The 274063-nt window shown below is 40.9% G+C and overlaps 4 protein-coding genes across 9 annotated transcripts; 2 read left to right on the top strand and 2 right to left on the bottom strand.

Moving 5' to 3' along the window:
• Positions 1-68983: 68983 nt before the first annotated feature.
• AKAP12 (A-kinase anchoring protein 12) lies at positions 68984-161102 on the top strand. 2 transcript variants are annotated; one of them, XM_031456549.2, is made up of 4 exons: positions 68984-69316; positions 118367-118481; positions 152698-157654; positions 158377-161102. In XM_031456549.2, the coding sequence occupies exons 1-3, from the start codon at positions 69155-69157 to the stop codon at positions 157644-157646; spliced, it is 5226 nt and encodes a 1741-aa protein (XP_031312409.2). In that variant the 5' UTR covers positions 68984-69154; the 3' UTR covers positions 157647-157654; positions 158377-161102. The 2 variants fall into 2 exon arrangements, with proteins under 2 accessions (XP_031312409.2, XP_031312410.1); XM_031456550.2 differs by lacking the exons at positions 68984-69316; positions 118367-118481 and adding an exon at positions 135971-136191 and having other exon boundaries at positions 158377-159440.
• Positions 161103-168185: 7083 nt separating this feature from the next.
• ZBTB2 (zinc finger and BTB domain containing 2) lies at positions 168186-191762 on the bottom strand. Of its 3 annotated transcripts, none has more exons than XM_031456552.2 (3): positions 191630-191762; positions 176433-176617; positions 168186-170955 (listed from the first exon to the last, which is right to left on the bottom strand). In XM_031456552.2, exons 2-3 carry the CDS (start codon positions 176603-176605, stop codon positions 169584-169586), a joined length of 1545 nt encoding a protein of 514 aa, XP_031312412.1. In that variant the 5' UTR covers positions 176606-176617; positions 191630-191762; the 3' UTR covers positions 168186-169583. The 3 variants fall into 3 exon arrangements, with proteins under 3 accessions (XP_031312412.1, XP_031312413.1, XP_031312414.1); XM_031456553.2 differs by lacking the exon at positions 191630-191762 and adding an exon at positions 191096-191223; XM_031456554.2 differs by lacking the exon at positions 191630-191762 and adding an exon at positions 171449-171514 and having other exon boundaries at positions 176433-176572.
• A 9953-nt stretch (positions 191763-201715) lies between these two features.
• RMND1 (required for meiotic nuclear division 1 homolog) lies at positions 201716-240141 on the bottom strand. Of its 3 annotated transcripts, none has more exons than XM_010994010.3 (12): positions 239986-240141; positions 234647-235155; positions 228177-228285; positions 226344-226419; positions 223416-223455; positions 221634-221734; positions 219344-219450; positions 218339-218403; positions 217587-217663; positions 215195-215315; positions 202299-202415; positions 201716-201938 (listed from the first exon to the last, which is right to left on the bottom strand). In XM_010994010.3, exons 2-12 carry the CDS (start codon positions 235139-235141, stop codon positions 201897-201899), a joined length of 1350 nt encoding a protein of 449 aa, XP_010992312.2. In that variant the 5' UTR covers positions 235142-235155; positions 239986-240141; the 3' UTR covers positions 201716-201896. The 3 variants fall into 3 exon arrangements, 2 of the variants coding, with proteins under 2 accessions (XP_010992312.2, XP_064342642.1); XR_004138377.2 differs by lacking the exon at positions 201716-201938 and adding an exon at positions 202877-203057; XM_064486572.1 differs by lacking the exons at positions 228177-228285; positions 234647-235155; positions 239986-240141 and adding an exon at positions 228151-228163.
• A 291-nt stretch (positions 240142-240432) lies between these two features.
• On the top strand, positions 240433-253389 carry ARMT1 (acidic residue methyltransferase 1). The gene is made up of 5 exons (XM_010994011.3): positions 240433-240558; positions 242783-242888; positions 243389-243633; positions 248035-248200; positions 251655-253389. The coding sequence occupies exons 1-5, from the start codon at positions 240518-240520 to the stop codon at positions 252420-252422; spliced, it is 1326 nt and encodes a 441-aa protein (XP_010992313.1). The 5' UTR covers positions 240433-240517; the 3' UTR covers positions 252423-253389.
• The last annotated feature ends 20674 nt before the right edge of the window (positions 253390-274063 follow it).

Below are 274063 nucleotides of genomic sequence, written 5' to 3'. Positions count from 1 at the left end.
TAATGTTATTTTAATGGCTTCATAGGATCCTTTTGAATGGCTGCACCGTCATTTGTTTAATTGATCCCCTATGGTGGAACATTCAGATTGCTTCCAAATTCCCTTTATTCCAAACAGCACTGTGATGAACACGCTTGGAGATAAATCCTTGCATGTTTTCTCTGTTATTTCCTCTGGACAGACTCCCAGAAGTAGAATCATGATGTTCATTTTAACTCGGGGCTGAGATCATTGGTGCACACGAAGAAAGGGCAGGTCCAGGGGTTAGTGATGGGCAGAAATCCCTACTCTCCTCTCTCAGGTGCACTCAGATGCCTCATCATGGTTCTAATTAGTGTCCTGTGGTTGCTGCAACAGATCACCACAAACTTGGTGACTTGAAACAACAGAAATGTATTCTCTCGGGTCTGGAGGCCAGAAGTCTGACATGCAGGAGTCAGCAGGGCCGGGTTCCCTCTAAGGGCCTAGGGGAGCATCTGTTCCTTGTCTCTTCCAGTTTCTGGGGGTCCGGCATTCCTTGGCCTGTGCTGGCATCACTCCTATCTATGCCTCTGTCTTCATGTGGCTTTCCCCACTTCTCTCTCTGCGTCTGTGTCTCCTCTTCTGTCTCTTACAAGGACAGTGGTCATCGGATTTGGGGCCTACTCAGAAAATCCAGGATGGTCTAAGCTCCAGATTCTTTTTATTTTTTTTCAGCATTAGAAAAATTTTCAGCAATACTGAATATGTATTCTCCAAATTTTTGACAAAATATATGATCTTTGTAACCTTGAAATTTCCACCGTCAAGTCCTTAATTTAAAAATCTGTTTTAAGAAACAACATTCAATAGAAGATGTGAAGAGAACATGTAAATGCTCAGAATAGTCTGGGCACATGGTGAGGGCCCAATCAAGGTGAATTGTTTGCTATTCCTCTGGGGTGTCTAAATGCTCTCCCTGGATGAAGCCAGACCCTCAGTGTCAGCTCCTGATTCTTAATTACATCTGCTAAGATGCTTTTTCCAAGTAAGTTCACATCGCAGTTCCCAGGGGTAAGGCAAGGGCATATCCTTTGGGGGGACCTCCGTTCAACCCACTGCAATGTTCTTCAAGACCATAATGAATGGTTTTCAAAACGGCACACACACAAAATACAAATACACACATGCGTGCGCATGTTAGCTGTGGACTCTCTATTAAAATGCAATCTCATGTGAAACCCCAACATGTAAAGTGATGAAGTTGAGCTGTGTGGCTGAGGTGAGGTGCAGGGAGGCCAGCGGGCAGGGGCCCACACCAGAGCAAGGGCCAAGTGGATTTCAGGGCCTCAAGAACTCAAGCTCTTGCTGTCCCTTTAAGGAGGCCAGAGGGAGGACCAAATTGTACTTGGTTTTTCTTGGGAAGAACTGCCTCCTACCCTTCGTCTCTGGATCTGGGTCTCAGCCTACGCAGGTCCTGTCTGCTCCCCGATGGGGAGGACCGGGCACCCAGAGAAGCCCTGCACGTGACCGGCTGCTCTTGTGCGGGAATCACATGGAGGTCCTGACTTACAGTTTTTTGAGAAGCAAATCATTCACTATCTCAGCAAAAGTCCTCAAAGGACATTCCTGAGTTTCAGTGGGAGGAAAAATGAGTTGTTTATGAGCTCCTTCAGCATGTTTCTGAACGGTTGAATGTTACAATATGCTGCAAAGTTATAACCTTATCTATAAACTGGGCCTGAGCATCAAAAGCAGGCTGTCCCTGAACTCACAAATGATCATGTTCCAGAAGTTCACTGGCAGGTGACTTATTTGCAAATCAGAGTGCCTTTTTTCATATACTCTGGGCATAGAGATCCCAGAGTTTACTGACTCCTACTGTAAGCAAGACAGAGCCCTGGGAGCTCCCTGACCTTGACCCTGACCCTGACCCTGGGCTTCACAGACCTCCCAAACTCTGAGCCCTGGCCTCTGCTGGGCCTGAAAGCAGGGCTGGAAGGTGAGGGAGAAATGTGGCATAGGGTCTCCTATAGATTCAGCAGCCATGGGCAATGCTGGGGGTGGCTGCAGAGCGTCATGGACATCAGAATATCCAGACACGAGCCTGGAAAGCAGGCCTACCTGTATCCTGTAGTCAGGATTCAGAGCCTATAAACGGACATGGATTTTGGACGGTATATTAAATACCCAAAGCTGCTGTCACAAGTACCTCAAACTGGGCAGCTTAAAACAGCAGAATTTTATTCTCTTACAATTCTCAAGGCCAGAAGATTGAGATCAGGGCATTGGCAGAGCCATGCTCTCTCCTTGCTTCTGGCTGTTGTCTGTAACCCTTGGCCTTCATTGGTTTGCCGTTGTACCAGTCCAATCTCTGCCCCTGTCGTCACGTGGCCTTCTTCCCTGTGAGCGTCTGTGTCTTCACCTGGCATTCTTCCTGTCTGCCTCTGTAGCTCTTCTTACGCTTTTCTAAGTCATAAAGTCATTGGAACCATTGGATTACAATTGACCCTCATGACCTCATCTTCACTTGATGACAACTGCAAAGAGCCTGTTTCCAAGTAAGGTCACATTCACAAGCACCAGGAGTTAAGACTACAGCACATCTTGAGGGGGGACATAATTCAGCCCATCCCAGACGTATATCATCTACCATCCCATCCCAAATAAAAATGCCATCAGCAATGTCCATGATGCATAACCATAAAGGCTCTGCTTAAATATTGCCAATGACAAACAGGCAATCCATTCTACTTTCAGGTTGCCCCAGTCATGAGCCATCTCAGTGCTTAATATGATCCAAAATCTCTCTCTCTAGACTTTCACCTATTGATTCCAGTTTTCCCTTATGAAACCACATAGAATAAATCTAACCACTCTTGCAAATCCTTTTATATAGAAAGCCCTGCCAGTCAGCCTTCAAATATTTTCTTAAGGCTAAATTCTCTGATCTTCATACAACAGCTTTAGGCCCCTCGTAGGACCATAGCCATAGACCTCTGCCTGGTGGCTGGTCTGGCCCATCTTAAGAACAGGCTTCCATGACCGAAGGTGCACGGTTCAGGTCTGGTCTGACAAGTGCAAGAAGTCAATGGGTTCATTTACTTCCCGGGATCTGAGTATTACACCTCTATTGAAAACCAAAATTGTGTTGAGATTTCCGTTTTGTTCTGGTCGGTTTGGTTTTTTTTTGCTTACTTGTTTAACAGTGGGCCATGGAGCCGAGGGGCCAAGCTAGACTGTTGACTCAGATCAAGTTTGTAGTCAGCTGAAATCTCTGAGCTTTTTCATAACAATTCCTCTTAAAGCACATCTCCCACTCATTACTGCACTCTTTCCTTTTGAACATCCTGCACATTGATTCCTATTAAATTTCCTCTTAGTGCCCTCATTTCTTCCATGTAGCACCTTTAGACTCTTGCGAATCTGGATCTGTCATTCCTGAATTAGCCATCCAACCCAACTCCGGGTCGTCTGCCTTCCAGCAGAAATGAGAAAGAGAAAAGACAACCAATATTTACAATATTTATTAAGACCCTACTGAGCTGGACTAAGCAGTTGTTTCTAACATTTTCATTGACGTCAGCACACCCATAGAAAAGGGCACAAACATAAATATACAGTTTAATGAATTATCACAAAGCAAATGCCTGTGTAACCACCCATGTCAAGAAAGAGAACATTACGCTGGGAATGTTTTAATAAGCATTTTTCTCTTTAAATCCTCAGAACTATTTGGTAATTATTATTAAACATGGTTGACAGATGATAAAACAGACTCAGAAAGGTGAAGCAGCCTGCCCAGCATCCTGCAGCTGCAAAGTAGTGAAGCACAGACGGAGTCCCCACACTTGTTCTTCCCACTGCTGATACTGGACTTGAAGGCCGAGAGGTGTGGCCGCCACCTATCCAAGCGAAGTGAGGAGAAGGGAGTGAGCAAAGCAATAAGGGCAGAAGAACAGGACCGGGAGGGAACCGTCTTTGAGAAGTGAGATCATAGCTTTTTAAAAGAAAAGCCAACCATCCATAGTGACCAGAGAACAGGCAGGAAGATGAGGAGAGGTGACAGTGATAGAGGGATGGGCTGCGTCACCAAGGACCTTGACCACAAGACCACGGAGTTAGGATTTGATGCCCAGGACACTGGGGAGCCATTAAGATCTCTCAAACAGGCCTTGCAGAAGTTCTGAAGTGTGATCCCCAAAGATAAGTCTGAAAATAAATCTAAAACACCAATCTAGTCGTGTTATTCCCGGGCTTAAAACTGTCTGGAATGCCCTCTCCCTTCTTCCCTCTCTGTCTGATAAACTTGTCCTTACCCTAAATTCAGCATTACTTCCTCTGTGAAGCTTTCTGAGACTTTCTCAGGCTGAGGTAACCAGTCCCGCTTTGGGGCTTCAGGGCATTTCCTAATCTACTCGCAGCACCTCGCTCATGAGCAGAATTTCGTTTCCTAGATTGTCTCCCTCACTAAAGACTTGTCCTGAGAGGAGGAATTTGTTTTACTCATCTTTATACTTCCACTGATTGGCACAGTGTTTGGAGAAGGCAGAATCTCCAGTAATAGGACCTCAAATCCAAAATCACCTAAATCCCTCAGGTAATTCTGACTGTCAGCCCAGTTTGGAACCATTGACATCAGCAGTTCCTTGGACAATATTCTGGTGACTCAGAAGGCAAGGATGAAGGGAAAGAGCTGTCTGGGCCCTGGACTTGACCATCAGGGAAGATGGTAACGCCACGTGAGGGAGGGAGTCCTGGCGAAGCGAGGGTTAAGATGATTTTACATAAGTGGGGTGTGAGGTGCCCACTTGCATCCAGATGAAAATGTCCCTTCAGCAGCTGGGATTCAGGCGTGATGCTCACTAGAGCCATTTGTCACTTATGACCTTGAGAATTTGACGTCTGGGAGGAAAAAGATCATGCTCCCATAATTGCTGGTCTCTGCAGTTTAGCAGTGGCGGGGGGTAAAACTTGCTTTTATTTTCTTTGATTGATTTAGCCAAACCATCAGTACTGATAATCTAGAAGTAGATAAGTACGTTTAATGTGCTCTCCATAGTCCTGGAGTGAATTAGTATTTGCATAGTTGCTTATTTCTCACAGTTAAAAAAAATACTTTTCAAGAAATAAAAGGAAAGATAGCTTTTCTAAAATATGAACTTTAAAAACAACCACCTTTAAACTCCAGTGTTCCAGGGGGAGGGTACAGCTCAGTGGTGGAGCGTGTGCTTAGCATGCACGAGGTCCTGGGTTCAATCCCCAGTACCTCCATTAAAAACAAATGAACTCTAGTAAATGTTACTAATTATTTTGAAAATCTGTTTCTACAAATAAATCTTGGGTCCATAAATGGATATTAGGACCTCACCCACTACCCCAAAAAGACAAAAACCATGTATGCAAAACCATCTGACCTAGTCAATTTTCAAATTAATCAGAAATTACTATTTGAATTCAGATTTAGTCAATGTCATGGGTCTTTGCCCCAGAGCACAGATATAAACCTGATTTACTAAATGACACAACATAGAGAACAGAGTAATTTCTCTGGTGAATATGAACCAGCATTGGAACCCATCTGGATAATTTACATAAAAATTGGATTTTCTGCTTTTGAATTGTCTTTTTAGAGCGAACATCTGTAATATTGTCTGTTCAGTTCCCTGCTCCACTTGTCCACATCAACATGGCTACTACAGGAACTGCATTGTTTTTTTTCTGGACTCCATCCCACCAGCCAAAGTTCACTGGTCCATGGCTAGGCACCCCTGACCCCATGGGCTGCCTGCTCTCTCCTGCAGGGTGTCTGACCCTGAGGTCCAGCCTTGAAGGCAGTCCTTTCTAGTGCTAGAAAGCTTAAGGGTAAAACTTGGGACTAGACAGAAGCCATGTTACCTACAAGTAGGAAACATTCTTTCATCAGAGATGAAGCCTGAAGAAGAGAATGAAAGAAACCCCGATCCACTCTAACCCCGGATTCCAGTAGCTTCTGAGGCCAAGCTGGAACCCTGACCTCTCACAGTCAGATTGGTTTGTTCTTTTGTCTCTATAATCCCAGAATTCCTTTCAGTCCCTCTTTCCTAGGGGAAAATGGATTTCTGGTCTCTTGAAACCAAGAGTACCAAGATGAATAATGCATCATTTCATACAAGTTTACTCTCCAACTCAACCTCTGAGATTCTAACTTCCTTTAGAAAGAAACAGCCATAAAAGGAATTGGTGAGAGAACAAGGTCTTGCATGGGTTGAACTGAAACCCCCAAAAGATATGCTGAAGTCCTGACCCCCAGTACCTCGGGATTTGACCTTTTTTGGAAATAAGGTCATTGCGGATGTAACTGTTAAGATGCAGTTATGTTGGAATAAGAGTAGGCCCTTAATCCAATTCAGCTGGTATTTTTATAAGAAGACACACCGAGACAGAGATACAAAGGGAGGAGCTGGCCATGTGATGACAGAGGTGGAGCAGGGCAAGGTGTCTACAAGCCAAGGAACACTTTCTACAATCAATCTACAAGATTGCTGGTCCTCCCAAAAGATGGAGAAGCACGCAAGGATTCTTCCCTGCAGGTTTCAGAGAGAGCAGAGCCCAAATTCTGATTTCAGATTTCTGACCCTTGGAACTGTGAAACAATGAATTTTTGTTCTTTAAGCCATCCAGCTTGTGGTACTTTGTTTGGCAGCCCTAGAAATCTAATAGTCTTTCAAATTCTTTCTATCTAGAAATTGCACTGCTTTGGTGGTATTGTGAGGTTGAGAAGGGGCAAAAAATATCAAGATCCTTTCTTTTCTATGTTTAGGAAATGAATGCCTAAATCAGTGGGGCTTTTGGGGTCAGTACAGGGGAAGCAAGATTGCGGGATCATAGACTTTTTCTATAATGCTTTATACCCCATAGGTGTCCAATAGAGGCTATAGACTGACAGCTGGCTAGGGGAGAACTTCAGATAGTACCTGACATGGAGCAGACCCTCAAAAAGGTTATTCAGCTAGACATATTATACCAGGAGCAGAAAAAATACATTCAAAAGAAGTGTGCTATGAGCTTTTACCACTAGCCAACCCTCACTCCAGCCACATGGTGCTTGATTCTATTTCTTTTTCTGGATTTTTGGCCAAAGTTTCAGGATGCTAAGTCTGCTTCTTTAAGAAACATTTATTCAGAATCTCTTGCTTCACCGGAAAACACAAACCCTCTTGGTTTGTGCTTACTGTCTTAATCAGAGGAAAACCTAGTTGGCAATAAAGAAATAAATACATAAATAAAATAGATGATAGATAGATAGATAGATAGATAGATAGATAGATAGATAAAGTCACCTTTGGCCTCTATAGCTGCCACCCGTCCTCCCAAATGAGCAATTCCTCACACATTTTTCAGTGTTTAGAGACGGTGTGAGTGTGAGCGCAAGTAGATTTTCACACAAATACAAGGTGAGAGTGCAGTGGTTTACGGTCCTGTGAGCAAGTCTTCGAATTCATGGCTTTTTATTCACTCTAATAAGGGAAGTTAATTGTATTTACACAAGATAAATCTGGATAGTTCAGTAAACTTTACATTGTTCGTGCTAATTGAAAGTGGGCATCTCAGAAATACAGGAGATCTCCCCAAAACTGGAGGAACAGACTGGTGAAGGTGTTGGAATCTTTAGTATTTTTAATTTTTTTTTTGCATTCAGATATGGAGTTTTACTTACAGCAGAAAACTAACAAGTGCTTCCATTGTATTTTCATAGCATCAAACCAACAAGCAAATAAATATGTTTCTTATTCTGTGCTTACAATCTATTCCTTTATTCACTTAATAAATATTTAAAGAACATATACAACATATAAAACACTATGTCATTGTAACAGATGTGAATTTATGGTTCTTGCTCTCAAAGTCCTTATAATCTAATTTTAAAAATAAAGACAAGGTTTGGATAGTTAGAAACAACACAGAACTTACTTAACTTACGATGGGGTTATAGCCGCATAAGCCCATCCTAAGTTTAAAATATCGAAAGTCGAAAATGCATTAATACACGTAATCTATCAAACGTCACAGCTTAGCCTCGCTTACCTTAAACATGCTCAGAAGACTTACATTAGCCTGCAGTTGGGAAAAATCATCTAACACAAGGCCTATTTTATACTGAAGTGTTGACTATCTCATGTAATTTATTGAATCCGGCCCTGAAAGTGAAAAACTGAAAGGCTGTGTGGGCACAGAGCGGTTTGAGGCGTGTTGGTTGCTTCCCCTCATGATCGCCTGGCTGATTGGGAGCTGCGGCTGTTGCTACCGGCATCATAAGAGAGGATGTACTGTGTATATTTAGCCCAGGAAAAGATTCAAATTCAAAATTCAAAGTACAGTTTCTACTGAAAACATCATTTCACACCATTGTAAAGTTGAAAAATGGGAAGTGGAGCCATCGTAAGTTGGGGACTGTCTACACATGACTTAGTGTCAAAGGAGCAGAGGGCCTTTCCAGCCCTAGAGAGTCTGGATGAGGAGGAGGGAGACTGGTGGAGTGTGAGGAATGGCTCGGTTCGGATCCAGATCCGGAGAGGAGTCTTCAGGCAGGAAGAGCAGTTCTAGCAAAGGCAGAGTCAAGAAAGCACCAGGCATTTACGAGATAACAGAATTGAGACTTTCAGGATCTTAACAGATTGACTAGTCCAGTAATTTTCAAATAACTGAACAATGACTTAGAGACAATGTATAAAAGCCAAAAGTGGAGCTGAGCTGGCTAGACCGGGGTGGATCTGGTGGGTGTCAGTCTTGAAAGATATGAGAAACCCAGGTATAACCTTCGTAAGAGAAAGGTGAAATGAGATAGATAAAAGATTTTGTTAACATATAAGAGCAGAACTGGATAAATGGAGACATTCCATTTCCCTGGGTGGAGAAATGTTCTTTCCTATCAAATTAATTCATAGCTTTCACACTATTTCAACTCAAATCTCAATGGAAGTTTTGTAGAATGTAATCGTTTTTTAGAAAGAAGGGTATAAAGTTAGGGGAATAACTATAATGCTTAAAAATACATTGTAAAGCTGTAATAATTTGCATTCTATACACTTCATAATATAATACTATAATGCTTTATAATAAAATGCCATTAGATTTTATAATGTAGAAAAGCATGATAATGGTGTTCAACTAAACAGACAGATCAGAAGAATAGTAAATAAAGTCCCAAGATAAACTTTATTATACAAGAAAATTAAAATAGATGATAAAAAGTCATCACAAAAGTCAATGGGAAAGATAAAGAAAGATGGAGTTTTCTTTGGGAATAATTGATGGATCATTTGGGGAAAAGTCTTATTAACTATTCACTACAAGTCTATGCCAAAATAAATTCCAGATGATTTAAGATTTTAATATATTTTAAAATAGAAAATATAATAAAAAAGAATTAATTAGATAGTAAACATCTGGATAGAAAAGTGATGTTCTATACTGAGAAGCAGTTTTAAAAAAATCAAGAGAGGAACAGAATTTACTAGACATGATGTTAAATTGCTCTAGGTCAAAAATAAAACCAATAACCAAAAATAAAACACCAACAGGCTGAAAAATGCAAATAACAAATATGACACAAAATTAAGAGATCTTTTATATGAGTTCATAAATGGATTAGAAAAATCACTAAGACTTTACCCCTAAAAATAAATAGATAATCTAGCAAATAAAGTTGGTAAACACATATATGAAAAGGTGAGCAAACATTAGTAAAGACACTCAAATTTTTGTTATTTTAGTCAATTAGCCTTTTTATAAAAATTAATATGAAATTCCCTGTATCCTAAAATTAAAAGATTTTATTTATTTATTTATTTATTTATTTATTTATTTATTTATTTATTTATTTATAATTTAAATGGAGGTACTGGGGATTGAACCCAGGACCTCATGCATACATGCTAGGCACATGCTCTACCATTGAGCTTTCCCCACCCACCTAAAATAATATTTTTAGATATCACCTAGAAGTAAATAAGCTGGAGCTTGAGAAAAGCTTGATGTGCAAAGACATTCAAGGCAGTATTATTTATAATAGCATAAAGTGAATATGTAAATGAATGAATAAATTAACCCACAATAGAAGACTGGTTAAGTAAAATGGAATATGCCAACTTGATGGCAGATTATGCAGCCATTTAAATTGTTTTATATAAAAACCATGTAATAAAAAAAATGATTTTACATTAAGTGGTGGCCAAGTCGATGGTGTGTTACCCCTGGGATATCCGCAGTGCTTAGCACAGTGCCTGATCCAGAGCAGAAATTTAATACAAATTTGGTAAATGAATGAAAACAGTACATGCAGTATGATTTTTGGCCATGTGAAACAAAAGCTACTTAGAGAAAAAAAGAATGAAAAGAAGTATAAATAATGGTAGGATTATTACCTCTTTTCTTCTACCTTTTTATAGAAGAGAAGAGCTGATGTCCCAAATATTGCATGAGATATACTTACCATTGTTTATCAAACTTCAGATTTAAATGAGTATACTGTATTTTAGTTTGCTAAATCTGGCAACCCTACAAGACATCAGATTTTACATCCTTAGTCAATTTTTTCCTTACAGTTAATTTTTGAAGTCTGTTGAACAGAGCATTTCCTTTGATGAGCACTTAATTGAAAGTATGTGGTTATTTTTTTCTTTTTCTCATTGTATGTGTGTGTGTGCATGCATCTTTCTGCACAGAAATGTATAGAGAAAAAAATCACCCCAAATTTCACTATGCAGTGATAACCTCCACTTACATTTAAGACATTCTGTACATATATGTACAAACAGACTTGCATATATAATTTTACAAGTATATGGAATCATACCATATATGCTTTCTTGTTTTCTTGCTTTTTGCTGTTTCTGTTTTTCTTGACTGCCAATTTCACTGCCAATCCAGAGGGCTGACTTCCATAAAATCCCATTTACTTACCATTCCCGGGGGACCACCAGTACATGGGCTACATATGCACATGATTAACTAGTAGTTTGTTATTTTTATGGCAAACCACATAGTGCGGCTTACAGAGAGGCCTCACTCACGAGGGTAAGTCCAGAACCCATTATCTAAGCCCTCGAGGAGTCTTCAAAAAGACACACAGTTTTGTGAGAAACATGTTCATGATTATTGCTATTTACTAAGCTTTGTTTATTTCATCTCACTTTACTAATGTTGTTCCTGAAACTGACTAAACAGTTATGAAAACATGAGACAATGAAGGTGGCTATTTGGGAGAGATGCTGATCACCCAGTGTGATCCTGACAGCTGAGTTCAGCGTTTATTGAGTAACTACTATCAGCGAGACACACGGGTTAGGCACACAAAGATTATGAAGGGCGGAGAATGTACTCCTGTCCTAGAAGAAGCCCATACTGACCCAATATGAAGAGAAATAGACATCCATCCATGATTCTGCCACCCAGAAACACTACTGCCAACATTTCAGTGTCTATCTTTCCAGCTGCAATAGTTATTATAATGGCTAACCCTCACAGGGCACTTATTGTGTGCTGACTGTTCCAAGAGTTCGCTATTCACTCATTTAATCTTCAGAACAGTATCACAAGGTGCTGTTCTTACGTCTGTTGTGCAGATAAAGAAACTAGGGCAAAGACTGTTTAACTTGCCTAAAATCACAGAGCTACAAAGTGGCAGGGCCAGGATTCAAACCCAGTGTCCCTCAATGGATGAGGATAGATAAGTCAGATCACACTGTTTTAAAAACCAGATACTGAAACAATAGTATGTAACACTTATTACGTGCCAATTGCCCTTCTATATGTTATTGACTTTATATATATTGATTTATTTTATATACAGTGTTTTACATATGTTGATTTATTTTACCCATAAAGCCAACACATACAACTTAGTTCATCTAGACATTTTCAGGGACCACAAGTGACTTTAAGAACATTAAACAGTGACAGAATGCCCAGGAGACCTGAGGCTGCCCTCATCAGAGTTTTCTGTCACTGAGATCAGGGAGTTCTGCCTCACCTGAAAAGCAAGTTTGCTGAAATGGAGCTTTTCAAGTCTGCTTTCTCAGGCTAGAGTTTCACGATCATGTCTGAATGAGTTTATCTCTGAACGCATCTCCAGGAAGGCTCTGGTATGATTAATAAATACCCACACACAAGTGAGCGAGAGCCCCAGATCTCTGGATGTATAATTTCATCCACAGCCCCGAAAAATGTGAACAATTTTGCTCCAAGCCATCAGGTAGTTTCATGTTGGCAGATTCTCAGTTGATGATGAGCAGGAACCTTTGAAAAAAAGACGGTCAGCCTCCAGGGAAATGAGCACGGTCTCGCAGAAAGGCTGTCCTGAGAGGGGATGCTGTCCTGACCCCTGAAATCCAAGTATATCAGCAGCATTGACTGAGGCTCCACCTCAGTGAATGTGCCAGGGCACAACTTTAATTTCCTCTCATCCTTTTCTTCCTCTTGGGCAAAATGAATCATAAAGTTTATATTCACTTTTGTATATACAGTTTAAATAGACCCTATAAAGCCATAGGCGTAATGAATTCAAGATGCCCACATCATAGGAATTCTGCATACAAGCTGTGTTTTATGATTTGGATCCAGCTTTCTTAGGATTTTCAACAGGAACAGACTTCAGACTTCCAGGGCCATGGAAGACAGTGAAATGAAGTTTCAAATGATGGCTAAATTTCAAACACTGTTGTCCGGTAGCCTGAGAGTGCCAGAAGGTAAGTAACAAAGCAGCGTGTTTCATTGTGTGGTGAGAGGATGGGTCCAGGTTGAGATGCTCAGGTAGGAGAGACACCTGAGTTTACTACCCTACCCCTCCCTTCACCCCCTGCCTGGCCTCCGTGGGCCCTGTGACTTGTGACTGGTCCCTGAGCACGCAGCCACGTGCGCATTTCTGTGTTTCTGGGAAAGCCCCGCCTTGCAGGTGCCAGAGAAACACATTCTTCAGAGAGGGCAGACTGGCCAGAAGTCTGTGCTCATTATTGAAGAAAGAGAAGCAAGCAGCCTTCAGGAAGAATTCCAGTGTGTAAAGGCTCTTTCAAAACGCGGTGAGCTCAGGTTTCTCCAGAGCTGTTACTGCCACTTTTTGTCTCCACCCCTGCCCCCACCCTCACCCCAACAATTTCACCTCTAGAAGAGTCCCTGCCAGGCAGGCAGGGTCCTTTCACTGTGAACCCAGATTGCCAGCCCTCAGAACCTCTTCGCTCACAAAATGGGGTTCACTTATTCTGTTGCAAGCTACTGGACAGTCTCCAGTCTAGGGGATCCTTTAAGTAGGGGCAGGGAGGGGTCACATTTTCATCCAAGCTCCCGCTCAGCAGCTTTCCCATGAATGCAGACCAATTGTGCACAAATGTGGCCAGGACACACGCAGAATATTCACATGAAATGTAAGGATCTCTTGTTCTCTGTAACATTAGACGAGGTTTCAAAACACAGAATCCAGGCTGGAACCGCCGGGCCAGCAGCGGGAGGCGGGCTGTCTTAGAAGCAGATGGAACGAAAGATTGGGTTCTCGAGTTCCTAGGGTGAGGCAAAAGGGCACAATGTCAACCCAGGACCACCCAGGGAAAATTAAATACAGATCAACTTTTGGTGGCTTATGTTAACAGAGGAGAGATGGAGTTTTGATCTTGGGAAAAACAACATGGTAAGCTTTCCCCATGATCGCTGTTTATCACACGCCTGCTCTGGGGTAGCAAGAACCGCTAAGTAGCCACAAACACACAAGTGGAGTGGGGGCTTCTGCTCCATCAGCCAGCCTGTCCTCCGTGGGCTGGAGAGCAGGGTGTGACTCCAAAAGACGGAGCCTCAGGGTTTCCCAAGAGGCCACCTCGGCTCTGCCTTGGAAGGAGGGGCAGCCCACCCGCTTCCATCAGCTACCCTCTCGCCCAGCCTACCTGCCACAGCGGTGTCACCGTGAGCTCTTACTCACCTGGGACTGCAGGTGGAATCAACCTTTTTAACTTTACTTTCAATCCTATCTTTGTCAGCTGTTGTTTTTTAAAACTTATGTATTATGAAAATTTTCAAACATACTCAGTGAAGAGCATGGTGTAGCAAACCCCAGATTCAACAATGAGCAAGGGGGAGGGTAGAGCTCAGTGGCAGAGCATGTGCTTAGCATGCACGAGGTCCTGGGTTCAATCCCCAGGACCTCCAATAAATAGATAAATAAATAAGCCTAATTTACCCCCCCAAAATTAAACAAAATAAATAAAAAGAAACTGCCACTTTCAAAAGCAAAAGAAAATGTGATGTTTTTAAAAAAACAATGATCAAGACCTGTACATCTCTTCATCTGTCCTATTTTTCCTGTTTCTTTACAGCGAATCCTGGACTTCATGTCATTTCAGCCCCTCCTACTTCAGGAAGTGTCTCTAAAAACACTGACGTTTTCTACATAACTATATCTTTGTCACTCCTAAAAAAATTAACATCAATTCCTCAGTATTATCAAAATCACAGTTCATACAGATTTCCCTTATTTCACAAAGCTATCTTTTGAGTTGGTTTCTTTGAGTCAGTAGCCAAAAACAAGCTTTCAAACATTTCATCCTGTTATGCCTCATAAGACCCTTTTCATCTATAGCAGCTCCTCTTGCTTGTTTCTTCATGACATTGACCTACTGCAGAAATCAGGAGAGTCGTCCCTCAGCCTGAATCTTTCAGTCTACCTCTATGATCTCCATCCATATCTTTCACCCTCTGACAGGAGGTTGGACTTGAACCAGAAGACATGATGTGCACTGTGTGCAGACACCACTACTCCAGACCAGAAACTTGGTAAATCTGGCCCCAACTTATCTTTTCCAATATATGTCCCAAAGTAACCCAATAGCCAAGAAGGATTATTTAACATTTCTCATCCACCCTATATATTCTCCCACCTCTTTATCTCTGCTTTTCCCATTTACCTTGCTTAAGCGCTACTTAGAACTTGCTTACGCGAATGTACGGTGGTTTACTACTGCATGATTTACACATCTCACTTTCAAAGCCCACACTTTGACCAGAACCGGAATTTCACTCTGCCCTCCCACCACCCACACTCTTCAACCAAATCCAGAGCTCCAGCTCCTAGGGGCCTCCCCTCCCCACTTACCTAGCTCCTCCTGGTCCTGCTGCCTTCCTTCCCGGCTGCCACTTCTTCGCTACTCGCTGATTCTCAACTCCAGAACACTTAGTCCATCACTCCACTCACTGTAGAAATCCAGGATCTTTTCACCCTGTCTGTCTTCTCTGCTCCTACTACAGACTACTTCACGACAGGAAAGATGTGCATGGATTGCTGTCACTGGAAGTGTATAGCTGCCCATCTCAGCTGGCCTCGTGGTCACCCATTGAGCCTGTGACTTGTCTATGGTCAGTTCTTTTTGTCCTTTCACTTATTAGCTCCTCCTTAGAAATATACAGAGAGGTACTAGTCAGGAATTCCATAGAAAGTCCCTCTATTGGAATTTGTCTGATGTTTTCCTTATGATTAGACTGGGATTATGTGTTTGGGGGGAGGAAGACCACAGAAATAAAGTGGTCTTTATTTTCATCACATCATTGTAAGGGTACATACCATCAGCATAACTTATCACCGTTGATATTAACCTTGATCATCTAAATGCAATGGTACGAGTCAGGTTTCTCTAGAGTCCCTCCCCAGCCCTTTGCATTTTGCACTCTTGGAAGGAAGCCATTCTATGCAGCCAACACTTAAGATGTTGAGTGCTGTGTTCCACCTCCTTGAGGGCAGAGTTTCTACATAAACCATTTGGAATTCTGCTGCGTGGGAAATTTGTCTCTTCTTCCCATTAAGTTACTTAATCATTTACTTATATCAGTTAGGACTCATGGATATTGATTTGATATCCTAGGCTATAATTCCAAGATTATTTTATTTATTTTGTAGCTCAGATTGTTCAAGCTTTGGGAACTCTTTCCATTGGCTCTTCTGTCCCTTTGATTTTAAATTTCGATGAATGTCATCTAATTGTTTTCCATAAATGTTATATGTATGTATTTTCCCACCAGTAATACATGTGATAGAGTCATATTCCCAATCTCTTGCCAGCACAGTTGTTGCCAGGATTTTTACCTCTCATTTTAGTTTTACTTTATCTACTTTTTATCTCACAGTATGATTAGGTAAAGTGTTTCATGGTTAAGAATTCTGTGCATTTCCTTTCCTGGGGTTTGTCTCTTAATAGCCGTTGCCACCTTTTCACTGGGAAGTTAGTCTTTTACATTCATTTATAGAAACTATAAATTAGGGAAATTGTGGACTGACATATCTGTTTCCCCTACTCAAGTATTAAACCCTGGAGTCAAGAACTGTTCCACACATGTTTGTGGCTTCAGTCAAAGCAGAGAGCCTGGCAGATGATATGTATGCAAGAAATATTCCTCTACCAAAAAGCTTTCACGTATCTTAGGTTCTTATCCTAAGGAAAACAAAGCTCTATGCACTTCTCCATTTGGACACCAAAGGAAAAAGAAATATTTTGTCTCAGGCTTCTGAGGCACACAGAGGGCAGAACTCAGTGCCCTTATAAAATAGTCTAGGACAGTTTTTGGTTCTTGGGGGAGGGTATAATTTTAAAAAGCATCTGCAGTTTACAAATTTCTTTTCTTTTTCCTTACACACACTAAAGAAGGAAAACTCAAAAAAGTCATTTTCTTGGTGAATGGATAAATATTAGTCTAAACAAACAAAGAAACAAAAAAATATAGAAACTGCTCTAGGCCAAATTATAGTCTTTTGTTCTTTTCTCTGTCACTTTTCTTAGTAGTTCTTAATCTTCTGAGGTTACAACCCCTTCGAAAATTTGGTGAGAATTATAGACCCTCTCTCCAGAAATGTTTGCATAAGATGAAAAATTTCACATACAGTTTCATGGAGTTTGCAGGAACTCTCCTGGGTAAGGATTCCCAACTTGAGTCTGTGGACAAGATTTCATGAAAAGGCTGCTGCTTACCTCCTATGCAGCCTTGGGTGACTGATTTATCATTAACAATATTCACCACAGTGACGTTATTGTCTCATAAGACTTTTGTGAGGATCCTATGAGACCCTAAGCACAGACACTTAGCCCAGTGCCCGCACCTGGTTACTAACTTCACAGCTACCTGCTGTGAATTTCTAGGGCTACAGGAAAAAAGATGTCTACAATCCACTGGCACATCTTCAGAGCATCCCAGTCTAGGAAAATCTTCTTTGCCCAAGTGGGGCCACACTGCCAGTCTCACCAACTACAGAAAATTACCCATCATATTTATCCTGATAGGATTTATCTCCTCTGTACTATTTGGCAGGACCCAGGCAGGCATAACCAATCTTTTCCAGGGCCTTCTTCAGATCCCCGTATTCACTGTTCATCTTTTCTGTCTCTCTCTCCCAAATTCATCAAACAAATACTATTGTATTAAAGTTCCCTTGAGGGGGAGGGAAATAGCTCAGTGGTAGAGTGCATGCTTAGCATGCATGAGGTCCTGTACCCCCAGTACCTCCATTAAATAAATAAAAATTTTTTAATAAATAAATAAAATCCTGCTGAAAAAGAAACATTTCCAAACCAGTTCTGAGATGGTTTACCTCACCAGCTTCCTTAACAGGTTGATGAGATGCAACCAGGCAAGATGATTTCAATTTTAAGATACTAGCCAGCAGGTAGAGCATCTGAAGATGGGGCCTTTGAGCCAGGAGTCTACAAAAGAGTCTTGATTGTGGGTTTCATTAGAGAAAGCATTCTAGACACAGAGGTTCAGCAGGCCGTCTTTCCTGCCCTACCTCACCAAGGCAAAGTGCACATGAACTTAAAGGCCATTGCATAAATATTAATATATATTCCACCGTTTGTACTTCTGCCCCTCAAAAACCCTGAGACACTCTGCGTGCATAGACAGCTGAATCCAACAGAGATCTAGGGGTCAGCACAGTGTTGGATTACTAATGTCTGGGACAATGAGCAATGCATTTCTTAAAGTAGAGAATCACTCATTCATTTATTTATTTATAGATTTTTATTAAGCCCTTCAGATTCCAGGCATCTTCTTTTTTTTTTTTTTTTTTTTTCCAGGCATCTTCTAGTCACCAGGGTTAGAGCAGTAAGCAATACAGATGACATTCTCTGTCTCATGGAATTTACATTCTAATTGGAGAAAATAGAAAACCTCAAAAAAGCAAAACAAGTAATACTCAAGATAATTGCAAATAACGATGAATTCCATGGAAATGAAAGAGGGTGCGACAACAAGAAAGGGTGGGGAAAGCATTCCTTTAGATTGGCGGGTAAAGCAAGTCTCCTCTGAGGAGCTATAATCCGAGCAGAGACTTAAATGATGAGAAAGAATCAGCTGAACACACGCCTGGGGAAAGGGCCTTCCAGGCAGGGAAACAGCTAGCACGTGCTCAGGGCTGACCTCAGTGTGTCCTGGGACCAGAAAGAAGACCTACCATGGCGTGCACTAGGAGAAGATGAGAAGGGGCCACAGGACGTAACAGGTGGGCAGGGGCCACATCATAGACTTTGTGTGTCATTCATTCTGACTGCAGTAGGAAGCCATTGGAGGGTTTAGAGCAGGTTTCAGATCTGTAGGGTTTGGGCGTGGGCACCTGAGTGGGATGGTGGTTACATTTGTTAAGACGGGGAAGATGAAGGAAGAGCATGTTTGTGAGCAGGGAAGTTAAGAGGGATAAGAAATTCTTTTTTAGAACTCTTAAATTTGAGATGCCTACCAAATGTTCTGGGAGAAGTCTAGTAGGCTATTGAATTTATGAGTCTGGTGTTCAAGAGAAAGGGCAGAGCTAGAGTTATAAATTTGGAAGTCATCAGCATATGACTGACATTTACAGCCATGACGCAGGATGAGATCACTGAAGGCAAAAAGATGGAGAAGAAAATGGACTTCAGACTTTACAATACAGGAGGAGGAGTCAGCAAAGGAGACCGAGAAGGAATGTCAATGAAGTAGGAGTGAAGCCAGGAGAGAGTGGTGCCAACGGAGCCAAGAAAAGATGATGTGTCAAGAGGAAGTGAGGCCAAGGAAGGTGAGGACTGACGAAGGGGGAGTTATTGGTCACCTTGACACATGTCATTTCAGTTGTGTGGTAGCGAGGGAGGCCAGATGGTAGTGACTGAGGATGGAGTTGAGTGGAAACAGTAGACAATTCTGAAACACTTTTGCTGTGAAGAAGAGCAAAAGCAAAGAACTGGGGAAGTTGCTGGAGGGGAATATGGGTTCAAGGTTTTTGTTTGTTTGGTTGGTTGGTTTTTTGTTTTTTTTTTAATGATGAAGTTCTCATGGGTTTTGGGTTGGGAAAGTGGAGGGGGAGAAATTGATGACACCAGGGACAGAAAGGAAGCTACTGGAATGAAATCCTACAACTACTTTGCAACCTCATTCAAGGATGTTTAAGAACAGCTTTCTCTGAAGTAAGATTAAATTAAGTACATGGAGTGTCCCGCAGTATGAAGTATGACACTGAGAGCTAAGTGTGGGGAATGTGGGTGGGTTGGGAAGGTGGGGTCAGAGTAGGAGGAGAAAATAGCATTTATTGGGCAAATCACTATGCCAGGCAGACATGGGAACTTTGTGGTACTTTTTTTTTTTTAAGTTTTTAGTATTTATTGCCTTTATTTTGTTTTTGATTGCAGTAAAATATATATGACATAAAATTTGCCATTTTAACTATTTTTAGGTGTGCAATTCCAAAGCATTAAGTACTTCACGATGTGTGCAACCATCACAACTACCCATCTCCAGGACTTTTTTTTCATCACTCCAAACAAAAGCTCTGTACTCATTAAACAGTAATTCCCCATGACCCCCTTCTCCCAGTCCCTAGTAATCTCTACTTTCTACCACTATGAATTTGCCTATTCTAGCTACCTCACATAAGTAGCATCTAACAATAGAATCATTTAGCATGTTTTCAAGTTTTATCCACAGTGTAGCTCACATCAGAATTTCATCCCTTTTTATGACTGAATAATATTCCTTTGCATGTATCTTAAACAAAGATCTGACCCCATTGGTATCTCCACCCAAGAACACTTTATTATTGGCAGAATCTAGCAAAATAAATGCAAGCATCCCATTCAACATACAAATTATTTGCTCAATTCTTCCTTTGTCATAAAGATGAAGGATTATCTCACCACCCACTTTGGCCTGGTATTGAAATTCAAAATGGTGTTGCAGCTTCTTGTGGTTGTAGATTTCACCACTGTAACAGAGCCACAAATAAGAATATTTCTTCACTCAGACTGGCTGCATTCCAAACAGCTGGTCAACCATTGCCAACTGGTGAAGTCCAAAGCAGTAGTTGGTGTATCCACTGATATTCTCAAAACAAAATGCATCTGGATCCCCGTGTGAATTTGTTTATTCATTTATCTGTTGATGGACTTTTGGGCTGTTTCCACTTTTTGGCTCTCGGGTAGAGCACTGCTATGAACCTGGGTGTACATGTATCTGCTTGAGTCCCTGCTTTCAGTTCTTTGGGGCCATCGATCTAGAAGTGGTTCCATTTATTTTTTGTTTAATACTCACGGCAATCCATAGAGAACTTCTTCACGCTGGGGCTGATTTCCTTACTTATTCCCTCAGTGGGGATTTGTATGCCCCCAGCTCCCGTGACAATCCCCCAAACTAGATACTGGTCATTGCTTTTGCTCTCAGCTGGACTCAACTTCCAGATGAGCCTCCAGCCCTCAGCCTCCAGCTCTTAAACTCCAGTTTTTGCAGAAGGGAATTCGTTCAGCATGTTCTGGTGGAGAATGAAGAGGAGGCAGGCCATTCCTCTCCCTCTTCCTATGGTGACTGCAGTGAGAGCTGGTGTGCTGACTTACCGCTCTGGGTGGCTGGCTGTAAATACTCAATGCATATGCTTATAAACGAACTTCCACCTAATTCTTCAGATCCTTTTGAGCTGGAAAGAACATTCTCTCCTAAAATTGTGCTGCTTCTTTGAAGAGCTAAAACCTGAATTTTCCAGGGAAAAACAAATCCTCTGATAGCAAGCAAGTCACAGGTATATTTTGTGGTCAATGGTATATTTTGGATGTACTTAAACTTATATATAGATATAGATATAGATAGAGAAAGATAAGACATGCTAAAACTTAACACTTCAGACACTAAAAAAAGAAGTTATCATGATATCATGATAATAGATTGGGCTGGCGGAATTATTTGTGGAAAATAAGTAAAACAATAGAATAGTAGCAATTTTTTAATAGCTAAAATTTCCTGGAAACTTCTATACAGGAAACAGGATAGTCACTCCTTTAAAGTGTGAAAGTATTTTGTGATCTAAAAATACCTGGTCTCAGCATTGTTTCAGCAAATTTCCCTTTAAATAGAATTTTGCTTTCTTTTGAAATGTTACAATCTGCATAATTCTATAGAAGTTATTTCTGTCTAAACAAATAGTCCTGGAGTGAAAGGCAATTTAGTAGCCCAAGGGGAAGGGGGATGTAAAAATTTTTGTTACTATTTCTGGCTCCCTTATGGATTGCAATAAGCGTGTGAGGACCCCCAGGAAAAATTCCATTGCTGGGTGAGGTGGGCAGGATTTGGGACTTGAATCTCAGAAACTAGACACCCCATACCATAGCTTTCTCACTGCCACATGTCAACAGGCATGGTGCACACACATGGTTCCTTTGTTTGTTTGTCTGTCTGCTTGTTTTTAATGGGGCATGGAAGAGTGACTTTCTCCTCCTTAAATTCTCTGTATTTATTTCAATCTGTTCTTATAAACTTCAAATTGATCGTAAGTTTATCTTCCTTTCCTAACATAGTTTTGATATACTCTGTTTCTTAGTCATTAACAGTTGAGATATTTTTTCTGGGAGTTTTGTGGGACTTTATATATTTTGGTTATTGTTGTTTTATTTGTTTGGTAACCCTTGTTGGACTCTATTCACAATTTTTTCTGTTTCTCATTTCTTTTAGGTTTCCCAATTATCTTTCTAGAGTACTTTATTGCAGCTATATTTTCACTTTTTCTCCCCTTCCTTTTAAATATTTTCATTTTAGCTTTCAGATTATATTTTCTTGAATTTGCTTTATAAGACTGCTACTTCAAAGTATGCATAGAGAGAAAAATCAGTGTTTGGATGATTATTGACTTTATATTTCCAATTCCAATTGTCTATCCTCTAAAAAAATATGTGTTGAAGATTGTAATTGTGAAACAGTTTATGTTATACCCTTGTTTGGATCCTTTTACTTAGAAAGACCTTTTTATCCATCCCATTTCAATTCCCTATATGGTATAAATCAAAATTATGAAAGCTTTTAAAAATAATGTTCATTGACTGGGACTTTGTGCTGTACACCAGATATTGACACATTGTAATTGACTGTGCTTCAGTTTAAAAAAAATAGTACTCTCTGAGGATGAATACCTACAGCTGAAATGTTAGAATGATTTTGACAGGTTTTTTTGTAGTTGAAAATTGCATTAAAGACACACAATTATTAAAAAATGAATTTTAAAAGTGTTCACTTAACTTTTAGTTCTATAAATATGTTCTTTCCTACTAGAGTCATGAATAAGGCAATAATGGTCTGTGTCACATTATTACTTAACACTTGTAATCCTGGCAAATGAAATCAGACCAGGGAAACAAAGATACATAAATATTAGCAAGGAAGAGTGATAAAGGCCAGATCACAGGGACACAAAGCCTGACCCACAATTCTAAAACCCCAAAAGCTCCAAAACACAAAAATATTTTAAAATTTGACAGCAGCAGAGTGCATGATTAGCATGCATGAGATCCTGGGTTCAATCCCCAGTACCTCCATAAACAAACAAACAAACAAACTTAATTACTATTCCCCCCCAAAACAAAATAAAAAAAAAAAATACTTGTTTGGTACCAAATCTTGACCTAAAATGACGTGAAGCTATTCAGTTTTCATTTACTCCCATCAGTGTTAGTATGCAAATATATCACTGCCTTTAATTACAGGGAACTTCCTGAGCCCCATCTTGGGGGATTTGGGGGGATTCTAAAATCTAAAATAATTCTGAATTCTGAAACACAAATGACCCCCAGGGCTTTGGGTAAAGGATTTTGTACCTGCAATATAGTGGGTAGTGTCCAGGGATACCAAAAAGATAGAAATATGCACACAATCAAAATTGAGATGGCAAGATATTTGCACAGGAAAAATTGAAAGCTTTCAAATAAGCCTTTAAACCAATGTATAGTCCTGGTCTGTACTGAAATGAAGAGATATATGACACTGCCTGGGAATATTTGTTTAGTATGTCAGTGGCCAGAATTGCACAGGATTATGTTTGATGGATAGAGCCTAAAATATAGAAGAGATGTGCTTGACAAGAAAGAGGAGCAATGAGTATTTGTAAGTCCTATATATTAGAGTTTTCCCATTGTAAGCATCAGAAACTTCACTTCAAGTCCGTGCTTGGCTGAGACTTTTTATGTTGGTCACTGGACTCTCTCTCCCGCCTCTCCCAGCTGGCTTTCTTCTCCATTGTTTCATGCTCTTTCCACATGGTGGGAAGGATGGCCATTGGAGGTGTTCCGTTTCTGATCCCTCCAGACTGCAATCCCAGAAGGGAAGAGAGAGAAGGTCTCTCCATCTGCATCCATCTCAGTCCCTCAAAATGATCTAACCTAGCCATGCTTGCATCTCAACCCATACCTGTCTTAAGGAGTGAGGAACACGGACCAGCTGGAGTCACATCTTGAGCTCTGTAACTGACAACCACACTGTAGTCACATGAGATGGAACGAAAGCAATTACAAAAGCAAAGTGTGCTGGGGCCGATTCATTTTTTTTTTAAAGGAATAAATGTGCATAGCCCACATGAGAATCTCCCTCCTAAGAAGAATAGCTTTGCTTTGCTGAGGAGGATATGCAGCCAGGAAGAGGGAGCTAAATTGTAGCAGTGGTCACAGCAAGAGAACAGACGATGAAGGGCATTAAGGAGCCCGGTCACTCTTTGGTCACAAGTGTTGATGTTTGTGCATCCAACACAGGGACAGTACTGACAGGTGGAGGTAGGACATGGCGTGGGAAGGAGCTTTGACAGTATCTCACGCTAAATTAGGTGAGTCTGAAGATGTTTAAAGGAACAGCTGGAAGGAATGGAACAGAGTATGATAGACAGAAGGTGTAACATTGATCTGTGTGGATGATTCTGCCCCTGGCTGAGCCTGGGTTGAAATATTCTTCCGGTGAGTATTTTCTTTCTCCTTCTAAACATGAGAAATTTCTGGCTCCCTTCTGAACTGAGACAAGCTTGTGAGGACAGGCTTATGTTTGATGGATAAAGCCCTGCCCTAAAATACAGAAGAGAGGTGCTTGACGGGGGGCAAAGGGGGTGGGTCATCTATAATCCCTATGTATTAGACTCTTACAGTTACAAACATCAAAACCTCACTTAATATGAATTAAGCAAAAATGTAATCTATTGGCTCATTTAGAGAATTATTTAGAAGAAGTAGACTATAGCCATTTTCTGGTCAGGGATTGATCCTATCATAAATATGGCATTTCGGGACCAAGTATCATATATCCAAGCTGCAATAACCTTCTAAATAACTTGCTGAAAGTCACCCAGGGAATGATTTGTTGATGCTCCAGGAGAGGGAGGTGCAAAGGCAAAGAAACTGTGCCTGGAACTTCTCAGAATAATTAAGTTACAGTTGCTATTTGCAAGTCATTGCTGAGAAAATCTTCCAATAGATGCTACTTATTCAGCCATGTGTGCAAACCGAGATACTTCTTATATTAACATTGTAATTACATTTTGGATCATCCTTTGTTTTGCCCTTCAAGGACAAAGATTAAGTCTTAAATGTAGAAGTCAGAGAAAGAAAAGACACATTTCTCATGGCCTGGAGTAACCCTGATCTGCTGACTTAGACACACACAAAGCTGGATAGAGTCCAGCTATAACCAACCCCCAATCCATTATCACTTACTGAAGATTAAAGACAGGAGTGAATGAAACCCATAATGTGCTGGGCATTTTACATAAATCATCTTCGAAATTCTCACAACACTGAAACGAAGGTCTCATCATCTCTATTTTGATAAGCAAAATAAGGCTTGGGAAGATTTACCTGCTTTCCCATGATCTTCCAGCCCAAAGGAAGTAACGCCAGGATTCTAAAGCTGAACTGTCTGGTTTCAATGACTGGGCAAGACCACAGTCTTGGCTTCATGCTGGGTGGTGTCTTTCAGGAATCATTAAGATGAGTAACACCTAGCTTTTGATTTCCTGTCACAAATCCTCCTCTCCTTACCCTATATAGATCAATGATCATCAAGCTATAATGTAAAAAGCACAACCCAAGGAGCTGGGGATGCAAAAAAGAGTTGACTACAACTTTTGCCCATTGGGAGCTCACAGACAGGGGTAAGGGAACCCAAATATGAAGCAATAGGTGGGACTGGGCTGAGCATCCAGTGAGCAGAAAATGCTCTGGGGACATGACAGAGGCTATTAACTATAGCCCTCAAAGTCCATTTCCCCTTCCTTGGTGAGACAGCTCCTGCCCCTAGTATAGCCATCCAGAATATAGACTCAATTTCCCAGCCTCTCTTGCAGCTTAGTGTGACTAAATTCCGTCCAGCGGAATGAAAGCAGAAATAACAAGTATAACCATTGATGGGAATTCTTAAAGGAAAAGACAATGTCCTGCTTCATCCTTTCAGCTCTCCTGCCTATTGGTGCTTTGGCAGCCATCTTGAATCACGAGGCAGCTTTGGGAGTAAATCACTGGTGGCAGAGCTGCAAGTTCGGGGAAGCCCAGAGATCCAACTCCATGTGGCACAGCCTCTACTCTCGACTGCCAACCTTCACTCTTTCCCGTGGGAGAGAAGTAAACTTCTATCTAGTCTCAGCCATTGCTATTTGGGGCTTCTGTCACTGCAGGCAAATTTAGTTCTAACTAACTGCTAACAGAGCACAATTCTACCGCCACCATCAACACCCCCTCCCCAAATCCTACTGTGTGACCTTCAGCAAGTCACTTAGACTTTAGTAGGGTGACTGGGAGAATCCAAAGAGATCAACCAATGAGAGAACAGGAGAAAGCACTTAGGGATTTTAGTTGGCCTGTTATGACACAGTGTGGTGTTGGCTGGGGGAGGTGGGAGGGGTGGCGGGGAGGTGGGGGAGAAAAGAAAAAAGCTAAACACACAGAACTAATCAACTCACAATTTTCCTGAAGTGCTTAAGAATAGCATGTGTAGAGCAGCGTTTAAAATTGTGTAGCACACACAAAAAAAATTACTTCATTAAATTAAATTAAAATAAATAAAATTGTGTAGCACAAACTTTAAGTTCTTTTAGAATTCAAAGAAGGAAAAAAACCTGTGTGCTGGAGTAAATGATTAAAGGTTTGATGAGGCAGATGAGGTATAAGCTGGGCATTAAGGAGTGAGTCCAATTTTGTCTCTAAATTGTGACTCTTTTGAGCTACAAGCTATAGAAACCCAATTCAACCCTGCTTTTTAAAAAAGTGGGCAGGGTTGGGGTTGGTGGTTGGTATATGTAATTAAAGAGGCAAGAAGTAAGCTCAGGGAAGGCTGGATCAAGACCAAATGATGTCATTAGGATGTGGTCTCAGCTCTGCTTTGGAACTCACTGCATTGTCATAAGGCAAGAGGTGGCATCTGGCAGCTGTGGATTTACAGCCTATTAGCTTAACAGCCCCGCCCCAGTGGAAACTATCTCCTTCCGTAGGGCTGCAGAGAAGCCCTCAAGCTACCTGACTCCCTGTGACTGTGCTTATGTTGACCTGCTCATGTCCCCACCTCTGGTGGCGCATCCCACTCAAGCGGCATGGATTGAGGATTTGAGAAGAGTGATTGTCTAAAGCAAAAGTGAGTACAAGTGGCAGGAGGAGGGAAATGGATGCTGGGGGTGAGAATATTGTTCAAATTTTAGGGCAGGGAAAAGTGCCAGTTACATGAGTAGGTTCCCTTTGCGAAACTCATCACGTTGACAATTATAAATTGTGTCATTTTCTGTATGTCCATATACGTCAATGAAAAATTGGGTTCCCATGAAAATCTTAGTGAAAACCAGGAAGAAAAATGCCAAATAAAATAAAAATAGAAATGATTAAAAAAGAATGTTTAGAGCAGAGAAGAAGAAGAGCAAAGATGCAAAGTCTGACATGAGAGAAACAGAATGGATTGAATGGAAGAGAAAATTCACCTAGACAAGAAATGAGCTTCAGGGGCCCCCTTCTTTCTCCCTGTATTAGTTTGGTAGGGCTGCCATAACAAAAGGGAGGGCTTACATAACAGGAATTGATTTTCTCACAGTTCTGGAAGCTGGAAGCCCAAGGTGCTGGCTGGTTGGCTTCCTCCGAAGGCCTCTGTCCTTGGCTTACAGGTGGTCTTGGCCTCCTGCTGCCCCTTCATGTGGCTGTCCCTCTGTTCACACATGTCCCTGGTGTCTCTTCCTTTTCTTGTCATGGCACTAGTCATATTGGATGAGGACCCACTCATAAGACCTCATTTTAACTTAATCATCACTTTAAAGGCCTTATCTACAAATACAGTCACATTCTGAGGCACTGGGGTTAGAACTTCAACATATGAATTTGAAGGTGAGGGTGGGGACCCAGTTGAGTCCGAAATACTCACCATTGTCAACAAGGACACTAAGGAAATTTATAGATCTTGGATTTCAACATATATTTATAGAAAAAGCAACGATTACAGCTGAAAGGTACAGGCAGCCAGTTCCATGCAAACCTAAATCAGTAAAACCTGCCGTCTGGAAAGATTCATCTGTCCCCTAGAGAAAGAAGGCTTCTAGAATCCTCAGCCTTCTGGAATGGCTCTGAAATATACTGAATGTTTGTGTCTCTTCAAAATTCCTATGTTGAAACCTGATCACTGCTGTGATGTTATTTGGAGATGGGACCTTTGAGAGGTGATTTATTCTGCCCTTATGAGTGGGATTATTTCCCCTGAGAGCCTCTGCCACTGGGGGGACACAGCAAGAAGATGGGCATCTATGGACCAGGAAGCAGGCTGTCTCCGGACACCAAATGTGCTGACTCCTTGATCTTGGACTTTCCAGCCTCCAGAACTGTGAGATATAAATTTCTGTTGTTTATAAACCCTGCAGTCTATATGATTCTGTTATAGCAGCCAGAACAGTCTAAGGCTCTAAACCAGTGCGTAGCCAAAACCAAGCAAGCAAACAAACAAAAGAATCCAACCAAGAGACTCACAAATCCAGGTGCACTTGCACAAATGCTTTGCAGTGAGTTATCTGTGGGGAAGGACAGTGAGAGTCCAGGCCCTACTGGGCAACACCAAGAGGTACAGAGCAGGATAGGATGGAAGACCCAGCACCCAATAGAGTGTTCTGACCAGAGTAGATGCAGAGGAAGCAATGGCTAGACTGAATTTACAATAAAGAACAGAAAGAGGAAGAGAGAACCTCTAAATTGTTGGTGAGTTGCCTTTATTTTAACAACAACCAAAGAGCAAAAATATCCTCAATGTCTAGGACAGTGAGGTGAAAGGGGAGGGGCAAAAGCCACCTGCACTTTTATTCAGAAGCTCTTGAAGCCCTAAGCATGAAATAAGACACCTCCAGAATGCATCCAGAGAGGAGGGGAGGTGGGAGAAGGAGCAGGCAATGGATGATCTTCCTTGATCATCCAATCAGAGAGTAGGCTCTCCTTCAGTCTTCATCCATCATCTGTTAACTCCCTATCCTATTTATTTTTTTCTTAGTACTTATCACCATATGAAATTGTCTTCTATAATTGTTCAATTCCTTTTTTATAGTCTACCACCACCACCTCCAGACTATAAGCTCTAAAACAGAAGGATACTTTTGTGGTCCTTGCTGTGTTTTCAGTACCCTGGACAGTACCTAGCACATAGTAGGCGTTAAACAAACAAACAAAAAATTGTTGAATGAATAAAGGAGAAAGAGCAAAGGATATCAGAGATTTTAATAAAATAAAAGTGACTACACACAACTAGTTAATAACTCAGTGAATAGCTTGACAGTCCAGAATGCTTCATTCCATAAATATGCATGATCAACATTTTTTGGTCAGAAAAATCTGTGATGGCATTATGAAGAATCAGCTTTAGTTGTTTCCTTGTTCTTTTGCAGTATTAATAGTAAAAACATAATCTCTTCGGTGACTTTAGTAAAAAGCTTTTTGTGTACATCATATGTTTACTGTGGTCTTTTATTTTCTGTTTTCTGATGCTTTGACATCCAGCGCTTTGCTGATCTTGGAGGGATTGTCCCTCCAGGGTTAGGCAGGCAGGTCCTGGAGATGGTAAACAGCTTACCCATGAGTGTGCTTTTTAAATACGAACCAACCAATCCAAAGCCCATGCCCCAACACCTTCTTTATCAGGATCTCACACTCTAGGTCCCCATCCACCTGCCCTGATCACCCCAGGCCCAGATACCTGACATCTAGGGACAGCCCCTGTACCTCAGATCCCACTGAAATTATTCAAACCAATCTTGCTAACCGAAGTAATTTCAGGTGCTTCAGGAGAGGCTTGCCATGCCTCACCTGTTCCTTCCCACAGAAACCACAATAAAGGCTCCTGCCCACAGTTCCTCCCTCCCTCTCTGGTCCTGACCATCCCTGGTGCTTCCCTGTGTGGACCACTCTGGTGTAGCATGCCCCTTTCTCTTGGGACTTGTGAGTAAAAAATTATATATTCGATGGCAATCATCTCCTGGCCTGTCAATCTTACTGTACCTCAAATTTTCTATGAATACACTATAGTTTAAAAACAAAACACCAGTTAAGATATGTTCAGTTGGAAGTAACAGAAAACCCATTTCAAACTGCCTTACGCCACAAAGGAGATGTGTTGTGAGTTGAGAGTCAGGACAGCCTCCAGGGTTAGGTTATTTCATTCTCTGATGTCCTCGAGGCCTAAGGGTCTTCCAGTCTCTCACCTGCACTCTGCCGTATTGGCTCCATCCAGCAGCCTCAGGCCCATAGGCTTCCTAATTCAAGCAGAGGGAATGGGACCAGGTCTCTTCTGGAAGCTCTCAGGAGAATGGGGCGTCTTCATCCCCAAGAGCCCCAGCAAACTTCTTTGCAAAATGGACATGTGTCCACCCCCGGCCAAGAATGAGATTATGTAGATGAGTTTGAACCTGAGCCATTTATCCTTCCTAGACTCAGCAGGGCAGACGGCTTCCAGGAAGCACATGAGCTGCGTGGGGGAGGTGTGGGCTCCTGAATGGGCAGACCCCGAGTGGCAGAGTTACAGGAAAAGGGGAGCGGGTGTTGAGTGGTACCACGATGTCCAAGGCAGTAATATGACAACAACAGAAGTATGAAAAATAAAGAAGTGGCTCAAGGTGACAGTCTGTGTTGGGGTAAGAGGCAGTTTAAGAAGAGGGGATTAAACCTCTCACAGTTGCTGTAGGTAACACATTTGCAAGTAAAACCTATCTCTGATGACTTTCACTGCTATTAGAAGTGGACAGCTTCACTTTTGTAAGATCTGATTCTGATTTTAACATGGCTGAATAAAGAAAAAAAAAGTTAAATTTATATTTTTCACTTCTATCTTACATTTGCCTGTCTTATCTTTTAAGGCTGTAAATTTGATGGGAAGAGAGGTCATATATTTTGTAGCATACTGGTATTTAAAACGTCAAGAAGCAAAAAAAAATCAGGGTACCATTTAGCCTGAGAATTTTAATGCCTGTTCATTGCTTTTCTTCAACAGTTTCTCTCATTTCACATGTATACACAGATACTAGTGTCCCTGCCTGCCCTGCCCCCAGACACACACATCTAGTCCTGGGAAAGGCGTGACATCAAAACAGAAGCACAAATCTTTATTAAAGCATCAGAGTAAAGAAGGCTAATTTAATTAGCGTCTACTCTGGAAGGAATGGGAAAAAAAAACAACTGTAATGGAGAAAGGTTATTTGTGATCCGCATCTTGAAAAGATGTCTGCCTGATTTGTGTCTTTCTGCAGCTCTCAACAATGGAGGCTGTAACAGACACATTTCCAATCACCCAGCTTCTGTGGATTTATGCTCTCTTCCTGATTTAAACAGCAGCTCCCAGAAGGCAGTGCCTTTCAGCATGGCGAGCTATGGGGTTTGCTAGACATTCTGCAAGCATTTATCATATTTATCACCAAATTAGAGATAATTGTGAGCAAAGAAGAAAAATTCACAAATTATACTACTGATTAGCCCAACTACAATTATTTTTAATATATGCATTTTGCTTTGACTTTTGCATTTGGTGAAGGTGATATATGGTAAGAAAACAGGACTAGCAAGCAACATTTCATTTGTTCCTTCTAACAAAAGCAGAGTGAGAAAATGGATCTGAGAGCACGTTGTTAAGTCCTAAAGCACAATGCAGACGTGAGTTATTGTTACTGATTCCATTCTTGGTTAAGCTTTACTTCAAAAAAAAAAAAAAAAAAAAGAAGATAAGAAAAGAACTGCACAAGTTACTAGAAGGAATTCTAAATGCATGTGTACAATGACATTTGTAGCAGTGTGAGCCCAAAAGTGCAAATGTCCTACGTGGCCATTAACAGGATAGACATGGAATATTCTTCAGTACCTAACTTCAGGTCAGAAAAAGCCTAAACAATAAAATTAATATATATCAAAAAAGGATGTATTTCTTTTAAATGATTTTTAGTTTCCCAGGGCTGCCATAACAAAGTACCATGGACTGGGTGGCTTCAAATGGCATTAATTTCTCATCTGACAGTTCTACAGGCTACAGTCCAAAATCAGAGTGTTGTCCGAGCCAAGGCTCTAAGGACAAATCCTTTTCTGTCTCTGTCAGAGAGGTGGTCCCTAGCAATCCCAGGCATCACTAGGCCTGCAGACACATCACGACAATCTCTGCCTCTCTCTTCCCGTGGCTGTCTTCTTATAAGGACACCAGTTCTACTGGGTTCGGGGCCCACTCTACTCCAGTAAAACCTCTTCTTAATTAATCATATTTGCAATGACATAGCCAGAAGATGGCCAGCTGCAAGTCAGGAAATGCGCTCTCACCAGACACCAGATCTGCCAGCACATTAATCTTGGACTTCCCAGCCTCCAGAACCATGAGGAATAAATATTTGTTGCTCAAGCCATCCACTCTATGATAATTTGTTATAGCAGCCTGAACTACGAATCCATGACAAATGAAGTAGTCCATTTCGTACCATTTGAACATTTTACCATGTTCATGAACCTATTTAAAAATAGCAGTGTAAGAGTGGTACGTGGTTAGGTACAAAACAGAGGGAATAAATAAGTATTATATATAAGTGGTGTCAGCATTCAGCAAATTTTTGAGAAGTGTCTATTAGGTGCCAGGCTTTGTTCTAGGTAATGGAGATGCAACTCAAAAAAACAGGCAAAATTCTCTGCTCTCTTGGGTCTCGGTGGGGAGACAGACAATAAACAATAAAATGCATCTTATGTTCAGACAGAAATAAGCACCAAGAAGGAAAAATAAAGGATGGAAGGAAAATGTACGGTGTAAGGAGCTGAGTTAGAATCTTAGAGCGGCCTGGGAAGGCCCCAAGCAGGAGCCTTTGGCATAAATACCTGAAGGAAGCGAGCCTGGGGGAGGCTGCAGGAAGAGGAAGTACAAAGACCCAAGGCAGAAGGAGCTTGTCTGGTTGTTAGAGGAAGAGCATGAGGCCAAAGAGGCCGCAAGGGAGGCAAGATGGGGCCAGGGGCAGCAGCCAGGTCCTAGGGATGACAGAAGCTCGTCACACTGAAGACATAGAAGGGGGAATTGATTTCACCCTGAGTGATGTGGGAGCCCTTGGATGGTTCCAGCAGAGGGATGTAAGCAGACTTCAACATGACTGCTTTGCTGAGAACAGGCTGAGGAAAGTCAAGGGCAGAAGAAGAGAGACCTGCTGGGAATCTACTGGAAGAATCCAAGCGACAGATGATGTGGCCTGGACTGGGTTTGTGGCCGTGGGGTGGGGAGGGGTGGTCATGTTCCAACTGTATACGGAAAGTAAAACCAACAGTTTTTCTGTTGCCAGAGCAGATTCAGGATGAGAGAGGAAAAGACGCGAGGGTGACCCTAAGGCTTTTGATCTGAGCAACTGAAAAAGATAGAGCTGTCATTAACTGAGATGGAGACACAACAGGAAGAGCAAGGAGTACAATTTTTATATTAAGTCTGAAGCGAGAGATGAGGGTTGGGTAATAGCTCAGTGGTAGAGCATGTGCTTAACATGCATGAGATCCTGGGTTTAATCCCTAGTACCTCCACTAAAAAAAAAGCAAAATAAAATGAAATTTAAAATAGGATACTTAAAAAAAAATCTGAGGTAGCTATTAAACATCCAAGTGGAGGCACCAAAAAAGCAAGCATGAGTCTGGAGTTCAGGGTAGCCGTCCAAGCTAGAGATACACACTTTGGGGTCATTAGCACGTGAAAGGCATTTAAAACCACAGACTGTTGAAATCATGTAGGACATGAGCATAGATTTAAAAAAACAAATGAATCTGGTCCCTGAGTCTGAGAAACTCATGGCACATCCAGGTGGAGACTGAAAATACTAGAACAGCAATCTGTCTGAAAATACAGATTTGGAAGACATCCGCAAATAGGCAGGAGCTAAAACATGGAAGTCAACACTTGGAAGTGCCAATGTTTACATTGGTGTAGAGCCAGGAAGTGCAGATTTGGGAGTGGACCCAGGGGGAGGGGAGAGGAGGGCCAGAAGAAAGGGGCGTCACGGTGGAGCCAGGGGAGGAGAAAGCTTCAAATAGGAGAAAAGTACAATTCCTCAGAAAGATAGGAGGGATGCAAACTGAACGGGGATCACTGAATTTGGTAATTAGGAGGTTTTTGTTGACTTTAGAAGTCAGATTGCAGTGGATGGAGGAATGGATGGGAAGTTAGCAGGGTAATATTATCTGAAAGGAAAATAAACTCCATCTTCTGGCTTAATAATATGTTTCAGGTTGATAAATCATGGTGCTGACCTCTTTTCTCTCCTCCTGTGCGATGTCTGGGCTCTCATTTAGTGCTTCCTTTTGGAGGACACCGGCCTTCCGGGTCTGTCTGAGAAGCGCAGCACTGGTGCTGATCTCTGCTCCTGAAATGCCCTTGTCCTTCCCGGGTTCAAACACTATCCATGGCTCAGATCCCAGCCAATCTCCTCCTGAAAGTCTTCCCCCGTCCTCCCAGCTGCAACTTATCTGTTCCTCCTCTGAATTTCTACAATATTTATCTTTTAGCGTACACTTTGCTTTAAACTTTTATTCTTTTTATTATAATTATGGATGGGGTTTTTTTTTTTTTTGTCTTTCCTTCTCTACTAGACTAAAAGCTTCAGACTGCATCCAAGATTGATTAACCTTGATATTCCCAAGAATATCATATTTCTTCATATTTACATCAGATAGTAATACTTAACAACAGGCTGGCTACTCAATAAATATTTGTTTAGTATATTAATAAAGGAAGACTAACTGGACCCAACAGAAGAATATAAAATAGAGTCCAACAATCTGATACCATGGTTACATCTTTAGAGTAAATGTTCTTTGCAGATGAAAAGAGGAGTTCTGAAGTCAACAGAAGCAAAATATTAAAAGCCAAACATCTAACCCAATTCAAAGTATCCGAAATGCAGGAAGGAAGAAAAATGTCAGCCAAGGGTGGAATTGCTATAGTCAATCATGTTATCGGTTGAACTGTGTCTCCTCAAAATTCATATGTTGACACCATAACCCTGGGTACCTTGGAAAATGACTATATTTGGAGATAGAGCTTTTAAAGGCTGATTTAGGTGACGGAGTTAAAATGAGGCTATTAAGGTAAGCCTAGTCCAATCTGAGTGGTGCCCTTGTAAGAGGAGATTAGACACACAGACATCAAGGGTGTGTGCACACACACACACAAAAGACCATATAAGCAAGAGGCCTCTGAAGGAATCCAGCCTCCTGACACCTTGATCTTGGACAACTGGTCTCCAGAACTGTGAGAAAATAAACATCTGTTTAAGCAACCCAGTCGATGACATTTTGTTATGGCAGCCTGAGCAGACTCATACACCATCGTAGTAAAGAGTCATGTTGTATGGAAAAAAGGCATGGTTTTGCAGTGGGACGGACCGAGGCTTAGTCTATTACTTTCTATGAGATTTTGAGCAAGTAACATTGCCTCTCCAAGCCAGTTCTCAAACCTCTACACTGAAGGCAATCATCTACACTATAGTCATGAGGGATATGTAGAAGATGTACATGCAGTACCTGGAACAGAAGGAGCACTCGCTGAAGGATAACTTTTTTTTTTTTAATTTCAGTATAGTCAGTTTACAATGTTGTGTCAATTTTTAGTGTACAGCATAATGTTTCAGTCATACAGACACATACATATATTCCTTTTCATATTCTTTTTCATTATAGGTTACTACAAGATATTGAATAGATTTCCCTGTGCTATATGGTAGAAACTTATTATTTATCTATTTTAAATATAGTAGTTGGTACCTGCAAATCTTGAACTCCCAATTTACCCCTTCCCAGGAAGGATAACTTTTGTTTCTTTTTTTGATTAATTTATTTTATTTTGGGGGGGTAATTAGATTTATTTATTTATTTTGATAGCAGTATTGGGGATCAATCCAGGACCTCCTGCATGCTAAGCATGCACTCTACCATTTGAGCTATATCCTCCCCCTGAATAACTCTTAATTGTCACAACAATGAATGGAATATTTCATAAGCATTAAAATGATTATTCTGAATACTGTATAGCTGTAAGCCTTCTTATATTAAATGTGATATTTTTACTGATTAATTATTGCAAATGTATAGCTTAGGATACTTAATATCATATAATTAATAAGTATTTATTTTTAATATAATAAATTTTATACATAAATATAATATGTAATATAATTAATATGATTTTACTTATAATTTATGTAAATTTTTATTTATTTGAAAATTGTACTTTAAAAAACAAATATAATAAAATTGTAAATATATTATAAATTAATAATACACTATTACATAAGAGACAACAAGATAAATATTATAAAACTCTGCTAGTTACAACTGTATAAAAATTATGAAAACTTGGTGACAGGATTGAAAGGCAACATGTAAGTGAGAATGTAGTTTTTAATGTTGAATCAGTTAGGACTCTTTGTTACAGGGTAAAAAACAGCTGAACTTGAGGTAATTTAGGCCAAAACTGAAATTTATTTGCTCCCAGATCCCAAGGAAGGATTGCACAATGGAGCTGTAGAAGAGCAAGAATCCAGCTGGCGCACTGGAAGGACCCAGGAATTTCAACATCTTCAGGACTCTCTTTTCATCCCTAGTTCCTCCTGTTGGCCTCACTCCTACTCACTACAATCGGCTTTGTCTACATGCAGAAACCATGGCTTCCCCAAGTCACACTTAACTTCTGCCTCCAAAGAGGGACTCCCTATCTTCCCTATTGTTGTTCAGCCAGCATGTACTGGTTATGGATCCCGACGACCATCTCTGGAATTAGGTTCCAATATCCCAGGAAGGAAATCATTGATATTACCTTCTGTTCAGTCAACCATAGGCAGAGAGCCAGGTCACATACAAGCACAGCTGCCTCCACAAGAATCACAGGTTTGAAGTGATGGAAGGAGCAATTCCCAAGAACAGGATTGATACTAGGCAGATTTTTTTCAAAAAGTCTTCTGTATGTGTAGTCATGGTTTTTATTTTCCAAAAGTTAAAATACAACAACTTTCAAAAGGAAAAGAAAAAACTGCAAGTACTGAAAATCATTTTTCTATCTCAATTTTAATTCCGCTCTGCCTTAGAATGATTTTCAGGATCTCGTTCAATTTATGCTTAAACAGGGTCACTGTGTTTTGGAAGTCCTTGCAGAAACGAGGGAAAACTGACATCCAGCTTAGTGTCACCTTTAGCTCTCCCCTGATTGAGCATCAAAATAATTCATTCATTTGATGATAGAACAGGTTCATATATGATGTATCCAATTTCCTCCAAGATTTTTAACATTTAGGTTGAATTTCATTTAATGTTATACCCATGCTTTAATTTCCCCAAGGCACCAACCAGAAAAAAAACAGGCCCCCATTTCACCACACAGACATAGCTAGATAAATTTCATCTTTTCCCTCAGCATATGCAGATAAAATTTTTAAAAGGTAAATTTGCATACAAATGCAAAAAATCTATTTCAAGATCTTATGTAAAGTCTTTTAGAAAGAGCTTCCAAATTCTTACTCTTGCATATCCCCTAGTAGCAGGAGATAATTTGACTGCTGAGATGTTCACAGAAGAGATGAGAAAAAAAATGATTAATTTCCGGACATGATTAATTTCATAGAATCTCAAACTCATAATTGAGTGGTTGATTTCCAGTTCTTCCAGGTGCAACCACACCATGGAGAAATGATTTTAAAAGATGAAGAGTTAGTGTGAGCCTAATAAATTTTTCAGGCCGGCTCTCCAGATTCTCTCAATTTCCTATGTACTATTAAAGAGCAACACGTGTCCAGTGGTTAGAATGCTCTGGTAGTGCACCTGGGGACAGAAGTGACTGGATAACACAATAGGATCTGCCTAAGTGTCCAAACAGCAAGCAAACAAAAACGGAAATGGAAACCAGCTGAAAAGAACAATCCCAGGGGAGCAGCCCTGACCCACAGCAAACCACTGCCACAGGGACAAAGATCACAGAAACTTCCAAAGGGTGCTCAGGGCACAATTCCTGCAGAAACCCTTGGGTTCTCTGTGGTTTGCTTCTTTCCTTTGCTTGTGGTGTTTGCAATGGGGCCTCATTCCCAGGCTTAAGAGTCTCTTGCCGATCCATAGAGCAAAGCATGGCAGGGGAAACACCCCACTGCTAGTTTTAAATGAAGGCTATCCTGATAAACACACTAAAAAGTAGAATTTAGAAATCGGGCCCAGTCCAACCTACCAGAGAAGTGGGACACTAAATGCAATAAAGAATTACACATTGGGGTCATTTTATAAATATTGGTTTAAAATTTCATTCATAGAGATTTAATTCAAAAGTTCACATGATTCCTTCAACACTTGTTTTTCACACTATAGTGGCACCCATCTAATTCTCTTTGGGGGAAGGTGTCTTGATCTTTCATAAGATGAAAGCACAGCCAGCGTAGATTTCCAATCAATACTCCAGAACATCGCATGCCTCCACATTTTAATCCCCTATGTGTTTGGGAATTAAAGCCATTAATCTTTTTCTTTCTCTTTCTTTTTTTTTTTTTTTAATCACAAGGGCCCTACTGGCATAGTGATTAGCAATCGTAATCTAAAAAAAAAGAAAAAAAATTCTAGCACAGCTGCAAGAAAACAGACAAACAGAACAGCTGGAGAGACCTGCTCTATTTTCCGTTTAGTTGGCAAAACAAAATTTCCTTTTGGAAAGAACTCCCCCTCCCCCACAAATCCACTTTCCTCTGCTACTTATTTCCTCTCTTTTCCTGTATCTTTTATTTAATTTTCTATTTCCTTGGTGTTGCTGTCTTTTTATTCCCTGGATATTTCCTTAATTTTTGTTCATTTAACAAATATCCATTGCAAGACTAATACTGGTCAAGGACCATGCTAGGCACTGTTTGGCCATATTAAGATAAATTAAACAAGAGCACTGACATCAAGAAGTTTATTATCCTAGTAGAGCATATGACTGGTACATAAATAAGTGTGAAAGGTGGTAAGGGACAAAGTAAATATAAAGTGACATAGAAACTCAGAAAGAGAGAGATTTCTTTCCAGCTTGAGGGTTCAGTGAAAGTTCACAGAGGAGGTGTGTCGATAAAGGACATTCTAGGCAGAAAAAAACAGCATGAAAAAAGGCGTGAAAACATGACAATAATTTCTAAAAACTATGGAGGGATTGAGCTTGACTGGAAAGGCAGTTCTTGAGGTGTGATTCCCCAGACCATCAGCATCAGCATTACCTAAGAACCTGTTAGACCTGTCAGTCCTCAAGCCCCATCCCAGACTTACTCCATCAAAAACCCTATGGTGGGACTCGGGTGTGGGAAGGGACAGACTGGGATTTCAAAATTGTAGAATAGATAAGCAAGATTATACTGTATAGCACAGGGAAATAGATACAAGATCTTATGGTAGCTCACAGAGAAAAAAAGTGACAATGAATATGTTCATGTATAACTGAAAAATTGTGCTCTATACTGGAATTTGACACAACATTGTAAAATGATTATAAGTCAATAAAAAATGTTTTAAAAAAAGCATTAAATAATAAAAAAAAAAAAAACCCTATGGTGGGACTCAACAATCCATAGTGTAAACAGGCCCCCCAGGAGATTTTGATGCGTATTCGAGTTTGAGAGTCACTGAATAAAGATGGATGCACAAGAGGGTGCATGAGGTGGGAAATCAGCTTTAAAAGTGAGATTGGAAAAAACGGGACTACATCAAACTTAAAATGTTTTGTGCATCAAAGGATTCAATCAATGCAGGGAAAAGGCAACCTACAGAATGGGAGAAAACACTTTCAAAGCATGTATCTGGTAAAACGTTAATATCCATAATATACAAAGGTTTCCACAACTCAACAACAACAACAAAATCAAATAATCTGGTTAGAAAATGGGCAAAAGACTTGAATAGACGTTTTTCCAAAGTATATGACCCACAGGTAAAAGAAAATTAGTAAGTATCAGAGAAGTCAAGTCAAAATCACAATAAAATATCACCTCCCACCCATTAGGATGGCTACTATCAATGAGAGAGAGAAAATAACAATTGTTGGTGAAGACGCGGAGAAATTGGAAAGCCTGTGCGCTATTTGTGGGATTTTAAAATGGCACAACCCCTATGGATACCAGTATGGAGGGCCCTCAAAAAATTAAAAATAGAAGTACCACAGCATCCAGCAATCCCAATTCTGTATATATCTCCAAAGGAATTGAAAACAGGATCTCTAAGAGAATTGTGCAAACTTATGTTCATAGCAGCACTATTCACAATAGCCAAGAGGTAGAAGCAACCCAAGTACCTATTGTTGGATGAATGGACAAATAAAAATGTGATATATACATACAATGGAATATTACTCAGCCTTAAAAATCTAGGAAATCCTATCACCTGCTACACCATGGATGAACCTTGAGGATGTTATGCTAAGTAAAAATATGCCAACAAAAAGACAAATACCGTATGATTACACTTACGTTAGGGATCTAAATAGTCAGATTCACAGAAACAGAAAGTTGAATGGTGGTTACCAGGGGCTGAGGGGAGGGGGGAAAGGGAGTCGTTGTTTAATGTGTATGGAATTGCAGATTTGCAAAATGAAAATTTTCTGGAGATTTGTTTCACAACATAAATATATTTAACACTACTGAACTGTATGCTTAAAATTGGTTAAGATGGTAAATTTCATGTTATGTGTTTTTCATCATAATTTAAAAAAAAATAAAGTAAGCTTGGGATAATTGAGGGGCTTGGACTTTTCCCTCCTTTTCCTTCCTTTGGTCTATTAAAAGTCCATTAGTCCTTTCTTTTCCTGTCTTTGGTCCTGAGGTTTTCTTTGTGGGAAATTTTGTTTTGTTTCATTTTGTTTGTGTTACTATTAATTCAACCTTCTATTTTGATTTTTCATTTCTTCCCGAATCAGTTTAGGTAGCTTGTATCATTCTCAAAATTTGCCCATTTCATATAGATTATCTGACTTGCTGGTACACAGTTGTTCAAAATGCATATTTCCTTATCATTCTTTTTCTTTCTGAAAGGTCTAGTGTTTCTTCAGTCATTCCTGATTTTAGTAATTTAAGTCTTCCCTCTTTTTCTCTGTCAGTCAAGCTAAAATTTTGTAAATTTTGTTGATCTTTTCAAAGATAAACTTTAGGTTTTGTTGATTTTCTCTGTAATTTTTCTATCCTATATTTCACTTATTTACCTTATTATCTTTATCATATCCTTCTTTCTACTTGCTTTAGATTTTAGTTGGCTCTTCTTTTTCTGGTATCTTAAGGTGGAAGGTTAAATTATTGATTTGAAACCATCTTTATTTATTAATATAGGCTTTTGCTGCTATAAATTTCTCTCTAGTCAGTGCTTTTGCTGAATCCCATGAATTTAGTACGCTATGTTTTTATTTTCATTCATCTCCAAGTATTTTCTTATTTCATTTGTGATTTTGCTTTTATTCATTGGTTATTTAGGAGTGTGTTAATTTCCTCTTACTTGAAGATGTCCCAAATTCCTTTTCATTATTGGTTTCTAATTTCATTCCATTGTAGTCAAGAGAATATATTTTGTATGACTTCAGTCCTTTTACATTTTTAAGACTTGTTTCATGGCCTAACAAATGACCTACCCTGGAGAATGTTCCATGTACACCTGAGAAGAACGTATATTCTGCAGCTGTTGGGTGGAGTGGTTATGTAGATTAATCTAATATCTGTCTGTTAGCTCTAAATGGTTTGTAGTCTTGTTTATTCTTCTATTTTCTTTTTGATCTCCTGTCTAGTTGCTCTATCTATTATTGAAAGCAGGGCACTGAAGCCTCCAACTATTATTGTTAAATTGTCTATTTCTCCATTCATTTCTCTCAGTTTTTGCTTCATGTACTTTTAGGCTCTATTGTTAAGTGCATATATGCTTATATATTAATTTGCTAGAGTTGCCATAACAAAATAGCCCAGACTGAGTGGCTTAAACAAATTGAAATTAATTTTTTCAGTTCTGGATCCTGGAAGTCCCAAGATTAAAGTGCCAGCAGGGCTGATTTCTTCTGAAACCTTTCTCCTTGTCTTGCAGATAGCCACCCTCTTGCTGCCTCTTCATATGGCAGTCCCTCTGCGCACCCCTGGTGTCTCTCCATGTGTCCTAATCTCCTCTTCTTAAAAAGACACCAGTCAAATACGATTAGGACGTACTCAAAAGGCCTCACTTTAACTTCATTACCCCTTTAAAGGCCCTATATCAAAATATATTCAATTCTGAGGTTCTGAGGGTTAGGGCTTTAAAATATAAATCGGTGGGGTGGAGACACAATTTAGTCATAACAGTTTATAATTGTTATATCTCCTTGAGGGATGTCTTTCTTTGTGTCTGATAATACTTTTTATCTTAAAGTCTATTTTTGTCTGATATTAGTATGCCATTCCAGCTCCTTTTTGGTTACTGCTTGTGTGGTTTATCTTTTTTCAGACTTTTACTTTCAACCTACTTGTGTCTTTGAATCTGAACCGTGTCTCCTGTGGACTGCGGTTGGATCACTGTTTTTTTTTTTTTATCCATTCTAATATTTACCTTTTAACTTGAGTGCTTAATCCATTTATTTATATTTGATATAATTACCAACGAAGGATTTATGTCTGTAATTTTGTCCTTTATTTCTATGTCTAATGTCCTTTTGTTCCTCTATTCTCCATACCGCTGTCTTGCATGTTAAATAATAATAATTAATAAATAAAGATCTCTAGTATACCATTTCAATTTCCTAGTTATTTCTCTTACTAACTTTTAAAAAGCAATTTTCTTAGGAATTGCCCTGGGGATCAACATTGACATTAATTTATAAGGGCCTTGTTTATATGAACACCAACTTAATTGTAACCATGTACAAAATCATTGCTACTATATAGACCTGTTCTCTCCCCTTCTTTTTGTGCTGTTATTATTATACAAGTTACATTTTTATGCATTGTGTGCCCCTCAACACAGATCTGTAATTATTGCTGCATGCAGTTCTCCTTTAAATCAGACAGGAAAAGTGTTACAAACAAAAAATAAAGTTATGCTGTGCTTTGTACCTTCACCAATGCCCTTTATTTCTCCATGTGAATTCAAATTACTTTCTAGTGTCCTTTCTTTTCAACTGGGCTCTAGGATTACCCTAGGGAGCTGAAATGGCACACTAGAACATAGGCCAGTTTTCTCATTGTTTTTATGGAGAAGAGCATTTTCAGAGGCCCTTTCTCTGCCTTTTTGGCTGATATTCTTTTTTTTTACATTTGGAACCTGGGTGGAAGATTTGTTCCCTCTGCTCAATGCTGTCCACGTGGCCTGGGACAATCCAGAAAACAGTGCTCAGGACAGTGTGTATAAAGCATACAAGGCAGTGCTCCTATCAGCGATTTATTTATTTGTTTGTTTATTTGTTTATTTTGGTGGGGGAGGCAATTAGGTTTATTTTTATTTATTTAATGGTAGTAGGGAGTTGAACCCAGGACCATAGTATGCACTCTACCACTGAGTTGTACCCTCCCCTCCCCATCCAAAAGGATTTACCCTAAAGGTTTTCCTTGGCTTTGTGCTGGGGGCAATTATCATGAAACTCATCCCACACAAGGTCAGTCAGCTTTTCTTTCCTTCTTTCCCTTTTCCTCCACCCAGTTGCTAAGATAAGGCAGGGTTGGCGCCCACCTGACTTGATTTGGTCATCACCTAGTCTGAATCAATTCAAGACCATGGTTCCTGCTGATATGGTGGCAAGAGCATCAGTTTTAGGGTCAAAAAGAACTTGGTCTAAACCCAGCCATTCCATTCACTACCTGTGTCCCTGGAAAACCCCTTCACACAACTGAGCCTCAGTTTATTTTTCTGTAAAATGTGGGTAATAATATTTACCTTGGGAGTTCCTAAAAAGATTAAAAGAAGTAATGAATATATTTGAAGTGTCCAGCATTCTGCCATGCATATTGTTGGTGCTTGAGAATAATAATTACCCCTCAATATTATCCAGGAAGGGTGAGTTTTATAGCCTTGTTTATAATCTTTTCTTTTATTAAAACCCATCTTACTCCCTGAAAGTTCTTTACATCTAACCTAAATTCCAGACTATATTTAGCTCCTTTGTTTTGGCCTTTGTTGAGAAAAAAAAAAAAAAAAAGTAGCTGTGAACTCTCCTTACCATGACCCTTCACAGCTTGTTGTAAAGCAATCTCTTGGCCATGTTATTAATCCAGATATCTTTGGTCAGCTTGCTCGGCTCTTAGTCCCTTTATTCCTCCTTTGATGATCCTTTGCCCTCTTCTGTGCTTCTCTTTCTTCCATCTCTTCTTATGTGAATTACTTGATGTGTGTTATTAAGGTCAAGGCCTGAGTCTCTGGGACTTGGATTCAGCTGTCAGCCCTCAGCCGCTTAGACAATTCGAGGCCAAGATGAAGCCGAACCCAGAGGCTGAGATGCTGCAAGAGAAACAAAGGCTGGATTTGATGGACAACTGGGACAGCTGGAGACAACAGAAACAGTTTCTTTAGAACTATTTTCCTGAGGTCAAAAAACCCGGGAAGTGGGGTAGGGTTAAGAAGTGTTCAGGAATAACTATAAACACCAGCCTTGCACACACATAAAACACGGGTCAGGAAATGCTGGGCCTATTTCATTATTTTTCACAAAAGATTCCCTCAGACTTTTCAGTCTCCTTTGCTAATAGATGCTTGCCCTGAATTCTATTCATTCTTTCTTCCTTCGTTTGTGTGGTTTTCATTATCTCCTCTACCCGATTGATTACGCACTTACTTGTCATATTCCTTCTCCTTCCTGGTTCCCTTGGCATTTTTCTGACTGGTCACTCTTGTCCTCATTATAAATCTTTCAAGGTCGTTTATTTGATATAATGGAAAGAATGAGATTTGGAATCTGACGGCTCAGCCACTGGGAGATGCACAAACTTGAACAAGTAACAATAGGCCTATTTCACAATTACCTCGCTGAGTTGTCAGAAAATGAGAAATGTTTATGTATATGCAAAATTGGGACATAGTAAGAACTCAAGAAATTAGAGCTACTATTGCTCTTTTATAAAACCCATGCATTGAACTTGTCCACGTGTTTTTATTGGGTACAGTGGGGTTGTTTGACTATAAATAAGGACAACTAACCCCTAGTCAGAGAAGCCTGTTCTTGGAGTTGGATTTTCAAGAATAAGGATGGGAGGGACTGAATCATTCACACGCTCCATTTCCCTCATGACTGATGGGCCAGCATTTTTGAGGATGAAGATTTAGACTATGTCTGTGGCAAAAATCGGGGTAGGTAACTTTCAGTATCCCCAGGATCCGGCCAAACTATCCAGCCAGTTTAGTCTTACCACCCAACTTTTCATTAGAATCATCTACAAAGTCGTTTTCTGTGGTTTTTTAATTTTAATTTTAAAATTTAAAAGGTTAACCATTACCATTTTCTCTTTTTTCCTTTTGTTTGTTTATTGGAGGATAAGATAATTAGATTTATTTATTCATTCATTCATTCATTCATGTATTAATGGTAGTACGGGGGATTGAACCCAGGACCTCATGCATGCTAAGCACACACTCGACCACTGAACTACACCCTCCTTCACCTTTTTTTGTTTTTACATAGCTCATGTTTAGAGAGTCTATGATTTTGGTCTGTGGCACAGCTCGGTTACCTGCATTTTTTAAAGGCTCCTGCGTGATTCTAGTTGCTTAGTTAGCGTTCCCAAACTGGATAACTCAGCGATCCCTTGTCCCACATGGTGGGTTTTTACCCCATCCTCCAGGCAAACTTTCCCAGCATCCTTAGCTTTGCACAAACTGGTTGTGTACTGCATACTAGCAGGCTCCTGACGCCAGAGCTCAACTGTTGTCCCTTGCAGTTAACAGTTGCAAAGTAAGTGGTTCCATCTGGAAGACAGAGTTTTTCTCAAAGGAAAGATTTTGCATCAAACCTTAAGCCACTTCCTCCTCCAGGAAGCCATCTCTGACAGCCTGGGCTGAGCTCAGGGCTCTTCCTTCATACTTTGGAAATGCCCAGTACATCTCTCCAGTTTTGCACCTCCTGCAGTTGTATTAAAATGATCCCCTTACAGATCTGTCTCTTTAGGGTCAGTGACTGTGCTATTTTCATCTTTGTGCCTACAGCACTAGACCAGTACCTGGGACACATTAAGTTCCCAATTATCTGCCCTTTACTAAGCCTCTGCTATGTGCCAATGCACAAAATTTCATCCTTCCATGAAGGGCTTTCTTAGTGAGGTCAAATCTGGGCCACTGACATGATTTGCATCATGCTCCTCTTTCTGAATTCTCTAGTTTGTCATCTCATTTGTCATCCAAACCAGAAACCTGAGCTTCATCCTAGACTTTTTTTTTCTCCCTCCAGCTCATATCCAACTAGTCATTCATGCCCTGTCCATGCTCCCTTCTGGAAATCTATCTGTCCCCTTCTATTGTGGCCTCATGGTCACTGTCTTAGTTTCCTGAAATTGTTCCCTCTCCACAGTCAAGCCCTCTTCCCATCTCTTCTTCTGAGAGCTAAAAACTCTTCAATGAAATGTCCTTCTATGAGGGATGAATAAACAAACTGTTCTATGTGCATACAACAGAACACTACCCAGTGATAAACAGGAAAAAGTACTGATATATACTACAGCTTGGAGGAATCTCAAAGGCACTGGGCTAAATAACAGAAACAGGTCTCCAAAGTTTCTATACTATATGATTCCATTTATATGGCCTTCTCAAAAAGACAAAGTTATAGTGATGGAGAACAGATCAGTAGTTGCTGGTGGTTGGGGTGGGGGAAGGGTATGCCTACGAAGGGGCAACAGAAGGGAATTCAAGGGTGTGTAATAGGACCGTTCTGTATCTCGATAGTGGTGCTAGTTACATGAAACTCCACATGTGTTGAAATCCATAGCACTATATATCCCTCAAAAGGTCAATTTTTGATATGGTAATTTTTTAAAATAAAATTAAATAAATATAATAAAAATCCTGTATGATTCCAAATTTAATTAATGGAATATATATGTTAATAAATTTTAGAGATGCAAGAAACCAGAAACTCTTCAATGACTCCCCAAAGGCCATCTGAAAATGTCCTAACTCTTACAAGATCCATTATGATCTGACCCTGACTTGCTTCTGGGGACCACGCCTATAACACGATATTCAGCCCTCACCCCCACCACCACCCCCGGAACATACACTATGTGCTCCAGTCCTGCCAATCTGCCCAAAGCCCCCAGACACACCAAGCGCTGTACACGCTTGTCCCTTTGTGGTCACCTTTCACATTCTCTTCCCCCTCATGTCCATGTGGCTGTCCATGACTCACCTTTCATCCTTTCACCATTTTGGATCCAGCCTGTAACCTGCTCAGGCTCACATTCCCAGACCTCCCCCTTCCCAGCCCTTCCTCAGAAACCGGTGGGATCCCAGCCCCATTTCCATCTATTTGTATCGTAATCCTCTGCTCATACTGCAGTCTCCCCACAGGATGTAAACTCCCAGAAGGCAGAAGTTGTTGCTTATAATGATATTTCCAGTGTTTAACCAAGACCTGGGAATAGACTGTTAGAGTTTGAGGGAGGAATGAATGAGTAAGTGTAAATGATGTTCTAACCTCATAGACAGGACCAAAACACATTATTAGGGAATTTGAACATGATGTTTTCAATTATTCCATTGCCAGTCCTTCTATGGGGCTCCAAATACAGTGGCAACCTATTCAAGATGAATCTAAACAATTAGTGGTCAGATTTCCAACCATTTCTGTGTCCACGAAGGGGTCAGGGGTGGGAAGGAGGCATCAAGACTGACTGACTACATTCTATGTGTCAGGCACTCCGCACATACTCTCTTCTGTCCAGCCATTCTCACAGTCACCCTAGAAGCAGAGATTAACAGCCCCATTTACAAACGAGGAGCCAGGTTTTCGCAGCCTTGCCCAACCTTCCAGAGTCAGTAGATGCTAGAGCTGACACTAGAGCAGTGACATTTTACTTATTGGGCCTTGCATCTTTCATCTCATGGAATCCTTTTAACAGTCTTGTGTGAACTGAGTGAATTATATCCCACTTCACAGATGAGAAAATAGAAAATGAAGACTTAGAGACAGGAAGTAGTTCCTCCAAGGTCTGTCTGACAGTGAAGGGTGTGTTTTTTGGGGGGGGAGGTGGAGTGGGGAGGTAATTAGGTTTATTTATTTACTTACTTAATGGAGTTACTGGGGATTGAACCCAGGACTTCATGCATGCTAAGCAGACACTCTACGACTGAGATATACCCCCTCCTCCCTGCAAAGGCTGTTCTTGGCCACAGTTTAACACCTCCTTGCCTTTCCACAGAATCTACACTCTTTGTACATAGACACTAACCCCCAAGAGTCAAGTGCCCCGTCTCACACATGCAATTCCTTTTTTTGTCCTGCAACTGACTAGTGAGACCTACCCAATCCAACAAGGAGGATCCCGGAAAATCTCGTGAATTCACATCACTGCTTTTATAACAATACAACCCTGCCAGCGTTGCTGATGAATAATGAATCCCTTCCACAAATGAAAGCACAAAGTCGTCGGAGCCATAGTTAATTTACCTAAGGGTAAACAGTCCTATTGGTTTCAGAACATTTTGATTTAGAAATCACACTCATTCAAAGGGAGCATTGAAAATCATTGAAACCACACAGCGAGGACTTGCACATTATTAGATGTGAGTCTCAGTTATTCCATACATTTGAAAAAAATAAAACTTTATCCAGATTGAATTCAAGAGACCAAAAAAAAAAAAAACACCCCAAACCCCAAAAACCTTACAGTTACCTAGAATACTCCATAAGAAAAAGAGTTCGACACAACATTGTAAATTGACTATACTTCAATTTAAAAAAAGGCACCCAGACTTTCTTTTTTTTTTTAACATTTTTTTATTGATTTATAATCATTTTACAATGTTGTGTCAAATTCCAGTGTTCAGCACAATTTTTCAGTTATTCATGGACATATACACACTCATTGTCACATTTTTTTCTCTGTGAGTTATCATAACATTTTGTGTATATTTCCCTGTGCTATACAGTGTAGTCTATTCTACAATTTTGAAATCCCAGTCTATCCCTTCCCACCCTCCACCCCCCTGGTAACCACAAGTCTGTATTCTCTGTCTGTGAGTCTATTTGTGTCCTTTATTTACACTTTGTTTTTGTTTGTTTGTTTGTTTTTGTTTTTGTTTTTTAGATTCCACATATGAGCGATCTCATATGGTATTTTTCTTTCTCTTTCTGGCTTACTTCACTTAGAATGACATTCTCCAGGAGCATCCATGTTGCTGCAAATGGCATTATGTTGTCGGTTTTTATGGCTGAGTAGTATTCCATTGTATAAATATACCACATCTTCTTTATCCAGTCACCTGTTGATGGGCATTTAGGCTGTTTCCATGTTTTGGCTATTGTAAATAGTGCTGCTATGAACATTGGGGTGCAGGTGTCATCCTGAAGTAGATTTCCTTCTGGATACAAGCCCAGGAGTGGGATTCCTGGGTCATATGGTAAGTCTATTCCTAGTCTTTTGAGGAATCTCCACACTGTTTTCCATAGTGGCTGCACCAAACTGCATTCCCACCAGCAGTGTAGGAGGGTTCCCCTTTCTCCACAGCCTCTCCAGCATTTGTCATTTGTGGATTTTTGAATGACGGCCCACCCAGACTTTCTAAAACAAAGCCAGTTGTAACCTCCATTTACCTTCTGCTAGTCATCTTGTTAATTGCAATGCTTCCTCTCAAGATTCTGTTTGCATGAATTAGCTGTACTTTATCATGTCCAGAACATGCACTAACACAGACTGCACAGTGAAAGGTAAAAATCAAGAAATAAAAGGGGAAGGGACAGTAGAGGAGTCTTTTGAACTTCCAGTTCAGATTGGTCTGGGGAAGATCGTGACTAAGAATAGCTACACAGTGGGCTTGGTCAGAAGAGCCTGCAGGCGTTGGCAGATGAGGTGGATGCCTTCTGTTTTAAGGTTGCTTTCCGGTGGCTGCCACTTAACTGTAATTGAGACTGAGTTCAGGTTTATTTTTTGCTCTTTCCCTGCATCCTGCCCTTGTTCTCAATGAGCTTTTCCCCTGCCTGGTGCCCGCTCCACCCTCCTTTACCGAGGAGCCTGGCTCTCCCTGCAATCTGATGACGCTCCAGCTGGGCACCTGCTGGGCGCCTCTCTGTATCACTGGCAAGTCAGCTTGCAGCCCACAGGTAGTGCTTCTGGAGGATCAGGTGAGGATGCCTTGACTTAGCACAGGGGGGGATGTTCGTCAGATAAGGCACCTCTGGTTCCCGTGTGCAGCTTTACAGCAAAAAGTCCCTCAGTTTTTCATTGGAAATCAGCTACAAACACAAGCCCTGCAAGAATATTGGTATTGACTTCATCAAGATTCCATTCAGGATCTTCCTGCTGTTATTAAATTAAAAACCGCAACTGTAGCTTACTCACATTTCCACTTTTATCTAAGCTCCTAAGAAGAGCCTCAGGTTGGAGCATAAGTGAATGAACACTCTAGAAGGAAATGCTTTTTCCAGAACTTAACCTAAAAAGAGGCCGTATGACCATTAGCTTTTCTGTATTTTTCCAGCTTAGTGCGTCCCTGGCAAACCATCCTTTAGTTTCTGCTGTTCTCTTAGATGCCCTTCCTTCTTTTCTTTCCTTTTGAGGTTACATAAGCTCCCCTTGAAGATATTAACAATTTATTTCAGCTTTTAAAATCCTTTCTTAGGGGGAGGGTATAGCTCAGTGGTAGAGTGCATGCTTAGCATACATGAGGTCCTGGGTTCAATCCTCAGTACCTCCAGTAAAAGAATAAATAAAACTAATTACCTCCCCAAAATAAAAATTAAAAAAAATTTAAGAATTTAAAAAAATCCTTTATTGATGATTAACTGAATGGAACTGAAAGTCAAATTACCTAATTTGACTGGAAGATGCCAGACTGCTAAACCAGCTCATCCCTGAGTGGAGAGCTCAGGCTGCCTGTGGCAGGCAGCCCTGGGAGGGCTCGGAGACAATGGGGAATTCTAGTTTAGTGGGGACAGAGTTTCAGTTTGGGATGTTGAAAAGTGGAAGGAAGACTTTTGAGAGAGAAATGACATGACAGTCAAGAGGCAGCCAAGAATTACCAGTCTCCTCCTACAAGCTCACTTCAGATTGCGTGTTAACCACAAAAGCAGCCACCCCAGAGCTTGAAAATAGGCTCAAAGGTTTAGGAGCCAGTAGGCAGGCAACCAGTCACACGATGTGTTGTGTCAGCACCATGAAATCCCAGTTCTCTGCACTCTGGGGACTGACACCTGACAGTTAATCCATGGCACGTGGGACCGTGTTCTGAGGGCAGGATGACAGCGGGCCTCCCTCACAAAACCTTCTGTCACTGTGAGAGAAGAGTGGACATTGCTAGGATTTCTAGACGTAAGGAGCCATTCTGAGGGTGTAAAGATTCACCTGGTTCTTACACCCACTCTCACAAGAGGAAGATGCCTGTGTAACTCTTTTCAACAGCCACATGTCCCCATCACCTTAGTTACCAGTTGAAAATGACCTTTAACATCTCTTATTCTAATCAGTAAAGCCTCTAGTGCAAATCGAGATATTTGAAGTGCCTTCTGGGGTGGACTTCTGATTAGCCTTTTTTTTTTTTTTTTTTTTTTTTTCAGTTTTAAAATTGTGGTAAGATACACAACTACAACTGACCATTTTAACCATCTTTAAACCATTCGGAGGCATTAAGTACTTCACAATGTTGTGCAACCATCACCATGATGCATTTTCAGAATTTTTTCAACCCCCCAAACTGAAACTCTGTCCCCACTAAACAAGAATTCCCCATTCTCTCCACCCCTCCAACCTCTGGTAACCACCATTCTGCTTTTAAACATCCACTAACCATTTCTAGAATGTGGGTTAAAGTTAACTTGCACAAACATACACACGTCAAACCATGCACGGCTGTGCTGAAGATGTCCATTCGGACATTGTAACAAGGGAGGATTGTAAGAGCCTACCTGACAAGGGTCTGTAGCAGTGAACTGGACGGAGGGGAGTGAGTATCAAACCTTTCAGGGTGTCGTCAAGTTTGGCTACTGGGTGAGTGGACGCAGCAGATGGTGTAATTTTGCTGGCTCGCAGCTTTCTGGCTTGATGAACTAGAAAAATAGGAAACACAAGAGAAGGAGTAAGTTTTTAGAAAAGGGAGGTGAGCTCACTTTGAAGACAGGCAGGAAGCCCCATAAAAAGACCACCAGGACCCCCAAGCAGGGCCGCTACTGTCTTGTTGGCACCATCCGGTTCCCTAGCCCAGAGGCTCTATCTCACTTTTTGCCTCTGAAACGGCTTACTTACCCCTAAAGTTCTATTGGTTCCCTGAGCTCACTTCTGATTGGTTATTTCCTTCACTCCCGATTGGTTATTACTCTCACTTCTGATTGGTCCATTTTTAGTACTTCATTTACATGGAGCTCACTCCTGATTGGTTATTTCTCTCACTCCTGATTGGTCTATTTCTACAACGCTTGTTCCTGGTTGGTCAACTTCTGTTATACTTTATTTGCATATGATATTGCAAAGTGTAAAACTGGCAGCCTATAAAAGCCTATGTAAACCTGCAGACAGGATCCAGAGCTTGGAATGTTAACTCCTCTGGGCCTGCTGGAGTAATAAACATAAGTTCTCCAACTCTCTGAGTGCTGCTTGGTCTCTCGATGGGATCTAGGTTGCTGTCACAACTGAGCTGCAACACCAAGCTGTAACACTGAGCTATAACACGGAGCTGTAACACACTGTTCCACAACAGAAGCACTGACATACCTTGTTTCACTGTGACTCACAGAGATTTCATTTTGTACAAAATGAAGTTTTGTGGCAACCCTGCAGCAAGCAAGCCTGTCAGCGCCATTTTTCCAACAGCATTTGCTCACTGTATGTCTCTGTGTCACATTTTGGTGATTCTCACAGTGTTTCCAACTTTTTCCTTATTATTATATTTGTTATGGTGATCTGTAACAATGATCTTAGATGTTATTATTGCAAAAAGATTATGGCTCGCTGAAGGCTCAGGGAAGAGCATTTTTTAGCAATAAGGTACTTTATTAATTAAATAAAAGATTCTTTAAGTTCTGTTGTGCTTTGCAATTTTCAAAAGTCTCATACACATGATTTCATATAATCTCATAACACTTTTTCCCCCTATTGCCTTTCCCCTCTTCCCTCTCCCCACTGGTAACCACTGGTTTGTTCTCTATATCTGTGAGCCTGCTTCTTTTTTGTTTAATTCACTAGTTTGCTGTACTTTTTAGATTCCATATGGAAGTGATATCATACAGTATTTGTCCTTGACTGTAATAAGACATTTTTAACTGAGGTACATACATTTTTTTAGGCATAATGCTATTGCACACTTAATAGATGACAGTATAGTGTAAACATACCTTTGATCTACCCTGGGAAACCAAAAGATTTGTGAGACTTGCTTTGTTGTGATATGTCTGTCTCTTTTTCGGTTAACAGAGATATCGGAGATTGAACCCAGGATCTTGCACATGCTAAGCTCATGCTGTACCACTGAGCTACACCCTCCACCCCCGTGATACTGGCTTTATTGCTGCGATCTGGAACCAAACCCACAATATTTCTGAGGTCTGCCTATACTTGTCGATGTTCAAAGCGGCAGCTGGATCATCCATCCTGGATCACAGAAAGAGACGGGGCAGAGGGACACATTCAGACATTAAGAGGCTACTTCAGCTGTGGGTGGACTGAGTCACTCTGGACGGAGATGGAGTGTGAGAGGAGGCCAGAAAAGAAGAAAGGGCCTGGGCCTGGGCCGGGAGGGGCAGCCACACTGAAGGCGAGTCCAAAGGAACTCTGCAGGAGACCAAAATGCAGTGGCCTGAGAAAAAGTTCCAGCTGGGGAGCCTCAGGAGAAGAGATTTCCCAAGGGGAGTGGTTCGCAGTGTTGGATCACAGGATGGGAACAAAGATAGAAGCTGAGGCCTGTTCTCAGCTGCTGGCAACAGGGACAAGCAGAGAGCAGCCCGCTGCAGTGGTGGGACAGATGCCAGATGGCAGACAGCTGAGCAGTGAAGGAGGGTAAGGTGAAGATCAATGTGCTGCATAGACTGTTCTTCCAAGAACTGGATTGTGAAAGAAAGGCAGTCTCTGAGGGCGTTGAGCAAAGCTTAGTGGTTGTTTATTTTTAAGTCTCAAATAGATTTAAGCATTTGTATAAAAGAAAAAGTCAACAGAGGAAGGGAATTCAGATATGCTGGGAACAGGGGGAGAAGAACTCCCTGTGGAGCCCAGGGAGTGGCATTAACCCAGGGTTCAGATAGTAGCCCCTGTCATCTCCATGAACTAGGATCCTAGAAGGAGTTTCACGAAGAGCTAAGTTGGATAATTAATGGGATCTCAGTGACAAGGAAGGACGGGAGATGCTGTTTTGGGGGGAAAAAATTGGAAAACCCAAATTCTTTTGCAATATATTAATAGTCTCCACCTGGGGAGATGCTACTTGGACACACACAGAGGCACAAGCCTCCTGTGGTGGATGTGTGACCAGGCCAGTCCCCATGCAGTGCACTGAGTGAAGTAGAGGCCTCCTCATCACAGCGATCTACCGTGGAGGACACGTTGATGAAACGTGACACTAGAGCACAAGGCCCCATGTTTACAAATTAAAATAACATTTAGCATAAGAAATCTAAAGTATAATTTTGCTATGAGAATAAAAAAGTGGGCCACCTATTAATAAAGGTGACAGTGCCCTAAAAGTTCATATCCTAGAATCATTGTCTCTGTTAAATTAAGGCTAAATATGTTTAAAATCTCACATTTAAAAACCAGAGATGTTTAGTAGGGGAGGGTATAGCTCAGTGGTAGAACACATGCTTAGGATGCGCGAGGTCCTGGGTTCAAACCCCAGTACCGCTGTTAAAAAGTAAATAAATATGCTGTACACTAGAAATTGACATGACATTGTAAATGACTGTACCTCAATTAAAAACCAGAGATACTAAAATTAAAAAAAAAAAAGCAGAGATGTTTAAAATCACTCCTCTCAATGAGAAGATGGGACCCTGCAAATTTCCACCTAGATCTGAGAGACCTACTGCAATCATCTTCACGCCCACCCATGGTGCCCTTCACAAATACTGATTTTAGTTACTGCACTTTGCAGTGCTTTGCAGCTTCCCTCTGTGGGGAATAAACTGTCAACCTCTGCTTGGCCTCTTTTGCAATAGCACGCCTTCCACAGTGGGCTCTACTTTTCCTGTTTGCTCTTCCAGACACTTCCTGCACCTCCAGGGAAGCTCTTCCAGATCCTAAGACTATTCCACATTAAAATTCAGTATTTATTTATTTTAATTTTTTTAAAGTGTAGTTGATTTACAACATTATATTAGTTTCAGATATACAATACAGTGATTTGATATTTTTTATAGATTACACTCCATTTAAAGTTGTTGTAAAATATTGTCTATATTCCCTGTGTTGTACATTATATCTTTGTAGCTTATTTATTTTGTACGTAGTGGTTTTTACCCCCTCACTCTCTACCCCTATCTTGCCCCTTTGGTATTTAAATTTACATATATCACCAACTCCATGATTAGATCTGAAAATAGGTATTATTTTAGTGTCATCTTATAAAATTCTGGAGCCTCTCAAACAGCCATAAGAAAAAGGCAATTATACCTACAGTCTTATTTAAATTGGTCTGAATCAAGCACCCCCTGGGTCTTTATTTGCACGTGGGATTATCACAGCTGATCCTGCCTCTGTGGTCACTGCACAGGTCTGCTCTGCCTTTGTTGCAATGTCTTTGTTGTGAAATTGTTCTGCAGCTCTGCCTGCCATTTAATGAGCTCATTTCCTGGTCGTACACCTGCCTCTGAGCTCAATCTAGATCTCGTTCTGAAACTAAATGATGCAGCCACCTTGCAGAGCATGGCTGTCGCCAAACTGTGACATGAGAAACACCAAGGCCTCCACTCAGATAGGTCGAGTGAATACTGGGAATATGCATTTGCTAAAAATCGTAAGAATCTACCATCTTTTTCTTTTATAAGCATCTAAAAATTCTTGGACTTGCCATTTCAAATGTAGTTTATTTGTCCTTTAGACACAAATGCTTAGCACTTTTTAACACCTTAAAGCAACAGACACTTGTTATTTCACACAGTTGCTGAGTCTCAGGAACCTGAAAACGGCTTCCCCAAGTGGTTCCGGCTCAGGGTGTCTCATGAGGTTGCGTTGGGGTTGTTGGTCACTGCTGTCATTATCCCCAAGCTCACTAGGAGGAAGAACCCAATGCCAGCTCACTCTCACAGTTGTTGGTAAGCATCATCGGTTCTTAGCTGGCTATTGGCACGAGGCTTCAGCCCCTCCCTACATGGGCATTTCCACTGGGCTGCTCACAAGATGGCAGCCTGCTTTCCTCCAACTGAGAGATGAGAGAGAGAACGAACAAGAGAGTGGGAGCCAGTGTGCATCTAAGATGGAAGCTGAGGTCCTTCACATCCTAATCTCAAAAGTGATACCATTATTTCTGCCATATTCGATCAGGCATGCAGTCCAATCCTGGCAAAATAGCACACAGCATTGCCTTGCAGTACTAATGCTCCAGAGTGTTCACTAATAGAAAGAATATATCATAAACAAAAATATTTAAATAAATAATATATACATACATTGAAGATAAATGCTTTTTTTTTTTTTCATTGATGCAGTATATAGTCAAAAAGGTTGAAGACCACTGCCCCAGAAAAGAAGAAATCTTGCTTAGGAAATATTTTCTTGCTGCCAGGCACTGTTCTTAGTCCATTATATGTATCCTCACAATTACTCTTCATGACTTTATAAGGCAGGCATTAATATTATTGAGCAAACCAAAGCACAGAAAGGTTAAATAACTTGCCTGAAGTCACACAGCTACCAAGTGGCTGACCAAGATACAAATCCCGGTAAACTAATCTAAGAACAGCTCCTCTCCATTCCTCTCTATCTCCTCTCACAATCCAGTGTACCCTCCATGAACAATTCTCTTACACCTGCAAGGATGATGCTAGGTCACGGGGCAACAAAAATTATAAAATGTGGTCCCATCCTTTGGGAGCTGTGTGACGTGTGAATGAATTAATAGTCAACCACTAATGCCTGATTTTTTTTGCCTTTAGCAAAGTGATCTCCAGCCTTTTTGATTGTATACTCCATCAATTTTTTTTTAAACTTGAGCATCAGATCCAATAGACATATTTATACTTATTTATAAATATTATATTACTATAACACTAATATGTTAGGTACATCATACCAAATACACAAATTAGTAACTTAGACAGGATGAGATTAAATACATGTAAATAGAGGCCTTCCTGTTTTCTTCCTGCATCTCAGGAGTCCTCCCTCGGAGGACCAACCAGTTAGGGGCAGCCCTCTGAAACGCATCCTTGTGCTACTCAGACGGTTGCTCACAGAAAATTCCTAGAGAATCTCAGTCTCAGAATTCTTGTTTTAGTGGGAAATCATGACAGACCTAGAGTGGCACCTGAGAGAGATTCTGAAATGAAAGTTTTAATTGTCATATCCACGTGATTATTTTCAAAATAAGTAGTTCTCATTTTTTTTGATCCTAGGAACAGTTTAAACGTAATTCCTACTGTTTCCACCAGCACTTCCTCTTGAAAAAAGTTCTCCAAATGGCAAAGCCTATAATACAACTGATCTCACCTCTTCTTGTTCATCAGTTAGTGATCCATAGACAAAATCCTCACCTACCATTAATTGGTCAAGACAGCATTTTTTGATCCCACAATGTTTGGTGAAATAAACACGTTTTAAAGTTTCCTTACTTCATCGTCAAAAAGAAAAAACAAAACAGAAAGAAGCCAGATGTGCCAATTTACAAAGTGTCGGCCTTACCAAGAGTAATTTCACTGTCTTTGGGCCCTCTTCTGATCAGCCCCTCCTCCTTTTAAGCACCCCCCCCCAAAGAGTATTGTGCTTGTTTCTCCAAGAGTCTAGGGGTTCCAGGACACTTGACGGGCTGCCAGAGGCGCTAGGAAAAGCAAGGAAGCCCTGGGTGAGTCTCCTCCACAGCAAACTCCCTCTCCTACCCCTAGATTCCCAGGGCTGGCAGGGGAACTGAGGAGGAGAACACGGGAGGGGAGCTGAAAGTAGTGGGGTCCAGTCAGGGCCGAAAAGGGACTTCAGATCGGAGCAGCAGATTCCACAATCAATGTATGAACTAGAACAAAATAAATTGATAAAGAGGTAGTGATAAGAGGCAAACTGGAACTTCGCAGTTTTAAGAAAGAAGAACTCAAACGAGGGCCAAGGCTGAACCTTTTTACCAGCTCCACACACTTTCCTGAATCCCGACTGTGGCTTGGGGTGGGGGAGAGGAGACTCCCATACAGTTACCTGCTTGGCTTTGAGTTTTGGATGATAATGCATTTCAAAGGAATTGTTTTTGCAACTTGTGCTGAGAAAAATTGCATCAGTTATAGGAAGATTATCTAGTAATAAAAGCAATCATTCTTCAACTCAGTTGCTAATTTGTTCAGACCAAACCCTTCTCAGGAATGTCAAAGAAAACCCAGGAGCCAGGGACAAACAGGAAATTAGTGCCTTGAGCCACTTCTTTTCAGGAATGGAGAAAGTTCAGTGTCTTCCTCCCCAGAATGGTAAACGAGCTATTTAAACTGTTCAGATCTTTCAAAATCCTCTTACCTCTTCTCTCAGCCACCAGAGTTAGGCAGACCATTATTTTGAAAAGAGGTTAAGATAGGATTTTTCTCTGCATATCTCCAAAGTGTCCTGAAACCATTTTACTTAAATACAATTAAATGTGGGAAATAAAAACTCTCCTGGGGACATTTCTGGGGTAAGACCACTGCCAGGGTCTGAGTCTTACTCTGCTGAAAAATCAGCTTAATATTGGTGGCTGCTATGTGCTGGCTGACAGCTTTACCATTATTGGAGCTTTAAATGCTATAGAGTTATTGATTTCTTAATCTTGGGGAATTCTTTGCTGCATTGCCTTGAATGTTGCAAATGTTTACAGAAAAGCTAATATATAATAATTGTTATTAAATGTAGACCAGGAAGGGTGTGGATTTCTTTTCACTCTAGAAAATGTAAACCATGCTCAGTTTTATTCAAGTTAAATTTACCCTAGGAAACTAGTATTTTAAAACCCAAAGTACCCCCTCTTATTCTTTCTTTATCTGATATCTGATATGATATTGCTGGATTCCTACATGTATTTTGCTAACTAAAGCCATGCTAAGCGCTCGTGAACAGAGAAGCAGAAAAGGTAGGGAAACTTGCAGGAACTCGTCTAGAGTCTAAGATGGTCCTCTGAGTTCATCTCCCTTGCTTTTATTTCTTGCTTGATCTGGTTCCTTGGAGGCAGGAGAATTTGGAGATGATACTGGCCAGGATAATTACAGGCGGGACCCTGACTTCATAGGCAGATGAAGCCAAGGACTTAAAAGAGTGTATTTACGCAGCAGGGCAGAGTCAGGAAATCTATTGTTTCTATGTTTTATCAAGTCTGATTGTTTCAGAGTTAACAAGCTTAGAAGCAAAACAAAGTATCAACCTATTAACACTGTGTTGACATCTAATTTGGCTTAGATTCATTTTAAAGGGCATTTCAAGGATGATGGGAGAAAATGAATATACGTATATTCATATATGACTGAAGAATTGTGCAGTACACCAGAAATTGACACAACATTGTAAACTGATTATACCTAAATAAAAAAAAAAAGAAAGAAAAATTTTTAAAAAGGATGATGGGAAATTGCAGAGACTAAAATTGAATAAAAACAAGTATCTTGGATTTTTATTTTAGCCCTTCTGAGAATATATATTTTATTGTCCTTTTGTTTTAATTAAACTTCCAAAAAGTTCATTGTAGACATATGGCAGTTGTAAGAAATAATACAGAGATCTCATATACCTTTCACCCGGTTTCCACCATGGTAACATCTTGCAAAACTGTAATACATATCACTCAGAATATTGACATTGATACAGTCAAGGTACAGAACATTCCCAACCCACCAGGATCCCTCTTGTTGCAGTTTTATAGCCATACCCCCTCTCTCCTCCCCTACCCTTCCTTAACCTTGGCTACCACTAATTTCTTGTCCATTTCTACAGTGCTGTCACTTCAAGACTGTTCTATAAATGAAGTCATACACTACATAACCTTTTGGGATTGGTGGTTTTCTTTCAGCACAGTTCTCTGGAGATTTGTCTAACCTGTTGCAAATGGGGGGTTTCTTTTTACTGTTGAGCAGTATTTTATGGTATAGACGTACCACATTTTATTTAACCATTCAGTGTGTTAGGGGATATCTGGGTTGTTTTTTCTTTGGGGCGCTTCCAAATAAAGCTGCTGTAAATGCTCATGTACAGGTTCTGGTGTTGACATAAGTCTGTAACGGTTCAAGGTGCAGTTGCTGGGTCATGTGCTCTGTTGCCTGTTTCATTTTTTAAGAAGCTGCCAGGGAGGCTGTGCCATTTTACATTCTCACCAGCAATGGATGAGATGCTTTGCTGCATCCTCGCCAGCATTTGATGCCGTCCCTATGTTTTAATTTTAGCTACCCTAGTAGCTGTGTAGTGATAGCTCATCGTGTTTTTAATTTGCTTTTCCCAGGTTGCACACATTTCAATGTATGTATTTGCCATCTATGTATCCTTTTTGGTGAAATGTCTCTTCAAGTCTTTTGCCCATTTTCTAGTTGGATCCCTTGGTTTTTCAGGGTTGAGTTTTGAGAATTCCTTATACAGAGCTTCCTCCACTCATGATGGGGTTACATCCTAATAAACCCATGATAAGTTGAAACTATTGTTAAAAGTTAAAAGTGCATTTAATACACTTAACCTACAGAACATCATAGCTTAACCTTGCCTACCTTAAATGTGCTCAGAAATCACCTAACAAAATCACCTAACACAAAGCCTATTTTATAATAAAGTGTTGACTCTCTCATGTAATTTATTGACTACTGTCCTGAAAGTGAAAACCAGAAAGGTTGTGTGGGTACAGGGTGGTTGTAAGGATATCAGTTGTTACCCTCTTGATGGTGGGTCTGACTGGGAGCTATGGCTTCCTGCCACTGGCAGCATCCCGAGAGGTGCGTGCTGCATATCACTAGCCTGGGAAAAGATCAAAAATCAAAATCCGAAGAACAGTTCCTTCTGAATGCATTTCGCTTTTGCATCACGGTGACGTCCAAAAGTTGTAAGTCGAACTGTCATAACTTGATGACCCTCTTGACATCAAGATACTAGTCCTTTGTCCTTTATTGGATATGTAGTTTGCAAATATTTTCTCCCAATCCATAGCTTCTTTTCATTTTCTTAACTGGGTTTTATGCAGAGCAGAAGTTTTTCATTTTGAAGAAGCGTAACTTACCAGTTTTTCCTCTTCATGCTTTTTGTGTCAAGTTAAAAACTCTTTGCCTAAGCCTAGATGCCTCAGATTTTCTATTTTTTTTCCCCTAAAAGTATTATAGTGTTACATTTTACATTTAAGTCCCTGATCCATTTTGAGTTAGTTTTTTTTATAAGGTATGAGATTTAGGTTAAGGTTAACTTTTTTTGCCTATGGATGTACAATTGTTCCAGCACCATTTGTTGAAAAGGCTATTTCCCCCACCATGAATTGCTTTTGCACCTTTGTAAAAAATCAGTTGTGCATATTTATATGGGTTTATTGAAAATGTTGTAAAACTATTTAACATTTATTCTAAAAGTGTTTAGCAAGTCAGTTTACAAGAATGCAAAAGAAATGTTAGATGAACTTATCTGCCTTTCTTCAATGTATTCCTAGTTAAGATGTTTATCAGTTCACACTGATTATTTTCATGACTGAAAGCATGTGGGTTTTGGCTGACCAAATATTTTTCTATAGTGATTAAATTCTATACTTAAGAGCAAATGTTCAACATTTCATAATCTAATGGTTTTCTGCCTAGGAATATGATAAGGAGTATATAGTTGAATATAGATAATTTTATATTTATCTGTAACTACATACTGGAATAACCATCTAATTTGGCATGATTTTTAAAAATACAGTCTCACTATAAGATATTCCCACTGTAAAGCAAAATTCATTATGCCATGAAACCCTATGTTGGACCCCTTCCTGGTGGATTGATTTTCTTGGAAGGATTAGATTGAATATATGTAATTATTATGATTCCACAGTATAGACTCCCCCTTCCTGTAATACCATTTAAAAACTGTACTAAAAGGAAATTGCTTTTCTCCTATATCCTAGCTTATTACAGTTGACTGTTAATTCCCAGTAGGAAGCCAGGTGACATCAAGAAAGTCAGTTCAATCTCAAGGCTCTGGAGCAGTGGTTCTCAACCTCTGGCTACACATTGGCATCAGCTGGGGAGTTTTTTACAATCCAGTACCCATTGCACCATGGACCAATTAAATCAGAATCTCTCGGGTTGGGACGCAGGCATTAGTATCTGTTAAAACTCTCAGGTTATTTTTGTATGCAACCAAGTCTGAGAACTACTGCTCAATGGTTAAGGTCTCTTCTTTTGTTTATTTCTTTATGAAACTTTATAGTATTATAATTTATCACTCAATACTGCGAATACAGTGTACTGGGTTGTCATAATATACTATACGAATGTGTATCTTTCAGGTTTTACTCTTCCTTAGATAGTTTAAAAATTTCTAACATTTTTTTTATTCTGTTGGCAGGAGTAACACATGTTCAATGTAGAAATTTGGGGAGAAAACAGGCAAGCATAATGAAGAAAAAAATCATTAAAAAATATTTTTTATTGAAGTACAATTACAATGTGTCAATTTCTGGTGTACAGCACAGAGTCCCAGTCATGCATATGCATACATATATTAGTTTTCATTTTTTTCATTAAAAATTATTATAAGATATTGAACATAGTTCCCTGTGCTATAAAGAAGAAACTTTTAAAAATCTATTTTTATATATAGTGGCTAACATTTGCAAATCTGAAACTCCCAAATTTATCCCTTCCCACCCCCTTTCCCTGGTAACCATAAGATTGTTTACTATGTCTGCCAATCTGTTTCTGTTTTGTAGATGAGTTCACAGCATTCTAAAAAAAAATCGTTTTAAATTCTATCATCCAGAAAGAATTATCATAACATTCTAGTTTTTTTTATTAGGCATATACACACACACACTAACATATATATTCAGCTTTTATCCTTTCAAAATTGAGATGATATTATATAGTTTTATCAGTTATTTTAGATATCTGATAAATGCAAAAATTAGTATCAGTAGCAGAAAGTGTGAAATTAATATTGGTTTGAAATTGTCACAATTTTTACAATTTCACACACCTCGATCCAGGTCATGGATATAAGCAGGTAAGACATACTTTTTAATAAGTCATTTTACATTGCTATGACATTTAAGGCACATAACTATACTTTCCATAATATTTTCCCCCTAAATTGAGAAATTACTGCTGTCATATGTAAGTTTGGAATTATGGCCTAAAATGCATCATTCCCAGCCAAACTAACAACTGTTGTGTAAAGATAATAAAATTATTTTTAAAAAATTCTTCAACTATTCGGACTAGAATAGGGATATGAACCAGGAAAAACACATAAAATGAATACAGGCTTATTGAATACAGAATGGAACTTCCTTCCTCTCTAATTCAGACTCAAATGCCAGTTGAATTTTTATTCTCTAGATTTCAATGGGAGGAGATATGTATGTATATCATGAACATATGCCTAAATCTTTTCATTACAAAGAGAAAAACTGATACATAGCACTACTGAATATTTAAGAAAGCCATATAAGCAAAAAAAAAGTTTTAATAAAAATCACCTGCAACTATTGTTGAATGCAGCCACTCAATATAATTATGGATGCATCTCAATATGGCTATGCTGAGTAAAAGAAGCCAGAAGAAGAACGTATACGGTAGGTGATTCCATTTCTGTGAATTTCTATAAAGTAGTAAAAATGCAAGTTATTTCATAGTGACAGAATGCAGACCAGTGGCTGCCTGAGAGGACAAGGTGGGCACTTGGGAGGGGCTGAATAGAACGATTACAAAGACCCACGGAGAGATTTTTGGGTAAATGGTTTTGCCCATCATCTTGATTGTGGTGATAATTTCAAAGATAGATATATTTGTCCTAAAACCCATCAAACTGGGGAGGAGATAGCTCAGTGGTAGAGTGCCTACCTAGCACGCACAAGGTCCTGAGTTCAGTCCCCAGTAAAAAAAAAAAAAACAACCATCAAACTGTACCTTTTAAGTGTGTGTAGTTCCTTCTCTGGCAGTTATACCTCAATAAAACTGTCAAAACAATATTCTTAGAGACTGTTGGCAACTTCCAATCATGGAATTTTTTTCCTGTAAAGTTTTGCTTGAAATACTGGATATTACAGTCACTTATTGGATATTATTTTCACTGACTCATCGTCTTTACTCAGGAAAACACTTCATAATTTCACACTCTGAAATAACCAGTTTCAAAATCTCCAAGAGAAAGTAAAATTCAAATATTTTGCCCATGATTTCTTCCATAGAATTCTCAAGAGCATAATAACATTCAAAACAATATCTGAGTGATTGTTTCACTTTTCAAAGCTTTCATTGCATAAGCATAAGCAAATTAGATTTTGGAATCCTTTTTTATGTAACTAATTATGCTCTCAATGAACTTGTAATGAAGTAACATGTTGAGGGGAGAGAAGGAGGGAGAAGAATATGTAGTTTCACTTTTGATTTTCTATCTTTTATTCTGATTTATCACAGCTACCCCCTCCTATAGATATTATATTTGTAGGAGTGACAAGAAGTCATGAAAGAAAGAAAGAAAGAAAGAAAGAAAGAAAGAAAGAAAGAAAGAAAGAAAGAAAGAAAGAAAGAAAGAAAGAAAGAAAGAAAGAAACCACACACAGCTGATAGAATTGAGATCAATTCCCAGGAATACAGAATCTCAAGACACCAACTGAGACTTGGATGGGAGATCTATAAAATGGGATAAAGTAGTCAATCTCTCTTCTATACAATTTTAGTAATTGTTTGGGTCTTTTCATTGGGTTCTTAATCACAAGAAAAAATAACTGGAGTATTTTCTAATGTCAAAAACAACATACAGCAGATCTAAGATTAAAAATTCACAAAGGGGTTCAATTATTAGAACATAAAAATATCTCAATAATTTACAGTGTATGTCTCTATAATGTTTTTTTTTGAGTAAGCAATGTTGACTTAATGAAACCAGTTTCCAGTTTTGAAAAAGCCCAAGCATTTTGCTTGACACTTAATGAAAGTTTGTAGAATTAATAGGTTAAAATATATTTTTAAAGGTTGGATATTCACAAGACCCTTTGTAGAATTTGTGAAGAAATTTGAAGTTGTTGGATTATAGTAACTTGATCTGCCCTGGAGTGCAGAAACCTTTCAGATACCTTCAGGTATCCTTCAAAAATGTACCCTTAGAAACTTTCTCTCCATATTGGGCAAATCATTTTCTGTGTCTGGGTTCTAGTCACTCCGCAGTGGGTAGAGAGCAGCCCAACTCTAGGGAAATGAGAAGCCAAATTGGCTATCTTGGCTTATTGGTGACTGCATTTCAATTATATTCATTTATTTGTTTATATTTAGACACATCTTGAACAAAGTGGTGGGAGCTATGTTAAATTTGTTCTGTGTAAATAACTGCTTCTGTAAAGGCTTCCACAGTGGCTGGGGAGGGGGAGGAACATGTAGACATAAATGATATGAATGAAAGAGCTAAACACACCCCCTCAACTCCTTACCCCCTCCAACCCTCAACTCATGGCTTCTCCACTTTGTTACTTTAGAGTAATCTCAGATTTGACTCAGGAGCCAATTTAAAATCTTGGTAAATGAAACTGATATATGAATAGCTAGCTTTCTACTAAATCCCAAAGCAATACATTCCTTAAAAGTCAGAAGAATCACATTTGTCTCCATACTGGATGTATATCCACAGGAGGTTGACCTTTGAACTTAATCTGTATGTTGAACTTTCCCTGTAGTTTCTGTATGAATGTTGGATTATCAGTTACTCATAAATTGAATAAAATAATTAATTCTCCTAGTTTTCTGGTAAATAATCAGCAAATGCAGGACAGGAGAGTAGGAGCTGGGTTCTTAAATGACTTGGATATCTTGATGTAGAGTAATTGCTCCAGAACAAAAGCAGACTTTTTATTTAGGGAAAGCAAGGGATAAGTGATAGTTTCAAGGGTAAAGAGTTGCCAGTTCCAAGTGAAATTGCTGTAAGGCTTTGTAGCTAGAGAATGAATCTGCGGGGTAGAGTTAAGTGTTGATTTTAAATTCTATTTTCATCATTGTAGTTAGTATTGTGCTTTCAAAGGGTTGTGTTTACATTTGTGAGCTCATTTGAAACATATCTGAAAATGTTTTGATGTATGCACAAGATGGGCAGCTCTGGCTCTAAATTTCATTGGCAAATCTTGTGTGACCTGTCTTTCTGGAGAAATAAGCATAAGTCATACAAGTTCCGCCTGCGATGTGGGCGATGTGTATTTGTTTTTGAGAAATCTCAAACTGTTTTTATGAGAGTATTAACTCTCTCAGGGAAACAAGTCAACCACCAACTGCCCCATGGGAGAGGATGTGCGAGGACACCTGCGTCTTGCAGTTTGGAGGAGAAAGGGCTGCTGGTGAGAAATCAGGGTAACTGACAGCCTTGGACTGTGGAGAAGTGGAAAATACAGCACAGCTGCCTTCCTCTCCATCACTAACGCAAGCAATTCTGAAGGTGTCTCCAAAACGCTGGAAAAGAATATCTTGGTGACTTGATTTAGAGCCTTGAATGGGAAGCACAGTAACTCTGTGCTAGGCATTCGATGGGCACTCAATAAATATGTGTTGAAAGAAAGAATGAATGAATGAATAAGCTTTGTAATTTTCTAAAGCACTAAGTAGCATGTCCAAAAGTTTGGGACATCTCATTACTAGGGACCATAAATAACCTAACCACTCTTCCTTACAAAAATAACAAAGTAATTCCCCAGTCTACAAGTAAGAATGGAAGGATTCTTGGGTCAGTCTAGAAACCAAAAGCAGTTAATGTGTGTGCTTGTGTGAATCTACAAAGGAGCCCATTATTCTTAATATCTCCTTATCATGATGCTGTTTCAGGCAGAATAGGGAGTACTAGAACGTGCACATTTTTTAAAGTAAGATTTTGCAGTTAAAAAATAAGAATATGAGCATTTTCACAGCCTGAAAAATAAACACAAAGCAAGCAATGGCTTATCTAATCAGACCCTGGCAATGTCTTCTTCAGCATGTGGGTTGTACACTGCTGGCTTGAAATCTTTGACCTTGCCATCTCTTCTGAAAATTCAACGGCTAGTAGATATGAAAAGCTTTAAATATTTCCCAAGAACTGAATAAATATAATCTCAGAGAATGGGAAATTTTGATAGTATTTGCACTACTTAGTGATGCATTTTCATAGGTTCTGATGCATTCTCAAACAGGTTTTAACAGCATTTTTAGCCAACATCCTAGGTGAGGCCTAAACACTACTTTTTACTAACATCTCTGAGAAAAGAGAACACATTTGAAGCTTCCCTACAGAAGGTGGAGAGAGGTGAAGTGTTGGGCAGTGGTTGGCAAGAGAGCTCTTCCATCTCCCAGCTGAGGAACCTTGAGCACCTGATTTCATTTCTCTGGGCCTGCTTTCCTCCACTCCCTTGGTAAAATGAGAACAATAGGATCTACATCATAACGTTGTTGTAAGGATTAAATGTGAGTATACACACAAAGTGCATTCACAATGTCTGCCACAGAATAAGTACTCAAATGGTTCCTAAATAGTCAAAATTTATGAAATGCTTAAAAGTCTTGAAAAACAACCATTTTTCAAATATACTCTTCTTAAGAGATAGATTCCAGAGAAAGTGGCCTTTATATACTCCATCAAAGAAAAATGGTAACTTCAGAAAGGTTTTATGCTGGGTAAATAACCTATGGTTTCCAAGGAGCCATTTTACTCCATGCAATTAATTAGGCTTTTACTACATGCCAACCAAGTGCTGAACTACTGTTTACATCAATTCTCTACTAGTTTGTCCTAAATTTGGGTCTGGAATATTCATGTGATGTCTAGTGGCAATATTCCAAAGTCTCTTCATTTTTAATGAGATTCTGTCTGTGAAAACTGGGCTAATTTTTCTTTCAGCCCCACCACCTTCGTGCTTATGTCCCAGGTAATCCAGCTACAATTTTAATTTAGTTCAAATGTTTATTGACTGACTGAGATATTCATGTAGCAAGTATTCAAGACTAGGAAGGGACAACACAAGCCACTTAAGCTGATATTATTTAGAGCCTTCATCTATGGAGGAAAACTGACGGAGAATGAGCAGATATATGTCATCCTGCTTCAGTGGGGCGCGAGGGAGAAGTGGCCTGGACCTCCAGCATCAGGCCCTCAAAGGACAGGCCCGTTTCCAGTAACAGTCTCACTTCCCCCAAATTCCCCCCAGGGGAGGAAGGCAGTCAGTGTTGCTGATGGCATCGCCTGATATCACTTGTTCCGGGTGATAGGAGCGCGTGGGGCCGCCTGGCCCACCTCATCCGTGGTCTGACTGAATTAACCTCTCCGTTCCCAGCTCCTGCCACGTGAGGTGTCCTAATATGGTCAGACTCCGGAGAAGCCAAGGAGCGCTTGCCTTTCTTCTGCTAATGGGGAGGAGGCAGGAACGATGGTCTAGAGGCAAACAATCTGAAGGAAAGCAAACGGGGATCTGGTACGCTTCTGGGCGAGTTGAAAGTCGGTTGCAGCAGATGCCCTGCCTTGGGTCATTAATCATTTAATAACCCCCAGCGAATCCGACCTCCCCGGGGGGCTTTCTGCCCTCCCTTCTTTCTCGCTCTCCCTTCACCTTCGGGTAGGCAGGCCTGGGTGGTCCCCTAGATCCTGTCCCCATTTACGAACGGGAGGTGCCCTAGGTCAGGGTGGGCTGCTTGCCTGGCCCTTGGCTCTTAGGCTCTGGCTGCTTCTTGGGTCCTAGCAGCCTGGGGGGAGATGCTGGTGCAAGGCGTGTCTGGGGCTGTGCTCATGTGATGAAGCGAGGGAAAAACAAGGGGGAGGAGGAGGAGGAGGAGGAGGCAAAGAGGTGGCTTTTTTTTTTTTTTTTTTTTTTTTTTCTTTTAAGGAGTTTGCCGCGAGCGCGTCTCCTTCATTCGCAGTCTGGGCGGGTTCGGAGGAGGACGGCGGGAGAGGAAGGCGCTCCTGGGACCTCGCGGGCGCACGGCTTCTGGCTCTCCTCCGCGTCCCTGCGATTTTGAGAAGGCGTAACCGGGTAGCTGGGCGTGGGAGAACCGCAGACAAGCCATGGGCGCCGGGAGCTCCACCGAGCAGCGGAGCCCGGAGCAGCCGGAGGCGGGGAGCGTGACACCGGCCGAGCCCGAACCCAGCGGCGGCAGCTCTGCGGCAGAGGCGGCGCCCGGTGAGCCTGGGGACACCGCCATCGCCGCTGCGGACCCCGCCACCAAGGTATGGACGCGCCGGGCCACCTCCCCAGGGGAGGCGGGGGCGCGGGAGGCGGGGGTCCCCCGATCTCCGCCTGCGAGAACTTAATGGCCCGTCCAGCCTATCTGGAAACTCTGGAGTATGAATCCTTTTTTTTTTTTTTAGGCTTTTTAGGGTCTGTAGTGCCGGGGCGGGACCACAGCAGCGGCGAGCGCGGCAGGGGCGCTTGCATCTTTGTCGCGGATTACCAGGCGAGGCGACTGCGCCATCCGCAGTAATAAAATCCGTCCCTTGCCCGCCGCTAACAGAGCCTTTCTCCACGCTCTTCCGGTGGGAGCGACCCAGCCCGAGACCAGCGAGCTGCGTGGGGCAGTCCGCGAACTGACCCACCGGCCAGGCGTCTTGAGCTCCCGGTACCCCCACCCCCGTTTCCCCCATGCAGAAAGTCAGCTGTTGAGCCGTGATGGGTGTTGCTTCCTGGCGAACTCGCCACCCGTGGGTTCCCCGCAGCGTACTGGAGCGACCCGGGTTTGGTACCCAGTCCTCCTGCGGCAGCGGCTGGAGCAGACACCGCCTTTCTGATGCAGAAAGCCTGGGGTGTAGCTCGCTCAGCGCCAGAAGAAAACCTGAGCAGACGCTGCATTTCCAAAGGGGATGACAGATTTCCAAACACGGCAGCGTCCTCCTTTTCGCTCCGTTCATTGCCTGTGGACTCAGTTGGATAAACAAATACTGGAGTAGTGAGAAGTTCTCAAGGATGCAGTCAGAGGCGTAAGCGAGCATTCCCTGTACTCTGGTCTATGAAGGCAGTGCTGAACCTCCTAGATATTTGGCATTTTATAGTCTTAAGTCTTAAAGGCTGAAATATTTATTCTTCGCGACTACGGCCGAAAAGATTGTGACTAGTTCCGATCATTGTCCTTTAGATATTTTCCCAGCGTGTGTGTTCATTAGCAAGGCTTTGCCCAACCCATTTTGTGATATTTTTATAGGAAGATGTGGGTAACCATACTTAATACTTAAATAGGGGAAAAAACCCTCTTGTGTCAAATTTGAGGATATACCGAATACATGAGGACCTTTAAGAGTTATCTCAGGAAGTACAGATGGTTACAGTGTGGAATAGAAAAACTTTGCAATCTAGGTAAATTTCAGAGAATTATGACCTCATTGCCTTGACCTCTTCAGCTGTCCTAGTCTAATTTCGGCTGAGAGACTGCTCCTGACCAGATTATCTCTAGTAGTTAACGGAACTACTTGTAGAATCCTGGCCCCTAGACCTATAGATGCTCACAAGTACTAGCTGTGCCAGGAATATCTAGATTTTCTAAGAGGTGCCTTTGATATACACCATCCTTTTGAGATCTTGGTCACATTTTAATATTTACTGTGCGTCACTTGGTCATGCCAACTCTGTCAAAATGGCTGCAACCCTGTATTTAGAGTCCAGCAATGAAAGTAAGGTGGAATGGCTAAAAGCTTGCAATCGGGGAATATTTTTTCCTTGGCTTTTACCAGTCCTTCAGGTCTTATTAACAATTTACACTGAGAACATGATACTTATTCCCTTCCCAATAAAGTTGAATGTGCTCATTTAAAATATTCCTTCCATTCTGTTCTCTTTATCCTTCTCCCTCTTTCCTAGTCACCACCATCTTGAAACAGCTAAATGACCTCCTTTTAAAAATTACTTTAATGACATCCAGAATATCATTGAACTTTTTGGCATACTGCCCAGTTATCAATTTGGGAACAAATCAATACACTTACATGTATCCTTGGAAAATGTGTGGTTTTTCATTTCAACAAGCAGAATTACTCAGGTTTTGAGGACCTAGGTCTTTTCAAAAGGGCTCTCTGATTAAGAATGATTCAGCACCTAGCTCGTGTCTCTCCTCTTTGCCCTGTTCAGCTCCAGTTCCTGACCTCTGAGTAGTCCCATTGGCCATTCTAGGTTTCCATAGCATCATGGACTCTTCTTTCTAGCAGTTTCCACTTTTGTGGGTTTAGCGACTTGATTAATATATGTTCTCCTGGTTGTTGGTTCTGATGCTTCCCAGAAGCAGGAACCATATCTGGTTTTGCTCATAACAGGTGTTGCCCCATGTGTGGCACGTAGGATGGTACTGGCTCCCTGCTTTTGACTGGAGACTGTCAAGTTGGAGAATCCTGTTTTCTTTGACTTTCTTGTTATCATGATCTGTCTCATTTATCACATAGTGACTAAGTCAGTCTGGTTATTTACACACCAGGTGGATATTTAGCAAAAAAATTAAGATTTGAGGACTTTGATTTCTGTTTCTTTAGAATGGCTTGTTCTGGTTGCAGTTTCAAATTGCATTTAATCTCAAATAGACAAATGTATTATAAATGCATGTTGCTTAAATGAGACAACTTCATATGAATTACACCTTGAGCTTTCTTGAATGGATGTGTGGACATCTGGGGGAGTTTTAGACTTATACATTCCTTCCCCCCAAGTAGAATGCTGATCATTAATTAAAGGCTGTTAGCAGATTTTTTTTTCCATCTAAATAATATTTGTATCATGCATGCTGCCCATTTAGCAGTATAGTTTACTTTCTTTTTTTTTTTTCTGCTAATTTTATCACTTCTAAGTGCTCACACCTCAAAAGACATTACTCTAATTGAGTTGGAGGTCATATGGAAGATAAAACTTGATTACTCAAGCCTAACATTCAGAATCACTGAGACAAGTCTTGTTTTTATCTGTGATAAAGTTCAGTGGAAATAGAAGGAGTCTTATCTTCCAGCCAACCTTTGATACTCTTTACACATTAATTCTGAGGGGAAATGGCTTGATTGGTTATTTTCCAGGTTTATTTTTGAGAGCTGGCCATTTTGGCTACTGCAGGGTGCAGGAGGATGAGACTGCCTGAACGCACGTGGTAAACAAAGCCTCATGTTACTCCTCAGTCATCTGTTTTTACAAATTTTGTCTTCGAAAGAGTATTTTCATCCCAGTAGCAATGCAGGGTAGGTTGGCCAACAACAAACTTCCTTATCTCCAGCAGATCTTGATTTCTGGAGTCAGGCTCCAGGCTAAGTCTGAACAGACAATCTTGTAAATTCGCCTTTCTGTCTTTTCTGCTCAGTGACTCAGAGCTGAAACTGGAACAGCTCTCAGTTGCAACTGTGTAGGCCAAGGTCCCTGGCAGTTGGGGAGATGGGGACCCTTGTCATTCCTTCAAGCTGTGGTTCCATTTGGTTCCAAGAGCAGTGACTCACCCTCACGTAAAGATGTGTTCAAGTAGAAGAATCCATTGTCCGGATTAGCAGATTTAAGGATGTCCGTGCTGTTTGTGCATTAACACAGACAACTGAGTTGGCCAGTTGGATTTCATATTTCCTCTCCCAGTCTAACGTAGTGTGCTGTTTCCCACTTGCCCTGTGTTTACAAAATGGGAATGGAGATCGCCAGAGTGTGATTATGTCACCAGTTTTACCATACAAGGCCCAGAATTTAAGATGATTAGGAGAGAATTATGTGTTAACAGAGCGGTGTTTTGGTGTGTGGCTACCTGTGTTCTTGATTTTCCTCAGATTGCAAGAGGTGCTACTTTCTGATTAGAACACAGTCCAGAAATTGGAGATGTGAGTGTGAGGATGATCATTTAGGATAGTGAGAGCCTTCGGGGATTGCAATGTCTTCCGTTAATCCATTACCGCCTTTTAGGCTCTTAGATGTGTGAGATCAGTGGAGATTTCCACTTGAAACGCCTTCTTCCGTGAGGAACAGAACGCAAATGTCCTCCCTCTTTGAATTCACTGTGGGTCCACTAGTCTCTGGGCTGTGATAACTTTAAACTATGTTATAAAGATGATTCTAGTTTGGTGTCTTATAGGATAATTAATAAGATGGAACTAAAATGTTTTGTTTTAAAAGCGACTGTGATACTGTTTCTTTTTCTTCACCAGTTTTAGCACATACTCAGTGATACAGAATACCAACGAAAGGAAAACCCAGCTAAACTGGTCGTACTTGATCTATATAACTCTTTATGTTGTAGTCATTCGTGAAGCAAGAAATTAGAATTTCTAGCATTTGGCATTGTGAGAAAAGTATATCAGGACTTTTATCTCATGAAAAAAAAAAACCTAGATGTCCTTGAAGCCAATTCTTAATTCTCTTATAGCCTAAAAAAATTATACGTTAGAATGTTTCATTTTAAAATAATACAATAGAAAAATATGAAAAAAAAAGCTGGGTTTGGGAGGAAGAGACACTATATCGTATAAATGTGTAAGTTTATTTTCAATAAATTCTTTAAAAATTTGTAATTGTAGTTCTTTGTCTCATCTGTTTAGATTTTGGGCCATTTTCCTGCAAATTAGCACCTTATTAGAGACTGTAAGGGTAGGGTTTTCTACTTATGTTCTTACTTGTTTTAGTATATCTAATAAAAGGATTAAAGTGGAGATACTAATCTGTAATAATTTCACTTATACATACCTTTGTATTTCTTATCATGAATAATTGAGTTTACTTATTTAAAACAAACTGTAGACCTGACATCATCATTCTTGAATCATGAAGGTTTATAAAAAGATAATCAAAAGCACTTGCTTAAAAAAAGAAAGAAATAGCACTTGGTTACTCTTACGAAATGATTTTTCTTTAAAGTCATTGTGAGCAGTATTCATTTAATGTTAATTTTTCTAAAAATGTTCATGATTGAGAACCTTAATTTGAAGACTGGTTAAAAGGGAAGTCTATTCGTTTTCACCCCTCAAGTACTGTTGACAATAGTTTGAAATCAGTATTGGTCTTTTTTTGCATGCTCTTTTAAAAAACTGTATGTATGTGCAAGTATATTAATAAGAACAGCCCCATCTTTCCCTTTTAACAAATAAGATCATATCACTTATATTCTACAGCTTTAGGGTTTGGATATCTTTTCATAACAGGACATAAAGACCTACCCCCATTGTTATGATTGGTTACATAAATTTCTTATTTATGGGTTGAACTTCCATCATGATTTAACCAATCGCCTGGGTCTATATTTAAATTTTCCTAGTCTTTTGTTATATAAATTGACACAGGGAATAGTCCTAGTTCAGACATCTTTGTATGTGTGCAGATGTATCTCTAAGATAGATTTCTGGAAGTGGAATTGCTGGATCAAAGGACTTTACATGCATTTGAAATTTTGATAGTGCTTGCTAAATTTATTTTCCAAAGAGATTTGACCATTTTGTATCCCTCCTCTGTGGAGATTGACACTCACTTTCCGATGCTTTCGCCTCAGTGGATAGCCGATTGTCAGTCTGCACCTCAGTTCTCTCGATGCGTTTTTAATGATAAAGTTGGGTGCCCTGTCACATATGTTGGCTCTGTGCTTTTCTTCTGGGTACCACTCCATTAGGAACTGGACTGGCTTTTAGAGCATTAAAGGCTACGGTTTATTTTACTGTTAGTTAATTGTAAAGACTCCCCCCGCTCCCAAATTAAATCAAGAAAAAGAATTTTAAAAGAAAAAGTAAATTTAGAGTAAAAAGGGAGCTGAGGCATTGCTCTTATTTACTCCCTTTCCTTCCCAAATTAATAAACTGTCTTTAATTTTGTTTGCTTGGATCTACTTTGCAATGACCTATTTCTTTAGCTATCAATTTCAATTTTAAAATTTGTCCTCTGGGAAGAATCTAAAAGCATCTAGTTGCCAGAATTTCTTCATACTTCTTATCCATGAAATGTTGGAGTCAGGGGTTGGGGGCAGCAGAAATCGACCTCCTGGGAAACAGTAGATCGTGGGCCCCTCCTCTGGGCTCTGTTCTCATTCTCATAACAGATGACAGCCTGGCTCTGTTAATTGGAATAAATATTTTCCCAGAAAAAAACGTAGGTGTTCAAAGCACTGGAAACTACAGGGCCTTTCCTGGACACTGTTAGGTGTCTCTTAATACAAGTAAGTATTCATTCAAGTTCAAAGGTTTTTGTCTTCCTTACATTTTCTTAATGATGTTTAACAAACAAACACACACACATCTCAATGATGTTTAACAAACAAACAAACACACGCACGCACGCACACACAAATGGAAGAAACCCTGTAATTTCATTCTGTCTAACTTAACCAGCTTTTAGTAAAATGTCAATTTTATGTTTGTTTCTAAATTAGATAAGCCAAAATTTAAGAAGGGGCGATTACTCTAAATCATTGGCTGATCTTCTGTTTGTTGGATGCAGACATTGCAAACGATGAGAGGACTTAAAGATTAAATTTTCTGTGGTTCCCAAACCTGGCTGTGCAATGGAATCACCTGGGGAGCTTTTTAAAGACACCACTGGGCCCCATTCTAGATGTATTCAATCAGAACCCCAGGCCATCCCTGGGTCTGAGATTCTGTAGCCTTAATGCTCATCAGGGATTTCGATTTGCCTTGTGGGGCCATCATTGCCTTGAGGAAGCCAGTGTAGGAGCTGAGAGAGGCCCCCAAGAGGCATTTGGAGGTAACAGCACAGAGCGATTAAGGCTGGAGCTTGTGTGGTGTGGTTAGGCGGGAGGGTTTCAGCCGATGTAAAAAGAGTTAGGTATTCCCCTCCATATCAGAATTGAAAATAAAGGGGAACATTTCTCCTACGTAATTTCTTTCCTTTATTCTACTGGATTGAAAACAAGTGTGCTGCTACTAGAGAAATATTCTAAATTAAAATTCTGAATTCTAAATAGAATGTACTATTCAGGGTAAACAGGTGTTGAATCAGATGCTCTTATCCTTTCTAAGCCAAGAGCTACTTGTCATTGTTCACTTTCCGTTCCCACCTGATTGCCTCTTCAACCTCCTCCCTCATTTATCAATTTAAATCGTCCCTTGTGTTGGGTAAGTAGATAGTGGCTGATGACTGAGCTGATGGTATTTGGCTGGTCCAGAAATCTGTGAAATCTTAAAACCTAACAAAGTGGTTGAAGAATAGGGTTCTGGCTTTCCCCCCACTTATTTACTGTTCATTCTTGGTTTCATTAACATCTTTATTGGCTCCTGTTCTCTGGGTGCTGTGCTGAGAACTGCGGGCACAAAGAGGAGGAGAGAAATCCAAGAGCTCGGTGCTGAAAAAAGGTTAAAGTGCTTCCTTTCAGATATCCATCTCTCCAGTCCACTAAAATGGATTATTTTATGTCTAGAGGGAGACATCTAAGTTCATTTTCCATACGGGTTACCAGTTGTTCCAATACCATTGATTAAATAGTCCGTCCTGTTGAAACTTGAGTTTCCAAATGCATATATATATATGTATATGGTTTCTTTTTACTTTAAAAAATCTCCTTCTCTTTATTTGTACATTTAGTTAAAAGCATTAGAGAGTGGCTAAAAATCTTCCATTCTAATGGGAGGCCCATGGTTTAAAATACTTTTAAATTCTACGTCCCAGGTGTCACTCTGGTTCATGGCTATAATAAGTTTATACATACATAAATATTAAAAAGTGGGGAGCCTGTGTTGTCTTCCGAAGTGAATTTGTTTTCTTGGTATATAATAACATTATGCATTAAAAATAGTCAATCAAGGGGGGAGGGTATAGCTCAGTGGTAGAGTGTATGCTTAGCATGCACAAAGTCCTGGGTCTAATCCTCAGTACTGCCATTAAAAAGAATAATAAAGTAAACAAACAAACAAACGTAATTACCTCCCCCCTCCAAAAAACAAACAAAAAATAATAACATTTAAAAAACAGTCAACCAAGTATTTCCTAACTGTTTACCATATGAAAGGCCTTGGTCTAAATGCTTTGGGAGGTTAAATAACTCACAGCATTATTCTTGAACACCTCATAATCTAAGTGAGGTATACGGTCCCTCTAGAGGAAATAATTCAGTAACAAAAGATTCAAATAAGTTGGACAGACAATAGAAGAATTGCCGTTAGTTGGTACATGTCTATTCAGTGAATTGTCCAGATAACTGATGTACAAAGAAAAGAACATTTTTGGCAAGTGTTGCAGGCAGATAAAAGGCCATTAGTCGGGAGGCCAGAAGGTACAGAGCATATTAAAGAGCTGAATGTTTGTAAGAGAATAATGGAAAGCTGATGAGAGAGTTGCAGCCAATCAGAGCAAGAGCTGCACAAGCAGCAGAGACCAAGTGAAGTGAAGGCTTCTGATAAAGAACAAAGCAAAGAGGCAGACCCTCTCAGACACAGCACAGACGACATCCTAGGAGCACGGGGGGAAGTGAGACCGGAAGGGGAGCTAGTTCCACGATGTGGTAAAGTGCCAGATATTAGCTGGGGCACAGGATGGGTGCAGGGTATCGTCTTGGCATGGGGGTGGTCAAAAAACAACTGAGATTCCAAGACTTGGAAGGTGGAGTGCCTCAGTTTCTGTAATAGACAAGAATGTCCCCCTCATGATGTCAGTTTCAGTTGTGGATTGCTGTGTTAGCCACCAGAGCAAACAAGGGTTTACACCAAGAGTATCTTTAAAAGGGAGACCATCACTTGATAGTAACAGCCTCAGGCTTTTTTTTTTTTTTTTTTTTAACATAAAGAAGAGGTTTGCAGCAGAGTCTAGGTAACCACAGAGGGCAGCTGTTCCTCTAAATAGTGGTCTGCATCAGAGCCCAGACCACCAGCACTGAGGGCAGTCCAGTCCAGGCTTGCGGAGTTGGGGGCACAGGGGAAGGTCAAATATCAAAGGGTAAGAGATGATGGCACAGAAGAGCTGATGGTGTTTCTGGGGAAAGTGGATCCAACAGTGACCGTTAGTAGAGGAGACTAGGTAAAACAGATGGCACCGGGTTAAACAGACGTTGGATCTCTGCTTCATCATGCAACAGTGACCACTTTACCCCAGCCCGTCTGGGTCCACCTAAAAATGCAAGGCTGATGGTTGACTAGCATTCCTTCCATTTGTAGGCAAAGAATCTAGGTGGCTTGGCAAATGTTTATCTTCCCTTTCAAAGACGATATTTCTTCCCTGCAATTTTTTCCATCTCCGGCGTCTGCCCTTTGGTTTGTTGTTCAGAGGATGATTTATGGTTTGCTATTTTTCTTCATGTCTGAGCATATGATTTCTTATTGCATTGAGCCATTAGAGGCTCTGGGTTTTGTCTGCTTCATGATCAATTTTCTGTCCTCACTCCTGATATTGACCAGCCTTATTGAAGACATGCTTCATTGTGTCCTTCCTAGTTTTCCCTACTCTTTGAAATACATATTGTTGTGATGCATAAAACAAGATTGTTGATGTATGTTATGGTTCTTGGCTTTTTTTTTTTTTTTTTTTACATTTTCAGTTCTGGGTGATAATTTTTCACTAAGGTAACAAACTGCTTGTATAATGCTTCCTAAGAAACTTATGTTTGAAATTATCCTTCACTTGGGTATGTACATAAAACAGTCTTATTCCATACCAGTAGCATATTGAATGCTATGCTATGAGTTCAACCTTAGATGTGGAATCTGCAATTGATATACACTGCAGTACCAAATGGTGAGGGGGGTGGGTGGAGAAAGGATTGTAATCTATAGGAAATTGCTAAGAATTAGACAGTCTATAATGGCTTTTTCTTAATTACTTCAGAAATGACATGCTTAACCAATGTTTAGACATGAGTTCCTGACTCCTATAGTGTTAATCTAAATATTTGAGTGGAAATTTTTGTTCTTGTTCTGTTCTGTTTTATATGAAGTAAGTTACTAAAAAGCAGTAGAAAATGTCACCACTAAAGTTTACCAAATCGGTCAGTCTTGATTATTAAGATCTTTTCTCCAATCTTGACAAAAGTTAGTGTATAAAATTCAAACAAAAAATACTTACAAGGGGGCAAAACTCAAACTGATTTGGTTTTGTGTCTGATTTTTTGTTGTCATCAAACCTTTAGAAGTGTAGGTTTCCTTTAAATTCAGTTTGATGGCAGCGTTAATCTGTCTGTTTCGTTTGCAGTATAGAAAATTTGTTTTGCTTTCATTACTATGAAGATTGGTTGTTCTTTTGTTATTTAATTAAAGACACCCTAAGGCCTTTTGAATGGTCAAAAGGTTTTTGTCCTAAGTGGAGGCTTGTCTTAAATGGGAGCTAAGAGAACCTACAGTATTATCTAGAATTGCAGAGTGACAGAGATTTCAAGTCATTTCTGGAGCTGTGCCTGATAAACAGTCCTCCACGACAGGGAGGAATTCTGAGAATGCTGAAGTATTCAGGGAAGTAGGTCATGGTTTACAGCATTCATTACATTTGTCAGAGAAAGTTTCCCAAGCAGTTCCTGTGATCGCTGGATCCCTGCTTGTTCCTTACCCAGAGTGCTTGAGTCTTGGGCAGAGTAGGTGGCTAACTTAACTTCTCAAGGGCTGGACTAAAAGTTACAGGTGCATTGTATGCACTTGCACTCCCAACTCCAAAACCAATGAGTTAGGGCTATAGATTAATGACTAGAAAATCAGAGCTGTGGTGGGTTTTTTCTTTATTGCATAATCTTGGAATAAAAATTGTTTAAAAATTAACAGGCAGGGGGTGGGAAGGGATAAATTGGGAGTTCGAGATTTGCAGATACTAACTACTATATATAAAATAAACAACAAGTTCTATTGTATAGTACAGGGAACTCTATTTAGTATCTTGTAATAGCCTATAATGAAAAAGAATATGAAAAGGAATATATGTATGTATACGGATGACTGAAGCATTGTGCTGTGCACCAGAAATTGTACAACATTGTAAACTGACTATACTTGAATTAAAAAAATTAATTTAAAAAATAATTTAAAAACAGAAAAAAAGACAGCCAAAAAAAAGTAAATAGGCAGTTGATGTGTAACTATATTTAGGAAAATTAGAGCATCTTTTAAGTGAACTGGAGGTCTTTCTTTGCTGCCAAGATTAAGCTCTGTTGGGGACCTGAGCTTGTGGAAACCATGTTTTGCCCTGAATTGTAGCTGAGTGATGGACAAAGAGACACTAACATGACCGGGCTCGAAGGCAAGAGAGAGCACATATGGGGTACCAGGAAAGGTGGCATGCAGGATGTTATGGACCGAGTGTGTCCCTCAAAACTCATATGTTGAAACTCTCCAGTGGGATGGTATTAGGAGATGGAGTCTTTGGCAGGTAATTAGGTCATGAGAGTGGAGCCTGCTTAGGGAATTAGTGCCCCTCTAAGAGGAGACACCAGAGAGCTTGCTCCCCTCCCCACTCCCCAAGTAATGCTCTTTGCAAACCAGGAGAACTCTCACCAAGAACTACATTGGCCTGCACCTTAATCTTGGACTTTCAGCCTCCCGAACTGTGAGAAATAAATGTTTGTTGCCTTAGCCACCCGGTCTATGGTAATTTGCCACACATAGCAGCCCAAATTCAGACAGAGGAAATGGAATTTATGGTGCATTGTCGAGGAACAGAGATGCTTGAGAGAAGGAGGCAAGAAAATCATTAAATAATTTTTTAAATAGTAAAAATACTAAATTATAAAATATGGAGGCAAGGGGGAACCTTACTGTGTTGGGAGAAATACTGAGTGAAAAATAGTCTTGGAAAACTTGGAATAATGATTCAATTTTTTTAACTGCAGGACTTTGCAGGGCCTTTATTGTTATTAATTATATCTTTCCCCAAGGGGACGTAGATAATACATCTTTACCCAAATGCAACTGGGAAATGTCAGCTAGTGAAGGAGCACAATTAGAACAGTGATTGAGAAGCCAGAAGAGGTATTTTGTGGCTCTGCCGTGGAGAATTTGAACCAGTGTATGACTTCTGCATTTACTGTGATCGGCAATGTGAATCCAATAATTGGGATCTACTTCTGCATCTGTGAGGATGGAGGCGGGACCTAAATTGAACTTTCTGTTTATCATCTGAGACTGAGAGAATCGTTCTGAGCTAGTAGAAAATTTATTCTCTTTGAGGTGGGAGCAAGGAGGACAGATTTTCATTCACAAATTAACCACATGTAGAGAGATTCTTACTATCTGGTTAAAATCGAAAGAAATGTGAAATATATCCCAGCTCTTAAATGTACCTTATTTTGGAAATGCCTCAGATTATCCTGAGATGAAATGTTCCGTATTTTTCATTTATTATGTCTGGAGTTCCTAATATATTCTGGAGGGTTGCAGTGAGAGAGAAAGAAGTAGAAAGAGCAACAATAAGGATCATTAAAAACTTTTGGATTGAATATGCTTTGGATTAGTTTCATTGTTCAGATAATCCAGTTAATTGCAGCAGCTATGGTTTTTATTTTCTGTGTGCAGGAGTCCAGTCACGTTTTAGACTCAGTTTCTGTGGCACTTAGTTAATTGCACGTAGAGCTGAGCATCCTAGTACAAGTCACATAATGCCTTGAAACTTTCCCTTAACCGTATTTTCTGGGGCCAAAGACAATTGGACTACTGTGGAGTTAAATGCTGTAAATTACTGTGTTCCTCAAACCCTTTCCAGCTCCTGCAGTGAATACTGGAGGTATTGTAACTGTATGTGAACTTGAACGAAGACCAGTGGAAGGTCAAAATAGAGCCTTCTTGAATGGAGTTGCAAATTCTTCCTCTGGCAAATAAGAGTAAAGGGAAATGTCACCCGTTTGTTGCTTTTTATGGTCATGAAGAAGGAAAAATCCCCAAAGCTTATGATTCCTTTGCTATGAGCTGACCAGCTGGCTTATTTCGGCCTCGGATAAGAAGTTGAGAAGCACACTGATTTATTTTTTCCTTGAGTCTGATCAAAGCAAATAACTGTATCCTGGGATTGTAACTAAGCTAAAGTTTTAAGCAAGTCGCTTCTTTGAAAACTTAAAAATTGAAGTAGGGCTGTTCTTGTGAGATTACTTTAGGCCATTTAAGCAGGAGCATCTCAATCTAGGCATAAAGGAGTGAGTCCTGCCTCTTAATAAATATTTACTGATACTGTGTTTATTTTAAAAATGAGCTTATGTATAAAAATAAATTTAATAAATCCACGCGCTGACTCTTTCTTTCAGTGCAACTTTCTGTGCTTACAGAAAGCATAACCTTTGTGGGAAAGAGGGGAGACTGGTCCCAGTTTCGTGCTCTGTCCATGTCTGAGGGCTCCTCACACAGTTATTTTAGCGCGTGTTTCTGGGTTGATGACAAGGATGAAACCTGTAGGTGATGAACTAACGCATGAGCCTTCAGGGTCAGGTACCTACAGAAATATAAAAGAGCAAAAATAGAGTCCCGTCTCTCACTGACTGTCAGCTCACTGACTTTGTCGGGTTTGAGGATCCAGACAGTTTGGGGGCTCTTGTACCTGCTTTTTCCTGTCTTACCGGTTGCTCATAACTTCTGTGAGGTGGGTGGTATCAGCTCCCTTTAAAAAAGGAGCCACCGAAGTGAACATTTACGGAGCTTTGGATGCACTATTGCAATACAAGGGGGCAAGCTGCCCTGGTTTGGTCAGCTCCCAGGCTCGGGGCTGGTGGGAAGGAGACCACTGCCGTGGGAAACAGGCCATGGCTGTGATGCTGAGAAGACGGCTTGTGTTCACCTCTCACACCCTCGGCAGCACCTCTGATCCCAGTGCACCCCGCTCTCTAGGTGTTTTAGGATGCATCCCTCTACCTACTGTCAAGTGAATGGCAACTGATTCATCTTTGTGGACCAACCGGTCATTTCAGAGCCACCCCCACTTTTCCCATCCCACCAGGGTGGGGAAACAGCCGATGCCAGGCTGTGAGAGCTCCTTGGGTTTAGAGGCAAATCACAGAGCTCATGTTTTCCCTTTCATTTGCGTGTGACTGAATGCCAGGCATCTACAATCTCCATCTTCTCCCTTCCCGTTTTGCTCTGACCTCCCAGTGCATCATCCGTCCTACAGTACTGGCATAAACCCCATTCCATTCTAAAGACATTTCCTCCCTAAGGGTCATTCCAGCTGATTTGCCAGCCCAGGTCAAGGCTTTGTCCTTAGGAGATACTGTCCTCAACCAGGTTTTTTAATACTCAGTTATATCCATCAAGTTTCAGTCCCACATATGCCTCTGTGTATTGGACAAGTTTGCTCCCAGAACAGTGTTTCTTCTGTCCCCTTTGCCTGCATCCTCTTCCCATAGAGAACTCCCTTCTGGTACCTTGAGCATCTTGTTCCTCCCTTCACTTACCAACATCCACGCCCTCATGAAGTTCTGTGGGTTCTAGATCTGCTTGATCTGTCTAGTCTTCAAATTAGTCTTCCTGCTTCTGGCCATCTTCCTCTGTGTATGACTCCTTTAGAGATGTAGGGAGTTGCATAGTGGGAGCACCTGGAATCCTGTGATCTGAGAGGCCCTCTGCGTGCAGGTGTGCCTGTCCCTCTGGAAGTTTCCTCTTTGCCGCTAGTCTCACACCTGGGTCTGTTTTAGCCTTCATTCCCCAAGGTGCACCTTGAGGGTTGAGAGAGAAGATAAAAATCAGTGGCTTTTTACATGCTTTCTTTTGCTCTTCCATTTTTTTTTCCATTCCGTCAGTGAATGTAGCAATAAAGCGAAGCTCTTTTATTGCCTTTGTTTGATTTTAAATACTTTTCCATGTCGTGCAGTAACATGGCCTCAGAGAAATGTCTACGTAACTGAGGTCAGTTTTCTAACACCGTGGGCACCCTGAGATCTACACACAGCCTGTGGCATCTTGATCATATTTGTATAAAAACATAGTTTGGGCTATAAATTCATTCATTCTTGGGTTAGTTTTTATTTGGGGGATTCTGTCTAAAGCAGAAACATGGCCAATTGACTTACAAAGCTCAAGCATTTGATTTATTGGCATTTTCATTTTCAACAAGCAGATATCTGGTATGAATTAAAGTTTAGAAATTCTTTGTTTTCCTTTTCCTCTCCCCACCTCAAAAAAAAAAAAAAAAAAAAAGAAAAGAAAAGAAAAAAGAAAATCTCTAAAGCCTTTTATAATTTCTGTCCTAAAACAGCCTAAACCGTTCTCTGTCAGGACTATTTCCCAGGTGAACACTATGCCAAGGGTAGCCCAGCCCCTCCTGCACTGCAGTTTTTTGTTTGTTTGTTACGGCAGGAAAATTATTACATCCTTCTTGGGCTTTCTCTCACTCAGACCTTTTTGAGTTGCATCCATGCAAAGCTGGTCCTTGGGGCATCCATTCAACAAATATTAACTCCTGTCTGTTGGTATTTCTTCAGCCATTTTTGCTCCGCAAACTCTTGGGAGATATCTTGTGCCTCTGCTTGTCTCCCCTTACACCTACGAGCTGTTAAATCCTGAAACTGTCCATCTCTTCACCAGGGACACCCTTTTGCTTTTCTGCCGCTTCAAGCTGAGCCCACCCACCTCAATTCTGTACCTTCCCGGTTGGTGCAGCCTCCAGCTTGGGGCAAGTGGAGAGGAGGCTGTTGTATGAGAAAAGCTGATGATATGCAGAAGGGATTGAATGAAAGAGAGGAAGGGAATGGAGAACAGCAGCTCGGAGGATGGTCCCACAGTCCTCCCAAGATGAGAGCTTGAGCAGGGTGTGGTCCTGGAAGGAGGCTGACATGCCTTGGGGACAATAAACAAAAGCCTATTAGGCTCTAAAATATTTGCTTAAAGCAGTTTATAACTTTTGCTTGCTTGCATCATAAAAGACTAAGATCTATATGTAATGCAAAATTCTAGGTGGCTCTTTGCCAATAAATTCTACATCAACATAGCAGGATATGCAAATACACGTTAAAGATAGATTTTTATATAATATAAATATGTATGAAATATTTCTGGTTAAAAGTAAATTCAGCTTCAAAGATCTCATTTCTATGGATGATACAGACCGAATTTAAGTCAGTAAGAAAATAGAATTTGTAGTAAGCGCTTATGTTTTAGGGACAAAGTTAAATTTGTATATGCAAATTAAAGCATCCTTTTCTTTTTGCAAGAGTTTTATTGATATCTAATTCACATAACATACAGTTCACTCATTTAAAGTGTACAGTTCAATGGTTTTTAGTAATCAAAACATTCTTTATTGAAAAATGGTATCATTGAACAACTGGAAACAGGTGAAACTTGTTAACTGACCTGACTTAGGTTCTTACAGTTGCTTATGACTTTCCCTTCATGAAGGAATCCAGTTGGCCCCTTCTAAAAAATTTTTGAAAGTAACGGAAGGGAACTTCTTTTACTTTCTTGAACTTTAGTCACTGTCGGAATTTCATGACCTATTAAATCAGTTAGCTAAACTAACTTCAATCCAGCAGATTAAAAATATAGCAGAAGAAAATGAACTGAAAAAATATAGCAGAAGACAATAAATGTGAATATATTAACTTTAACTGGAGAAGGGACCACTTCGTTTAAATTCAGGTTTTTAAAATTCAAGAATAATAATGCTTGTTAAAAATGTAACAGTACATACAGAAGTCTCCTTACCCATCCGTCCCCAAGACAGTCTCCCTTATCAGAAGGAACCACAGATAATGGTGATTATAACATCCTTCCTGGCCTAGAATGGATTCATCAACAAATGTGTGAGGAAAAAAAAATGGTGATCATTGGGGTCAGCTTAGGTTCACTTAGGAATAATCAAATTTATTTAATTTTCTTTTTTCTTTTCTTGGTTTTTTATTGTGATAGAGGTTGTCCAGTTCCTGGACTGTAAGATTTTGGGGAAATGGATGATGGAGAGTGTGGATTTCACGAGAGGTCTGACAAAATTGACTAGTTCAGTAACTCTCCTTAAATGTGATCTGGTGAAACATACAGTTGAATAAACATAATTGACCAGTTAGCCTAAAGAGTGAGTTAATATTTTATCAGCTTGCATCAGAAGTGAAGACAGAGGTCTCAAATTGACAAAAAATAAAAAAGGTAGACTGGAAAGCAAATGCTGGATTATGTCTTTTTTTCAAACATAGGTATGGTTGATATGCTTTGGGATAAAGAGGAAAGCCAGTTTAGCTCCGCCCACTAGAGCAGGCCGACCCAAGGCAAGCAGTGTAGACAGAGAGAGGTATTGGATCTGTGGAAGGCGGGGTGGGGGGAGGGGAGGAGGGTGGATAGAAGAAAAACACCCTGATGAAATTGCATCAATTCCCATGCTTAAAAAAAAAAACAAAAACAAACTGTGGAGCAATTTGGCAACCGTATAACCGTATGAGTGTTCACATCCTTTGTTCTAGTGCACTTAATTCTGAAAATTCAGCAAATAGATAATATCAGGGAAGGTAAATTAAGTTTCATAAAATGTGTGTTACAAATGTTTATCACTGTCTTATTTAAGATATTTAAAGATCGGTGTAAGTGAATTACGTGTGGTACATATACTTGATCCTTTGTCATTAAGGGACACATGAGGAGAATTTGTAGCAACTTGAGAAAATGGTTATGGTTTAAAAATGGGGGAAATAAGCAGAACTGTCCTCCACAACAGCAGTTATATGGAAAGTATATGCATGTGGTTAAAAGTTGAGAGGAGCACGTGAAAATGAAGAAGTGTTAGAATGGCAGTGTGTTAGATTGTGTCAACTTTTAAAGCTCTCTTTAATATGTTGCTTTTTAAGCTTATTGAGAAACCAGCAGAGAGATCAACGTGGAAGAGAATTCAGCATGAAAAAAGATCTAGTTTAAAAGCTAAAAGGAAGTAAAACGCTAGGGGGCTGATTGATTTTCTGTTGACTATAATACAAAATGAGAGAAAGGGGCTAATAAATACAGAGCATTTTGAAATACACTCTTACGCTGTATTAATAGAAATACTGTACTGTGGTTTGCCCAGGTCAGTGGCCATCTGGAGTATTGTACTTAGTCCTCAGGGTCAGATTTTAGTGCCAGATATTGCTACGTTAAAGTCAGAAGTGTAGATTTTGGTCTTTAAAAGACTCATGAACATTTTCAGGTCCTTGAGAGACAGTCGTCACAGCAGAATTCACAAAACCCTGGTGAACAGAGAGAACGTGGGGCTTGGAGTAGGGTTATTTTGCAAAGGGTGATCTTCAGAATGCCAGCCACGTATACTGGGACAAGTTTTGCAAAGTAAGTTACAGGTTTGTAGGACAAAGGACCTGATTTTGTGTCGATAGCCATTGTACACCATTTTGGATCTGTTATCAGGGCCTGTTAAATGTCTAGAATGCAACCATGGAAGGACACCATAGCTGTTCTCACGAGTTGGCAAGTTAGTGTCAGTGTTAATTAACGAGGCTTTTTCATAGGGATAATGGCAAGAACTTACAGTGTGAGGTTGCGAGGAAGGTGTAGGTTGTGGTTTCTTTTCAGTGGCAGCTAAGACAGTTCAAAGGCAAAGTCTCCAGATTTCCAATTTTTTCTGTTGCCATTGGGCTCCCTGACTTTCTTCAGCTACTGCAGATGGAGAGAGCTCAGTGATCATCCTTGAGCCCTCCTCAGCTTCTCTGACTCCTGCACACACTCACTGGGCATCACCTTCCTGCCTGACAGATGCTACCTGTGCCCCCCCAAGACCCACTTTATGTTTTTCTTTCCTACTAAGAGAGATCTGGGGACCTTCATATGAGACCAAGCAAGTCACCATTATTAAAACAATGGGACATGTTCTCAAGTATGTGTATTTAAAACAAAAATAAAACTTTGGCAGCTATATACCTAACTAAATTTAGTCTAAATCTGTCAATATTGATCTTTTTGCTTACAAGAGACAGTATGACATCTAATCAAATACCTACATTATATGAAAACTTTTGTGCAGTGTTTCAATTTTGGAACAGACCTGTGTTAATAATTTGCCAGGTATTTGACCCACTTTCAAACCCTTGTTTTAATATTATGGAAATAAAATTAGAACAGGGGGCATATGAGAGTTTAGGGTAATATAAATTCCATGTTAAGAAAGCTGGGAGGAAGCTGCCCCCAACACCAGGTGTGGGAAACATTTAATGTCTAATGACTAAATCTCATCACCAAGATGAAAGATGTTCAAGCTTAGGTGAATCTTTTTCATAAAAGATTTCTGTGGACATATGAATAGAGACACTACAAATGGCTCTTCTTAGATTTTAGCTGTCTTTTTAAAGATGACTGTAACCTGTCAGTCAGCCCATTCAAAGATGGATGCCAAAAGGTCGCCTGAGTTTAAGATTTTTTTTTTTAAGGTTTCTAAATCCTTCCTAAATTTTTAAAATTTAGTGCAGAGTATCTTTTGATAGCACTTTAGACTTGTTTGTCATCCTGTTCAGTCCTCCCTCCAAATTTAGTGTTTATTTCTATCCTAAGAACTTGCCAAAACATCTGGGGAGACTTTCATAGTTAGAACGTATTTTATTTCCTTTGGGAATCAACACTACTTAAATCTGATTTGTCGTGACATTTTCCTGTTGCTCAAGAAGCACTGTAGATCTTATTTGTGATTAGTGGGAAATGAACAGATATATTTACTCCAGGAAGATATCTGTGAGTGACTTTCCCTCTGAGGTATTTCCTAGTCTCAGTTTCTGGAAGACTGTTAATTGTTCCAGGTTTTTAAAATAACAGCTTTATTAAGAAGTAATTCACATACCTACAGTTTACAATAAAGTGTATAATTTACAATTAGAGTGTACAATTCAGTGGGGTTTTTTTTTAGTACATTCATAGTGCTAGTACATTTAGCATCACAACAGTCAATTTTAGAACATTTTGATCCCCCAGAGCGACACTGTACCATGAGCAGCCGTTCCCCATTTCTCCTTCCCCCTAGTCCCTGGTAACCACTAATCTCCTTTCTATCTATAAAGATTTGTCTATTCTGGACATTTCGTATAAATGGACTCTCGTAGTATGTGACCTTGTATGTCTGGCCTTTTTCACATAGTGTAGTGTTTGCAAGGTCCATCCATGTTGTAACATGTATCAGTACTTCATTTCCTTTTATTTCCAAATAATATTGGATTGTGTGGATATACTCTGCATTTTATTTATCCATGAATCAGTTGATGGACATTTGGGTTGTTTCCACTTTTTGGCTATTATAAATAATACTGCCTTGAACATTAGTGTACAAGTTTTTGCCTAGACATATGTTTTCAGAATATTTGCCTAGGAGCAGAATTGCTGGATTGTATGTTAACTCTACATTTAACCTTTTGAGGAATTAGCAGACTGATTTCCAAAGCAGCTGCACCATTTTACTTCCCCACCAGCAGTCTAAAGGGTTTCTAATTTCTCCACATCTTCCCCGACATTCATTATCTGTCCCCATGACTACAGTCATCCAAGTGGATGTGAAGTGGTATCCTGTTGTGGTTTTGATTTGCATTTTCCTGATGGCTGGTGGTGTTGATCCAGTTTGTTTTTGGCGAACTAAATATCTGATATTCTTTTTTTTTCCAAATTGAAGTATAGTTGGTTTACAATGTTGTGTTAATTTCTGTGTGCAGCATAGTGATTCATTTATACATATATAGATTATATTTCTTTTCATAATCTTTTTCATTATAGGCTATTACAAGATATTGAATATAGTTCCCTGTGCTAAAAAGTATAAACTTGCTGTTTACCTATTTTATATATAGTAGTTTATATCTGCAAATCCCAAATTCCCAATTTATCCATCCACACCTCCCTTCCCCTCTGGTAACCATAAGTCTGTGAGTCTCTTTCTGTTTTGTAAATAAGTTCATTTGTGCCCTTTTTTAGATTCCACATAAAAGTGATGTCATATAGTATTTTTCTTTCTCTTTCTAGCTTAGTATGACAATCTCCAGGTCTATCCATGTTGCTGCAAATGGCATTATTTTATTCTTTTTTATGGCTGAGTAGTGTTCCAGTGTATACATATACTACAACTTATTTATCCAGTCATCTGTTGAAGAACATTTAGGTTGTTTCCATGTCTTTGCTATTGTGTACAGTGTAGCTATGAATATTGAGGTACATGTATCTTTTCAAATTTAGAGTTTCCTCCAGATATACGTCCAGGAGTGGGATTGTTGGATCATATCATAAGTCTATTTTTAGTTTTTTAAGGAATCTCCATACTGTTTTCCATAGTAGCTGCACCAAATTACATTCCCACCAACAGTGTAGGAGAGTTCTCTTTTCTTCACATCCTCTCCAGCATTTATCATTTGTAGACTTTTTAAATGATGCCATTCCAACTGGTGTGAGGTGATACCTCATTGTAATTTTGATTTGCATTTCTGTGATAAATACGCTATTGAGAATTTTTTCATGTGCCTATTGGCCATTTGTATGTCTTCATTGGAGGTATATTTGTTTAGGTCTTCTGCCCATTTTTGATTTGGGTTGTTTTTTGTTGTTCTTATTGAGTTGTATGAGCTGTTTGTATATTCTGAAAATTAAGCCTTTGTCAGTCACATCATTTGTAGATATTTTCTCCCTTTCTGTTGGCTGTCTTGTTTTGTTTATGGTTTCCTTTGCTGTGCAAAAGCTTATAAGTTTAATTAGGTCCCATTTGTTTATTTTCGCTTGTACTTCTATTGCCTCGGTAGACTGCCCTAGGAAAATGTATCTGGTATTCTTACACATCCACTCCAAGTAAAGCTAAAAATTAAAGATGCCTTCTGAAATGAGTGTGTATACAACAAACAGCTCAAAGGATCCAAGAATACATGCATTGTGCACCTTTGGCAATTAAAGCGTATGCATTTCTGGCTTCTGAAAAATGGCTCTTAAAATCCTGACTTAATAGGTAAGAAATACTCTTTCTAGATGGGGGAGTTGCTAGAATAATAAAATGTTTCCATGATGAGGAGGCAGTGAGAATTCTGTTGGTTAAATATATTTCTCACCAAATACACAGAAACAGTTTTTTCTATAAAATTCACCAGGCATCCACATTTACCAGATTTGCTTTCCTTCTCTTGTTTGTATCCTTTTCTACAGTTGTTGAACTCTTCCAGACAACAAAATACTTCACTCCTAAAGAGCTTTGTACTGTCTCCTAAAAATAAATTCCTGCCGTCTTCTGTTTAACCGCAGTATCATTATCACATTTGAGAAATTTAACATAAATTTAATGACATCATCTAATAGAGTCCACATTCGAACTCTTGCTATTCCTTAAATGTGTTTTATACCTGCATTTAAAAAAATTGGATCCAGGATCTAATCAAAGTTTCCAAATTGCATTCAGTTATGTTTCTTTTAATCTCTCAAGCTAGACACCTTTCTGGCCTTTTTGCTTTTTTGTGGGATTTATTATCATGAAGAGCCCTGGCTAGTTCCTTGGACAGTAGAATAGTCAGATTTGTTTTTGTATGATTAGATTCTGGCTGAACGTTCTTAGCAAGAATGTATGTATGTGATACTGAGTACTTACTATTACATCACAGTGGGAGTCATAGCTGCCCCATTATATGTGATGCTGAGTTTGAGTTTGATTAAGGTTCCCCACCATATCTCTTCATTAGAAGGTATGCTTTTCCCTATGAGATAATATGAGAGTTTAACGCTGATTATTCTGTTGCCAAACAATGTTTTAGCTTCCATTGATGATCCTCGCTGAATCACCTTGGGGGATGCAAAATGGTAATGTTCTCATCCATCATTCTTTCTACATTTCTACATCTGGCATTCTTCTGTAGAGAAGAGCTTTTCCTTTTTTTTTTTTTTTTTTTCCCTTTTTGCCTTCTTCTCTCCCTTTGTTTTCCCCTTAAAGTTAAAAAAAAATTCCCCAATAGTAATGTTATGAGCATATTTCCTTTTCTTTCCCTGTGGGGCAGGCAATTAGGTTTATTTATTTATTTTTTAGAGGAGATACTGGGGATTGAACCCAGGACCTTGTGCATGGTAAGCATGTGCTCTACCACTTGAACTATACCCTCCCCCAGCTATTTCCAATTTTTATTTCAAACTTACCATACGGAAGGGAGACCTCTAGCAGGCCAATTCAAAGACTCTTCTTGTTAGGGACATTTAATACAACAAGAGAATGGTTAGGTAATTATTGTTAGACTGGTTAAAAGAATGGGATCAAGGTGGTTGTCACCCCCTGAGGGTCACTTGCGTGTGAGTGGTGATGTTGGGGGAGCAGGGATGGGAAAGGTGGCAGGGAAGCAGTTGAATAGAATAATCAGTCTTAATTTCATTAGAGTGGATCAGAAATCTTTTGTCAGAAATGTTCATTTATTTTTTCCCTGAAGGAAGTTGTAAATTATAAAACAAAACAATAAAAGTTCTGTGCATGACCAGTAAGGATCTCTACACATTATAAATATGGAAATTAGAAATTATAGAAAGATTAAAAAATAGCAGAGGGAAAAAATGGAAATTCCAGGTTCACAGCCATTATCTCTTTTGCATATTCTTCGAAAAAAGGAATGCTTGGTGCTGTGTCATAATTTTATAGCTTTCTAACTTCACAGAAAGAAAAAAAAAAACAACCTCACAAACTCAGGTCCATAGAAACAGTGGAAAATGGTGGTAAGAATTCTAAGCCAGTTCTCATAAACCTGTTTGGTCCATATGTAGTCAAGCGATGATGCTGGCAGGTCGCCCTAACCGCCCTTTTGAGCGTCGCAGTGAGGGTACCTAAACCATCCTTACCTTGCTGGGCCTGGAAGACGCTGGTGAGGGCAGCGGTTTCACATATGAGAGAACTTAGAACTGCATAGTGTCCCTCGTGTCAAATCTGAGGTTTCCTGAGTTCAGGATGTTGAGTAACCCTTGAAGAATGATGTCCATTTTATCAGAATACTTTATATGTTTTATATTGATTTAGTAATCTGAATGTTAAAATCAAGAAATCTTTTACGATGACTATCACTGGAGGGAGAAAGGTTTTCATTATTTTCCTGCCATCGGTCTCAAAAAGATCACCTGCATTTTGTTGTCTGCCTGCAAGTTGTGCGTTTGTATTTTCCACTCCAGTGTGGGATCACAGAAGGGCTGCTTCTTTCTTATTTTTGTTGAGTGACTTTATCCAGATTAAACCAATAGAATGGCTCATTGACTTGGAAAGCTCTTCTAATTATCTGGACATCTAGACTGGGCTTATAAGTGTTTAACATTCATCTTTGCAGAAAGAAAATAGCTAGTGAAGGCTAAAAATTAGATTGAACATAATTATTAATCAATGACACCCCTGACCATTTGTCTTGGTCTAACAAATTGATCAGACTGAAATTTTGTGTATAAATGCCATGATGGCTGTGTTGAGCCTAAAGAGGCCTTGAAATCCAATTTTCTGTGTAGAACAACGAATCTTGTTTGTTTGTTTTTTTTCCCAAACCTTCCCTGTTCCCCGAACACTTTTTAAAATCTTGCACAAAATTTAAATGTAGTGAAGCTACAGCTGTAACAATTCATTTTCATAGCCTGGTGTTCTGGTGGTTAGTCATTGTTGCAGAAGCTTGCTAGTAGAGCCAAGAAGGAATTGAAAATGTAAATTTCTTCCTCCAAGTGTTTGTTTCATGTTTGAAAGTATTAAGACATTTTCATAGGTGCCAATGCCTTGGATTGCATGTTTCTCTTCTTGTTTGGGGCTTTAGTGGAACTGAGAAAGGATGGCTTATGAAACCGAGTTAGCTTTGTCAGCAGTCCGGGCTGGAGAAGGTATACAGTTCCCTCCCAGCTCCGGTTCCCTCCGGCTCCAAGCGTGCCTGACAGTCACTGCAGTGCCTCTCCCTGTGGACAGAGCCTCCGGGTGCCTCACACAAAGGGAAGCCAGCAGGGCTGGGCGTGGCTCCAGGAGCACAATGCACCGGGAGATCCAAGATTTGGAGGAACTCATTTTACTTACTTTATTTTACCTTTTTCCCCCTAGGAAATTGCCAGTTGTGTTTTATCACAATCCTATCTTTTTTTTGAAAGCTATAGATAGCCAATCGCTGTGTCTGTCTGTTTTTGTCAATTTACCTCTTTAGTAAGAATACAAGGGATCTGTCCTTTAAAAGATTATCTTTCATGGATTGATGCCAAAAGATTGCCTTTTATTTGGCAGTTTGGAGGTGGAATTCTTTGCGTGTGCATTTCCTCAGGCACATACTCAAGCCATTTTCAACAAATCTTGCTCTTGATCATCTAGTGAACAAGAAAACAAACAAACCCAAAAACAAATACAGCGACTTATAAAATCACGAAGATACAGAAGAAAATGAATCCGTCTTTTCCTAGGGGTAATTACTTCTGCAGCTGTTTCAAGGTGGGTTCTGTACACGGGGGCTCCAGATTTCCACTGGAGCAGATGGAGATGTTGAGCAAATGTCTGAGCAGTTATTAATCGATGGGGCTGCAAGAACCATTTGTCAGTTATAAATGTTACATAGACGGGAATGCTTTACTCAGCAATGTGTATGTTCCTAATTTAAGAGAAAGCCTGGATTTTCTCTTTGCGGGTGGTGCTCCTAAGATAACCACATCCAGACAGATAAAACTCATTTTCTGGATCTACTCCTCTTTAAGAAGAGTTTTTAAAATGCAAAATGGATGCAAAGAGGACATGGCATATAGCTTCTAAGTGTCTAGATGCTTACGACAGGACAGCTTTGTAGAACTGAAATAGTTTGAAAACATCCTTGTTAAATTTCTTTAACTCAAAATTTGATGCTTGATAAGTAATAGACGTTCAATAGGTATTTATTGAATGAGTTTAACTCTTAGGTCTTGAAAGTAACCAGTTTCCTTAATAAAATGAGGCTTAACCTGCAAGCAGATTATTGCCTACTTAAGCATTTTCTTCAGTGTACTGTATTTTAACAGGGCTATAAATCCCACGTCCTTTTCAGCTTTTCCCTTCTGTTCTTTTTGAACAGATATAAAAGGCATTTTAAATGCTAGTAAGAATATGCAGAGGAACAGATTTTAGGAGTAATGTGTGGGTTTTGTAAGAATTTACTTTTTTCAACTGTATTGGTTCACTTGGCACTGGTGTTTTTCCTAATATTAAATAAAGCATTAATCATTGGAATATAGGAGACATATTAAGCCTTCCCTTTTCAGTTCCTTAGGGAATAGCTAATAAGGGTGAGTGTGTGTGTGTGTGCGTGTGCGTGTGTGTTTCTAGGAGGGAAGAAGCATTTCTCTTATAGCTGTGAAAGGGGGGTCATAGACGCTGTCCCTCTTTCATATTTCATTTAAAATCTACAATGATGAAAATGTATCACCTCGGATAGTATTTGAAAAGTTCATGAATTAATTTCATACTAATTTCCATGTCGAAGGTAACCTTGGGGCCTATGATGTGTGAATATGGATAGACTCACGATGAGGGAGAATGCAAGTGCCATTTATTGTTAGCAAAGAAACATCATAAATCCGGTTGGACTCCGGGTCTAGGAGAAGTCCAGTCCTTGTACACACTGGTGTTGGAGATCATGTGTCTCTGCGGTGACGTTACGGTGCTGCAGTTACACCAGTAAGATCATTAGGATAGTGTCTGCTTCATGACTTAGCTTAGGGCCATGAGCTTAGAAGTGTTGGTCATGAAAACTTACCTCGTTGCTATCTTCTAACGTTCCCTGAAGAAATTTTTAAACAAACAGTGGTAGTGGATGTAAAGGAATTTTGAAGTTGAGAACAGCAAACCTTGAGCGTCTTACAGGCTGTATGCTTCAGTGGCCTAGAGTGTGCACATCCAAGATGTTGTTCTAACGCTTGGGAAGGCGTGTTATTATTCTAGTGTTTTAAAAGATTGTATTCCCTGGTAGTATCTTATTAAAATATTATCTTAAAAAAAAGTAGAGATAGAGAGGGAGATAGGAACAGTGGCCCGGAAGCTGAGAATTTTTTAGTGTGGTTTCTATTCCGAATGAGGTCTGTGACCTTGGACAAATAGCATTCTTCCAGGGCTTGGTTCTCAGCAGCATAATGGAGAGACTGTTGTAGATGATCTTGGAGAGGAACACTTCAGGCCCTAATGTTTCATAGTTGTAGTCTGTCTCCTTCCTTCTTAAAAATATTATAATATCAGGAGGGTTAGCTCAGTGGTAAGCCTGTGCTTAGCATGCATGAATGAAGTCTTGGGTTCATTAAAGAAATTAGTAAGTAAATAAAGGAAACTAACCACCTCTCCCTCCCAAAACAAACAACAAATACCCAATACTATAATATCAGATACTTTACAAAATAATCAGAACACTCCCATCCACCCCCATTTTGGCATATGCATTTTAAATTTGGATCTATTTAATCCATAATTTAAGGTTCCAAGTGTACGAATTTTTATTGAGCTGCAGTTAGCTTGAAAGACTCCCATTTTGCTTTCCCTTGTAGAATTCCTTGTGTTTCCATGTCATTTAAAAAAATTATTACAGTTAAGGAAGTCGTTCTTTTTATTTGCCAGTGAACACGCTGACAGCTGATTTTCATTCTGCAGAGAGTGGCTTTGATTCTGTGCCCCCCTTCTGTTGTTTCCTTGGGGTAGCCTTCCAGGTTTCATTACCAGTGGAAAGAGCAGGTGTTTTGTCGTCAAGATAAGGACACAGCATTGTAAACTGACTATACCTCAATTAAAAAAAAAAGATATGGATTTGAATCTCCCGTCTGCCACTTACTCAAGATTTGTCTTGGTTGTTAAGAGTATACTTTCACAAGTGATGCTAATTTTGATGCCACTGGGGGGAAAAAATGTCCTCAGATTTTCCTGCCACATCACTGGTATTGGGAGAGTTTACTTTGACAGATGAAGGATGGTATCTTAAATTTGCTTTGGGTTTTGCATTCCTTTACTTTATTGGAGCAGATGGATGTATTTCCATGTGTCGATTCTCTGATTTAATTTCGTGTTAGGAACAGTATTCGTGGCCCATTTTATCTATTGGGGCCGTAGTATATGCTTCGAAGCTCATGGTTTATATTTTCACATTTGCACGCAGTCCTTCAACGAACAATTTTTTTCCAAATTTTTTTTTAGTGAGTTAAGTTACTGAAAGTGTCTTCCCTTCGAAGTTTCCTACACATAGGAATCGGATTTCCAGGCCAAGACCCTAGACCTGACTTAACCCATTTTGTCCTGATGATACCAGAGAATTTTAAGTCTGGGGTTTTGTGAGTAAAGCATTCTGTGTACAGTTAGAACCCAGTTTCCTGTGGTTCCTAACTTTTCTTCACACAGTGTGTTTACTATGTTCCAGGGGTTGTTGCAGGCACTTAACAAATATTAAGTCATGTAATTCTCTCAAAACCCTTTTGAGGTGTAGGTACTCTTAGCCCCATTTTACAGACAAGGAAACTGAGGCTTGGGCTGACTAGTGACGCGGCTTGCCTAAGGCCACCCAGCTCCAGAGAGTGGAGTCTGGGTTGGAATCCTGGACGTCTGGCTCCCAAACACTGTGCTCTTCACCCCACTGGGCTGACTCTAACGGAGCAGGCTGGGTTTTTCCCTTTAGGTCTTGGATTGGTCAGAACCCCGATTTGGTGCTCCTATGGACCCACCCCTAACGTCTGCAGGGCCCAGGGCAAGAATACAAATGTAGACACATGTACCACGTGTCAAGATATTTTAAAACTACTAATCAAGCTAATACATTACTAAATGAAACGCCGTATCCTCTTATCTTGGCAAAGAAACCTCCACGAAATGATCTCAAAGGCCAGATCTGAGGTTAGAATTCTTAGACCCCCTAGACCTTTCCTGCTAGAAAGTGGTGATGCAGGCAGGGTCGGCCTCCAGCCTGCCCTCTTCCCACTCCTGGCTGCCCTTGAGGGGCAGGGCCTTCAGCACAGGGATGTGACTGTCCACCTGCTGTCCAACTCTGTTCTACCCTCCAACATCCACCACAACAAACACCCTGTGGCCGGCCCTCTGGCCTTGGGGTGCGCTGGCAACTCCACAATCTTGAGTCCCAGGGCAAGGGGGATGGTCACCTCAGGTAGGTTTTTCCTCTAGGCTCCTGTAGGGGGAAGGGAAGGGCCCGAAGAGGGCCGGGATTCTCTAAAGTGAGAGGCTCTCTGGCCTGGGGCCGGTGGTGTCGTCATGGCTCCTAAGGATTCTTTGATGTCATCGATTTTTCCTGTTTGCCTCTTGTCTGTTGACTTGATCCATTCCCTGCTGTCTACCTCCAGCTTTTGTTCAAGCTAGTCACACCTGAATTCAGTAATTATTTACCTAAGAAGTATTATATGAAAGGTGCTGGGTGTGTCCCCACCCTCTTGGAGTTTAGATTTTTTATCTTGGCTTAGCCCTTGAAAGCTTCCCACAGCATAGCCTGCGTTGTGCAAAGGTTCAGAGGTGACTGGTGACAAACGCTGAGAATTTCTTCCTGGTTAGCCCAGAACGGAGGCCTTAGGGAAGAGGGCAGTGGGAGATCACGGAAAAGTGGAGGCTCTTAGATAAGGAGGCTGGGGAGTTACACCTTAAGACTAAAGGAGACCAGCATGGCAGATTGAGTCAGAGAGCTACCCAGAGTCGGGGAGATCAGCTCTTAGGATATCGCGTTAAATCAGACGTGAAACCTTGAAGCCTGAGCTAGGGCAGGAGTCAAGGGATGGGTATAGACAGCCCTGAAGACATCAGAAATGATGGCACTTAATGGAACATGGACAAGGGGGTGGATGAGAAACAGAAAAGCCCCAGACGATCCCCAAGTTTCTAGGCTCTCACACCTGAGATACTATTCCTCTCCTGAGAAAAAAGCAGTATCAAGAAAAGACATGACTGAACTGCTGGCTGGCGAAATAGAGGGAAAGGGTAGCAAAAACAATGATTTTGATTTGTTCTTCGTAATACTGATAATAGCTAATGTTAACTGAGTGAGTGCTATGTGTCAGGCGCTGTCCTAAGCACTTTGTACACATAAACTCGTAAATCCTCTTTCTACCAGTGCGGAGACAGGCACCTAGAGATTCAGGAACCATGCAGCTAGGGCCTCTGGTCAAGACTAGGTATTCTGGCTCAGAGAATGTGTGTGTGTGTGTGTGTGTGTGTGTGTGTGTGTGTGTGTGTGTGTGTGTGTGTGTTGTGAGAGAGAGAGAGAGAGAGAGAGAGAGAGAGAGAGTCAGTATACAGAAAAGCTTAGGGTTTTAAGCAATGAACAGGGACAAGTGCTTTCCTAAACTCAGGAACTGTCGCTGACATAACCCAGCCTCAAATCTGGCATTTTTCCATTGGCAGGTCCTGTCGACTTCAACTTCAAAATTTGTCTCAGGTTGACCCTTCCCGTCCCCAGGGTCCCCTCCTGCCTCCAGCTCTGCACTGGGTGCAGCGGCAGCCTCCCTGCCTCTCTTCTTGGCCTCCATTCCCATGTCCACTGTGCAGCCAGATGAATGGTTTGGGGGGGTTTCTAGATTTGTTTGCCTAAGGTCCACTTACATCCAGGGAAGCATGCAAATCTGACGTGGATAGCTTGATGGAGTCCCATGATTACCTCTTGCTATGCACAAGTTGTGCCCACCCCTCCCCCGCTGCCAAATTCACATGCCGAAGCCCTGACCCCCCTGAGTGTGGCTGTATTTGGAGAGAAGTAATGGAGGATGAGTGAGGTCACAGAGCAGAGCATGAAAGGATTTGTGTCCTTACAAGGAGGGATACCAGGGGGCGCTCCCCTCGTTCTGACTTTTCCTCCCTCTCACTTCAGCCTATGAGCACACACAGGAAGAAGTGGCCATCTACAAGTTAAGGAGCTGGCCTTCACTGGAAATCAGATTATCTGGGACCTTGATCCTTGGACTCCCCAACCTCCAGAACCATGAGAAATACCTTTCTGTTGTTTAAACCACCCAGTCTGTGTTATTTTGTCATAGCAGCTCGAGCAGACTAATACAGAGACTTTTGCATAGTGAACTTAGGAAGTCTGTCCAGAGACTGCCATGCAACATAGGAGTGTGTAGTGGTCTGAGTTACCAGATTCTGTGACTTTATATTAAGAATAATTACTGTAAAGAACGTAATTCATGAAGCCACAGAGAGGGGAGTCTGTTAGGATCAAATAAGACTGTTCCATCATAAAAACTTGCATATTAAAGCCAAATGTTATCTCCTACTCTCCAGACACAATAACTAGCAACAATTTTATAGGATGTATGCTAACTTAATTGATATAAAAACTTTCCAATCTCAAGACAATTTTCCCCACTATTATATAAATAGATACCGAGTAATATTTTCCTGTCTTGCCAGTGATTCACATTATTGTTTACCATTGAACTAGTTTTTCCTTGTCAGGAGGTGATCACACCCATCAGAGAAAGTGTCATTTCATTCTCTGTGTGTGGCTTTTTCAAACTACTGATTACCAGAGGGCTTCCCATCTTAAATGGAGAATTTATGGAAAAGACAAAAAGAGGTTGTATTTTTAGAAGAATGATGTGCAGGTTTGAGACAAATGAGTATTAAAACAATCAAAAGTTCTTTTTTTTTTTTTTTTAACAGTAACTTCTCCAGTCATAATTTTTTAGGGAAAAAATGTTTCATGCAAAAGGTTGTGGGGGGTGGTTAGTGGATTATGTACAGAAAACAGAAAAATATTCAAAGTATTATGGTTTATCCTTTGGATGAGCTGTAGGGGAGAGGGGAAGTCATTTGGACAGTGCATGTGATGAAAAAGGCCAAATATGTTCTCCAGTTTCTAAGATAACTTTTGTATGCTATGAATTTAAAGCAAATCATTTCATGTAGGTCAGCATTTGGTCCAAAAGGAGCAAAGGCGTTGTGATCATTCACATGTATAATATGGGCATCTTTTGTAGGCTGTAATTTAAAGACGATGAAGAAAGGCAATTTTGAGAGAGGGTCGCTGATGGGACCCTGTTTAGACGCAGCCCTCTTCCCTGGAGAAGCAAACTTGCTGTAGGAATTGCATATAGTTGAAGGGATTTTGTTTGTATTTCAAATAAAGTCAGCAGGGAAGGCTGGCACCTGCCTGCCCAGCTCTCTGTCCTGATACCCAAATAGCTTCTCCCTCGCTGGCTCTCAAGGTTCAAGATCAATGGCAGCATCGGTGAGGCACTTCCCAGAAGCCCTCGTTGCTTCGTGAGGAGCCCCCACCCCTAGTTAGACAAGGGGTTGCTTGCATTTTTAAAAAACAAAACCAAAGGAGCTTTCCCTCTCTAGTCACTCAGATGGGAGCATTGGAGCTATTCTGCCAGCGATTAACGTCTATACTTCCAGAAATCATTTACTTAGCTTCCAGGTCTTTTGCCAAGTGGTTAAGGAATCAGCCACCTCCATTTAGATGCTCATTGTCATTTATTGAAGCACTTGGGGTAAAATAAGCCCCTTTCTACTCTCCGTCTGTCCAGGTCTCCAAGAGGAGTAATTTGTTCCTCTTGACTAAGAGTCCTGAATACGATCTGGTTCAGAGAAGGTTAGAGCTCAGAGCTCAAAGGAGGTCAGGGCTTACATTTTATGGAACAAAATAATCACACAAGAACCAAAACTGCCGCTGTTGACTTGGTCAAGACACCACAGTTGTTGGAGTGACGAAGCCAACCCAGATAGGGGTAAATATATTTTATTAGGTTAAAAAAAAATTAGGAGGGGAGGATATAGCTCAGTGGTAGAGTGCATGCCTAGCATACACAAGGTCTGAGTTCAATCCCCAGCACCTCCATTAAAAATAAATAAATAAATAAATAAACCTAATTACCTCCCCCTACACACAAAAAAAATTAGGAACACACTATTCAAACTGACTTTTCAAACAATAGGTGCTAAAAGTGCTATTCTAAAGTTGGTAGTTATAACTCAGGACGACAGAGATATCCTGAAATATTTAATTCATATTTTTGTTGGGTTTGGGATTCATCTGAATTGCCCCTCACTGCACCCATCCCCATTCAGAATGAAGAACAGTGAGTTTCTCCCAAATTAATGCCTTCTGCCTCCTGAGTCAGGACAGATTCCTTGAGTGTGTTTATGTGGGGAATGAGGCCCACTCTGCATCCCACTGTATTACTGATAAAGCAAAAAAAAAAAAATTAAAGTATTAATGGCATTATTAGATGTTCTCTGTAATAGCTGGCAGCTCTAAAAGCTATTTTGACGGATATAATGTGTGATTTATGAATTAGGTTAATGGGTTCCTTTTTTAATGGGAAATGCACTTGTATAAGATCACTTACTCAAGTAATAATTACATGCCTCCTGTGAGTGCTTTCTCCTCCTAGGCTTGTATTTTTTGCAGGATTTTTTTTTTAACTAGACGTGGGACTTTTTTTTTGAGTTCAGATTAAGAGGCTCAAGCTGATATTCTCCACCCCGAATGCTGAGAGAGAGATGGTTACACGGCTTTAAGTTCCTCTGCAGATTCACGATGATGTTTGGCTAGGCTGTGCATGCATTTTTGATTAGATGATGTTTTTAGAGAGTTTGCTTATATTTTTGTGAATATTGTGACCACTTGTTTGTGCTAGAAGCAGAAATGTGAGGGAACAGATTTGATGGCAAAAAACAACCAAACCAACAAAAAAGCCCTCCAAATACCTTGTAGTAGATGTGGTATTTTCGGGGCTTTGCCAGTGGAAAGGCTCTGTACAATGTCTGCTTCTTTAGAAACACTGTCTCCTTTCCCTCGGGTAGAGTTAGATCCTGATGAGAAAGTGGGTATATGTGCAGTGTAAATATTTGTCTCTCAGAACGACTTCCTTCATACAGCCTAGGCCAGCCTAGAGTTTTCTGGAGAAAGGAAGCTCAGGGCTGTTGAGTATAGATACTGTGGCCAGGATGATTTTATAAGGGGAGGGCAGTGGGGCTGCCCGATGTCACTTTCCCTCGTGTGGTTTTCATAATAGGCTTGCCTTTCAGCTCATTCAAAGCAAAGACTGAGAGATGCTTAATTTGCAGAGATGTCTGCTGGGTAATCTGGATTGTGACTCTCCACTCCTTAGATAACGTGATGACTAGTGTGTTTAGGGTTTCCTTCAGTTTTGTTTCTGTTTTGCTTCTTTTTTTTTCCCCCAGGGGAGGAGGTAATTAGGTTTGTTTGTTTATTTATGTTAATGGGGGTACTGGGGATTGAGCCCAGGACCTCATGCACGCTAAGCATGCCCTCTACCGCTGAGCTCTACCCTCCCCCCGCCACACTGTATTTTGCTTTTATTCGCTTTTAACATGCTTTCAATTGTCTAGGAGGAGCGTTTTGGGAAGAGGCATCTGAACAAGATTGTTTGGAAGCCTACCGTTGAGACTGAAGAAATGTACTGACCACCATCATCCTGTTCTTAGAATAGACTCTATTTCTTTATGGAAAAAAATGATCTTAGCACCTAGTAATGCTTAGAAGACCTACTATTATGGCGTTCTTTCCCTGCTGAGTTCCAGTAGCCTGCTCAGGGCCATTTGGGTGACAGAAACGACAGGCAGTATCTGGGAGGGGGCTGAGCACCCCCAGGAGGGCTGGACCCACTCTGAGCCAAGTTTCGGGCTGGACGTCACGGAGAAGCAGCGTTCCCGCAGTCTCATTGCATCCCCCCACCAGCCCTCTTCTCCCCCTCAAATCCAGGACGCTAAGTGCTGCCTGGGGACAGTCTCAGGCCAGGCACACTGGTCCCTGGCACCAAGGCCTCAAGTTCACTTTGCACTCCTCACTCTTCTCACCAAGTGCCACCTGCCTCTCCTCTTCCTCCCAGTGGTGACTCCCAGCCTTCACCAGTATCTTGTTTTTTCCTCCCCGTCTCCCGTTAGCAAGGGACTTCCTGTCCCCTTCTTTAGAAGTTACTCTGGCCAGTCCCTCTGAACCTCCCTGCGTGGATAGTCCCCCCCTCCCCCGTGTGTGTGGAAACTTAACCTCCTGTAAACTTCCCTGCATTCTGACTTGCTTTCCTTTTGAGATCCGGATTTCAGTTGCTGCAAATAACCAAATCCAGTGTCCCATTCACTAGTGGTCAGGTTCCTTCGGTCAGTATTATGCTCCTGGGACAGTAGCTGCCCACTGGAATCACCAGGGAGCTTTGGAAACTGCTGATACCTGGATCCCATTCCCAGAGATGCTGGCCTTGTTGGGTTGGGGGTGTGGCCCCGACGACAACTCTGCAATGTATGATCCCTGATTTCTAGGTGAAGAAACAGGCTCAGAGGATGGGGAAGGTATTCTAGCCTAAAAGCTCAGGGCTAATAGAGGCTGATCTGGGATTCCCTCCCCATGTGTCTGCTTGTAATGCCCACCTTTCATTTACTGCACTGCGCTGTGTGGATCCAGAGACGCTTTGTAGCATTTCTACCAGTTAAGGGAAGGGTCCTGCCTTCACCTGCCTTTTATGAATCCGTGGGCCTGGACAAAGGCCTTGTCTTCTCTGACCAGACTTAGTGATCAACACTGGCTGTGTTCGAGTTGCTGCAGGCCTGGGTCCACGTCACTTACTCTGGTATGCAGCAGGCCGTCTGAATTCCAGGGAGTACAGAGCTGAGCACACGCGTCAGAGAGACACATTTCAATTTATCATTTTAATTCTGCCATTAACCATCCACAAACCCTAAATGGATTCCTCCAAAGTGGCATCTTCGAGCCCATTATCAGAGCTAAATGTTTAATAACTTTATTAAATAATCCATGCCATGGTGTATAGGAAACTTTCTTTAGTCTTTTCACGTAGAAGGAGGCATTTCTGGACGTCCCTCGGGATGGCTTAACATAGCTCTCTAGGCCGCTGGCGGGCCCCTCCCCTTGCTTCCTTGCTGAGTGCCTTCTAGCCTAAAAGCTCCAGGCAGGGGAGGTTCTGGCAGTGGAACCCCCTGCTTAGCGGGCTTCAGAAAGCAGCAGATGTGAGGCAGACATTTAATCAATTGAAAACCAGTTTTGAATTCAGCCTAGGAAGCAATAGATGCTCTTAGCAAACACAGCACGGCTCATGGTGGATGAGCAATTTGCAGCTCTTCTCTTCTGTGTCTCAGCTTTTCCAGTGACTGTGTTAGAAATATTTGGAGTAGAACATTATAGGATAGCAATTGTTGATTCTCGGTTAAATCACATTCTCTTAGATGGGCCATCTTTGCAAATTAAATTCATTTTATTGAAAATAAGACAAGCAACATGGCTTGTTTTCTTTTTCAATCAAATAGATCACAGACTTAGAACTGAAGTAGCAACAGTGTGATCAATACACTCTCTCTCCAACTGGTTTTTGCTATTATTATTATTTTTAAATCAGCAGTCATTTTAAGCAGTGTGGTTGAAAAGCAGTGCAGCCACTAAATTTGCATACTGATAATGTGTGTGGTTTAACTCTGACAGTGCTCTCAGTCATATTTGTAATTAAACTGCATGTTGTCTGTGTTGGGCCAAGTTTGGAGTAAACTTCTCTTCCCTGTTGTAATCATCACCATGTTGTGGAACCTGCAGAGGGAGGTGATGCTTGCTGCCTCGGACTGCTTGAAAGAGACCAGCAAGTAAACTTCTCAGAATAGGAAAAGGGCTTGTAAGAGGCCCTCTTGCGTTTCCCCCTTTCCCATCTCTGCCTTCTCTCCTGTACACAGGTGATGGTGGGCCTCTGCCACTGGACCCTCCCTCAGTCCCTGACATGCGTCTTGTTTTGGCTATTGGAGCTTATTATACAACGTTGGGATCCGTACATTTTTATAACTGACCCCTTCTATGGGGAACTTTCTGATGCTTGTGTTTTAGGAACACATCTTTGATATAAAAGAAGTAATACCAGCAACTAATATTTTTTGAACCCTCAGATCTAAACTTTACTTGATGGCGCTGGTTTCCTTCTTCGTCAAATTTGTTTATCTGTCAGGCTCAGAAACTATTTAGCCTTTCTACGGCATGCAGTGGATTTCAAAACATTTAGTATTATCAGTTCCTAGGCAAGGACTGATGGATGTAATTATTTTACTACCAAATGCAGACCTCTTGAAGAGAAGCAGCCACTTAATGAGAGAGTAAAGACTGAACTATGACACAGTGTTTAGGCATTGAGTGGGAACTGGAATCTTGATTTCTAAATCTACCACGAATAAAAGTAGTATGAATTTACTGGTGCAGGGGCTCAAAAGGAACCAGACATGAGAATTGTCAGAAATGTTTCAAAACTTCAGTCTTGTGTTTTTAGGCTACTCATTTTAATTGTTTTCTTTGTAGTAGTATTTTGCTTATTTTGCGTCTGGGATCTGCCAGGACCTCTGAAGTCAAGATGGCAGTTGAGCTGCCCCGAACATCTTGTAGGTGCAACAGCTCAGAAGGGAGGAAAGTAACTGTCTTAGACATTCGTGCTCTGTGCCATAATCCTAGAATAGCTTTCAGGGTCTGTATCCTGAGATGTCTAACTTGAAAAGCTCTGTAGAGCCTCATCCCACTGGGGCCCACAGTCAAACAACCAACCAGCAGACAACAGGTGCTCACTTTTCTGTTAAACAGGGAACTTCGGCATGCTTTGAAGCTTAAGAAGGGAGTAGGTAACTTGCGTGGGGCTGGTTCCCTGTCCTAACGTGAGAATGTTTTGAATTGTTGGGTGGCTTATGGTTAGTCCTTCCCCCCAATTGGACACCGCAGTTCATCCGTGGTTCACTTGAATAAGATGTTAGACGGAATGTACTATTGATTCAACATAATAAGGTAGAATTGAATTTTTCTGGGTTTAAGGCAAATGAGGGGACAAAAGGATACAGTTCCTCAGGTTCTACCCTTAGAGATCGTTTCTGATTCTTTGAGGCTGAGGAGTGGTTCTTAACCAGTGTTAGCACAGCCACCCGAGTAGAGGTGGCACACGTGATGTGGGGACCACCAGGGATGCCCCATGGCCTGGAATTCCTGGGCACAGTTTCCATATAGAGGAGGATGCTGGTGATTCAGAGACTCGGCCTAAAATTCACAGGTTTCTTAAGTTGTGTGTATCAAGCATCCTAAGTAGGATGGATTCAGCCCTAAATCTTGTGGAGGCTCCGAGCAGTACAAGTAGGCATTTCACGTGCTGGACCATCTCCATGCAGTGAATTGCTGTAGTTGGTCGGTGGTGCTTTTTATTTCCTTCATCTCAAACGGAGATCTTGTAAATTCCCTTTGCCTGAAATCAGCATGGTTGATCTCCTACCTCACCAGATTTAGAGCTCTTTGTTTTCTTTCACATACTTTCCCAGAGAACCCAGGAGTTTTAATACTTTTTAAAACAACTCAAACTTTTTCACATAGGGGAATATTTGACTGAAGTGTTGTGTATTAAAACATACTGCATTTATCTTGGTGTCTTTAGTTATGGCAGATGTTAATAGATGTGGTTCAAAAAGGGTTCCATGGGCAAGTCATTCTAGAAAATGCTGCACCCATCTCCTCCTTACTGGTTCAGAGTGCACATTAAAGAGTCTCTAAACTCTAAATAAATCTGCTTAACTTTGTCTAGATCAGGGTTTCCCACGCTGCTTTGAGCCCAGAACACTAGTGAGAGAAGCCTGGTACGTGTTTATTTGATACATCTGGAATATTGATATTCTTGGATACCAGTTTGAAAAATGCTGATCTTTGAGATTTAGAGGCCTAATTTGTAGACAACTCTTCTAATAAAATGAGTTCACCTGTAGTGGCCATGTCCTTTGGGATTTATGTAAACAATATGAGGTATATTATTTTCTAAGACACTCAACAGTTTGACTATTTGAGTAGGAACATTCCATTGAGTTGAAAGTTCATTTTGCGTGCTAAAAGCAAACTTGTGATTTTAGTGTGTCTCTTTCCTAGTTTTCATGCTTTCTCATGTCTAGGAGTGAGTTTGTGTTATTCTTCCTTAAACTTGCTAAGTGATTTTCACAAATTTTACCCCAAACTTAAGAGAAACAGGAAAATTAGTGATTTGTGACAATGACTAGAGACTATCTGGTATGTATACCCTTTACCAGGTGGCATTTAGGGACCCACAAGCTTATATGCTGTGCAAAGATTGTTGCAGAAACTTTCCATAAGTAAGGAACAATGCAATTTCAAAAGTGAAATAAAACTAATCTTTGCATTCTGAACATTGGAATTTTTTCCACTTGGATTAAATTAAATTAATTAAATACATTGCAGCAACACAGAACTGCTCTAAGCCAATTAAAGATGAACTTGGTTAAATGTGGCTTTTTGGCTTCTGGCCATGGTGGGGGCTGTTGTCTAGTTGAACAGCACTGTGGACTCTAAGTCAGATTTCTAAGTAGAGAGCAGCAGGATAAAGTGGTAGCGGAGGGTCAGACAGCTGTTCCTGAGTGTTCATTGTTGAGGGCTGGAGAGAAGTGTGACTGTGCTGACGCTGGGTGATGGTGATGACATGGTGATGAGATGGTCCTTTGAGTTAATTCACTCATGTTTAATGTCACCAAGCAGTAAGGGGATATTTCTGTTCTGCTTTTTTTTTTTGGAGGGTTTTTTATTTGTTTGTTTTTTAACACTTTTATTGCGGTATTATTCCTGTACAGTAAACTACACATATTTCAGATGTACGATTTGATGAATTTTGATAGATATGTACAGCTATGAAACCACCACTACAATCAAGATAGCTAACACTTCCATCACTCCCCAGAAAGTGCCAGTTTCAAACTTCCAATTTATTCCTTCTCACCCCCTTTACCCTCTGGTAACCATGACTTTGTTCTCTATGTCTGTGAGTCTGTTTCTGTTTTATAAGTAAGTTCTTATGTGTCTTTTTTTTTAGATTTCACAAATGATATCATGGTATTTTTCTTTCTCTTTTTTACTTCACTTAGAATGACAATCTCCAAGTCCATCCATGTTGCTGCAAATGGCATTATTCTTTTTTATGGCTGAGTAGTATTTCATTGTATCTTTACACCACATCTTTACACCGTCATCTGTCAATGGACATTTGGGTTGTTTCCATGTCTTGGCAGTTGTAAATAGTGCTGCTGTGAACATTGGAGTGCATGTGTCTTTTTGAATTACATTTTTCTCCAGATATATGTCCAAGAGTGGGATTGCTGGATCATATTGTAAGTTTATCTTTAGTTTTTAAAGGAGCCTCCATACTGTCCTTCATAATGGCTGCACCGATTTACATTCCCACCAACAACAGTGTAAGAGGGTGGGATATTTCCATTTGGTGGTTTTGTTTTACTGAATATATGAGTGGGAAGAAGTAACATGAAATTAAAAACAAGCAGAGGTTTTATTTAATGATCAGAGGCTTCAGGGTATCATCAGTATTTGAAGAGCTAGAACTGCTCCTACACTTATAGGAGGGCTGCCATCTCTTTGAGGGGGAAAATTGGAATCGGAGATCTCTAATGGCCAGTTTCTTAGTGACAAGGACTTCTTATTTTTAGAGGTCACTAAAAGCCCTCCTGACCGGGAGGACATACTCTTCTCAATTTCATGTGGCTTGGGAGAGCTTTCGGCTTGACATTTTGACAGTACCTCTGAAACTTGATAAGTAGTTCGTAGTCTCTCTCTCTGAAAAGCTTTGCAAGTTTAAAAGTTCTCATTTTTCTTTGGTGGATTGCCTTTAATCTTTTTTAAATTCATGGACTAGAAATACATCTTTCTTATTACTGAAGAATTGCCTTAGCACTGCTCACTATATATCTTGAGCTAATTGGAAATTAGATCATTCCCAAGGGGTGAAACACTTTACTGTTGAAAACATAAAAATTTTGAAATTTTGTCAGCTGCTTTGAGATTTTCTTGACTATATAGATTTTTACTGACTGTACCCTAAATTTTAAGTCTGAAAATCTTCACTAAAGAAAACTATGTTTTCTTTTAACTCTGGAAAATTTCAAAACACATATAAAAGTGGAGACGAATACAACAAACACCATGTGCCCTTCACCCAGCTTTAACTGTACTCAACATTTTACTGATCTGATTTTATCTAATTTAAATTTTTAAATTTTATTTGCCTATTTTCAAACAAATACAAGATACGTCATCTGTAGATCCATCATTATATACCTCTAACAGTTGAGGACTTTATAGAATAACATAACCACATTATTGTCACACTTTACAGAATTAACGGTAATTTTGTAGGATCTTAAAGAAAACTTTAAAAGATAATTTTGACACTGATGTTCTTATAAGGTTTTATTTCTGCATCTCAGAGTTGGACTGTCCTTGTGGTGGAGTAGTTTCATGTTTAAGACACAGCATCTTAAAGCTAACTTGTTGGAAAACATGGCTGTGTAGGGGAAGGTGTAGAAGGATTAAAGAATTCAATCCAGTTTGCTTACAATAATTAGGGCTGTTGCCCCTCAAAAACTCTTATAAATAGGGATTGCTAATGGGGTCATCCATTTCTGCATTTACCCTCTTATTTTCAGCTTATTTATAGAATTTTTTTCTTTTTAATGCAGGTACTGGGAATTGAACTCAGGACCTCAGTGATGCTAAGCATGCGCTCTATCACTGAGCTATTTATTTCCTTCCTCTATTTCTAGAAATTTGAAAGTACATTGGAGGGGGGAGGGTATAGCTCAGTGGAAGAGCACATGCTTAGCATGCATGAAGTCCTAAGTTCAATCCCCAGTACCTCCATTAAAAATAAATAAATAAACCTTATCACCCCCTCCCCCCACCAAAAAATACATCGGAAAATACTCTGTGTGCCTGTGTTTAAATAAAAGAGGGAATGAAATACTTTCACCATTGTCCAGATTTTTGCTGTGTGGACAGCTTGGTTCTAGAGTGAATATACTGTTTGGAGCTGTGGGTATAGACTTGTGTACAGTAATACGTGTACAGAAAGGTGGTCAACTTTTTGGTTGGTGTTGATGGATGGGCTCACTCGTGCCTCCCACGCAGCCCTGGGTGTGGGGTGTGGGATGTCATGTACAGTCTCGTTCCCACAGCAGGATAACTTGCTTTTGCTACCTGAAGGTCTAACCAACCAGGAACCCCAAGCAGAAAAGGCTACATCTCCTTAGCTGTCGTTTTCTCTCTTTGTGACCAAGCCCTTTTAACTGCAGGAGTGCCTGAGTCTTGAGCTGCAATCCCATTCGAGTGCCCATGATCAGGTGTAGTAAGGTGCGTTTCTTGTACAGAGAGGCCTAATTTTGTTAGATTCTTTGTCATCTCACATCTAATGCTGCCTTCTTCGAAACCCTCCTCAACACAAACGTGGGGGACAATTTTTAAAAGGCGACCTTAGTGTGATAAAAAGGGCTAGAGAAATAATGGAAATACTGGAGAATACTAGAACCTTTGCCTTGATTTGATCAAGTGGACAGATTCCTAACATGGCTTCTGAGTGCTTTTCCATTTAGAGAGAGAACGTTCATGAATGTTATTTCATGTGAATCTCAGTCTGAAACAGAGATGATATTAGTCCCAATTTTTAGTCCCACTTGGGGAAAGTGAGCTCAGAGATGTTTCCATGACTGACCGGAGCCTTGCTCTGTCTGCTGTTTCCCCTGTACCTTTTAGGGTTGAAATAAGAAAGAAGAAACTCAAGTGGCTCACCTCCATTTGGACCTTTGTATAAACTACCTTGTCCCTCTTCTCCCACCCAGATCATTCGAAAATTAGAAGAATTAGAAGTCGTCACACCACACACACTGTTGAGTGCAGAGTTTGTATGCAACAAGCAAGAACTCTTGGCATTTTCATTTTCTAGGGGAAATGGGCATGGAACAAGTAATTCCCATGAGATCGTAGTTGGTGAGCAAATGGTAGAACAAAAATTTCTAAAACGTACGTTAATAGTTGACTTGTTAGCAACTTAACATGTGTGGGATGATGTTCCAAATATTCTTTGAGGCAGATAAAAATGAATCTTATCCCATTTTACAGAAAAAGAGCATAGAGTATGAGAGGCTAAATAATGTTTCCCAGACCGCAGATCAGGTATATGGCAGATCAGACCCTGCTCTCCCTGCCAACTCCTGTTTGTTGACCTGGAATTACCAAGTTTTAGCCTGCAACAGTGATGGTATAATTACAAAATACCATATTTGAAGTATTATCTTGCCCCAGAGCACCCAGCTTTCTGCTCTGCTTCTGAGCCCACCATGGCATCCATGGTTGAGGGGTGAATATGAGTTAGTTTGCATGAAAGTGTCCCTGAAATATGATTTCACTGTTAAGTTTCTATCTTAAAGCAATTCTGTTTTCCTATAAAAATGCATGTGACTGGCAGAAATTAGAATTAAAATACTTTACAGTAAAGCCAAATTTTCTTAACTCTCAGCCATACACTATGCAAAATAAAACAAAATAACTTGTCAAGGAAAGGCTTCTCCCCTACCATCCAATTGTAAAAGTAATCATGTGAATTAGATAAAGAAAAGAACATGGAACAGTAGAAAAATAAAGACTACAAAAAATTCATAGTTTCCTCCCCAAAGATAGTTTCGTATATTATGGTATTAACAATTTGGTAATATTTTTGCTATTTTGGAGTCTGTTATATATTTATAATCATACTATATATGTAACTGTTAATTTGCCTTTGAAATTTAATATTATGACATAAAATACATCTCTACACTATTTCAGGCACTTTGTAGGTACCATTTTTAGTGTCTTCAAGATACGCTGTAACCACCCTCCAAATCTGAGATATTTAGAACTATTTTTGATTTTAAGCTATAATTTTTTTGTTTATCTTTTGCTTTCCTTCCTCCGAGTTTTTTCGTTTTTTTCAGTGACCTCTCAACTGTAGGAATTGGACCGATTCTATTTAATTAAATCATTCTCTGTATAGCTTTCTCTCTCTGTCCTAAAGATTTATACCATGTTTAGACTTGGATTTTACAAAGCTTTCTGCCTAGATTTGGGTTTTATAAAGCTTTCTGCTTAGATTAGTTTGAAATAAAAATGGTTACTTTTTAAAACAGAAGCCAACCTTTTGAAACCCATCATTTTCTTAGGGTTCTGTAAATGACACCTAAATTAGAGGGAAACGTTTTAGCATAAACACAACCTAGGCTGGTTGGTATTATGATAGCTGGACTTGGACTCATACTCTGATTGCCTGAGCCATTTTTATGAAATGAGTTGGCTGGTTGTTACCTAACTTAGGCACTTTTCCCTGAAGCAGCCCAGCCCTGAGGCAGAACATTCTTCACCTTGCGGCCTGAGCGCAGCTCGGATCACCTGGGTTGAGCCCCAGCTTCACCACATCCTGGCTGTGTCACTTTGGCTGCAGGCCCCCTCAGTGCCCCTGCTTCCTCAGCTGTAAGACAGGGGTGATGATAGTAGCTTCCTTAGGGCGTAGGATGAAATTAGCAAAGGTATAGAAAGCACGTGTTTGTGAAATGGGTGCATAACATGTGTATGAATATATCAAGAGTCACCACTAGTGGCCTGATGAAGGACTGTGATATTTTGGGCTTTGTCTTGGTCAGTATTTTTAATTAATGGCTTGGCTGAGGGCATAAATGTGCTAATTACATGGAGATTATGGACAGAAGAGTTAAAGCTCCATGAGGGCTGTCTGGTCCACGGGCTCAGATGATCCAAGAAGATTTATGAACCCTGGAAAGCCTGAGTAATAACATGCTTGTCGCCTCACCTGTGGACTTTAGGGTTGAATGTATTTTCACCTTTATAATGAGAAAGTGAATAAAAGGAAAACCACGCCTCCTCCCTGACCCCTCCCCAAAGGATAAAAGCAAATACAACATCAGAAATTCCACAGACGTAGCCACTGGTAACGTTTTGGTATATATTATTCCAGACTTTATTTTTGTGTCTTTTTTTTTTTTTGGAGGGGGGAGGTAATTCGGTTTATTTATCTACTTTATTTTAATAGAGGTACTGGGGACTTTGTGCACACTAAGCATGCACTCTACCACTGAGCTATGCCCTCCCCACTCAGACTTAAAAAAATTGCTCATGCAAATATTGGAGTGAGCACTCTCCCCACCCCCGCCTCCCTCCCTGTTAGTGAGTTATTTTTGTTTTTTTGTGTTTTTTTGAACACATTAAGGAATCATTCTTTAGCAGCTTGTTTTTTTCCATTTAAATTGGGGACATCCACCCACATCAGTAGATTCACTACTAGATTTACCTCATTCCATTCAATGCTGTCTGTTATATATATAGACACCTTATAATTTAACTCTTCCTCTCTACTGATGGTTACATAAGGGTTTTTTGCTTTTATAAATTACTGTGTGTTGCTCATCGTTATACCTATCCCTGCGTAAGTTGGTAAAGCCACATCTATTGGCATGGGATGGTGGAGCCACTGGTTATGTGCATTGGAATTGGTTATCACTGTTTCCAAATTGCTCTCCAAAGATATTTACTGCTTTATTCTCTGACTTCTATCTTTTTTTTTTCTGTTTGACATTCTTAAGGGTTTACTTTCAAAACACTTTCAATTAGAATGCAGGGAAACAAAGCACATCGAAGAGTTTTCTTTCTAAGTTTTGTCATGACATTTCAGTTCCTTCCTGATCTTTTTTATTCTGGTCATTTGTGCATGTGTCCTCCTTATTTTGACAAGGTTCTGGTTCCTTCTGGGGACAGCCATGGAACAGTTCTGCTTCTTGAGTTTTGCTGCCATTGTTGGGACGAATTGCAGTGCTCAGAGCCTCATCTCCCAGGTGGACTGCAGGGCTCTGTCCACACCCACTACGCTGGTCATCCAGTGAGAATGTGGAGCCTGGACCATTACTCCTATGGAGGAAATAGTCACGTTAGCTCACCTCCTCTTCCCCCAGCATCCTGACAGCTGTCAAGAGCTCACCTGTTTGGTTCATTGTTGAACGTGTTCAGTAAAAAACCCAGTATTTCTACTGCTTATTCTGCAAAGGGGCTCAAAGCAAGTTGTGGGCAGTCCTGAGGAGAAGGAAAGGGGACGAGGATGTCGGGTAGCTTTTCCTGCAGTGCCTTGGCTACCTTTTGATGTTTTCAGTCATTCTTAGATGAATGAGAGGAAAACATTGTTGCTGGAAGCATTTGAGATTTATTTTTTTAAAGACTTGTTTAGTTGTAATGTGGTAATACTTTACGGGAATAAACTCTGGCTGACCCACTCAAAGGATATAAGCTTGAAAACATTTAGAGTTTTGATTTGCTCAGAGGAGGCGTTTATGGTTTTTGAAGCACAAATCCAGTGGGAAAATAGGTTTTCTGGGTGTTAGCTCTAAGTGCAAAGAGCATGTCTTTGAAGTCCAGTCCAGTGCTCATCTCAAAAGATATAACTATTGGTAAAAGTAAGAGCAAGATGGATAAAGCTATGTGAGCAAGCTTCAGAGTAAAAAGGTTTGGAAACTTAAATCCCATGCTACTTTCCTCCCTGAATTAAGCGCCCCTCGCCTCTCACCTGGCTCTAGCACGTGCCATCCCATGTGCCATTAAATTGTGTCTATACCTCTTTCAGGGTCTGTCTGGGCTTAACTGAAATCCTTGTCCATTTGAGTTTGAGAAAAGGGAATGACTGAAGACGAGCCAGATGTGTATTTAGGGAATGCATCTAAAGAAATGCATTCACAATGTATGAGAGACTATCAGGTTATAAAAGCATGTACTCTCCATTTTTGTTTACTTTTTAAAAAGAATGCTTGTGTGCATGTAAACACACATAGAAAAGACAGAAAGAAGGGAGGGTATAGCTCAGTGGTAGAGAGCGTGCTTAGCATGCGCCAGGTCCTGGGTTCAACCCCCAGTACCTGCATTTAAAAAAATTAATAAACCTAATTACTCTTCCCCCATCTTCCCCCCAAAAAAGAGAGAAAAGACAGAAAGAACTTAAACATTAAAGAACCTTAGATTAGGTTTCTTGTGATTTGAGGTGACTTTAACTTACTATTAACTTTCGGAAGCACCTGAACCCTTAACAATAGTATGAATTATTTAGATGACTGGGAATGGAAGAAAAGGAAAACAGAAACACTGTTTTGTTTTTTGCTTGGAAAAAAGTGAATTATCCATCTACCAGAACACGTTTAAGATTTTGTAAAAAGCATCTCTAAGTGAAACACAGAATGATGGACATATCTGAATATGGCTGGATGGAATGACGTCCCATTTTTGTGTCGAGTGTTGGTGTCATGGACTCTGAATGTTCACTCCAGACATTACCCGTGAGGTCAGAGCATGGATACACCAGCTGGACCTGAGCTGTGCATATAATACAATAGGCTTAAAACTTAAGTATCAGTAATAATGCTGTCATAACTTGTCATCAAAGTTAAGTCATCAAGTGTCTCTCAGAGACAGTTGCCCTGTGGTCACTGGGAATAACTAATCCACATTTTACTTGTCACATTTCAGCTATAAAGAAGTCTGGCAGGTGATCTCAAAGACTCATTTATTTTATACTATCTAATATACTTAACTGTATTTCTACAAGAGTAGACTTTTGTGCCTGTATCTTATAAAGCTTTCGTGTTTAAAGATACTCAGCTTGGCTTCCTCTAAAGATATCTTGGTTTTGACAATTAATGAAGAATTATGAGAAATCTTTCAAGAATTACAGATGCTCTGTAGAACCCTAAACTCTATAATAAACTTCAGAGTTCTGTTTCTTAAATGAGGGGCACAGGTAACCAAGATTTTTTGCCTTGAAGTCAGGGTATGAGAACGGCTATCTCATGTTCCCCATTTTGGTTGCCATATCGTGGTGTCTTCGGCAATACCTTTTAGGCTTAAGGTTCATTGGGTCCCGTGTGGACCACAGTAAAATATGTTTCCTGCTTTCCCCCTCTGGCTCCTCATCATTTTATTAATCAAATCTCAGTCTCAGTCGTGCACAAGACTAGCGGCATTTGTTAAAATACTGACATTTTTGCTGATGAGCATTGTGGAGACCCCCCTCTTCCTCCCAGTCCCCTGGCTTTTGTCTTTAGGTTTCATTAAAACTCCCATCTTTCATATTTTGGTAAGAGAAGACTTTAAGTGGAGGTGTAATCTGAGCATCCCATCTAATACGTGAACTCAGCATGGGCATTTTGAAGCCAGCTATCCCATCTGCAGTGTGAGTATTAAAGTACAGTGATATTATTTCAGGAGGCAGCCCACACCGTTGAAGGGCATCTTTGCTGGGAGCTGAGAACAGCCAGTTTAAGCACAGTTCAAGCCTTCTGGATTGGCTCTCTTGATTTGAACCCACTCCCTTCGTGGCTCCGATCAAACTCGGTGGTTTGGCCAGCGTGCTCCGCTGGCCTGTGAAGCAGCATGGAATGTGTCCAGCTTTGAGATTTCTCTGGAGTAAGTGGGTCTGGGTACTCTGGAAGACTCCTTAAGGCATTTTGTCATTGTGCGTAGTGACAGGTCCTTCAGCAATTTGTTGTGTTGTGGAAAATCCCTGAAAGTAGTTGGCAGTGAGTCCTGGCCTTCTGGCCACAGCTGAACTATGGGACCTATGGCCAGCCAGCCTTGCCCTCTGTAATTAATCTCTTTGAGTCTCAGTGTCTTCATCTGTAAAATGGAGACAATATCACCTCCCTAGGTTGGTTTTAAGACAAATGAATGATATAAAGTGCTGTAGAAATCTTTCAGTTCCTAATGGTTGTTGCACTTAAAACTTTTTACCTACATTCTCAGGATTTAAAAAATGACATAAGGGCACGTCTATATGTCTACTGTTTTTACAACGAATAACATCAATTGTACAGGCTGTCCCTAGGGGAGGATTGTGACTGACCGTTTTAATAATATTTTTATTAAAGGATAACACAGTGACTCATGAACACATGTGTTACGTATCTCTTCTTTGTTCACTTGGCCCTGGATACGCTGGCCTTTGAACCTCGGTGCCTTCTCGCTTGCCTCCCCTTTGCTTTTTGCTCACTCACATGCCCCTTACCTGGGATCTTAGGTCTCGGTTTTACCTTTACTTCCTCAGAGAAGCCCTCCCAACACCCCAGCCTAGGTCAAGGCCCTCTGTGTGTTATCATTTGCTGGAGATACTCCTCCTTCCTGACAATTTCCATAGCTGCAAATCAGTAATTATTTATTTAAATGTCTGCCCTCTTCCCGGAAAAGGACACATTATCACTTAGGTATATTCTAGCCAGGCATGCATAACTTGCATCTAATCACAAGGAAATATTATTTTATAGTGAAAAATATTTTCTAGACATCTGCCTCCCATAGGAGTTTGTAAGCTCAGAGTGTCTGGGACCACACCTGACTCAGTCACTCTGAAATCTCAAACAGGCCTGGAATGGTGGGTGGGGCCATCACGCCTCTGGTGATCAGAACAATGAATGGATGGATGAGTGGTGTGTACAGTGACCCAGATACAAAGCCCCGGCTGCTTGATTATAGTTCTTTGTATCTTTTATAAGATAGCTGATGGTTCAGACAGAAAAATGACTTAAGTTTCCATTGTCACTCACCCTCCATTTCTCTGTCTTTCCCCTCTAAATGATTTATAGTCTCGAACTTACAGTATTGTTTCTAACTTGGTTGTGAACGTTGAAGTTAACTTTCCATGGTTTTGTCTTCCCCGCAGCTCCTACAGAAGAATGGCCAGCTGTCCACGGTCAACGGCTTAGCCGAGCAAGGAGAACTCAGCCTCCAGGAGGGAGCCCCAAGTGGCCAGGAGGAGGAAGTCACTGTCGCAGATGGTAAGCCGCCTTGCCAGGCTCCGGGCAGGACCAGGGGTTGGAGGGCAAACAACATGGAGAACAGTGAAAACACTATGACTGGTTTGATACCAGCCCATGTGGCGGTGGAGGGTGGGGGGATGTGGCGAGGACCATACCTTAGGAGTCAGAATCAAGCACCTTGACAAGCTGTCTCTTGCAAAGGCCACAGGTTGAAGAAGAACCTTCCTCTGTTTTAGTTTCTTATCTCATTGTTCCATTTAATCACAAACGAAGGAATAGTTTAACAACTGCTGTTGAAGATCTATAGAACGATGCCTTGGCGGACAGTCAACTGACTCTCACATGGAACGTGAATAAGACAAATGAGGGGAGACGTCCTGGGAAGGAGCCTGGCCATTGCCTCAGTGAGATGAGATTCTTCTCACATGTGGAACCGGTTTCTCCTCGTGTTCGATGCCCCGTGGAGCTGCTTCAAGCAGGGAGCTGCTTTTGAAGTTGGTGGGAATCCTGATCTTTCTAAGGCACCACAGGCACAATAGAAAGTTAGAAATACATATAGTCTCCCAGAAGGAGGATCTGCATGACCTAGTGTGAGAGTTTCAAATAGTTCCTACCAAAGTAATTGGAGCGGCCCCAACTCAGATTCCAGAGTCCCACGCTCTGCCCTCCCCACGGTAACTTCAGAATCATATCAAAGCCACAGCCACTTTGGAGCCTTCCAATGGCCAAGCCACTGTGCTCCATGCTTCAGGGAAGAGGAAGGAAGCTAAGTGCGTCAGGGAAGAGGAAGGAAGCTAAGTCCATCAGGGAAGACAAGCCAGTCTATGGAGGGAAGATCAAAATAAGGTTAAGACAAGGCAACATGGTGGTTATCTAATGAATTTTGCCAGAGACAAGAGCTGCTCAGAGTTCTAGGGAAGCTCTTGTTTCAGATCAGAGGACAGGATAAGGTCTGGGGACTGAGGGGAGGTTGGGGTTAGATGTGTTGGGAAAAGGGCTGTCTACCAAAGTGAGGAGAATAAATAACAGCCAACATTTCACGAGCCTTTATTATGGGTCCTTGGATCTATGCCTTTTGTGCACCATGGCTTAAAACAGTCACCTATGAGACAGGTACTGTCATTCTCAATTCAAACCCAGATCAGCAGGTCCCCAGGCACCAGCTCTTACCCCCTGTGCTGTTACTGTGCAGGGAGCTTCCACAGGTTTGCCCATTGGCATAGCATCGTCTGAGCAAGGAGCAGAATGAAAACCCAGAAGGGAAATCGGCTGGGTCATAGGGCCCTTCTGAAAGTAGCGTGGAGTTTAGGAAGTATTTGGGCAATGTGGCGTCACTGAAATATGCCACCCAAGGGAGTGCTGCGGCTGGGCTTTTGACCTGCCTGATGCGTAGTGTTGATAAGAGAAGGGGAGATAGGGGCCTCAGCAGGTGCCCTTTTCACGCAATCGCAGGTAGCACGGAGATCCTGGCTAATCTGTGGCATGTCTCCTGCAGGTCTGCTGGCTAGCTTCCTTTAGTTTAGATGTGATTTCTTTCCCTTTTCAGCTTTTTGGGTGTGTACTGGTTTTCACTGAAAGTGATTCTGGCCTCACCCTACGATTATTCCATTGTCTCCCTGAGCGGACCACGGCCTTGGCCTTGGTGCCTAGGAACCCCCACTCCCACCCCTTGTGGCCCGGAGCTGCGGAGGCCAACCCCACAGATACTTCCAGAAGCTCTGCCTTTGGGATGAGCGTTTACTGTTTCAGGCAGAACTATTATTCCTTTGTCTTATTAGCGTCTCTAAGGTAGCTTGGTACTCTTGCTTTTGTTTTTTTCTTTTCCCATTTTGTCTTTCTGGCAATACAAACGCAGACAACATCTTCAGGTTAAATTATTAAGCAGCACTTTTTCATGCTCTTCTTGTGGCATCAGTGATAACCTGTGGTGAGATTTTATCCGTGTTCTACTTGGAAGCTTACTGTGATGTAAACCAAGGCATAATTTGATATGTAACACTTGTAGGATTTGTGGGACCTTGGTTTCTAGTCTTGTCCACTTCAGTAAGCACAGGCCTGAGCCATTTTGGTCCCTGGGAAGAGTGGCCCATAGTGGAATGTGGTCTTGCCACAGGTAAAAGCTAAGAACGAGGGGCATTCCTGCTAGAGGGTTTTTAATTTGAAGTGACAGACAACGTTTAGACAAAGCCAGAATTCAAAATATTTTCCCACCTTGACTTGCTCGTTCTCCTTCTGAAACCAGAAATACTGGTAACTTAGAGTCAGTCTTCTTCCTCTAATGAAAATGAAATCTTGTTTTCCTGTAACCTTTAAGTGATAGAAAAAGAGAACTGCCTACTAAATATTTTCTCAGCTGTGCAGTAGGGTTCAGATGCGCGTGTGTGGAGGAGTGTGTTTTGGAGGGAGCTTGGAGAGTGTCATCTTTTAGAGAGTACACAATCAGACATGAAAACAATATTTATTAAAATGAAAAAAAATTCACAACAAATTACTTTAGCCTTGGTTGGAGTTGGTCCCTTTCTTCCGAGTTCTTTTAGGTTATTGACCATTGATCACAACTGCTTGAATAGAAACGCAGCCTTTCCCCAACTAGAAAGGTCCATCATCCACGCCACACGTCACACTCACAGGGCGGCACAGGTGCCGTTCGTGTTATGGAAAATCCGCTTCTGCTGATTTTAATCTTTTTCTGCTGGAAAGATTTTTTAAAAATAAGACCCTTTACAACCCAAATTGTCATTTGTCCTATAGTCTGTGACTTACCTGGTTTTCCATGAGTTATTGCCTGAATGATTTTTTAAGGCATGGTATCTTGGTCAGGGTCTAACTTTACGGATTTCAAAATTTTTGCAAATTAGAACTTTTATATTTAAAAAAACTTTTCAATCTTAGTATTTGTTGGGCAGATTGTTTTCTTTCCAAACAGATGGAAACATGCAGTATCACAAAATCAAAAGACTGAAGATCTCTTTAGTTCGATAATAACTATTTGGTAAAGTGCCTACCAAACTCATTGAATGTGTGGGTAACCAAGTGACTCTCAGATCTTAATACACTTCAGTGTGTCATTTACATGGCAGTTATTTCTGGGGTTTTTTGGGTTTTTTTTTTTTTTTTTCTGCGATTTGTCTTTCTGCAGAGAAGCCACAACAGACATTGTAAAGCCTGTGAATGTTGTGTTTTCTTCATCCTTTACAGGTCACATTTGCTTGTATGAACAAACAAGAGTGGTCCTCTCCTTGGTTTTTTAATTTTTGTTCACGTGACATAGAATAAGTATTACTCTATTATTCTATGTCACTTTTATTATTGCATGCTCAGAGGGAGGGCATTTATACCAGCTGCAGTGGAGCTGCAGTTGGGTGCTCTGCCCTTGGCCTTGGCCACTCTGGGGCCAAAAGTATCATTAAAAATATTAGCCGGCTAACTGGATGAACAGGCTTTGTTATGCTGAGCAGAATGGGGAGGAGGCTGCTTAGGGTCATTGCTGTTACGTCTATCTGATTCCTCTGATCTGGGAGACAGGCCATCCTGGAAAACATCCCCTCACCCGCAAGACAAATAAACAAACAAAAACCTCTCAAATCTTGTCCCTTAAAGCAGAAGTCTTTTAGAGAGTGTGCTCCTTACATTTCTCAGGGTTCTACTTTCTACATCAGGTATTTTCCCCCAGATACAGTAACAAAGATGGAGGCTCCATTGCTCAGTTGTCTAGAAGCAGAATTTGCAGCCCTACCCCAAATGCTGCTCCAGGTTGCTGTTAAAAGATGACCCCCTCTCTCCCCCAAATACTCGTTTTTCTGAGAGGCTGCTTTCTCAGCTGGGAAGAAATGTTTTTATGAGTCAGTCCCTTTAGTAGTTCAATTTGTGACATACTTGGAACCTCGTTGGAATTCTCAGGAAGACACGCCTGTGGACCAAATTGCTATCCTCCATTCCTCCTTTATTTTTCTCTACATCAGTTGTCAACATCTGGCATTCGATATGCCTGTCTCTTCCCCCCACCTCTGCTAAAATAGAAGAACCAGGAGGGCGGAGGTTTCTTGGGGTGAGGGAGGGCAAGGGATCTCAATGTTTCCATGTTGAATCCCCAGAGGTAGAGCAGTGTCTGGCACTCAGTAAGTGCTCAGTAAATACTTGAACAAATGAAGCCAGGTTTAAGCTAGAGGTAACCGTCTTACATTTTCATTCATATGGGAAAGGAAGATCTATTTGTTTTTCCCTTTATGTGAATTCATTGCCTGCATAGTTAAACACCAGAGCTTTCTAGGTGTATCCAAGTCTCCCTTGCCATTGTTGCATCAGCGCTCACAAAGCCGGGTGCTTGTCAGCACACAGGGCTGGCTTCTCACAGGTCCTCACCATTGGTTATCCAGGTGTTGCCTGGAAACATGAAATCAGACCCTGACCTGCTCGTGATTAAATGAGGATGCCCGGTGATGCTATCAGATACGAGGGCTCAGTAGACAAAGAGCGGGGTCTCCACCTCCCCTAACACTTTGGTATTTCAGATACGATATTATTGCATGCCATTTGCTCAAGCTGTATCCTGTTTTGTAATGTTTTGAAAACTAGGGAGAACACTCACAAAATAGGCCTTGAACTTAGGCAAAAGTCCTAGAGTCTGCAGTTTCTGGGAACTGGTTTTAATTCAGTCCTCTGCCCCACAGCAATATTTTTAGCGTTCCTCTCTGAAATGACTTATGTCATTGACAAATTTCTGGTACAAATGCTCTACTGCTTTCATCTCTAAAGAACACAGATTTATTTTTCAGTAACTCACAGCCAGGCTGTATAGAGACTTTTTTCCCCTCTGCACTATATTTAAGCCTGTCAGTGCAGTGAACCTTTATCTTTGTTCCAACTTGAAAAATTGGCGAAGGTTGGAGGTGGGCAGTTGAAGGAAGAAGGAGTAAAACATTCTCCCTCTTTTTTTGAGAGGGAGAGGGGGAGGGTAGGCAATTAGGCTTATTTATTTAATTGTTTTTTTTTAACGGAGGTACTGGGGATTGAACCCAGGACCTCATGCATGCTAAGCATGCGCTCTACCACTTAAGCTATACCCTTCCCCCTCCCTCTTCTTATTAATCAGTTCATTGCAGGAGACTAAAACACGGGTGAGGCTACCTTTCTATTTTTTCTGTATGACCTTGAATTGAATACATCCCTTTATCTCACTGAGCCTCAGTTTTCATCTGTAAAATGAACATCCTCACCCACCTCTGAAGTTCTGTGAGTACCATCAGTATCACTGGTAATACAGTCATTAACAAAGCAAACGACGGATTAGCTGTTAGAGATACCTGTGACTGTGGGCAGGCGGGACTCTCCTTGGTAATTTCCTTAGGTCTTTTATAAAAACATTATTTTTCTTTTTTAGTCTGATCTTAAAAGCTGTCTTCTAGACTTGAAGTTTTACTTTAAGGACCGGAAAGTTCAAGAGGGGAAAATTTATTCAAGAATGTCTCCATATGTAATTATTTAGGTACGGAAGAAAGACAAGGCGCTTCATAAATGCGGCCACAAGGTACCACATTTCTCCCCCCAACTATGGGAGGAGTTCGGAATTATGTACTAGGGATTGGCTCTGGCCCAGGATGAGTGAAAGATGTTGATAAATGCCCCAAAGACTGTCAGGCAGTCTTAAATTACTGCAGTGATGTACCTATCAGTCTGTGGCTTTGAGGCTACTCCAGCGCACCGTGAATGGGGCGGAGATGCTCTGACCCACTTGAGGCGGCGTTTAGTGAGATGGGCTATAGGCCCATCCAAGTGACATACCAAGATTCAAACCCTTTCCCTTGGAGAGACTGAGGTTGTTAATGATTTTCTAATGGTGATTAAGCCACTAACAAAACATTAAATTTAGCCACTTTATTTAATGAAAATACTTTAGGCATTTTCTCAAAGACTGACTCATCCTTCAAACAGCTCCAGTTTTACCCAATATCACAGTCCCCAACTGGTTCTGGCAGGGATATATCCTAGGGCAGTGTCCCTATGTTGTAGGAAAGGATGCTTTGATAACTGATATATTCTCTGATCTATATTTGCATATTTCTCTGGAAGATACGTTCTCTGAGCTTAAATTCTACCACTTTATAGCCTATTGAGTCTTATTAAGCATCATCCTTTGAATTTTTACAAACTGCTTTGTCATTGAAGTGTCAGGACGACCGACCCTTAGGGTTAACAGTGAGTGCGTTCGTTATTCTGGTGGAAATTGACACACACTACATCGAGTTCACTGGATGAACTGGTTGCTCTAACGTGTCTTAACACGGATGTGCAGGGTTGAGCCTGACACGGAGCACAGGGCAGTTATCCTGCTGCATTGCTGGGGCTGCCATGGTCAAACATCACCAACAGGGTGGCTTAAATAATGGAAGTTTGTTTCCTCCCAGTTCTGGAGGCTGTGAAGTCCAAGGTCAGCGTGTCCTTGGGTTTAGTTTCTCCGAGGCCTCTCCAGACGCTGCCTTTCTCTGCGTCCTCACATGGTCCTTCCTCTGCACCTGCCCGTCCACGGTCCTATCTCCTTCTATAAAGACATCAGTCAGATTGGATTCAGGTCCACCCTTACTGTCTCATTTTTAACTTAATCACCCCTTTAAAAGCTTTCTTTCCAAATAGAGCTACGTTCTCTGGGGGTTAGGGCTTCAACCAGGAGTTTGGAGAGGATGCAGTTCAGCCCATCACACCCGCCTTCATGACTGACCAGCTGGAAAGCCAGGTTTGGGGCCCAGAAGCCTCAGGGGGGAAGGACGTCTGAGGCTGTGTAAGCCGGTCTCCTGCCCCCACACATGAGGCTTTTCTGCTTAAACGCTGGAAGATGTGGGGAGTTTCTCCATGAAAGGAGGCCAGTTATTCCAGTGCAGCAAAAACATGCCTCCTCCAGCTGCTCTCTGCCCCTCGTGCTGCCCTTCTGGAACTACACAGAACAAACTCACCTGCTTTTGCCACATTGCAGCCCCATAAGTATTTGAAAACATTTATCGTGTCTTTCCTTTTTTAATCCTTTCTTCTCTAGGCCAGAGAAATATGTCCAGAGAAAACAAGCTGTCTCACAACAGAAGAAGAATGCCAGGGCTGATGTATATGTATTTCAGATATGAATGTGCTTGAGGGAAGCTGGCTGAGCATAACTGGGTTTTAATTTCGGTATTCCCCCTTGTAAAGACTAGTTGATTTCTCAGACTCTTGAAAACATGAGAACAACTTAGTTTGCTTTAAACCACGTATTCTGTACCAAAAGGATTGATTGGAGGAGAGGAGTAAATTGCTACAGAAGCGCATAGGGGGTTCCCTGATCCAGGCTGTTGCTAAGAGAGCCACGGCCACACAGAAGGAGGAGGATGTCAGTAGAAGGAAGTATCAATACAGGTTGGTAAGCATTTCTAACGCTGGAATCACCCCTTTGCTACTTCATTCAGCAGGATCCTAAGCAGACAGCCTTACAGATAACAGTGGCTCGAGATCAGAATAAGGGAAATCCCACTTTTCACATCATTGCTACTTGTAATTAAAGGAGATGATTTGTGGCCTCCAGTGGGAAGGTCTCATAGCAGAGCCAGGGTCTGCCTCTAAGCTGCCCCCTGGAGAGCCCCTGAGATCCACCTGGAGCTTTGTGGCCCCACGGTGTGAGCTCAATGTTGTCAGATCCTAGCCCCGAACATTCCCCAACTTGTGTTCATTTCTGCTCAGTTTTCTAGCACGTTAGGATTCTGTCAGTGCCATCTTGATAAATGTATTACTTTGGCCTCTGACGCTGTTCTGATTCGTAGTCCCCTGGACAGCTCATCAGCTCAGAGTCCTTTTAATCCTCAGTCTTTTGAAGATCTTACATTGATGGACTTTGGTGTGAATGCATTTATTCAACATGCTGGGTTCTTACGACCTCTTTCAATCTAGAAACTTGTCAGCTTCATGTCTAAGAAGTTATTTCTTCCATTCCCCTCTTTTCCTTTGTTCTCTATTTTGGGATTACTGTTATTCAGATTTTAGAACATCTAGAATGGTCCTAACTAAAACTTTTTTTCACGTAGTTTGTATCTCTTTATTGTGAGAAATTGTCCTCAAGACTAGATTTCATCTTGATACTGTATTTTTAATTCCTTGTAAGAACTGATGTTTTTGGTTCTAAATGCCCCTTTTTGAAGTATCCTATTTTTCCCTGGCTGCAGTGTTCATCTCTCTGAGGATTTCTTTGAAAGTTTATTTCTCTGCATAGCCTCTGTCTCTTCCATAGCCTCTGTTGCCTTTTTGTTTGTTTTGGTTTTACTGTCTTTCTTGCTAGATGTTTTCATTACATGTCTGATTTGGGGGCTGGTTTGTCATATTTAAAAACTGATTAGAAGCTGTGTGTCCTGAGGCCATTGGTGGCTGTCCCTGGAGGGTGATCTGGTTGATCTTAACATCTCTTTTCTTGGGCAGGTCAGATTCCCCCAAGAAGACTTTCTTCCTGGAGTGTATATGCCCGATGGCTGGCATTCTTGAGCCTAGTGAGGGAGGGTGTCTGGGAGTAGGGACCATAATCACAACCTGCTTCTCATGACAGTATCCGTGTGGCTGCCCCCTACCCCCGCCCCACCCGTGCACACCTGGAGACTCAGTTTAATCTTGTGTAGAGTATAACTCCTGTCATCTGCTGGGACAGGTGAGTGAAGGGCGCCTGGCTACAGACAGGGGACCTAAGGGGCCCTTTTTTTACTTAATAACATTTTTAAAATTATGGTAAAATACACATAAAATTTACCATCTTATCCATTTTTAAGTGCAGTCGCATTAAATAGTCATATTTTGCAACCATCACCACCATCTATCTCCAGAACCCTTTTCATCTTGCAAAACCCATTAAATAACAGTGCCTCCCGTCCCTGCCCTGCCCAGTCCCTGGCAACCACCCTTCTGCTTTCTGTCTCTGAATTTGACTCCTCTAGGTGTGTACCTCCTGTAAGTGGAACCATACACATGTCAGGATTTCTTTCCTTTTTAAGGTTGGGTAATGTTCCATTGTATGTATATAACACATTGTGTTCGTCCATTCATCCTTATCTGGGGTCTTTCCACCAGTCTCCTTACTTTGGACCCACCAAGGTTTGGAGGGATTTCTGTAACATAAATTGAGTTACTTTCCCCACAGCTGGCCCAGGATACAGCTTTCATGAGGAAGTCGTGTCAGTTGCCACTGCAAATTTCTTATCTTTTCTCTTTCTCTAACCTTGGAGTTTATGCATTAAATTTTGATGAGCAGGACCATGTTTCCTTGGAGGGCTTAGAAGTTAAGTCAGCTGTTATCCAGAATTTACTCTTTATCTAGGCAGTGAATTCTACCTTGACTTAAAAAAAAAAAAAGAAGAAAATGATACACTTTTAATTATCCCACTCTAGATGTGTAGAAAAAGTTGTCTTTACAAGTAAATTTGAATTCATGTGACTACAGGTTAAATAAATTTATTACTCCTACAAGTGTAAATGCTTGCTTTGCAATTATTATTTGGGTGGGGGGAATTAGGTTTATTTAATTATTTTTTTAATGGAGGTACTGGGGATTGAACCTGGGACTTCATGCATGCTAAGCATGAGCTCTACCACTGAGCTATACCTTCCCCCTGCAATTATTTTTGAAGCCAGTCTAAGTATAACAGTTGATCTTTTAAGTTAAAAAAAATTTTTTAAGCCCTTTATCACTGTGTATAATTACAGCAAAAGTTGGTGGGAAAAATATTAGATTCGAATACATTGAATTCAGAGACAATGAAAAAGACAGCTGTACCAATTAAATCTATCGATGGAAATGTAATTTTTTGCCACTTAGAGACCACTAGGAACTTAGGTGTAGTCAAACCAAGTTAGGTTTATTTACCCTGCTGCGCCAAGGGCGGATTCTAGCCTGGATGGCTCAGTTCCAGGGAGGTGGGAAGGCTTCACTGTAGAATTTGGGCTTATGCTGGATGATTCTGAGAAAGCAAAGGAGTCATCTCTAGATTGGACAGTGAGGAAGTGAGGGCAGTTCTGTGACTGGGTATCTCGGTCATTTCTGCCCAGAAGGCAAGGAGATGAAAGCAGGGATAGAGGTGTGTCATCGGGAGAGAAGCAGGAATTGTCACTGCGAGAAGGGCTGGCAGATTGAGGGGTGGGGGGAGTGTTCAGTTATTTTCGTGGTTTTAGAATTTGTGCTCTGGCCGTCTGTGGCTGTTGGGCAGTTGGAATGTGGCTAATCCTATTTGAGATGTGTTCTACATGTAAAATACATACAGGGATTTGAAGACTCAGTACAAAAAAAAAAGAATGTAAAATATCTCAATAATTTTCTTATGGATTACATGTTGACATAACCATGGATATATTGGTTTCAGTAAAATATATTAAAATTATCCCTGTTTCCTTTTAGTCTGTTCAGTGTGACTGTTAGAAAATTTGCAGTCTTGCATGTGGCTTGCTGGGGGGCTCACGTTATAGTCCAGGTGGACAGTCGTGGAATGTCAACGGGTGTTGGGGAGATAATCACCGTTATTTCTTCCCAGTCTGAACTTTCGGCTGGCCCGCCCCTCCCTCCCTCTCCTTTTGGTGAAGACTTCAGGCAAATCAAAGATTGTCACTCTCTTCTGAAAAGTCGAGGAGACCCTCGGGTTCATTACTTTTAGTGTGAGATGATGCCTCTCTTATTAGGATGCGTGTCTGAGAAATTGATGATAAAGGGGTAATCTTGCTTTTTACAGAAGTATTTTTCAAAGGTTTTTTCAAATGAGGCTTACTTGTATTTAAAGCAGTATTTCTCAACCTTCTTTTCATTACCTCTGCTCCCCACCTGAGTCTTTTTAGGCATTTTTCCCCTAACGGTACCCCCCACAAAATTTTAACAGCATACACTGTATACCAAATAAGTAATATCTGTCTGTATATATAGTTATATAGAGATATAGATATATCTGTGCTTAGTGTATAAAAGAGCAAGAAAACACGAGCCAATTTTCACCCCATTGGGGAATGCATGGTTTAAAGTAAGCATAGTAGCTAACATTAATTATGCTTCTAGAATACACTCATAATGCTTGGGTTAACCTTTATTTGCACCTCAGAGTAACACTAGCCAGGGCAGTGTATTTGTTCTCTCATTAAAGCCCAGAGATTTAAAAGAATACTTTGCCTCTGGCCATGTTGCTGTCAGAGGAGCCAGAAGCACAGGCTAGCTTCTCAAGACTTTGGAATCTGCTTTTAACTAAACCAAAGATGGATGTTCAGGGTCTTAAGAACAGAGGATTTGAACACAAGGCACTCAGGAAAGAATTGGATTCTTATGCCAATACCTGACCAAATTTGGTAATGAAACCACCTTTTTCTTATTTCCTAATTTTTAAAAGCTCATACTTTGACTTGAATCTGCTTTCATCTGGCTAATTTATATAGTCCGTGATTGGGAATTTAAGATCATGATTTAGACTGCTTTGCATTTCTGATAGAAAATCGGAGGTATTGCTCTAAGGTTCAAGGTCCCAAAGTACTGGACCACCCTGTGCAGCCCGGCGCTGGATGTGGAACGTGTCTGCATTCTCACCATGAAAGTAACAGAAGTTGCTTCAGAAGATTTGTAAGCTGTGGGAAAATGTCAAGACAGAAATTGCCTGTAATTCCACTATGGTTGGCTTTTGTTAGTTTTCCTTCTTTTTTTCCTTCAACCTCATTTATGTGCAGATATATATACATTTTAGAAAGCAAAAGTGGAATTATAATGAATATATAATATATACCCTGAACAAAGAGGTGTGTGACTTTATGTATCAATGTAGGCATTATCCTTGTCATGAACTGCTTCAAACATGTTATTTGGCCAAACATTCCACCGAAGAGTTAGATATACTGTTTTCCTACTGTGGGGACACTTAGGTTCTTTAAATATTATATGTCCCAGGCAGTTAACATTTTCATACATAAATCTATACTTTCATTTGCCATATCTCATAAAAGAATTACCAAATCAAAGAGTATAAAAACATGTCATCTCAATAAGGGGAGAAATAATGCTTATTCTATGTCACTTTTATTATTTGGATAGAGGTTTTAAATATTTAATTTCCTCTTGCCTATTTTGGGGGGGGTAAATTGTCTTAAGTGACTTGTAAAATCTTCGTAGCTTTTCTGTTGTATTACAATAGTCCCTTTGAGGCACTCGTCTTCAGATTATTTGTCTAGAGGATTTTGAATCAAAATAGCCGTGTCTACACAAACATGTCCAATTCAACTGGACCATAAAATTCAATTAGCTGGTATTTGTCTGTGTTGATAGCAGAGGGGCGGAGACTTGAGTCCAGGAGAACCTGCCAGGTGTCACTGAGTTCAGTGTACACTTTCATCTTCATCATGGGAATTAGTCGGCAGCAGCTTCTGACTCAACCCTCGATTGTCTTTGAAGCATTTTAAGGGCACAGCACTGTGTAGATGCTCCCTTAGATCCCACCTGCCCTTTCCAGCCAGAGGACAAGTGACTTCACTGGGTTTGTGTTTCTTTTCCTCTGGGTGTAACGCCAAGCTGAAAAGAAAACAGAAAGAAGGGTGATGAGGGGCTGGATTTGGGGTGGGTCCAACTCCCCCGTTCCTGATGCTCAGGTTGGGGTTAAATGCTCTCACCTCCTTGGAAGAAGGTAATGAATCCAGTATCAGTGCTGATCTGGTGTGTTGGACCCTGTCTTAATTGCAGCTCCTTGTCCACCAGTCCGGCCTCCCCAGACGGCGAGGCTTCCTCCGTCCTCATCCCTGAGTCACAGCTCTGTGACGCAAGTCAGATTATTCCCACTCTTTCCGCCTTTTAATCCTCTTCACTTTGGGCTTCTGATGCCATCTTCTCCTTGATTGCCTCTAATCTCTGTCCATTCTCAAAGCCCTTTTCCAGATTCCTCTTCCTCAGAGTTCCAGACCTTTTACTTCACCTGCCTCATTCCATTCGGATGACCTCAGAGATTTACGTGGCTGCAGCTGCCTTCCCTGGGTGATGTAACTTTTGACTCCTTCCTCACCTTTGTCACCATGGTTTCCACCTATTTTTCTTCTAGAGTACCTTCTTTCTTGTGATTACCGCCCCGGTTACCTTTTCTAAATCACAGTTCAAATTAAAGTATACATTTCAGTGGTTTTTAGTGTATTTACAGAATTGTACAACCATCACCAGAACTTTAGAACATTTTCATTCCCGCATAAGGAATCCTCGTACCTTTTAGCAGGCTCTCTCTTCAGCTCTCCAGTTCTGCATAACCGTTAGTCTGCTTTGTGTCTCTATAGATTTGCCTATTTCAGACATTTCATATAAATGGAATTTAAATAATACATAATAAATAATATTTAAATAATATGTCAATATGTGCTATTTTGTGACTAGCATCTTTCACTTAGCAAAATTTTTTCAGTGTTCCTCCACGTTATAACATATATAAATACTTCATTCCTTTTTGTTACTGAGTAATATTCCATTGGATAGCTGGAATTTTATTTTTCCATCCATCAGTTGATGGACATTTGGGTTGCTTCTACTTTTTGGCTACTATAAATAATGCTGCTCTCAATATTTTTATATAAGCTTTTGTGCAAGCATAGGTTTTCCTTTTTCTTGGGTATATATCTTGGAGTAGAATTGCTGGGTCAGGTGGTAAATCTATGTTTAACATTTTGAGGAATTGACAGTTTGCACATTTCCAAATTTCCAAAGCAGCTGCACCTTTGACATTCCCGCTACCAATATATGAGGGTCCGGGTCCTCCTTTGTTGTATTATCTGTCTGTTTGAACACAGGCATCCTAGCGAGTGTGAATTGGGGTCTCCTTGTGGTTTTGACTTGCATTTTCCTAATGGCCAGTGATGCTGAGCGTCCTTCCACGTGCTCACTGGCCATCTGTGTTGTCTACCTCAGAGGAATGTCTACGCAGATCCTTCACCCATTTTTTGGTTGGGTCATTTGTTACAAAGCTCTTAAGATGTCATTCAAAACCCTTCCTAATTTCCTGGCCTCGAATGCTACTTCTTGCCTCATTTCCAGTTATCACCTCTGTCCCCTGGTCTCCCCAAGTAGACTGAGCTGGTAGCTATAGGGAAGCCACTTGTAGTCCCCAGATGTCGCGTTCTTCATGCCTCTCCCCCTGCTGCTCCTTCTGCGGGACCGCCTCCCTCTGTGCCTCGGGTAGGACTGTCCCCCTCACATCTTCCATTTTTTCAGAGCCTGGCTCAGACTTTACCTGGGGTGGGTTAACCTGGGGCATGCCCAATTCTACCTCTGGATGTGTCTCCCACCCCAGGCTGAGCTTCCCCAGGTCAAGGACAACATCCAGTTTGCTTAGTGTAATTAATGTGGAGCAAGAACTTGGTAAATATTTGTTGAATGAACGGTGATATTTAGGGGAAACTTTTTCTGTCATCCACCTATTTATGATATTGGTAAACATCTTCCCGTGGTTTCTGCTTTGGGTAGCGATGTCTTCCTTTAAATATCTGAATTTAACAAAGACAAACAAGTAGAGAATGGCAGTGATAACAAAAGATAGTTGCCTGCATTGTACCCTGACCTGAGGTCTGATCTTTACTCCTGCTTTTATCCTGATTGATGGCTTGTTCTTTGTAAATCCAAGACACACAGAGGCTTATCAGGCAGCTGTGCCACACACCCTGTCCTTGATCACTCTTAGAGGTGGAGATCAAAGGACAGCTATCTGCTAAGAGAGGCACCAACTAGCCACATGAGCTATTGCTCTGCCTCTCGGTTTTAACTTCCTCTTTCAGAAACCGAATCAGCTGTGTGAGTGTCTGCACTAATGTCCTAGAAAGAAACAAGAAGTCTACGCACCAAAACTGAGTAGCAGGACATTTATCTTTTAAGTGTTGTTTTAAATGCGCTTTACATTTGTATCTAGTGATGTTTCTTCCTCCTCAGCCCAGGTGAATGGCTGGTGCCTGTCCTATTGTTAGAATCTGGATTTATAGAAAGGAAAGGAGCTGGTGGCACAGCCAAACAAGGTCAGGATTCAAGAGCTGCCACCCATAAGTTGAATATGTGTATTTCAGATGGTAGTCATCAGCTGTCCCCAACAGCTGGTGCTGAGAAATGATGCAGATCCCAGGGGTGTCACCCAGGCTCCCAGGACAACTCTGGGGCGGGGGCTTGGGCTCCACACAGGGACAGTGTCTGGGCTAATACATAGCCCAATTTGGGAAGGCTGTAAACCACTCATTTAATGTCGAACACAGTGCAGCCTCCAGAGTGGGCTTTATCCCGAATCTGCACAGCTAGGACTTTGCAGGGCTGGGGCGGGGGGCAGAGGTCCGGGGCAGAAGAATGCAGAGCTGCCCTGACCCCTTGGCTGTGCGGACTCCAGAGGAACCGTTAGCACCAGCAACATTTCACACACGCCAGACTCTCATTATAATTGAAGCAATTTGTGAACCGAAGTTAAGACTGCTATAGAGAAGATAAAGGGGTAGAAAACTGCTAAGTGGCTCAGGGAATCACCTCCCAGGCATCAGGACAAGGTGCATCACTCCCTGTTCCCATGCAGACGTATAGCCAGGCTGGGCGTTTACCGGAAAATAAGAGGGAAATTTGGAGTATGGAGAAGCCGAAGCTGATTTTTGTACAGGGTCTGATTGCTGGCAACGATGCCGCCTTAACCTTGCTCAGTGTAAGCCTAATAAGGTGCTTAGCGCCCCCTGGTGGCCAGAGGGAGCACCTGTGTACCATGCCAGCTGGCACGCCTGTGCTCATTTGCCTTTCTTCCCTTCCCTTCCCTCCCCTCCCCTCCCCACCCCTCTTCTCTCCTTTCCTCTCCTCTCCTTTTCCTCTCCTCTTCTCTTCTTTCTTTTTTTAACACCTTTATTGTGGTATGGTTCCTGTACAGTAAACTATACATATTTCAGATGTACAATTTGATGAATTTTGATAGACATACACACCAATAAAACCAGTACCACAATCAAGATAGCTAACATTTCCATCACTCCCCAAGAGGTGCAAATTTCAAATTCTCAATTTATCCCTTCCCACCTTTACACGCTGGTAACCATAAGTTTGTTTTTTATATCTGTGAGTCTGTTTTGCAGATAAGTTCTTTTGTGGCATTTTTGGGTTTTTTTAGAGTCCACATATAAGTGATATCACATGGCATTTTTCTTTCTCTTTCTGGCTTAACTTCACTTAGGATGATGATCTCCAGGTCCATCCATGTTGCTGCAAATGGCATTATTTTATTCTTTTTTTATGGCTAAGTAGTATTCCATCGTATAAATATACCACAACTTCTTTATCCAGTCATCTGTTCATTTGCCTTTTCTTGATAATTCTGTTCCCCCCACCCTTCCCTCTCTTTCCTGGGCCCTCTGGTCCACACGAAGTCTCCCACCTTCCTCCCAGCCCCCAAAAAGTGATGAACAAGATCTCCATGGTCTGAAGAAAAGAGCAGTAGTAAAACCTTTTTTGTTTACTTAGGGGGAAAGCCTGGGCTAATGGGGTCAGACAGGCAAGGCATGAAGTGATAAAAAGGAAAGGATGAAACAGGAGAAACAAACCTGGGGGTCCTAAATGGACCCACTGCAACAGGAAATTGACACGAGAAATTGTGTGTCAAAATTGTAAAAACGCCCCCTACTTATAGAACAAATCTGAAGTTTCAGTGAGAAAGATTTTAAGAATTTGGGGCTGCCAAAAAATTCTGAATTTTAAATATCAGTCTGACAGATTTTCTTGCTGTGTGCTTGTTTATTAGAGATACAATAGTGTCTCTATTTTGGAATACATTTTAGCTTGACCTAAAAGTTTAGCTAAATGACTTACATTAAAAAAAAATAAGAAGAATGCTCAAGTATTAGGGTTTTTTGAAAGTTGTCTCAATCAACTGTTGAAGACACAAAGTTTGCATTGTAACAGACCTTCTCAAAGAGTTCAGGGAACAGGACGCATGAGATTTGCCAACCAACCCCCAAGTGCCGTGTGTGTGTGTGTGTGTGTGTGTGTGTGTGTGTGTGTGTTTGTAGCAGATGGTAAAAATATAAACTGCTACAGGTGCTAAAAAGGGAACAGTGTTTTTGCACTTCATCAGCCTTAAACAAATGTAAGGATGCAGAACACAGTATTTTTTTTTTAAAGGCAGTAGAATTCAATCTCTATGCGGTTATTTCCTTTAAGTAATATTAAAAGCTGAGATACAGAAGTAAGTCAGTGCCAGGAATGAAGTAACGGTTTAGATAAAATGGTGCTGACTCGGGTCTTATTCATCCCAACAACTTTTAAACCCTCCCTGGGTCTCTCGCAGAGCCTTGCTGACCACTAACAGAAACCAGCTACAGGCAGGGCTCCTCTCCTTTAAAACGAAACACATGACTCGTGAGCGCGGTGCCAAGTCCGGGAGAGCAGGGAGGGCGGGCCGCCCCCGGGCCCCTGGGCCCCCGGCCCTGGCCCCCCCGGCCCCCGGCCCCCGGCCCCCGCCGGCCCGGAAGGGTGGGTGGTGGGTGGGTCCTCCTATAATTAGCCGGGGGAGTGCATCCCCAGTCCACTTCTTGCTGCCGCTCCGAAGGCACCTCTAGTTCTGCCTGATCTCCGAGGGTGGCTGGGCCCTTGGTTCTCTCTGATCACAGCGAGACTGCAGGGGGTGGGCAAGACCCCCAGCGGCTTCCCCCACCGCCAAAGCAGGGCGAGGACCCGCTGCTCTGCCCCTGGGAGGTGCGCTGTCCGATATGCTGGGGATCATGACAGTCACAGGTAAGGCCGCGGCCGGCTCTGTTGTCATCTCCCTCCGAGGCAGGTGGAGCAACCCGCACGGGGCTGGGGGAGCTGGAGGGCAGCGGCTGAACATCCTGATTGGCATTTATTTCTCTCAACATGCTGACCTTTTGATCAGAAGAACATTCTCTCTTTAGCTCAGCAGAAAGCAAAGCCAACGTTTTCATTTCACCTGTGCAGGAATCTTCCTTGAAGGGGCCCTAAGGGAGACCTGGAATGCATCTTGTGAGCGGTTGTACCCCTTCCCCTTGTGGATGGGAACAGCCCCAACCCAATAGATACAGTTAGATTGGGGTGAACTTGCAAACAGGTTGTGAGCAAGCCTCATCGCTGGCTGCAGTCATAAAAAACTAAATCCCTGTTGTTGAGAAATTGCAGTATTTGGCATTTTGATGTGCTTGTTAGGAACTTTCAGTGAAGATACACTTAGTGATTTAGGGGTCAAAAATGTTAGCTCTGATTTTAGTGGTGGTTTTAATAAAGCCATAGTTACTATAAAATTGGTGACTAACAGGCAACAGCATTTAGGCAGTGAGTAGTAAAATGCATGTTTCTTAAGCTTGCTTTTGAGAGACCTGGCCGTGAGCGTGAATGATAATATTTAAAGCCTACCTCTAGCAAATAAGTTACAGATATCAAACAGTGTGGGATGTACTCAGAGTTCCTCTAACTTGTTATCTGATCTTTTCATACAATTGTACTGTAGCCTGAATCCGTAAAACCCTGTCTGTTTTCTCCTTTCTGCTTTTTCCCCATATCAAAAATTAAACTGCATTTGCTAATTTAGATTTATAAGACCAGCTCCTCTTGAAATATTTGAGATCATTGCTCACCGAATACATGGTTTCTTAAAAGCACAGTACAGAATTTCTAGGCCTTCAAATTCTTCTCAGTGTAATTGCCTCTGCAAAGCCTTGTCCTCCTCTGGAATTTTAGATGAATGTGAAACTTCAGCAAAACTAAAAATATCTCTCACTTCCTATAGATTAGCTTGTTTACTATGCGATTTCCTTAAAATCCCTTCCCTGGGTTAACTCGACTAGCCTCTCTACCCTCTACCTAGTGAGAAAATTTGCATGATACCTAGAAGCTATCATTAGACTACACAAGATTAAAAACATTAAAAACATAAAATTCTTCATTTTTTTTCCAGATCACTAATTTTTCTAGAAATGAAATATTATAAACACCCTGAGAGAGGCTATCTGGGAGTGTGATTTGGCACAGCTGGGGGTGGGGCTTCTGTGAGTGTAACTTTTTTTTCTGGGTGCTTTTTGTGTACAGTACAATCTTTATAATATTCACTATTTGATGAGTTTATCACATGCTGAGTTTCTTATGGGAAAAGAAAGTGGTCCTTCTTAGCAGAAATTAAGTTAACAAACTTGGTATTCTTGAGGGGGCTTTAAAAGATTGGTTCAGATAATGGCAGTGGAAAGATAAATGAACAGAAACAGGTGGAAGGGCTGCCTCATTTTTAAGGAAACTTTTTTAGATCGACCGCTTTCTGAGTTTTACTTTTATTACAATGTTGATATAAAGATGTGGCAAAATTTGCTACTTTCTCCTGGTAATAAGAAAGTGCTCAGAAAAATCTTACACTCCAAAAACTTATTAGCAAATAAACATTTCATAATGGAAGAAGTGAACATTAAAAAGGAGTTTCAACTGTCTTTTTTTTTTCCTCTGCAAGTTAGTCTGATAAGGAAGATTTACAGTCAATAGTCTAAATAGTTGGTCGGTATCTTGAAAAGCACTGAAGGCTTTTGAAATTGGCATTAAGGATTAACTAAATATCAAAGGTTTCTTGTAACTTTGGGATCACTCGTGTAAATAATGGAGGAGAAAGTTATTCTCTGCTTTAGTAGGACTGCCTTATGTGAGAAGTGTGTTTCAGTTTCACAGTTCATAAGAAGGGGATGAGTTGGTGATGTTTTCCTAAACTACTTAGGAATTAACTTTAATTTCTTAAAGCAGGGAAAAGCTGTCACTTAATACTGACCATTATTCTCCCCTTCCCAGACCCTGAGCGCACACCCTCCTCTAATGAATGCATCAGACCTTGAAGGATGGGATCATTGATTATTCACGTCACATACTCTTGGCCTTTCTTGACATCTTTCCTTCACATCATGTTAACAATAACTTCGTTCAAAAACTAGAAAACAAGTGATTTGACCCGATGATGATGAAAGAGGTGTCCCCTCCCCACGCGTATATCAACGGCATGCCAGCAAAAAAAAAAAAAAAAGAAAAGCTTTTTGAATTCGGAAAAGATCTTTCCTGTTTTCCCTAACTCACACACGTTATTGAGACTAACTGTAGGGTATCATGAGGAATTAGGGCAACAGTGTTCCTTAGCCCTAAAGTAAACTGGGAAGAAAGAATCCGCCAATATTCATGCAAGCTCTCGATTACTGATAATGCACTTCTTTATGCAAATCATTTCACAAGATTAAGAAAACACCCCCCACAGGGCTGCTGCTGTCTGCCTAGGAGGCGAACTCATCAAGGGACTTGGGAGGCATGAAATTAATACCCTCGCAGCTGCTGGTGTAATAACTGCCACATACTGGGCGTCCACCCTCTGTGGCCATTATCATTACTCCCCGCAATAATCCTGCAAAAAAAAAGTGGTTGTTTCACCCCCTTTTTCTCATGAAAGCTAAGTTTCTCTTGGGGTCCCACAGCTACTAACAAGCACAGCCGCAGATTAGCCTGTAAAAGACCTCGTTCTCGGGGAAAGGATGCTGATAGTGGTTTCGTGGTGCTCACGTGTTTCCAGCCCGCACAGATGTATGAGGGGCCACTGGACGTCACAGTCCAGGCCAAGGCCAATGATGCCCGTCACCTCTACGCTCCTGTACAGCGTTTTGTTTATCTGAGTTTTAATCCCAGTTAAACATCTCCCCTGGGAGGTTTTGTGGCTGACGAGCTTTAGAACGCAGAGTCGGGTGTGTAGGCTATAAGGGATGGATTTTAGAATGCGGAGAATTCCTGGAAAAATTCCAGGACAATGCTGCAAATTGTGGGGGAAAGTTAACCAGTTCCAGATGTCACAGCAAGCAGTCTCGACGTGCGTGGAGAGTGGAGAGCGCTGCTTATACTAAATTGGAAAAAAAAAATAGTGTTGTAGCTGTTGGCAGTATTGCACTTTATCTCTGACAAACAGGCTAAGTTTGGATAAAAACACTACCATTTTTGTCATCTATAAGACGACATATTCCTTAAAAGTTCTTTTTTCCTTTTAAATCCCTATAGTAAAAGAAAACAAGTTATCCTTTTTTTCTCTTAATCTCTAAGTATTTGGAAGAGTGAGAAAAGAAAGCCAACCCCTGGCTGTTGCATTTTGGGGAGCTCGGGGGAGAGGTGTCTGCGCAGAGAGCAGGATGCAGGACGGACAGCACCTTTAGCCTTTTGGGATCGTGGCCCCTTTAAGGCTCGGGAGGTGAGGGATTACGATGTTTTCACAAGGAAAGTGTATGTTTCTCCTATACTCGTTATATACCCCTGGTGAATGATTTGATAAATTGGGATTAACTGGATATCTTTGGGCAGATAAACAGTTCAGCAGAAGGTAACACCTAAATGGGAAAAGCTTTAACAATTCTCTGCCAAAGTGGGATTTCTAACCACAAAATGATTTCAAATTTGGATTTCTTTCAACGCCACTAAAGCTGTAACTGTTTGTGTATTTTCACCTTTACTTGACTTCACTGATCTTCTGTAGTTTTCTTAGCCTTGGAAGGGCTTGTTAAGCTGTTCAAAATATTAAACAATTCAGATGATTTCTGTTACAGGTATGTTATCAATTCTCCTCTAATACAGTGACTGAGGATAGTTTATCCTTTTAAAAATGAAAATATAGTTACAGAAAAGAGGTACTAGAAGGTGTCATTTTTCTTCTCCGTTTCACTTTCCATGCTTTTTATTTAAAGGGACCTTTCATTTGTCTTAGAAAAGCAAAAAGACAAACACAAAGCTTACTCACAGTCTTGGCTATGGTAAGACAGCTTCAGCTACACCATGGCTTCGCCCAAGCCTCGCCGTTACACTTCCTGCTTCTCTACTGCCAGGAGGCTCCTCCAAGGGCATATGCAGAAAATGAAGTGAGTGTAAGCAGTTTCTACATCATTTTAAAATCATATTTTTCTTTTCCAAGTAATGTTTCCAGCATATGGACACTCTCTCACAAAGGCATAGGACTAGAATCTTCTCCCAGAAAAAGAGATAGAAATATTTGGTTTCTAAGCTCATGTTTATTTACGAAGCAAGACATCTATGATGTTGCTGCCACTAATAGTTTTAGTGGAAAAACATGTTGACGCAAACCATGGGCCCAGTAAGACTGTGTTTAGGGCCATGCCCACGAGTGTGGGGACCCTTGCAATGACCTTGGTCTTTTCCCGCCCTTTGAAGTGCCTGTGGGGCAGGGCGAGGACCAGTGACTCTGCATAAAGATGAAAGTATCTGCCAGTCCTGCCTCCTAGAGGCTTTCCCAGTTGACTTACTGACTGACTCCCTTTCCTAGCCTTTTGGCATCTTTGATGCCTGGTGAGAAGGTAGACTTTCTAGCCAAACCGCAGCATCCGTGAATACATGAGCACCACGTTTGGACTTTACGGGCATTTGAGAGACTTCCGGGATTAATACCAGTGTTCTGCAAAATGGCTGGATAATTCAAAGCCTAGCATGAGTGATAACTATACATTGTATCAGTAAAACCAGTTATTTTGCAGAAGGACTTTTTGGGTGCCAGAAAAGTGCCTCCCCAAATCAGTGATGCTTAGATGAGCAGGCATTTTGATTTCCCTCTTCCTAATCAGTGGGACAAATCTAAGGCAGAAAATAACTCCACAGGGAGCTGATACGTCAAATTCTAGCAAAAGAGGTTCTGAAGTCGCTTAAGTAAATGTGTTAATGAAATGCTTGTAAGCGTGGTTGTGAATGGATTCTGCTGTGCTCAGTCAACGCACGTGAACACTGGACTGTCTTTCCTGGAAGCCTCCTCCACCATCATTATCTGCCTCCTTCACTCACCTGCTCTCTCCCCTCCCAACGTCAAACCTGCTGGCATGGTCCGCTCCTGCCTGCCACCTCACATTTTTTGGCTGTTTTTTATGCTTTTAACAGCCTCCTTATTTGGTCATCAAGCTTTGAACTCACTCAGGCGCTGCATGCAGACAGCACATACACCTTTAAAGAGCTTTCTGCTCGAGGGGAGGGTATATAGCTCATGTGGTAGAGCGCATGCTTAGCATGCACAAGGTCCTGAGTTCAATCCCCAGTACCGCCTCCAAAAATAAATATGTAAATAAACCTAATTACCTCCCCACCAAAAAATAATAAATAAAAAGAGCTTCCTGCTAACCACAAACTGGAACAGGGATGGGAGACCCCACCGTTAGCCAGAGCCTGGGACTGTGTACAGTTGGGCTGGGAAAGCAAGGAAAGGGAGGAGGAGGGAAGTTCAACCCAGAAAGAAGGGCTCAAGTACATTTAACCTTAACTTGGTCCCAAATGGGATAAAAGAATCTGGATCTTTTCTTTACACAGGTACAGATAGCAGGTAGGCAGCTAACTCAGAATGCCCATGCTCCCCCTTGAAGTGTCCATGTTGGAAGTCAGGTAAAAACAGGTACATATGGCATTCGGCTTCACAGAATTGGAAGGAGCACCTAAACTTTATATATCAATGGGTTTCTGTAACATCCTGCGGTCCTGATGGTCTAGGAAAAGTCTCAATTCCAGTTCAGTTGTGCTGAAAGCTGCTCAACACTGCCCTCTTCTGTTCAAAAACTCCTTTACGGGTTTGGACAATGATTTTTTACATATGAGTATGACGTAGTGTGATTATGAAAAATTGGACCAGTGTAAATTGTTGAAAACTAGGGGGACAGAAAAATAAATTGTGCAGCCATACGTCATAGTTTTGAAGGCTACTGAATAACTTATCCAGAAGAAAACATTCCCAGATACCAATAGCGATTATCTCTGGACATCGTCTTTGTGGGTGTTATTCCCAATTTTCCATATTTCTGAGTCCACAATTCATACAGATTACTGTTGGAACTGGTAAAAAGTAATTAAAAATAAATATTTCTGTTTTGAAGAAAACTATGAAAAAACATTAGTGTTAAATGAGTAGCAATTACATTATAAAATAAATTTATAATTATAAAAAAAAAGAGTTTTTTTGTTTTATTGTTGTCATCGGCCAGCTGAAACCTTACCCTCCTAACTGGCTTCTGCAGGAAGTACTGGACGTAATCTGTGTTCCAGGTGAGGACGCTAAGAACAGAAATCTCAGGAAATTTGCCCAAGGGCCCCATGCTAATAAGTGGTGCAGCTGCAATTCAAACACTAGTCTGTCTCCAGGACTTCTGCTCTTTAATCTTCCCTTCTACGTGAATTCTCTTTCTTGAGGGGTTCAGGGAGAATCATTTTTCAGTTATTTATTTCATTGATAAAATCTGTATGATGGATATAAATCTGTATGATGGACACAGAGATCCGGTGTCCTCTAAAATCAGGTAGGGTGAATCATCACCCTTTCTGTTTTTTGTTGTTTTCTGTTTTTTTATTCTTCTGAGTGATTTTTTTTTCAATAATAACTTCAAAGTTACAGAAAGTTGCAAAAATAAGAATAGGTCAAGGAACATCAGGAACCCCTTACCTACATTCACCTGTTAACATTTTGCCTTACTTGCTTCATTATTTACTCTCTCTCTGTTGGGAAACAAAGCAAAATCACACACCAGCAGACAGGTTCCTGTTACGTCTTACGTGGGCAAGAGACGGGCCGCTTTCTCAGCCATTTGAGGGCAGGCTAGGTACATCCTGGTCCTTTACTGCTGAATACTTAAGTGTGTAGTTCCTGAGAAGAGAGGTATTTCCTTTCATAGCTATAGTACAGTTATCAATGTCATATTTACATTATCACAGTAGTTTTATATAACCTACCATTCTTGTGCCAATCTTGACAGTGAATCTAATGGTGTCCCTTTTAGCATTCTCTCTGTGCATTACGAGATCCATCCTTAGGTCAAGTATTATGGCTTATCTCTTTAGCCTCTTTTAACCTGGAACTTTTGTAAAGCCTTTGTCTTTTTTTTTTCCCCAAAGTAAACATTTAGAAGCTTTTAATAGCAACTTGGTATTATCATGATGTCTAAGCACATGATTAAAAAAAAGTAATTCAGTTTTATTGTATTTTATTTTTGGCTGTAATAGATTGGCAGTTTAAAAAATAATCCATCTCAGATAGTTTCAGAAGTACTATGTTAGACCTTCTCATTCTATTTTTTGTCTCAAGTGGTCTTACAGGTTTTCTTTTTTCTTTTTTTTATTATAGTATAGTCAGTTTACAATGTGTCAGTTTTTCTTTTAAAAAAAATTTTTTTACTGACATATTTTACAATGTGTTACTTTCTGGTGTACAGAACAGTGACTCAGTTATACATACGTATATATTCCTTTTCCTATTCTTTTTCACTATAGGCTATTACAAAGTATTGAATATAGTTCCCTGTGCTGTACAGTGTGACCTTGCTGTTTATGTTTTATATATAGTACTGTGTATCTGCAAATCCTGAGGGATAAATTGAGAATTCGGGATTTGCAGATACAAGCCTTTATCTTTCAGACATTGACATGTTCAAGCATATAGTTCTCTCCCCCCATTTCTACCACATTTCTTATTGGGTGTTTGTTTTCTCCTAATTAAATTTAGGTTATGCATTCTTAGCCACAGATGACATCGTGTCCTTCTCTGGGTATTGTACACAATGTCTATGGGCCCCTCATACGTTGATGTTAAGTTGTCCGATTTCTGCACCCTTTCAATTTTGAAGCATGTAAATATCCTGCCCAGCACCGCCCCCTGCCAACACCGTTTAGCACCCACTGATTTTTGCTTTATCCAGTCTTTATCTTGATAGTTACAAAATAATGGTCTTTTTTTATTTAAAAATATTTTTAATTGAAGGATAGTGGATATACAGTATTACATAAGTTACAGGTGCACTCAGGTGAACTTTTGAATCATTATCTGTGAGTGGGTGGGTAGGATATATGTTCTTTCTTTCTTTCTTTCTTTCTTTCTTTTTTTTTCGAAGCATGACTATAACCATGAAAAAACTGCTTTTTACACCGAAATAGAATTTGAATTGTTGTCCACATCAGGCACACAGCAATTTTTCTGTTTGAGTGTAGGTGTTGACAGATCTAAATACTTTTTGTCATAAGTGGCATTTACAAATTTTAAAGTAACAATGATGTATGCAGAATGAGAATTTTAATGCTTTGAAAGTATATGGAATTTATTTTTCTTTTAAAAAGACAAGCTTTATGTTTACCATAAAAAATAAACTATTTCTTAGGGCAGTTTTAGGTTCCCAGCAAGACTGTGTGGAAAGTACAGAGTATAATCTCCCTCCTCCCACAGGTGCATAGCCTTTCCCACTATCAACAGACCCCACCAGAGTGGTACCCATGTTACCATCAGTGAGCCTACATTGACGTCATTATCACCCTAAATCCACAGTTTACATTACGGTTCTCTCTTGGTATTGTACATCCCATGGGTTTGAACAAATGTATAATGACAGGTATCTACCATTGTAGTATCAGGCAGACTAGTTTCACTGCCCTAAAAAACCATCTGTCCTCTGATATTCATCCCTCTCTCCTCCCTTCCCCTGGCAACACTGATCTTTTTATTGTCTGCACAGTTTTGCCTTTTCCAGAATGCCATACAGGTGGAACCGTGCAGTATGTAGCTTTTTCAGACTGGGTTCTTTCACTTAGTAATATGCATTTAAGGTTCCTCCACATCTTGATGATTTGCTCACTTGTCTTTAGTGCTGAATAATATTTTATTGCCTGGATGTACCATAGTTTTTTTTAATCCATTCACCTATTGAAGAGCATCTTGGATATTCCAAGTTTTTGCAATTATGAACAAAGTTGCTGTAAACATTCATGTCCATTTCCTTGTGTGGACATGTTTTCAACTCATACCAAATGTAGGTATGAGAAAATACCAAGGATACTTGCGTAAATGCCAAGGAGCATGATTGTTACTATACAAAAGTTCGTGTGCCCGATGCACAGTGAGGCCAAGCAAACTGAAACATCGGAGTTTGCAGCAGAGAAAGGTTTGTTGCAGGGCGAAGTAAGGAGGATGTATGGCTCATGCTCGAAAAACCCAAATTCCCATATGATTTGGGGGGAGGAGCTGTTATAGGCAAAACTCGGGGTGAGGGCTGCAGGGTGTGACTTTCTTCTGATTGGTTGGTGGTGAGGTAACAGGACGGGGCTCCAGGAATCTTGTGCTCAGCCAGAAGTTCCCATCCTCCACCTGGGTGGGGCCTTAGTTCCTGCAGAAGAACTCAAAGAAATTGCTACATATATTCCTTGAGGAACAGGACCCTGCCCCAAGGTTATGCTGTTGCTTCTTGACTGTTCCTCCCTTGTCTCTCCCGCCTGATTAGCAACTGTTTGAACCTGCCCTTTGGAACTCTGGGAAGGTCAAGGAGGCTGAATGAACCCTATTTCTTACAAACAAGAAACCGAGGATACAGGAAAGGATTTGTACCAGAGAGCGTTGCGGAAAGATTGGCCCCTGTCCCTGATGAGCCAGATAACCCAGAGACAAGGTTTTGGAGCTTAGAGGAAAAGAGGCAATTTTATTGCTTTGCCGGGCAAAGTGGACTTACAGCAGGCGAGTGCCTTCAAAGCTGAACCCACCTTGGAGATGGGGTGGGGTGGTTTTACAGCCATGGCTCTAACAATAAAGCATTGATAACAAGCAACAGAATCATTTTCTCATCAGAAGACTTAGAATGGTGACTTGATGCCTCCAGGCAACCAGTTCTACAGAGGCCAGCGGTTAGAGCTCATTATCTCGTAAGCACTCAAGTTGTGGTCTTGGTAACTCAGGCTATTTTGTAAGGTTACAGTCCTGTGACCTTGGAGAAGGACCCAGAGATCAAGCTTGATTATTACTTTCAATTACTGGAATAAAGTAAAAACAGTAATGTCAGTAGCTTTAGTTTTAACAATGGGCCTGGAACTGTGAGCAGCAACCGGTCAGTTGACTGTTTTAAGGGCAATCATAAGAATAGCAACTGTTAGCCTAAATGCGGCCATTTTACTAATCCGCCTTCAAGAGGACCCCAGAGGTGTCCTGCTGTTTCATGATTGCTGGGTCAGATGGTAAGAGCATGTGTAGTTTTGCAAGAAACTGCCAACTGTCTTCCCAAGTGGCTGTACCATTTTGCATTTCCCACATAAAACCATCTTTGAAGTCGGTTTATTCCCTTGTAAGCCAGTTGGAGGGGCCAGGCTCTATGGTTGGAAATGATAGCTTTGTAATGGGAACGTGCGCGAGGTCCCCAGTTCTTGTTCTAATAATACTCAGGAAAATAAAATTCTTAAAACCAAACCAACCCATGCCCGGTTCCTGCCATGCCGTGGGCCTCTGTTGTGCAGTGTGAGTTTTGGATCGACTACTCCATGGAATGTTGTGCGGATGAGAGAAAAGCAGTTCGGGAGTGCAGCGGCAGTGAGTTTTAGCGGCAGTGTGGCCGTCATTTAGCCAGGGCTGGTTTTCCGCTTGAGAGTCTCGGGTTGGAAGAGGGACCCATTGGGGTGATGCTCAGGGCCTCCGGGGCTTTCCCTTGCAGGCTGGCGAGGAGGCTGCGCCCTCTGTGACGAGCGCGGCGGCCCCCAGGGGGCGCCCTCGTCAGGGGCGCGGCCCGATAGCGCCGCCAGTCTCCATCCAGCGATGGGGCAGAGGGAAGAGGAAGGCTGTGCCTCCGGGGCCTCTGTAGGGCTGTCCTTGCCGGGCGGCGGCGCACGCCATGCCCTGGTGGAGTAACCTCTGCTGTGAGTAGCGCGCGCCCCCCAGCGGCGGTTTGCCCCAGGGCCGGCGGGCGGGACCACGCGGAGGGACAGCGCCTTGCCCGGTAGTGTGTGCGGTAGTGTGTGCGTTTCCATCCTTCCTCCTTTCCCTTGCTTTGATCAAAGCACTGATGCTGGGACACGCCGTCCCGTGTCACCCAGAGGGGACGCCGCATGCAGCAGAGTCACCCTCTCGGCTCCACTACGGAGCCCCTGCTGCACCGGGCCCTGATCCTGGCCCCGGCCCTGGCCGCAGGGATTGCTGAAGCCCCCGAGAGACAGGGCCTCATCTGGGCCCTGTGGAGCTGGTGCTCAAACCCTCCACTCTCAGAGTTCTGAACAGATTAAAACAGAGGCTCGGGCAAGGGAGGCTCCAGAGTGCAGGTTGCTTCTTGCCAGAAAGAAACAGACCCGTGAAGACAACGATTTGAAAGAGGCTTGGGAGTCAGGGTTGGGATAGAGATTGTGCGGGTAGGGTCACCTGGGAAGATTTCTGCCCAGGTGGCAGGGAGGAAGCATGGTAGAAAACGATATGGGCCTCAAAAAAAATCACAAGGATTTAGCAAGGCTGGAAAATGTATCTCCCACTGGAGAGCCAGGAGGAGAGCAAAGTGGGAGATGAGGGACGGGATGGAGAGGGCCTTGCCCCTCCGGCTGAGCACTGGGAGTGCACGGCCCAGTAATAGGTAAGGAGACTGGAAAACAGGATCTAGGTTTCACCTCGGGTCCCTAGCCAGATGGTCGGACGTGGTTTGGGACAGGATACACACATACCTTTAAAGCACGGCTGTGCAAAGTTAGCTTGTAGCTTAGAAATGTAATTTGACCTTAGCTGCCAGGCTAGGTAGTTTAGAAGACTATTCTCTAGGTTCTTGAGCCATTAGGGATGCTTGACGCTAGCTTCCTGATGTGATCAAAGGGATATTTCAGGAAACAGGACCTCTCTGTAAAGTCTACAGGCCCTGCCCCATGAAGGAGGCAAGTGGAAATCAGGGCTGAGTTGGGTGTGTCCAGCTTTGTGCACACAGCACAAACCAACAGGCCCTGCCCTGTCCGGAAGATTGTTCTGACAGTAGTAACTCTTAGGGTTACTTTGGTCACAAGACACAGCAGACCAGTTGTCCAGTTAGGATTTAAAATTCTCCTGTGATCCTAAATGCTTTTCTTTTTGTAATGGGTTCAGCCACGCATCACTATAAAGAGAACGTCTGAATATTGCTGCGCTGTAACAGAACCATCAATGGCTGTTTTGTTCTGCCAGTTGGCAGCTGTTATCTTTGTTTCCTGAGTTTTGACTGTAAACACTCCAGTCATCCGAGAGTTTAAAAAAAAACTGTTTCAAGTTGAAACAGACTTGGGAGCATGGAGGTGAAAAGGGGGTGAAATGGTGTGTATAACACCTGCTTTCTCCCACTATGTTAGCAAAATGCCTGCATTTTCTAATGGTTTCTAGAGAGGTTAATTCGGGGTTTTAGCTCATGCTTGCTGGCAGGATATTTATGTTTGCATTACTAGTAAAATTGTAGTAGAATAGTGTTCATTATTGGGGTTTGACTTTTTTCTCTAGTGTATTTCCAATGATATCATTTGCCTAGAAGTACTTGTGGAAAATTCTCTCATGAGTATGCTTTTATAATTGGGAAAATTTTTAAGAAACAGTTCATGGAAATGCACTTAAAGGAATTCATAGATTTCACTAAATAAGCTAGTTTATAATAGGAATAAATGGAAATGTATAGCATTTCCTTATTTCAGAAGATTATGCATACTTTTTAAAAACAATGAGGAGAGAGTATTCCTGAAAGACCCCAGCTTGAAAGGAGGGTTGGGATTGGCTACTCTGGACAGTCTAATCGCATATGTCTGACTTTTCCTTTCTCTTGGAATATCTCCCTTAATATTTAATGTGGATCAGTTTTTCCTTTATTGTTTATAAAGTCTAAAGTTGGTCACAAATGTTTATTTCAAAGTAATTTTTTTTAATCACTGGGGGAGCTTCCCCCCCAAACTTACTTATGAAAAATGTTTAGCATATGAAAAAGTTGAAAGAACAAGACAGTGAATATTATATACTTCTCCAGATTCCACAATAAACATTTTACCATCCTTAACCTTATCACATATCTACCCAACTATCCATCCCTCTGTCCATTCATGAGTCCATCTTCTTCTTTATGCATTTCACAGTAAGTGGCAGTCATCAGGATACTTCACCCCTAAACACTTGAGCATGCATAGCATTAACTAGGGTTCAGTGTTTGTTTCTCTAAGTAATTTTTTTAAAAAGGAAAACAGAAAGGAGAATCCTTTAAGAAGGGTACTTCAAAGTAATGGAATTGGCTTTTCGTCAAACCTCCTTCTCTAAATGTTCAGTTCTCCATATATTTTAGTTTTTAAAACACTACTTTAGATGCTGATGTCAGAGAAAATGAGAGTTGGCTGATTCCCAAAACTCTTACCAATACAACTGTGGCCCTGTCACCAAAGCCAAGGCCCTGCCCAACACTGTGGCGCCTGGGTGGGGTTAGAATACCTCCTCAGTATCCCTTCCTTCCTCTTTGCATAGAAGAGGCCCAGATAATCACAGGTTTTATCTCTCAATATCCCCAAATCTGGTAATGTTAGGGAGGGGAAAAAAAAGGCAAGGGAAAAAGGACTTCAGGTTAACTTACAGCGCAGTACAAGGCACAGTCAAACAGGGCTGTGCACATTTAACTTGCGTGGCACCTGGGACAGTTTTTCAGTGAACTTTTTAAGCTTCAGTTTCAAGATGAAACCCAATAAATATTATGGTGGAAATTTGTAGACATAGGTTTGTAATAGTTCACATAAAGAATAAAATCATTTTCGTGGGGAAATAAGATTATACAAATTGAAGTAATTTATGGATTTGGGGAGAAGCATATATACATTTCCAGATATTTCTCTATTTCCAGATATTGCTAGGTTCTAAGCATTAGTATAGAAATTAGTTATAATTATTTTCATTTTGTGCAGTAGGCATTAAGTATGTTTTCACAGCATTACTAGGACCTTTTTGTGTGTCAATTTCTTTTTTTTATTTTTGCAATCTAGTATTGTTATTAGCTTATTTTATTTTATTTTTTGTGGGAGGGGAATTAGGTTTATTTGTTTATTTATTTAATGGAGGTGCTGGGGAATTGAACCCAGGACCTCGTGCATGCTAAGCACACACTCTATGACTTAAGTTATACCCTCCCCCTTGTGTGTCAAATTCAGTTAACCTTTTTTAAACCATAACGTGGTCATAGTGTATATACTTTTGGTAACCTGCTTTTTTTTTCCTCAATCCTGATTTCTACCCTTTCATTTCAGTAAAAATTCATCTCATCTAATCTCAAATCATACATTATCCCAAGAAGACTAAAAATGTCGCTGAGCTGGTTTGCTCTAATGGATATCCAACCCAGGACGGACCATGCCTACCATCTCTGGTTGTCATATTTCTTAAATTTTTAAATTTAGCACCAAATCCCACCCTTTATTAAATCACATTTACTTGCTTCTTTAATCCCTAACAATGTTAAAAATTCAAACCTACAGAAAAATATAATAAACACCCTTATACATTTAACATAATCACCATTCATTGCTTTTTTTAAACCACATTTTCTTTCCTCCCCTCTCTCCTCCTCCCCTACCCCCTCATTCCCTCTCCTTAAACCATCTGAAAGTTACCTGCAGACAATTCGTTTATATTTAGGTTTGATTTTTGTCCTTTGTAACATGGATATTTCAGGCCAGGCTAGTTATTTTATAGAACATCCTTCAGTGTGGACCGTTGTCTGACTGTTTCCACATGATTCGATTCTGTTAAACATTTTTGTCAGGGATACTATGTAGGTGATTTATTGGGCTTCTCAGTGCCTCACGTCAGGAAGCATGATGATGGTTTGGTCCCATTGTTGGAGATGTTAAGTTTGATCACTTGGTTAAGGTGGTGCCTGGCAGATTTTTCCATCTCCTTTTGAAATGAAGTAATCTGTGTGTTGATACTCTAAAACTGTAAGTGTGCTGGCAGCATTTCACCCAAAGTTTTTAACATCTCTTGATCCTTGACTGAATGAGTTATTAGAACATATTAGTTAAGTGTTATTTTCTGAGTCTAATGACAAACAGCCAACTTGGCTTTCCCAAATAAGGCAACCACTTAAGCTATAGCCAGTCAAATAATTTCTTTGCTTTAGTTCCAAGTCTTGTCTATAAAAACTTTCCCCCTAACTCCTGTCTTCTTTTACTTGTTGGTTTCTGAATGGCTGGTTTTGATGGTGATACGACTAGTTCCAAATGCATTCAGATATGACCACATTCAGAAGGTAACCATGCCGGTCATGAAACACTAATGCATTTATTTTATATATTGAGAAATTATTTTTATTTTTCTAAGCAACTGAAAAAGTCCAGTTCAATGGACCCTCCAGATGAAGTGAATTAAAACATGACTTTCTCCTCCCCAAATTAACTGCAAGAGAAAACCCATTTATGTTATTCCATTTAAGTGAATTGCTTGATGAGTGATACAAACACCTGTTTAGAAACAGTGATGCTCCACATTTTCAAGGCTGAACGGCTGTTTACCGTGGCCTGGGAAGAGTCTGGGCAGTCGTCTATAAAAGAAAGATCATTTTTAACTCTTGTCCTTAATAAATAATATATGACTTGTGATGCAGTAGAATTCTAAAGAGAATGACTCTAAGGATCAAAGTGGAAGTTATACCTAAATTTATTGACTGACATTTTTTCATAAAGAAGTACTACCTGATCCTCATTTACTTTGTTAGTATCACTCTTGATTCATGGATTCTATTTTTACTCAATGTGTTATAACCCGCCACTGTCGCTACTCTTTTTTTTTTTTTAACAATTCAAAGTTTGGCCGGCAGGAGCCCCTTTAAGCTGGCTCCAGTGTCCTTTTGATATGCGCTGCGCCCCTCTCCCCTACCTAAGCTTTTGAGCGCCTCCTTTTGTCACAAAATGTTCCTTGTACTTTCCCTGACCCAGCCCCGAATTCCCCCAAGGAGCTCTGGTCCCTTTGGGGGGCTTGCTGAAGAGATCAGGTAGTTATCACACAGAATGCCCCTCCTTTACGTTCTCCTAGGTACCTAGTTGGCTTACTTCTCTAACGCTCTATTTCCTGTAAAGTGGAAGTTACTGTAAAGCTTGATGGATTCTAGATCCTGGGTGTGATGTGTGATGCTGTTTTGTACACACCATCAGGTTGACCCACCCTTAGTGATGCCGTGGCCACTTACCTGTAACTAATTTTTTGAGTTGAGTAGTTGAGTTTGTTAAGTTGCCCTTTAAAGAGAACAGAACGAGAAGAGTAGTACCTCTGAATCGGAATTTTTAAAGGTCATTTGAAAGCTGCCTAATCTATTGAGATTTACAAATGCAGCTAAGACCCTTACCTGAGCCTGGAATTGCCTGACTGACGTTAAAGAAAGTATTCATTGGCTGTGTTTTTTAAATATTTAATTTTCTTGAATTGTTACCATTTTCTACTTTCCTCTCCCCCACCCTTCTCTCTCTCTCTCTCTCTTTCTCTTTTTCTGTTAATAGTTGGACAGAGAGAGTCTGAAGATGTGAGTGAAAGAGATTCAGACAAAGAGATGGCTGCTAACTCCGCAGTTGTTCCAGACGTGAAGGAGGGGCAGGAGGAAATGCCTGAGATGATGGAACAGATCCCTGCCTCCGAAAGCAATTTAGAGGAGCTGACACAGACCGCTGAGCCCCAGGCTAACGATGTGGGATTTAAGAAGGTGTTTAAGTTTGTCGGCTTCAAGTTCACTGTGAAAAAGGACAAGACCGAGAAGTCTGACACTGTCCAGCTCCTCACCGTCAAAAAGGATGAAGCTGAAGGGGCAGGAGGCTCAGACGGGGCTGGTGACCATCCGGAGCCCAGCCGGGAGACAGGGGAGGCCTCAACCCCCAAAGAAAGTGAACTGAAACAGTCCACAGAGAAACCCGAAGGGACGCCCGGAAGCGAGGAGACCCACACAGAAGTCTCTCCCCAAGCTGAGTCTGGCCCAGCAGCCGAGGAAGGAAAAGATGAAGGGGAAGAAAAACAAGAAAAAGAACCTGTGAAATCTCCAGACTCTCCGACTAGTCCAGTGGCCAGCGAAACGGCATCACCCTTCAAAAAATTCTTCACTCAAGGTTGGGCTGGCTGGCGGAAAAAGACCAGTTTTAGGAAGCCTAGGGAGGATGAGCTGGAGGCCTCGGAGAAGAAAAAGGAACAAGAGCCGGAAAAAGCCGACGCAGAAGAACAGGAAAAGCCGGAAGAGCCCTCCGAGAAGCTGGCAGCTTCTGAGCAGCCGCAACCACAGGAGGCCCCCGAGCCGGCCCAGGATGCCAGGTTGTCGGCAGAATATGAAAAAGTGGAGCTGCCCCTCGAAGACCAAGCGCAGGCCCCTCCCGAAGAGAAACCCGCCCCTTTAGCAACAGAAGTGTTCGATGAAAAAGTCGAGATTGTCGCCGAAGTCCATGTCAGCACTGCGGAGAAGGAAACGGAGGAGCAGCAGGCCCAGGTAGAAGCAGTAGAATCCTCGCCGCCTGAAACCCACGCTGAACTTCCGGAAGCCGAGCCCACGGAGGAGCCGCCGAAGACGGAGGAAGATGCGGGTGTCCTCGGCGGGGACCTCTCCCAGCCGGCAGCACCCAGCGAGGATGGGAAGGCGCCGTCCACACCCCCCGAGGGCACTGTAAGCGAGGTGGAAATGCTGTCATCACAAGAGAGAATTAAGGTGCAAGGAAGCCCTTTAAAGAAACTGTTCACTAGCAGTGGCTTAAAAAAGCTTTCTGGAAAGAAACACAAAGGGAAGAGAGGCGGAGGAGATGAGGAGTCAGGGGAGCAGCACCCAAGTTCGGCAGATTCCCCGGACAGTCCTGAGGAACCGAAGGGCGAGAGCTCGGCTTCGTCCCCCGAGGAGCCCGAGGAGATCACGTGTCTGGAGAAGGGCGTGGCCGACGTGCCCCCGGACGCAGAGGCGGAGGAAGGGACCACTTCGGACGGAGAGAAAAAGAGGGAAGGTGTCACCCCCTGGGCATCTTTCAAAAAGATGGTGACGCCCAAGAAACGGGTGAGAAGGCTCTCTGAAAGTGATAAGGAGGACGAGGTGGACAAGGTGGACAAGGTCAAGAGCGCCACCCTGTCTTCCACGGAGAGCGCAGCCTCGGAAACGCAGGAAGAGGTGAAAGGGAACGGGGAGGAGCAGAAGCCGGAAGAGTCGAAGCGCAGGGTTGACACGTCGGTGTCCTGGGAAGCGTTAATTTGTGTGGGGTCATCCAAGAAAAGAGCAAGAAAAGCCTCTTCCTCCGACGAGGAAGGGGGCCCCAAAGCCCTGGGAGGAGACAGCCAGAAACCAGAGGAAGCAGGAAGAGACAAAGAGGCGGGGCCAGACGCGCTCCCGCCCCAAGTCCAGGATCAAGGACCAGGAGCTTCCTCCCCCGAGCAGGCCGGCAGCCCCTCCGAAGGGGAGGGAGTTTCCACCTGGGAGTCCTTTAAAAGATTAGTCACCTCGAGAAAAAAGTCCAAGTCAAAACTGGAAGAGAAAAGCGAAGACTCGGTAGCTGGATCTGGCGTAGAACCTCCAACCTCAGATGCTGAACCGGGGAAAGAAGAGTCTTGGGTTTCCATTAGGAAGTTTATTCCCGGACGAAGGAAGAAAAGGTCAGATGGGAAACAGGAGCAAGCCGCGGCTGAAGATACAGGGCCGACGGAGGGCAACGAAGACGATTCCGACGTCCCGGCCGTGGTACCGCTGTCCGAGTACGATGCGGCGGAAAGGGAGAAAACCGAAGCCCAGCAGGCCGAGAAAAGTGAGGAGCAGCCCGAGCAGAGGGAGCTCGGTAAGAGCGTGGTCTACCCGGTGACCGGCGCTGTGGTTGACGGCGCAAGGGCCGTTAGCAGCATCGAAGAAAGGGCGCCTTCTTGGATCTCTGCCTCAGTGACAGAACCTCTTGAAGAATCAGAAGACGAAGCGAAAGCACCAACTGGAGAGGTGTTTGAAAGAGAAGTCGCTGAGGAGGAGGCTTCCCCCATCGTTTCCAAAACTCTGCCGGGGAGCCAGGAGGCCGGTGATGACACGCTCATCAGTGAGGTGGAACTGATGTCTGAAGCCGTGATGGCCGCAGAAGCTACGGAGGAAGCAACAGAAGCCTCTGGGGCTGAAGAGACCGCCGACATGGTTTCAGCTGTTTCCCGGTTAACCGAATCTCCCGACACCACAGAGGAAGCAACCCCGGTTCAGGAGGTGGAGGTGCCAGACATAGAAGACCAAGAGAGGCGGACTCAGGAGGTGCTGCAGGCAGTTGCAGAAAAAGTTCGAGAAGAATCCCAGCTGCCTGATGGCAGAGGGCCGGAAGACACCATCCAGACAACGCATAAGGTCGAATCAAAAATCCCCGAGGAGGTGGGAGAAGCAGAAGAGGATACTCACAGGCTGAATCTGGAGGAAGAGATGGAGGTTGTCTCGAAAGTACATGTACAGGAAACTGACACTGAGGCTCTGACCCTAGGGAAGGGAATTGGACAGGCCACCCCAGAAAGCTTGGGGAAGGTTTCTCCAGGCACAGAGAGTGCAGAGTCCAGTGAGCTTACAACCACAGAAATGGTGGTTGGGGTAAAATCAGAGACTGTTCCAGAACAGGCTGTTGCTCCTGACTCAGCTGAAACCCTTACAGAGAGTGAGACCAATGGAGGCACCCCAGTAGCAGAGTTTGAAGCTCCAAATATAATGGAGCAGGACAAGATCATGGAAATCCATGAAGACCGGGAGGTTGCATCTGGTACCCAATCCCAGGTCATGGACGATGGGGCAGTTCCTGTGCTGAAAGAGATGCCTCCAGCACCTTCCAGTTTTCAGTCCCAGGAAGACAAACATTCAGAAGTGGAAGAGGTTCTAGAACATACAGATAAAGAGGTATCAGTGGAAACTGTACACGTTCTTTCAAAGACTGAGGTGATTCAGGAGGCTGAAGGATGTGCTGACGAGCAAGGTGGAGACGAACCATTTGTCGAAGGACCTGCAGCGTCTGCTGACACAGAAGTAACAGTCGGTCAGAAACAGGTCACTGAAGTTGCCCTTGAGGACGAAGTTCCCAAAGAAGCTGAGTTTCAAAAGGGTGATAATATTGAACTCCAGAGTCATGCTAAGTCTCTTCCAACCCCAGTGGAGAGTGAGATGGTAGTTCACGTAGGAAGGGAGAAAATGGAAACAAAACCCACCCAAGTGAGTGAAGAGAGTCTTGAGCAACAGCCAGCTGTTACCGTCTGTGAAGAGCTCAGTAAGCAGCTGGTGCAGGAGGTTACCGTAACCGTCATAGACGGGGAAAAGGAAGTTATCCGCTTTGAAGAAAGTTCTTCTCTGCCCGTTCAAGAGGAAGTGGCACGTGTGGAAATTCAGGTGCAGAGCTCTGAGGCATCATTAGCTCTAACAGCTGCAGCAGTGGAGGAGAAGTTCTTAGGAGAAGCTATCAAGGTTATAGAAACAGCAGAAACTTTGGAATCTGCAGATGCACCTTCAGTACCAGAAGAAACATCCTCTGAAAAAGATGATGACCTCCCTGCTCAGCTGGCAGAAGACGTAGTGCCCACAAGGACTGAATCTCAGGCAGAATCAACACCGGTGATCGTATCTGTTACCCCCGAAGAGGGCATCCATGCTGACCTCCAAGGCGACGAAAGCACATCACAGAAAAGGGAGTCAGATGAAGGCAGTGAGCAGGTTGGTTGTCAGGAAGTCAGGGTGAGTGGAACAAGAGAGGAAGATTTAAAGGCAGAAAATGAGGTTTTGGAACTTGAGACTGAGGGCAGCAAACTCGTACAGAACGTCATTCAGGCAGTTGTTGACCAGCTGGGAAGTACCGAAGAAACAGCCACCGATTTCCAGACCCAGACTCTACTGACAGAAACCCACAGCCAGGAAACAGGGCAGAAAATTGAGAAGGAAGAAAGCAAACTTCAGGCCTCTGGAGTGGATGAAATGCAAACCATCGCCGCCGAAGAGGAGTCTGCGCTAAGCACTGAGGAGCCCACACATCCAGATGTTTCCAAAGATGTGAATGAAGCTTTGGAGCAGATGGTAGCCATGAAGGTAGAAAGTTCCAGAGTAAATGACCAGCAGCTTGAAGAGGTGACTCACCCAACTGAGGATGAGAGAGAGGCCCCTGGAACAGCGTCTTTGCCAGAAGACAATGGAGGTGCCGGGGTTGGAGAAAGAACAGAGAAGTCCCCGCTTGAATCCCAGGAAGATGGAGAAGGTGGTGCTGTGGATGACCCTGGGAACCAAAGCTCAGCCCTGGAAGATGCTGAGGCCACCAGGGGCTCAACCAGAGAGTCCCCGGATACAAATGGACCCAAACTGAAAGAGAAGGGAGATGGCCAGGAAGTCAAATTACAGGAAGAAAAAGTGCAGAGCAAGTCAGAAAAAGAAATCAAAACACAAACACAGGAGGAGACACAGAACCAAGAGGGAGAACCAGGAACACCTGAACCCACAGAATCCTAAAACATCGTGTAAGTAACTTCCTTTTCTTCTAAAGTGACTTTTTCCTTCTTTTCTGCCATTTGATGGCAGATTTGCTATAAGAGGAGCAGGAATTTAAATGATGACAATTTTAGGCAGAACCTTCATCTGCGAAGATAACCATCAATCAGACTAGGAATCCAGGTTAGTTTCCTTTTTCTCATTGACGTGCTTTTCAGTCTAATTGGTGTCATGAAAGTAATGACTTCACTTTACCCACAATGTGACTGCTTTAGAAGAAAATAAAGGGGCCTGTGTGTGCATACAAGTGTGCATTTGTGTGTGTGTTTGACTCAAAGATTCAAGAACTATGTCATGGTCACTGAGCACCACCCCAGCTAGTTTTTTTTTTAACAACTAAAAGTGCGGTGTAGTTTTATATGATACTATTTGAAATTTAGTTTAAAGCTTTCTAGGAAAAAATAATTTTTTTTTCTGCAGTAGGAGCAAGCATTTAAAAAAATCTTCAGTGCATATGACAGGCCTGATTGTTGGTGTTCTGGTAGCAGAGCACACTGTATTATGGCCCCTCCCCATCTTTCCTTCTTTCTTACAGAGTTAAGATTTGGGGTTCCCAGTTGCTGCAGCTCACTTGCACAACTCGTCTGGTGTTGAAGGAATGAGGGAGGGAACAGATTTTATTTACCTTTTTTTCCAGTGACAGATTTTTTTAATGATTTTATTTACTATTGAATCTGACTTCCTTCTACAGTTAACCTGGTGTGTTTGCAAGCCCAGAATGTGAAGACAGGTAAAGAAAATGAAAGCCGCTGACGAGACTCAAGACCAATTATTTCAGAATTTTGAGACCCAAAGAAGAGGCACATCACCTGCTCTCATTTCCAGAGAACCCCTGACAATCCTGACGCTTCATCGGGAGCTAGAACCAGTTAACATCTCCTGTTTTCAAGATAGCTCTTAAGAGTTTCCCTTGACACCATATAATGTTTCCGATTTAAATTTAAGGTCCTAAAAACCTGGAACTGGAGTTGGCAATATCTAGTTCTGCTTCTCAAACTGGAGTATCATTCTTTATGTATTTATATGTATGTTTTAAGTAATCCTCCTTCTGTATCTATTGTATATTTTTTTCTTAATGTTTAAGGAAATGTACAATATAGCGCATTCCTCTTGTATCACACGATAAACGACGGGGCACGCAGCCACGGTGAAGTCCTGGGAAGCCTTCCACCTTAGTTAGAACCTGTGAAAACAGAGCTTCCTAGAAATAACCTTCCTGCTCAGAAGCTACAGTTCTTATTTTAAAATTCACTAAGGATTAGGCCCATGCATAGTATTACTCTGAAATTGGTCTCTTTCCTATTATGCACAGTGTGCTAAAAATATAAAGCATTTTTAGGGGGGAGGAGAGCATACAGAACGTCCCATTGTTACTGTGAAATTTTTCTTTCTAGCCTCCAGTGGAGGTTGGAAGGAAGTTTTTTCAGTAGCAGATTAAGTTTGAGTCTTTTCTCCTAATTGTGGTTGTTGGGACAGATGAGTGTGCTTTAATCTTGAGGCAAAGTAATGAAATGTTTTTCATGTTATCAGGAAGAGAATTGACTGTTGTAAGTCTTTGAGTCTACTCTTCTGTGCTGGGCCATGCTCACACATAGCCTGAAATAAGCCAGGTTCTCTACAAATGGTATTTTGAGAGATGCCGGATTGTGTCTGTGCCATATTTGTGCCCACTCTTTTAAGAACAATGTAACATTATGTTCATTTGGATAAATTGTGATTTGACAACTGATTTAAATAAAATATTTGCTTCACTTAGATTTGCTGGATTTATTAGATACTAGGAAGCCTGGGACATATGTTCACTGCGTTCTAAAAGCAGATAAGCTAGAAATTTCTCACGTCGTTTCGTGACGTTACTACTTTACACCGCTCTGAGTTGGGATTCAGAGGCGATCAGCAGAGCAGGATCCTCTGAAATAAGCCAGGAGTGGTTCAGATTGACAGTACTGGTACAATGCTACCATCTGGTGGTGCCTTCCTGAAAAAAAGAGTCAATTTTCTTTGTTAGTATTTGTTAACGACACACATCTTTAGAAAGAAATTTTAAGAGGGCTTTGTAATGAAAAAGCCTTGCCTAACGTGATCCTGGAAAAGTTTTTTAAGTGTTACAGTGATTCGTGATTCAAGCTAATATATAAAGAATTCTCTCAATTGCCACACAAAGAACAGTCAGTGACCTAGTAAAGTTCCACTTTTTCACATGTAGAACTGGCCTGCTATATATGCTTCTAAAACTTTACTTAAACTCAGTACTCCAGTTTGTGAACTTAAATTTTAACTGCCAATTATTTTAAAGCATACCATTCTAGAAAATGTAGAATGATCTTTGCAGAAAGACAGTTTGCTGTTAAAACTGGAAAGTAGTTTCTCTTAAACCAACAAACCTGACTACAATAAAAAATGGGCCGTATTAGAAAGACACCTCGTAACAGCGTATGGCCTTGTAGTTGGAAAACGTTTAATATCCTTTTAGGAGTTACTCTCCCATATAATAGCCACCTGTGCTTAATTACTAAATTTAAAAATCCCCAGATTAAAAAAAAAATTCTCTGATCTAAAGCTCTCTCTTTTGCCAAGTTGAGACTAAAACAATCCAAGTGCTGGTGTCAATTTTTGAAGATCAGTTAAATTTTGGATCTGACAGCAATTTGTAAGGCGTTGACTACACTTCCAAATTTCCACTGACTTCCTCCCCCTGGCAGGAAGAAACTTTGTGCTATTCTGAACAGACTAAAGGTTTGTGTAGTTTGTAGTAAACTTTCGTTTTTTGGTTTAAATTCCATCCTGCCACTTCATCCTATTTGTATTTGGTCTTTTCTTCACCACGCGGCCAGGTCCTTCTGGCCATCACAATGGGTTTTCCAGTGGTGGTTGCTTCATGGCTGTGTTCCTGAAGTGCCCTGGATTACTTGTGTACAAACTCTGTACCTGCGTCCGATAAGCAGCATTGTTTTATTTACAAGAGGAATGCTCTTAACAGCATGAAATACAATTCTGTATTATAATTCTGAAGCTGCTGTTAATTTGTGACATACCTAATAATACAATGTAAACTGCAGAAGTTGGAGCAAGTGCCTAAATTTTGCTACTTTTGGCATTACTTTGGAGCCATGTACAATAGAAAGCAATGCAAGACTTGTAAACTCTCGCCATTTCTTGTAATTGAAGACCATAAAATGTTCCCCTCAGGGTCTTTTGCTAATACTACGGTGAGCTGTCTGTCTCTGTTACACAGATACTCTGTTCTGGGATCTTCCTTTGTTGTTGGAACAACAGATAGTCAAGGGCTGGAAATTCTCGCTTTCTATGTAAGCTTCAAGCTTCGCAGTTTCCTTTCATCTGAGACAATATTTGATTCCTAGTTCTGTTTGGGGGAGCAGATTTCCATTTATCTAAATAAAATGCAACCTAATCAAATGCCATGGATTTTCTTTCTTTAATTTCACCTTAATTCAGTTTTGATTGCTTTGATCTTTGCTGCTATGCATCACACATTTAATTTCTACTTTTAACTACTTAACCATTCTGCGTAACACGGTCCACAGAGCTTCATAGGAGCTTGGAATGTATCTGGGACATATATGAGTGCACAGAAATCCCTTATCAAAGATTCGTAATCTTTTTGGGTCAGGGGCCCCTTTAATTAGAATCGCACTAAACCTCTGACTGACCTCCAACTCCCCCAAATGAACAGAGTTTTATTTACAGTTTTTGGATAGTCAAATTATCCAAAAGTTAGAAACCTCTTAATCAACTCTGTAAGAAAGGAAATGGACATAGACCAGGGACTTCCAGGAAGTAAGAGGTTGGCACCTGAATGTGACCAATGTCCCAGAACTTCATTTCTAACATGATTGTGGAAACAGGTCTGCTGGAAAAGCCTGGCACAATTTTTGTGCAAATGCAACTAACTTTCTCCTCACCACCAAATTCCTCACCATCTCCAACCTATATCACTGGAATTGGGAAAATGATCTGGGCCTGTCTTGTATATGAGACAGTTGAGATACAGATCACCAGCCTTTACATGATAACACAGGTTTCAGCCAAAGTGACCAGGACTTTGGGATGGCATGGCAGTAGAGGTAATCATGACTTTTTTTTAGTGCTATTTTGTAAGGAAAATGGGGTACAAGAGGATGGTTGTGTCCTAGGTCTCAGCTGAGTTGCTGGGATGTGCTCCACCAAGTGAGGGTCCTTGGCTTTGCACTGGAAGGAACTCAAAAGCGAGCCATAGTTGAGTAAAAGTAGATATATTCAGAGAGACGCATACTCCATAGAAAGAGTGCAGGCCATCTCAGAAGGCAAGAAATAGTGACCACAAGGTGCAAAGTTGTTAGTTGGTTGTTAGTTTTTATGGGTTTGGTAACATCATATGCTAACAAGTGGGATTATTCCAGCTACTTTGGGGAAGAAGCTGGGGTTCCCAGCATGCTGGGGTTCCCAGGAATTGGGCCATCATCACTTTTTGGCCTTCAGTGGCCAGCCATGGCCCTGTGGATGTGCCATTTAGCGTGGTAGAATACTACACTGAGTGTATAATGTAAAGAAGGCGCCCTGGAAGTCAAATCTTCCGCCATCTTGGGCCTCAAGGTCTACTGGGAGTTGAATCTTCAATGGTTGTGTCATTCTCTTAATGGTTATGCCCCACCCCTTCCCTTCTGTCTCACTGACACACCTTAGAAATCAACCCCCTTTTTTTGACATCTAAATGTAACAGGCATCTGTGCAGTATCCTACACTCATGAGAGAGGAAATCTCATTACTTTGCACATTCTACTATTGCTTGCTGGCACGAAAAATTTTAACACAAGAGAAGTACTACATCTAACCCCTTAAGAGAAGCTTTACTATAGACAGTATTCAGGTTTGGAGACCAAAGGCAGAGTAACATCTCTTCAGTGATGAAATTAGGACCCAATGTGTTACTCTTCCAACAACAGGATACTGAGTGCCAAGGCTAGCGCTAACAAACCCGTGTGCTTCTCCGTGTTTCTTCTTATAAATCCCAGGTAACTCGGTATAACCAATGAGCACAATGACAATACATAAAATTAGGCTAATTTAAAAACCACGCTGTGCTTGACCCTAGGATCCCTGTTATTCTCAGGAGTTCATCTAGTTCCTGGGAAAGCAGACAGGCTGCCCCCAGGACCCGAAACCTGACCACTGTTAGGGTTTCCTGTAAAGGGCCTATGGGAAGGATATCGTACAGTTGGCCAGCGGGCCATTTTAAGGAAGGATGTGTCCTAAGATGTCATTATAGTGTAGCGGGGAGGTGATGCTATCCTTCTACGTTAGTGATTCCAGAGGCAGTGTTGGGGGCTGTGATTCTGCCCCCCGCCCTTGTTGAGTTTTTGGTTATCACAATGGCAAGGGTATTACTGGAATTTAATGAGTTGGGGGCCAAAAATGCTTGTGATCCTGTGAGGCCCAGGACAGTCCTTAGGAAGGGCATTTCTGCCTAAAATAACATTGCATCTAGAGAAGTGCTTCTTAAGAATTAAATATTTTTAAAAATATATTAAAAAAAAGAATTAAAGAGGTTGGAGGGAGCCCAGCTAACATGTTACTGTAACAATCTAGCAAGAGCTAATAATGGCCTATGTTAAAGTAGTGGCACTTTGGCTGGAGAGTCGTAGTGAGATCAAGAGATGTCAGAGGTGGAACCAAGAGAGGACCTGATTATCGGTCGTGGGAACAGTGTGGCGTGAAGAAAGGCGTTTCTGTGTTGCCAACCTGGATATGGAGCCGTGGACAGACATGGGTGGGGGCAGGCCATGATGTTAGTTTGGGCAATGCTCAATTTGAGAGGCCTATGAGGTCTCCAAGGGAAAATGCAGAATCGACAGCTGGATATATGGGTCTTATAAACAGAAAAGAGTTTGGGCAGAGAGAAAATGGTTCTTCTGTTCTGTGTCCTTGGAGACACAGAGAGGGAAATAAACAACACAGATCCCTGCAACGTTCTTAAAATCTCAGGCACAAACTTTGGTGACTAAGAAAGACGAGGCTGTAGAGTTCACTTACCCTGTGATAGCAGTTTCCTCACTTCAGAGTGTGTAACTGGGCGCTTCACAGGGTTCTCCTGCTGTGAAAGTGCTTTATAAACTAGAAGGCGAAGGGCACCTGTTGGGCTGCACCACGCGGGCCTGCAAGACCTGTGCTTTGACCAAAGAAAGAACCTGGAGTCAGGAACAGAGACATCAATGGTTTACTAGATAGAAGCAGCAAGGTCCTGGGGCGACACCCCACCGTGTGCGGTGGACGGCGGGGCAGGACATGGTGGCAGTCTTCACTCCCGGGGCAACTAGGGAGACCACCAGTTACAGAGGAGTTACATCAGGTTGGCTCATCGGTTACCGGGGAAACCAGCAGAGGGGCAGGCCCCTCAGTGCCCCTTTGATAAACAAAGTGGGGAGTTCGGATCTAAAGCTAGAACAATCATTAGCTGGGGCCTGGTGCAAGCCTGTAGGAAGGCCAGTCCTGTGAGTGGGGTGTAGGTGAAGCAGGCACTGGGTGGAGCAGGGGAGGTACAGAGTGCAGTAGAACAGCCATCTTGAGTGTTAGTAATTAGAAGAGGAGAAATTTTAATAAAACTGTCCACTGAAAGCAACATGATGACTATTATGTCCTTGAATATTTTGGTGGATTCATAATAATGACATTGATCTTCTAAAAATATCATAAATGTCTTTTTCAGACATGCTCTCTTTTGGAGATGAAACATCCACTTTGTGTGTTGTCTGCGTTTCTTATCTTCCCTCCTCTCCCTGTTGCTGGTTCAGCTTTTGTGGATCCTAGCATATCTCCCCAGGGAGACTTGAAGTGGGGAGGGGTGGCGGGGCATGCAGCGTGGGGTAGGGGACTCTGGTTGGGGAAGGGGTCAAACCTGCATTCTCTTCCTGGCCACTCCCAGGGCTCCCCAGACTGCATCCTTCTGGCTCCCAGTTCTCTGGCTGGCTGCCTTTGGAACTTTGCTTGTGGGCATCCTAATCTAAATGGAAAGAGAAAAGAATTCTTTAGTCTTTTTTCTTTTCTAACAAAAAAATTATAGGAATCATTTTCAGTGACTCACAGCAAAGAAGGGTTTCCTAGGCAGAGTGATGGTAGCAGAAAGGGCCCTGGGTTGGGAGCCTTGGACTCTAATTACCACGAAGTAGTAGTACACTCTTGGTCAATTTCTTAACACCATTTTGTTTCCTCATCCAGATCCTTGCCTCTCTCCGAGGAAGCAGGATCATCTACGTGACCTCCTCAAAAACTAGTTAGGATGTTTGGTTACTTTGGCTACGTTCTTTTCTGTGCTCAGAGATTACAAAGGCATTTAAAACGAGAACAGGGAGGTTTAGAATAAATCCTAGGTAGGGCCTCTCAAACATGCACTTCTTCTAAGGGCTCATGCACCAATCTGTACATTGTACAAGTCTCATTAAGGAGCTTTTGCTTCAAAGAGAAAAGCATGCTAGAAATGGCACAGATCCCTTTCCCACCCTTTATAAGTTCCCTTGGTTGTTATAATTCTGAGATGACAGCAGAACCAAGAAAAGGCAGAAATACTATAGCATAAATTATATAGTGATGCTGTGGTTCTCAGACTATGGCTACTGGCATGATCATCATCTTTTGGGAACCTGTTCAACATGGAAATTCTTGGAACGGACCCTGGACTGACTGAATCAGATACTCTGGGGGCAGTGTCTGCAGTCTTTTTTGTCAAGCCCTCTGGGAGATTCTGATGTGCTGGAGTGTTAGGGCCACTCTAATAATAGCAATAAAATGGATTTAAGCGAATTGCCTCAATTGCAGAATGAATAGGTTAACAGATGAAAAAGATTTCCCCTTCCTGACCCCCACCCCTCTCCTGACAATCCTTCTCCCCAGTGGCTTCCAGCCTCTAGAAACGTTTGCACATTTGGGAAGAGAGCATTTGAATCCCACAGAGGGTTGTTTGAATCCTGGCTGTCTCTATTTGGCTGGGTGACCTCAGAAAAGTTCCTTGAATTCTCTGGGCCTCCGTTTCCTCGTCTGTAAACACAGGACACTCATCTGACAGGATTGCTGGCAAGCGAGGAGCACACAGACACCCAATTCAGCATCTCACTCCCTCATATTCAGCCCTTCAGTTCATAATGCCTTCTTTGCAAGGAGTGATCTTCACAACAACCAGGGAATTTAGGCAGGGCAGGTTTTGACTATTTTCCAGAGAATAGCACACGCTTGAGCCACAAATTTAATAACGATTCCTTACGTTAAAAGACATTTTGAGCTGCTGGTGGAGAATGAAACCACAGACTATCATTTCATCCTGGTCTATTTTTTTCCCCCATACTAAAGATTCTCAGTCTAATTTTTATTTTATTTAGAGAGCTGTTAATAATTTAGTGATATTCTTCCAGTTGTGTTTAAGGAGCTAGTTCTAGAAAAGGGAGTTTCATTAATCTGTATCTTAAGATAATTAATTTTTTATTTGTTTAAAGATTTCTCAGCCTGAATCTTGCTTACCTGCAAGTGGTATATAGCAACTAAAAGTGGTATATAGGACTAAAACAAAGCAAAAATTGTCATAAACCAAAAGAACAAGTTAAATTCCATGACAATAAACTGTGCTCTCTGTACAAATAATGTTATCTTGGAATTCATTCCTAGTGAACTAGTAAGAGAGAGCTCCCCTCTCCCATAATTCCTACGCAAACCACAGGAGGTACCACGCACATACCGTGCTCCCCAACCATCCTTCTAAGTGCCTATAGCTTTTAAACATTGCAATTTGGCGTTTCACCAGAAATGAATTGACTCAGGTCTGACATTTTGAACTTGAAGGGTTTATTTTGGGTATCTCAGCTCTTCCCTTTCTTACAAGGTGAAATTACAAAAAAAGAATAGTGGGTAGTTCCTATTTAACCAGGAGAAGTTTGGGGTTCACTCTACTCGCCATTCTTATTATCCAAGCTACTTTATTTATTTCTCAGCTTTACTGAAGAATAATTGATAAATACAGTTTAATGGCTTTCTTCCCATCAAAGCCATATTTCCTATGATAAAATTCTACAGTTCTTTACAAATCTATTTTTTCACATCTGTTGAATGAGTCACTTATTGCTTTCCCTAGCAAAGGAAAAGTAATAAAACCAGTAGTGTTAATAAGGGTAGAGTGTGGAGAAAGACAGCTCAAATTAATTCTGAAGCTCTGGGGTTCAGATTGCTCGTACCGTCAACTGAGATGTTCAGAGCTTATTTAAACTGGTACCAGCAAAAACTCAGAATACGTTGTTAAGTTACAACCTCTTGGGATTAAATAGGCACTGGGCATTCCAGGGTAGGGTGGGTGGATGTGCTTCCTTATCTGCACCCAGCTCTTGATTTGGGGAGGAAACGGGTATTGTTCAGGACTGCCACGCAGAGCTGGTGCTGGAACCCCCTGCACTCCTGCACCAGCAGATGAACACAACACCCGCCCATCCGTCTCCACCAAGTTGCAGGTGCTCACCCCATCAGTTCCTTTCCTTTATGATTCCCATGACTTTCTGGTCTTCAAGACCCTTCGCCTGCCTGAAGGGCTGAAGAGACATACCCTGACCTCCTTTCACATATCCAGAAGTTAACTTGGCACAAGACTCTCATTTAAGTTGGTAGATGTGAATATACAGTAATGCCCCTTAATCAAGGTTTCATTTTCCCCGGTCAACCTCTGTTAGAAAAGAGTAAACAGAAAATTTCAGAAATAAGACAATTTAAAAGTTTTAAATTGTGCCCATTTTGAGTAGCGTGATGAAATTCTGCGCCATCCACTCCATCCCTCCCAGGACACGAATCATCCATTTGTCCAGCATATCCTGCCAGCTAATTACTTAACAGTCGCCAGGGTTATTAGATCGACTATCTCAGTATTGCAGTGCTTATGTTCAAGTAACCCTTATTTTACTAAAAATAGCCCTAAAGTGTAAGAACAGTGATGCTGGCAATTTGAATATTCTCTTACTGTGTCTAATTTATAAACTAAACTTAGGTACTTATGTATAGGAAAAAAATACAGGGTACATAGTGCTTAGTACTATCCATAATTTCAGGTTCTTGGAACGTATTCCCTGAGGATGAGGGGGGACGACTGTAGTTTTTTGTTTTTTTTTTTAAAATGAAATCAGTGGAAACCTCCCAAAATTTAATAATCTAGGTTTGTGTCATCTTTAGGCAAAAAACTTTTGGCCTCTTTTTTCCTCCTTGTAAAAGAAAGTTGGCTAAGACACTCTATAGACTCTTTCCTGGTCAATAGCAACTTCTTACATTGTTTCCTCATTCAATGCTCATAATCCTGTGACCCAATGCAGTTACCACCTTTCTTCTACAAATAGAGAAGGTGCCACTCAGGTTAGGGGAACTGCACAAAGTTCAACAGATAGAAAGAGGAGACGCAGCAAGAAAGTGACTCGTTGGGCCACACTCTTTCCTTGCTCTTCCTGCATCTTTTTGGATAGACAGATACACAGATAAAATCACGTACCCATTTAATCAAATGTTTATTCAATGAAAGTATGTATAAAAACTTACAAATCTGAGAACTCAACTATACACGAAATAGGATGATGGGATATTCAGTTTTTAACATACACGTACAGCACAGCTATGAACTGTTCTTCCCTTTCCCCTTCGGTCCTTATTTCTGGTTCCTGTTTTGTTCTGTGAGACCATTCTGCTATTGAACTAAGGGAAGATTAATGGACACCTTTTACTGCTTTCAGCCCAATGGAGGAAATTTCAAGTATTAAAAAAAAGATTAGAAACCAAATATCAAAATTGAGTTTTTTCCCCAAACAGCAATTAGGTTTTTGTCCCTGATTTCTCTTTGCCATTTTTGATGCTTCAATGAATGTTGCCAGTAAACTATTAACATTAAACTTTGAAAGTCACTAACTTGACTACATCTGCTCACAACTTCCCCTGTAAGATGCATATTCCTGTATCTTTCTTCCTGGGGTACACACACTGATTTAAAAGTCGATTGGTGCTAAAACAAATTTACCATTGGCAACTTGCTCGAATGGCATGTCATTTTCTATTCAGAAAGACAAGCTATAGACCAGTACTTTCAAATCTGATTTTTAAAACAATCAACCAGTTTGTCAGAAACTAAAACACAGTATTCTGTTGTTGTTCAACTTTGAAAGAAGCCAGCAATTAGATAAGGCATGTGCATTAATTCACCTGTTTACAGCAAGTATCCACATATTTTCTCTTTCAAACACACAAACTCACAGCTTGTCATGTTTTATCCAAAAATTAAGATTGCCATCACATTATTACTTTTTTTTTCTTTTGTGTTTTGTTCAAGTAGATTTCTTAATGATTTTTCTTGACTGGACATAATCTAAAAGGATGCATTCTGAAATAAGACACTTGGAGAATAAACACAAAGAATGTTTTCTTGGGTTTAAAGTTTCCCCACACCTCTAGATTTTGCATAGTACAGAGCCCCGCTGTATCTCTAAGAAGCACGCTATATTTTCAGACATTGTCTTTCTGAGAAGGAAGACTTACTACCCAGGGAAAGTCATAATTTTAGCTTACCAAATTGCATTTGAGTTGTTTTGTTTTGTTATATACTCTTCATTAGTTCCAAGTATGCTTTTAAATAATCTGAAACTTCTCAAAGTCTATTTGAGTTTAGAAGTACTACTGACCATTATCTTTCCAATATCCCCTGAATTAAAGTAAGTATGTTCCAGGTTTATAATGCACAAAGCCTTTAGGGAGGAGGGGCTGGGGACAGGGCAGGGGGAGAGGAGGGAGGGGCTGGGGACCTGTTTGTATCATGCCACAGAGAACTACAGTTCTGGATTGGGGGAAGGGAAGGAAGATAGTCTTTGTAAAAATGACAGTTTTTAAAAAGATAAGTAACATTCAGTCTAACAACACCGTTTCCTGTTCCTTTTTGATGGAAGCTAACACTGGGTGGTCGGGTTCCGTCACTTCAGAGTCCCCACCACCCAGGAGAATGGACCGCCCTTCGTCTAGGGCGAAAACGTCTGAGTTCTGGTTTTGGCATGAATGTTTAACCACCTCATTGGGCGTGGAGAACGTTTTGTCACACAAATTGCATTTGTAGGGTTTGTTCGTCTGGACCAACATGTTGTCCATCTGACTCCCTTCCTCAAAGGTGCAGAGCTCCAGAGTCTGTTTGTCCACCATGGTGTACGTGTCGATGCTCTGGTTGAGGCACACGTGTCGGGCAGCCTGGTTGGCCCTGCAAAAGCTCTTGTCACAAGTGCTGCATTTGAAAGGCTTCCCGGTGTGAATGTACATGTGCTCCCTCCAGTGACTTTTCTGGATAAACTTGCGACCGCAGATGGTGCACTCGTACTTGCGCCTCTTGACCTCCCTCTCCTGGTCCGCCTGCTCCAGGTTGTCGATGTCCGCGATGTCCGAGGGCGGCGGCGTCTCCGAGTGCGGCTGCCCGTCGATGATGGGCGAGTCCGAGATGTGCTGCAGCTCGCTGTCGCTGACCATCCCCGCTTCAGGCACTTCCATGGCGTCCTTCCCGAGGTCCGCGGCGTTGCTGCAGAGAGACAGGGGCACACGGCTCTCTCCGGGCTGGCTGGCCGTGAAGGGGACCCCCGTGTGGATCTGGAGGTGCTCCCGCAAACTGCTCCGGAGCGTAAAGCGCCGCCCACACAGATGGCAAGCGTAGTACTTGGGGAAGCTTCCGTTCCTCTTCATGATGCTTGGCTTGACGTGGGCTATGGTGAGGGAGGCAGGCTGCTCGTCAGAGGAGGACGCTTCCAGATTGGTCTCCTCCCCGGAGGGCGGGGGAGGAACAGGAGTGGAGACGAGGTCCGGCGACAGCGAGGTCTGCAGCGGGTCCGAAGGGGTCATGTGTGTCCGATTGACCTGGGTCAGATTGGAGGGCAGCTGGGAGAGCTGGGCGGCCTCGGGCACCTGTTCCTGGCTCATCCGAGACGTCTGTGGCCGTGGCTCTCGGCTGAGTTTTTCAGGTGCTGAAGCAATCTTGGTGGCTTGTCTCAGTTGATGATCTGCAATCTGAATGCCGTACAAGGAAGAAGCCAGCGGGAAAACTTGGTCCGGATGAGAAAAGGCTCCTTGGCTGGCCAGGCTGGCCTCCTGGATCAGCGGGTAGGCATGCAGAAACTTGATCCCCTGCTCCAATCGAACCGGATCAATCAGTTGGGGTGCCATCTTCCCAGTGTACATCAGGTGGAGGAGATAGCTGAAAATGTCGGGCTGGATGTCAGTCGGCTTCAAACGGACACACTCACTGAAAAAACAAGAAAAAAGTCTGTGAGAGAATGTCAATCCATGTCTCAAAAGATAACACAAAATGAAGGAAAATTTAGGTATTTTAAAGGCAAATTAAACAAGAATATCTCCCACGGCTTACTGTTAGTTTCATGAAATGGAATGGAATACTCAAGAGAGAAGGAAAATTTAGGTAATTTAACTTTAATCCTATTAAGAACACAGAGAAATACAATACATATATTTTAAAGGGCTGAAAAAGGACTATTCATGTTAAACAAATGTGGTATCTTAACTCAGACTTTTTTTTATTTTAGTCTAATCGGTTTACAGTGTTGTGTTAATTTCTGGTACACAGCATATTAACTTATAGACTCTTGAAGCAGCTTTTCTCCTAGTAATCTATGTAAAATTATACCACATAAGAATGTTTGTGTTTTATGGAGAAGATCCAGTGCTCTTTATCAGTCTGAGAGTGGCCCATGACCCAGTGATGGTTAAGAACCACTGACCTGGCAGATCTTTTAGTTAAACGCCTAGGACTCTATGGATCCAATGCCATCCAAAGCTCAGCAGATCTTTTAAGGTAAGTCAAACAACACATCAGATTAGCAAGTTTCGCACTTGTAATATAACATGGGGGAGCTACACTGGTGCCTAAGAGCAAGACAACAAAAGTGAGAAAAAATAAAATCTCATTCTGCGGGTGCTCAGCCACCCCATGCCCTCTCTCCAGCATGAAGGTAGAAGCGGGAAGAACAGGCAGGTGAGCCACGTTCTAGCTCGAACGGAGTCAGGTCACCCCTCCCAGTATTGCAGATTGCATTAAAAGCAGCTCCAGGACAACTCAGTTCCTGATCACATGTAATCATCTTCATCATTACAACTGCAGCTGGGATGTACAGGCATTATCTCATTTAATTGCCATTAATTCTCATTTTACAGATAAGGGATTAGGGCACAAAGGGATTTATACCTTGCTCAATATCAGAGTTAGTCAATGGTGGAACTGGGATTTAAATCTGAGTCTAATCCTAAACCAGAACATCAAGATTCTTTGGAGCATTAAAACAATCTTGTGCAGCAGATGAGGCAGATATGATTATTCCCATTTGACAGATATAGAAACTGAGGTCTCTGCAAGTTGAATGATTTATCTGAGGTACCTAAAGCAGTTGTGGCAAAACTGATTTTCTAACTTTCAGACTTTAGTGTTTGCATCATCCCAGAAACAGCATCCTGGTTCAAGGAGCAATAATAAAAAGGTCCCAAGAACGCTCCTCTGACTATCAGTAAGGGCAAAAATTCTCATTAGAAATCTAGATATATAGGTCTACACATTAAGAGGCATATGTGCTACCACCCCCTGAGTGAATACATTCTATAGACAGTGCAGTTTTCAATTTCAAAGCCATCTTCCTTGAATGTCTTTAGAATTTGTAATCACTTCTAATTGATTATACCACTTATTACTATTATGACTTTTTGTCCCCTTTGGCTGTTTATCTTATTCACGAATATTTTCCAATATGCTAAAATACTAACAGTATATGCTGCTCTTCTAAATTTAATATTTTATTCCATTAAAGAGATGAAAAAGTGACTTTGATAGCAATTTGTGACAGAACAGATTTGAATAAGTACTGTATTGCTATCAATGTGTGTATATTTCAAGATGACTGCATACAGACAATCACGTGGGAAATGTTTGACTAAAATGTATAGAAGCCAAAGAACAAAGATCAAGCATAAAAACTAGCATCCCTTTGACAGTGTAAATGGGAAAAGTTTGGGTGACTCTGTTTGTAAAAAAGACAGATCATTCCTGTCTTCATTTGTTGTCTTTTTATAGTCCTTTAGATTATCTATGTTCTTTAAATAGGAATGTAGATGGAGGTGGTCCTCCTCCAAGCCCGAGGTGAGTGCCAACAATACTCCGCGGGTGTACTAGAACACACTTAGATGCTCTAGGGAATCTCAGTATTCAAAGTAAAGCTTCAGGGATTACCTGTGGTGAAGACTACTTTCATAATGTAAACAATCAACTCCAGATTGAAAACTTAACCAGGGGGGGATCTTTCTAGGGTCAGGCAGAGGCCTAGGGAGCCTGGAAACCGCAGGCCTTTGGAGATGCAAATCACCCCCAGGAGACCAGAGGGCACCTTTGTTCTTTGGGGGTGGAATGCTCCTCTAGGCAGGAGGAGGGGAGAGCATTAGTGAGCCCCTCTGCCTCCAGGGAAAAGAAAAGTGAAGGGCAAAAACCCAAAGCAGGGCTAGATTTTTCAGCACATCTGAGAGGTAAATGCCAAGCAGGGCCCCATTCCAGAAAAACTCTGTTGTAAGTTTTACAGTTTTCCCTCATTTGTTATTGTATAGGTTGCCCTCTGTCTGGGGACTGTGAACGGAAGTGACTGGGCAGGCCCCCGTCCACACTTCAGCCAGGCTTAGAGGGAGAACAAGGCTCGAGGCTCGTAGAGCTGGTGAGGAGGGGAAGCCTGTGGGTCCCTGGGGCTTACAGCCAGCGCCCAGGGCCCGGGGAGGTTTCCAGACATCAATTTATTTTGATTTGTGCATCTTCAAATTTTTTTTCTTAAAGCAGAAGCACACAGACATGCTCAGACACTTAAAAAGTAATTCTAAAAAGTTCCTTATGAGGAGGGAGGGTATATCTCAGTGGTAGAGTGCCTGCTTAGCATGTACGAGGTCTTGGGTTCAATCCCTAGTACTTCCATTAAAAAAGTAAATAAATAAATACAAACCTAATTACCTCTCTCCTCCCCAAAAGACAATGTAGAATAAATAAATATTAAAAAGAAAAAAAAAGCCGTATGTCACGTTCCAGCCATCACCATCCTTGACGGCTCTCACTCCCAGGCAGCCAGACTTCCTGCCAATCACTCAGTTTGCTCTGGGCCACTCTGGTCATTTCCAGGTCCTTTCGGAAGGACAGTCACACTCTACAACATAACTACACCTAAGTGGTTTGATTTGCAGATGTCTGTTGGACTTAACACTTTCATGTAGGAAAAATACAGTTTTATTAGCACAGCTACAAGCCCTTTGTATAAACTTTCACCATACCTTACATTTTCAGTTTTTCTTTCACTAGACTCTTTAAATAAATGATGGACTTAAAGAACTTTGAAAAGAAGGATTTTAAACTAATGTTAGACATCTTCAGAGGTTGTAGTGAGTAAGGCCTACAATTTTATTTTCTAGAGCTTCAAGTTTGCAGTCCTACACGATTTAAAACTTACACTTAGAGGAGTGTACGTAAGACAGAGACACCTAGTGGTAACTGTAGACATGAAAGACTCTACACTCCAAACTAAGTGTGAACCTCTATCCCACAGGTGGGCAAGGCCTCAGTCGCCCAAAGGGACGCCCAGCTCTGCGTCCCTAACAGATTACAGCTTCCACCTGGGGTGCCTTTGTTAGAAAGGCATTTACTTACTGCTCTACACTCAACATGAGTTTCCTGCGTCTATTTAAAACTCATTAAATTGTATTCTTTCATTCCTCAAAAATGAAAACCTTCCCCTTCTCAAGGCAATTTAATTCATTGTGTTGGGACTTAGCTAGGAGGTCTCTGAGAATGAAGGAAAAGGGAAGATCCTTGGTGTCACAGGATAAGGCAACCTCCACCTTATAGTCCTATTAATCACCCATTCTGCTCCTCTAGCCATTTACCAAGTGGCTACTATGTACAAATCCTCAGAACTATAGGCTGTGATGTTCAAAAACATTTGTGAAACCCAGTCTCTGCCCTCAAGCATCTTACAAATGAGGAGGAGAGGTAAATACGCAGATAACAACAAAGGGGAAACAGGTCCCTCTGACAAAGTGGCAAAAATAAAGTGCTACGAGATGTGAGAGAAGAGATGGCTTTCGATCATCTTCGGTCACTTGACTGTTGGGGGCGGGAGGGGTCATGGAAGAAGTGATGTGTGTAGTGAACTAGGGGTTAGGGAGTGAGCAGAAGGCTAGCACAATGTGGTTCAGGTGAGGGGTGGGGTGCTTCTAGGGGATGCAGCCGGAGGCTGGCTGGAAGCAGGTCAGGCTCCAAGCCTGCGGGGGCCTTAAAGACAGAACGGGGAATCTGTGCACCACCGTGATGTGGATGGGGTCCTCAAGATTTCCAGTCGAGGGCATAACACAATCTGGTAGATTTCTGAGCAAAGGCACACTTCAAACAAAGCAATGCTTAGGAATACTGATCTGACAATAATGTGGAAAATGATTAGGAAATGGAAGTGAGAAGGGAAAAAAAGAACTAATGGGAAAGGTAATTTTGAAGAAAACATGATTTGGAGACTGATAAAATATGATTTTAAAGAGATTTAAGTATGGGTTACTTGAAGATTAAAAAATAGGGAAGTCAGGAGGGATTCTGGGGAAGACAATTCAATTGTAGACATGTGAAATGAGATAAAAAGAGGGCGTTCAATTCTAGACGTCCAGCAGGCAGCCTGGAGCCTTGGGAAACAGTTCTAGAGACAGAAAGATCAAGGCCAGAGCTGTCAACTGGCTTCCAGCAGAAGCAAGATCCAGGAAAAAGACAAGCGCCCATCAAGACGGGCAGAGAGAAAGCAGCATGGAGACCAAACTCCTCCAAACTGCAGGAGGCACCTGTGGAGAAGGCAGAAAAACACAGGGTGCTCAGAGTTATCAAAATGCAGATGAGAACCCTTAAGAAGGGAGAAAACAGTTGCAAGTGCTGCAGAGGACAATGGTGACAGAGACTGAGAGAACAGCGGTGGTTCTGATGAAAAGGTGACCTTTGAGAAATGATGTCGGTGGAGTGATGGGGTGGAAACCACCGAGCCAACGGGTAGGAAGAGCGTGGGGTGAGGAAAGCAGAAGCGAGGCCACAGAGCGTCCTTTGAAGAACGGTAACAGTAAAACAAAGAGAAGCAGCATCCAGCTGAGTCATGGAAGGGCTCATCCTGCCTGGACTGGGGCGGTGGTGGGGGTACAGGTATAAAATGAAAAGCACAGAATAAAAACTACGGGGTAGGATCTGGGAGCATGAAGGCAGGAGGAAAATCGTTTTCCTTAGATAATCAGGCGCCCTTTTCTCCAAGATGGGAGAGAGTGGAAGAAAAAAGCTGAGCAGAGGTACTGAGATTAAGACGTTTTAAGAGAGAAAAGAAGGAAAGTGGGGAATTCATGCCATCAAGTTTCTCACTAGGAGACAAGGATAAATACTGAAAGTCAAGGGGGAGGCTTGGGAACGGGGCTGGAGGAGTGAGAAGTTAATGAGGTCATGCCTCTGCCTTCCTAATGGACCTGATCCCAACTGTGCAGGGAACACCCAGCAAGGATATTTGGAGGTGGAGGGTCAAGTGAGGTCACAAGGGTCTGGGGCCCAGGAGCCTTGGGAGAGGTAGCGAGACCCATGGTCTTGATGAGGGCAAAGGAGCAGGTTCAGTGGAAAAGTGGGCACGGAAGTTCAGAGTCTACAGTCATTCGATTATTATCAACCACGTTAGTTACCTGGTCTGATGGACAAACAACATCTTAAAGTAATTGGAGAATGAAGCAAGAACTGATTTGTGTGCCTTGAAGTACACATCGCCGATGGCAACCGTGCAGTCACACAGGAAACCAAACTCTCGCTGAGCGTTTAACTGTTGCAGGAGAATAAGTCCATGGTTGGCCAAATCCATTTTTTAAAAAATCTGCAAAGCAAACAATTTTTTTTTAAGAAAGGTGATTCACAAATAAGTATGTGTCCTTTTTAGTCACCAATAGTAATGATCACATCGAATACATCCAGGCACTGCTAGAAACATTACATAAACTCACTCAGTCTTCATAACAGCCCTCTGCAGTGGTTCTGCCGTTACTCCCATTTTACAGATGATGAAACTTATGGTCAATTCCGGGAGCATATGATTTGTCCAAGGTTACACGGATGGTAAGTGAAGGAACCAGGAAATGGACTCGAGCAGTCAGTCCTTGAGAGGGCAAACATTCCTGGATCTTTTTGACTTTGAGTTTAAGATTCCAAATGCAAATTCTAATGATCCATCAGAAGTTGTCAAATCTTCTACAGAGATAAGTAAATTAAGGTGCTGGGGTGGGGCCCCGGCAGGGCTGTAATAACCCACACGAGCAGGATGAGTGCTCTTCTCCCTCTTTTGTGGAGGAGGGAATGAGCTTGGAGAGGTGGAAGTAGTTAGCCTGGGCCATCTGGCCAGAAGGTGGGGGAGGCAAAATTTAAATCTGAATGTTCTGACCCCCCAATTCTAAGCTCTTTATTCCTTGTACCTCACTCAAGGAAACCACTTGGCCTTGATCTCTCTGTAGTAGGGAAACTACCTCTGGAGGAACCAGTGTATCAAATCAGTAAACTGCTCCTTCCCCATGGTCAAACAGCATTTTATAAAAGCCCAGCACACATGGATCAACAGTAATGGTATACTTAATGAAAGAGCAAATTCTTCCTCCTTAAGACTGAGAACAAGGCAAGGCTGTCCATTCTCACTATTCAGTATAGTACAGGATGTTCTAGCCAGTGCAATAAAGCAAGAAAGGGAGAAAGAAAATTGTCCCTATTTGCAGATGACGTGAGTTTTACACAGAAAATCCCAAAGAATCTACACAACCTCATGGAATTATTAAATGACTTGACCATGCCACAGGATACAAGATAAACATAAAAATCAACTATAGGATACTAATGAACTCATCTACAAAACAGAAACAGACTTGCAGACAGAGTAAATAATCTTACAGGTACCAGTGGAAAGAGGGTGGGAAGGGATAAACTTGGGAGTTTGAGATTTGCACATGTTAACCACTATTATAAAAATAGATAAAAAACAAATTTCTTCTGTATAGCACAGGAAACTATATTCAATATCATGTAATAACCTTTGATGAAAAAGAATATGTAAACAAATACATGTATACACATGCATGACTGGGACATTATACTGCACACCAGAAATTGACACACTGTAACTGACCATACTTCAATTAAAAAAAAATCAGCTGTAATTCTATATACTAACATTGAACATGTGGACACTGAGATTAGAAATATAATATACCATTTACAATCACAAAAAACTAAAGTACACAGGTGTAAATCTAACAAAATATGTACAGTATTTGTATGTTGAAACCTACAAAGTACCGATGAAAGAAATCAAAGAAGATCTAAATAAATGGAGACATACTGTATTTACATTTAGGGAGACAAATAATAAAAATCAATTTTTCTGAGTCAATATATGGGTTTGATACAATTCTTATCAAAATCCAAGCAAGATTTTCTTTGTAGATACAGACAAGAATATTTTAAAAAGTTTACATCAAAGCAAAGAAATTAGAATAGCTAAAACAGTTCTTAAAAAGAGTCACAAAGTGGGAGGAGTCAGTCTATCCAATTTCAAGATGTATTATATAGTTACAGTATTCAGGACTGTGTGGTACTGACAGAGAGATAAACACAAAGATCAACAGAACAGAATAGGGAACCCAGGAGCAGACCCTCACAAATATGTACAGTTGATTTTTGACAAAGGCACAAAAACAATTCAGCAGAGGAAGAGTAAGTTTCAACAAATGATGCTGGATCAACTGGACTTCCACAGACAAAAAGCAAAAGCAAAAACAAAAACCAAACAAAACTCACTATGATCTAAGTTTCATATACTCTATAAAAATTAACTCACAAAACGCACCACAGACTCCAATGTAAAACACCGAACTATAGCTTTAGGAAAAAGAAAAAAAGTGATAAAATCTTAGGGAATGTAGGATCAGATGTGGAGTTTTTATACTTGACATCAAAAGTACAGTCCATAAAAGGAGAATTTGATAAACCAGACTTCATAAAAATTAAAAACTTTTGTTCTGAGGAAGACCCTGTTAAGAGGATGAAAAGACAAGATAAAGACAAGGGAAAAAATGTGATAAAGGACCAGTATCTAGAATATATAAGGAATTCTCAAACCTCAGTAGGACAAAAACTGTCGAATTAGAAAATGGTCAATAGACTTGAAGTGACATTGTACCAAGAAAATATTCAGATGGCAAATAAACACATGAAAAAGACATTCAACATCATGAGTGATTAGTGAAAAGCAAATTAAAACCATGACAAGGTTTCACTACATGCCTATCAGGGTGGCCAAAATAAAAAATACCACCACCAAATGCTGGCAAGGATGCTGAGAAACCTGACTGCTCGTATCACTGCAGGTGGGAATGTAAAATGGTGTAGCCACTCTGGAAAACAGCAGGTTCTTGAAAAACTAAATACGCAACTATCACACTACCCAGCAATTGCACTCACGGATGTTTATCCCAGAGAAATGAGAACTTAGGTTCGCACAAAAATGTGTATATGATATCCACAGCAGCTTTATTCCTCAGGCAAAAACTAGAGGCAACCCAGATGCTTCCATAGGTGAACAGGTAAACACTGTGGTATGCCCAAACCACAGGAAACTACTCAGCTTTAAGATGAAATGAACTACAGATACACGTAACAACCCGGGTGAATTATGTCCCCAAAGGTTACATACTATATGATTCCATTTGTATAACACTCTTGAAAATTACAGAAATGGAGAACAGATTAGTGGTGGAGGGGAGAGGAGGGCGACGATGTTTGGTTGTAGAAGGGCAACAGGAGGGATCCTCGTGGTGACAGAAACGTTCTGCAGCTCAACTGTGTCAATGTCGATATCCTGGTTGTGATGGAGCAGAATTTTGCAAGATGTTTCCAGTAAAGGAAACTGGGTAAAGGGTACATGAGAGTGCTCTGTATTATTTATTGTGACCGCATGTGAATCTACACTTATCTCAAAATAAAAAGCTAAAAAGAAAAGCCATAACGTATAAATTAAGATTAAAAATGGCTAACTGTGATGCTTAACTTCAGAATCAGGAAGCCATTGTGGAGAAAGTGTTCCCAATAAGGTTAAAAACAAAAACAAGAAACAGAAACAGACACAGACACTCATCAGTTCTTACTCAGCTGGTTCTCAACTCCTCACCCTCCTTCCTGTTCTAGGGATGGTCTGACAGATTCAGAAATTAACAAGCATGCCCTAAAATAAAGGAACAAAGTGAATACTACTTTAAGAGACTGATAAGGTCACAAAGCAACACTCCAGAATGTCAAAGTTTTGTATTTTTCAACCAAGAGCTATATCCAAGTGTGAGAGGCAGGAGAGCCATCCACATCTGCAGTAGTTTGAGTGAGGAGACCCAGGCTATGGTCCCGTTTGCACGTGAACGTTGATGATGTGGATCAGAAACTTAGTTCCCCAGTGTTTTCTGTGTGTGTCAGAGAAGGCGAAAGCACTAGTATTAGGAAGAAGAGACAGAGAAAAGGCACAGGGTTCATGATGAAAGCCAGGTGGCAAAGTAACCCAGATCACAAAGAAACACCACTCTAACCTGACCTCCTCCAGCAGGATGTAACTTTAGGAAACTTGTCTTCGAGGCTGTTCTCTGAAAAGTGCCAGAACACCTCCTTTTCCATCTCACTAACTTGCCTAAGTATGAGAAGCAGGATTTAACTGGGGTTCATCTCATTTCTTGGAACATACTATGAGCAACTGTGTTTGTTTGAAATGAATAGGAAATTTTTAATGGCTACTTTAAAGCTACTTGTTATAAGAGAATCGAATACCAGGGACATAATAACAGTGACAACTGTTCACCCGCCCGACCCTACCTGTCTCCCACACTCTGGCCACTTTTTAAAGAATCTTTGCTAATATCACGTTTTACCTTCTATGGATTTAATGATGAAATAAAGCATATTTTTATTTCCTCTTGTTTGTCTTCATGAACTTTGCTCAGTTTCTATCAGGTCAATTGTTCTTTTCCTTATCAATCTGTAAAACTCTTTGTATATAAAGAAAATGAGCCCTTTTTCATATATGTTGCTAATATTTTTCTCACTCTCTTTTTATTTTGTTTCATAGAGATTTTTGACATAAAATTTTCATCAATTTAATCAATAATTTTACAGAACGATTTTGAGGTTTTTGGTTTTTACATTAATGGATACCTATCATTTCTTTGATTTAGCAAAATGTATGGCTCACCCTTGTTCATCAACAGACTAATGTAAGTATTTTATTCAGACCCTAAGAATAAAGCCATGATAAAACTGTGAAATGTTTCTTTTTAAAGAGGGTCTGCTAGTTATTTTAGGATCTTAATTTAGGAGCATCTAGAATAGGAAATGAACTGAAGCGTCTTTCACATACAGAGGGAAGAACACGTGCCAGAGTCTCCAAGAAGTGGAAAAACCAAATGAAAGGAGGAGAAACAAAGAGAATGAGTCCTATGTTCAAAATTCACGTGAGGGAAAATCAATTTTTAAAAATCTTATTCTAAAGACCAAAAAACCTTTGTCAGAGAGAAAAAGGAAAACAAACTCCTAGATTCTTACATATATGGATGAACCTGGGAAAAAGGGGCAAGAGGGAGGAGGGAGGAGGCCGTCCAGCCTGGATGCTTCCTGGAGGGCATCTGGGGGAGCTCCTGCTATACCCCGGCCCAGCTGACGGTACTTCCCTTTCCTCAACCTTCCTCCCTCATCACAGCCGCTCCACAACCACCTCCAAGGAACTCCGCTTGCACAATGCCGCCTAGGGTGAGGATGCAGCGTCTTCATGGGCTGGCGCTGCTCCAGGATACCCGCTCTTTGTGGAAATGGATGTCTGATCTTTCCACCTCCATCGACTGCTCACCCAACCGCATCACTCCTGCCCGCGCTGCATTGCCCACCAAGGTCACAGAGGACCTCTCATTCCCCAGCCCTGTGGATGAGTCGCTTGCTCCACCTCTCTGCAGCATTTAATACCCTTCCTCCTGCTTCATAAATATTCGGGCCCTGCTTCCAGGCCACTGAGCTCTGGTTTTCGTCTCAGCTCTGGCTATTCTATTTTCATCCCCAACGAGGATTCCTCTTTTGCTGATGCTGCTCTGCCTTTGGTCCACCGCGCACTTTTCACTCTGCAGACTCTCTGTGGTGATCTGTTCTACTCCCTCCTGAATGTCTCACAGGAACCCTAAATTCAGTCTAGGCAAAACAACTCAACTCCCAAAACGACAATAAAAGCCCCTGACACAAACCTGGTCCATCTGTATCCCCAGCACAGTGCCCACCATCATTGCCCCCTTGACCACGCCAGGAACCCCAAGTCCCCTTTCAGACCTCCACCGCCCTCTCCCCAGGTCAGTCAGTCACCCATGTGCCACCAATTTAAACTCTTCATCCTACCCCATGCCTTAGCTCTACCTCCCTACTCACCTCCCCGTTTGCAGCTCCAGCCTCTCTAATCCATCTGCACGGAACAGCCAGAACCATCTTTCCAAAGGGCAAACCTGATGTTATCATCCTGCTGAAAATCCTCCCGCGATTCCCCATGGCCTCCAGGATGAAACCCAGACTCCTGAGCACGGCTTACCCGGCCCCGTGTGACGCCAAGCCTGCTCACCCTGAACTCCATGCTCTGGTGCTGATCTAAACTATTGGTTTCCGCACTTTCGGACTGCCCAGGCCTACTAAAAACCAACCAGCCAACCTCGAAAATTGGGCTCCAGCAGGGTGTGGCTCCCTCTTTATTTTGCAAGAAAAGACAAAATATTCACATATCTGGCAGGAATGGAGGGCTTTTCAACATAAAAGGGTAGACAGGACCTAATGTCAGAATATCCTTCTAGAGGAAGGACAGTGGCACTATATTCAATACGTGGAAAAGTAAATTTTTTTCGAATGCAAAAATAAAAAGTTACCACCTAAAATTTTACTTTAAGCCGTTAAATTGTGCCTAATTGTCTTCTTGATACAAGACTGTCTGGTGATCTTTACCAAGTGATCGTCAAGTGTCCCATTTGTTCTGAAGTCCAGGCATTATCAGAAATCCAGTTTCATCTGAGTGTGTTGATGAGGGAGACAAAATGATGTATTTCACTCACTTTGGAAATTCTGGATGAACTGAGATAAGCTGCAGTTTTCCTTGCCCAGAAGGTCCTGAAAGCCCAGGTCACTCGTGGCCTCCCGGCAGAACATAACACGCACTGCTCAGGTGCCATCCTCTCAAAGCTGAGCAGTGCAGCAACCGGATGTCTACTCTTACTTGAACTGGGCCTTGGGACCTCTGTGCAGGACCTCTGTACATGCCACCTGCAGAGGGAGCCACCACTTGCTGCCTGCCCCTCCCCTTAGCTATATTTGTCCTCTGCAAAATTTCCCTGACTCTCAAGACTGGGAGGGTCTTCATGCCTCCAAAGCATCTGTGAACCTGCCTGATGATTCTGAAAAGCCGGCACTGAGTCTTATTTATCATTAATTACATTATCCCATGTGTCTAGCATATTGCCTGGTGTTCAACATTTGTTAAATAGATTAATAACTGTATGCTCAGAGAGGAGAAGGATGTTGAGTTCCAGTCATGGGTTGGCCCCTGACTAGCTGGGTGATTTGGGGTAAAAGTTCAATTTCTGTTTTTCCTAGATTAACCTAAAAATTCTCATCAATTTAATGTGTGCTATGTTTTGGAAGAATTTTTCGATTTTTAACTGTCACTTTGTGTTTCTTCAGGTTACTAATTCTGTTCTGAACAGTGCTTTATAGGTTATAAAAAGATTGTAAAATTGCTTAACACACATCATTTAAGCCATAGTGTATTGTTTTCTTATTATTTATTTCATTATTCATTGTAATAAATAACCACAGTATTAATAATAAATGATCACTTATGTGTCAAAGATTGATCATCCTCCTTCCAAGAGAAATTTAGACTTAGAGCTAAGTTAAGTAACTTGCCCACATGTAGGGCAAGCTCTTAAGAAGCAGATCCTGACATTGGTCATGTATCTGGTGAGGGCTTTCTAAGATGCCAGGTACAGTGGATACAAGTGTACAGAATACACAGCGTTCAAGGGTATAATTAAATAAGTACACAAATTTATAATAGCCAACTCTGATAAGAGTTATCAAGGAAGAATATAAGGAACTATAAGGCCATAAAACTGGGATCTAATTTGGGGATTGTGGGTCAGGGAAGATATTTGTGAGGAAATGCAAGTTAAGCAGCTATTTAAAGAACGAGAAGAAAGCAACCTAAATGTTCATGGACAGATGAATGGATAAAGAAGTTGTGGTATATACTACTACTCTGGAATACTACTCTGCCAAAATAAAATAATGCCATTTACAGGAACATGGGTGGAACTAGAGATCATCATTCTAAGTGAAGTAAGCCAGAAAGAGGAAGGAAAATACCATATGATACTACTCATATGTGGAATCTAAAAAAAAAAAAAAGAAAAAGACACTATGAACTTATCTACAAAACAGAAACAGACTCTCAGATTTAGTAAACAGTCTTATGGTTACCAGGGAAAGAGAGTGGGAGGGGATAAACTTGGGAGTTTGATATTTACAAATGTTAGCCACTATATACATAAATAGATATTTTAAAAAGTTTCTTTTGAATAGCATAAGGAACTATGCTCAATATCTTGTAATAACCTTTAATGGAAAAAATATGAAAATGAATGTATGTATGTATATACAAGACTGAGACATTGTGCTGTACATCAGAAATTGACACATTGTAATTGACTGTACTTCAATAATTTAAAAAGAAAAAGGTAAAAAGAACCCCCCTCCAAAAAAAAACAATAAAGAAGGAGAAGAGTTAACCAGGCAGAGATAAGTATTCTAGGCTGAGGAACCAGCATTTGCAAAGGCCCTAAGGTAGGAGGGAGCAACATGCAACTGAGGAACTAAAAGAAGGTCAATGTGCCTGCAGGGCAAAGAGCCAGAGAAGAATGTGGCAGGTGAGGCTGGAGATTCAGGTCTTATTAAGGATTCTGGTCCATAACTTAAGAGTAGTGAGGAGCCATCAAAGATTTGAAGCAGGGTGACATGTCTATAGTGTAAGTACCATTCTGAGCTGGTCTATCTGATCAGGTGGCAGCACCTGCAGGACTAACCAAACTGGGGGAAGGGGTGGTAAAGAGGTCGGCAAGGGGAGACCTACTGGAAGGGGTTGAAAGGGGAGATCGTCCAATGGTCTAGAAGAGAGATGGCAGATTGGGTGGTGGTGGTGAGGATGGAGGGAGAGGGACAGGATTTGAAAAACAGAGAATAAAAATGAACAGAACTGATTGGTCGGTAGATTAGATGGAGGGTGGCAGGGGAGATCAAGGTGGCCTAGGTAACCCCTAGATTTGTGTAACTGGATAGACCTTGGGGCTCTCAACCGGTGAAGGGAACATAGGAAAAACCCCCGTTCTGTGGGGGAAGATCGGTCCAGACATGTTGGGACTGAGATACTTTTGAGATACCCGAGTAGGAATGTAGCATATTTGGTGGTAATACGGGTCTGGAGCTCCCAAGTCTTGACTGTTATTTATGTCAGAGAGTCTTTGGAGAAGCCAGGTGTGTCCGACTCCAGAAGTCATGTCCTTAAATCATAACATGATAGTTCAGAGAGGTTAAAAGTGTAAACTAACAGGAGTCCCCCGAACCCTGGTCTTCTCAGTATAAATTTTATGCTCTTTCCATGACACTACCTTGCTCTATAGATCATTCCTAAAAGTTATTATCAATCCTAGTCACAGAGGGCAGACAACTGACATGAAACTGAAGACCTATATAAAGCCCTCAACCATTCAACACTACAAATGGAACTTAAAAAAAAAATTGTCTTTCCTAAATCAGAATAGTGAGCAGAGAGGAACTGAAGAACAGTAGAGACAAAGAGGGCAGTCAATTCTTAAAAGCAGGATTTCACAAATGCCTTCATTATTTATGTATATATATGTGTACAAAGTGGTGGTTTTTTTTTTTTAAAGTAAATTCAGACTGTAGGACATAACATGTTGAAATAAATAAAAAACACTTTCCAAAGCTGGAAATATAAATATCATTTATATTATTGAATGCTTTGGCATTTATTTTCACCACAGATTCCCACTTTCATAACTGGATACTACCTAGATGTCAAGTGCTTTCAGCTGCCATCACATAGTACCTGGTGGGCTGATCTTTAAGTAAGTTCCTCATCTTTTAGAGGTATAGCTGAATGTGGTGAATATAATCACAGTATATTTTGACAACCCAAGTTCCTCCTTCACTTTCAGTATAAGAACAGGAGACCAAAACAGCTTTTGGGAATTGATGATTCATTTTTAAAAGATAATAGCCCTTCTACGATACTAAATACCACTTAGACTACTCATTTCAACGGCACTAAAAGGGTCCTCTGAAGTTCCTGATTTTATTTGAGGGAGCTATAAATGAATATCGTAATGCACAGGACACATCAGTAACAGAAAAAGCACTACCCACAAGTAAGATTGATTCTTTAAAGTAGTTTAGACCACTTACCAGGATGAAAAAATTGCTTTTTCAATTTGTATTATTAATAATTAATATTTGAGGGCCTATAAAGTAAACGTGAATGAGGCTGGTTGTTCAAATTTTACTACATTTTAGAACTGCATATTTTAGAAATGTATTTTACATTTAGGAAACGTATCTTATTTAGTTGTGGTGACAGGCTGGCATATTTTTCTTAACATTTCTTTAGTCAATCTTCCTCTGCAGTAATTAGAAAAATGAGGGACTTACACTAACCAACGGTGCTTATTTCAACTTTGGAGAGCACTGCATTTGTAAAAGATTTCTTTTTAACTGTACTTTGCTTACGTTAACTTTAAAATTAGTTTTTAATTTCTGAGTATAAGTTGAGGTCAGAAGGAGGCAGTTCAGGGACAGCTTAGTCCAAGGAGAAGCAGGTCATAGATTTATGGTTAATAAAGAGTTGATATTAAAGTGATAATTCTAAAGGCATTATGCTACAACCAACTTTAAGGAAACCTAGATGTGACCGCACAGCAGAATTTAAAACCTAATCTAATTTGCTTCTAATAAGCCATCAAAGCCATTTTTTTAATATGTTGTATGATGATCAGTAAAATTAATCTGAAGAAAATACAGTCAACTATAGGTACAGCTCAGTATATGCCAGGGAGGAGCTCCAAGTGTACTTTAATTTAAAGTCTTAAGTAAATAATTTATTTCAACATTTTATTTCAGGGGTTCTCGAACTTTTTGGTATCAGGACCCCTTCACACTCTACAATTACTGAGGACATCAGAGATTTTGTTTATATGGAATGTAACTATTGATATTTATCAGATTAGAAATTAAAATGGAAAAAAATTTAAAATATTTATTAATTCAATTAGACACAGCAATGATAGCACATTGCATGTTAATATAAATAAGACATTTTTATGGAAAATTATATTTCCCAAAACAACAAAAATTAGTGAAGTGGCATCTTTTTATATTTTTACATATCTCTTTGTTAGAAGACAACTGGTCTTGGCATTTACCTTGTTTTTGCATTTACCCTGTTGCAGTATCTGTTCTGGTTGAGTATTAAAAAAAAAATCTAGTCTCACCCATACATGTATAGTTGAAAAAAAAAAAGGAGCATTTTAATAGACTTTCCAGGTAATTGTGGATCTTCTTTGATACGAAACCAAAACTTGACAAGTGTAGTTTCTTAGAGGTTAGTTGTGCGATCTAAAAGTATATGAACGAACGAAAACTTCCCGCTCTTTTACAGTAAAATTCACTGCTGTCTTTGGCACTTTGAGTGGACCTTTTACCCATGTAGGATTTTTAACATCATCCACTGGTCATTTTGAAACGATCAGCTCACTGACTTATGCAGAACTCCCCAACGCTGACACATTTTGTCAACAGTAAAAAAGGCCAATCACATCGTAGTATCATTATGAAAACAGCTTTGACCTTATGGAACCCTGAAAGGGTCCTGAGGATTCACGAGGAACTACAGATCACACTTGGACACCCCCAGTTCAGAACCACTCTGGGGACCTGGAGAATCTAAATGACGAGGCGTGGTGTAGGAGAAAATGTATATACTTTGAAATCGTTCTCACACGATTTTGACATTCACCCTTCCTTGGTGCAGAACTTAGGGGTGTACACTATGTAAAGAAACTGTACACTCAATTCTCTTGTAAAGTAAAATGTGTTTTATAAGCACTTAACTACATGCATTAAATTGCTTTATAAATCCCCATCTTTGCACACTGAGCTTTCCTGACCTGAGAATTTCACATGATGCATCATTCCTCATGCATGAGCTAGGGATTGTGCATTTTAATGTACATACCAACCTCAAAACTTAGCCTTTAAAATCACCCTCCCCCCCAAAAGTCCTAAATGTCTTGGATGGCCAACTCCTCCTAAGTGTTCTGTGGCTAATGACTCCATCTCTTAACGGCATTATCAGCACTGTAAAACACTGAATCTTATTTACTGTAGATTCAAAAATATTTAATTACTTAAGTTTAATTTGCTAATAAAAATTATAACCTACTTGAGCATAAAAAAGGTTAAGAAATGTTCTTGATCTAATGCTTAGAATGTTTTTTTTTTCTTGATTTCCCTTTTAGGTTTTCAGGGTCATGCTTTGTGACCTAAAGATCATACAAAGTAGGAAAAGTGATAAATGCCCCTTCTTTAGATGTATTTTTAAATTTACGGTAAGGTCTCCAGTTGACCAGCAGCTCTTCCTTTACTGTGATGGCCTGGCGCCATAATACTGGTCCAAAATTTCAAAGTTACTTCAGGGAAAGGTGAGTGGGTTTAGGGATGAAGCAACAAGAAACAGGATAAGAGATGGCAGGAGAATCTCCAACTCCAAAGAAGCTGATTCTAAGCCAGTGCCATGTATCATCAGCCTTAGATGTCTCCCTCACTCCCTACATCTCCGTGTCAGTGATGGTCAGGCTGGGGAAAGCATATGCCCTCATACAGTATTTATAAGGTGCAGTATTTATAAGGTGCATCTTTTTGGAGGATTGAGGTAAATAAAATTTTATATAATTTTATAAAGTTTTTACATCACGAGAGTGCAGATTTATTAATTATTAAGATAAAAAAGAAACTGTCATTGTGGCAGCTTTTATTCTATGACCTAGAACATGTCCAGTGTTTAGCCTCTGCTGCTGTGGTAAACTCAGTGGAAGAGTTTGCAGACCACCATTTATTTATACCTCTTTTTTTTTTTTTTTTTTTTTTGATAGCGGGAGGTAATTAGGTTTATCTATTTAATGGACGTACTGGGAATTGAACCCAGGACCTTATGCATGCTGGGCGCAGCACTTTACCACTGAGCCATACCCTCCTCCAGTATTTATACCCTCTCTGAGGAGAAGCTGTAAAACTGGCAGGTAAGCGGCTGAACTGTACAGCAAAGCTTTAAGGGTGGTTTATCTGCCACCCTTCACCAGGACTCCTCTGCTGTTGACTATTCCTGGTACTGTCATCACTGGTATACCACTTTTTGTACTTTGAGACCTTAAGATGGTTTCAATAACAGGTCAATTTTTTGGCTAGAAAATAAACTTACACAAACCACACATTTATTAAGTTAGAAACGCCCAGTTTAAAGGAATGCAGTATTAGCCATAAACTTCCTTCTTAAAAATTACCTTTCCAGTTTGAAAACACCCTGGACACACACCAAGATTACTTAGAATAAAAAATAATACTTAACAATTAGTTTTGGTTTGTGACCAGAGAAATGAAGGTTTAAAACGTCTTGACTCTGATTTCCTTCTAAAATTTCAGGCCCCTGCATTCTAAAATGCTCGTGGTATGTACACCTTGCTCCAGTGACCCACTAGGGTCAAAACAGAGGTTGGTCCTAGAAACGACAGGGCAGCGCGTTTAATAAAACCCAGAGCACCTTGGAGTTCTATGTGAGCCCGTGATTCCGATCTTTTTTAGGCTTTATTTTACTAAACAATAACCTATGAAGAGGAATGGACTTTGAGAGAGACACACACACCAAGTGGGCCCATTGTATGATTAAGAGCTAATGAACACTGCAGACGGTGGGGGGAGCAAGGAGCCTGGGTTATTTCCCTAAGGCATAATCAGGAGTTCAGCAGCTGAAGTTCTAGCAGTAAATGGCGTAGCAATAACTAACTGCATTTTCACTCTGCCCACTTTCTCGCCAGCTCTGCTACCCTTGCTTTCTTCTTTATTGCCCTCTTAATTCCCTACCAGCTGAAAGTGACAAAAACCTTGCTTTCTAAGCATCTTCTGCATTACTAGTTCTCTCTGCAGCCTTGTTTAAAAATTAATGGTTAGGGGATTTCGCTACAGAGAGAAAAACACTCCGGCCCCAGGAAGCAGCCTCCGCGCCCCCAACCTCCCCTTTGCGGAGCCCTGCCGGAGTGAGGGCCGCATCGGCCGGGAGCGCGGCTCGGAGGCCGGTCCCGCAGCCAATCAGCCACAAACCACAGAGCAACTCTGGGCTAGCCTCGGCCTGATCCGAGGCGCCGATTGCCAGTGGAGCGGAAGCTCGAGGCCGTAGGCTCAGCGCGCCCACACCCGCGGCAGGGGCTGCAGCTGGCGGCCCGTGAGGCGCCCAAGGAGCCCGGCCTTTCCCCCGGCCTCCTGAGAGCAGCCCAACGGCCGCCCCACGGCCGCCCCGTCAGCCTCGTCCCGCCCACGCCCAGGGGGCGTGTCCGGGGCGGGGCCGGCCGGACCGACGGGGGCCCGGCGGGCCCGGGCGCCGCGCACCCCGGCCCCGCCCCCATCCCCGAGGGGCTGAGGGGAGGGGAGAGGAGCGACGCACTTGGGCCGCGCCGCACGCTCTCCACTTCCCTCAGTCCCGCGTGCGCGCGCGCGCTCGCCCCAAGTCCCGCGGAGTTTAACACAATGCCGACGCCTACGCCGTGCGCAACGCCCCGGCCGGCGCAACAGCTCCGGCGCCGGGGGCGGGGGGTGGCCAGACAGGGAGAGGGGAAGAGCGCGCGCGAGAGCGGGAGACAGCGCGAGACCCGAGGAGGCCGGAAGCGCGCGTGCGCGCCCCCGCCCGCGAGCGGGGAGGCGGAGCCGTAGCAGTAGCGGCAGCAGCTGTAGGAGCCGCTGCAGCTGGGAGAAGCGCCAGAGAGGCCGGGCCTGCTCCGGTCGGACCGGATCCCTCCCCTCCCCCTCCCTCTCCGCTCCCCTCCCCCAAACCCACTTCCGCAGCTCGCGGCCTTGCCGCCGAAGAAGCAGCGGCGATAGCAGCAGGAGGCGGCGGCGAGACGTCGGAAGGATTACGCACCTGACGGGCCCGCCTATCGGGGCTCCAGCGCGGGACTCTCACCGGCCGCCGCCGCTCGGGACGCGCTTCGCGGTGGCGGCGGGAAGGGAGGGACCGGCGACGGGGAACGGAACGCTAATCGCCCCCCTCCCCTTCCTCCCTCCCTCCCCGCTCCGCCGCCCGCCCTCTCGGCTTCCGTCCCCTCCCCCTCCCGCAAAGCCCCGGATGGAGCCGCTGCCGACTCGCCGCCGCCTGGCTCCGGGGGATGGTTTTGTCAGGCGGCCAGAGCCCCGGCGCCAGGCGCAGCCGCCACCGCCCCCGCGGGGCGCCCCTGCCCTCGCTTCCCAGAACCGGGTTCCCGTGTGGTTCGGGCCCTCCGCCTGCCTTCACCCGAAGCCCCGGGACGGGGGTCATTCGTCTTCTTTGTTGCCACCGTCGCTGCCGGAACCGTTTGAGAGCTCCGGTGGCCCCCGCCCCCCCTCTGCCTTCCCGGAGCTTGGGTCGGGGGCGGCACGTGGGCACCGGCCCCGGGAGGCGGAGGCGGTGCGCGCTTACCTGTCGCCGGTGCTGCTGCGGCGGGGGGTGTGGAGGAGGCACTGCTGGGCAGCCTTGGCCGTGCTCTCCCCGCCGCCGCCGCCTCTGCCTCTCGCTGCTGCTGCTGCTGCTGCTGCTGCCGCCGCGGTCGGTGTCTCCGGCGCGGCGGCGGCGGCGGCGGCGGGGCTTTTCCTGTCCGGTTACGTTAAGGTCACATGACCGAGAGAGCGGAGCGACTAGTGCAAAGAGGCTGAGAGCGGCTCCCGCCGGGGGGGAGAGGCGGCGAGAGGGCTGTGGCGGCAAGAGCCCCCTCCGCCCCCCCAGCCGCCTCCCCTCCCCCCGCCCGCCTCCGCCTCCTGCTGCTCTGCCGCCGCCGCCGCCGCCTGCAGCACTAAGTACACTGCCGCTCCCACCCAGGCTCCGCGCTCTGCTCCAGCCAAACTTCTGCAAACCATGTGCAGCCGAGGCGAGGAAACTTCTCTCCACCTATTGGGGCTGGAGGCTTGAGTCACAAGCCCCATGTTTACATAAAGTGTTTAGGTAGGCAATCCTGGAGATGCTCGGGGAAGGGATGGAGAACTACTGCTTGGAGCCTTCTGCAACGTTCTTGACATCTCTTGGCCTACACCTTTGTCCGTCTGCTTCCCGTGTTAGCATAAGTTTTAACCTTCAGATTTGAAATGGAGTGGACTTGAGAATCAGGGAGATAATTGTGAATCACTAGTACCTTTATATCGCCAGTGGTAATTGAGGAGTCATACTGAAGAAGAAATGCTTGTTTGTGCTGTGTGTAGAGGTGGAAGTGCTTCCTTACAGACTAGTTGAGTGTGATGTAAGACGTTTCTGTTAGGATTGAATTTGTTGCTTATTTCAGTAATTGGGTTTTAGCTTATGAAGCGTTGATTCAGAAAAATCGAAGTGTGCAATAAGTGTTACTTAAGGACAGTTTACTCTCCTTTAAACTTTTGGTCTCTGAGGTACTGTTGGGGTGGATTCCAGAGGTGGCCATTCTTTTAAATTTAGAGGTCCTGAAATCTAACAGGGACGCCCTGAAAGAGACATGGTAACATGGCAAGCATGGCACTTAAGATTCTTCGATGGTCTTTCTTAACGTTTTAAAGTTTACTTGTGCATTGTTGCTGGAATTTTATTTGTATCTTTATTAGGACAATTTAGTCCTTTGAGGACTGCATCTAATGGTTTCTTTATTTTCCGTAATATAGGATTTTGAAGACTTAAAAAAGAATGTGGCTTGATCTGTAAGGAAATGAAGGCAGCAGTTTCCAGGCTTCTTTTTGGCTATAAAGCATGATATCCTGGTTATAAGCTTGATTTGATGTGGAACGCGTTTGTTTGGTTTACAGAGCCAGACCTCAGCACAGTGCCCTGGCACGTAGTTCACAAAGTACTTAAGGCACGCTTACTATCTTACGACAGTTAATTAATATACAGAAGTGTCCCTTCTAAAAATCTGAGTGTGATTTAGTAATCCAGTTGTACCTGGGACTACTGATGACTAATTCTTTCTTTGAAGACAAAATAGGCAGCTGTGTAACTTAAATGGTCCAAAAGTGAATAATAGATTCAGTACTTACCCACCTCGAACTTTTTTGTTCTTTGATCAGCTAGATAAATGATTTGTTAAATGTCTGCCTTGCAAAACCAAATTCTAACCCTGGTATAAGTATTTCTAGTGCGTTATCACTAAAACATCAGAGTTGGTCATCAGACCAGCATGGCGGGTTCCTTGGATTGGCTCTACAGTTGAGATCTATTTCATCTCATTAGGAAACTAAAGTGATTTTGATTGGTAGACACAGAGATCTTTGGGTTCTTAATTCTTTTAGACTCTGGACTTTAAAGTGTATGGTCTGATGAGTGCTTACATGGAGAGTAAACTGATTTAAAGGGAACTGAAGGAAAAAGGGGCAAAACTAATGCTAAAGTTTTAGATGAAGCCATTGGGCAGAAAGTTGCCTATGTGTCTCAAGTAGTTGGGCTTGAGGCAAAGTAACTATGCTTATTCTTAAGATCAACGAAGTTTCGCAGAACCACATGTAGTTGTATAGGAATAGACCCAGGGGTTATTTCTAAAACTCTTGAATCTTTTTCCTAGAGAAAGTGCTGTCAGGAGTATCCTTGTCTTCTAGAGCTGCTGCTCTCAAATTTAGAGCTGGGCTGCTTTGCCGCTAGTCCTTTCAAGGCATAATCATCCATTCTTGGATTTTGCCAAGTATGCCAATCATTTTGCTTTTTAGTCACCATCATCAAATAATAACCTTATAAAGAATGCTATACAGATTATATCTGCTTTCTACAATTGGTTGAAGTAGAAACATTCAGATGGGTACATATGCAAATATTGGGGAGAAAACTTAGTTCTTACAGAAAAGAGCTAGTAGTGTATTTCAGGATTAGACCAAGGGAAGCTGTCCATTAGTCTGCTTGTGGGAGAGCCCCAGATGCCCTGAGTTAAGTAATAAGAAAAATAATTTAAGTCATCATTTTAGTGTTTGTGTACTGATTTATTTTGCATTTTGAAAATAAATTTGGCAAATTAGGGTTTCAAAAATAGTTTCACACATCTTACCTCCAAGAAAATCACAGTGCAAGCAAATAATCTGAATGGATTCATCAATTTAGTTATGCATAAATATTCTGCAGTCTTGTGTTGCTGAAAGTTTTGTTGTATGTTATGCTGAGATACAACCAGAAAAATATGCACGCACTTGTGTTCTGAAGAGGATAGTTCCAGTGAGACTTGGACAGTGGGCAGAAAGCTATTTAATAGTACTGTACTTAACTTTTTCTTTTTTGGATAAAAATTTGTATGCCTTCAGATTGAAGATAGAGTTTCCTTTAACACTGATGATGAAAGTAATAGAGGAAGTAATACATGTGGGTAGATGCCAAAGCTGCTTTTTCACTACATAATTTTTTGAAGGATGTTCTATGGGTAATCTCTTAAATTAGGAAAACAACATGCTTTTTACATGCTAGATTTATGTCTAGGGCAGATACCACGCCTTCTGTGTTTTATATCAACTTTAACATATAAGTCAGAAAAGATGTATTTTGAGTGTTTTATATTTCGTTGTCTTCATTAAAAAGTTTATAGAAAATGCTTATTTTATAATTGGTTATTACTGAGACTATATTCCTTCAAAGATTCCCTATTCTTTAGGGAATTGTTTGTTTTAAACTTTTTAGTGTAGGCTTGTGGGTTTCAAACTTCCTTGGTGTGATTCTAAGAAGTACATTTTATTAAATGTTACCTGGTACACATGTATATGTATAGTTGAAGCAGTTTTCATGAAATAGTACTTGTTATGAGTTATATATTCTGTTGTCTTTTCTATTTCTTTTTTTTTTTTTTTAAATAGCTGATTGTGGGACCTTAAATTGATTTCATAAAACACAAATGGATTAGGTTCCACAGTTTGAAAAACACTGGTATATTAATTTTTAATATTAGTTGCAGTTACAAAGTACCCCAAAACTTGGTGGTTTAAAACAGTAAACATTTGTTTAACTCAGAGTTTCTGGGGGTCAAGAATTGGGGGATGGCTTACTTAGGTGGTTCTGGGTGTTTTTTATGTCAGGATGTTGACTGAGGTGGAGAATCTGCTTCCCAGGTGGCTCACACTCCAGCTGGTTAGTGCTCAGCAGTTCTCAGTTCTTCTCCATTGGGCTGCTTGAGTGTCCTCACAACATGGTGGTTGGCTTCCCCCAGAGCAGGTGATCCAGGCAAGAGCAAGAAGGAAGCCACACCATCACTGCCGCATGCTGTTAGTTACAGGCAAGTCACTGAGTCCAGCCTTCAGCTAAGGGAGAGGAAAGTTAATATCCATGCCTTGAAGGGAAGAGTATCAAAGGATTTATGACATTTTAATATTTTAATAACTACCACAGTTCTGTATTTTTCCTGTTGATGGGGGAATTAGGACTGAACCAGAATTCTTGCTGAAGTCAATCTGTAAGTAATTATCCTAGTTAATTAAGTCAGTTTTTTCTCTGAGGGCATCTAGTCAAGCTTCCTCAAGCTTAAATTTGAGAAAACAGGCTCAAAAAAGTTAAGTAAGTAACTGGCCAGGCCCATTCAGTCTTTAGGAAAACAGATTTTTCTGATTTTTGTCTTAAGTAATTTGTGTGCTGTTAGAGATGAGAAAGTTGCCTGGTTATTTTTAAATCTTTTCTAAAGAGTTAATAAAGGGTGGGACTTTTGTCCCTAGTCTTCCAGATTGTATCCTTCTACATGATAGTAGTTATACTTTCAATTTATTTGGCCTACAGGTAATGCTTGATGTCTTTTTGAATTTGCAGACCCCTCATACCGGCACCTCTGTCCCAGTTGATTTTTAGAGGAAACAGAAAATGTACTTATTAAATGAAATTAAACTGCTTTATTGTTAGCACCTTGTGCTGTCTACATACTGACGATGAGATTGTAGTGTGTAACTGTTCCAGTTAGCACATTTCCAGGACCTAAAAGATGTCATAACTAAAAGACAATTAGAGTATGCGTGTAAAGAAAACTATACCGTGCTTTCTGCTGTGAGATTTTCCAGGAAGCTTTGGCTCTAGAAGGATTTGTTCTAAGACTAGTTTTGGCTTACTGGTACGGAAGCGGGGTGAGTCCCTGACATTGGTAGTGTGATGAAGCCAGGATAAATTTCTAAGACCTGCCTTGATTTTTTCTTTTCTTATTAATCCATTAGGCTTTTCTGAGTAATAGTGGGGATACAGTAAATCATCTTACACTTTTGCTATTATGGAGTTAGATAATGGCTGCTTTTTTCTTAGACTGTTTCCCAGTTTCTCTTAGCACCAGGATACCTGACAGGTCCTCTTCTGCCCTAAAGCACTAGTTGTACCTTCTTATGTAATTATTCTTCCTGCTTGATATTTGTCTACCTGTATCTTGTTACCCCCTTCCCCACCGTAAAATCCTTACGGTGACATCCTTTTATATATACTGCTGGTACTCAAATGCTTGTAGAATTGAAGTGAATTCGTAGTTAAAGGACCTAAGATGATAATTTCTCCCATGAGAACTGAATGAAAAAATGTTTATTGTTGTAGAAAACTTCTGGAAATAGGTTGTAGGTGCGGATGGTGTATATGTTAATAACTCTCTATTCCTTTGATGCTCACAGTCCCCTGGGGGAGAAAGAACGCAGTCATATACTTAATACGCTGTTCTGCACTGCACGTATGCAAAGTACTGTGGTGGTGTAAATGAAGCTGGTATTAAAACTGAATCTTGAAATGGGTGTTTGAAAGATGAGGCTTGGTTTTGTGATACGTTGGAGGCTTGTGCATTCTCAGCTTTACTCCTTCATTATACATCTGCCTTGAATTGTTTTGTCGTTGGCAAGTTGCCATCATACTTCGCTAAGTTGCCTCTTTCTGAGGCAGGCACATTCTTATTATTTCTCTGGAACTGTGCTGTCCAGTTCAGTAGCTCCTAACCACATGTGGCTTTGTCAGTTAATACCACCCTGGCCGCATGTACTTCAATAGCCACGTGGGACCAGAGGCTGCCATAGTGGACAACACAGATGTTACTGAACATCTGTTGTCACAGAAAGTTCTGTTGGACACTGCTGCTCGGGTCCTGTTTTGTTCATCTGTACATTTTCACATTATCTGTAGTGCATTGAGTTAGGAAACAGGATGAGGAAAGTTAATAGCCTCCTGACATTGGGAGTCACAGTGCTTGGTATTTATGAATAGGGGAAAGTGTCGGCTATTACAATGGTTAAGAATACAGGTTTTGGAGTCAGATCTGGGTTGGAGTCATGCTCTGTCCCTTGAGCTGTTTGGCTTTGGCCATGTTAACCTCTGAGCCTCCGTTCTCTTGTTTTGTTCAAATAGGAGTAATATTTATCTCAGAGTTGTGTGAGTATGAGAAGTGTACGTAAAGGGGCACAGTATCTCAGTAAATGATAGGATCATTAATATATTTTAAAAATAATCACTGATTTAAAGTTTTTAGAGTTATCATACAGTCAACTTTTTTTTTTTTAGTGTCAGTTCTGTGAACTTGAATATAGGTGGTGTACATTTATGTAACCACAGTCAGGATACAGGACAGTGCTGTCACTTGAAAAAACTCCCTCATGCTGTCCTCAGATACTTAACTTCTTCCCACACCTCATCTCTGGCAGCCACTGATTTCTTCTCCATCTCTCTTTTTGTCTAGCACGTCTGTCTAGTGTGTCATAAGTGGAATCGTATATAGTTTTTTGAGACTGGCTTTCAGTCAGCTGAGTTGAGTGAAAGAGTCATAAAAAGTTGTAACATGTTATCAGTAGCACAGCTGACTTTTGAAGACATTAATTTTGAATTAGTATTTCTTAAAAAAAAAGTCTGAATTTTTGCTTATAGAATTGTGTTTTTCTCGAGGTTTTATGTTTGAAAGTGAAATAAATGATGAAATTTGTAGTGAAAAACTACCTCCCCCAGTTGATGACCACTGTGTGTATGATAGCAACTTGTTTTTATGAAGGTAGTTGCTCATTGGTAGGGGAGGTTCCTGTTCTTAGTTTTATTAAAGGTCTGTAGAGTTGCAGCAGAATCCTGTTTAAAGAGATGACTGTTTAAACACCACTCATTTCTGAAATGTGGTCTGAAGGTGGGAGGTAGGATAGCCAGCTGGCTGGCTGCTTTATCCAGGCTTTCCCCAGCATAACACTAAAAGTCTGGCTGCTCCAGAAAATCCCTCAGTGCCAGGAAACCCAGTATCTAAAAGGGCCACGTGAAGAAAATGTGAAGGTTCCAGTTGATCAGATGTCATCAGTGCGCCATCAGACAAGGCGTTTGATACTGGTTTGTTGCCCTCTGTAAGTCTTCATTTGAGTGAGGTGAAGAAGGTCTAGTCTGTGTTTTTTATGTTAGCAGTATTTTAAAAAATTGTTATGGTAAGCACGTTTGCAAGGCTTATGTGTAGAAGCGAAATTTTAAGTTCTCCAGCTTATTTAGCTATTGTGTTCCCCTTTCCTGACTTTTCATATTATCTCTTCTGTAGATTTCTTTGTAGAGCATTTCTATAAGCAGATTAGTCAGCTGTTACCTGCTGCCTTCCTTACAGTGTCAGCGGCATGGAAATAGGGGCCCTTAATGTCTTAGCGCTGCATTGTGGAGCGTAGAGTCGCACGTCATAACTTCTGAGTAAGTACTTGTTGAATTGCATGAAAGAATGACTCTCTGTGAGTAGGTTTTACAGTCCTGCATGCTCTCCAGCCTATTACTATAACAGTCTAAGGGATGTTGAAACATTCTGTTTTTCAAGAAATGTTTAAATTTATGTTTCGTTTCACGTTGTGCAGGAGTGACTATGTGGCCTTTGAGAGTCCTGTTTTGTTAACCCTTTGTGAGGAAGGCTTCCTCGAGGAAAAGGAGTTCGGAAGACCGTAACTCTTAAAAGTGGCAGTGCAGAAGCAGTGGAGAGAGATTGGAGGTATTTGGAGAACTTCCCTCTGCTTCTCATCCACATCCCCTTCTCCTAGCACTCGTCACACACACGCACTTTGTAAAGGCAGGAGGAGAGCGTGGAAAGACTGGGTTGGAGAGGGAACTGAGCCGCCTAAGATTGAGTATGTAGTACATTAAATGGAGGTGCTAATGAGTTTTTTAAAATCTGTATCTCTAATTTAGCGAGCATAGGAATTTCTTGGGAGAGTTGTAAAAACCATTCCCCAGCTGCAGCCTTGGCGTTCTGATTGTGGAACACAGGAGTCACTACCAGTTGTGAACGCCCAGGTGTTTGCTGATGCACTTAGTCTGAGGACCATACTTAGGAAAAACTGCTCCAAGTGGCAAAAAGACAATAATTAAATGATATGATTACATTTTGCCAAAAATAATACTAGAAATAATACTGCCTGGTGTATGCAAAATGTGGAGTTTAAAAGGCCTTTTTGGGCTTGCACGGAAGAGCCAGTTCATTTTAAACAGTGGAAATACTGCTTTATAGTTAAATGAATCTGGATGCAGCACTCACTGACATCTATCTTTGTCTCAGACATGATGTTTCTTAACTAAAGATTCAAAGGGGATCCTGGGGACTTGATTCATTCAGCCTTATCTAGTCTCAGAATCGTGTGGATTTTTTACCCAGATGGATTGTACTAATAACAGTTAACTCATAGCTTTACATGTTAATTCCATTAATCCTCATGGCAACTCTAGGGGGTAGTGTTGTTATTATTAAACCCATTTTACAGATGAAGAAACAGGCCCAGAGAGGTTCTGTGATTTGCCTAACATGATACAAACTAAAGTGGTGTGGAGCAAGGATTCAAATCCAGATTGGTCTTAACCATGTGATAGAAATTTGATACCACTTTAAGGAGTGCTTCTGGAGACACTGGGGAATGTACTTAACTTTTTAGGCTCTCACTATTTTGCTATAATCTCTTGGTCATTTTGTTCTTAGAGAAGTTGTGGTCTTCAAAAACTTTCTTGCTTATATTATACCTAAAATAATTTAAAAAAACTTCTGTAACTTAAGTTGAACCTTTTATCATAAATTTATATACTTGAAAAAGATGTAATTTCTGATACAAGTATTGATATTTTGAGATAAAGGTGTTATGTCTGTCTTGAACATGTCTTAGTGGAATGTAATCCCGTAATAAGTAGATGTCCACCATGATCCATTTAAACAAAAGTGAACAATTGAAGTCTAGCGTTCCTTTTCCCCCCTGAAAAACTGTATTTGTATTACATTTCCCCCACAAAACGTTATCCTAATAAATTTTTATGCTTGAAGGTCTTATTGATTATCCTTTGGTTCTTTGTAGCAATTTGTAAATAAGTTGAAATGTTAAATTTTAATTTGCCATGACTGTAACACACTGACTGCTTGTGTTCTTTTTATTATTAAAATTTTATAATTACACAGTTGACCCAAACAGCAAATTGTACACACTGAAACTTGGAGTAAAATTTTATTGGAAATGGCCCCCCTTAATAGGTGGGGGAAAACATTGTCTCCATTAAAGGAGGCTTCATTGACCAATATTGGAAACTGTCCTCCTTTGGCTTTCTAAATATATTTAAAGATTTTAAAATAGAGTAGACCAAACTAAGATTCAAGATGGGTGAGATGCCATCTGTAGGTTGTGAGATGGGAAAGTGGGAAAGGAACAAGCTTGATTTGCCACCTACAGGTGTGTACACAGGCACAGCAAGTTTATGAAAGTGCTTATATTGAACTTGATCTAGAAGGCAGTTCTCTAACTGTCCATGTCCACGTTCCCTGGAAGGTCCTTGGGTACCTTGGTATAGGTACCTGAGATAGAAGACTGGTACTCAAGAACTCTTGCCGTGTGCTGAAAGACACCAGGACGTGCACCTTCACACGATTCCAGCAAATAAATACATGACTGTCGTCAGTAAGGGTATAGATAAATATGTATTCTCTTGGTAGAATACTACGTAGCAGTTAAACAAAATTTAAAGTGACAGTGTCCCCATTTAAGATAGTAATACTCTGTTCATGGATGTGTATATAATGTATGAAAAAAATAGAACATTTAAATTCATTGTGGAGAGGGTAGTAGGGCCAGGCAAGTTACGCATAAAAATGAGGCAAATAGAGATTTCAAAAATTTTCTTTAAAAAAAAAATCAGTTCAAGATGGTAAGCACATAAATGTTAAAATCTTTGTTCTCGGTATATTTAAGTTTCCCCAAAGTATGTGAGAAACTTTAAAAAAAAGTTCCTCTGTGGGAAGAATATTTTGACTAACTTGGTAAAAGGATAGAAACTACTGATTAATAAAAGGAAAGTGCCCGTAAGCAGTCTGATTCACATTATTCCTCCTAAAATAGATAAGAGTTCATTTTCACCATGAAAGCCTATCATGGTATGTATTTCAGCACACTCCTGTGTGGTTCTCTTAGGGCCGAGACTGGGATTTCTTGGGGAAATGAATCCCAGTCTTGGGTGGGAAATGTTAAGGAGCAGGGTCTGAGATGTAAGCCTTCTAGATTTAATAAGTATCGTTGCCTGGATTTCCCAGATGCCAAGATTATCCAAAACTCTTTTTGAAATATACAAGGAACATTATCCTTTAAAGTTGTCTGTTAACAGCCCAAATGCCAGGTTCCTCATAATTTTTATTCAAGCAGCAATACATTTAGGAACTGAAAAAGGTCAGTGTAACAATTTCTTGATTTACAAAAAATTAAATACCTATTAAAAAATTTTAACAGGTGAGCATTTATTTTTGATTGTAGAACTTGGATATCTCCTTGCAATGACACTTTTCCTTTGGTCATCACTTGATCAGAAAAAATACTCGTCCCAGCTCAAACATTACCTTATAAATAAAAAATGAGACTTGTTAATTTCACAGCAAATCATTGGTACAAACTAAAATGATTTTTCCAAGACTGATTAGTGAAAAATGGTACCTGAAGTACCATTTGTCCCACATGGCAAGCTGCAGATCTGAGGCACAGGTGCTTGCTGTTGGGCTGTACATTATACATTTGCAGCTAGACCTTTTCTGAACGCCATCCTTAAAAATGTAGAACTTTTCCAAAAATCATATTTGATGCACTTGCAAAATACTATGACAGTCGAAACTTGCCTCACTTCCAAGTAGACTTAGTATTTAGAACAGGGTCATGATCTTTCCTGCTATTATTTTCAAGTCACTTTCATAAGAGTTACCTACCTCTATGGTGATGAGGATGACGATCATCCATTCCAGGCGGAGTGCCCTCTTCTCTGTCAGGTGATTCCGCATAAGGTCTGTTAGCTCCATGCAGTGTTGAAGTTTTTCATTCATTACCTGCATTAGAAAAATGTCAAAGTGTCCTGTGTATTTAAACAAATTCAATTAAGAAATTAACAATTACATGCTTCAGAATTCTAAGTTTGAAATACGTATGCAGTGAAAAACTCCCTTCAATTCTTGCTCCTCAACACTCTCCCCAAAGGTAACCTTCCAGTGTTACCTGTCTCCTTCCTGTGAATCTACCCAGAGACATTTTGTAATGCAGATTTGGCTGCAAAAAATACTTTGCATACTGAAGCTTAGTATTTTGATGGAAGATATAAAAATAAAATTTTTGAGTCCTAGTGTTTCATAGCTGCTCTTGGATGTTTAGCAGTTAATAAAAACAAGCTTGAAATACGATTCTTTTAGCATGGCCTTAAGATGACAAAAACAATGATTACCCTCTACTAAAACTGTTCTGAGTCCCACTGTCAAAAACCGCCAACACAAAACTTGACCTGCTGCACACTCACCACTAGGTGGCACTGCTTTTAACACTGAGCTCCAGAGGTTCTGCATTCCGATGTCCCACAAGCTGGTTGAGAGAGCTCTTACAAAACACACAATCTTTGAATTTAAGACTTGAATGTGACCAACGGTGAGTTATACTTCTTTAATCTCTCTGTGTCTCACTTTCTTTTTAAATTGCAAAGTCTGGAAACAAATTTTTGAAAACAGTTTTTGGATTCCTCTGGAAAACTCCCAGGGTATACTGAGAGTGCAGATACAGTCAATTTGAGACAAATCATAGACGCGTGTCTGGGGAGTGACAAATGTGCTGTGCACTATATTCACTGTGATTTTGCCCACAGCATTTAGCTGCCTTTCTAATGAGAGCAAACCCATGGGAACCACGCTGATAACATGTTTGCCCACGTTTCCAGGCTTTGTGGTCACCCTGTAGTTTCTAATTTGTATACATGCTTAGAACAGTGCCTCTTTCTTTCCTCTCTTCTCTTCCTATTTCTAATGGCTGCTGGATCTTGGTCTATAAATATGCTCAGCCTTAAACTTGATTCTCTCTTCAAAACGCTGACCCAGCCTTCTTCCATTTTCTTTCAAATTTGACTGAAAAACAGACATTTTCTTCCTCCACTTCCTTAGCACCCAACCTATTCCTTAGCCCTTAGAAGCTGTAGATATCACAACCCTCCTGAAACTTTCAGGTGTCTCCTAATCGCCTTTTCTTGGTTAGATTCTGAAACCTCAGTTTCAAGCATTTGACAACACCTTGAAATGCACACTTCCTTTGGCTTTTTCTCCCCTAGGAACTAAGTTCTACCTCTGACCTCATTCCTTTTGAGTCTTCTCCACTTCTTGCCTGTAGATGACATTTCCAGAGTCCTGATCTTGTCTCTCCTGTCCCCTAGCTCTGCACCCTCCCTGAATGCTCTGCCCACTCTGGTTTGTGTGCACGCTTCCTGAACTTAAGTCATTTCCATCCCACCATCACTGCTTCCGTGATACACAGGTGCCAATTGTACTAGTATTTAAATTCCAAAAGACTTAACTTAGAAATGTTTATTTTAAAAGGAAACTATCATTGCCAAAATGAAAAACCAGTATGACATGAAACAGTGTTGGCTACACAAAGCTGAGCCTGATGCCTGGTGAGACTGGGAGACCGCACACATTAGAGGGCCGGCCAAGAGCCACTAAAGCCACACGAAGCATGTTTTCTCGCCACTGAAAAGAAATGTTATTTGCTTCAACGCTTCAGTGTTATTTCAGGATCCATGTGTTACCTAAGTTCATCTCCTGTACAAGTGTATATGTATCCCACATTTTGGGAAAGACTGATTTAAACTACTATTTTTCGATACGTCCCAAATATAAATGTTTAACCCTAATTTTTCCTCTGCCTGAATTTCTAACTGCTTATAAAACATCTTACTGGTTTCCTACCAGCACCTTCAATTTAGTATTTCTCAAACTACTGTTGACACCTGTTCAAGTCTATCCCTCTTTCCAGGTCCCCTAGCTCAAAATCAGTTCACACTATCTTCTCGGTCACACAACAAGGAAACTTTTGATCTCTAATCTGCACTCCTGGACCCCGGCACTTCAGTTATCCTTGCTGCAGGAGTCTGGGCTCTGTTCTCTCCTTACCATTTCTGAATATACCTGGTAGGCCTTCATCACCTATCTGCTACCTCTTAAAACGGGTCTGTTTGGCTTTTTTTAAAGGTGGTGATGGTTTCATTTTTTTTTTTTTTTTGCACTGACACCAGAGTCCTCATCCTGAACTCTACAAATTGACCATGTCACTTCCTTGCTCAAAAGCCTAGAACATCGTACCACTGCCTTCTTGATAATGCGAAACAATCCGATCATTTAGTCCAATCACACTTTGGTTGGTGGCATCCTCTTCAACCTGTGTGAAACCTTCTTGACCCCCTGCTCCTTCCTCTGTGCCCCCACCGCCCTGTTGTTCAGTACTTACTTTGTTCGGCCTGACAGTCACCTGCTGTCTGCCCAGCACCCTTCCCTCCTGCCTCCTTTCTTTTGGGGAGTTAATCTTACATCACAACCACATGATGCTGCCAATCATGGTATCAATACCCACCTGACACCAACCCCTAACCCCTCACCCCTCCACCGAAAAACCTGAGGGCAGACGGGGTTGCTACAAGACCCAGGCTTGGCCAACCATGAACCCAGCTGCCTTATCACAGGGCTGGTCAAAGCGTGGACACATGTCCCAATCCTTTGAAGTTGCTAGGCAGAGTGAAATGTAAGCTTGGACAGTCCCTCTTCCCACCACCCCTTTCTCCCCATCTCAGAGACAATGCCACTGAGAAGGAAAGAATGTGGCCAGACTGGCATAGAAGATGCTGAGGAGAGACAAAGTCCTGCTGACCTGTCTGGCTCTGGGCAACAGGCATCCCCTGTTCCCACACTCCCTCTCTGTTTTTCTCGGTCACGTGAGCCAGTACATGGTGACAAATCAGCAAGATCACCCCAACTGTCCTGCGATGTGCGAGCAGGAGAGCCCCACCTAACACAGGCTCCCTATTTCATGAGCTCCAGGGTCAGGCATGTTTCGTGCACACAGGTGAGGGAGCAGGAAACAGGCGGGGTCACAGAGCTGGTAAACGTGCAGGAGGCTGTAACCAGGCAGGTGCCGGGAAGAAAAGTGGGGGTGCTGAGAGAGAGGATTTCAAGCAGAGGAAACAGCACGGAGGCAGGTAGAGCTAGACAGCGAAAGCCCTGGAAGTGCCTGGAAGAGAGGCTACAAGGGTAAGTTCGTAGCAAATTGTGAGAGGAGTAACGGTCCCCCCCAGAGATATTCACAGTCTAATCCTGGGACCCGAGAACAGTACACGGCAAAGGGGAATTAAGACTGTACGAGAATGAAGGTTGTTCAGTCAGCTGATCTTAAGGTAAGAGAAGAATCCCAGATGATCTGGGCCGGCCCAGAGCAATCACAAGGGTCCTTAAAGGTAGAAATGGCTTGGCAGAAGATCTCGGAGTGATGTGACGTGATGCCTTTGAGGGGTGGAAGAAGGGACTGTGAGCCAAGGGAAGCGGGAGGCCTCTGGGGGCTGGACAGCCAAGGAAACGGGTTCTGCCCAGAGCCTCCGGGAAGGAACGCAGCCCTGCCAACACCCTGTCAGACTTCTGACCGGCAGAACTGTAAAGTGATACATTTATGTTAAGTCAGTTTGTGGTAATTTGTTACAGCAGCAAGAGAAACGAGAATACACGGTGCTCTGATGCTGGAACCTTCTTCTGCAGGTAAGGGAGTCAGTCCTCTGTTCAGTCTTCAAATATTTGTTCAATATTTACAAGACTGTGCTGGGCAGAGGAGATGGACCAGTGAATAAGACAGATGAGTCTCTGCCTTCAGCTCTGGGGTCCAGTCTCGAGGCTGGGAGACAGTGAAGAAGGTATGAGAACAGCCCCGGGAGAGCCGGGGCCAGGGCAGTGGGGACGCCCGTCAGCAGGCCGGCGCTGGAGGCGGGGTCAGCCCTGTCCCTCCCTGTTCCACCAGCCCAGGGTCTGTCATAGAGATTTTCAGTATCTATTTGGCAACAAATGAATGACACTTAGGAGAAAATGAAAGACTGACTGGATGTGGAGGATGAAGGAGGAAGAGGAAACCAAGATGAGTTTCAAGTTTCTGCTTAACTGACCAGGTGGGTGAGGCTACGGGGTGGTGCCGTTAGGCGAGATGGGCAAGGGTTGATGTTTTCTGGGAGAATACAGTGAGTTTCACTTCAAAATCTTAACCACTGGTTAATTCTACAAGGATTGAGCACGTACTCTCTGTTAGACCTTTGCCAGTGCTAGTAGGAAGAAAATAATCCTGTTTTCTGATCTCACGCAGCCTAGGTTCTAGTGGGGAGTGACACACGTCATTAATTCTACAAAGGATGCTGTGGATCTGTCCGTGTGGAAGATCTGTGAGATTTGGTAGGAAACTAGAAACACCTGGAAGGCAAACGGGAGGCTGAGGTGAGACATACCATTTGAAAATTACCAGGAAAAGGTGGGAGTAGAAGTCGTGAAGATGAACAAGATTACTCACGGGGAGAGAGGAACCACCGAGAGAACCTGGTAGGACACCAACCTGAGAAGACGGAGCGAGGGACCCTCTGCGACCTGGCTTCTGTCCCTGCGACACACCTGTCACTGCTCTCTGCTCTTCAGTGGTCTCTCAAGTACCAAAGGAAATGACTACCTCCATCCTCAACATTCTGGATTGATTTTCAGCACATCTCACACCTAATCACCCCTGCTTTTCCCAAGATTCTTTCTTCTAGGAAACAAAACAAAACGAACAAAAAAATAAAACAAGGGAACAATGTTCTTCTAGCACAACCGCTGCTCTTTCTTTGTGCTGCATGTCTTCTTGTGAGACTGGAAAGCTTGCTGAAGGCCAGGACAGGCTCTTTTCTTTTTGTATTATCTACAGTGTGAGCATCGTGTTGAGCACCATCAGGGAGGCTAAATTCTTTTAACGCCTCCTAAAGAATCTTCACATAATCCAATTAGTCTTAACTGCCTTTGGGATGCGAAAATACTCTTGAGAGGTGTCGTTTGGGAACTTGTAGGTATGCTTCACACCTCGTGTGGAAGATTTAAGAAGAGAGGTCTCAGAGTAAGGCTGGGGAGCGAAATGAAGAACAGTGAGTTGTCATGACTGAATTCAGCCAAGTAGCCGACAGTGGTAGAGAGAACGGCCCCTCTGACATCAGGAGGACACGTTCAATGGAATGTGAGGAGAGTTCCACAAGGGTGGCAGGTGCCAAAGAAATTCCGAAAGCATAAATTCTGACTGTTACATAAGCAGCTTTCAGAAACAATGTGTCCAAATTTGTTACATAAAATGTAGTTCAAACCCAGGCTGCGGTCATGTTTCCAGGCGGTCACCTCCTAGAGGTCTCCCGCCACACCCTCCCCTTGGGCCCAGGAGCCGAATCATCCCTCAGTCTCTGGTGAACTCATCATATATTCAGGGGGAAAGCCGCTTCTGCCACTTTTGCTGCTGTGTTTTAAGGAAGGAGGCGGGAATCTCACGAGTGTAGTTCCAATTTCATGTAAATCCCTTTTCCCCCAATACCTGCTACTTCTACTTTTAGCTACCTTGCCCTAGTTCCTAACATAGAATCTAGTAAGGATGTGGCAGAAGTGTGTAATTTATAACGATAATTTAAATGAAACTTGAATTTTAGCTCCTAAAGAAAAATTAAAGTGGATTTCCAGAGTCTGTTGGCACCACAGGCTGAACGTTTGTGTCCCCCTCCTCAAATTCTTATGTTGAAGTCCTAACCCCCAGTGTGATGGTATTTGCAGATGAGGCCTTTGGGAGGTGACTAGGTTTAGATGATGTCTGAATTAGTGTCCTCGTAAGAGGGAGAGGCACCAGAGTGCGTGTGTGCTCTCTCTCCCTGCTTTGTGAGCACATGGGGAGACGGTGGCAGTGTGCAGGCCAGGAGGAGGGCCCCCACCAGGAACGGCAGGTGCACGTGTAATCAGATCACTTCGATGCAGAGTGGACTGCTGCCTCTGAGGAACACGTACAAAGCACTCCAGCAGCACAGATACAACCCGTGCCAAGTTTAAACAGACCTTTATTTTTATTCTTCAGGACACTACCTGAATTTTCCACCTGTTTACAGGACTGATAAGTGCAATGTATGTGTTCTCCCAGGGACTCAGTTACATAGAGTTCACATAAGATTAAAAAAAAAAAAGCCACAGAATTGACTTGTTCCAGGACTCTTGCAGTTTCGAGACTGAGCAGACCCTGCCCACCTGCTCCCTGGGTTGCAGAATCAACTTCCCAACGCTGGGCCCAAAGGAAGCCTCTCCACTGGGAGGGGCACTGTCCCCGGAGAGCCCCACGGTGCCCTCCTGGCATGCTCCCTCCCCGCTTTAGCCGAGTGAAGACAGGCAGTGCTTTCTCTGGGTTCCCCTTCCTGCCTGGCGCTATGATTCTCGTCCCACGAGTTGATGATTTCACTGCACTTCCATGTTCGTTATCGATCCCTGTTTTGACATTTCTCATCCTCAGCCGTGACTTTCGTGTCGAATGTACTAAGTTCTTGAAGGATCTTTCTGTCTTTATACTTCTCCTCCTGGACCACACACAGTGTATTTCCTGCTCAAACCACCTTCACCCTTGGTGACTGTGACCTTGTTCTCTTCTCCTGTACTCCTGTCCACGAGGGACATGTGAAGGACATCATGGGCAACAAAATCAAAGGATACTGTGATGTGAGGAAGGACACAGGATGTGGGAGGGAGGAGATGGGGAGGATGCCCAAGCCCAAACTTGCCCAGCAGCTGGTTTATCTTGGTTATTGCTCAGCCACTGTCACTGACTTAAGTCAGCACAACAGGCTGGCTATCAGAAGAGGTCTGCATCTGCTTGGCCTCATCTCAACCATCATGGTTCCTTGAGAGGTCTTCATCCCAAGAGAAAAAGGAGAGCCATCCAAGAGCTGTTAACTTTGGACTGCTTTCAAGCCCGTCCCCAGTAAGTCAGGCTGCCTCAGCCAGGCTGATGCTTCTGCTTAATGTCCTTAAAGAATTCTCACAAGAGGCTTTCTTTTCAAATTAACTTTGTTGAGGCATAATTTACATACAGTAAAGCACATTTGTTTCCACTCTAAGTATAAAATGTGAAGACTTTTGACAAAAATATACCCATATAAGTACCAGTCACAACCTTTCTTTTTTTCAAAATTTTATTTATTTTTTTTTAACAGAGGTACTGGGGATTGAACCCAGGACCTCGTGCATGCTAAGCATGCACTCCACCACTGAGCTATACTCTCCCCACCCAGCCACAACGTTTCTATCGCCTCAAATTCCCTCGTGCCTCTTTGGAATCTACTGCCCTACCCCCACCTCCCCAAGCCCTAGGGAATCCCTGATCTATTTTCTATAACCACAGATCAGATTTCACTTTCTAGAGTTTCCTATTAACAGCATGTATTCTTTTGTGTCTAGATTTTTTTTGACTCTGATATTCATCCGTGTTGTTGCATGGATTGGTAATTAATTATTTCTACTGCTGGGCGGTATTCCACTGTATGGAGATCCCTCAGTTTGTCTGCCCATTCTCCTACTGATGGACATTCGACTGCTTTTCTTTTGGCTATTAAGAATAAAGCTGCTATGAACATCTGTGTACAAATTAATCTGAGGACATATGTTTTCATTTCTCATGAGTACTTAGGAGAGGAACTGGTGGATCATTTAGTAACACACGACTAAATTTATAAGAAACTGGCCAGGCTGTTTCTGCAAAGTGGTTGTACCATCAATTTCTATTCCCACAAGTAATGTATGAAAGTTCCAGCTGCTCCACATCCTTCCTAACACTTGGTATCGTCACTCTTTCTAACCTTAGCCATTTTAATGAGTGTGCAGTGATATCGCATTGTGCTGTTAATTTGCACTTCTCTGATAAGCCATAATGTTGCACATCTTTTTGTGCTCATTTGGCCACTCACCTATTTTGTGAGGTGTCAGCTCAAATCTTTTGCCCATTAAAAAAACTGGGTTGTCTTTTTACTTCTGAGTGGAAGTTCTTTGTGTGCTCTGGACAAGTCCTTTGTCAGGTTGTATACTGAGACTACTTCCTCCCCGCCTGTGATCTGTCTTTTCATTTTCTTAAGAGTGTCTTTCAAAGAGCAGTAGTTTTAGTTTTGATGCAGTTCAACTTATCAAATTCTTTCTCCAAGGTTCTTTTTTTTTTTTTTTTTTTGTCCTAACAAATCTTTGCCTGCCCCAAGGCCATGAGGCTTCTCTCCTACATATCCTTCCTGAGGTTTTATAATTTTTGCTTTTATATTTAGGTCTCTGATTTATTTAAAAATGGTGTGAAGTAAAGGATAGGGTTCATTTTCCCCCCTACACATGGCTATCCAATTGTTGTAGCGCTATTTGTTGAAAAGATTATCCCTTTGTCATTGAATTAATTTATATTTGTCAAAAATCAATTGCCCATATGTGTGCAGGTCTACTTCTGGGCTCTATTCTGTTCCATTAATGTATATGTCTATTCTTTTACCAATATTCAACTGTCTTGACTACTGTAGCTTGAGTCTTAAAATAAGAAAATAAAACCCCTCCACTTTGTCCTTTTTTCAATTTGCTTTGGCTAGTCCAGGCCCCTTGCATTTCTGTTTTAAAATCAACTTGTTAGATATTAAAAAGCTTGCTGGGATTTTAACTGGGATTTGGCCGAACAGGCCAATTTTCAAGAGAAGTAACACCTTAATAATACTGAGTCTTCTATAAACATGGTCTATGTCTTCATTTATTTAGTTTCGCAGCTGTATCTTTTAGTTTTCAGGGTACACTTAAAAATTTTTATTACTGAGTAATTCAAGTTTTTGATGCTATTGTAAAGGTATTTAAAAATTTCACTTTCCAATTGTTCATTGGTAGATAAAGAAAAACAATTATTTTTTATGTACTGACCTAGCATCTTGCAACCTTGATAAATTCACTTATTAGTTTCAGTAGTTTCTTTGTAGATTCTTTAGGAGAGTCTACATATAAGATCACGTTGTCTGTAAATAAGTCCAGCTTTACCTCGTCCCATGGATTTAAGATCTTGGGGCTATAGCGAGAGCCACCACAAGGGATTGAAGCCTTGTCTGGATGGCATTGCAGAGGGCTTTCTCCACTGGTCTAGGGTACTGGGTCAGCATCGGATTCTCCAACTGCTAGTGCCTCACAGAGGTACAGATGTCAGTCCCTTCATGGAGGGACCCAATCCCAAACTGGCTTTGATACTGGAAGAAGGCGTCCACTCAGCCATATGACAGGTGGGGGGGGGGGTGGCAATGAGGGGCTTCGACAGCCCTTTTACTCTCACTGACACCCTTCTCATGTTTGCACTTGATCTTAGCCATGAACAGATGACCGTTTGGTTGTCAAGGTACTGCTCTTCACTGAAGGAGGTGTCCTCAGTCGTAGACCTGATGTCAATAATTCCATCTTGAATAGTGAGGACAGACACACGAAAAAGGACACTGTGCAGGTCAAAGATCAGAACATTTCTTTTTGCACCAACCCTGCCTGGGTCAAGAGGCAGGGGCAATGACAGTGGGCTCACTGACGATTCTGAACAAAGGGAGACTGACAGTGGTAGTGGTGCCTTTGGTGGCCTGAAGCTGGGAATCACAAATGTTGTGGCAGTGTGAGGAGATGGGGGTCACAGTGCTTATGAAGCAGGCTTCTAAAATTCTCTCCACCTTTTTCAAAACCTGAAGTCAGTGGTAGAGAGACTTCTAAGATGCCACCCAAGATTCCCACCTCCAGTGGTCACACCTTGTGTAGTTTCTTCCCCTCGACCGTGGGCTGGGCTGAGTGACTTCTTTTCAACACACAGAATACGGCAAGAGTGACGGATGTCATTCCTGTGAGTAGCTTACAAAAGACTGTGACTCTGCCTCGCTAGCTCTCTCTCCCCTGCTTGCCCACCTGCTCCCCACGATGAAGTGGCTGCCATGTTTGTGAGGGCATCTACAGAAAAGCCTACAAGTCGAGGAACTGAGGGAGGCCTCTGCCAAGAGCTCACGAGGAACTAAGGCTTGGCTCCAATGGCCCAGAGGAACTGAATCCTACCCAGCTGATTCCTGGGTGACTTCAGTCTTGTGAAAGAGCCAGAGGACCAGCTAGGCTGCACCTGGATTCCTGACTCACAAATACGGATATATTAAGTGCTATTTTAAGTCACTTAATTCTGGAGCAATTTGTTACACAGCAGAAACTAACTAATACAACCACAGGAGATCCCTCACCTATTCCTCCTCAGCTTTTAGTACACTTCTTTTATATCCCCTGGACCTTCAGCTTGCGAAGACACTCCACAACCGTGGAAGTCCAATGCTTTTCACATCTGACCAGACAACTGGATTGTCAAATCTGTGTCCAGTTAGGCTGTTGATGCACTGAAATTTGATTCTTAAAGTATCACTAATCAATATTTCTGTGTCAGCTAGAAGCAATATAGCTTAGAATGGTCCTCTCTCCTTGACCACTAGTGATGACTTCTACTTTCCCGGGCTGTTTCCGGGAACAGGTGATAACAAGATTAATGACAACTGCAGGAAATTCGATGTGGTTATTCAAGGGAAAGTGTCTGGCTTGGAGAAAAAAACTGTAGATACCAGAGCTGCCACAGCATTCAATGAAACTTGGTGGATTTTTGAATTTTAAGTTATTTATTTTTGATAGAACCAAGATTGGAAAAAGGAGAGAACACGGGGGTCATTGTATATCAAGAAAAAACACTTGAGCATAACACTTCAGGCATTAAGGGAAATTGGAGGTATCAAAATTAGCAGGAGGGGATGAGAAAAGGCAGTCAGTAGACACTAACATCAAGGTGGATTAGATGTTGGAATTATCTGAGAAGGACTTTAAAGTAGCCACCATAAAAATGCTTCAACAAGCAATTGTGAACACACTTGAAACACATGAAATAAAACCCTAAAAACTAAGTCTCAGCAAAGAAATAGAAAGCATGAAGAATCATGGAAATTTTAGAACTGAAAAATACAATAAACAAAATAAAAACTCAATGGGTTCAAGAGCTGAATGAAAGTAACAGAAACAATCAGTGAAACTGAGGCTAGAACGATGGACATTCCCCAATACAAGCAACAGAGAGAAAGCAGACTAGGAAAAAAGTGGACGGAGACTCAAAGGCTTGGTGGCTGATTAAAGATCTGACAGTCAAGTCACAGAAAGAGAGATTTCTCCTCAGAAACCAGCATAGGGGCCAGAGGAAAGCTGCACAGTAATTTTTAGGTGCTGAAGGACAAGAACTGTCAACTCAGAATCCTCTATCTAGTGAAAAAATCCTTCAGGATGACAGGGAAATCTAGGCACTCGCAGATAAAGAAAAACTAAGAGAATGGGCTTCCACAGACTTACCCTAAAAGGATGGCTAAAACACATTCTTCAAACAGAAAGGAAACAATGAAAGAAGAAATCTTGGAACAACATTGGAAAAAAAAAAAAGAATAAAAATACGGGTAAATATAGTAGAATTTCGTTTTCCTCGAGTCTTCTAAATTATGTTTGATGGCTGAAGCAAAAATTGTAACACCGATGACATTGTAACACTCAAAGTGGAGAGTAAAGGGATGTAAAGTGTTGTATGGTTTCTATGCTTGATTTAATCTGGCAAAATGTCAAAACAGGTGGATTGCGGTAAGTTAGGTCTGTGTAATGTAAAACCTAGAGCAACCGCTAAGTATCCATGCAAAGAGAGAAACTCAAAAACAACATAAATTAAAATGGAATCCCCCCAAAATGTCTAAGTAACCCATAAGAAGGCAGGGATTGATACAGGCAACAACTTGGGTGGATCTCGAGGGTTCTATGTTCACTGGAAGAAGCGCATTTTAAAAGTCACATACTGCACGATTCTATTTGCGTAACGTTCCCCAAATGACAAAATTATAGAGCTGCAGAAGAGATTACTCATTGCCAGGAGTCAGGGTTGGTGGGGGAGGGAGTGGTGTGACTATAAATGGACAGCACAAGGGAGATCTCTGCAGGGACAGAATAGCTCTGTGTCCAGATCTTGTGGTCACCTGGATCGACACACGTGATAAAATTTCACCAAACTGCGCACACTTGTACTAATGTCCACTTTGTTTTCTGCTCTCTTTCCCCATGTGGTTTACCTCCATCATGACCACCTCCACTCACTTCTGTTGTTATCTTGGTACAGATGCCTCTGTCCTCAACTTTGCTTCCACACTTCTAAATGGTTTTGTGACCGTTCTAATCAGATGCCTTCTTACTGCTCTACTCTCAACACACCCTAAATCTGGCTCCTCCCCCAACCCCGAACCTCTCTGTGATTTGCTGTCTTTCTACCTGTCACCCACAGGTACGCAGTCATCCTTACTCTTCCTTCTCCCTGGCCTCCCAGGACCAACCACTTGATTTGTCTGAAAGGATTCTTTCCTAAATTCATTTCTACTCTCGCTGTCACCAGTAAAGTTCCGGACCCCACGAACTCCTGCTTCAAACTTGGTAAGAACTTCCTAACAGACCACTAGGCCTCCAGACTCTTACCAATCTTATCCAGTCTGTAGAGCAAATATCAGATTATCTTTTAATGCAAAAGTTGAAGACTGTACACAGGAAAACAAGAAGGGGAAATCTAGAGATCTGAATAGAAGTCAAACAAGATACTTCTCTAAAAGCAGTTGAACACATTAACTTAATTGAAAATTTCTCTTCACATAGTCATACAACTTATGGGTGACACTGTGTCTTTCTCAGTATAAGTGCAAAATACATACCTTAACTCTGCGAGTAATGCTGAGGAACCGACAAGTTTTATCATAAAGTTCTTCCAGGTTTTCTCTGTCCCAGTAGAAATCAGGAGTGATCAAGAAGTCTGAACTCAAGTTTATATGGTGTCTTAAAAAAAGGAAAATTAGAACTTTTTAGTTTTTTACTTGAATTAAGAAATCACGGTCTCTATTTTATTTCGTATTTACATGGTACTTTGTGAAAATATTTTTGAATGCTGATTCTTTTACTTCTGAGGAACATGTAAATTAAAAAATTTCAAATTTGCAACCAATTAATCCAATCTTTATATTAACATTTATGAAGTACATAGGGAAAAAAACACCTGATTAAAAATTCTCTAAGCTTGCTTGTTTCATTAAAATTTGTTACTATATATATATATTTGGTGGATAATCACATGGCTCAAAAATAAAAAAGGATAGAAAAAAGTAAAAATTGACCAATCTTACCCCTGTTCTTGTCCCCATCTTTCTTATGGGTAACCAGTTTGTTTCCTTTGTATCCTGCCAGTGTATGAGCAACATTGGACAAGCAAATACACACACACACACACACACACACACACTTCCTCTAAATTTCCCCCTTTTTAACATATGAGGCCTGAGTTTGCTTTTAAATGAAAATTTAAGTTGTAGAAGTAACACATAAATAGCTGTTCACCATAAAAAATAAAAACCCTAGAGAAGAATTCAGAAAACAGTGGTCAGACCTCTCACCCTAACACACAACTGAAATCCTTTAGGCCCTGCAAACACCCTGCTGTCTATGCATATACATGTGTGTGTACGTGCCTGCGCACGTGTGTGTGCCCACGTGCGTGTCTGGTAGTACGCACACACATCAAGACAAAGATGAACACTTTTGTTTGTTTACACAAGTGGGATCATACCTTGTACAATTTGTGACTTAACTTCTAACCTAGAATAACCTGCCACATTTCTACTTCTTTTTCTCTTCACAGATTCACCATATTCCTTTTAATAACACATAAGCACTCTTATTGTAAAGAGAAGAAAAATTAGGATAAGAACAGGAAGACTGTATAGGAACTATTCACAAACCTAAGTAGATTTGGTCCTAACTTCCGCTATTTTTTTTTTTTTTTGGTGGAGGGGAGTAATTAGGTTTGTTTATTTATTTGTTTTTCAGAGGAGGTACTGGGGATTGAACCCAGGACCTCATGCATGCTAAGCATGTGCTTTACTACTTGAGCTATATCCTCCCCCCAACTTCTGCATTTTGACATTATAATTAGCTATATCAAATTCTGCTCGCATCACCAGGAGAAGTGGAGAGGAGTCTCTCTATGCCACTTCTTAGAGAGCTCAAGGCTTCAGATGTGCTGCGGGATGCTCCTGACGCATGGGGTTTTATTTTTGTCGGCGCCCTGAGTTAGGGGCCCTGAGCTCTGAGAAAGGCACAGGTGATGAAACAATGGACCACTTCCCTCCAGGCCAAGCATGTACAGAGAGCGCAGAAAAACCACTCCCAGCTAAACTGTTCCCAGTGAATGCCAGTGACTCATCCCACACAGCACAAGGGATGAAACACCGAGAATGCCGCCTAGTGAGAACAGCAGCAAGATTCACCACGATTTACTTCATAAATGCTCAGAAAATTACAAGAATAAAATAGACTGGAGAACTTAATTGATTTAACTTAATTTTAAATGAATCATATGTCATCAATTTTAAGACACCGATCTTCCCATTTTACCATCTTTGAAAATGGGAGACATCTTTAAAATTGACGACGTTGCACAGGTGGCAGTGGTGACTCAGCTGTCATTGACTTAGACAATTTATTTCCCTTACGCTTTCCTTTTTATGCGTGGCCAAGAGGGAATGGGGTAAAACTGACATCCAGGTAAGACTGAAAGAGCTACTTCAGTAAGTGCAAAATTAAAATTCTCTGATAAAAAAGCACTGTCTCGTACATTAGTTGGCAGCATTTTTACTCTCCCGTGGCATCTTACGGTGTCCCAGGGTCAATGAAATGTGTGCATAACTTTTCCATAGCAATTAGGTCTATTTAGCATTACGATGCAGTGATACTCTTTCACTGTGAATTCCCATTGTCCAAATTCCAGAATACGTCTTTCCATCTTCAAAGAACATCTACTACATTCCCTGATGCAGGTTTAATGTAGGTTAACTGCGGTCTCTTTTGCACATGCAGAATTTCTTCCAGGGTAGTCCTAACATAGCCCAGCTGCTCCTGGTGGGCAGGAGTTCTCCATGCTTATAACGAATGAAATAAAAATAGCTGCAATTCCCATAAAAATATGAAAGTCTGCTCTTTACCACAGAGCTACAGGAATATTTTCTAGAGATTGTTAAACATTTGAAATATTTTATTTACAGAGAAAATTTTTACCTTAGGGCAAAGAGTTCACCCATTTTCTGCATAACTTCTTCATGAGAGAGTTTCACTTTCTTCCCAGCTTTTAAAGCCTATTTGGGAGGGGGAAAAATAGATACAAACATACACACATTTCCCTTCCCACTAGCCTTTTCTATGGTATAAACTCCTAATCTCTTATTGAAAAACCAGGCCCTCTTTCCCCAAGTGTAGTTATTCTTTCACAGTAAAAACACAGTAAAGTTAATTACAGTAAACATGATTTTTAATGTTTTTTGAAATTCTGATGTAACTATATATGCATTTTTTCATGCCACTGTTTTCCTCATAATTTGTCAGAATGCTTTTTATTTTATTTATTTTTTTTGGAGCAGAGAAAGGTTTATTGCAAAGGCCAAGCAAGAACAGGCGGCTTGTGCTCAAAAACCTGAACACCTCAAAACACTTGCTAATTAAGAAAATTAGTCACAATTTCCTTCTTTAGAGAGGAAACATTTCATTTTTTTCCCCTTCTATTCAGTTACCTTAAAAATATTATACCATTAGAGGAAAGCAATTTGAATTTTATGTTTTAAAAGGCTTCTTGTTTCATCATTTTATATGTACCTAGAGGTTCTTTTGTTTGTTTGTTGAAATTCAGTGTAGCTTTCCTAGTGTTTATTATTACTTTATTATACTCCTAAATACATCATTATATAGCGGGAAATTTGTGTTTTTCCCCAACAGAACTCAATTCTTGAAAATAAGCGTAAAATTGGCATAATTACCTCTGGAATCGACTGAATAGATTCAACAAATTTATCCAGTGATGCTTCCCAGATAGCCAGTTTCACTGGGGAAAAAAATGAACAATGAAACATTTCATTACCATCACATTCATGTTTCTATAAAATGCAAAATTGCACAGAGCCTTCATTGCCTTAAATAATAGTTTAAGGAGCAAATGTGCAAAAAATTTGAAACTGAAATTTAAGAATAATTATTATTATTAAAGACAGCACTAAGTAGAGACAGAAGAAACTGAGTCAATTTCCAAGCTCTGCTGGTGGACCAAAGCTGCATCGGGCTGAGTCCTTGATTTTCTAATACTGCATCTCAGAAACCCAGAGGATAAGCTACATCCTGGAACTAAGGGTGGCTCTGTAGGTGGGCCAGGAGTCAGGCTCTCTCCATCTTCCCTTACACTACTCTGGGCTGTGGGTACAGCTCAGAAGTCCCACAGCCTCCAAGAGTGGTACGCACAGGCTGGAGCAACAGCAGCCTAGTGTACACAGGTGGCAGGAACATTTCCTAGAGAACTTCTATGGTTTTATTCAGGCGCATGGATCTTTCTGAAAAAACTTAGAGCCATTGTGACTCTCTGTCCCATTCCTGTGAAAAAACCAGAGTATGTTTCCCTACACAGAGGCCTGTGCCCAATCACACAAGGCTGGGCTTTCTCCGCCTGGATTAGGGACAACCTAAGACTAACAATCTCAGGGAGAAGGGGAGAGGACAAAGGCAGTGATAATAATAATAATAATAATAATAATATAAAAATATTTCTGAAGAGGTAAGCTTTATCAGTACAACTAATAAGGAATGAGTTAAGTAAAGCATGGACACCATATTTTATACTCTATACTATATATATTTTTTCTTTTGGAGGAAAAAAAAAGGAAAAGGCTTTGCTGAGTATTCTGTGAAAAACACCATAATCTTTACTAAATACGTAAACATCCCTTGATCAAATGAAGACTATGTAATAACTTCTCTGACAAGTAATAACTTACCTGAAAGGCAAAGAGCATTTGAGAAAGCAAATTTCTCTAGAATGGCGTCATCTAAATCTAGCTCTGAATTTAACCAGATTTCCCCTCTGTGAAGTTTTGACTGCCCCCTGAGAAAAGAGGGAAAAAAAAGTATTTTCTAAGTCTTAAGAAGGACTTTAATTTTTTCTTTTGAAAAAGTCACCTTATAATCTTTCTAGAGGTCATTTTGACAATTTGTATCAAGAGTCTTAATAAATTTTCTTATATTCTATGATCCAACTAATTCCACATCTAGGAATTTACCTTAAGGAAATAATCAAAGGTGCAAAGAAGATTTATGTACAAAAAACTTTTTATGGTCAAGTGTTTAACAGTACGAAATCAGGAAAGAAACTAAACATTCAACAGAATGGTTCCTTTACAAGTGGGGATTCCTTATAACAAAAATGAACAGGCATGTTTTGAAAGGATATTTAGAAGAAAAGGGAAAATGATTACAGTAAATTGCTAAGTGAAAAAAATGCTGAATGACGTGATGGGGAGGGAGTCAGGGCAGCTGTGAAAACCTAAGATGTACACAGAGAGCACCCTGGAATGACCCGGGGGTGGGGACAGGGAGGGAATGGGGGAGAGAAACACCAAAAGCAAACAGGAAAAGTGGAAGGTAAACCTTCATGAGAGACGCAGACAGGAAGAGATGGACAGAGGGAGGTGGACAAGGCAGCCCACGGGAAGGCGGAGAGGCAGAGCCTGCTCTGACTGCCTCAGGTGGAGGGAAACAGAGAAGATAGAAAGAGGGCAGAGTGAACACGATGCTTCACGAAGGAGCAGAGAACCAGGTGAGGCTGCAGAGACCTGGGGTCACAGGTGGGACTCACCCAGCCCCTCATCTGGTGGCCCCGAGGGTGGTCTTTTTGATGAAACCAAATTGCTGACTCCGAGATCCAAAGAGTCAAGGACTTTCCTCCTCCAGACTATAAGGTGCTGAGTGTGTGTCTGTGTCTGTATGCTTGTCTGTGTGTGTCTGCATGTCTCTGCGTGTATCTGTCTGTGTGTGTCTGCACGCGTATCTGTGTGTGTGTCTGCCTCTGTGTGTGTCTGAGTGTGTCTGTGTCTGCATGCGTGTCTGTGTGTGTGTCTGTGTCTGTGTGTGTGTCTGCATGAGTGTCTGTGTGTCTGCATGTCTGCGTGTGTTTGTGTGTGTCTGTGTCTGCATGCATGTCTGTGTGTGTGTGTGTGTCTGCATGTGTCTATGTGTCTGAGTGTGTGTCTGTGGGTGGGTGCAGGACAGTGCCTAGTAAGCCGTGGCTGGATCTGGGAGTACAGGAGGGGAATTCATGGCAACCATAACCACAAAGCTGAGTTCTTAACACTGAATATAATGAATAAAACGAATAAAATTCTCTTGGCTCTGCATTTGTTGTGTCCCAGGCTCACAGCATCACTTTCGCCTTCACCCACCATGGGCCCGGGTCCTCACTCGCGAGTCAGGTGCCTAACATCTTTGAACCTCACCTGAAAGCTGGCTGGCTACAATCCCAGGGGTTTCGTAAGGAGTAAACGAAATGATGCAGGAAAGCACGCGGAACGGTGCCTGGCACGAGGTGAGCAGCTCCTCCGCGCTGGGCCATCATTCCTTAGCTCTTCTCCCATCCGGTCTTTCTACAGCTGGGGTCTCTTCCAAATTTCTCTAAAGCTCAGCTTCCGTCACTTCCTTTCTCAACACAAAGACTTTTTCCCCACATTCCACTAGACAGGCAACTTAAGGAGGAGAAAGACCTTTCCGCCCTGACCATTCTGCCTTCTCTCTCGGCCCTGACGTCCTCCCTCTCGCCTGTGCTCTTGCTGAGACAGGTGTGTGGCCCACCCACAGATTTTACCTGGGAGCAAACTTCCTGCAGGCACCTAATTCTACAAGTGGTTCTCTTAGATCACCCCCACGTTATACTTTATACTTTTTACACTCAAACTCAATAGAAAAGAACGCAAAAAGGATTTACTGAAGAGGAGACTTTACCGGAATCATCTAACAGGTTCACTCTGATGAAGGCATGCTGCCTGACTGATCTTGGCCGCCTGGGAAACTTCCCATTTTGGGGTTAGACCTACTTGTTTTAATTTATCGGTAGACTGACAAGTTAAAAAATAATATCTATCTACTACTATTTATCATATTATTTTGGCTCTGTCTTTGTACCCATAACTTATTCCTTAAAATTACTCTGCAAATTTGCAAGTAACTTATCTCCTCTACTGCTTTAGCTAGCTATTCCAAGTGCCCTTTTCATAAATTCAGTAAAACATTGCTTACTCTATTTTTGTGTAGTTAAGCTCTTCATTTTCCCAGTGTACCAGTGCAATTTCATAAGGCTGAATTTCATGTTTTTCTAGAAGTTGCATCACATGCTTCATCTAGAAGAAAAGGAAGATTAACCTGAAATTACACTTGACTCCCTCGTACAGAAGAATGTTACGGAGTTAATGCTTATAACATTTTAAAATTACATTTGATGACATTTCTTCGGTTCCTTAGGTTTTAAGGGAAAGCAAATTCATGTTGACACTAAACTAATCGGAATGATATATTCCTTTGCTTTTACATTTGGAATACAAAGATGGGCTTAAAGAGGAAAACAGAAATTATCATTATCCCACAACCCAAAGAAAACCACTAGTAACATTATGGTGTGTATTCTTCAAATCTTCAAAGAAATGTTTTTCATATTCTTGTAAAAATTTAAACAATGGAGTGGTGTAAATCTCTCTGTTCTCCTGAATTCCTAATCCCCAAGGTGACCATCATTAAACTTAGTGCATATCCTTCCAGACTTTTCCCTCGGTGTCAGTGTATGTACACTTAGTTTGCTTTTTATATAAATGGGACCATATTGTGCATGAAAACATTTTCAGTGCTGTTCTCCTCAATGGGGGAAACATAACTGATTTACTATCCTAGGTGTGCATCCGTGGAGGCTTTTTTCCACTCTTCACTATTACAATATTTCAATGTACCATTTGTATGTGTCTATCTTCAGGGCCTTATGGGAATATTTCTTTAGGATTTGCTAGACCAAAGGACATGCACACTTGTAACGCTGGTAAATGTTGCTAAGAAGCTCTCTGAAACAGTTTTTCCAGTTTTAGAATCCAAACATCTATGAGAGCATTTTACACTGGGTATTGTTAGTCTTTTATATCTTTGCAACTTCAAATAGCCAATTTGTATGACATTTTTCTTACATTTATTGATCATTTCCATTTCCTTTTCTCCAGGACACTGCTCCCCAGTCTCCCTCCCCCAGCCCCTATACGTGTGCGTATATTTTAGTAAAACTGGGACTGTATGAGGCATGTTTTTTAAACAGCTTTGGCATTACACTGGTTACATCTTGTAAGATGCTTTTTAAACTTAATTGTATCATATACACAGGCAGTTTCCCACAGATAGATTTTTTTTCACATGATTTTCAAGAGTTATAGTATATTCTACCCTATGGATGTATTTAACAAACCGCCTATTATTATATGTTTTGGTTATTTCTCATTTTTGTTATTATAAATAATGTGCTGATGAACGTTTCTGGACATCATTCATCATGCATAACTGTGATTATTCCCTTTGGATAACTTTCTAGATGTAAAATTGCCAAGTTAAATACAAAACTTTGATGTGTGTTACCAAACTGTTTCTAAAAAAGTTGCATTAAACAAATCCTGATTGGGATATTGAAGAAATTATTTCCAGTGAATGAAAGTTCTAGGAAACTTGATGTGAAATAAGACTCAGTGCAGCCAGCTTCCAGGGAACCGTGTGTACCTTATTCATTTTGTAGGTTATCATATGAAAAGTACACTTCCTTCTGTCTGCGGTGTAGCTAGGACTGTTCTAATTCTCCACAAATCAGTGGAGCCAAAAAGACAATTTTGGAAGATGATACTGCTAAGATTACTATCATATAATGCAGGGCAAATAAACTGAGGGTTATCTGTTGATATATTCTCTAATTGCTCAGATTATTGAGTGCTAATTAACAATTAATTACTCTCAGAAAACTAAATTTTAATACTGTCACACTTTATTCATTTTACTTACAGTTTTGTCTTTCACATTCCAGAACACAGCAGCTCCTTCCCTGATTTAAAAGAATAAACTAAGTTAAAGGCAGAATACATTCCTTAGGTCCATACACAAAGCCATGCTTAGGATAATTCTAGAATGTATCTAGAATGCCGTTTTTTTTAAAAAATGATTTTTTATTGATTTGACATTATAGCCCCTAGATGGATACGTTAAACGAAAGCTTTTTTTTTTTTTTAACTTCTGATAAAAAAAATCTGACCTCTCAAAAATTCATGGATTTCTCATGTGGTTGGCAGAAAAAATAACTATTACTGTAATAGTACATAACTTCATGTGTCTAGACTGTTTCATACCTGGTTCAATTTTGATGTACAGAAATCAGAATAAGGAAATTTCTGAGATCCATCTTACTCTTATTAGGCAGATTCTGCTACAGGGAAAGAATAAAGGATCGTGCTTCTAACAGCGGCAGAAAAAAAGAGACTGAGATAAATGAAAGCCTCAGAAGGCTAAAGGCACCTATGGAGTCACGCCACCATCCTTACAGTGCTCAGCAGACCTGCAATGAAGCCACAGAAGGCCCTCTCAATCCAATTCTGCCTGAGACAGAATTTAATGTCTAAAAACTATAAATAAACTTATTTTGATTTTTGAAGTTTGACAAGTTGAGCTGTTTTAGGTAGCAGATAAAAAAGAAAAAAAAGGAGTTACATCTCTGGGTTACTGCACCAGAGGAAAGAAGGGTGGAAACGAAAGAAAGGTTAAAAACATACGATGTTCCCATATCATTCTTCAAACATTCTCAAGCACTGTGCTTAATATGTGTGTGGGTATGGGCTTAAAGATGAGTATGGCCTGGATCCTTTGCTCAGGGAACTCCCAACCCAGAAGAGACTGATACACAGACCACCAATTACAATAGTGCAGTCAACGCTGTAACAGAGATATGCAGAATATATGTGGACATACATGGGAGGGACACAGTTCCTAAGAACTAGCAGAGCCAAATGAGAAAACAAGAGGAGGAAACATAGCAGAGGAAGCACCCGGGCTCAGGGAGAAGGCGTGAAGGAGCAGGTGACGTCCCAGAATAAAGAGCTAGTGGTGTGAATGGTTGTGGGTGAGGGTGTGGCGGGCAATCAGGTCAGAGGCAGGGAGGAGCCAACTCCTGAAGGAACTTTGTGCTGTGATAAGGAGTTTGGTCAAATTCCATACAATTTTAAGCAGGACAGTGTGGTGATCAGAACTACCTACTGAAAAATTATCCTGCCTACAACAGACAAACAGACTGGTGGTGGGGTAAGGAGACAGGCGGGGAGACCAGGTACTGAACTGTTGTTGCCAAAGGCCAGGGTAGGGTCTCAGGATACGGATTTGAGAGGTCACAGGAACTGTGCAGGATGGCGTACAAGCCACGTGTGGGTACTGAGCACTTGAAACATGCCTGGTCCAAACTGAGAGATGCTCTAAGTGTAAAACATACACTGGGTTTCAAAGACTTATTATGAAAAGGAGAATATAAAATCTCATTACTTGTTGACTGATTATATGTTGAAATGATAGTAGTTTAGATAAGTTGGGTTAAACAAAATACACCAGTAAAATTAATTTCAGGCCATATATGATGTTATTAGGTGGTTAAAAATTAAGTTCATCTAATTTTTTCAATTAAAAATGTGGCTATTAGAACATGTGTCATTACATATGAGGCCTGCATTTGTGGCCTGCACTGTGTCTCTACTAGGTAGCTCTGATCTAGAGGACCTCAGAAATCCAAATTCCTCACTTGAGTCTAAGGGATGCCCTTTCACTTGGACTAAATAACTCTTGGTTATGACAAAGGAAGGAGAGGCACCAACAGGAACAAAAGACAGGGCTTCCAGTTTCCATCAACTGTAAGAACTCAGACCACAGAAACATCATCAAAGTTTAGATTTGTGTAGATGTTCCATGTATTTCTGTTCTGCCGCTTATTAGTCCCCTGACTGTGGGTAATTCACTAAATCTCTCTGACCCTTGGTTTCATCAGCTGCAACATGGGAATAAAAGGTCCTCCTCACACGTCGTGAGGATAGTATGAGATTATTTGAAGTGGTTTCTGTTATCTTTATCATGCCCTCTTAGCTACTCTGGAGTATTTGGTATTAAAACAACCTTTAAACAAAAGGATTAGTAAGTGTATGTGTGTCACGGTCCCAGTCTAAATTCCTTTGGGAGGTAAGGTGGTCTAAAACTTGAGCTGAAGAGCTCCGGAGGGAGAAGACAGAAAAGGAAGAAAATGAAAAGGGAGAAAAGACAGCGGGGCAGGTAGCATGCACCTGATCAGGGGCACTGAAGCTGGATGGGAAACAGGATATTTACACATTCTTAGTAAATGAAAATCCAGATTTCCAAATGATGAAAAGCACCTGCCAAGTTACTCGAGTGGGCCTCTGTTAATGATCTCAGTCCAGGCCTCCTTCAGCCTCTTGCTCTCAGGAAGGCTGGAAGTTGGGGAATTCCACTTGGCTCCCTAAATCCCTGCATCCTGCAGGGTCCCATTATTTCCACAGTGCTTCCTGACCTTAGCTTTGTCCAATGCTCTTGTTTTATAACATGTTAAGTGCACCCTTTACCTCACGAATTAGGAATGGTGTAAATGACTTGCATAGCTGATATAAAAATGACAATAATGCTTAAAGTTAATTTAGAACAAAATGAATAAAAAATCCCTAATCTTTTCCCTAGGGGGAAAAACATTCTTTATTTTATAAGAGGATTTACTAGAAGATGCCTAAAACTGACAAACTCTCCTAGATCAAATAAGAATCAAAGGATATATCTAAATCACAAATAAATTTTGAACACATTTACTATTAAGAGCCAAGGTATACCTGCACCTTTAAGGACCACATTACCTCACTGCAGCCCATCTCTTGGAGGGGTTGTTTCTTGTCTTACCTGAAGAAGAATATTGTTCCAGGATCTCCTTCTTTCGCAGAATTTTCCACACCCACCACCAAAATATTTGCCGCATCTGTGATAAGTGAGCAAAAAGCTATGTCACAAGGTGATTTAAGAGTCACCTATAAACTTTTAACCAAAGGTACTTATGATCATTTCTTTATATACCATGAAGTGCTCTATAACACACTGTCCATTTTTCTAAGGTTTCTGTAAGTATTTAAGGTATGAAAATGACAAGACCATAAGAAACTACTTCAACAAAATATTCAACAACCTGTGACATTATTAGTGCAATTTAAAACTTATTCATACCCTTTTTGATTCAGTAATCATGAGTTCAGTTAATACTTATCAGTCTTAGTTTCAATACAACTAAGGTTCAAGAATTATACTTTCTATATAATTAATTTAAAATAAAATTTGAAAAGCCATTAATATATCCTCTTCCTTTGAATACCATTTTATTAACAATATAATTTTAATATTCTCAAACTGCTCATTCCACTGAATTTTAAATATTTTGTAAAAGTGTGGAAAATAGAAAACATACAGAAACAAAGATCCTGACCATGGTCGTCACTAGTAACTAAATATTTTGACATTTAAATATTAAATATATAAATACACAAATATTCACCAATAAGTAGTTACTTTGTATATTAGTGTAATATTTATTATAAGCATATAAGTATTCTATAATGTAAATTATAAATAACATATGTTAGTATATCAATTAATAAATATACTAATATTAATATGTAAAATTTTATATAACATCTTAACCTAAAATTTGGATCCTCAAAGCTTCAGATAGAGGTTGCGGAACAGGGGACTCAGATAGAGATCAAATCCTAAACTCCCTTTCTTTGGTGAATGCAAACTTCCTTAAGTACTACATCCTATGGAGGGCAAGGTTCACCCAGAGAGCTGGGACAGCACAAATGAAATGGGAAAGACCCAGACAATGAGAATGGTACAGGAAGCCCTCAGGTGTGCCGTGCACGGCGCCACCCGCTGACAGCCTCTGGAATCAGCCCAGAATGTCCCTGGGCAACTTTTCATCTTTGAGGCCCTTGACATGGCTCATTTTTCTGAGTCAACTGTTTTGTTTTTGCCGCTAAATGGTACGGTCCGTTCAGATCATCAAGGCGTAAAAAGCACAATGATATTTTGACCGCTTCTTACAGAGTCAGCGTCTCTTTTAAGAATTTTCTTGGCAGCAGAGAGGTTTTCAACCTACTATTTTTGCCCCTTTGAGGTAAATTCATGAATCTTCCATCAAAGTGTTCCAAGTTACTTATTTTTTTAATGTAAAGCAGGCTATTTGCTCAAGAAGCCTTCCTCACACTAACCTAAAACACTCAGTTAAGCTTATTTTAATTTTCTTTTTTAAATATCCATTGTGTTTATCTTTCAACTAATTTTGTTAGGTTTAAAGTGTTGGGTTACACTGGTAAATTTCTCTTTAAAGCCTCCCCCCAATATTTCTATTCATTTCATGGTTCTTCTGTAATACTAAAATAACTTCTTAATGTGACAGAAATGAAGCATCATGGCCTTTGATCATCCCAAGTAAGAATGATCCTATAAATAAAGCTGAATACCCCATACTGATTTTAATCTGCAAACTAAGCTCTCTCTAAATACATTTTAATTTCTTATCTTTGTATGTCATTTATATAAAGACTCAATACCACTTTTATGATACCATCCTTTAAATAGGAAATGAAACAAACAAATGTAAATGCATATTTAAGAGAGTTATCATAGGAAAATTATTTTCCAATACGTTTTAACATACTTGGCCCCAGGTTCAAGAGGATGTACCTCGTGGCAAGCTTGTTACTTCGACATATCCGTGCGAGGCCAGATCTTGAGAGAGGCTTCCAAGATGGTATTCATCTGCAGTAGCAAACGCAGTGCAGTGCATCAGGTCCTGCGTCAGCGAGATTAGCATGACATGGTTACCAAGGGGCTAATGTGCCTGCGGTGGTTGTCACCTTGTAGGGAGGACTTCATGCTGCAAAGCGAGCATGTGAGAGTTTTCTTCAAACATCTCAAAGTTCAGACAAGGGATGTGAGAAGGATGTAGAAGAAGAAGTCATAGGGAGGCAGATTTCAGCTCAGTCTGAAAGAACTTTCTCCTGCTTGTTAGAAAGATGGAATGGGCTGTCTGAAAAGGGAGCCACCCCCACTGGTTGTGTTTCAAGCGCAGACTGACAAAAGATACAGAGAGGATTAAGGCATCGTACGGATGCCTGGATGAAATGCTATTTAAAGTCTCTCCAACCTTGATTTTCCATGACTCCTTTTCAGAGCAGCATTATTATTTGAGGTCATTTGATAATCTGTCACCGGCCTTGTACAGGCAAAGATTACTTTCAGTCTACAAGGGAATTACAGAATTTTTGCTCTGGTTAATTCTACTCTGGTTAAAAGGTCTGTGGACCTGAGAATGTGTCCGGGCTTGGTGAGTGCTTTGGCTTCTGCACTAGGAGTCTCAGCTGTGTGTACACGTGCGCATTTATGTTGTGTGTGTCTGTATGGCACACTACGGTAAGCAACCCAGCAAAGCACATAGTGTTCTTGTCAAACTGTAGGTAACAAGCCATTAGTGAGTCCTGATGCCGATTTAGTTGCCCCAAACCAGCTTTAAAAAAAGACTAAATAGAATAAAATAGAAAATATTAGAGTACACAATTCACAGTAAGGGTAAATGTTATTTTATGATGTTTTCTGTCACATATATGCCTATGTATGTATACTGACTGGGTCACTATGCATAAAGTAAGATAAATTTCTCACTATGGGATGTGGTCAATAAAGTTTGAAAGCCATGGGCAGCGGCGCAGAATTAGATTCACTAAAAAAAAAATCGGAATAACAATAATGCCTACTTCATAGGGTTTTGTGAAGTTTAAACAAGCTGATTAATGTCAACTGCTTAGAACCATGAACAGGACAAATGTCCAACATTTGTTAGATTATAGTTATTAATACTGCACACCCAGATATGGTTAAACCAGCAAAATCTATGGGAGGTTAAAAAGTTTATCAAGTAATTTACATCTGAGTTTTCATTTGTTTGCAATTTTATATTTTAGTATCTCAATCAGAACCTTAGTGATGCTACTGTTTTTTGATACCTATGGTGCTTTGGCCCATTGTTGGTCAAAAGAAGTTTATGAGTCACTAAACCAAAATTTATTCCTAAGATTTACTCATCTTGGCTCCTAAATTCTTTCCCTTTGTTACATTCCTAGTATGAAGTTCAAGAAAAGTAGTATATTAATTCCTTCCTTCCTCCCACTGCTGTTACCTAACTCCTGGCCCTTTCTCAAGAAATGGCCCAACTCTGCTTTGCCTTTTCTTCAATCTGTTCCACAGCTCTCATGTGTGGTTTAAAAAGTAGCAGAGGAATAAACAGAGGACCTGAAGATACACAGAAACTGAAAAACCTAAAATCTGTAAAACAGCCACTCATAAGCAAAACAACCAATTTTCTAATTGATTTTAATTCCATCAGGAAAAAAAAAAGAGAAGTCAGACAAACTGAAATTGCTGTTGAATGGGAGATGAACGGATGGATGCAGGCCCCTCCTGTTGCAGGTAACTGAGAAGCTGCTTCCCGCAGTCGTTATGAAGGTGAGAACACACTGATTTACAAAAACATACGGATCTACAGAAAGTAAAGATGGTTACTGGAGTGCAGGAATCAGTTATGTGCTTCAGGTTTAGAACTACCAGCTGTTCTTCTAAAGCTTCATGGAGTTAAAAAGACCTGGCAGGATGAGACTAAGAGGGCTGAAAGAAAGGAACCCTGGTAAGAGGCACCAGGTAAGGCCAGGGCTGGCAGGAAGGCGCTACTCTGCCAAAGCTGACAAACTGAAGTTTGCTAAGCAAAATCCCAGCACATTAGTTTGGGATGTCAGAACTACTTCTGGGACTGCAATTGTTTGGGCTGCGGTGGGAAGAGCAGGAGGCAGAGAGGAGAAGACAGCAGATAAGGAGAAGGTCAAGAGCAAGCCCAGTGGAGGATCCTCCCGTGACTGCTGGCACTGGCTGACTTTCTCCAGAATCACAACGGTAAACTCGCAGCCCAGAGAACCATCTGACTCAAGAGTCAACCCTCACAGTGTTTTCAGGATTTGAACAAACTATCAACAATAAATTGCAATTTCACCCAAATCTAGATTTCCACCATCTTTTGCTGGAAAGGAAGGACGATGTGGCAGTAACCCACCAGGGCTGAGGAGGGGGCCTGGCTCTCTGCGATGCAGTCCCTCCCACTCTCCACTGTCTCACACCTGCTACAATCGTACACGATTTTGCACCCTCAGAATTGGAACAAGTCAAGGCATTCAATCACTACTTCCAAGAGGAAATAAATGCTGAGCTGCAAAGAATCAGATTATAAGTTTTTAAACACAATCTGTTTCTACTTAGTCATTCCAAGGACCTTTGCAGATTTTCTGAATATTGTCACCTTTCCTTCCCTCACCATTTCCTATTTAATTTGGCTCAAAGTTCTAGCCAATGTCCCACAGTTTAGATGGCTGAGACAACATTACATAACTTACATGGTGTGCTACGCTATTGTCTGTGTCCTCCTTAAACAGCTGGGATCTGAGCATCTGTTTAAGTTACGAATCTTCTATGAATAAATGATTCACAGTTTTCAAATGTGACTTGTTAGACTTTTTTTTTTTTTTTTAGTTTTATTTCCTCTGCTTTTCAATTTCAAGATTGAATTGAAATCCATTTGGGAAAGGGAAAGCATGTGTCATCTTTGCAGTGTTTTCCCTAAAGATGTTACTTTGTAAAAAGCTTTCATTTTCAGACACTTCTTTTCCTGGATTTTTATAATGAACCATTATTTTTTAAGCACTATCTATACACAGTAAACTTCAGGTTTTAAGATGGGAATCAACAAATCTTATTTAAGATTTATTTGCTCTTAAATAAATGTGCCAAATCAACCTAAAATAGTTACTGGATTTAAGACCTAAATCTATGCTTTTCTATTTTTTTTTAAAAAAAGCCCACAGCCAAGAAAAATCACCGTGTTTCAGTATGTTTCATTCTTCTGGCCACAGAAAAATGTTCCACCAGATGGGGCTAGAAATTTATATATGATTCTGGTTTTAGAGCATCACACACTCTGACAGAATACATTTCTTAAAAAAGAAAGTTTATTTTTATTCAAGTTCTTTTACTTAAAAAAAAATGAGTGCATTACAGTAATACAGTTGCTTCTGTATTACTAAGGAAATGCATGTTTTTCCTATTATGTACAGATTATAGGTGAAAGTTATAAAACATAGATACATTTTATATTACTAGTATAAAGCTTTAGCTTTTAAGCTTTTTGACTACAATCCATGGTGAGAAATTCTTTCACATACACAGTACACACATACATCCCACACCATTAACTTGACATAAAAGCTTCACAAAACAGTATTTACCTTTATCATGAGTAATGCGCTGATACTTTGTGTTCTATTTCATTAAAAAAACAAACCCAACCTCCCTAGTAACCACCCCCTAGTTAATTTTTACAGCACACTGGGGTGTTAGCCTGAACACCACTCCTGGGTACCCCAGCATGCTCTCCCCCATGCCGGTCTCCACGCTGCTCAGAGGGTGGTCCTTGTCCTCTGGCACTGTCCTCCTCAAAGACAGGACAGATCAACAAGAAACACTGATAAATGATGAGCCAATGGGATGTGAGTTGAATATCTCAGTAGGTAACGATCCCTGCAAATGGGACCAGGTGAAGAACAGATTCCAATATAGAAGTTAATACAGATTAACATCACTCAGTCAATTCCACGGGGCAGAGGTAAGAGGGTGTGCTCTAGGGCACACCTGGGGAAAGGGACAAAGCCTGCCTGCTTTGTGGTACAAAGTTGAGTCCTTTTCTGACTTAGTCCAGAGGGGAAGAAAGGGCTGTACCAACACAGGGGATAAGCCAGCTCCATGACGCCCATGGGGAAGCAGCATGGCCCTCTATTTGGGGCATAGAAAAGCCAGTTTCAGCCCCAGGCATACATATGTCACCTTGTTACACCTCAAGACGGTGTTCGCCTGTAAGATTATTAGAGAATAATGTTCCAAAATCATATCGCCTCAGATCACAATAGAAATGCTTTTCGAAATAGAAAAAATTTTCTATTATTTTCCTGCACTCCGAGAAAAACAGCATACTGTTTCTGTTTTTGCAAAATTCCAACTAAGTCACATCTCTGATGTTAAATAATATGTCCTGTGTCAGGACCCAGGAAATAAATGACTCCTTAAACTTAGTGAGGGAAAAAAATTATTTCTTGTAAGACAGTCTTAGGTTTTTTTCTTTTGTTCCCATTAGACAACAAGAAAGGTACAACCCAGGATGATTTCTGCCTTTCTTTAATCCTGGGGCTTCCTGGAACTAAATCTTCAACTAGATTATTCATATCAGGTATCTGATGATTATTTATTTCTCTGTGAACTGTCTGCTGTATTTTAAATATAATGCTTTTATTATCTCATTTGAAAGTATATTAAATTTTAAAATTCTACTTCAAATCCTTTCCTGGAAGCAGAAAAAAAAATCTAAAGAAAAATAAAAAACAGAATTTAAGAAATTGCTTCCAAGTTTAAGGAGAGCCCAAAAGAAATAATGAGTCTTTGACAGTTTACAACAAACAACTACAAAAAAAGGTGACATCTCGACCTTACCAGCCTCTTCCTGAGAAACTTGATTCCACTCTGGGCTCCCAGATGAACAAAAGAAAAAAGGGACTTGATCTTCCTCTTTTTTAGATCTGCCATGAATTCAGGTTTCTACACTTAATTTCATCTCAGTCACTTAAATACTGAATTCCTCTGACAATCAGAGCTAAACAATGTAATTAAAAACTCAGGAGCTAGGAGGAAAGGAGAGTAGAACAGATACAACACTTCCGTCTTTATATCCTGGATTCAGGGAAGACAAGCAAGAATTTAAACAAAGCTAGAATCCATAACAAAAATCATTAACCAGCTCCTAACTTCACAACCTGAGGATCAGAAGTGAAGGTCTCACCTTTTCAAAGGAAGTCAACCACACAGTAAAAAAACACACCCGAATTAAAAGCGCTCAGGGTCTACTTCTCAGAATCGAGATTTTTATGACAGACATTCTAATCTGTTTCCTGATAGATTCAGAAAGTCTTATCAAGTTTTAAATATTTGACACTCCTATTTGTAATGCTGATGACCAGAGACATCAAAGATCCCTTCGCTTCTCTTTTACTCTTTCCAATTTAATACACATTTACCAAGTATAAGGCACAATTTTAAGTATCATGCAAGACACACAGCTTAACAAAGGGCTTGATTCTGACCGTAAATATTTTAATAATAAATTAATCACCATTTGCACAAACTGTAGTTGAGAAATTCCCATAAACTTCTTAACAGTGACAAAAAAACACCCCCTTCAACCTTAAAAGGATAAAAAAGCAAAAACCTCCATTCTGCTTCATTGATTCTACCTTACCATATCAAAGGGGAAAGCATAGCTCAGTGGTAGAGTGCATGCTTAGCATGCACAAGGTCCTGGGTTCAATCCCCAGTATTGCCACTTAAAAATAAATACATAAATAAACCTAATTACCTACCCCCACCAAAACAAAACCAAAAACTCTACCTCACCCTGTCACTTCACCACCTCCTCCCATGAAGTCACAATCAGCTAATGAATGCTTACCTGTCTGCACAGTTAATAAAAAAGATTGTTTAAATTTAATATAGAATCCCTACAGTTTGACTTCATTTATTTATTTTTTTTACATGAGCACTTTTACAGCACCATTTCTAGATGGGACTTAATACTAGTCTTTTTCAAAATTTTCTTTAGGCCATTAACTAATCCTTTCACAAACTATATTTTTATGTTTATTTGCCTGTATTTTGCCTTCGTATGTATCACTACTTCTTAAAATGAAGATGTTGACTCTCTTTGGAGATAACAAGTTTTACCATTAGGCTTCAAAGATCTTTTTTTGGGGGGGGAATTAGACTGACTGATTGATGGATGGATGGATGGATGGAGGTACTGGGGACTGAACCCAGGACTTCATGCATGCTAAGTATGACACTCTACCACTGAGCTGTACCCTCCCCTCTAGGTTTCAAAGATCTTGATGAAAAAAGTGCTGAGCTTCACTCTGGTTCTCCTTCGTTGGCAGTCAGGCCATGGTGCAAAATACAGGGGTTTAGAGCGATTATTATGCAACAGTAGCACCGCCACCACACACATGTATTTTTACCTCATTCACAGACAGAACTGGAAGGTTGGTCCTGGATGGCTGCCTGGTCCTCGATGCTTTTAGTGGTCTCTTGATTTGTGGAAAGTCTTGTTTAGGAACAAGTGTTTCCGTTGATATAGATGAGTAATGCCTCCCTAATATTTTTATAAACCACTTAGAACCTAATAGATTCGGCTTGTGGGTCACTTTCCTGTGAGTATCAAAGGGTTTCCTGGTTGGAAGGTGCGCTTTTGCATCTTGGCCACGCACAGAGTTTAATGGAGAGAGTACGTTTGTATTTGATATTTTCTGGTTCATTTCCAGCATCTGGGACTTATTCAAACTACCCGTTGCCGTATCAGGAAAGAACAAATCCAACTTCTGACTTCTTGTCAGGGCGCTGTATGTTGTAGTCTCAAGCAGCTTCAAGGTTCGATGAACAAGTCTTTGGCACTGACGTGTTTTTGATAAAATATACTGAGATCCGGCCAGGGCTCCGAGAAGTCTGGCTGACATCACTACATCTCAAGCTAGAAAAAAAAGAATTCAAAGTTCAAGTTAAAAAAATTTTTTTTAATATATAATATTTTCCTAGGTAATAGATATATTTCTTCAAAACAATTTGCAAAATAGATACATCTTAACTTAAGCCTAGTAAAAGAATGAGGTTAAAAAAATAAATACAAGTGTTTCCACCACCTCCCCTTTAGTCAACCTTTGGATTGCTTCATTTACTTCACTATATGTCAACCATTTAAAACAAAATCAGTACTTATAAATTCCTTTATTCAAAATGTATTCGGCCTTCACAATGAGATAAGCAATGAGCCAGGGCCCAGGGATGCACGTAAGAAAGGACAGGGTCCCCGGCATCACGCTGATGGTCTCCTGGAGGAGACCCGCATGTTCAATGGCTCATTGTAACTAAGTGGACAGCCCTAGACCCCACCAGAGAACTGCAGTAGAAGGTGCTAAGGAAACACACAAGGAGCTTGCCTAATTCTACAGTCAGGAAAGGCTCCCAGAGGATCTGAGCTGATTCTTGAAAGGGAAGGTGCTTTTCAGGTTGGGGTTGGGCACGGCAGTGGGGGTAAAAGATGTGAAAGACACATACAGCTCCCCAAAGGAAACACTGTATATAAATAATTTCCCCTTATTCAGGAATGGAATACTTGTTCTTTAAAAGTAAGCCTACGGTAGGTAATCAATAATAACTTTTCTTTGACAAAATCATATGTCAGATGCTGGATGAACCAACCATCTCAGTACTCACAGTCTAGCGGGGGAAACAATGATATGATCCATACTAAACCAGAGTGTATCAACTGCTTCAGGGCGCAGAGCAGGGAGCATCTGGGTGAGGGTGCGTGGGAACTACCACAGAGGGGACATGTGAACTGGGTTTCAAAAGAGCAGAGAGGTCAGCAAGTCAAACACCCCAGGTACACAGCTTTGTTTACCTGACAAACAGGGTGCAACGGCAGGGGAGGCAGGAGTAAGCTGGACGGGATCAGGGTTGAAAAGGAGCCCGATCCTAAGTCCTGATCCTGAAGACTTTCCACAGGGAGAGGGCAGCCTGCCTTTTCATGTGAGACACGCATTTCACAAACACATCTTTGGTAAAATCTTAGAGGAGGAGCTGAGAGAGACTAGGACATTGCTTTCTGAGTTCTCTGTATCCAGCAAGTGCTCTGCCTCCCCGCACAAGGACCCCATGAAGTACTGCACAGATAAACTGCTACCTGCTCACAGCCAGCAATGCAGAGACAGAACGAAACCCTAGCTGTTCCCACTTTTACAGACTACGCTGTAACCACTGCATATATTACCTCCCTTTAAAAGGATGAAGACAAAAATGAGTCACTGTGATCTCTAGGACGTAGAACCTGCAACTTTCCAAGTACTTCAAAAGTTGGAATTTTCTGTTTAGCTCTGGTCCAAATGGATCTTCTAGTTCACCTTAAACTAGTACTATTTATTCCTTGCCAGCTGAATCAGCGGGTTTTGAAGAACCTAATTATACAATATTTTAGGAATCTGTATATAGAGACCTGGATTCTTCCATTCTCTTCTAGGAAATTCTTACCTTCAAGCTCTAAATCCTGCCTTCACACAGAGGTGGGGACAAAGGATATAAAAGCTACAGGACAAACAATTGTGTTTTCTCTTTTTATTTGCTGAGAAAAACAGAGGAGTAGCATTTAAGGTGTCTGATACACACACAAAATTATTTAGGCTTTGTTAAAAACTAGAACACATCTTAGAAAAGTGAAATTTTAATTGTACAAATTATATTTAAAGATAAGCACGCTAGATTTTTAGTAACCTTGTGTTTTATGTAACATTTTGGGCATCAAATTCCCGAGCTCTACACTGTCCTTGTGATTCTTGATGGTTTCTCCATCCGTGCAGATTGGTGGGGGGCGTGATCCTTCCAACCCCGACCTCCTCTCCCCAAGTCATTCTGTCTCCCACCCTCCCTCAGCCGCTCACTCCCAGGGTCAGATGCTCTGAGTTGTATCATGGCCATTAGGCACACGTGGCTTTTGAGCACCTGAAATGTGGCTCTATAAAATAAAATGTAAAACTTTTTGGTATCTCGTATTTTACACTTAATATAAAAAAGCAGACTGTCTCAATAATTTTTATATTGATTACTTTTTGAAATAATATATTTACATATATTGGGCTAAATAAATAAAAATTAATCTCACCTCTTTATTTTTACTTTTAAAATTTCTAGAAAGGTTAAAATGTCAGTGTGGCTTGTATTGAATTTCTTTCTTTTTTTTTTTTTAATGGTGGTACGGGGGATTGAACCCAGGACCTTGTGCATTCTAAGCATGCGCTCTACCACCGAACTATACTCACCCCTCTTCGTATCATATTTCTGTTGGAGAGTCCTGCTCTAGACCCATTACCAATAAGTACAATTTCATATTCTCAACTTCAAGCATTCTACTCTCCAAAGACCATCTCTGATCATTCATACTCACTCCTTCCATCACCCAGTTCCAACAATCCTTCAACCCCAACAGGACCTACAATTCAATGATCCAACCATCTTTTCACTGTCCCTCCTTCCCCACTTCACTTCCTCCACACTTGGCTCTATTCCCTGATCCACCAGTATACTCCCTCTCTGCCACACACCTCAAATCCCCCGCACCGCCCTCAACTTGCACACACCCACGTGACATAACCTTGAATTAAACAGAATTCACCGTGTACTCGTGCCGGTACTCCTGCAGCTCAGCGTGGCTGGAGACAGACAAGCGACCAACCAGGCAACTGTCTGGTCTCACTTTAAAATCCTGACCGCTCGCTTCAGGTGGGCCTTTTATGCCACTCAACAATCTTAATACTGTATTTCGCTACTATCATTCCCTCTCTGTTCCCTCCTTACACCTTCAGTGCTTCCTCCTCCTTTCTCAGTCTCAATAATGACCCTGCTTTGTCTTTGGTTGACAAGACAGAAACAGTCAGAAGAGAACTTCTACCAGCTCTGGCCATCACCTGCCTGCCCACCTACTGCTTTTGTGCCCATATACTTTTGTCTTCCCTTCTGCTGCTACAGATGAGTTGCCCATGGTCCCATCTACAGCCAGGTCCCCCGTCTGCACACCTTCCCTGCCTAGAGAAGGCGTGGCTTCTCCCCTGTCTTGCTCAAGCTATGTATTTTTCTCTTTTTACCAGCACATTCCTATTAGCATACAATTAGGCTCTAATTTCTCCCATCTTATAAAAGCAGCTGTCCCCTGACTCCATTTCCCCTTTCAGGTACTATGCCTTTTCTTTGAGCTCCTTTCTTTTTAAGAGGAGTTTTATCCCCTGTCTCCATCTCCTCTCTCTGATTTTTTTTTTTTTGAACCGACTCCAATCGGGCTTTCATACCTATCACTTTACCAAAACCCACCTGTCAAGGCCAGCAGTGACCTCCACATTTCTGAATCCAATGGTCACTTCTCCATCTTTTGAAATTTTCCTGAAAATCCTATTCTTCCCAGTCTCCTCCACTCATGAAATAGCAATTACATCCTTATTTTGCTAAAGCCCCAAACCTGCAGTCCATCTCAACACTTCTCTTCATTCTCCATATCCATTCTGTCAGCAAACCCCACTGGCTCTGTCTGGACCAGTCCTCACCACCAACACTGCTACCTCCCTGGTCCAAGCTGCTGTCTTTCCCATGGATTACTGTCGCAGCCTTCTAACTGGTTTCCCAACTTCTTTCTTCAGATTCTTCTCAACAAAGCAACCAAACTTCAGTAGGATCACATGTTTCCTCTTCGTAAAATGTGATGATGGCCTCTCATTTCACTTGAAATTAAAATGGACTGCATGGCCCTATAGTCTGTGGCCCCTACCACCACTCTAACATCTCCTTCGGCTTTTCTTCCTTGCTCATTTTGCTGCAGTCACTCTGGCCTCTGGATCTTTGCACTTACTATTCCTGATATTCCTCTCCCAGGTATCTGCTAGTCTCATTCCCTCCCTTCCTTCGGACCTTTGCTCAAATATCCTACCCAGGGAGTCTCCCCAACCACTTCATTTAAATTGCACACTAGCACCCACACTCTAGCTTCCACCGGTTTGTATTTCTCCATTGTATTTCACATCACTTGCAAATAATTTGCGTTTTTACTTTATTAACTCCCACAACAAATTATGAACTGAGTTCCTATCATGTGCCAGACATTGTCCTACCTGCTGATAACACAGATGAAAACAAAATAGACAAAAATCCGTCTTCTGAAATTTACATCACATTGGGGTGACAATGAACATGGTAAATCAGTAAAATATACACTAGACAGTGATAAAGTCAAAGGGGAAAAACAGAAGAGGAAAGAACAGATCTTTGTTTCTCTCTGTCCTGTAGAATGTAAGCTCCTTGAGGATAAAAATTTGTCTTTTGTTCATTTAGTGCCTTCTGTGATCACAGTGCCCAGCACACAGGAGGTATTCAACTCATTTTTTTTTTGAATAAAATACAAGGCAGCTACTCAAGTTTTGGACACTTTTTAAGAACTATACACCAACTGTACCAGCTAGGCTACGATTCAATGATAAGTGACGCTAATCTTTGGGAACATGCCTTTCAATTCCTTAAGCTGCTCAAAATTATTTTTATTTTTGCAGTTACCGCTATTCACTGGCTCAAAAAAGGGTTCAGTACGTGTGTCTGGATTGAGTGCTTTTCCCTCCCAGTTAAGTCGATCAAAGATCATTGTAATAAGCAGGGGACCATAGCGGTATCAGGGAAACCTGTAACGAGAGAGGTTCAGGGTGGCAGGGAGCAAAGTCGGGGACCGCTGTGGGGGACCCTACAAGCTCCCAGAAAAAGGCAGTGCACTAACCTCTCCGCCGGAAGAGAAGAGGAACGTGCCAAGGGCGCAAGCCTCCCAGGCCGGCCGTAGGAAAGACAGAGTCCCCGGAGCAGCCTCGCGCTCCCGGCAGCCAGTCTTAACCCCGACCAGGCGCCCCGCCCAGCGCCCGACGCTGCGCAGGCGCTCGGGACCCCAGGCCCTACGGAGCCCGAGCCGCTGGGTCCACGTGACCGCCGGACCACGTGACCTGTGCAGCCGTGACCTTTTCCGCTCCCTAGTCTCTGAGACCTCCCGGTCCCTGCTTGCTTCCGCCTTCCGCCCGCTTCCTTATTCCGCTTCTCTCGTCGCCCTCAGTAGTCCCCGCCTTCGTCCCCGGAAGATCTCCGTGTCCTCGAGCCGGCCATTGTTTGTCTCTTCTACCGGCGCCAAATAAAGTTTCTTCATTCAAAAACGTTTTTTTAACCCATACCCCTCCCTTTCTCAGCTCCTCCCTCGCGCCGGCACCGCCCCTCTTCCTGCGGCGGGCGAGACTCGAGCGTTGGCGCGGGGATCGCGGAAGGTGATGGCGGGGCTGCCGGACTCTCTCTCGGGACAGGACGTAGGGTTCGTGTCGCTTTCCTCGTCCGTCGGGAACCTGTGGGTACCAGCGGGGAAGCAGCAGCGGCCGGAGGCGCCTGCTCCCTGCCTCCCGCGAGTTCCATCCAGCGGTCGGGCTCCACTTCCCGGGGGCGGCTACTGGGTTTCCAACGACTCCTGTGGAGGCGACGGCGAGGCGGCAGCTCTCCGGGCTTCAGGCTCGGATCGGCTTTCCAGTGCGGTGATTCGTGGCTGCTTCCTGCCTACTTGGGAACGGACTGCGAGCCTCGCTGAAAATCTCCGTTTACCCCCCACCTCTCTCTGCGGTGATCGTTTAGGGGTTTTGATAGCCTTATAGTAATTTGTATCGAACAGTTAACTTGTCTCTGAAGAGGTTCGATACTGTGTTGTCTTCACTCCCGCGTGACTGTCTTGAGAGTGTATGCCCCCTTTCAGAGTGTTGCAGCGCGAAGCTTTAATCGTATTTAATTAATAAACCTACTTGGTTTAAAGTTCTCTGCAAAAGTTAGGGATCTTAGATCTATTGAGAATTGCTGATCAGATTAATTCATAATCCCACTGTAAAAAATGCCTGTACCTTCTTGTTTTTGTATAGATTCCATTAAAAAAATCTTTGCATAAATTGAAAGGCCTAATTTATATTTGCAGTATGTCCTTACTGCAAAATATTGCAGAACACTTAGAAGAAATTGGCCTTACCAGTAGTAGATTGAGGACAGTGAGTCACCAATGTCCCAAAATTTAAGCGTGTACTCCCTAACGACCTTCAGGGTTGTGCAAATATAGGGAGGGTGTGCGTCCTTAAATGTTGAGACCTAGGCACCTCTGCCTTCACCCTATTCCTGTCCTGAGACCTTAGCTTTAGAGATGCAGATCTCTGAGGAAATTCAGTCGCTGGAAAAATAGTAACACTTTGCAATTCAGTAAAATACCAAAGGACTGTCACTTTTTTTTTTTTTTTTTGTATCTACAGCCTTGGAAAATTCAGCTGTCTGTTGATTTAATGTTCCTTCTCTTCTTCTAGGAAATTAGTTGCAATTCTTAAAAGTTAAATTCTAATCAGAGCAGTTACTATGCTTATTAAAACCTAGTCACTGTAAAACACAATCAAAGCATTTTTGCAATTTTTTCCTTTAAGTTTTATGGTTAACATTTGAGGAAGCCTCTTGAATAAATACTCAGGGTATAAAACTCTATTTTTAAAAATTGCAATAAGATACTTGAATTTTTAGAAGTGCGATGATCCCAAATTAAAGTTAGAATAGGAGATTTGAGCAGAGGTATTTCAACTTTCTTCATTTTTACTTTTGTCTCTGGTGATCTGAAGATGTAACTGAACTGATACTCAAAGTTTTGTGCTCTCTAAAAACTGCATAGAATTTCATCACTTACTAAAGTCTGTTTTCTCTAACTGAACCATGTATTTGCTTAAAAAACTAATTACACATCTAATGATACTCTATAAATCTTGGATTTTGTATGTCGAAAATGAAGAATATCTTTAATTTTTGATGCATGTATACTCAAGTTTTTCCTCATCTCCAGCTTTCTTCATTCTTTGACAGTTCTAGAAAATCTTTAATTTTCTGCTTGGGAGAACAAGATGGTAACATGCCTTAATTTTGTTTGGGGGCAGAATAGACGAAAGGAGTTACTGTGCAGGTAGAGAAGGCAGAAGGAAAAACCTTTGAAAAGAATTAAAGTTGGCTGAGAATATAAACTGACAAAGGGAAAAGGGAGAAGCAGGTTCATAAGTATCTTACATTCTTTATGTTCTTCTAGAACCGTAGAGTCTTTCAGGCAGTTTTACTTCCATTGCCTCATTCATCTTTCTAAGCCAGAGAAGTCACTTAGTAAGTAATAGATCTGGGAAGAGAGTCTGTTTGATTTTTAGGATTGTTCTTTTTCTGTCTTATCACATTGTTAAACTAGTTTCTGGTTAAGGAGAATAAAAGGAATACAATGAGAAAGATAAGAATGATTAAACAGACTCCAGGGGAGAGTCTGAGGTTTGAGGCACAAAGAATGCTTAGCTTTCATGATACACCAGAGGGGTTTTCAGATTTTCCTCTGTGTTATTATAGGAGTTGGGCAGTGCTGGTTTACCTTACAGTGGTTGTATTAAAAGTAATTCAAATTTAAATGAAGTGTTCCAGAAACTGAAAGATGACCAGTCTTCTAGTGTTAATGCCACTAAGTAATATATTGTGAATGTGACTCTCTTTTCTAGGTCATTTGCATATCTTACAATTAAAGACAGAATACCACAGATCTTAACCAAGGTTATTGATACATTGCATCGACATAAAAGTGAATTTTTTGAGAAACATGGAGAGGTAATTGTGTTTTAACTTTATTTAGTTAGTTAGTTAACGCTAACAGAGTTAACAGAAGGAGAGTTAACAAAGCAGTTTTCTCTGTGTGGTAATAGTCATTCCACCTGGAGATAAAGAACTCTAGCTTATAAGGTGGAACTTTAAAAAAAAAAAAATGCACAAGAGACAAGACAAGAAAGATGATGTTGTTTTGAGATCTGTGTGTGTTTTTTGATTTTTCAACTTAGGAGTTTTTTTTCAACTTAAGAATTTTTGATTTTTCAACTTAGGAATTCTAAGTTTAAATATTTGTAACAGTTTGTGAAAGACATAAAATGTAGTTTTGAAATGTATTATTTTTTCCTTAAACTTAGATACATAAAAATGTGTTATTTTAGAGAAATTATGTATATACATGTATGTACATATATATTTATATTTATAGATAAAATAGGTATAAGTTAATTATATGTAGACTATTTGTATATATACATATAAATTTCTTCCCCATATTTCTGCAGAAAGGCATGGAAGCTGAAAAGAAAGCGATTTCTCTTCTTTCTAAATTACGGAATGAATTGCAAACAGATAAACCAATTGTTCCCTTAGTTGAGAAGTTTGTTGATACTGACATATGGAATCAGTACCTAGAATATCAACAGAGCCTTTTAAATGAAAGTGATGGAAAACCAAGGTGGTTTCTCTCACCTTGGTTGTTTGTAGAATGCTACATGTATCGTAGAATTCATGAAGCAATTATCCAAAGGTGAGTATATGGCCATCAAATAACAAATGTTTAAATAACTTATGCTTTTTTTGAAATTATAAAATGGTAAGTTTTAAAATAAAAACCAGTGGAAGCCTGAATTCAGGTCAGCCGATATTAATGACACTGTTAGATATTTCTGCAAATGTTCTCGATGTAATAGATTCTTGAATTATAATCCACTTGCCTAGAATAGACATAAAATTGAATGTCTGAAGTAGGAACTAATTAAAAATTCTTATAAATACTTTTCTTGTAGAATAAAACAAATTGTACATATTGAGCAAAAACTGTTAATTTGAAATAATTATTTATATAGAAAATCAAGACAGGAGAAAGGATATATTTTGTTCATAAAAGCAGATAATATATCCAAATTAATTTGGTAAAAGAAGTCAACAGAACAGTGAATCACTATATTTATACACTATCTTAATCTTCAGCTCTTTTTTTAAATGGCTAGATTTGAAAAAGAGTAAAAGTTAAACACATGTTCAAAGTAATTCTTTATAGGCTTGTTTGTACTAATTTAATTTTCCTAGGAAAATTCTGATATAGAATTGGCTTATGAAGCAGAGGAGAATGTAATGTAGATCATTCCTTTAGCTCACAGGTTACAAAAATACATGTTTGCTGGGTAAGAGGAATCCTTTGGTATCTATTCCTAAACAGCATAGGATAATTTAAAGCAATTGATTAAACCAGCACTAATAGTAAAATAAAAAGATTACTTTGGGGAACATGCATAAATTTGAGTCTTTTCATTAGTTTTTTTCTGTCTATATAAATAATTTTTAAAATCACAATTTTTTGTTTTTGCTGAATAAGTATGTCTTAGGTCTTATGCTCTAAAAGCAGAATAAATACACTGTTAAAAACATAGCCCATTACCTGACACACAGACCCAAGCAAAAGATTATAGCTAATGCTAGGAACTGACATATATTGAATACCAGCTCTGTTCTAGTTACTTTGCAACCCAGTGAATTAGAGGTATTATTGTGGTTTCCATTTCGCAATGGAGGAAACTGAGGCTCATAGAGATTAATAATATGCTCAGGTTTACATGGTTAGTCAATGGTAGAGCCAGTATTGGAGCCTGGTCTGTGTAAATCAGCTTAGAGCCTGCAGCAAACAAGTAGTACATTTGGATATCAAGGACTAAGGTTAGTCTGAAGTTCTGGGTGGTAGTTTCATAACTTAAGAAAATATTCGTGGTGTTAGACAAAGCTGCTGAGGTGTTGAAACTCTGGGTGGTACCCTGAACAGGTCTAGTGGAGTTTGGAAGTTAGAAAGGTAAAGGGAATGCTGTTTTCTGAGTTTGATTTTAGAGGTGGATCAGGTGCAGAGAATGGAAGATCTAGGACAGAAGCTTATAAACCTGGCCGTGGCTGCATGCTGGTCACCGAGTTTTTTGTTTTGTTTTTAAACATGCATATTTGGAAATTGATAGCACACATTAGCTATAAGATACATTCATGTTACTTATTTACAAAACAGAAACAGACTCACAGACGTAGAAAACAAGCTTGTGGTTACCAAAGGGGAAAGGAGGTGAGGGAGGGATAAATTAGGAGTTTGGGGTTGGCAGATACAAACTACTGTATATAAAACAGATAAACAGCAAGGTTCTTACTGTATAGCACAGGGAACTATAGCCAATATCCTGTAATAAATCATAATGGAAAAGAATATTAGAAAGAATATATATACCTGTCACTGAATCACTTTACTGTACACCAGAAACTAACACATTATAAATCAACTATACTTAAATTTTTAAAAAAATGAACCTTTGTTTTTATAACTTAGGCACGTTTTCTATAGTATTTGATTATTCATCGTTTTACCTATTAAATGAATTGGTTCGTTTTTTTCCCTGATAAATTACTACTTACAAATTAAAAAAAAAGAGAGAGATATGTTCATTGATTTTTGCCCCTTATGCTGAAACATACTTCTAATTTTCTTTATCAAGATGTGTGTTTTGTTTTTTTATCAGAGTTAAATAGTTAAACAGTCTGTAAGTCTTAATATTCAAAGTTTTAGCCATATGTGAAATTTAAGTATATTAAGTAAATATACTGAAAGTATGGAGAAAATGACAGACATTCTTAAGCTCTCATTAAAATGTGATATACAGAACCACGCACGTCTTAAGTGTTCAACAATCTTTACCAGACATGTTTGTGTCCCTAGAGCAGGATCAAGAGGTGGAACCTTACTAGGCCCCCAGACACCCCCTTTAGGTCCCCTTCCAGTCACTACTATCACTGCCCTCAAGGGTAACCACTGTCCTGACCTTTGTTAGTTTTGCCTGTTTTCAAACTTCATTTAGGTGAAATTAAATGGATGTAGTTTTGTGTCTGGCTTCTTTTACTCAGCATTATGTTGGTGAGATTCATCCATATTTTGGCATATAATTGTAAATCATTCATTTTCATTGCTATGTAGTGTTGCATTATATGAATATATGACAATCTATTGTTGATGGATATTTGAGTAGTTTCCAGTTTGGGGTTATTATGAAGAGAGATGCTACAAACATTTGAACACATGTTCTTGAACATACGTGTCTATTTCTGTTGGGTATATACCTAGAAGTGAACCCCCGGGTCAGAGCATGTGCACTTATATGGCTTTAGGAGATTCTAAAAGAACGAACATTTTAAAGTCAGAAGTAATATATAGTCATGTGCATTTGCTCTCTTAAATATGAGGAACAAAGCTTACTTTTACTGTTGAGCTGTGACTTTAAATTAGTGAATGATTTATTAATAAAACACTAAAACAAGGGTCCACAAATTTTTTTCTGTAAAGGACCAGATAGTATTTTAGGCTGTGGGGGCATGTGTCTTTGTTGCAGCCTCTCAGCTGTGCGGTGCAGAAGCAGCTGTCAGCATATGTAAATGAGCGTGACCGGGTTCCAATAGGACATCATTTATGGACACAGAAATTTGAATTTCATGTCTCACAAAATCTTCTTTTTTTGATTTTTCTCAACTATTCAGAAATGTACAAACCACTCTGAGCTTGCAGATCATGCAGAATTGGTGGTGGGCCGGATCGGGTCTGCAACTGTAGTTTGCTGCTCCCTGCACTTGAACTTGTGCATCTAAAAATTTGTGTCCTTTTAAGTCACCTTGAGAGAACTGATTGATTTCAGCAATGCTGCCATTGCTTAAAAATGTCTTTTAATTCTTTGGAACTTCTTTCAGAGCCAGTTTACAAACCTCAGAAAGATTGGTCCCATTTTTTAGTCACTCCTCATTTTTGACTAAAAAATGTTTTATTGCATTTGATTTACACACCTCATTCTACTGAAATTGCTCTGAGTGACTTTTGGCTGTTTCCAAAAATTAACTCCAAAGGATGTGCCATCACTGACAGGACGTTTAATAATGTGCCACACAGGTTCTTAAGAAAATTCCAAAAGAGGAATTCCAAAAGTGCTTTGAGCAATGGCAGCATCCTTGGACAAAGAGTGTAGCTTCCCAAGGTGACTGACTGACTGGAAGGAGGCAGCAATCATGTGGATGTGTAAATTCTGGTATGTTTTTGGTTTTAATCAGTCCCATGGCATCAGCCATATTGTCTTTCTACCCTAAGGTAGATAACCTATGGAAGAAGTAGCTAATTTTGAAGATCAGATGATCTGACTGTCTTTTTGCTACTGGATTCTGGAAGGGCTATTATGTTAGTATTTATACCTTCTTAGTTATGTTTTTCTTCAGCTAGTATTCATATTATTGATCTCTCATTGGCCTGCATGAAGATGTAGCTATGACATGTGTATCACCATTGGTCCAAGTCAACTTGGGAGTAAAAGTTGCCAAAAAAATTAAAAGTCTACACACAAATGATCAAAATTTGTCATTAAAATAAAATTGACATTAGTACTGTCTGATTTAATCTCAAGCCATCATTGGGGTCCCATAATACTCTGTGTTTGACTGTTCTGTTTATACCTTATGTTTCTTACTTGGAACCCCACCACACTGAGCACCCAAAACATGTTTGTTAAAGTAAAGCAATTATCTTGGAATTTTGTTTGTCTTTCTCCTTTCGCCCTGAAAACCCACTGGGTAAATAATTATGGGTATAGTCACTATAATTTTTTAATACTGCCAGTAAAATATTTGATTAAGGAATTTTTGACAGTTAATTAAAATGAGTTTGGGGATTTATTTTTGCATAATTGAGTTTGATTTATTTTGTGTAATTTGATTATTATTTATTTTTGTACAGTTTGATCTGTGTTGTATCTACTAAGAAGTTACTAGTAAGGTTTTAGATGGGGTGCTACTGTTCTCTTTGTTTTAGGGAACTGCAATTACCCAAGTGTTAAAAAAAAAGAAGTAGTTATGTAAATGTTTCACTTATGTTTTTCTCCTACTTTAGTCCACCAATCGATGACTTTGATGTATTTAAAGAATCAAAAGACCAAAATTTCTTTGAGTCACAGCAATCTATCATTGCTTTATGTACTTACCTGCAAGAGCTGATGAAAACTATTGAAGACCTAGAAGATAATCAGCTGAAAGACGAGTTTTTTAAAGTCCTTCAGGTAAATGTAATAATTATCTCCTGAGTGTATTGTTTTTGTAAACAGTTAAAACATAAGTGGGTACTCATTTAACAGCAAAGCATGTTTATATATTGTCATTTAAGCTTTAATTGATTTTATTTTTATTTTTTTTACCATTCTAATAATTGTGTTCAAGAGATGAAAATCCACTTAATCTCTGAAAATGGGTTTTTAAATCTCTTCTATACCAACTGGAGGTGGTTTTAGTGGCACAGGAGTCATCCGGCTTCATAGCTTCTGTCTTTCTTGAGAGAGTCCTGAGGTCGAGTTATTTGATGGGCCCAGCCTGACTTGGCCTTGAATGTTGGCTGGGTCGCTTCTTTGTGGCTGAACCTGAGGCGCAAAGTACTTAATTTTTCTGAGCTTCAGTTTCCTCATCAGTTAAATGAGGATAGTATTATGTGCCTCATAATTTCATGTGAGAGTTAAACTGGATTTGTTCATGGAAGTGTTGGGCAAAGAGTCTGGAACACGGTACTGCTGTGCAGTTATCACCAAGGGTGGGAGCACTCGGGTGGTCAGCGGCTTGTTTAATATGGTTTTATTACGTTTCTTCATCTATCTTATATTAAGTGTAGTTTTTAATTCTCACTCAAGACAGCTTAAAATTTAAAATAACGTACTATAATCAGAACTATTTAAAAATATGTAGTTTTACACAGCAGTGCCCCCAGCCCTCATTTCCCAGAAAAAGTTAGAAAATATTTCCAGAAAGAGATGTTAGAAAGTGCTGTGAAGAGAAATAAAGCTGGGAAAGGAAATCTAGAGTGCTGGGGGCAGGGAGCAGGGGCTGCCAGGGCAGAGGGCGGCTGGGGGGAGCTGCCTGCTGAGGCCCTGAGGGGGAGCCTGCCGGGAGTGTGTGTGTGTGTGTGTGAGAGAGAGAGACTCAGAGACGGAGACAGAGACTTTGTAGGCTATGCTGTGGCGAATGGGGAGCAGAGGTGAAGGGGCTGGGAGGGCCACAGAGGCAAAGGGAAGGACTTGGGATTTTGCTCACAATGAAATGGGAAGCTGTTAGAGGGTTTTGATCAGAAGAGTAACATTAAATGACTTATTTCGAGGGGAGGGTAGAGCTCAGTGGTAGAGTGTGTGGTTAGCACGCACAAGGTCCTGGGTTCAATCTCTAGTACCTCCTTTAAAAATAAATAGATAAATAAATAAATAAATCTAATTATCTCCCACCCCCCAATAATTAATTAATTAATTAATTAATTAATAGTATTTTTAAAAATGTTGTGAAACAGGCAAACCTTGAATAAAAACCCAGGCAACCAGCACAAGAAAAGCAAGTAAATAAATTTTTAAAAAAAAAAGGTCTTTCCTGAGGTCTTTGAAAAAAGAAAAGACTTATTTCAAGAATAACTTCTGAAAACAGACCAAAGACCCAAGCGTAGGAACGGGGAGATCTGTTATTAAAATGACTCAGGCGAGGGCGCACTGGACCAAGTTTGTAGCATTGGAGGTGGTAAATGTCACCAGATTCTGGATATACTTTGAAAGCAGAGGCTACAGAATGTACTGACAGGTTGTGGGGCGTCATGAAGTCCTGATGAAACTTTGAGGGCGAGCAGAGTAAGCTGAATGATGAGGAGGGAAAGGCATATTTTGAGTTTTGAAGAAAAGCTTTTCAGTGTTGTTAACTAGTAAACCTGCTTATTGTTTCTTCCCCTCACTATTCTTTCTGCTTAGCATAGAATTAGAAAAGAAAAGAGAAAAAAGAAATTCAGCATGTCACTCTTTGCCCCTAGCTAGCCCATTTTGGGGGGAAATAATCTTTGAATATGTTCTTTGTCCCTAATCAATCAGTTGCGAAGAAGGTGCACCAGTCTATTTACTGTCATCTAATTCGGCCAGCCACCCCAAACTGCCACTTCGCTCCCACGTAAAGGAAGCCAAAGTTGTCTCCATTAGCTCTCCTGATGACCAGCAGGTTAACTTCCTACAAGAAGCCTGAAGGTGTGTGTTTGCAGGGAATAGTGATCTATTTAAAAGCCATTGCACTCCACCACCGTCCAAATACTTCAGGGCCTGCTCTGTCAAACACTGTTCTGGATGCTGGCCGTATGATTGCGAAGAAAATAGGCCAGTCCTTGCTGTCATAGAACTTGTAACCATGAAGGCGTAAAAACAATCAAATAGTGGCAGAAATAAATACAGAATTATAAACTGGAAGATGAAATGAAGGGAATGTGCTACAGAAAAGAGACCCTGATCTCAGCTGCTGCGCCATGCTGGGCACCACTGTATGTTTCCTCATCAAATTTGGACATTCAAGTTACTATTTAAACCTTATACTTAAAAAAGTTCATTCATTTATCTTTCTTTTAAAAATAATATTCTGAAGAAGTAGATTCAGGAGTAGAGAATAGACTAGTGGTTACCAGTTATAGGGGTAGGGGGACTGGGAGACAAACTGTTAGGTATAAGACAGGCCATGGGATGTATGGTACAACATGGGGCATGCAGCCAATATTTTTTAATAACTGTAAATGGGAAATAACCTTTAAAAATTGTATTAAAAAATTAAAATAATATTCTTGGGTGGAACACGCATTTTCCTCTTGTCTTGAATCACAGACAAGATCACTAGCGCCCGTGTTGGGTAGTATTTATTGAATATTTTTATACGCCGGCTTTTGGGTACGTTAACCTACATGCACTGTGTCAGTTACTTCTCAAAATAACTCCATGAGCTAAGTGCTGTTACTACTGCATTTTTCAGTTGTGGCATCTGAGCCTTGGAGATCAGTTTAACCATGGCCATTTATTGGAGATGCTAGGATTTGAACCGAGGTCTGTCTGATTCCAGAACCTGCAGTCCTAAATATGTAATTTTAGTTACAGCTTAAAAAAATAGGACTACATATCATTTCCTACCAAATAAACGAGTATGATTTCAAAGTGGAATAATAGATTGTTAGAGTTGGAAGAGTCTTAAACATCACTTTGTCTAATTTCTTTATTTTGCAAGTGAGAAAAATAAATCCCAGAGAGGTTGCTGTGTGGTAAGGAAACACAACCAGCAAAAGAAACCGAACAGTTTTAGGGGGGAAAAAGAAATTTTTATTTTTCTCTTGAGTCTGGATTGTAAAGGAAACTCTGTAGCCTCTTTTTATAGCACCTGATCATGTTCTAATAGCTTCAAGATGCAAAAACTGACGATCTGAATTTTTAAATAAGTGCACTAAAATCATTCAAACTGTTCTTTTAAAGTTCATTACGTACTAACTGATTAAAAGTTTCATCATTTTACCTTTTTTAATATAGTATTAGAGAAAATGTAGATTGGGTGGACATTTTATATGAAAAGTTTTGGAGAAATATTTTATGATTTTTGTTTTTGGCAACCCCTCCTCCCATAACATCCTGTACAGTAGAGATTTTGTTGGCTATTCGGAAGAAGGGTAAATGTTTTGTACTTTTTCTCTTTCAGATTTCGCTGTGGGGGAATAAGTGTGATCTGTCTCTGTCAGGTGGGGATACAAGTTCTCAGAAGACCAATATTATCAGTTCTTTGAAAGACCTAAAACCTTTCATTTTAGTGAGTGACATGGAACATCTTTGGTCATTGCTTAGCAATTGCAAGAAAACAAGAGAAAGAGCATCTATTACTCGAGTGGATATCATTCTGGATAATTCTGGGTTTGAACTTATTACAGATTTAGTGTTAGCTGACTTCTTGTTGTCCTCTAAACTGGCTACTGAGATCCATTTTTATGGAAAAACGATTCCATGGTTTGTTTCTGATACTACTATACATGATTTTAACTGGCTAATCAAACAACTAAAACATTCTAATCATAAGTGGATGTCCAAGTGTGGGGTTAACTGGGAAAACCATATTAAAATGGGCAGATGGGTTTACCTCGATCATATGTTTTGGACTCTGCCTCATGAATTCAGTGCAATGTCTCAAGTCGCTCCTGACTTACATGCTGAACTACAAAAGGCACATTTGATTTTATTTAAGGGTGATTTGAATTATAGGAAGTTGACGGGGGACAGAAAATGGGAGTTTACCATTCCATTTCATCAGGCTTTGAATGGCTTCCACCCTGCACCTCTCTGCAGTATAAGAACATTAAAAGCAGAGGTTCAGGTTGGTCTGCAGCCTGGGCAAGCTGAACAGCTCTCAGCTTCAGATCCCAGCTGGATGACCAGCGGGAAATACGGAATATTTCAGTTCGATGGGCCACTCTGACTTGGTGTAGGAACTCTCGGTTGCATAGAAAGATCTAACAGGCACTCTTCGTCCCCAGAAAAGCTGTGTGTGACTTAAGGCACTCATTGGCTTTGCGGTAGCTCTGGGAAGCGTGGCTTCTCAGTGCTCATTTACATACATTGATGCTTTTTTCCTTTGAACGTTTTGCCCCACCACTTTGTTTTGGGGAAAGACAGATTACACTAGTTACAGACATTTACATTTATGTTGGAATTTTAGTAACTTATTTCAAGTTAAATGCATAATTTCAAATGGTTTTAATGAACTTATTTTTTAATTGGGCAGAAAGCAAAATAGAAGCGAATTCTGCTTTTGAAGTTAACATTTAAAAAATGCTATGCTGCATGATATTTAATATTCTAGGAGGCATGGAATTCTATTTAACTTGGTTTTGGGCTCTAGAAATAAGAGCTCTGTGAAAATATAATATATATCTTGAATATGCTTGGTAAAGAGAAGCATTTTTTACAACTGTGATATTTGAACACATGAAAGTAAAACTTACCTCATAAGTTAATTCTAAATTTTGTTCTTGAATATTATTTCAGTAACCAATATTATTTGCACGCATTTGTGTTTTGATTCGGGTGTGAAATGGATGATAGGAAACACAAAATTGAACAGAATGAAGCAAATGTAACATCTTTTACATTCTATTTGTGATAGTCTGTAATCAACTGAAATATGCTATTTTAACACAAGTGTTTTAAATGAATAGGAATGCAGTGCAGTTTAAAAAAATGCTTTAGATAGAAAGGATTCTTATCTGTTGACTTTGGAGGACTACCAACGAGTTAATTCACTTTTTATATTCCTACACATTTACTGGTGATCACCAGCTATAAAAGACTGTAAGTTTCAGGTCAGTCTGTTTTGAAACTGAAATTGGAAATAAACCTGGAAATATTTTCTTGCACTGGAATAATAAAATGAATTGTACTGAAAATCTCACTGGTTTTATTCTACAGTGGGGGAAGGTAAAGAAGGGAAGATTAAAAATGAGGTCTATATAATGAAGAAGCTCATAGTGTGTATTATAGATGTTGTCAAAGCAGTTCTTAAATTATGTCATTTAAGTGGAGTTACAGTCTGTGCCCTACGTGCTTACAATTTTTTTTGGTAAAATGTTTATATAAAGCTGCACATGTTGAATTTACTCTTTTCCTTATCTGTATGTGTTCCTGCTTTAAACATTGTTACCAAAATACTGAGCATGTTAAGAGTTATTTGTAGACAGTTGCCATAGGTTAGAACACAGTTGTGTATTTATATGGACTTCAGAGCCATGGTGTGAGCTGCGGTGTAATATATAACATTTTCCAAAGCACTGGATTTTTTTCTGTTTACCATGTTTTATTAAGAACATGAGAGGAGGATGTATGAGGAAATAGTTGCCCTCCTACAAGAAAGTGAGCAAGGAAGCAAACTAGAGCAAGCAAGGAAGATGGCACTGGAAGAGGAAGTCAAGGTGGCATTTAAAAAATGCTTAGTAGGAGCCAGAGTCCTCCTGTGGTTTTACCAGTTGATTTTTTTTTTTAAACCAGCATTCTTGAGATAAAATTCACATACAATTCATCCATTTAAAGTGCACACTATTTTAGTATATTCACAGGGTTGTGCCACCATTACCACAATCTATTTTCAGAACATTTTCACCTGCCTTAAGAGAAACCCTGTACCGATTAGCCATCGCTGCACTCCCCTCTCCTCAGCACTTGACAGCCAGTAACTTGCTTTCTGTCTCTGGATTTGCCTGTCCTGGACATTTCATATATAAACAGAATCATAAAATACGTGGTCTTTTGTGACTGGCTTCTTCTCAAGGTTCATCAGTTGTAACGTGTATCAGTACTTCATTCCTTATTTTTTTGCTGAGTAATACTCCGTTGTATGGATATACCCTCTTCATCCACTCATCAGTGGCTGGACGTTTGGGTTGTTTCCACCTTTTGACTATTATGAATAATGCTGCTATGACCATTCATACACAGGTGTGTGTTCAGTTCTCTTGGGTATAGACCTAGGAGTAAAGTGCTAGATCATGTGGCAGCTGTGTTTTACATTTTAAGGAACCGCCAAACTTCTCCAAAGCACCTGCAGTGTTTTACATACCCATCAGCAATGCATGAGGGCTCCGATTCCCCCACATTCTTGTCAGCTCTTGTTACTGTCTCTTTCTCGTTGTAGTCATGCTGCTCAGTGTGAAGTGGTATCTCACTGTGGTTTTGATTTGCGTTTTCCTAGTGACTAGTGATGTTGAGCATGTTTTCATGTGTTTATCAGCCATTTGTATATCTGGAGAAATGTCTTCAATTCTTTTCCCCATTTAAAAATCAGATTGTCTTTTTATTGTAGGAGTTTTTAAATCCTCTGATTACGTCTCGTCAGATACGTAATTTGCAAATATTTTCTCCCATTGTCTGGGTTGTCTTTTTCACTTTCTTGATGGTGTTGTTTACAGCACAAGTGCTTTAGATTTTCATGAAGTCCTCTTTATCTGTTTTTTTCTTTTGTTGCAAAACATTGGTTTTTGAACTGCTTCTTAACATCCCTGAAGGGCCACTGAAGTGAGGGCCCAAGACACCCAATGGGCAGGGCTTTGCCTGCATCTCCTGCTCCCCGACCTGTCTCTCCCCCAGCGAATGTGGCCTATGTGTTTGGCACAGGTGCAGAGGGGCCCGATGGGGGAGGCTGAGGCTCTGGAGTCAGCTGGAGGTGAACTTTCCACTGAAGAACTGAGCAATCTAGGGAATCTTTCTCAAAATAGCATCCTCAATTGTTTCAACTGCTCACGATACCATCCTTGGTTAAGTATGAAGTAACTCCTGGATAGAGCAGCTTATAAATGTCATGTACCACTTTTTAGCAAGACATAGATCAATATCTTAGGTATACGATGATGCTAATGTGGATAAAGGGCAGATAAATAATTAGGTGGAGGATGGTGGTTTATGCATCACGGATTTATGTTACTTTTTGATTAAACAGCAAATGAACTAGATTTGTTGGGATGACCCAGCTTTTTCTATCATTTGAGGTGGCATTTAGCATTTGATAAAATAACAGTCGTACTTTTGGACCTTTTAATAGCCAGAACCCTTGAGGTTGTTCAACCTCAAGGTTATGTTTCTATAAAGGAAATTCCCACTGCAAAAGGCAGTATCAACATAGCCCAAACCCTTTACTTACCTTTTAAGAAAACCCTAGGGTGAATCGAAAACACAGCTGAGAGATTTATTAAAATTCCCTCTCCTGCCCATTTTCCTAACAGCTCTCTCTGCCCAAACCCTCACTGAGCCTTGTTCAGGAGCCTCTGCCTCCACAAAACTTTCTCCTCTTGTCTCGCCTTTTCTGCTGGACTGGTCATCGGGGGTCGGGGAGACTGAACATCTCTACACATGCCTGTGGTACTACCTAAAGTGCTAATGCAATGTCTAACATTTATAGTATGCAGTAGGTTATATCTTGAAATTATAGAAAATGAATAAGGCAGTGGGGGAAGCATGAGAAAAATAACAATAAGAACATTATTCCACCACCTCCAATACCCCTGTTAAGATTTTGATGTATTTCTAAGTTTTCCTCCATGTATGAACTATCTTGTACATTTCTAAGGCAAAAAATACAGGATTATACTATTTAAATTAAAAAAAAAATTTCTGCAGTGGTTTTGCAACTTCTAAGTTTTAGTTTGGTTGGTTGGTTTTTTTGTTGTCGTTTTACTTTCATAATTTTTCTGTAATTTGCTGTAATTCGTTCCTGCTGGAGGGAGAGAAGATTTCTTTTCTTCTTGGATAGCAGTATGATCTGGGTCTGAGACTCATAAATATTTGACTTCTAATCCCTGGTCTCCTGTTAACTCTGTGACCTAAGTCACATTCTCACAGTTTTACTGGAAAAGGAGAAGTTATTTCTGGTCAACTTGGAACTGCATTCAGTCTCAAACCCAGATTCCTCTAGGGAAACTGGACTCATGCTGAAAGATATCAGCATTCTGGCATCCCCTAGTGGCCACCTGAATATTCCACGAACCGTGATCTTTGTAAACTGTACACTGGGAGGTACTGTTGCATGTGGAGCCAGGATACTCAGAGCCATCCCATTAGAGACCACCATTCACCTTGTTCTCCTACCTTCCTGCTTTTCTTTGGTGTGTCGCATTTCCCCGTTTTGATTTATTTAATATTCATCTCATTTTAGAATATAGAAAGGAAAATCAGTTTTTATGGAAGACACTTTTAAAAGTGTTAATTCCCATTAGTTGCACATTTCATGGGGCAGCCACTGACTGTGTTCCATGTGTTTGCCCCACATACAATATTGAGCACAGAGTAAGTGTTCAACGAATGACTAGTAGGTGACAAATTCCAGCATTTGAAATATATTTTTTAAACTTCTGATGTGAGGCTATTTAAATTGAAGTCTGAAGGATGAAATCAGTCTGCTTGAAAGTCTGATCAGTTGGATCCATAAGTACTTGTTAAATGAATAAAGAAATAATAATATATAATTGGAGTTTTCCATAAATGTGTGTCTGTGAATACTGCTTTATCCTTTCAATATTATGTTGTGCTCACTTTCCCATTTGTTAAAAATTCTTCAAAAATGTGATTTTTAATGGCTGCAAACATTTCATCATATAGCTAGATCATATTTTCTTTCACTATGTAGATTGTTCAAAATTTTTGCTATTATAACAGAAGCTGAAATGAACATCTTCAGACTACTAGTACCCATTAAGATTTGAGTCTCCAGTTACAGAGAATTACTTGAAGTCACCCAATTATTCTAGTCCTCCTATAATAGTGCTTGTAGTAGGCTTTTAGCCTTAAACCCTCAATATTGAGCAATTGCTTTATATGAGAAGGAAAGTCACTTTTCTCCTTACTTAAAAAAAATTCAAAATATGTATCATGCTGATGACTTTCAATCCTGCTTGAGTTCAATACAAAGTTTAGGCACAAGGGGGAGACCCTTTAGCATAGCAAAGTGGCTGGATTTTTCTTCTGTGCTGTTTAGTACGGCAATTTCAGCAAGGAAAACTGGCAGAGTATAATTTTCATTGTTGACCACACATTCTTGTGGTTTCAACTTTAAAAATCATTATACTGGAGCTAGGATTGGGGCTTCTAACCATGGTAAAAGGCAGAAAGTCAATGACAACAAAATTGTGTCATTCCTTTCTTGGCTGAAATGTATCTGTACTGTTTGTAACAAAATGTTACAGCAGTTTATCATAGAAGTATATCAAAATAGGTGAATTTGAAAGTACAATTCAGGAAAAGTGGAAAAAAGAAATAGAATTTTGTTAATAATGTAGAAAAGTCATACTAGGAAAAAGTGTAAGAAAATAAAAATAATTGCTTTCCATTCACTTAACCTTTGCTTGATGAAGCGAAATTAAACTTGTTTTGTTAATTACAACAGCAAATTAAGTTTTACCATGATGGAGAAAATTTGAAGGACCTTATATTCCAATTGTATCTTACATTTAAGAAGACACAAATGAGGTATGTCTCCAATGCACAGTCTGCAACTGTGTCCAAGGGGTTCAGCGGATAGAATTCAGGTGGCCTTTAAACTTGCGTGGGAAAAAAATTTCATCTCTATTTTCATTAGTCTGTAATTGAAATGTAGTATTTCCTTCAATGTGGAACATGGACCATAAACCTCAGCAATATTAGCAGCACCTGCACCTCTGTCACCCCCAAAATCACAGATATTTTCATATGACATTACAGCTGCTTCAGCTATCCTGAATTACTGTTTCATCATTACATCGGAAATTTAGAGACTTTCCTTGGATAAGCTCATGCCACAGAAACAGTCAAGAAACAGTCAAACAGTCAAACATGCCACAGAAACAGTCAACAGCTCTTATTTTTCTCCTTTTCCTTCAATTTTCTTTCTTTTTCACAAAGTTGGTGAAAGGCATGACTGGGTTTATTTTTATGATTTAAAAAAATTTTTTTGAGGCGAAGAAGAGATACAGTGTACTGTATTTTTTCTTCCCATCTCAAACTTCACTTAATGTAATTCCTCTATTGTCCAGCTTGGTTCCTCCCAAGGGTCCTTAGAAAGAAAGAAAAGATTTCACACGTGCACATGGATTGAGTCTTCCTTAACCTATCACTAGGAGGTTTTTTTGTGTGTTTGTTTTTGTTTTTTAAATAAAAAGAAATGAAAAAGTATTTGAAATTTTTTTTTATTTAGAACTCCTTCTCTTAAAATATTTTAAAGATTCTAAAACTCAGAAATCAGAAAGGGCAGCTTAAAATATAAAGCAAGGAGCAAAATTCAACAAAAATTTCTTTCACATATATTGTCAATTTTTATGATAGTTACTGACAATTATGCATATTATAGATGCATTATAATCAGAATAGATACCTCTTATGTAGCACTATATTCCAGGCACAGCATTAAGTGCTTTATTCAAACCGTGGCATGATAGTGGGGAGGATACAGCTCAGTGGTAGAGTGCTTGCTTAATATGGACGAGGTCCTGGGCTCAATCCCCAGTACCTCCATTAATAACAACTGAATAAATAAACCTAATTACCCCACCCCTGACTAAAATAAAACATTTAAAAAAATGTGGCATGATATCTTCATAAAAATCCTGGAAGCAGCTATTTGTGATCTACTGGATTCAAATTATGACTTTTATTTGAAGTTACTCTGCCTTTACCATAATTTGTAACCATGTAATTAAATTCTTTTTTAAAATAAGTAAATACAGTATCAAGGGAAATTTGAGCCATGAGATTATGTGGATCATCAGCCATATGTTGAAGTCTCAGTAGAAAGAAAAAAAAGCCCAACTAAATATCAATTACATGTTTTAAAACAATGATCTAGAATGGGGGTGGGTGGGAATGGGTTTGTTTTTCTGTATCATTACATTTTGTATCATTTGGGCACTTAGGAATTTGTGGAATTTCACAGTAGGCTGAACACCGCACTAAGGAAGTCTTCTCTAACTTTGGTGTAGTGCGCTGAGCATCAGCAAACCCAGTTATGAAGAGGAAGCCTCTCATGTTTCAGGCCACCAACCAGCTGAAAACCAGTGGGTAGTTATTTTGAAGGGAAATTGTTCTTGTGACCAGATGGAAGTGATTTTGGTGAGAATGAACTGGCTCACTCTTCTAACCAAAGGGATGATATAAAAGTTGTTTTGCTATTTTGGTGAAATCCAAAATCTGCTCATACAAACTATTTCAATTCTTGCCTCATCTTTGATAGCATTACTGATAAGTTGTTTAAAATTAAATGAGGTGCAATTTTATATTAATCTGTAAAAGTACGCCTTAATTTTACGTTTCTGTTGCCTTTCTGGTCAGTTCCCATATGGAATGTGATTTGAACTGCTGAAATCCCAGTAATGATGGTTTTAGAGAAGAGCCATCAACTACCATTACTGAGGTGGGTTCTTGTTCAAAGAGTTGATAACTCGGGCAAGGAATCTGAATTCCAGTAAGCCCTGTTACTAATTAACTATGTAATTTTTAGCTAGGCATTCAATTATTCTGTTACTTAATGTTCTTGTAGATAAGCAGTAAACTTGCTTTTAGCTCTATCTATAATTTTATGATTTAATTATCTGTGATTTCCGCCATGCATCAAGACAGATTAATCCTATTTACCTTTCTTGCACAAAAGTTGGCGTTTTACCTTTGTGGAAAATTCTACTTCCTTTTCCCTACTTATTTATGTCATTTTTTCTTTGTGGAAAACTATTTTTTTCTTTCTGTTAATCTCTGTTTAACCCATGGAAGGTTTGGTTAATTTCTCTTCTGATCTTTGTCTATAAGATGGTGATTCCCGCCACCATATTGGGCAGGTTGATGGTATCTGTTGTACGTGACAAAGTGCTTTTGCAAGCTTAACCATTCTGGAAATTTTAAATAGTTTCTATAAGATAAATTATGAGGATATAATTAAATATATGAGTAAGAATGGAAGGCTTTGATTCATTTTCAGTTAAAAGAATTGATTGAAAATATTCTACACTATAGACTATTGATACTGTAGACAGAAATTCTTTGTGGAATGGAGGAATAATTTATTATATTGAGAAGTCTGGCTTAGCAACAAAACTCCAAGGGTCAAACTGAAGCTGACACTGTTGAATGACTATACAACGGACCTTTTCCCTTCTGTTTTCCTGGCACAGCCACCATCTTGTTTGAACATCCTTCTCTGTGTTGGTACCACTCCCTTTTCCAATGATTACTTTGAAAAGGGGCTTATGAAGGAGATATCTCTCTTCTTCCTCTGGAGATTTTTGTGTTTGGAATGATGCCATGTTTGCTTCATTTTACATACAAGATATAAAACTTTGAGAGAATAAGAAACTTGCCAAGGGTAGCAACTGACAGAACCTGCCTTTGAACAAGGTAAAAGGGCCCAAACCCATAGTTTTTGTCACCACCTACATTGCTTCCCGTAATAATAATCCTCTATGATACATTTTGCAAAGACTTTATTTATACCTTACAAAAGAGTTCACATACTGTGTCACGTAATCACAAGAGCACTATGAGACAGATTATTACTACATTAACTTGATTCAAGGGCAAAAGAAGTTCAACAAGGTTCACACAGCTAGTAAGTGGCTGGATTGGGGCTTGAACCTAAAGGCTTCCAAGCCTTCTGCCCTTTATTTGGTCACATAAATTCTTCAGGAGAAATAGATCTCTCAGAGATCTGAAATGTCTATCTAAAAAGTTAGACTTTGTTCTGTTGGCCACTGATTCTCAACCTGTGCTTCCAGGAGCTCTTGGGGTTCTGTGGAGGTACTTTGGGGTTTGGGGTGGTGCGTAAGAAGGGAGCCATGAGGAGGCCCTTTAGTGGGATTCTAGCACCCCACTCTTTGTCAACTAAGTGAAGCAGGGAAATCTCCAAATTGGTCTGTTCTGCATGCTGAGCTCTTGAAAAAGAGTCCGATTGAACAAAGATTCATTGTCTAAAAGAAGAAAGGTTTGGAAGCCACTGTGATAGGTAATAGGGAACCACTGAAAGTTTCTGAGGAGGGAAGTGGCAAAAGTCATGTGTGAGAAAGATCAATCTGGCATTTTGTTGCAGAAAACTTTCAATGGGGAGAGTCTGTAGAGAGAGACTTAGAAAGGAGGGGATAGAAACAGGAGAGATACAACAGAAGTTACTGGCGAGGTCGGAGGAGGGCAGGAAAGTCAGAGCAAGATGTGGGAACTGCAAAAACTTAATTTTTCTGCATCTTAGAGTCCAGAGGATTAAAAAACCTTTCCCCACATATTTATATATTTATTTTAAAATTTTATTTTAAACATTATCAGATGGTAAACTTAACTTTCTTTCCTTTGGAGTACAGTTCTATGAATTTCAGCACATGAGTAAACTCGTGACCACCACCACCATCAGGGCACAGAACACTTGCATTTCTACCCCCTCCGCTAAACCTTCCTCGTGTTATTCCTTTAGAGTCCCTCTACCCCCACCCGTAACTCCTGGCCCCACCGATCTTCTTTGTCCTTGGAGTTTTGTCCTTTTGCGAATGTTACATAAATGGAAACATACAATGCGAAACTTTCAAGGTTGGCTTCTTTAGCCAGTGTAATGCCTTTGAGGTTCATGCACGTTGCTGTGAGCCGCAACATCCAGGAGACTGAGATGAGAAATAAGTCTGCAAAAGGGAGATGTGGCTTGATCATGTTGGGGCCTGAACGTTTCTGAGCTGGAAAGAGTAATCATTAGGTACTAATACTCTCCGAGGGAATTCATTCATTTATTCGCTTATAGAATTGAAATCTCTGGAGCAACAAATAGGTGCTACATTTTGCTTTGAGCAAAATAAAGATCCCACCCTCAAGGGGCTTACAATTTAAGTGAGGGGAAGCACGCAAACCCACGTGTGACTTCACATCAGGAAGGCACACGCTCTGGGGAGCGGCGTTGAAGCGAGAGAGGCTTTTTTTGGACGGCGTGGTCAGGGACAGCCACTTGAACAGGCTAGATCTCAACTTGGACCTGAATAAAATACATCAGCAAGCCACTAGCCAGCCATCAGGAAGTGAGAGATACAGGTGTAGGGAAATGTGAGGAGTATGAGGGGCCTGGGGTGGGAATGTGCTGGCCACGTTTGAGGAAGAGCCAGGAGGTACAAAGGGTGAAGCTGGGAGCGTGGAGCTGAGGCCAGTCCTGCAGGGTCTTAGGGGCCATTGAAAGACCTTTGGATTTTTATTCAAAGTGTGATGGGCAGCCATTGGAGGGTTTCCAGCAAGAGTGACTTGCTCAGATATACATTCTGTAAAGGCCACTTGTGCTGCTGGACAGAGTATAGATTTTTTTTTTCTTTAACTTCATTTTTAAATTTTTTAGGGGGGGGAGAGTATTTACTTACTTATACAGAGGTACTGGGGATTGAACCCAGGACCCTGTGCATGCTAAGCATATGCTCTACCATTGAGCTATATCCTCCCCAACCTGAGAATAAACTCTTAAAGGAATGCATGCAAGATGGGTTGGGAGAGTGGGGACAGATGAGGCAAAGTAGTCATGTCATGTGGGCCTGAACGAGGCTGATGGTAGAGAAAAATGGAAGAAAGATGAGTGCAAAGAAATATTTTAGAGGAAAATGGAGTTTATTGTCTTAAGAATTTGCGTAAGTTGAAAATTTAAATTTCCAAAAATGCAGATACACTGGAAGATGATAATGAGACCATTATAAGTTCTAAGGGAAACTCCGGATGCTTGGTGTGGCTAAAACTAATATTTTGTGATGGAATTAACGTAAACATTGGCTTTCAAACTGTCCTCCTAAGAGCCTCTGGGGTTTTGTTAAAGTATTTCCATGGGTACTAGGAGCAGTTTGGAGCTGGAGCTACATTTTTAACTCCCATTTTAACTCCCAGCAGCGCCAAGATGACCTGTTTTATAGATTTACTTCCCTGTAAAATTTCACTGGAGTGATGTGAGACATAGGGGAAAAAAAAAAAAAAAAAAAGGAATGAGGTTACTTGGTGGGAAACCAGACACTCAAAGCTTCTTATTCAATGAATGGAGAGTCTCAGTCTTCCCCGCAGGCAGAAGCTCTTCTGGCCCCACCGCATTGGTGGGAGTGGGGTGGGGGAGCAGGAGGGCACAGCTGATTGTATTACAGATCTGACCCAGTTAAAAAAATATTTTTCCCCTCAATTTTCTCTCTCCACGTTTTCTTCTAACTATATGTACATTTAGCATTTTAATTTTACTTGCTCTTCAAATGTTTTATTTTTTTACTTAGAATATTTTTTCTTTTTGGGGGGGAGGTAATTAGGTTTTAGTTAATTAATTTATTTTAATGGAGGTACTAGGATTGAACCCAGATCTTGTGCATGCTGAGCAGGTACTTTACCACTGGGGTATACCCTCTCCACCCCCAGTTTCTTTAAATTTTATTATTTTATTTTTCTTGAAGTATAGTTGATTTACTGTGTTTCAGATATACAGCAAAGTGATTCAGTTCTACACATATATACATTTTACTTTCAAAAGTGGAAGTGAATTTGTAATATATCTCCTTTAATAATTTGTAGCATTTTCCAGCAAAATGCAACAGAATCATGTCTTGCTTTCGTTTTCTTTGTTTTAAAAAACAATACATTCTGCTAGTTGTTATAACAGATAAACACCCAAAGCTCAGTGGCTTAACAAATGGAAATTCCAATTAATCGGAATGTGTGTGGGAAGCAATGGGGTTATCTGCTGTATGCTGACATTCAGGGACCCAGGCTCTGCCACCTTCAATACTTCGGAGGTCATCCTGGAATCAGGATCTAGCCAGCAGACAGAGGAGGAGAGCGCATACAGACTCACACAGGGCAATTTTATGGGCCAAACCAGAGAGTGATACACTTTACTTTTGCCCACATACCAAAGGCCAGAATTCAAGGTCACACCTAACCAGGTTTAGCGAACAGCTAACCAGTCTGACACATACATGATTGGGATATAAAGATTGGAAAACATCAGCCTGAATCCTCAATTTATGTTTTTGCCTTGGGGCAAGCTAAGCTGAATTTATGTCTGAGTTCCTGTGACTTTGGGTGAAGACTGAAATGTGTAAGATCTGATTCAGAAAGTTTGTTTACATGTAGGCTGTGAAATGGCTGCCCCTGAAGCGTGATGTGCTCAGGAATTAGGATAATCCTTACTTCTGTTCATTGTCTCTTTCAGAGTTCCGGTAAGTTTCACTTCCCTAGCGAAGCCCCTCCCAGCCTGTCATCAGGTACTTTTATAACTCCAGTGACGACTTACCATGTTTGCCATATTGCTAGGGGACTAATTGCTTTGTGGCCGTGCTTTATGGTTTTTGTCTTTTCTGCACCTTATCATTCCTTGTTAATAGGAAAGTCCTCAAGGTTAGATACCTTTTACTCTTTTGAACTCACTGATCACTGCTCTGTATCAAGCAGGTATTAGGTAATTGTGGCTGATCTAGCAAATGAAATGAAGGTGGTTTACAGTCATAAATCAGTATTTTGTGTATCAATGATGAAACTTTTGGGAACCACCTCAAGAGACATCTAACCCTGGGGAGGCTGAGGGATTAATTTCTTTAAAAAATGATTAGCCAAACATTCGGCTTCCTGGAACTTGCTCTCTTCTCTTTCTCTTTTATTAGAGGACATTTTATAGACCAAGGAAATTTATGACCAGTAATGCAAGCTTATAAAGAGGGTATTTTAATTGAGGTCAAATCTGTGAATCAGCAGACGATTAAAATCTCTTTCCAAAAATTAGACTAATTTATTTTTATGATGTTGTTGAAAGGAGTAGATGAAGATTACTTTATATGTATGTATAAGGTTGGCTAAATCGAATTGGTAACAAAATCTAGCCTGGTCTGAATCAGAAAAATCATCGAAATGTTTTTGAATACTTTTGTGAAAGCGTCAGCAGGAAGTTAGAATCCATGTTGGAAAAGCAGAGCATGTGAAGAGCAATCTTCTCCCTCAACTTTTACAAACTTTTTATTAACAAGAATTATTTGTTGCTTTTTGAAAGAAAGTTGGCATAATTTTAAAAGAAACCCAAAGCATGTGTAAAATGGGGTCAGAAAAATCCCACACTCCCCTACCCAAAGCCATAAGATTTTCCAAAATAATGAAGACACTTTAAAGATCCAGAAGAGGCTGGGGTTTCGCTTAATTTAGAAACCACATTTGCTTTTGAAAGTTGATGTTTAATGGACCATTTGTTTGGCAAGTTATCGTATTTTTTGGTGGAATGTTTGACATCGGTCCTTCAAGAACTTCAACTTGTGGGAGCAAACAGAACCCAGAGAGCTGCATTCATGCTTTCATCGCTGTCTTAGAGTGATCCTGACTAAACGTTCCTGTGACTTCAGGGCCCCGTTGTTTTCTACACATGACACATCCTGTGGATGGATGAGGATCCCGAGGGAAGGCAAATTCCCTAGGGAGGACTTTGTGGCCATGGGCTTGCAGGCTGTGAGGGTAGAATTCTGTTCTTTAAAAACTTGAAATCCTATTTACGAATTTAGATGAGAAATAAAGCTATGAAATGGACAAGACATTAACATTGGAGATTCACTATCTTTTCTCCTAAGCTTTCACTGTTCATTAACCTCTCTTGTGGTTACCGTATTCTTCTTTTTACCTGTGACTATATTCAGTTAAGTTACAGTCTTGTCTTGGCTGGGGAAATAGTGTCTTTATAAGGTGTTTTGTGAATTTCTGCTTTGGTTTAATCAAACGACGCCCATTGATTTCCAAATTCTTGAAGATGAGGTACTTCTACCTACAACGGCTTTCTAAGACTCTCATTTTCCAACAGTAAAGAAAATGCTTTAAGAATTTGTTCTTATATCTGCGTAGTTAAAAAAAATTTTAAGCCTATGAGCTTCCAAAGTTCTGAGTAATTTAGTATAAGACTACACCCTTTGCTTTTCTAGTCCTTTTTTTTTGCATTGTCTTGTGGGGAAATTTTCTACTCTGTGTTTTTAAAGTACTGATGCTAATAGCAGAAATTAACAACAATGTGGTAAACTGACTATACTTCAATAAAAAAAAAATGCTAATAGCTAACTCTTCTTGTGTATGTTGTCCCAATTTCTGTTCTAAGCACTACATGCATTAACTCATGTAATCCTCACAACAACCCCATGGGTTAAGTACTGTTATTACCTCTATATTGCAGATGAGGAAATAGGCCTAGGGAGGTGGAGAAACTTGCCCAAGATCACAAGGCTAGGAAGTGGGGGAGTCAGGATTTCATTCCAGGCAGCCTGGCTCCAGCGTCCGTCCACTTAACCACTGTTTGAAGGCCTCCAAGTCCAGAGATAAATTCAAGGACTTTTAGTATTTTTTTTAAAAGGACAGGATCTCTCACACAAATTTATGCTTTACTGGTGCCTTTCCCCCCCATATATACGGTAAGAGCTAGATCTCATTTATACTCTGATTTCAATTAAGGGTATATCGACTGATTACCAACTTTGTTAAAGCAGGGGAAATGCTTGACCCTGCAGCAGTTTCCCTGGGTAATCTACAACTTCCAGCTACCAAGAAGGAGGGCTGGCTTTTGTCTGCGAGAAATCTGCCAACTACACGATCAGTTCTAATTTTTCAGTAATACATCTGCTGAAGTGATGCAGTAGTGGTATTCTCTTAGCATCGTAAATCTCTCTTTGAAAGATAATATTGCTACATTAACAACCCAAAATGTCGTTGTAAGCACCATTGCTTCCTTTTTCTTCAAAGAATTTCATAATCCCTTTGACGCTTTCAAGGGTATTATGCACAATGAATTTTTATTCCTACTTTTTTTTTTTTGCTGATAACACTAATTTTATTTTTAAAATCATACCAAATGAACAGAGAGAAAATGCATTTAAAAGTTACATTTTTTTGAAGTAACATTTGGCTTGCTTTTTGAATACATGATAAATGCTGCAAGTCTTTGAACTCATTTTTATTCTTCACTTCATATTTTTCATCCCCAAAGAGTTTAAAATATAGGTAGAATAAAAATACTATAAGAGAGAAATAAAGAACAAGGATTCACAGATTTTTTAAAAAATCATTTCACCATGTGTGATAAATTTCCAAAACTTTGTACCTATAGAGTGTTTTGGAAAATCTTTTTTTATTTCAGGTGGGTACTTTTTAAACAAGAATATATAATTTAAAAAAAAATTCATGGTTATATACCTTGACTGGCAGGAAGTACATTTGGCTTATCCCATTTAATTATTGTATTATTGAATATGAGTTATTTAATGGCAGTTATCATCATAAAAACACTTGCAGATTTAAACTGGGAACTCAGAGATACCATTCTGAATGAAACACAAGCAACAGCTGATTCAAACTGCAATGTGTGTGTCAAACTTAATCAGTGACTGATTCCATGGAATACAGTATATTATTGTTATTCACAGTAGTTATATTATTTTTCTAAAAATTTTTCTAATTTAATTTTTTTAAATGTATTTTTATCAATGTATGGTTAATTTACAATGTGTTAGTTTCAGGAGTACAGCAAAGTGATTCAGTCATACATATACATACATATTCTTTTTCAGATTCTTTTCTTATAGATTATTGCAAGCTATTGGCTATAGTTCTCTGTGCTATACAGTAGGGCCTTATTATAGGAGTTACTTTCTATAAAGTTGCTTTACACTGAATTAGCAAATACTGAACCACTGTTCCCAGGGGAAAAAACAAGCTTAGGTTCCTGTGAGCCTTTGTTCATAGCATCTTCATTAACTGATTAATATATAACTTTGTTTTATGTGTATTTCTGTTTGGAGACACTGTTTAATATATAGTGTTGACTCATTAATACTGAACTCACGGGAACTCTATTCAGTGTCTTATAATAACCTATATTGGAAAAGAATCTGAAAAAGAATAGAAAGATATATATATATAGATAGATAGATAGATAGATATATACACACACATATATACACATATATATATATCTGAAACACTTTGCTGTACACTGAAACTGATGCAACATTGTAAATCAACTATACTTCAATAAAAAAACAAAACACAAACAAACCAAAAAAAATTGAACTCACGGCCAGCAGCACTCTAACTCATGCCTAAATAAGACTTACCTAATATGCTGTTTCCTCTGTAAGGCACATCACAGCTCTGTTGGCTTAGGAACACTAGACAGCACTTCAGCATTAAGCCTGGGGGCCATTTAAAATAGCAAAATCACCCCTCACCCTAAAAAGCACAAAAATGCAAAGAAAAAAAAGGCACTAAATAGACCACAAACAGGACACGTGTTTACAGTCTGAGAGCTGAAACAAGAAGGCAGAGTGTTTCCTCTTTTGATCTCAGCTGGGAACGTGCACATTGGTTGACTCAAATTTTTCACCAATCCATGCATATCTGTGAATGACCAAGAAAGCCCCAAGAGTATTGATTTTGGGGTTGCAAATAAATTTTAGTGAGTAGGTGAATTCATAAATATGGAGGCTTGACAAGATATATACTGATCATTGTGTCAGAAAAATGGTTTCTTACGTAGATACCCAAGTTATTTTATGTATCATTCAGTTTTTAAACCTACTCCTCCGTCATAGATCAAAGTCCCTGGTATATTTCCGATCTAAGACACATTACTTCAACTTCTATCAGTTGAAAAAATGTCATAAAAATATACAAATCACCCATCTTCAAAATCAACAAAAATGTTAATAAAATACAAAGAAATTTCAAAATAGCAAATATGTCTCTACTTTGAACAGTGTTCCTTCATATGGGGTGCCCTTGTGCAGTACACAACCTGACCAATCATACACGGCAGCCTGGACTGTAGCATAGGTTACATTGGGGAAACACAGTAGGCAGAATGGATGGATTCAGCTTTTCAAAATTTAATTTAAATTTAAAAATATTTTTTTTATTGGAGTGCAGTTGATTTACAATGTTATATTAATTTCAGGTGTACAGCAAAGTGATTCAGTTACACATATACATGTATTATATATTCTTTTTCAGATTCTTTTCCATGGTTTCAACTTTTAAGAAATACTGACTGCTAGAGAACATTAATTACAAAAAGCAGAGAATTTGGAGGCAGAGAAACCTCACTTGAAATACCTGTACTGCCATTTATGCCATGTGCATGTGAGCAAGTTCCCTCTCTAAACTTTAGTTTTTACATCTATAATAAGAGAATAATAATTCCCACTCCAGAGGATTTGATTTTAGGAGGAAAAATAATAAACCAATGACAATTGTTTTGAAAAAGAGGCATATGATTTTAAGACTCTCCCTCTTTTCCTAGAAACAGTGAAGTTTCCTTTAAGTTTTAGACCAGGGGAATAATCTGATCAGATTTAGGCTTTAGAAAAATAATTCTTGTATTGGTTTAAAAATGGACTAGAAGCAGACTGATATAAAAGCCCAGGTTTAAAAACACACACACACACACACACAAAGATCCTTAAAAACCTAGTCTAAGACAATCAATAGCAAGAATAGAGAAAGAAGATCTAGACTGAAGAGTTAGATTTCTGAAACTGAATTGTGCAGTTGAAGACGTTATCCTTTCTGGAACCCCATTTCTTAGCTGGGGTACCCCAACAGCTGCTGTAAGTGTTGCTGTAAAAGGCTGTTGCTTTCTCTGGAGACTTATCCTCCTGCCAATGGCCGACTGACAGGATACTTGGGTGGGAATGGGGCGGGGGACGGAGCAGGTACAACGAGCCAGCCCCCTGGCATCAAAGTGGGAAGTTTTAGTTTCCAGGCTTGGCCACACGCCTGGTAGCTTGTTCTCCTGCCATTCCCTGTTTTCCTCATCGCCTTGTCCTTGGAGCACTCCTCAGTAAACCACTTCCTTAAGAATCCTGACTCCTGGCTCCTCCTGGGGAACTCCAAAGGGAAAGGACTTTAGGAAAAGACCCATAGCTGCAGGGGTGTGTGGAGAACAGAGGAGTCAAAGAAGACCCTTAGGGCTCTTGCTTCATCCCAGGCTTTCCCTAGTCATCCTGACTGGTTGACAGAACACTTTTCCTATAAAGAGATGCCAGATGAGTGGGTTCTTCTGACTGTCTCCAGGAAGTTCACTCTCCCTTTGGGACAGAAAAATATTAACGAAGATGACCCGATTAATCCTTCCAAATTTTCCCCAAAATATTAAACTATCTTAAACTTGTAGTTTTACAACTGAAAGATATCTTCAGTAAGGCCACGAAGGGTAGTATGATGTACAGCAAACCTCCTTGGTCAGTTGAGGAAATATAAATTAAAATTGAATTAAAATATGTTGAATTTAAACTTATATAAAAATCATTGAGTCTGGAAAATATATATTTATCATGAGTGTTTTTCAGAACCTGTATTTACCCACCTAAAAATTTTTTTAAAGTATTTCAAATTTTTGATAAGAATTTTACTTTTTTTTTTATTAAAAAGAGCATTCTGTGATGTTCTTAAATGATAAAAAACCCTGAAGGTCCTTGAATTGGTTATTTTTTATAAAGTGAGTTCTTAGCGGTTTCTAAGTTTAGCCAATTGTAAAGTTATAAAATAGATCATATTTATTTTGGGTATAAAATATATTGTAAACAGTAATATGTATCAGGAAAAGAAAATGAGTTTAAAAAATAAATAATATGAAAATTTATAAGATCTTTGGAAGTGACGTTGACAGACTATTTTTCAACTAGTTGTGTTGCCTTAATAGAACAAATTAGAGATGGAGATTTGTTTTGGGATGAACTGATACAACTAAAATCATTGCTAAAGAAGGACTCATTTGTTAGATCAAATAGAAACCAGCAAAACAACTGAAGCTGGTCTAGGAAAGGGCTGAGAATGGTTTTAAAGACCTTCACGTGCCGAAGATAGAAGTCGGTTTCGGTGGTCTGTCACCAACGTACCTTGCATCCCATGACTAAAGTAGCTTTTTGCAGCGTTTCGCAACATTTCATTCGGTTGTTTAGGAAAATATTTAAGTTAAACACAGTTTCTGAAAATAATCTTTCGACAACTAAAATGTCGTAAGAGAGTTTTCAGCGACAGGTTTCTAAATATGTCGAAAGCCCTAAAAGTTGTTATCCTATTACAGATTTTTCCTATGAGAAACTTACATATTTGCAAGACAAACAGACAAGCACACAAACAAAAGGAAGAAACCAGAGAAATAAACTTACGGAGCCACAAGAAAGCTGCAAAATAAAAGCCCAAGTGCCAGAGAGATACAGATCATCATTGCTTCCCAGAGCTACTTATGAGGCATTTTTAATCTTGTCTCAGATATCATGTTTCGTTAACATATATCTCAGCGTGCCAGGTTTATAAACATATTGCAGAATAAAATTTAACATTTATAGAAGGGTGAGCTGGAAGTGCTGGTTTAGGCTTGCCTTTCCCCCACTATGAAGTGTTTGCCTTCCCTGATAGCAGCTTACACTAAATGTGACCCAAACCGAACTCCCTCTCCTCCTTTCTCCTCTGCTTTATCTCCTCGCTGCCTTTCAGGCTTCAGCACACATTCAGCCTGGCTGGGAAACTCAGACTCCAGTTGATTTCCCCCTCCAAATCCTCCCCCTCCTCACCATCACTGCTCCCATTGCCACTAATCCCGCTCTGGCCTGGCTTGTGACAGCCCCTTCTGCAGGCCTCCTCCCTACACCCCCCCAGCTCCTCCAACCTAACCTACCGTTGCCCTGTTAACTTCTTTTGGGTGCAGCCTTCGTAAAGTTGCTGTTTATTAAAAACTTGGCCAGCAGAAGAGTGTCTGTACGTTAGCTTGGCATCTAATTAAGAACATCCCTCTTCTCTAAAGAGGCAGATATATGAGATGCACTAGGTTACACAGCTGGCAGCTTCCTGACCCTGTTGTCATTATGGAGAAAAATAGAAGTCCATACTGAGGTATTACAAATCATAATATATTGCCCACATATGCAGTCTTGTGAGAAATCTGGGCTAGAACATGCTTTGTACATTTTTCCAACCTCCTCGCCCCACCTGCTTCAACTACCATCACACCCAGAGTTACCCCAACTGCCAGCCTACATATTCTGTCACCATAGTGCCAGCTTGGAGTCTCAAATTACAGTCCCTTCCAGGGTCCAACTCAGACTTATATCCAGACTCAGGGTCCTCCTCTCCTCTTTCAAAAGACACATCATCAGATGCTGCCTTGAAGAGTCACTTGGCTCGTGTCTTGACATTGCATTTCCATATTGTTCGAAGGCATCTGGGGAGGGGTCAGGCCAGGTACTTTTTCTGCTCCCACTTACCACAAAAGTGCATGGTTTTTACATAGAGAAAAATCTGTTTAACGCTGCTTAAAAATTTTTTTTATTGTATTTTTTTCCAGCTTTACTGAGGTATAATTGACACATAAAATTGTAAGATATTTAAAGTGGGCATAGTGGTGATTTGATACAGGTCTACATTGTGAAAGGATTCCTCTTATCTGGTTGATTAACACATCCATCACCAACACTGCTTTTTAAAGACTATTCGAATTCATATCTTTTGTTGTCATGAAGAAGTTACAGGCTTAACCAGAGAGACCAGAATTAGACTTTATAAAATTGAATTCTGAAACAACTGATGTAAAGCTAAAAGAGAAGGGACTTTCTCAGGTTGGTTCTCTTCCAGGTGCTTCAAGGTTTCACCAGCTTTTGTGTTTCCTTGGGCAGTGTCATTTCACCGAAAATTTGACAAGCGTGTAGTGATTCTACTGCAAGGAAAAACTGCGACTTGAACACATGTTTACTACAAACTATACTATTAATAGGAGATTCCTGAAAGTTTCAGTTTCCATTAAGGTTGCTTCAAATGAAAGCACTGAGGTGATTCTGGATTGGATGTATAGCAATATTACCGTAAAATCAAAAGCCATTGTCAAGGCCAAGAAGTCCTCAGAGACAATAACGGATGCAGGAAGGATGGCTGGATGGAATCTAAGAAAAGCTGCCATATGTCTGATTTTATTTAATTGTAGAAGAGCACACGGGTAGGTCTACCAAGGACTTTCAAGTGAGGAGAATGCAGGTCCCATTTTTAGGTTCTGCTACAACAATTGGGGCCTTAGGTTACTCACCTTCCTGTCTTACGGTCTGGGGTCTGATCCTCAGACTGCTACTGACCAGCTGCACGCTACTGGACAATTTATTTCATTTCCCTGGGATTGTTTCCTCATCTTAAAAATGGATTATTCTAATATGCATGCACTTCATCATCTCGTTTTAAGTAATGAGATCATAGTTGGAGAGTACTTAGGACAGCTCTTGAAGGAACACATGGGAGTGTTTTATAACTCGAAGCTATAGTTGTTACTAACACTAGTATTACTATTATTTATATTTCCGTGCAGGGTTGCTGATAAGGTTAAATGAAAGAACGCTCAGCAGGGCAGGCCACATGATTTGCGGATCCCAGTACAAAATAAAAATGTAGGGCCCTTTGCTCAAAAATCATTAAGAACTTCAAGACGGAGACAACAGGGCATTAAACCAGCGCGGGGCCCGTTTGAGCGCAGGGCCTGTACAACTGCACGAACTGCACCCCCAGCAAGCCGGCCACCGGCGCTGGAAGAAGCAGAAGCGCTGGCACACAGTCGGCGCTAAATAAATGCTCGTTCACCTC

This window comes from Camelus dromedarius, chromosome 6, assembly GCF_036321535.1.
Source record: "Camelus dromedarius isolate mCamDro1 chromosome 6, mCamDro1.pat, whole genome shotgun sequence".
NCBI lineage: Eukaryota > Metazoa > Chordata > Mammalia > Artiodactyla > Camelidae > Camelus > Camelus dromedarius.
This window is presented reverse-complemented; position numbering and strand designations above follow the sequence as displayed.

Excerpts from the sequence above, each read along its gene's own strand:
- RMND1 (XM_010994010.3), bottom strand. The coding sequence starts at position 235,141 with ATGTCAGCCAGACTTCTCGGAGCCCTGGCCGGATCTCAGTATATTTTA. Across the intron at positions 221,735-223,415 it reads GGAATGTGAAAGACAAAACT|ATGAAGCATGTGATGCAACT; the intron begins GTAAGTAAAATG and ends CTTTTCTTCTAG. Across the intron at positions 202,416-215,194 it reads GCATTACTCGCAGAGTTAAG|GTAATGAATGAAAAACTTCA; the intron begins GTATGTATTTTG and ends TTTCTAATGCAG.
- ZBTB2 (XM_031456552.2), bottom strand. The coding sequence starts at position 176,605 with ATGGATTTGGCCAACCATGGACTTATTCTCCTGCAACAGTTAAACGCT. Across the intron at positions 170,956-176,432 it reads TTGTTTGTCCATCAGACCAG|TGAGTGTGTCCGTTTGAAGC; the intron begins GTAACTAACGTG and ends TTGTTTTTTCAG.
- AKAP12 (XM_031456549.2), top strand. The coding sequence starts at position 69,155 with ATGGGCGCCGGGAGCTCCACCGAGCAGCGGAGCCCGGAGCAGCCGGAG. Across the intron at positions 69,317-118,366 it reads CTGCGGACCCCGCCACCAAG|CTCCTACAGAAGAATGGCCA; the intron begins GTATGGACGCGC and ends TCTTCCCCGCAG. Across the intron at positions 118,482-152,697 it reads GGAAGTCACTGTCGCAGATG|TTGGACAGAGAGAGTCTGAA; the intron begins GTAAGCCGCCTT and ends TTCTGTTAATAG.
- ARMT1 (XM_010994011.3), top strand. The coding sequence starts at position 240,518 with ATGGCGGGGCTGCCGGACTCTCTCTCGGGACAGGACGTAGG. Across the intron at positions 242,889-243,388 it reads TTTTTGAGAAACATGGAGAG|AAAGGCATGGAAGCTGAAAA; the intron begins GTAATTGTGTTT and ends ATATTTCTGCAG. Across the intron at positions 248,201-251,654 it reads AGTTTTTTAAAGTCCTTCAG|ATTTCGCTGTGGGGGAATAA; the intron begins GTAAATGTAATA and ends TTTCTCTTTCAG.